The sequence below is a fragment of the Symsagittifera roscoffensis genome, chromosome 9 (genome assembly GCF_963678635.1).
Source record: "Symsagittifera roscoffensis chromosome 9, txSymRosc1.1, whole genome shotgun sequence".
Classification (NCBI taxonomy): Eukaryota; Metazoa; Xenacoelomorpha; order Acoela; family Convolutidae; genus Symsagittifera; species Symsagittifera roscoffensis.
Genome location: NC_087070.1, coordinates 42,871,715 through 43,131,734, shown reverse-complemented (window position 1 = coordinate 43,131,734; position 260,020 = coordinate 42,871,715). Strand labels below are relative to the sequence as shown.

The following is a 260,020-nucleotide window of genomic DNA, read 5'->3' as shown; positions in this document are numbered from 1 at the left end:
GCCATTGGCGTCTAAATAGCCCTTTACAAACGTTCCTCTGCCCTTTCTACAATTGCTATTAACACAGCCTTTAGAGTTCCAATTTTTGAAGAAAGTGATTAAATTTTTTGCTCGGGGCCTGCCTTCTTAGTAGCATGCGGCTATTAGCGCAAAATATTTCAGTTAGTATTCATACAGTTATAGCTAAAACTCAAACTAATGCGTGACGCATCAATGTGAAAAATTACTTAAATAACGCATGCGAAGCTGCACCCATGCAAGCCGCCACACCCTGTTTTTGGTCGGGGACGTTTTTTACAGACTAAATTAAATTTTTTAACAAGCCATTTTTGACGGGATTTTTTCTATATCACCTAAAAGGTACTGTTGTCTTGAGTAAAAATTAAAAAATATATACCTGGATTATATATTGCAAAGTTTTGGTGGTTTGAAAATTGCTAGTTTGGCCAATCTGAGAGGTTTAGCGCGCGATATAACTCGAGTTACTAAAGAGTAAAAGCCAAAATATTTCGTTCCAAACTGAATTGAGGCAAGCTCGGGTAGAAGATATTGTATAAATGCGAAAATTTTATTTTACGTCAAAAAAACGCAGAAATGCAGGCAGATCTAGAGCTCTAAAGAAAAATATTGTATTTAAATGTATTGGCAATAAATACAAAACAATTATTTGTTTTGACAGATAAGAATAAAAAATATTTGTCTTATCAGAACAGTTATTGCAAAAGTACAAGCTTGGCATAAAATTTGGGTTGCGATAGAGGCGCAAATTTCTTTCAAATATGTTTTGTTAATTCACTTTAAACGCTTACAGTAATTTGTTTGCAATTAACTTCGTAAGACAATTTTTTTGTATGGAAATAAATCACTCTGGAATGCAATGACATGAACGAATGATTCTCCAATTATGTTTTTGGTCAAATAATAACCAAAAATATATATAATACAATTATTTTTTTTAGATGAAAAAAAAACGTATTAATTTTTATGAAAAAATACTATTTAATATATTTTTACAGCCCTGGGCAGATTTACAATTTTTTCAAGGGAAGTAAATTTCAAACAAACACCAAAGAAACTTTGCCGACTTTTCTTTAACTTCAACTAAACTGATTTTCTGATGTTTTTTTAAATGTTATTGAGACCTTAATTGGACAAAAAAGCTCAGCGCCGCGGATAAATTTCACAAATGCCGTTTTTGAGCAGTTTTTGGAAAACTTTGACAAACAAAAACGCGTTTTTTGGGGAACGCTTCCCTCTCAAGTTTGGTAATCATTGGCGACGAGATCCCGTGGAAGTCAGTGGAGATCCGTGGAAGTCCGTGGAGATCCGTGGAAGTCGATTGGCCGAAAATGGTTGTCGTAACATAGTACCAAAAAAACTCTTTGGATGGCCAGCGGGTCAAATTTCTGAATAGTAATATCCCCCTGAACAAACTTTTACTGTGGCCATGTTATGCTGCCTAAAAACCAAAAATATAAGACTTTATTTTGAAAAAGAAAAAGTTTGATTTTGGCATCAGGCAAAAATAAATTTCGTTATAAAATCGTTCGTCAGACACTTCTTTTTAACAAATTTTTTCGTCGGTACTAATTTACGACTTTCATTTTTGGCCTTATCTTGAAATATTCAAAAAATTCGGTGCTAGCTTCTGTGTGTGTTTGAAAAGATCTAAAATATAACAGTTAAATTTTGAGCATGCGCTTTTTTTGGGTAGGACTCAAAGACATAAATGGTTTTAAATATAATCATCGTATAGAAATGAGCTGGAGCTTATGAGAAATTGCTACACTTCGTTCTCGGCTACCGTTTTCAGGTTGCTCGGTTTTGCAGGGCTGGGGGCTGGGAAAACTTCATGCGTAAGTGCTGCTGTAGTTGCACAAGTGTCGGCTGTCGTCGTCGTGTTTTTGTGAACAACACGGCGGGCAACTTGCCCTTGGCGCGCGCTGCGACTCCTCAAAGCAGACCATTGCGCTCGGATTGTGGTGCACATTTTTTTCGTCTCACATCGGAACTGATGACTCATTACTGCGTAAATGATTGGAGTTATGATGAAATTGAGATTGTAGAAAAACTGAAAGTATTTCACACAGAATGCGAAGTTTTCATTCGGGGTATCGCTTTGTAGAATGCTGGGGTTGATCGAAATGGCCAGAGATAACATACCATTAGGTAAAAAACATACCATATAAACTGCAGTTATAACCAGCGATATTATAGCCGACCGGTTTCTCATCTGCTCCATTGGAGTCGCTACGGCGGAGTCACAATTCGGCCGCGGGGTCGTATCCGGAGACACGGCACTTCGGCCTACGGCTGCGTTGCGTTCTCGTCTGTGTTCTGACAGACGCACCAAAAGCCTCACAATCGGCTCTTTTATCTGTCGGCCTGATGTACTGGATGGCTGTGAGTTTCTCTGATTCTGTGCATTCACTCGCTGGCAGAGTTTCACGAAAATGAGACAGTAGATGAGAACCATAGCCGAAAGGTTTCCAAGAATAAAGTACATGTAGAGATCCAATATTATGTAATGTTCATTTTGGATTTTGAGAATAATAAAAACAAACAAAGAAGAAAAAGCGACGTTGAAACTACTCAATAAGCAACTTCTTTGGTAATTGAAAACTACATTGTTGTATTTCCAAACTAGAAAAAAACGATTTATAGCAATGCTTTGAAGAGCTAAAGTTGATAAAGCTTCGAGGAAAATTGTAAGTCCGAACAAAAAATCGCTCCCGCCTTCGTTGCACGACTTGGAGCCGAAGTGAAGACACTCGAACAGAAACAGCAGCGAGCATGCGGCGAGGTCAGTCGCGGTAAGAAACACGAAGAATTGGTCGGACGCCGAACGAACCACGTCTCGCTTCATTTTGTAAAGCAAAACCGACAATACGAACAAGTGGAAAATAGAGCCGAGAACACCCGAAGCCGCAAAACCGAATGTGATCACTAGGCATTCGGTTTCCGAATACAGAAGCAAATCGCGCCAAATTTCGCCCGAATTGTTCCCAATTATAGTCATATTTGCGGCTTTATTTTTTCTGTTTCTGATTCAATTTCGATTATTCGTTTCGAAAACAAATAAACAAGTAAATGTATAATAATTTCAAATTCGAATGAACCAATGAAAAAAAACTTCATAAGTTGGAATCGTTGAGGATAATTATTGCTGAAGTCAAATAGATGTGTCTGGAAACTGTAAATATTAAATCATCTAAAACAATTGTTAGCGGTTTGTGGTGGACAAAAATGAGCGGAGAATTCTCTTCTTTCTGAGTAAAATTCAATTTTGTGACGCACTTTGGACTTTTAGCTGAAATTTTTGAGCGAGTCTGTCTGCTTTAGATTTCTGCTAACCTCCTTTCAGATGAGAGATTGATTAGAAAGTTGGCGCTGTATTTTAATATCATTTCGGTTTTGGGTATTAATGAAAGAGGAATAATTCACAGGCAAATGTCCCTTTTTACTGTTGAAACTACGCTTGAAGTAGCAGTTACTTGAGAAATTTATAGAAAAAAATAAAGGAAGATTAGAGCTCCAATCAAATCGTTAAAAAGAGAATTTTGGTAAAATTTGGGAAATTCAAGAAATAACGTTTGAAGAAAATTCAGCGCTGAAGTGAAAAGGAAAACAATGAAAGAAATGTTTAATTGGTGCATAAATAAAACTACTAAACACGGAAGTTCAGCCAAATCAATTGATTAAAGTTTTATAGTTTTCTCTGCTGAAATAAAAAAGTTTAATGATCGGCGCCCAATTTTTATTGACATCTATAAATCTGCTAGCTTTATAGAAAGATCAACCACTTTCTGAGTTTTTTTTGATATTTCACTCCTTTTTCCTACTCAAAACATCAGTAATTTTGTTTTCCTATCAACCTCAGGTATAATTACGGAGCCATAATAATTAAGAAAACAGACGGCGAGTTTTAATTTACCTCATAATTTTTTTTTGACTTTTCAAATATTAAAATACATTGGCAAATGATTTTTTAGCCCACCAAGATTTTGAATCATTTAGTTTTAAACTGCTGCATTGTAATTAACCTTTTGTCTCTAACTTTGAGAGAAAAGGAGCTTCACCCGAATAATCTCAACCAAATCTTTGCAAGCTTAGGTAATTTAGTGCGGCATTTCAGTGACTCTTAACAAAACTAGCTACCGAACCGAAAAATGTTTGCTAATTTTTGGCTGTGGTTCTAATTATTTCCCTTTGGGCGGGAAAATGAGCAATTAGCTACGTGAAAATTCCATTGTTTGTTTCAAAATCACGATTTGAAGCAGTAGTTTCTGCGGCCGAAATGGCAAACTGCAGTTCAGACGCCAAAAAAATGGACGCATATCACGGAGAAATGGAAATTAGAGAGAATTTTGGCCTTAAAGAAATATCAATTTGGACGGATATGACAAAAGGGCATATGTCAGGGAAAACAGGGTATTTTCAGTGATACCAACTAAAACAAATGAACTGAAAAAAAATGAAATAAGGACAAATGAGAGTAAAAATTTTTACTAAAAAATTGGACCAATATTATTAGCAAAAGCAGAATACTTGTATCTTTGTATGGAACAGGCCAAATATAGCCTCCAAAAAGACTAAAATGGAAAGAATATGACATCTAAAATAGCATCAGTAAGTTTTTGTATTTTTTCCATTTTTTTCTGATAAATTAGCGCAAATTTGAGTCAGACGTTGTTTATTTAAATTTTGCTAGATATAAACACCAGAAGCAGGACAAAAAGTGTTTTTTTTTCTTTTTTTACGCTTTAAAAAGTTCTTTTTTTGACGAGTGTAGGCAACCCAAAATTGATTCGTTCGTTTGAAAAGGTTTGTTGCAGCTATTTGTTTCTCAAAAAGTTAGTCGTCCAGAAAAAGGTAGGTCAATTTTATGATTTGAGTTTTTTGTGAATTCTTTTTCTGGTAAAAGTATTTATAGCACCTTTAGCAAAATTCAGCCAACTTACCAGATTGAAGTTTGATCAGAAAAAAATATAATTTGTAAGATTCTATATAATTGTTCAAAATACTTCATCTGTGACGTTCATTCCAAGTGTTTTTTATCTGTGCCATTGGTCTTTTTCAAAATAAATTGGTTTATTGTAGGATAAAAACAACTATCTGATGCTAAATTCAACAAATGATGATCTACAAATTGATTCATGAAAAAAATAGCCCATCATACAATTTCTTAGGCAAAAAAAAACTGGAAACAACGCTGATTTCATGCAAAGTTTTAAATATATGGAAACAAATGTTATTTGATTGCGTTTTATCATATTTTAGTAATTGGGTTAGTATCTACGCTTTGTGATTTTACTTTAACAAGCCCTGCTTTTTTCTTGAGCTGTCTAAATTTCAAAAAATGTACTGAAAAGCAAACAAAAATCAAATCCGAAATTGAAAAGGTAAAAATGTTTAGCTGCTTAATTGAAGCTCGCCTGACAAGAGCATTAGGTGCCCAAAAATTGCAACAGTTAACATTCAAAAAATAAATTATATGTATATATGTGGTTTATAAAAAAATGACAAATTTTGTCTGAAACTTTATTAAAGTCCTTTGTTGCTTTTCATACAAAAAAATATTGAAGGAGGACCTAGCTTAGATTCTACATTTTCCAAAAAAGTAATCTCCTCGACTGTTGAAAAGCTGTTTTGGTGCCTAAAGTCGCGTCTAGACAACTCGGCCAAAATTAATTCAACAAATTAGAAATTCAGACACTTCAGCCAAAAGTATACAGACAATTCAGCCAAAAATTGTGACCGCCGCTGTCGCGCGAACGTGTAGCGAGCTTGCCAAGAGAGGGTAGGACTCTATACGATATTTAGAGTCGGTTATCGTGGCGACTTTAAATCGAGAGATAACTTCAATTCAAAGTTTTTCTTTCGAATCTAGCGTTTTATAAAACTGGCTGAATTGTCTGTTTACTTTTGGCTGAATGGTCTGAATTTCAATTTGGCTGAGTTGTTTTTGGCCAAGATGTCTTTGCGCTGCCCATAAATATCAAACAACGCCTTACAACCAAGATTGCCAATTTCAGAACCGATTAGTTCTATTAGTAAATAGTTTCAGTCATTATATATCAAGTTTGCCGCGATGAATTTTAGATAGTTCCGGAAAACATGGAAAAATGTGAAGAACGTTCTGTCACAAAAACTGTTGTTTTCAATTTGCCTATTTTACTATGACCAGCGAAATTGCCTGAATTATAGCTTTTTGTTGAGATCTTTCATCATACCACGCAGAAAAAAACGACACTAATCTGAAAAAAATATTCTTTGTGTGCTTTTTAAGATTATGGTTGGAAAGTTCTGTGCTACTTGCACCGCAACCGGCTATCTTTTCTAACAAATTTTGATTAAATTTTTCATTGTAACTTTTCACTGGAGTTCTACCAGCTGAAAGATATCAATGCTTGTTTGGGATAATTAATGCGAACTATCTTTGATGTTTCTCTATTAATATGTAGCGAAGGTCGCGAATAAACCGTAAAATTTTCCTCAAATATATTTGAATCCTTCAAGTTGTTCCCGTTGTGCATTGTTTGGACATGATGAAAATCAATCTTTTTCGACATTGCATAAGGAGTAAAATTATTTTCAAAATGAGAATCAAGAACTTTTTTTAAGTATTCAAAAAAAGAAGGAATGTCAAAAATCTCAGTTTTAGTTGAAGTTGGTTTGACGTGAAGAAGCAGATTATATAAATGAAATATTGAAGAGAAAGGCAGAAAAATAACCGATCGTAGTGTTTGTCTTGAGCTTTCATATCCAATAATTTGATGTAAAGTAGAGGTTCATTATAACGATATTCTTTTTGCAAAAAGAGGACAACATTATTAGATGATTGAAAATTCCTGACAGTTGGATTGACCCCCCATGAAGGTAGGAATTATTTATATAGGAATTTCTACCTATAGGCAAGGAGTTTCTACCTATATCTCGCAAAAAGGTAAAAAATATTCGTTACGTTGACAGATTGCCTTGTAAAAACTGACTACCAAAAAAAAATTTCTGAACCAAAAAAGTTTTTGTTTCTGAAAAATAAAAATCAAGTTCAACCAAAAAATGACATCAGATTTTAAAAAATATGAGAAGACGAACTTTTTTGTATCAATGTTTTTTTTTGTTATTGTTGGACTTCAAAAAGTTATAATAAAAACTATCTTTGACCTCTCAACAATTGAACTGAAAATTCAGATACGAGTGGAATGGTAAGACTAGAATTTAAGTCAGTCACAATGGAAGCTCGAAAATCTAATTCATCCCTTAAGGGTAAAAAAGGTTGTTAGTAAAGTTTGTGTCGATGAAAATGGCAAGCTCATTTTCATTATTCATTAAGACCAACCGCAATTCTAATTCCAAAGGGCTATAAACTTAGAGCCCGCGGCTACAAAGTCGCGTAAGATAAAAATCAAAAAATAATGACACAAAATGAAGACTAATGGCAATTAAGAAAAAAGAAATCCCCTAAAATAGAAGTCACTTTAAAGCACTAGCAAAAGATCTTTTTCTGTTCAAAGTTCAACTTGTGCTCTTTTTTTATCAATTTTTTCTGTTGGAGTTGTTCCTATGTCTATAACAAGAACGATGACTTTCCACAAATGGTATGAACCAAAATGAGCGGCCAAAAAGACGAAAAAAATCAATTAAACATTGATTTGCTTTAGAGAGCAGATAGAGGATAGATTAACACGCGATTAGTTTGTCTAAATATCAGCCAGAGAAAAAAACCAAAATAAAGCAAATATAACTTTTATAGGCTCAAAATCTCAACGAAATTATCACCATAAAAGGTCAGGAAATATGAAAAAAAAACATGCTGAACAAATTGAATTAAAATGAGCGCCAAATTTGCACTGCCTTTCCTTCTATTTTGAACGGAAAGCTCATTTAATCAGGAGTTTAATCAAAAGTGAAAAAACAAAGATGGGCTATAAAAACAACGCAAATAATCGAACTTGAGCAAAGTCAAATATATAGCCGTGATCGCGTTCTTTAAGGAAATTAAAAATTTTTATGATTTTGAGGAAATAAGCTTAAAAAACTAGTGTATGGTGTCATATTTTCGTACGTCAAATATCCAGCTTTTTGTTCCTTAGAATAAATTTACTTAAAAGCACCCGATCGCCAAAATGGTATAATATTTCAAGCAGCGTCCTTGTATTTTTTGCCTTACTATTTAAGGCACTAATCTGATAAAATTTACACAGCTACTTTCGAAAAAAAATCACAAAATGTTTGATAACAATAATCAAAATCAAAAATGACTTTCGGTTCTACCTGCTCAAGTAAAGTTCAAAGTTCAACCCTATTGGTAAATGATGGACAGAAACTTGAAAGAAACCAACCCACATTTGTAACACACAAGTTTTTCGAATTGCTGTGCAGAAATCAACCCAGAAAAATGGCAGGATATATATATATATATATATATATATATATATATATATATATATATATATATATAGCAACTCTACTTTGTTTTTCTGCTATTTTTTCTGATTGATTTCTGCCCATCAACTTGAAAAACTTGTGTGTTATCAACTGTTGTAATTGTTACATTGACCAGTCGAAGCTAGTTTTGGGTTTTTGGTTGGTGATGACATTCCAGAAGAATAAGACAGAAAGCAACAATGACAGAAGTAGTCAAAGCAGATTAATTTCTGTCACTGAATGGCTTGCTCATAGTCACTTAAAGTTCTCATCTTAATTAAAGACTTGCTCATTTTGAATTGAATCATAAATAAAAAAAATACACAACTAAATTAAATAAAGAAATGAAGATTGAAAATTTCAAACACTCAAGTTTTTTTTATATATCCGTGCGTAAGCATAGTTTAAATGGTGCTTCAACACTGCAGAAAAACTTCGAAAAAATACCAATGGCTGAGTGAAAGTGTTTGAAACACATGTAAAGCCAGTTGTGCAGTATGGCCTAGAGTTCTTGGTGAGTTGAATTTGTCCGAAAAATTAATAAATTGATGAAAAAACTCTTTTTCAAAAATTGATCATTAGATTGATTGAACTGACAATCAAAACGACTTCAACAGTAGAAAAATTCATTCTTTTTGTAGAAGCTAATTTTTGTGTAAATGTGTGGGAAATTATCACACTAGAGAGATTCTAAATTTTTCATCACTATAATTGAAAAGTTATAGAAAACACGGCGGCTTAGTTCTCAGAGTTTTCTGATCCCAAAAACCGTACAAAAAAAATGTAGGATAGGAAGACATTTAAGTGTTCAGTTTTCGCTTTTTCAAAATAAAATTGTTTATACTGAGCTGGACAGGTTAACCTAAATTATTTTAAGAGTGTTTCAGAAAGAACCTCCAGTTTTTATTGAATGGGTTCTAAGCTACTTCATTTAGTGATCTAGCTCTATAATCTGCAAATTGCGAAGTTTAATAGAATAGCAGTAAAAAGCAGGACAGGGCGTGCATTACATTATGATTTGCATTAGGATAAAATTTCAAAAATTGGAAACAAAACCAATTTTAGCGAGAACGCCAATATTTTTTCTACAAGCAAAAAAGCAAAAATTTAATCAAGCTGTGGTTTATTATATATGTCTACTAACGTTTTTTATAACAACAATTCAATAATTTTTTCATTTTTAGTCTTGTCGTTGATGAAAAAAACTGCCCATTTCTTAGAGAAGTAATATTTTGCTTTTTAAATCATAAAAAAGAAAATTTCGTGTTAAACAAAAAAATTCTAAATAAATTGTTGATTTCAAAAAAATATGATTTTAATTATTTTTCCGGCTTTCAAAGCACTTAACTTGATTTATTATTTGAGCTTATTGGTTTTTCAGACCATTTTGAATTTCTGAAAAAAAACTGGCAAAATCTTTATACCGACTGCAGAGTATATCAGATATGAGAGTATATCTAACATAAAAAAACACCCTCTATTTTTATAGGGAGTTTTATGAGCTTCAAAATTTACTAGCAACTTTAGCCTGCCGGCCAAGAGATATGGTGGATAAAAAAAATACTTTGGCTCAAAGTAAGGGAAAAAAAGTTGAACCTTTAATTCAGATTTTCAAAAGCAATTTGTTTTTGGTGGGGTTGCACTTAAATTTGATGATTTTATAGGATACGTTAAAGTATAAAACCTATTTCAGTTGCTTATAAAAAGTTCATATTGAGATTCCTAATTGATGTTTGCCAATCATAAACTCTAAAAGTATAAAAACCTATGAAACCTAACTATTTTGTGGTAACCCTGGAAAATTTTTGGTTTTTTGAAGCAAAAAAAAACTACAGCGAGATTGTACCTCAACTTTGTAATTGATCTGTTTTCCTGTTTTGAGTAAACTTGTGCTTCTTCATCTTCATTGCATAACTATAATAAGTGCGAAATTTTGCATAACTAAAAAATTTCTGAAAACTGGATTAGCACTGGTTGATCTGTGGCAGCAAGTTTTGTCTTGAGCCAAAACTTACTAACTCTGCAATACCTATAATCATAAATTTTAATGTTATCAAAGTTTGCAGAGTTGAATCAACTCATGATTAAGTGATAAACTCAAAGTACCAAAAGTTTCAAAGTACCATAAGAAAAAGACAACTGGAAAAAAAGCAACGAACACATGAAAACAGAAAAAAGAGGATTTGTGTTTTCAAAAAACTTTGCCTGGCAAAGTTAGAAAAAATCAGGTGGCCCTTGATTGACTTTTTTCTGCATTTCAACAATTTGGCAGTCACAGAAAATTTTTCATGAGCTTTATTATTAAATATCAAGATCGATATATGCTATACATATTTTTGCTAAAATCATTCAAATTTGAGAAAACTGATCAATGCGAATAATTTTCTTAAATATCAATCTGAGAAACAAAACTTGGGACGTCCTTTTTGCTGGGAAATTCCCTTTTGAAGCTAGAAGTCAATCAAGTTTTCCATGACTTTTACGTTTTTGCTGTTCGGTAGTTGAGTTTGTCTTTCTTTTAACAAATGAAATGAGCTGACCTTAAAAAAACACCAAAAATCAAACAGCGGTAAATCAAATATGAGCGTAATTAGGTTCTAATTTTCCCGAAAAAAAATAATAAACCATCCAGACCTATATAAGAGTCTATATCAGAGTTTTCTCGGTAAAACTGTTCAGTAATCACAAAATTTAGGCCAAGCAGATATAATCCTCATTTTTTTCCCACGACGGAAAAAAATCCGAAATAAGTTTGTAAAAACTTTTAGTTGATTTAGATTAGTTTTATTTTGACCATCTCCGTTTTTGTTCCGACTTTCCAAGAAAGTGACAAAATATTTGTGTGCTCGAGGTGGTTTTTTTTTTCTTCAGGCAGATTTCGTTTTTTTAACTAGCCATTTTGAGACATTTTTTTTCTTATCATCTGAAAGGTTTGTTGTACTACGATAAAATTTAAAAATTTAATCTCTGTGATCGTTTTTCTTAAAGTTATGGGGGTTTATAGATTGCCCTATTCACGCGTAAGTGGAGATTTAATTCGTCTTAGAACTCGTTCCAAATTGATTAAAGCAGGCTACTTGCCATGTTTTCAATGCTACTAGAAGCGAAATCTGTCATTCTGTACTTTAATGCTTTGATTTTTAAAAACAACTTCAAATTTAATAAAAGAATTTTGAAGCTTTCATTAATTTTTATTAAAACGAATTTTGCTTCATAGACTTTATAAGGTACTTGGAACATTCAGTGCTTCACCTTGATACAAGAAGTCTTGTTTTTTTATAAAATTATTCGAAAGTGGACCATTTTTGATAAAAAGTTTTATCCGAGTAAAGAAAACGGCAAAAACGCTGCTCTAAGAATAGTTTTTTTTCTCCAGACAAGTTTTGACTTTTGACAAGCCTTTTTTGCTAAAAATTTTTATGTCAATTGACAGGCATTGTTGTCTTGAGCTCAAATTTTAAAAAATGTTTCACATGTGATCAATTTTCGCAAAGTAATGGGAGTTTAAAGATTGCCAGTTAGGCCAATTGGGACAAATAGCGCGCGTAAGCGGCGATTTATTCCGTCTTAGAAATTGATCCAAATTGGTTGAAGCAGGCGTTTTGTCATAATTGCTAACTTTACATTTTATCTATCTCACGAAATATTTCACCGGTGATCTTTTTCGTAACGTTATAGGGCTTACAGATTGCCGATTTGGCGCAATCTATTTCTCGGAAATTTAATCCGTCTCATAAATCTTTCAATTGAGGCATGATATTTGCTATATTTAATACTTTGTGTGATACTTTGCCATTCGGAAATTATATCACTTTGTAGTTTAGATAGCATGTTTGGGGACGAATTTAAAAAAAAAACTAACAAAAATCTCTTATTTTTCTCCTTGTTCTTTGAAATTTCCATCAGTGTTTTGTTAACGATTACTAACCCACAGTCCTACAAGGGGAACTTAGAACATTCAAGGCTTCGCCCTAATTTACACAGTCTTGTTATTTATATGACGCAAACGCAAGTCTCAAACTCATACGAATTAAACAACAAATACCATCGAGTGTTAAGTCAAGTTAATATCAACTAGATTTTAAACCCGTTGAATGAACTGTATTGTAAATTGATTTGTGAGAGGAGATTGCATGATTGAGCGACCAAACCGTCTATTGAAGTGTTTTCCCATTTAAACTCATTCAGAAGCCCTCTTTTGCTCGCGCAGGACACCGAAAATATCAAAAATTAATCTAAACATGCTCCGAAAAATTATAGTTGGTTCAATTTGTGTCTTTAATTATGAGGATGAAAAAAAATTCAGTACATAATTATGTCCCGATATTTTTTGTGATGTTCTTAAGTTGTTTTTTTGAGAAGTACCGTTTGAAAATTTACATCCCTGGCGAATTAGGCCCCAAAAAATAATTTGACTTTCGCAGAACAATAAGCGATCAATTTGAAGTAAATAATATTGGTATTTTTTAAACTTTTTTAATGAATTTTGTGCGACAAAAAGACGACGCTGTTAACGACAGACTGCCGAGTTTGCTTAGTGAGAAATTTGTTTCACTAAAGAAAGTAATCTATCATTTGAATTACTTAAGAAGAAAAAAATTAATTGTTTTTATTTGTTTCTAAACACTTCAGTTTCCATGATTTTCGTTTTACATAGAATGGTCAGTTTTTGTTTGCCGGATTGTTTCCCGGACGTTTTAGCTAGCAATCTTCAGGTTTTATTTTTGGCACAAGTTTCGTTTGATGTTTTCTTTGATGTTTGGTAACAAAAATTATTTTTCTGCGGGCTGTTTATTCACTAAGATCAATTTAATCAGTTGCAGTCGCCCTACTAAACCCTGTTTATCACACACTCACTCATAAATTCAACTTCAGGGTAATTTTGATAACGGAGAGATAAATTATACGGTATAAGTTCAAGGTTTAAAGGAAATTGAACACAGATTTAAGTGCATGAAATTTTGAACGACCCTCAGAGGGAAAATAATTTCCAAAAAGTTGAGGGTTTGGACATTTTGGACATTCGAATGAACTTTATCAACGGATATTTTTAATTGTTGTTGAAGATTCCATACTAAACATCAAGTAGGAGAGGGGAGAGGGGAGTGAAACTGATAAGAGTTCTGAGTTTTTTTATCATGTTTACGACCTTTTTGTACGTCGAACAAACACATTTTCCAAGCTCTTCCACAGCACTATAAGAAAAAGTTTGTATCCTATTATTCCTCGTTGCAAAGAATTGTTTGAAAAAAATTCCGAAAAAGACGTTGCAGGGCGTTTTTAGCAGATGACGACAAAAATGCAGTGTGCTCCCCAGCGCACTTCCCGTTCAAACTTAGTATATGAATTAAGTTCTAAATGGATGCCGCAAAATTTTACCAAATAGTACCTTTTGAGAGGTCACGCTGTTCAATTCCTGAGTAAAAATCTACGATCGCACTTTCTAAATCCGCTTTTAACAAACCCGCTGTTTTTGGCCCTCGAAAAATCCAGGTAATTTTAGATGGCAGGTTACCAATTACCTGTTTTTTTTGCCAAAACTAATGAAATTGACAAAGCTGTTTGGTTATCAGAAATGATGAACGAAGACATTGAATCCGCTCTGTCAAATTGGCACCTATGCTCAAGTTTATGGATATTTCGACATAGGAAAAAGAAAAGCATAATGATACATGTTGTTCCGACTTTCGAAGAAGCTAACGACAGACTGCCGAGTTTGCTTAGCGAGAAATTTGTTTCACTAAAGAAAGTAATCTTTCAATTGAATTACTTAAGAGGAAAACGAACTGTTTTTATTTGTTTCTATAATGCTTCCGTTTCCATGATTTTCGTTTTACATAGAATGGTCAGTTTTTTGTATTCCGGTTTGTCTCCCGGACGTTTTAGCTAGAAATCTTCAGGTTTTATTTTTGGCACAAGTTTCATTCGATGTTTTCTTTGATGTTTGGTAACAGAAATTATTTTTCTGCGGGCTGTTTAGTCACTAAGATCAATTTAATCAGTTGGAGTTGCCCTACTAAACCCTGTTTATCACACACTCACTCATAAATTCAACTTCAGGGTAATTTTGATAACGGAGAGATAAAATATACGGTATAAGTTCAAGATTTAAAGGAAATTGAACACAGATTTAAGTGCATGAATTTTTGAACGACCCTCAGAGGGAAAATAATTTCGAAAAAAGCTGAGGGTTTGGACATTTTAGACATTCGAATGAACTTTATCAACGGATATTTTTATTTTTTGTTGAAGATTCCATACTAAACATCAAGTAGGAGAGGGGAGAGGGGAGTGAAACTTATAAGAGTTCTGAGTTTTTTTATCTTGTTTACGACCTTTTTGTAGGTCGAACAAACACATTTTCCAAGCTCTTCCACAGCACTATAAGAAAAAGTTTGTATCCTATTATTCCTCGTTGCAAAGAATTGTTTGAAAAAAATTCCGAAAAAGACGTTGCAGGGCGTTTTTAGCAGATGACGACAAAAATGCAGTGTGCTCCCCAGCGCACTTCCCGTTCAAACTTAGTATAAGAATTAAGTTCTAAATGGATGCCGCAAAATTTTACCAAATAGTACCTTTTGAGAGGTCACGCTGTTCAATTCCTGAGTAAAAGTCTACGATCGCACTTTCTAAATCCGCTTTTAACAAACCCGCTGTTTTTGGCCCTCGAAAAATCCAGGTAATTTTAGATGGCAGGTTACCAATTACCTGTTTTTTTGGCCAAAACTAATGAAAATTGACAAAGCTGTTTGGTTATCAGAAATGATGAACGAAGACATTGAATCCGCTCTGTTAAATTGGCACCTGTGCTCAAGTTTATGGATATTTCGACATAGGAAAAAGAAAAGCATAATGATACATGTTGTTCCGACTTTCGAAGAAGCTGACTGAAATTTGTGCTCGGGGTGTTTTTTCTCCAAACAAACTTCGAATTTTTAACTAGCATTTTCCGACGAAACTTTTTCATAACATTTGAAAGTTATTGTTGTTTTGAGTTCAAAGTTACAAAGGTGTTTCACCTGCCAAAAAATATGGCGGCTTAAAGATTGCCAATTTGACCAATATAGGACAATTAACGCGCAACATATTTCGAGCTATTAACGCGTAAGTGGAGATTTAATCCGTATTAGAAATAGCTCCAAATATAATGAGGCATGTTCTGGGGTAATACTTTGCTGTAACAAAATATATCACTTTGTACCTTACATAATATGTGGATGGATGATTTTTTTTCAGTTTTTTGAAAATTTCATTAATTATTTTAAATTACTCCATAGAAAACAAAAAGCAGTAGGGACAATCAGAGTTTCGCCCTGACACGAGCTTTTTTGTCTCTTTTTTTTCCGATTTTTGAAAAAGATGAGGAATATATATGACCGGGTGGTTTCTTTATTCAGATCGATTGAACAGAAATTGACTGCGTATGGGTATCGACCCCGCAATCTCGCGATTGTCAAGCGAGTATCGGTTGCAATAAATTTAAGTTTGGTTGGCTTTGCTGCTTGAATGATTGTTTGATACTTTCAATAGTATACACGAACTTTTTATGCGTGGCAAAATATCCGCACTCAAAATCAATCCAAATTTAATTGAGGCAAGCTAATTGGTCTTATGAGTTCAATACACAAAATTAACCAAAAGTTCCTAGTTTACCAATACTTCGTACAGCAAAAACTATTCTAGACCAATTAAAGGGCAGTCGGAACATTCAGGGCTTTGTTGTGATGGGAGCAGTCTTTTTTTATATATTGCTACCAGAGAAGAATTAAGTTTTTCAGCGAAAATGGTGACAATGCCCAAGTATTCATTTGTGGATTGGTGACTATGTTCACTTGGCATCAGTGGCAGTCCGAGGAGCTTTTCGAGGGTTTTTTTTAAAATCGAATTTTGTAATTTAAAGTTTTCAAAAAACGTCGACTTTTTTCAGTTTGACCAATTTGATTTTCAGTGCTTCTAATAAAACAAGACCCTATTCTGCGAAAAAAAACTAATTGAGCGCCGCAGGCAAACTTTTATAATAATAGGCATAAACGCCTATTTTTGTTTGTTTTTGAAACAATTTGAACAAAAAAAAATTGTGCTTTTTTTTGACGCGCGCTCCCCTTTCAAACATTCGCTTTAAAAATTTTTTGAGGTCAAATAGCTAAAACTAGATGTCGTATAACAATACAAAAGGGGGTCGAACCTCCTCGAAAAAAAAGCATACCCCCTCCCCCCAAATCCGCTACAACTTGACATGACAATGCAATAAAAGAAAACTGAAATCTAGAAGACACTGTCGAATAGCTCGTGCAAGTTAATATTTCAATTCTTTTGCGAGCAGTCAGTCAGAAGTGGTTATTTTATCATGGAAAACTATTTAAAGTGAATAGTATCCGTAATTTTAACTGATTTACACCAACAATGCTGATAAATTTCATGTCAAAGTTACCGCTTGTCAAGGAGTCGTAAAGTTTCATATTCATCAGAATCTATGTTAGTTTGTGATTTTTTGGTCGTACCCGTTGGATCATGACTCATCTTCAAATGTTGTTAAGCAAGCAAGGCTTTTTTCAAGGTTTTGTAGAATTCAGCAAGCTGTCTTTCCGTTCAGTCGAAACTAAACTATAGTCAAATCAAAGTAAAAAAAGCTGGAGTTGCGTCTAGTTATGAGTCATAAACTAGTTATGAGCCATACGAGTCATAAATGAGTCAACGGAGCCCTATTTGTTTATGGGTCAATTAGTCAATTGTTTGCATGATTAGTCATCCATGTATTTGTAAGTCAGTGGAGTACTCTTGAGTCCCCGTGAGTCGTGAGTCCCCGTGAGTCGCGAGTCTCCGTGAGTCGTGAGTCTCCGTGAGTCGTGAGTCAGTTCACTCCTCCTCTTCTTCCTGCTCTTCGATTGGAGCTGGTCTCGCTCTACGCGGTCGGAATGCACCCACCGACGCTGCAGCACCTAAAGTTCATAATAGTGCATTACTAAAAAATTCCCCCTCCCCTCTCCAAAAGCCCTCTCCCAAATCAACCACTCCCAAATGCCTCCTCTTCAAAGCCCCCCCACGAATTGCCTCTCCCCTTTATTATATACACATCATTTTTGTGGCGTAACCAGTATAATGATTTTCGTGGCAGTACTTGCAGATCAATTATGTTTGAATATGCATTTTTAATTAGTCCAAATGCAAAACTTCATTACAACCGGACGTGAACAAACGACACTAGGGGACGGGGGTTCAATATTTTTGAGACGTGTGATGCGAGGACGGAAAGAGGAGTATAAGAGACCATATCAAAACTCGGCATAGTTTTAATTTGACACAGAAAACTTTTTTTTTCTTCACTTTTGTTTTAGACGTTTTGAAAGTTGTCACATGCGACTAAATTCCATTAGATAGCCTATTATTCTCTAGGGTACAAATAAACCCCCCACCCTTCCCCTCCCCCCCTTCCCCCACGTACTTATTCAAGACCCCCCCCCCCCCCCCCCCAACGTACTCATTCAAGAACCACGAAATTGCATTATACCTTGAGAAGCCCCCTCATTAGCAAGCGTAGCAGTCCTGACCACTTGCTCCCCTCCACTGTCAGCGGCCATGGGGTTGGGGTCGTCGATATGACTCGGATTGAGAGCCGTGTTGCTCGGAACTTCCCCTCCGTCTTTCGTCTTGAGCCATCTGGTGGCTTTGGTCAGTTTGTTGTACACGTACACTCGGCCACTTACTAAAATGTTTTTCAAGTTTTTTCGACCAAACTTTTTCAAGTTGTTTTGATTATGTGGTCGAAACAGTCTGCGCTGGTTGAATGCAGATTAGTTTTAGTTTCCAATCAAAATTAAAGTTAAAATACATTCCATTTCATTTGATCCAACATAATTCGATCAGTATTTCTATTTAAATATTACCGTTGAACAGTAGCGTCTCAAGGATCACCCTCTCCTCTCAATTGTAGTCAAATTTTCAAAATTTCTCAAAGGTCAGCCCATTGGTGCTATTTTACGACAGCCAATTCTGGCAAACTACCTCTTAAAATCTCTGAAGCTGCCTGTGCACCCATATATAATCTTCAAGGGCAGCACGCGCCAAAAAAAAAAAACACTTTATTGAAAATCTTTTGTCAACAAATGGTTAAAAATGACGTTTTATCAAAAAAATAAAAGCTCTGCGGTCCCGAAACTTTTGCCATTAGCAGCTAGTCTAACTTATTGGCATATCGTGTAGTGTTTCAATCTTTCGGCGTAAACTAATCGAACAAAAATTTCAAAAGCCCGCTCCCTCTCCTTTACCGGTCAAAAATACTGCCGCTAAACTATGAACTACTTTGTGTACCTTGGGCTGAAAAGTAAACAAGACTGCTTGTATATCAGGACAAAGTCCTGAATGTTCCGACTGCACCTTAGCGGGTCTGGTACAAAATTGTTCAAAAATTTTTTGATGAAATACAATTTTACAATTTTAGGACTGCCAATATAAAATATATAGGGCTAAAATTTGAGTCGAATTAAAATGACCAAATCGTTAGCCTCACTTCAGTTTGGAACTCGCTTTATTAATTCAAGAGTTAAAACCATAATCATTTAATAGAGCATTTTCAAGCGCATTCAGACTAGGTGCAAGCATACTCCTTCGGTAATCTGAAACTTTCAGAATCGCTTCTCATATGCAATCATTTTTTTTTGTAAATTTAACCTGACTAAAAACACCCCAAGCAAACAGATTTCATGGATTCGCCACTCTCTTCGAAAGTCGGAACAATTACTGGAAGCCATTTCTCATTCAAAGCTACAGAAAATGCATGTTGGTTCAACGTAAGTTTGAGCCCTAACTGAAAATTTTATTGCAAGTTTTCAGATGCTCATGCCTTTAGATACCCCCTTCACTAAAAAAAACTCGAAGGATTTTGATAAATTTTCTAACATTTGATTTTAACGCTCTAATATTTACTTTTGGAATAAAAATATAACATAAAAAGGTGATTAAAAAGCAGAAAAACACTTTTTAAAATCGCATCTATCACAAATCTGCAAAACAGATTTGTGATGAAGTGGAACTAAGATATAATTGTTCCAGCTAATAAATCCAAAAATTGCTAAAATAAAAAAATCGCAAGGGTTCCCATTGCTGCGAGAACACTTGCAATGAATAAGCTTGATGCACTAAACATTGTACAATTAGAAACTCTTCTAAAAACTCAAATTGAAAATGTTTATGATTGATGCTGATGATCAAGGACCGGCATAAAAAATTTTCACCAAAATTCACTTTTTTCATCTAATTCATGCTAAAACTCAAGCAAAACCTTTAATTTGAAACGGAGTGTTTTTCTGCCACATGTGGTTTTTCTGTGTTGCGATTTTTTTTATGTTTCAAGATGCTTCCTAAAGACCAGCTCCGAAAAAATTGCAGTGAAAATTAGCACTTAACGGTCGTAAACGGTTGTTTTTTGCAACATATGTAACGAGAAGTTTCACACGAGAAAAAAAAATCTCAAGTCAGGCAGCATTTATGTCTAAAACGAGCTTTTGCAGCAAGCAGAACGCAGACGACTGTTAGTTTTCTGAGCGACAATTGTTCTAAGAATGGGCAAAAATTTTAGCCGAAGTGAATGCAAAGCGCCTTTTTCCAAATTGCACCAATAAATTTTAAGAAGAATTTTGAAAGAAGAGTTGGGTTATACTTTAACTTTTGAAAGTATTTAAAGGAAGAACTATTGACAAATTGTTGTTTCTCAAGAAAAAAAAAGATTTCGAAGTCGCAGGGCAAAAAGTTATACGTTATTTTTGATAAAACCAAAAGCAGAATTTACGGAAACGCGGCTGCACTTCTGGTTCGAGCTGTTGTTTCTCCAGCTAAACTTTATCTTCTTTCACTAGAGAATGTCAAAAAATATGACGGAGAGAAAGGTGCTCAGCTCCTAATGAAAACTATGTTTAGAATGTTTGATTCAGCTCAAGATTTTTTACAATTTTTTTTTCACTGACGGTGAGTTGCAGCTTACTGTGTGAAAGCTGGAAAAGTTTTGTCACAAACTTTTCCAAACTTACTTCATTTAACTTGCGTTAGCCACGCGATGCTCTTGTTTGTAGAACACGTTTGGATAAGTAACCATTTGGTTCACGACTGTATTGTCACTCTAAAAACGGCCCTCGCAAAGTTTGCCGGCAGAAGATCAATTTTTCCGGTAACTTTTTGACCATGGCCAATTATCACTCGCTGGAGAGCTTGCGTGAGATGTGGTACTTTTCTTTCTAGGAACTGGGAAGTCATCTATCAAGGGGTTCAAAAGCTAGAACTGATGAAATTATTCTGGAAGAAGTCGAGAAATCTTTCCAAAAAACCCGATGAAGCTCTATCGCTGTTCTTATCGCTTGAGAAGAAAGTCATCGAAATTCAAGTAAAACAACAGGCCTATAGTATCACACTAGCATAGCAATTTCTTTTGTTGAAAGACTACGAAGAAGCAATATTCGTCAAGGAAGCCCAAAACAAGCTCCAGGAAGTGCTTGAAAAAAAACCGACAATCAACGTTTTTGTTCATTTCTCTTATGCCAACAGAAATGGGACGTTTGTTTAGAACCTATGCAAAAATTGTTGTTTCTGCGTTTGATTTAATTCATTTTTGTACCTATTTTGGTAAACTCACCTATATCAGCTCCTTTTTGGTGAAAAAATCACCTATTATTTTGGTCCTTGTTGATGATTGTAGTTGCATATTAATTAGTTGCACAATCTATTTTATTTCATTTTTTTCAATTCGTCAATTCTTTTTAAAACATCCTCAATTTTTGTTGATTATTCAATTAAACAAGATTGCCTGAGCCAAGGGCAAAACACTGAATAATTCAACTGCCCGTCAAAAAACCATCAACGAAAAATTGAACAATTTTTCTTATGTTTTGAAAATTCCGTCGCCTCCAATCGCTATGTAAAATTTACTCTCATGTAATTAGGGTTTGGTACGTTATTTATGTGTTTGCGCAAATCACAGTGTTTGCCCTCATTCAGACTAATAAAACTTGCCATTTACCACTTCCCGGGATGACCAAAAATACTAGTCATGCAATTTCCATATATGGAAAAATGCTAGTCATACACTTTCCATGCAATTCCATACGTACAGAAAATTGCATGAAAGGTCTATGATTAGTATTTTTTTCATATATGGAAATTGTATAACTAGCATTTTTCCATAAACCAAAAATATTGATTTTGTACATTTTAATTTCTCAAAATTTTTTGGCTGTGTTCGTAACCGAACACAAATGACATAAACCTTGATTACTCAAACGTAGTTAGTAACCAACGGTTTGGCCGTCTCGCTTTAACAATGCATCGGAAACAGCCTGATATGTCTTACTTCTGTCTCAGACAATTAACATAGAGAAGGTAGTGAACTTTTAAATTTTGGCAATAATTTTCAAAGATGATTATTTCTAAAATTTGAATGTTTAAATTACCAGACATTTATCAAGGCATACAAAACATGTCATACAAAAGAAAGAGGAGTGTTAAGCGTTTTTGAAAAAAGTTACGAAGAGAAAAAAAAATTCAATATTAGTATGCTTGTTTAATCCGAAAATCAATTTGCAGTTGGAAAAAAATACAAACAATTTTTGGGGGCAATTTCAAAAATACTCAGAAAAATTTTTGTCGTCGCCATCAAAAAAAATGCTAGACATACAATTTCCATATATGGATATTGTATGACTAGTGTTTTTTTTCAGAAAAAAAAATAAAAAAAGTCAAAGTTTTCAGTCGTAGCAGCCCAAAAAACGTTTAAATGTTTTGCAAGCAGTAGAATTGATTGTTCAAAGCTTTTTTTTCACAAAAAAAAAATTTAAAAAAAAATTTTAATCATACAATTTCCATATATGGAAATTGTATGGGTAGCATTTTTTTCATACCATTTTTTTCCTTTTTTTTATGAAAAGATACCAATTTCGATACCAAAACAACTATAAAACACCTTTGAAATTCGATTAAATTCATTTTGCAAAAATGTATGAAATTTGTATGACCAGCATTTTTCCATAGACTAAGTGTATGAAATTGTATGATTAGCATTTTCGGTCTATGGAGGTCAACCCGGGTTAATAGGACAGAGTTGTAATTGTCCGGTAAATTGTCTCGTTAATTGTCAATTTTTTCAGAAAAAGCAATCAAGTTGGACCAAATTAACAATAAGCTGGGGTCTCTAACTAATTCTTACTCGTGTGCAAGGGGGGAGATTCGTTACTAGGTACAATATACTAGGTTCTAGGGGATGGCATTATAGGGGTGACAATTCTACCAAAAAGCGGATAATTAAAATGACGCTTTTTAATCAATTAGAACCTTTCTTTGTAGGCGTAATTGTTTTTCTACCAATCTCATTTAAAATCAGACATAACAATTCCAATTTTGACAAAGGTTGATTAGAAATTTTAATCAGACGCAATTTGAATTTAAACTAAGCCCCATTTGTTTTTTTGTAGGTTGTCCTTTGTGTTTTTTCGTGCGGTTTAAAGGTCACAATGGCGCACGGAAACCCTATGGAAAAACTAAAGGTGGCTCAGAAGATCATTTGTGAATGAAATTCGAGTTTTTGTTCACTTTCGAGGACATCTTGTGCTGCAAACACTGCAAACGTCTTTTAGAGCCCCTTTGTGTTGAATCACACCTACAAATTGAAGTCTCAAACCTAATCGTCAATTTGGTTCTGCCTTCTTTATTTAATTGATTTTCCCCTCTCATGTTCATGGTAGCCTTTTCTGCTTTGCCCATGATTACTGATTGAAGAACATTGTAGGGTGTAGGGGATCAAATCAGGGGCGGATCAAGCAGTCTTGTTTTTTGAGCTCTCGCAATTACTAAGACCCTATTTTGACCAAATTTGAGCGCTGCAGGCAAAATTTTGAAAAAAAACAGCCCAAAAAAGCGTTTTCGTTTTTAAGCACTTTTTGGAAAATTTTAGCAAAATAATTGCGTTTTTTCGGCGGGCGCTCCACTTAGTACATATTGGCGCCGAAACCGCCTTTAGAAAAATTTTAGGATCATTGAGCCAATTATGGATATCTCAAATGAGCACAAGGGGAGGACCCTTTGGATCGGCAGAGGGTCGAATCCCTGAGGGGGGACAAAACATTAAGCATCCACCCCCCCCGCCTCCCGCCTAAATCCGCTCCTTGGATCAAATGGTTCAAAATTTTGATAATAATTGTTTTAACCTTCAATTCCGGCCTTAACTTCATTTTTGAGACTGGTTTCTTATTTCCTCTGTGTATTATAAAAAACTCTCAACTGTAGAAATGTCAAATTTGGCAGCGAAAACTTTCAGGGCGGGTAATTTGATATTGTGCGTCATGTAAAATTCATGTACAAAACACTGTTGAAGTCAATTTTGCCCTTAAATTTATGATCGCGGTGGGATTTTTACCTCTCATCCTGAGCATTCGTGGAAATCATTTTGATATCAAAATTTGTCGTCTACTTTTAGAGCGGGATGTTTGCTTCCTTTTCACATCAGAAAAAATCATACAAAAACATTTTTGATGCCATTGTTTTGCCTTTAAAAACAAATTAACGTCTAAAACATGCACTTAACACGAATGAAAAAAAATGCTGTTTAATGATTTTTTTATAAATCAATTATACTATTTAGGCAGGGGCGGATTTAGGGGGGGGGGGGGCGGACGCCTTCTCCTCAGGGATTTGACCCCCTGCCGACCCAAAGGGTCCCCCCTTTGATACTTTTTCAGAAATCCATTTTTGGCCGACCGACCCTAAATTTTTTCTGAAAACGCCTTCGGCGCCAATATATACTAAATTTGCCTGCCGCGCAGAAAATTTGCCTGCCGCGCAAAAAATTTGGCCAAAAAAGCGTCTTTTTAGTGTTCTAGGAGAGCTCGGAAAATCTATTTGGTCGACAAAAAAAAGGTCGTCAAAATTTTCGAAAATTGTTTGAAAATCCGCCTCCCCCCCCTCCCTCGAAAAAAAACCTGATCCGCCCCTGTATTTAGGTAAAAAAATTAACTCAAAATTCACCGACAACATGTCCTCAACAATGTCACAATAAAAAATTTTGTCAAATTTAAAAAACTCAGTTTGCTCAAGCCATTCAAAATAATAGAATTAATCTCATTAATTAAAAAAGCAAACACTGCCGTATCTCGGCAATCTGGGATACAAATTTTGCATCGTCAAACTTTTCTAGAATTAGTGAATATTGTATAAAGATTCACAGAAACCAAAAACCTAATGGAATCGAACGACAAATGATTCGAAACTTTACTTTTGAATTTTCGTAAGCCCACCAAAAAATCTTTTGAAAATCAAAGATTAATTAGGATTTTAGAGACCATAGTTGATTTTGATTCCATCGACAAGCATCTTTTTGCAGTTGTAAGGAGATTCGGAAAAATTTGCCGGACTTCTCAGTTAGGTAGCGCAAATTTCTTGATTCTCAAAAAACTAATTGCAAAGCCGAGCTAAAAAAATTCAAAAAAAAACACTAAATTTGAAGGATAAAACTGCGCAAACTAAATGACAAAGAGCGGAAACTAGCGATTCTTTGTTAAAATTGCTTCAACGGCTAAAACGCGTTTAACTTTGAATTCCACGAACAAGAAATCTTTTGAATTTGCCAGCATTTCATTTACGTTTCATTATGTACGTTATTGTTCCAATTTTTGATCAGGAATTTTTGCTGGGGTGATTTTTTTGTTCAGGCCAGTTTTTAAAAATATTTTTCTCTCGGGGGATCAATCCATGGAGCATCGTGGACCCATGGATGTTCAAGGACATGGACTTCAGTGGCGATCCATGGATCTTTGTAGGCAGTCGAGTTCGCACACCACTGTATTAACCTAACACTATTCTAGCAAAAACAGCTCGTTTTAGATTTTGATGATGAAAATTTGACGCGCATTTTTTACGCGTGGCAAATTATCACTCATTGCAATTCATTCCAAATTCAATGAGACCAGCCTAATTGACCTTCTTAATTCCATACACGACTTTCAGCCTAATCACATTTACAGCTTAAAATTCAAAGTGCGCAGGTTAACACAGTGGTGTGCGAACTCGACTGCCTACAAAGATCCATGGATCGCCACGGAAGTCCATGGATCGCCACGATAGTTTTTCTTGAGCAAAAACTATTCGAGACCAGTTAAAGGGTACTCAGAACCTTCAAGGCTTCGACCTGATACGAGCAATCTAGATGGATTTCATAGAAAAGTGTCTATTGAAAATCTTCATGGTGGAATAGATTTATATGGTGGCACAATTTAGCACTTACTTCCTAAACCGAGATCGACAATGACGTCAATAAACACGCAAACAAGACTGCTCGTACATCAGGCCAAAGCCCTGAATGTTCCAATTGTCCCGTAATTCATATCAAATAAATTTTGGGAAAAGAAAATATTGAAAACCTTTAAATTTTGGACAAAATTAAAGTGTAAAATTTTGAGTCGTACGAAATTAATACGACCAAGTAGCTAGCCTCAATTCAATTTAAAATGATTTTGTTGAGCGGGATAATTCGCCACGTACAAAAAGTTTGCGTTACGTTCTCAGCATTTTGAATAAGCACTGCAAAGTGCGCATAATTTAGTCCAAAACATGGCAAATTTGACAATTTTCAAACCCCCAGAACTTAACAAAAAAAGTATCGTGGGTAAAATATCTTTTTACGTTTGAACTCAATATCTCCAAGTCAATATCTCCAATGGGGTCAATATATCCAATGGGGTATATGACGAAGTCAATATCTCCAATGGGGTATAAAAATTTTTTCTCAAAAGCTATTATTTCGATCGGCGAAAATTGACTGAATAAAAAAAACCACACCGAGAATGAATGTTCCTTTTTTTTCGAAAGTCGGAACAACAAGCAAATCGAATGCAGCGCAGCGGAATGGGCGCGGAGTTAGCGTTGCTACTTACTAATTCCGCTGCTGAAACTAGTTTTTTTAGCGTTGGTAATTGTCGGCTTTCCTCAAATTTTGCGGATGTCTATTTCAACGATTTATTTTTTGTTGTAAATTATCGTGAAACCTGGTCCATGGAGATTTTGGTGTACATAGGGCTTCGTTTATTCCGTTTGCTTTTTTGCAATGTCTCTATCCTATTAGAACAATAGTCAAAAAAGTGTACAATTGAGGTCAACGCAGACAATACAAAATTGTAGAAGGGACTTAGTTTACCTCAAATTCCCGCCTCTTCGCCGCTCTACAGTTGAAATTTTATTTATATTTTGTGAATTGATTTCAGAAATACTTGGTTCAGCTTTTATTTCCCTAATTGGTGCTCTAAACAGTAAAAAATCACTGCTGATGAAGATGTTTGAAGCCATTTGACAGAAATCTGAGCTGATTTTGAAGTAAATTTGAATTAGCAGCCGTAAAAAAACGCGGGTCAGTCTCAAAGCAGTGACACTTTTCGTACAGACAATTAGTGCTCAATTTTCAGTCAGGTAAAATGCTTCTAGTAAATTCTATGCTGATCATTGATGAAGTGGAAATAACTATTAAGATACTTTTCGGCACAAGAGAAATTTCAATTTCCATTATTTATAATCCACCCAATATCCTTCAACCGGAAGAAAAATGCCAATGCGAATTTGTAAGACAAACCCTTAAATACATAATGCATGCGTTAATAACATTCTTCAATCAACCATAATTTTTTCTAACAAAAAAATCCGAGAATTAAAAAGGTTTGATACAGATCTATTAACGCAGTAATTGGATCACTTAGCTAGCTTCAACTCAAATTGGAATAATTTCTTTGCCGAGTAAATTGCCGCAGGTAATAAGTGTTACTAGAAAATCAAAAACAATTCCGCGAAATCATTATCTCTAATCGGCCCAAATGCCAATTTTCAAAACATTAAAATTTTTACACAATTTAGTCGCAGGTCAAAAACATTTTGAAACTTGAGCTTATGGCATCAATACTTTTCATACTCTAAAAAATACTTGATGAGAAATGTTCATAAAAAATGAGTTTCACTGAAGAATATAAAACCACCCCGGTGAAAACTAATTTCGGCATCTTCGCACCTAAATTTTAATGTAATACGTTGGAAAACAAAAAACCTAATTAAGCATAAATTATGTATTTAAAAAAAATTGAAATGAATTGTATTGAAAATTTTTGAAATCGATTTTTTTTATTTGCACTGTTGTTTGAAACCAGCTTTTTCGGTTGAATCGATAAAGTAAAAAGGAACGCACTGTGTTAACTTGATACTAATCGAATGTCAAAACACTTGTTATCAAAAAGCCATAAAGGTGCCACCACAAATGTTAGTATCATTTGCGACTTAGGTTGAAACAAAAGATCAAGCGTGCGATTAATGTAAGCTCGCTAAAGTTCGCAAGTTTAATAGTTTAATAACATTTTTAAATGCTCCTGAAAACTAATGAGTTGAGCCATGACATGGGGTTTTTGCCTGTCGAGAAACACCTCAATGGTTACTTGAGTTATGTTTTCACCGCTTGATTTACACAGAGGCGAAGTTGCACATCGCATACACAAGCAAAAATATGACCGATGACGCTACTGGGAAAAACCGAATGAGTAAAACTTTGAGACTACAAAAAAATTTTAAGTGACGCACGCCAATTATGACGCATTAGCAGTACCAGTCAATATAAAAAAGTTACTAACTTACATGCCTCAATTTATAGAGCGGAAGCTTTTTAGCTAGTATATGAAAAAGTTTATTAAAATCATCCGACCAATCCCAGGTTCGAACCCTCTTATTTTGTTACGGGTCTCCTTCCCTACCTCTACTCTACAGATCCATGATTCTTTGAACCTAAAGGGCAATTTGTAATATTATAGCCTGTGTTAATATTCTTAGCATTGGCTGTACTTGATAGCTGGTTATTGATCAAAACGAACTCTTTCAAAAAGAATACATTTTGTCGCAACAATGTTTCCGGCTTAGGTTGGAAAAAACGAGAGTCTATGCTATAATACAAGCTCTCCTTGAGTAATAATCAGAGTTTTAAATCAACTCAAAAAATCAAATTTCTCGAAATAATGTTGAACAACAAAAAACTGCAATAAAAACTCAAAAATCAGTACCAGAAGGAGAAAAAATTTAACAAAATGATATTTTTAGACAGCCAGTAAAAAAACTGGAAGCTATTACAGTGTTAAATTTTTGCGGAGAACCGCTTCAACTTTTAATTCTACACAAAAAGTCTAATTTCTCTAAACACTTTAGAGCAACAAAAAAATACAAAACAAACTCATGAAAAAGATTTGCCATTTAATTTTAAATTTCATATTCATTCTTATGGTAACGCCATCGCTAAGACAAAGATAAAAATTTAACCAACAAATTATTTATTATAGATAAAACTTCAAGATCAGTTTGAAAAATTTTGAAACATAGGAAATTCTGATAACGCTATTGGACTAAGACGTAATAGACTGATGATATCAAACAAAAAAAGTAATATAAACTTTTCATGGATTTTTGTAGAATACAGCAGGTTGGTTATAATACACTAGATATTCTTGTTCAGAAAATGAAAAAAAAAATGCTAGAAATTATCATAATTTTTGGTTCCGACTTTAAAAGAAAGTAAATAATTATCTAAGCTCCGGTTGCTTTTTTCTTCAAAAAATTTTTTCTTCAAAAACGACGATTTTCATATTTGTTGAAAACTTACGATTCCTCTGAACTCAAGTTCAAACAATTATTTCAACATTAACCTTTTTTGCAAAATTATGAGAATCTGGAAATTGTCGATTCGGCCAGGTTGGGATAATAAAACGCGATCTAATTCCATATTGAATGGAGGCATGCTAGTTGTTGAAATTATTATGTTGATTTATGCAAAAGTAATAACTTTTAAAAAATACAGGTAATTTTCATAAAAGAATTTTGGAAAAAAAGTATTTCTAGTTATATTTACAGATTTCATCTTTTTTTTAAAATTGTTTTTTACTTCGTAGAAGTTGAAGGGTAGTCGGATTAGAAAATCAAAATGTTTTTGCACCCTGCCTCTCAGCCAGAAAAAAAAGAATTTCGTAAGCTCCAGTGGCAATTATGAAGTGTTTATGAAGTTTGCTTTACAAAAATGCTCCGCAAAAAGATTTTGCGTAATACTAAACGTTAGCGCCCGCAAATAGTTTTGGCATATCTATATGAGCATAATTAGAAAACTTGGTTATCATGTTTGTATGCAATTGCCAAAACAATTTTTGGGGGCGCGAACATTTACTGTTCCGCTAACTTATTTTTGCAGAGCAGTTTCGTAGAACAACCTCAATGAACACTTTATAACTGCAACTCGAGCGGCAACATAATTGAAAAAAATATATATTTTTAACTGAGAAGAGAAAGGCGAGAAAATTTTGTTCGAAAAAACCAGTTTTAATTGCCAAACTTTCTGCAGTCCTAAAATTGCAATCTTTTTGTACCGACTTTCGTAAGGAAAATAATTGTACCGACTTTCGTTACGAAAGTAACGGAATATTTGTGTTCGGGGTTGGTTTTTTCTTCTGACAAATTTCGAATTTTCAACTAGCCATTTTTGAGGTAATTTTTTATACCATTCGAAAGCTATTGTTGCCTTGAGCTTAAATTTGAAACGATATTTCACCTGTGATCTTTTTTCGTAAAGTTATGAGGATTTAAAGATTGCCATTTTGACAAGTTTAGGACAATTAACGCGCGATATGTTTAATCCGTCTTAGAAATTGTTCCAAATTGGTTCAAGGAAGCTTATATGCCATTATTGATTTGTTAATATTAGCAAAATTGATCACTTTGAACTTAATAGGGCTTGTGGGGATGATTTTCACAAAATAAATTTTATTACATTTATATTTTTTGTGTTATTACTGCTCCATAGACCTTGAAAGGCAGTCGGAACATTCAGAACTTCGCCCTAATACGAGCAGTCTTCTTTAATTCTGCATTCAAAAATCATTCAATTTGCTGCAGATTAAACAAGCAAGAGCTTGATCAAAACTAATTGTGAATTTCATTGGTTAAAAACTAAAAATTGTTTTAACTTGTTTAATTTGACTGCGGTTTCTCATAAAAAAAGGTTCTCACCTGGGTCAATGGCCTTCGCGGTGGTGAGTCGCGACATGAGCATGGCCTTCCGGATGGCACGCTTCCAGTTCTTTCTTGCCTCCATCTAAAAGCAATACACCGTCACCGTCACTGATTTTGAAGGCCAAATATTTCATTTTTGTTAGCCTATAGAACTTTCAGATCATGGCTCTATTGTCATGACAATGCATATTTAACGAAATCGTGATCCCAGTTCAGATCATGATTCTATTATAGTGTAAGCGCGAATTTTCTAAATCGTTGCAGTGATTGTCACTTTTATCTTTTATTAATGCCTAATTCTGTTAAGAGATATTTCGTTTTTGATCTTGACTTAATCAATCTTTCCGACGAAGAGAATTTCACTATTTTAATGTTTTAACTTTGAGATTGTTTATTTTTGAAAGAAACATATTACCATGGCGCAACCAAACAGCAACAGTTCAAAGGTGAGAGGGATACATACAATCCATTTTTGGCCGAATCCATTTTAAGAAATCCATTTTGGCCGACCGACCCTAAATTTTTTCTAAAAGCGCCTTCGGCGCCAATATATATTAAACTTGAGGGGGAGCGCGCGCCAAAAAAACGCTATTTTTTGTCAAAATTTCCCAAAAAGTTTTTTTTGACCTGTTTTTTCAAAAATTTGCCTGCGGCGCAGAAAATATGGCCAAAGCAGGGACTATTTACTGCTTTAGGAGAGCGGAAAATCAATTTGGTCAACCTAAAAAAAAAGGTCGTCACAAAAATTTTTAGAAATTTTTTGAAATTCCGCCCCCCCCCCCTCGAGAAAATCCTAGATCCGCCCCTGACATTCATAATGAAAATTTACTAAATGTGATAAAACGACATCATCCACAATCCCCGACGCTCAAGCATCTGACAGCTGGCGAAAATGCACAACAGAAGAAGTCAAAACCAGAGAAAAACTAGATCGAACAGATAAGATTCAACGACTAAACGTTTTCACATGCTGAGGATTTACAAGCAGACAATCAACTATTATCAACGTTTACCTTGCACTGGTAAACGAAGATAGAAGAATCTTTGGTCAAAAGTGAACAAAAGTTGAAATCTTACGGATTTCATTCGAAAAATTTTGAGAGTATTTGGCAACCGCATTGGCGAGAAAAACATAACTTATTCCGAAAGATATAAACTGTTGAAACAGTAAAAACATCGTTACAAAGAATCATCAGAACAAATCTGGGTTGCTCTCACAGAAATAGCTTAAAAATGTCACATCACGGCAGGAGAAGAGCTATCAGAGCGGATCAGAGATATCTTCATCAATAAAATAAAGAAGTTTCGACAAACAAAAAAACAGTTGACTGTAACATTCCCTCCTTCAGAAGTGTTGGGTTTCGCAATCAAAACGAAAAGCAAATCATGTTTCATATGAAAATTGAAAGTAGTTTTAAAATCAAAGGATCTCCTGTGCAAAATATTTTTAATTTCAAGAGAGAACAACTTTCAATCATCGAACGAGATCAAAGTTGTCTGAAATTGGGTAGTACTTTTTCTAAATTACACCTAGTTGCATGCCCAGTGAAAGAATTAATTTGTACTTCTTCTAAAATTAAGGGTCATTTTACCAAATTCTATAAATCTTGTGATAAGAAAACAAAAATTGTGAAAAGTTAAAATGAAGACAAAACAGAGATCAATAATTGTTCGGATCATTTGGATGTATATAGAGACGTATGAATAAGAGAGCTGTGGCCTATTGAATGCTGGTCAGAATCCGGAAAACGCGATAATGACAATAATTTTGTTTAAAAAAATTTATCTAAAATGTCAAAACGACTGAAAGGAATTAAAGAAACTTTTGAATAAAGGCCTTGCCTTGGAAAGGTAAATCAAGATCCCTATCTCAAAATCTATCCAGTAGAATAAGCCGTCAAGGTTTTTACTGTGGTGTCACAGACAGTTCAATTCATATCACCGGGAAACTGATAATCTCAATCTTCTCAAACGGGTGGTTCCACGAAAAATGTTTCTTTTTTTAAACACAAGTCCAAGAAAGAAACATCCTCGGGAAAGAAAATCAACCGAAATGGAAATTTTACAGAAACTTTTTACTCCGTTCCAAACTAAAAAAATCAAAGAGTCTATAATCTTTGTTGCTCTAGAGACTGAACATAACCAAAATCACCCCGGTATTCAGGAGACTTAGACAATGATTGCAACAGATAGGAACTATAAAAAATCAGATGGAGTTGAAACAGTTCCCTGACCCATTAAAACCAACACAGCAAAAAACAGACGCGTCTCCTATAATTCACGAAACCCATTTAAAACTGAAATTATATGCCTCAGACTAAAAAATTATCAAAACATTGGAGCAGTGCGACAATATAGATTCATTAGTCCAACCATCGCGGCATTTATGAAGAAGCAATCTATCAAAATAACTTTAGATTTGAAGTTCATAAGCGAACAAATCTAATAAAAAAATGTATCAAATGACTTAAAATCCACGAACTGGTGAATGAGGTTGCAGTTCAAATACCTTATGATTTCAATAAACAAATTTGGTTTACTCCCCTCGGTCTCAAAAAAGCATAAGTCATTTTTCTTTTGACTATTTAACCATTAAGTCATTGTGGTTTAGTGGGTGGGAACATCACGGGAGTCTACCAAACTTTAACCGGATTTTATGGACTCGGCGGTATGCAAAACGAAGTTCAAAAAGTCCTGAACTCAAATAATGGAACGACACTTTTTACAAACTGTTATCTCGATGACATTTTGATCGCATCCAGAAGAAGTTTTTCTGAACGTCAAGAAAGGGTATAAAAATATTATCAATTTTAGGCAATTAAAATCTTGCCGCAAAATGGCCAATATGTATTCCAGAATGCAATCAAAAGGTTTCGATTCAGTATCACCAACTCAGGCGTTTCACCACTGATACAAAATTCAAAGCAATCAAAAAATAACTAAGACCACAAAACAAAAAAGAACTCAGATCCTTGTTCGGTTCAATTAACCAATATATCAGTATTTTCCCTATTCTGGCTATTTTTGGAAGGCTTTTACGCCCTTTTCTTTAAAAAAAAATTGAAATTCCAATGGAACAATAGCCATATCGCCGAAGCATTTGAAAAAAAAACAGACAAGATATGATAAAATTGACGGAAAACTCAGCATTTATAGTAAAACTACAAACTAGAGTAAAGACAAGTGAATCACATAAAAGTCACAGCTCAGCCTTAAAACAACTCCATTGGAATGAGTGGAAGGAAGACTGTTTCTTTCGCCTAAAAAGTTTTGAAAGCTAGCGAAACAAAATGTTCATTGAATAAACTAGAACTACTAAACCAAAATTTCAACTCATTATGACAAAAAAAATGTTGACGGGACGATAAACAAAATCAATTGAGCAATAAATCCAAGGGATGTTTGCAAAAATTACAGAATGCGATTTGCGCGAATTTGACAATTCTCTAACACACAAGATTAAATAATAACTTGATGTCTTCTTTTTAAAATTTTTCTAACTCGTCTTTTCTATTTGCAGCTTGAAATATAATCATCCTGAGTTTTGTAACGCTAATTTTTTTGTTTTGTTTATAATTGAAGTTAGCCTTTCAAAAAATTTAATCTCAAAATTTGCAAATTTTTAGATTTCATTTATTAATCGTAGTTCAATGAGCTCTTCTTCAGATCTGAAAGTTGTTATTTTTGTGAATATTCGCATTGTAGTTATAATCTTTGCTTCAGTATTCAAATTTAGCTCGAATTTTCTTCACTAACCGAACATAAAAAAAATAGTTGTAAAGTACCGCAAAAAATTAAAGCTTTAGCAAAACACTTCTGAAATTGAACTCCCTGCTTAAAGTAAAGGCAATTGTTGCCTGCCTACCATAGTAGATTTCGTGCTAAACCGCATTGTAACGGTCATCAAAAAAGTAGAAACTATAAAATCTAAAATTGGCACTCAATTCCACAATTTTAACCGAGACTAACACGAATTCAACGTAACAATTTTCATGGATAGCAAATTGGTTGTTCCAATTACCCTTGGAATTACCATTATGAAAATTGTACTCAAACGCCACCATGGACAGTTTGGAGTAAAATACGTTTCCCAAGATAAATCACTAAAATCATTTCCACGGAGCTATCTCAAGCCAAAATACTACCATGGGTAAGAAAAATAGAAAATCTTTTACCAAAATCTACTATTAGTGAAATCCTTCTTCTAACACTACCAAACGGAGAATCGATTCATGACTTTGCAGGTCCGTTAGATACAACATAGGGAATGAAAAATACATACTGCTACATATCGATAGAATTTTAGAATTTCCATTGGCGATAGTTACATCAAAAAATTGATCAATCAAAATTATTGAGTTTATTAAAGATTTATACATAGTTGCAGGAAATATCTCGCTTTAATCGCGTTGACTCTTTTTCTTGGGTTACAAGCCAAGATTTCAAACTAATTTGCAATCATAAAATTTTTTTATTCTAAATAGTAATGGAACACCGTTTTAATGGATTGGCTGAAAAACTTGTACATGTAGCAAAAATAAAATTGTTAGTTAGGGAAAAATTATGTCAATTAAATCATCAACAAAATCACAGAAATTTTTTAATAATACTTTTAGTTGCAGGGAATCTGTTACTCTATTCGTGTTCACCATGCTTCTTGTTTAACTAGCAAAGATTTCAAAACATTTTGGGTTTTTAATTCAAAAACATTTTTGATTTTAAAGAGTAGGTGACCACGAGTCTAATGGGTTTGCTAGAAAATTAGTGCATAGTTCAAAAAAATCAAGTTAGTACCAAAGTCTCAGGGATCTCACAAAATCTGCCTAACAAGAGGCAGTCTCAAAACTTACATGAATTTTACGTTCATCCTATCGATTAAAGTTAAATTGCTCACCTTTTGAAAACCATTTTCAAAGGAAACCCAACTTTACGGGGAAACAACTTGCTTCTAATAACCTCTCAGGAAACTTTTAGACTAGTGAAAGTCAATTTTGAGCGAGGAGCGAGCACTAGGCTGGAGTGTTGATGATATTGTTGAAGATGCTTACAACGAAGATGGTAAGCTTGCATCCAGAAGTAAAAATCTCTTTTGCCAAGTTTAGAAAAACTTGGCAAACTTGATTTTTTTGTAATTTATAGAAATTTTAAAATTCGCAACTTCTGAAAATTTCCGTTTTGAGCAAAAACATGGCTATCAAAATCAAGGGAATCTATGTAGTTTTCTTTATGAAGATTTTGAGAGTAATTTAGTTATGACAATTCAACGCATGTGCAGTGTTTAATTTTGTTTTAAAAATTTCCTTGGCTAAAAAAAATTGAAAAGCGAAAAAGTCTAATCGCAAAAAATGTGAGATATCCTTCACCAATTAATTGCAGTGATCTTACGTCTGGTCCACTTTCTGGAATGGTGATTGTCTCTTTCCTCGCAAACATGTACAAGCCCAGAGCAACCAAACCACCCAGAAGAGCCAGACCCAAAATACAGCAGATGACAACTGTGGCTATGCCAGCGCCTGTCTGGACCCACGCTTTCGCCGATGAGGCTGCCGGCTGGGCGAGGAACGCGGCGGAGTCGGGGATGATCGGGTAGGTGTCGCCAGGGCCGAAGGGATCCTCTGAAAAGACGACACAAACCATGTTCTGACCATATTTTCTCCACACGCTCGATCGCTTTTTAAAGACGCACCATTGAGCTATGACCTTCAAAAACTTCTGCCTTCGATATCAATTTTGGGTGTTTTTGGGTGTTTTTTTTTGAAAAGTTTTACGCTTTTCGCGTTTTTTTTGCAAGCTCCGGCTAGAGAAAAATCAATTTCGAAGGCTTTTTTGAAAAATAGACAAAAACTTAGCCTTCAGAATTAAAGTCCAATCAACCATCACCCCATCCCCCCCCCCCTCTCTTTTGTTCACGCTACTGTGGTTAAGGGATTGGGATCAAATTAACATCCTCCCAACTCTGAAATTTCCAACTCAGAACCAAATTAACATACTCTCCCCCTAAAAAGATTGGGATGAGGGAGGGGGGTTGTTAACTAGGTCCAGTAACTGTTAATGAAATTGCAACTGACGTCCGAATCCGGGCTCGTCCAGGTAGGTGTAGAACTCTTCGGCTGGGATGAAATTCGTCTGGGCGCCCACTGTGTCCTCAGAGTTAGTACCGTTGTCTCTCACGGCCACAATGTAGATGAAGGTGTCACTAAATGATCATTGGATCGAAAGATACATTAGCCAACGCAAAAACAAGGATTCAGTGGATGGAGTATTTAAAGCGAGAATGATAAACACCTGATAGAACATAGCCAACAAACAGTTGGAAAAGAGTCAATGAACGTAAATAAACAGAAAAACGTGCTTCTTTGGTTATCTAGAACAATTTATGATTAGCATTTTTTCGATAAAATAAACCAAATTTGAAAAAACTGGAGCAATAGGTAAATTTTTTTACTTCGCTGAGAAATCTGAAAGTTAAATTCCACTTTCGAAACTAGAAGTCGATCAAGTTTTTGTGACCTTTACATTTTTGCTGTTCGATTTTGTGAGTGTATTACGAGGCCAAATTGGGCACTGGATTGGCGCATTGTTTGGTATCTGTAGGTCGCTGGTATCCAGAGACATAAATGTAAACATATTCCGAAAAGACAGTGAATTTCATCTACAAAAATTCAGTGGATTTTGCGCACGAACACACGCAACGTAAATTTTGTCGGCATGCTGTAGAATCCAAAACAGCAAAGAAGATCAAAGAAACCTAGCAAAGTTGCGGATTCCGCAACGAATCTGTTTTCGGCCTAGTGCGAAACCAGCGTACAGTTCGCAAAACAGAGAGTTTGGTCTCGCAATGACAAGAAATCATATCTATTAACTTCTCTGCTCTCAAAAAAAAACTTCTCTACTCTCACCTCTAAATTCTAAAGTTTATTTCTTAAAATAATTTTCTCAAATTATAAGACGTGTGAAGTTTTGTCAATGCAGCATATTTTACGGTTAAAAAAGGTTTCAATGGGATTTCTGAGTCAATACAATCGAATTTTGTTTAGTGTACTTGAGTAAAAAAATTAGGTTAAGAGAAAAGCTTAAAAACTACTTAATAAGAGTTAGTTTACGCATTGGGATAACACACAATTCAATTAAAAATTACTACGTGAGTTTACTTTAGCTTACACTAATAGTTTAAATTTCTTTACAGGGGTAGTCATCATCAACTGTACGGTGCTTGTGAGGTACCCACCGGGGTGTAAGACAATGTCAAATCAGTAGCGGAAGCCCCCCACCCCTCCTCTCTTCAGGGATTCGACCCTATGTCTACCCAAAGGGTCCCCCTTTGTACTGTTTTGAGATATCCATTTTTGGCTGACATACCGTAAAATTTTACTGAGGGAGCCTTCGGCGGTAATATCTCCTAATTTTGAGAGAGAAGCGCGCGGACAAAGTTACGCGATTTTTCAATCAAAAAATTCCAAAAAACTCTTTTCGGCCTATCTTTTTCAAAATATTGCCTGTGGCAGAGAAGATTTGGACAAATCAGAGTATTTTTTTTGCTTTGAGAGAGCCCGGAAGATCAATTAAAGGCCCAGAAACAAAAAAAGGTCGAAAAAAGTTTCGACAATTTCTGGAAAAACCACCCACCTCGGCAAAATCCTAGATTCACCCCTGCTTTGAAGGAATTGTTTTTCAACCGCTCAATTTGAGATTTAGTGTTTTGTTTCAAACGAACACTATATGCGAACAGTTTTTAAATTTCATTTTTTTTTGTACTTATTGTTGGCGAAAATGTCTTTGACCGAATTCTGCTCTTCGTTTTGTCTGTGACCGTACTTGTCTGATTGCGCATCCGCAATCTTTCTATTCGCTTTTCATTTTTAAAAACCTGATAGAAAATATCTAACATTTACACTGGCGACCGGCGAAAAAGACGAAAGCTGTTAAAACGACAACCGTTTTTGGTATGTCTTTAAGACGACGCCACACGCAATTCTCCACAATATATTTCTGAGAACTTGGATCTACTTAACAATCCCCCCCTTCAAGAAAGGGGGGATTGCTCAGTAGATTACTTGCAGCGAATTTTCTACCAATCAGAATGCAGCAAAATTCGAATTTACATACAATGCTCTAGTGCGAAATTACTGTTTTTGTTTACAGGGGTGGATATACTTTGTAAAATACAAAAATGGGGATTGTTAAGTAGATCCGAGACATTTAACTAGCTTAAGCTTAAATTCGAACTGCTCATTTTAAATGTAATAACGATTATTTGTCGTCTTAATGGCCTGTCGTCCTTGTTATCGGTCGGCCTTGTTACCTATACCATAGCTGAGTTTACCTGGGATCAGGGGCACTGCGACTGCGCCTCTTCTTTTTGCTGGAGGCTGAGAAAGAGGACACCTGTTGAGTGTAGACTGTCTGCACATAAGCTGTCTCCAACCCAGTAACTGTCCGCAATCTGTCCGTCATATCACTGGAACGAAAAACAAGTTAAGTTAACTTAAGAAGATTTCCCCACAAGGCAAAGGATCAAGATACGAACTGTTATCGGCTCATCATGGAGACCCACTGTTATGCCCCTGGTTAATAATTGAGAAATTTTTAATCGAAACTTAACCCTAATCTAAGGGAATTGCAACAAACAAACATCACTAAATCATGCCTCTGCACTAAAAAACTCACTACTACGAAAAAAAAACGTGAGCTTACCTAATTTATATGCTGATAACTTCCCTTGTGGATAAGCGATCTTAATCTAATATGAAGTGTCTGTTTTCATGAGCTTAAATTTCCACGTTTCAAGAACCAATTTGTGTTTTGATCCTTTTCGAGAAGAGGGAAGGAGCTTTGGATTTTTATTCCTGTCGGTTTTTTTTCAGCCCGCATCAATTACCTCAAAAAAAATCTCGCAGGAGGTTAAGTGTGATATCTAATAACTCGCAGGAGGTTAAGTGTGATATCTAATAAAAGCCATTTTGGTCGCAATTTCATGTTGAAAAGAAAGTTTGAAAAAAAAATCTGTCTGAAAAAAATTCTGTCTGGAAAGCCTGAAAATTTTCAATTTTCAGACGAAATTAGACAAAAAGTGATGATAGGCTGACCTCATGCAAATAATTTACCTTTAATTCAGTACTAATATCCTAATACCATTTTAGAAACGTTGCCTGTTGTGCTTACAATTTTCATTTAATTTAGACGCCCTTTACAAAAAACATGGCCATCAGACAGCTCAAAAAAAGTCACGAACTAAAGGAAATAGCAAAAAACGGACTTAATTAAAAAACGTCAACTTTCGAAATTCAAAAACAACTAGGTATCCTCAAAGCTCTTTTAATTTCAAGAAAAAATTTCCCATTCTGCTTTGAAATTTGAAAACTAAAATCCACTATCGAAACTAGAAGTTATTCACGTTTTTCTTGACCTTTACACTTTTGCTGTTCGATAGTGGAGTTTACCTTTTTCAATCAACAAGGGAAATGAACTGAATTTTAAAAGCGAAAAAATAATATCAAAACTGAGCGTAAACAAATATAAATTTTAAGACTTTTTCGGATTTAAGTTTTAAGAAATTTTAAGAAAAAAGAGTTTGGCTTTTACAACAAGGGAAATGAACTGAACTTTAAAAGCTAAAAAAATCAAACTTGAGCGTGAACAAATTTAAATTTAAAGACTTTTTCCTGACAAAAAACGAACAAAAACAGAGACCTATTCAAAAGTGTTCAAAACGTTCATGACTCTTAAAAAATGAACCGGAATTTAGAAGTAAAAAAAGATCAAATGACCAAAGACCATCCAACACTTCTATTGTAAAACATCTCAGTTCAATTAATTTCAAAACACCAATTATCACAATTTTGAACAATTTTGTAGTGGTAAAAAAACTCAAAGTCTCAAAAGATGTTGAAAGTAATTACGTGTTGAAACTGTCGAGGAGTTGTCCGTTGTTGGCGTCGTAATCGGTCAATTGATCATAAGTCGGGGGGTTGTCGACCTGGACACATTCATTTAGTTCAGAAAAATCACAAACTATTTATGGTTGTTATAAAAACAAAAGCAATATATATGGAATATATAAGCAACCCTTTGGTACTTTTTAAGAAATCCATTTTTTGCCGACCGACCCTAAATTTTTTCTAAAGGCGCCTTTGGCGCCAATATATACTAACTTTGAGAGGGAGCGCGCGCCAAAAAAAACGCGATTTTCTCGTCAAAGTTTTTCAAAAAGTGCCTAAAAACGGCTTTTTTGACCTGTTTTTTCGAAAAATTTGCCTGCGGCACAGAAAATTTGCCAAAAAACAGGGACCTTTTAGTGCTTTAGAAGAGCTCGGAAAATCAATTTGGTCGACCAAAAAAAAGGTCCTCAAAATTTTCGAAATTTTTTTGAAAATCCGCCCACCCCCCCCCCCCCTCGAAAAAATCCTAGATCCGCCCCTGATATATATATATATATATATATATATATATATATATATATACAGGCACTCTCCCAAACCACTACAGAGACCCTAATTTAACAAAAAATTCTGCGCCGCAGGGAAGTTTTTGAATAAAGGCCAAAAAACGCGGGTTTAGGCTTTTTTTGGAAAATTTCGACCAAAAAATCGCGTTATATATATCACAAACTTTTAAAATTTCTTTTCCAGTTTCCCACCGCCTCGTAAAATTGCATCATAACGCTGCTTCAGACTTGTTCATACGGACATTTGCATGTAAAAAATTAGTAAAATCTGTTCACTTGTTCACGCTACCACGTTTCATTGCAGTTTAAAACATCAAAAAGTCAAAAAGTCGACATCAACTTTTAATGACCTTTGGAAACCGAATTTCAGACATATCACTGAGTGTGGGGGGCTGGAAGAGAGCCTGATTTTGTTGTTTTTTTTTTCCTACGAAATAGTTTCGTTTTGTTATTTTTTTCTGAAATTGAAAAAAAACGAAGTTGGGGGTATTTTAGGACACTTGTTGGTAGTGTTGAATTTCGTCAATTTACATTTAGATATAAGACTTGTTGATTTTCTACGCCTTATAAAGAAACAAAATATTTTATTTTTGTCAGTAATTTTTTGGAACAATGACGAAACATCTCTGTACCATCAAAATTTGCCCTAAAAATTTTGATAACATTTTTCGTTCTGTTTTTGTTAAATCAATATCCATACTGATTTCCATTAAAAAACAACATAAACTCAACTTAGTAAGACATAAAATCATTTCAGTAAAATGCGAATTATTACGGTATACTATTAAATGAAAGATTTCAATTAAAATGAAAAAACGTTTTGTTGAAAAATTGAGCAGCCGATGGCTGCGCATCGGTTCCGAGCACCAAAGTAGGGTTTTCAAAACCATTTGAAAATGGTATGGGCGGGATTCAAACCTACGCCAAAACAGTAGCTTAAAAGCTATCTACAAAGAAGACAACTGCCACTTGGTTTACCCTGATGCGTATGGCACAGCTCCATGCTGGACAGGTGTCTATTCGGACTGTGGCCTGGTTGTTGATTGTGGGGTCCAGGTCGAGGAATCCAGTGACAAAACACCAGTACGTCTTGAAATCCTCCGGTGTTTCCGTGTTCTTCACATACACGAAACCTACAAAAGCCGCCGTTTAAAAAAAGTCGCGACAAGTGAATACTCTCATCCCTAGTGTAATTTATCGGAGAAGATGCCATCTTGGTTCTCAGTCAGACTTTCAGATAAACAGAATAAAGTACTTACACACCGCGCTAAGCAATTTTCATTAAAGTAAATTGTGCACTGCACAAAATCTTGCTTAGCTTGGTCTATTTAGGAAGAGGATGTTAAATTGACACTTAGAAGAGGTTAAAAAGCAGCATAATTTGGACGAGACTTGATTTTAATACTTTTTAACGAGAGCGGCTCGTTTTCCCCCACCTGTGACTGTTTAATAATAACACTTCGGTTTACATTTTTAGATTATAATCAAATTAACACATTCAAAGTATTTTTGATATTCATACCTACTATTGTGAAAGTACTCATTACAGCAACTCATTCGCTGCATTAAAAATTCCAATAAGATTTCAACTATTTTTGACATTTTTTTTGTCCTAAAATCAAACCACGAAGGATATGGCCTAATCTTCTTGATACGACACTTAACTACATAGAAGCCTTCTCCTTGTCGCCTAATAAATTTAAACATCAAGCGCAATAGCCAACACCATTGTCTGGAGGATGTATAAAACACTCAAGGAAACTGAAGAAAATGACTGAGTTTTCAATTGTTGAGTGTTAACAATTATAATTTAGGTAAAAGATTATCATTACGAGATCAAACTGCTCGCTGGATAGGAGCATATTTTGGTGTGTTTAGGTCACTGGAATTTTGGAATTTAGAGACAAGTCTTCAAACGTGTCAAAAATTTGTCGGCACAATATAGGAAAACACAGGATAAAAGAAAAGTCAAAGATAATGTTAAATGCGAGTTAAATGATGAGAAAGTTATATCAAAAAAGGCCCTTACACAGCCCAACAACGTTTTATAAAGAGTAAAATTTCCATAACTTGCCAAAAATGTTTGAAATTTGTTTTTAACCAAACTGCGTGAGAAGCTTTTGATATAAAATTTTCATCAATTATTTTAGTAGTTTGAGCGTAATTTTTGATTAACTGTAAAAACGACCCAGTTTTGGGGTAAAAATGTGGTTGCAAGTTTTTAAAATTAATTTGCATTCTGGTGAAATTCTATTTTTGCCTAATCTTAACCCCATTTGAGAAAAACTGGTTTGAAGTTTCAATTGTTGCTCGTTGTGTCCGGTTAGTTCAAATCAGCATTGTGTTCATTGAAAGTGGCAACTGGTAGAAAACAAAAAGTTGGGTTTTTTTTAAAGAAAATAAAACAACTCGCATCGGGTAGCAATGAGTAACTATGCATTATCAAGTAGCATTCGCTTGCTCCAATGCAATTAAATTAGGCACAAAAAGAATCTATTGTTGCCAATTGCTGCTGAGTCCTAAGTAAAGTCTTCAGGGAATGTCGCTTATTAACGAGTTGATACCTCACACAAAATAAAACCTGTTTTAATATTTAACAAAAACTTGTTTAGTTTCTTTTTTTTTCAATTCCTACTTCAGTGCATAAAAACGAATCTTAACAAAAAAAATTTAACGCCCATGCAAATTCGCTCATATGATTTTTTTATGCCGAATCGATGCTTTCCGGTTTGAACAGGATTCTTTTAAGTAAATTAGTAGTGTTTTTTTTTTAAAATGTTTCATCGAGCCGTTAAAAACTCTGCTTCAAGTGAAAGTGCTCGATCATTTGAAAGTAACGCTTTTATGAAACTCAGGCCAATACTTATGAGCTGCAATCAAAACACATACACAAAAATGGCTACCATTGATGTTAATATTCAAATTTTATCTAAAAACATGCCAAGTTTTATACAATCAGGCCACTTTTTTTTCCAAGTAGAACATAGAAAAATAAACTTATCGAATACAAAGTTTTTGAAAATATTAAGCACAGAAATGTCACAAATCTAGAATTGCAGAACAAAAAACTTTGTTGTTTTCGTGACTTGTGAACGTCAATAACAATTGGGCGATAACCGTAGTCCCAACAATGCATAAAAAATAAAAAGTTTCCGCAAGCCATAAACACAAATTGCGTAACTTACAAAACAACTCTACAAGTTTCCGCTAAAGGTTTAAAGTGATTCAAATGGCTGTACGGAAATGCTAGTAGCAAGGTGTAATGAAGTTGCGAGAACCTTGTTTCGATAAATATTCTGAAAGCATTTCAGTTTTATTTGATTTGATAATGAAAAGGGTGGTAACGAGCGAACAAAATAGCGCGTTGACTATAAAATCCTCTATCGTTTGGAAAAATCATCAGATATGCGACCAAAAAAATCGGTTTGACCAACGCAGGATTAAAGACGCTGCATTAAAAAAAATCAATGAAAACAAACATATTCATTTATCATTAGTATATCTAACCAAGTACTTTTTTCTTTTCCATACACATTATATATCCATTAGTGCTATTTCATCAATTTTTTATGATGGAGGGCTACATTTCAAATACGGGTCGCCAGTCGTCAAAAAATTACACGAGCAGTAACTGGAAAAAACGCAAAGTTTTCATTTTTAGATTTACGGATGAAGCTGAAACACACACTAAACAAATTGATATAGAAAGCTCAAAATTTGTTCATCTTGGGTAACATGTTGTTTAATCGGAATGATATGAGTTTTCAGTTGTTTTAAAAAAATTAGGTCACATCAAGTAGCCATCAATTGTATAAGTTTGAGTTGCAAATTTTTTTTCATGTTTTTTTTCAAAATCTCAGTTTTGAACGAAAACGGTTTTACAAGATAGATAAAGCGTAAAAACTTAGTGATTCTAGATTGCATAATTCTTGAATAACCATTCTCAGTTAAAATATCAAGCATTTTTTAGTATTCTTAAATAATGGTATTGCAAAAATTTGTTATCGAAAAAAAAATATTTGCTATTGAAAAACGCTTCGACTAAAAATAGTGACATAAACTTACAAGAAAACGAATAATGAAAATAGCTTGTACACATTTCAGTTTATTTCAATCTGTATTGCAAATTAAGATTATATTTATATACCAGTTGAACCGTCTTGAGTAAGGTAATTGTTATGTACCATTTTGGCGTTTTTTCCAGAGAAGACTTTCAACTCGTTTTTTTAGCAAATTTTTAAACATAGCTAACAGGAAAGAGTAAACTATAAAAGTATCAGAACACATCAAAGTATCAAGTATCAGGAACACATCAAAACCGTAAAAAAAGGATTGATTGTATTTTTCAATTTGGGTTTTTAAAAAAAAACACAAAACTAGCTGAACCTCAAAAATCCTGCTCAAAAAATTAGTGAAATAAGAGAAAACTTAGTCAAAAAATAATTTTTCTATTCTGCTCTGATAGTTGAAATCTTTTTTTGAATCTCAAGATTCTTCACGTTTTTTCCGCTTTTCTAATTGAAAAGCGAATTTCACTTCATTTAGGAGGAAAACTAGTTGCATTTAAAAGTGTCCGAAAGACATCAAATTACCCAGTTTAAATATAAAAGGGTATGGGCACCCGCACTCAGTAAAAAGATAAAAAAATAGATAACATTGGATTTTTATTGTCAGTCTCCATAAATTTCAAAAAGAATTGAATATAATCGATTAAAAATAGATTATAATGTTACTACTTTTAGAAACAATAAAAATCATTATAGTCGTTTATAATCGATTACTTCATTGAATTTTTTGCCAATTTTTTTTTTGAATTATAATCTATTATAATGAATAATAATCCATTATTTTTCAACAAACGTCATCGCTTTATTTCGTTTTAGTTTTGTTTTGTGTGCTTTTCAGTTGGGTGCCGAACTAAAAGAAACTTTCATTTTGTACTTTTAGCCATCAGTGGATTTAGGAAGGGGGCGTCGAGGGGCCGACGCCCCCCCCCTTAGAGATTCGACCCCCTGCCGACCCAAAAGGTCTCCCCTTTTCCCCCACTATTTTGAGATCCCCCAACTAGTTTGAGGTCCCCCACTATTTTGAGATATCCATTTTTGATGACGGGACCAAAAAAATTTTCTAAAGGCGTCTTGGGCGCCAATTTAAACTAATTTTGTGGGGGAGCGCGCGCCGCAAAAACGCAATTTTTTGGTCAAAATTTTCCAAAAAGTGCCTGAAAACGCGTTTTTTGGCAGGTTTTTTTTTCCAAAATTTTGAATGCGGCGCATAAAATTTGACGAAAACAGGGTCTTTTTAATGCCCTGGGAGAGCTTGGAATCAATTTAGTTAATCTTTATAGGGTTTAGAAGACCCCCTTGAGAAAATCTTAGATCCGCCCCTGGTTTACTGATTCTTACTTCTTACTGACTTTTATTGTGTTTTCATGCAGAATAGATAAATTATAATCCATTAAAATTGATTTTTCTTGTAAAACATTATTTTGATAGAAAAAGGGATTATTAGAGATTTTCGTAAAACTAATAATCAATTATAATTGATTATAATTTATTATTTTGTCACCAAAAATGTTATCATAATAATGGATTACAAATTGTTTAAACATCTAAAATTGGCGCTTATAATTAATTATAATTTAGCTAAAAGTACGATTATTATTATAATATAATCGATTACTTTCTTTTTTACTGAGTGCGGGCAAGCGATTATTTTTTCTTATTGTTGGAAAAAATGCCAATATGACTATTTTGTATGATGATGGTTGATCATAAAAAATTACAGGACACAAAAAATTCACTTCGTGCCTAAAACTTCGTGAAAATGGGATTGTTTTTCAAATGATTTTAGGCAAAAATTAGCTAAAAAAAAGAAAAGGCAGTCGGAATATTCAAATAATTAATTTCAAACGAGCAATTTTAATTGTTTAGTTATGCGTATACTCTCCACTATTTGTAATTAACTGAGTTTGATATAGATTTTGGTGTCTTCATTGGCAGTTTTGATAATGGGCCGTTTTTTATAATATGATTTAAAGCTTTATAGCGCTTTTGATGGGAAAAGAAACCTATATCAATATTTTCATTATTAGAAAAAGTCAAATTGTTCTATGCTTTGCTATCGAACGAATAGTTTTTAATCTTAAATTTCGTTATTCTTGAGACACCCGAAGTGCAAAAAAATTTCTGTCGCTTACTTTTGGTAGAGATCAAATTTGATGAAAGTCTGTCTACATTTTTCAATACTCGAGGTGCCAATTAGTTTTTGTCAAGGAGAAAACTTTTCCCTCGTTTTCGCACCAATTAGTAGTAATTGTCAGCTGAAGTTTTTTCTTATCTTTCTTATTGAGTTAGGACCGAGTTGGTTAACTCATAGAGTAATTTCGGATAGGGTACACCGTCTGCTCGTCACGCTATCTTATTTTCGGCCGGATAGATTCGTGCAACTTCTTAGTCTAATACCGATCCTAATCTTACTCTTATACTATCTAGTCTCAGGTTGTTTAACTAGTCTCTGCTAGGCTCAATAGATCTAGGGTATACTGGTTTATTGCGGCTGCTGAAGTGCTCGGGAGAGTCCAACTAATTTCTAAGTTAAATTCAAATCTCTCTGGTGCTGAAATTACAAGTAACTTCAGCACTTACAAATAAGTGGGTTGTTAGTTAGATGGATCATGATTGGTTAATATTAAATACTTTACATTGGTAAAATATCTAAATTATCCAATCATAAAATGTAGTTTAGATCAGGTTCCACCCATCCGGGTTTTACAGAGTTTTTTAGAATAGTTCTTCTGCAATTCGAAGGATGGATGATGGACGTTGGTGTTTGGCGAACATCATATTTCTTCTGTTTCCTTTTTTGTTAAAGAAGTTCCAGGAAGCTGGAGTTAGAGACATAAGACGTTGTGTCTTCTAGTGACAACGACTAAGTCTTTGCAACAAACTACAATCTGATTTCAGAATGGTTTGCTATGTCAGGTTTTTCTGTTCTGCGTGGAGAACTTCTTTTGTGTCTGATCTAGTTTGGGAATGGCGTGGAGATTGTGCGTGGAGGGGATGCCTGGTTACTCGGATCTGTACGTATACTTGAACATCGAGGTGGTCATTGGTCTAGTTCAATGAAGTCCTTTTCTGCGAAGTCAAGTCGTACTCTAAATCCTTTGAGTTGTGATTGTGAGTGGCATATCGATTGTGGTTGGTCATTCTCTCTCGAGTGTAGTGGGGTCGTTTTGTCTTTAGATGTTCGTCCTTGGTGTTGTATTCTGATCTATGTATTGCATAATGTAATTTACATTTTATAAAACATTTATTAGTTTAATATTTTTTAATTATGATTTTAGTTAGTTGTTTTCACAAAAGCTTTTTGTTTTAGTTCGGTTATTTTGAAGAGTTACTCACACTTGAGTAGCTCTTATTAAAAATAGAGGTGTGGTCACAAAGCGTGGATGTAGCGCGGTGGGTTAGGCCGGCTATAGAGCATGCTCAGGACGTCCTTCCTGGTGGGTTAGGCCAGGAATGGGAGTATGATTTCATGCGGTTTTTGTGAGGGGTCCTGTTATGTGACAACGTTTTATGTTGGGTTTGTTGTGGTTTTTCTTATGTCTTGTTGGTTATGTCCTTTTTCCAAAAAGTAAATTGTTCGTGGTATGGGTTTGTCTTTCGACTTTTTTGTGTTTTATTATTTCTTTTTTAGACTTTATAATAGTCTTCAAAAGAATAAATTATCCAGTTTTAAACTGGGTTAATCCGGTTTGGGTACCGTTGGTTTCCTTTTCTTAGTCATGCTGTTATTCTATGATTTGTGGTATTTAGTAAGCTGCGTTGGTTAGTTTTGTTTAGTATATGATTCCTTTCCAACCGGGTTAAAGGAAAGTTTGAAACATGTTATTATATGTTAGATTTGTTGAGTGTGAAAACTTGAAACTGAAATTCATTATTTTAAACAATTCTTCGTGGGCGAGCTGTGCGAGTGTGGATAGAATTTCTGTGCGAATAAATGAGAATATCAAAAGGTTAGTACTGCATTTGCATTTTATTAATTTACTGCATAGAATTTGGAAATTTACTGCTAGTTATGGGGGAATTTTAAGTTACAAATTTTCATCATAATTAGATTTACTGCTTGTGGGGAAAATTTTAGAAATGAATTTACTGCATTGGTATTAAATTTATAAATTTATAAGTGTAAGAGATTAATAGAATTGTTGAAGTCTGTTTGATGAAATTTGCGATCTTTATTTGTTTTTTGTGGTTTTTGTAGGTGATCGTCGGATGAAGGCTAAAAATCTAAGGAAAACATGGATAAAGTATGGTGAGTTTTTTAATATTTTAATTAGTTAGTTATATTCATTTAATTCATACTTACCTGTTAGTCGTCGGGGAAAAAACCGTGGGGGAAGATGTCGTGAATTAGTTCTGAAGTTGTTAGTAGTTTAGCTAAGATGCGGATGATATTTTTAGTCTGAAGCAGTGGCCAAAGCAATTGAAGTGCCTTAATAGTGGTTAGTTCTTCAGTGCCAACTGCAAACTCATAAGGTGTGTTTTGGATTAGATTATATAATTTGTGATTGAATTTAGTGTTGTGGATGAATTCTAAAATTGGGATTTCTATAGGTTGTACAAACTCGTGCGGGATAAGGAAGGGTCGGGATTCTTCGGCGTTGAAGGTCTTGGTGATGGGACAGAAGATGTACATTTGGGTTATGGGGTCATAATTACGAAGAATACCATGGAGGTTAGTGTCTTTAATACAATATGTGAAATTTAGGAAAAATGGTGAAGTGTATTTGGAATTAATGAATTGAAATCGATGGTGTGGTTGTCTAGAGGGTGTGTGTAGGTCAAAGTGATTTTGGATGAAGCGATAATAACTATATGTGTGGGTTTGTTTAGTGCGCAACATAATATCGTGTGAGCAGTGTAAATCTCTTTCGTGTGGTGCAAGGAAATGAAAGGTTAGTGAAAATATTTGGAAGCGTTCTTTAAAACTTTCGTATGCTTGTGTGTCTGTTAGTGCTTCTGAAATAATGTGATCAAACTTTCGGTCGAAGATGTTTAGTGTGAATATATATGGTGTCTTGATGAAAAATTTCTCGGTAATTTGTGGATTAGCGAAGCGATCGTCGTCTAAGAATTGATCTTGGTTAGCTCTGATGATGTTGTGATCATAGTATTCGAGTGTATATTCGTTAGCTCTAGGTGCAGTGTGTGTTTTTAGTGATTTTTTATATCCAACGTAAGTAAATTGTCTAGCGGTTAGTGGTGTAGTGAGTCGATATAGCATGTCCGTATTTCGCTCTATATCGATGTGAGTGTTAGATAAAGGTAAGCAAAGAGGATTAGTAAAATGATAATATGAGGTCCAAGAGAGAGTGGGCATTAAAACGTATTCATCTACAAAGTTGCGTGTTTCGTTAGTGTCGTGGGGGGTGTTTAAGGTGTATTGTGGGAATGAGGGTAAGGTGATGGCTAAAAATTCTTTTGTGTTAGTATGCTTGGGGTGGTTGATGTATTCACGGGCTGTTCCTGGTTTTGCTGGGAAAGGATGGTTGGGGAACTTTCTTTTAAAAGTGCGGTAAGCTCTATTAGTGTTGAGTGAAGATTCAGTTGATGTGGATGATGGTGCTAATGATTCAGTATAATTTGAAGAGGGTGTAGGGGTAGGGGGGTTGGATGAATTTATTGTGGAGGAGATTTGGTTTATGGTTGGGGTATTAAGGTGGTAGGGTTGTTGTTGAAGGGTAATAAAATTATCTAGCTCTGGGGAGATTCGGGGGGTGTCTGGAGAATGAGATGATTGGTCAGAATGGTATGAGGAGTAGGTTGGGGTAACTTGGGAAGCATAAGAGGGTGTGGGAGTAATGGGGTCAGGGTTATTGGATAATATGGGTTGAAAAGGGGGTTGAGAAAAATTAGAAGAGTTATGAAAATTATTGGATGGGGATGGTTCTGAGTCGGCAAATTCATCGGGGGTTTCAATATTCGGGTTATTGAGTTGTGAGATGGAATATAAAACTGAGATGTGTGAATTAGTGTCGGAATTCATGCCTGATGTTACATTACTAGGTGAAAAATCGGGTGGCGGAAAAGCAAAAAGTGGTATTATTGGGATTGGAGAGGTAAGATTGGTTGGGTGGGAATTTGATCGGTGTAGTGATCCAAGTTGGCGGCTCATCGTGGGCTAAAAAAATGATTATTTTGAGACTGAAAAGCGGTGGTATGGGGTTGTTCAATAATTTGTTCATAAGTATTATCATCTTGTGACTGGTGTGTCATTATATGTTGGATGGGACTTTGTGATGTGGTGAGTCGAAAATTTGGATTATGTGTGATGGCTAAATTTCGAAAATTTCGTGGGACTAGGGATAGTGGATGGTTATTTGGTAGGGGTGGTAATTGTGGTGCCGTTGGCGTTATGTCTACATTGTTATGTTCTTCGTCGTATGTATTTTGTCGTGTTGCTATTTTTGTGTTATATTCTTTTATTTGTGCGTCTAAAAGAATTTTGTTTATAGATGTAGAAAAGATTCCAAAAAATCCTGCAAAGAGTATGCGTGCTACGCTTGCTTGTCTGTTTACTTGTGTGTGTATAGCACATGTGTTGTAGATTCCTTTTAAAAGTGAGAAAAGAAATCCAATAAAGTTAAACATTGCGTATAAAATAGTCAATTTTTCTAAGATGTAGTAGGGCCATCCTAGAAAATCGAGGATCTCATTTTTGAGTGTAACAAAGCTAAAAATGTTAATTGGTGATATATCTTGGGGACGGTATTTTTCACCGTTTAGATATATATAATCTTTAATGTCTTTAAAATATCCGCTATAGTCTTGCGTGTAGATATCGGCAAATCCTGCGGTTTCTGCAAGTTTGCGTAAATTTTGGTCTATTGATTGTCTTTGTATAGTGTCCATTTGTGTTAATAATTCTTGGAATTGTTGTGTTCTAATGTGATGTTGAATATCTGATTTTGAATAGATTCCTATTGATTGTAAGTCTATATTTGGGTTTCGAGCAATAGCGCGAATGCTTTCTGGTGAAAATTTTTTGAGTGATTGCATTAATGTGGGATATGGAGTGAGAAGATAATATTTATTTTCATCAGGGTTTAGTTGTACTACATTGTGGCTGTTTTCTGATCCACATGGGACTGCGGTATCCCAGAAATAGGTTCTTCGTGAAAGTGTATCCACGAAATGTACTTTATTCTTATAAAAGATAGGGATTCTTTTATAACATCGTTTATCTTCAAAAACGTATAGTGGTGATACTTTTTTAGTACAAGTATAAAACCATAAGATGTTTCCTTCATAGTCTAAAAAATTTGATCTATTTCCAGATAATAAGTATCCTGCATAGGGTATTTTTAATACTGCTAGTGCAAGTGATTGTAATATTTGTGTTCGTTCTAATTCGCATAGTTGGTGTAGTGTTTCTAATTCGGAGAGTGACATTTCTTGAAAAATTCGGCTAATTGTATAATCTAGTTTCATATCTAAATGAATATCATAGTGGATATTACCGAAATATGTAGTATTCATTAGTGATAATTCTTGTAAGCGTGTGCTTCTGGTGTCATGGGGTTTTAGATGTCCACCAGGTTGTCCGTTGCTTTTTTCAAAATTAACTGGTATATAGGATGTTCCTTCGTTTGGAGGATGACCTGTGGCATATGGGTCGATTTTTACTTTTCCAGTGGTCATGTCGAATCCTTTTTCGTATTCAACTAATATTTCAGAGTATTGTGTTCTGTGAAGTGGATTCCTGTATTTACATGCAAGTTCTGTTTCTTGATATATTTGAAAACGTGTCAATTTATTTTCTATATTGTCTATGTTTCTAAAATTAGAACTTAGTTTTCGTGATGGATGGACTTGTTCATATGGAATTGATTGTATAAAATATTTTTCGTGAAATTTTATCATACGAGCGTGTATTTTTGCTACTTGAAATGTTGTACATGTATCTTCGGGGAACCAAACAATTGTTGCTTGTGTTCTTGTTGTAGGGTCGCAATAACCTTGATCATTTTTACAAGGTAATCGGATTCCTTGATAGATCATTGTATTATCTGATAAATCTCGTGTTAGTTGTATTTTTTCGAGTTGTATTTTCCAATCAAAAAACATTATTTCTTGGTATCCTTTATTTTTTGTGTCTGCTTTGCAGTTTGATGGGTCATTTATACCAATGTGTGGTATCCAATGTTTATCGTGTAGGTCATAGGTTAATCGTCCGTGTGCGCCGTTATACGGGTATTTTTCGTCTAGTTTTATATGTCCTTGGTGTCTTTCAAGTTGTGATTGATGTACAGAGTCTGGAAAAACTTGAAAATTAACTAACTTTCTTTGGGAGTTTTTATTTTGTGTGATGTTTAGTCTAAGTAATTCATTTTTACAATCGTCGGGATTGAGATGTAAAAGACGTTCTATATTACTTTGATAGAATGATTCATGGTCAAGTCGGTTTTTGTTTCCGTTCGAGACTTGTGAACAATGTACTTTTTTTTCGGAAAATGTTGCTGTGAATTTATAACCTGTAACTGTTGTTGCTCGGGCTTTTGAATAGAGTGTTGCTATTACATCTGTGGTTTCTATAGCTTGTGGTTCTGTTTCACATTGTGATACTTGATTTATTGCATATTTATGTAGTGTTTTTTGTTCATTTTCTTCACAATCGTAATGTGTTACTAATAAATCTTGTGGTCCTGTACGAGGAGAAGGGTTTATGTTTTGATTTGAGATTACTAGAAAAAGGAGTTGGAGAAAAATTAATAATTTTAGAATATACATGTGTATGATAATCCTGAGTATGGATTATAAAATGTAATGTAGCCAATTGTGTTTTTGGTATATCTGTCGTATTTGTATATTACTTCAGTAGTTATAAACGGTGGTGGTAGTGATTGAGCTGTTATGTTAGGTGGATTTAATGGGTAGGGATGTTGGGTAATATTATTTAACTTAACTGTGATTTCAAACTTTAATTGTAAACTGTTTTGTTGGAGTATTTGAATATTGTGATCACGGATATCGTTGTGAATATCTTGGCGATATTGTAATCTATTAAGTGCCCAGTTATGAAGGCGGTTACTTTCTTGATGTTGTCCAAATAGTGGTGGAGGTGCTGTAAATGTATTCCAATCTAGTCTTAAAGGAATATTTATTGATGATTGTTCTCGATATCTGGCGTCGAGATTATTTGGAAAATTTAAGTTAAAAGGTGGTGGTGAAATCTGGCTTATTGAGGGTGTTGATGGTAGTGATAATGTTTCTGGTAGTGATGAGGATGTTGTTGTATCCGTAGAAATATCTATTGGATTATTGACTAAATTTAATTCACCTTGTGGAAATGAATGTGTTGTCCAATATGGTAGTCGTGATGCCTGGTTTGGGGGGTTAAAGGGATTTTCACGTATTTGTTCAGATGTTGGTGTTGAACCTAAGTATTCTGATGGTAGGCTTGAGGTGCTACGTTGTGAAAGAATCGTAGGGGTTTCTGGTAATGTATCAATGGTGTTTTCTGGAGTGTTTTGTGATGGGGATTGAGGTATATCAAAACGAACTCGGGGAGTTTGAAGATTTCTGTTTCGTCGAGGATGTATAATTTGTCTATTTATTTCGACTGTATTTTGGTTTTGACTAGAATTTCTTATTCTACTTAGTTCTTGTGGTAGTGTTGGGTATAGGTTATATGTTGGTTCGCTTAAAGGTGCTTGTCGTTGAACTGGTTCTAGTGGTTCTGATAAACGAGCATGTCGTTCTTCAAAAGTGTATGGATTGTCTTGAAAAGAAATTCGTGTAGATGTTTGAGGATTTTGAGTAGTTGAAGGTGGTGTTTGGTTATCTTGGGATGATGTCGGTGAAGACTGATTCTGTGACTGTTGGGTAGCAATTTTTGATGGATTTTTGAATTGTTACTTTAGTGGGAAGGTTTATGTTTATTATAGTATTCTTCCAAAAAAAGAATTAGAAGGATTGTTGCTAGGGCAAATGTGAAGATTGTTTTCTTTATACATTTACATATTGTCAAAATGAGGGATGATAAAAATGTTATGAAAATTACAAACAATAAAAAAATATCGGTTCTACTGAAAATTGTTCGTATCATTTAGACAAGTTATATGAATCGTACCTGTGGATGTAATCAAGGGTTTTGGAAAGTTGGAGGAATAGTTCGAGTATAGTGTAGAAAATTAAAAAAATGTTACAAAAAATGATTAGGATTATTAGAAAAGATTCAAGTATATCAAAAAGAAATATTATAAAGGTTTCAAGTATTGTAAAAAAATGTTTAAGATTTATGAGTATTTGAGTAACTGATTGAGAGAAGAGCATTTAAAAAATGATCTCTTGGTCGAATATTTTTTGCTGTTTGAGGCGATTTTCTAGTGTGGTCGGATTATTTATTAGTTTTTTGACAAGTGGGTTGAGTTTTGTAAAAAATTGTTGGGGGCAATTTTCATGGTGACTGGGAGGTCGTCTTTTTCTTTATTTTTGTTTGTCAAATGATCCGGGGTATGGTGAGATTTTTATACTTTAGGCTAATTAAAATGTTCATTTTGTTACTTTAGGCTAAGTTAACAAATTTGCTTTGGGGGTATTCGTGGTCTGAGTTGGGGAAATATTGTTGATCTAGATAGTGAAGTATAATGTTAAAATTACTTTTGAAATTCCACTTTCTTTAAAATTTTAGATTGGGGGATGAATATTTTATAGTTTTTACGTGGTTGATTTCGGAGTCTTGTTGTTTTTCTATTTTCTGATTTGTCGATTTGTTCTTGGGGTATTATTTGTTCGGTCATTTTTCTATTTTTTCTTTGTTTTGGGGATTCTTTATGGTTTTGTGTATTGTTTTTGGTGGTGGTTGGTTTTGTGTTTTGATTTTCGGTGGGGTTATCATTTTGTTCTGTGTTTTTCAGATGTGGTTCATTTTGGATGATTTTTAATCCTGTGAAAGAATATAATTGAGTTAATTCGCGGAGTGCGTATTCTTTTGGGTAATAAGGTAATAGGTTGTTTCGATGTTGAACGATTTCTTTTTTGTTTGAGTCGGTAATTTTATATGTGACATCAGTGGGTTTTGCAATTATTTGGTATGGTCCTTTTCGAAGGGGTTGTAATTTTTTAGAAATTCCTTTTTGAGTATTAAAATTAGGTATTAAAACAAATGTTCCAATTTTTAATTCGGAGGCTGTTGTAAAACGTGAATTGATTTGTTCATTAATGTTTTGTCTTTGTAATAACTTTTTTGTTATTTTTTGATAAATTTCATTGTGTTTTTTATCTCTATTTAGAATCCATTCGGTGTGTGTACCGGAGGCTAGTTTAAGAATTTGTGGGTGATGAAAATGATCTTCATCGTGTGTATGTAAAGGTAGGTTATAACAAATTGAGTCTTTATTTGGTTGACAATAACCTTGTGCGTTTTTATGAGAATTTGCTGTAAACATTATTGGTTTGCGTGGCTTTTGGTTAAAAACCATTTCGTATGGTGACATTCCTAAAGTTGTCGTAATTTGTGAATTATACGCTAAGGGAAATAATTTTACATCTGCTGACCATTCGGTATATTTTGTATCATTTCCGTTGATGATACATCTAAGATATTCTTGTAATGAACGGTTCATACCTTCGACTAAGCCGTTTGTCCAAGGTGCATGAGATGTACGTGGTTTGTGTTTAATGTTATATAAATGACATAGTGTGATAATTTCATTATTTATGAATTCTGTACCGTTGTCTGTAACTAAAATTTCTGGTAGTCCGAATTTTGCTATCCAGTGTTCATAGAGTGTTGTGTAAGCGTAATAAGCGTTACAATGTGGTACTGGGTTAAGTGCTACATAATGTGTAAATGCGTCAACAATTACCATAATGTAGGAGTTTCCTTCTGATGAGGGTGAAATTGGTCCTTTAGTATCAAATGAGATACGATGATTAAAGTACAAACTTTGTCCTTTAAAATCTTGTTTTTCTGCTATTTGTTTTTGATTTGGGCAAGGTTTATTTAGTTGACATACTATACAGTCATTGCATAGTACTTTTATCCAAATTGGTGCATTTGGGAAATAAAAGTTTTGTATAAAATTTGAATATGTTTTTTCTGATCCAGAGTGTCCTTTAATATTTTGTGTATGTGAAATATTAAAAGCTATAAGAATCATACTTAAAGGGAGACATGGAACTGTAGATTCATTCAGGTTATACTCTAAAAGGTCTGTATTTTCGTTAATGGTTGTGTTGTTAAATTTGCGAAAGTATCGGAGGAGTGTTTTGTTTCCTAGAATGGTTGAATCTGCTTTGATAGGTTTAGTTTTATATTTGTGCCATGATTTCAGTTGTCGAATTACTGGGTCAAGGTTTTGATATTGTTTCAGTGTTGAAATTGTAATTGTTTCTGTTGGGGGGAGAAAAATGTTTTCGATTTCTAATTTAGATAAAGGTATTGTATCAAGTGGGTCATGGAGGTCAAAAACTTGATTTATTGTGTATTTTGAATCATTTGTTTGTGGTCCTGATAAATTTATTTTATCAGTTAAATCTTCTTTTTCAATTAGTGGAAAATGGTCTTTTTTAGGCGGGTGTTGTTTTGTTCGTTTTTGTTGGGTGTTATTTTTTATCCATTGAGAATATGGGATTGGTTTGAAAGTTGATGTTCCAAGTAAATCAACTTCATAATGATTATTTTGACAATCTAAATAAAGTGGGAAATGTTGTAAACTATTTATTTGTGATTGTTCAATATCAGTTTTTACTGCATATTTGCATTCCAATCGGGGTGATGTTTCGTTTTCTGCAAGATAGAATTTTATGTTTTTGGGTATTTCAACTGTTGTTTTTCGTGTAAGTAATTCAGGTGGTGTATTTCGACTTAAGGTGTCTGGTAATGCAAGATTTTTTCCTGCAGTCCAAACTATATGTAAGTTTGGGAATTTCATTAGAATTAGTTGAAATCTGTAAACTCGGTGGTTTGGGTTAGATTTTTGTGTAAAGAGAAAGATGATTGGTTTATGGTCTGTGAATAGAACTGTTGGATGTTTTGATCCAAGTATCAGAAATTCATATTCTGTCAGTGTATATATTATGGCTGTACATTCTCTCATTAGAGTTGAGAGTCGTAGCTCTGCTTGAGTGAATAATCGAGAATTTGCTGATATGAGGTTCATTTTATTTGTACCATTATGTGATTGTAATAGTGCTGCACCGATGCCAAAGTTCGAAGCATCGCACATTGCATAAAATGGTTGATTTGAATCTGGAATTGTGTTTGAAATTTGTTCTGTTAAAAGTTTCTTTACTTCTTCAAATCGTGTTTGATGTTTTGTGTTCCATTCAAAATTATTTTGTTGTCTAAGGATGTTATAAAATGGTCGTAGATATAATTGCATTTTATAAACATATTTACTTAAAAAGTTTAACATTCCAAGAAATTCTTGGATTTTCTTTTTATTTGTTGGTGGTTGAAGTTTTTGAATAGCATCAATGCGTGATTTCAATGGAGTGATTGTTTTTCTTTCTATATTATGTCCTAAGAATTTAACTCTTGTCAAAAAGAAGTGTGATTTATCGGGGGCGGCCTTCAGATTTTCGTTCTGAAGTATTTGGTGATATTTTTCTAAAACATTGAACATCTCGTCTTTTGTTTGTGATTGCATAAAAACATCGTCTAAATAGGTGATTGCGTTTTTCTTGAGTATCAGTGGTCTAAAAATTTTGCTCATAAAAGCTGAAAATGCTGCTGGTCCTATGGATATTCCATAGAATAAGCGGTTGAATTCATATTGTTGGTTTCCGATAACAAATTGTGTTAAACGTCGTGATTGTTCATCTAGTGGCATTTGATTGTATGCACTATTCATATCGGCGGTTGTAAAGTATTTGCCGTTTATTTTTGTTAAAATAACTTGTATTGGTTCAATGGGCCAATTACATTTTGATTCATCTATGAGTGAATTGAGGTATCTAGCGTCGAGAACGATTTTTAATGATTCTCCTTTAGCTAGAATGATAACGGGGTTGATAAATGTGTTGCCTTTTGGTTGTTCTTCTTTATTAACTGGTGATATAATGTTGTATTGTTCTAAAATATCGAGTAATCTGTTCACTTTATCATGTAAGTGAATTGGTACTTTACTTGCTCTCTGTTTTTTGAAAACTGCGTCTGGTTTTAACGGGAGATGTAGTGATGAACTGATTTTTCCAACATCGAATTTTGATGTTGCATAGACTGATGAATATTTAATTAGCTGTTTGGCTAATTTTTCGAATTCGTCTTGTGTTATTTGTGAATGTTGGAAATTAAACATTGTTAAAAATTTTTGTTGGTCCTCTGTGTAGTTACTTATGTTGAATGTAGGTTTGAAATATGGAGTTTTTGTGAAATAATCCGTATTTCTGTTTTCGTTACTTATTATATTATTTATAGATAATTCTTCATTAAGAATTGTAGATTGGCAAATATCTAGTAATTGGAGTATATTATTTACGCGATAGGCTTTTTCGTGTATTGGTGATATTGTAGCGTTGGTTTCACAATATCCTAAAAGTCCTAAAGGTAATGTTACTTGGTAAGGTGTGTTGTTATAGACATGTAAGGAAATGATATCGGAATTCGAATTTTTCAAATATTTTATGGATGAGATTGTGATTTTGAAAAATTTGTGAATAGGTTTGAATTCAAATTCTGACATATAGAATTTTTGTTTGTTTTGTTCTTTATCATATTGGTGAACTTGTTTGATTGAAAAATTATAGATATTTCCTGATAGTGGTTTTAGGTGTTTTCTTTGTTGGTTAAATATCGGGTAGAATTTTGAAAAGAATGGTGGTTGTTTATTTAATCTTTGAAAAAATGTTAAGGATGTTTCTTTTGTTTTTGTATATTTATCTTTGATTAATATTTTACTATTTAGTATGTTAATTGTTGGTATATACTTCGAAATAAATGGTATTCCAATGATATTATATTTAATGTCAGTGATATGGAATATTTGTTTAAATGGCTTATTTAAAATTTTGCTTTGTTCCATTGTTCTGGTGGGGAGGAGAAATAATTGGATTTTTCCGTAGTTTATCAATGTTGATCCTTGTGCTGTTGCTAACTTACTGGAGGTTTCAAGAGGTGTTAGCTTTGGGTGTAAAGTTTTTATTTCATTCCATGTGGGGATGTTTATTATGTTTGATTCTGCTCCTGAATCAATTAAAAAATCTATTTCAAGGTCTGGTGGTTGAAATTCTTTATTTCTTGGGCTTTCTAAGAGAAATGGTATTGTCCAAATTTTTTCTTTGGGTTGTTCTTTTTGTATATTTTGATAAATGTGGTTTGTATTCAAGCATTTTGTTTTGGTATTTTTATTGGTTTGATCTGTAGTGTTAATCTCGTTTGTTTCTTGCGTCGTTGGTGTGGAATTTATGGGTGTAGTGTAATAATTTTGAAGAAATTCTGATTGATTTTCATATATGTGTGATGGAAAGGGTTGTTCATATATGACAGATTCATAGTCATTTTCGACTTTTATCATATTGATAGAAAGAGTGTTTTCAGTATCACTTTCTGAATCTGATGATGTACAGTTTATTTGATTGAGTTGTAACGTATCAGTTACTGTGTCATCAATACCTGGAGGGTCTGATGTTGTTTCTGGATTTGACTGTACTTGATTGATTTGTCTTTGATGTTTAGGTGTACTACTTCTGTGGCGATTATTAGAATTATTATAGTTATTATTATTCCGGTGTGGTGATTGGGAATAATTTCTATAACGATTATTATAACTTGAGTGTCGATTTTGTGAATTATTTCGCGATCTGTTTTGGTAATTATTGTTTGGTCTGTTATAGTTCGATCTATTATATGAGTTATTCCTTGATTGATTGTTCGGGTAATTCTGGTTTCGGTTGTTTGAATAACTTCTATTTCGATTATAGGAGTAGTTTCTATTCCTATTGTATGATGAATTTCGTGATTGGTTGTTTGGATAGTAGTTATTTCTTGATTGGGAATTAGATCTAGAAACAAATCGTTGTGTATTTGAATTTGATCTGGAGTAGTTATTTCGACTATTTGGTCTATTGTAGTGATTTTGTGATGAATTATTCGTGTTTCTTCGTTCTGGTGATCTTCCTCTATAACTTGAGTTATATGGTGATTGATTTCTTGTATAATTTGTATTGTTCGGGAGTGGTTTTCCTGAACTGTTGTTGCTGTAAACTGTTTTGTTCGGTAGATTTTGATCTTTTTTCATGTATTGATAGAATGATTTATTTGGTTCTTTATATTTTTGAGGTTTATTTTGATTGTCTTGCTGTTTTTGTCTACATTCGGAAATACTATGTCCGTATCGTCGGCAATAATTACACCATTTTTTGAAAGATGGTTTGCCTTTAAAGTTCGGGTTCTTTTCGTAAATATTGAGTATTTCAGTGATTTTTTCAACGAGGTCTGTCTCTGATTCCTGTATATTATTAATATTAGTGGGAGTCGTTTCAATTCTATTAACGTATTGTAATTTCAGATTTTCCGTTTCTTCTAGTTTCATCGTGATTTCTGCTTGTTCTAATTTGTCTACTAGTTTTCGAAAATCTAAATCGGGTTCTCGAATTGAAGAAGGATGGGATGCTCTCTTTTTTATTGCTATTTTCCTTAATTGTGGTGTTAAGGTCATCATTAAGATTTCTGTCATCTTTGTGTTTTTATAGTCATGTGTATTTAATGAATATGCTTTTCGAACTAGTGTTTCGATTCGTACTGCTATTTGCTTGATGGTTTCGTTTGGTAATCTGCGAATTTCATTACATAAAACTCTTTGTTGTTGTTTGTTTCTTTCGGAGTCAAACATTTTTGAAAATTCCTGTGTAAACCTTTTCCAGTTTGATTTTATTTCTAGAGGTAGTACTGAAAACCATTTTTGGGCTGCGCCATCTAAGGTTGTTTGTATTAACGCTGTGCGTCGATGTATCCAATTTTGATGTAGTGGCGTATTTATTGGTTCAGGTCCAATATTTAAAATCAGGTTTGCTGTTACTGCATTTAAATAATCTTCTACAGAGTATTCAGGGTCTGTTCCTGTGAAAACCATTAAAGGTTTGTTTGATGTTATTGATGATCCACCCATAAGGTATGGATTCATTGTCATTTGTAATGATTCTGCTGCATTTGGCATTTGAGAAAAATTTGAAAGTTGGTTTCTTGTTATTTCATGTTGTTGGAGATAATATGGGAGTGGTATTTCATTTTGCATTTGTGATGGTTGATACGAGTGTGCAGTCATTGGATTTTGTTGTTGAATTGGTTGAAAAGATTGTGTATTAATTAGATTTTGTTGTTGAATTGGTTGTTGATGTTGTGCATCTATTGGTTGTGGAGAAAAATTTCTATGATTTGTACGTGTTCTCTGTATTCCTTGTCTACGATATTCTTGAGTATTTGGTGCAAATATATCTGGTTGTAAGAAATCATCATCTGAGGATAAATAATCCATTTGATAAGATGTCTGTTTTTTATTTTTATTTTGTTGAAAAAATGGGTAATTTTCACTGTGATCCTGTGGAGGATTTGTTTGGAAATTTATTGAATTAGATTGGGTCATTGGGTTATCCCAATTTCGAGATCTTGTATATTGGTTAAAATTTCTTTGTGGTTGGTTATATGTTTTTGATGGATGTGTATAATTATAATTATGGTCTGTAAAGTTGTTTCTAGTGAATGTTTTGCGTGTTTTTGATGGTATTGTCATGGGTCTGTATGTTTGGTAATCCATATGTGAATATTTAGGGGCAACCGAAGGTTTAACGGTTGATTGTAAGGTTACCTGTGTTTGTGAAGGATTTGTTTTTCTTGGTGTTGTTAAATTTGGGCGTATTGGTGAAATACTTTGTTGTGTAGTTGTTGTGTGTACAATTTCTTCATTTATGAAGTGTGATGGTGTCTGGATATCTTGTTGAGTAAGATTCCTAGTTCCATTGAGGTTTTCATTGTGTATAACTGTAGAGTTTAAACTATTATTTTGTGTATCGGGCAAAAATGTATTATAGTTTAATGGTGTTGCATCAATGGTTAATGGTATTACTTTTACATAATCTCTTATGTAAGATATCGTACTTATTGCTTGACTTGAGATTGTTTGTGGGAAGCTTATAAATGCGGGATGAGACCATTCGGGGTCCCAAACATAATCTGATTGTTCTGTGATAGCGGTATCATCGTACGAGTTTTGGGGTCTAAAATTTTTTCTTGCTTGTGCAATTAAATCAATATTGTGTGTGAAATAATCTATTATGAACCATGCCAAAATTTTTTGTAGATCGTGTTTTGTATGTTGTGAAACGTCGTCTTTCGTGAAATTTTCTTTAATGATGTTTAAATAACTAGAGAGTAGTGTGATTTCATGTCGTACTCTTAAATGTTTAGATGTTTCTGTCGGTGAGACATTTGTTATTGGGATTTCGTTTTCTAATATCGAAATATAACTATATATTATTGCGAAAACTTCATTGGTGAATATGGAGTTTGCTCTTTGTGAGTTATGATATTGGATGCTTTTTATATATTCTGAAAAAACTTTTGAAAATTCTAAATCAAGGTCGTCTGTTTGAATTGTATATTTTCTATTATTATGGTTTGGTGAGGTGAATTCTATGGAGTAGATTCCATACTGTTGTGTTATGTTGCATATATCTTTTAAGTAGTGGTCTATGATTTGTCTTTTGATTTTTACATCTGGGAACTCTGTTTTACATGGACTAATTCCGGGTTCAAATAAATTTAATAGTAAATTTTTGCAAAATATATGCTGTCCTCTATCAGTGGTTGCATCTACTATAAAAAGAAAGATTTCATCATCATCTGGACTTTCTTCACCTGGAGTGTGCGTTGAGCTCATTTTTTCGTTCGATGACTGTTAATATGTAATTATTAATGTGTCGAATTGGTTGATTCCAATTGTATAAATGTACTGGTTTGTGTTTATACTGCTTTTTTATTCTTCTTTTTCCTCTTTTTGATGAATTTGAAGTTGTTTCTGAGTCAGAAAAATATAATTGATCGTGAAGTGGGTAATTTTTATCTATTGATTCTTTTAGTTTGTAAAGTTCGTCTAAACTGTTGGTTTCTGATTCTGAAAATGCGTTTCGATTTTTTGAAAATCTTTTTCGTGTTATTTGTCTTTGTTTCGTTATTATTTTTCTTTTTAGTGTTTGTCGTTTTGTTCGAATGTATCCAACTGTTTGTGTATGAGGTGTGATTACAAGGTCGTATTTTTTGTTATCTATTTCACAATTGTGTAAAACGATTGTTTGTTTATTTCCTAGGTTTTTAAATGACATAAGGTTTAGGATGACGGATGCAAAAGGTTGTTAAATGATTTCTATTTTCCTAAACTGTTAGTTCTTACGATTTTTTGGTTAGCTTAACCTGGGTCTATTTGTTCAGGGTTGGAGAGAAAAGTATATCGATTCCGAAGAATGATTTTTTACTTTCTCGTGGCTAGTATAAGTTAAGGTGTTAACTTACTTAATCTTACTTAGGGGTAGTGATTGTGTTCAAGGGTTGGAGAATAGTAAATCGATCCACAAGGTTCAGGTATAATTAGAACGCGAGTAGTTCGTTAGATACTATTTTAAACTTACTAAGTCTAAGATTTATCCTGGGTCTGGTAAGAGGGGGGGTCAAGTGAAGGATGAATAACCGAAGTTCTTCACTATTTATCCTAATTTGAATGATTAGTTTTGTTTAAAAATTTCTATTAGTCTTAGGTCTTTAGAAAGGGTTGGGTAGTGAATCGACGTTTGAGGTCGTTAGACACTAATTAAGTGGGTGGGGGAGAACAAAGTTGTTCTGTTTGATCCAAGGATAAGCCTTGATGATCAAATTTGAAATTTAATTAAGTAGAAAATGATTTAAGATCCAAGGAGAAGCCTTGATGATCTGGTTTTAAAATTAAGTGAATTTAAGTTTTAATAAATTTTTAAATGTGTGTAAAGGAAAGATTTAGTGTTTTGATGATATTAGTGGGTTTATGATTGCTGTTATGTTTTAGGTGATGGAGCTGGAACAACAGGAATATTTATGATTACTAACCATTTATTGTCATGCTACTAATTTTTATTTTTTATTTTTCAATAAATATTTTTCAAACATATTTTGTATATTACTGCAGAGTTTTAGGAAAACGATCTTAGATCTTTTTATCAATCGTTATTGTATATTAATAATTTTGTTTAGCGCCTGAAATGATTTTGAAGATTAACTTCAAGGTTTTATGTTTGCAAATGAAAATCTAAATTCATTGCCAGTAGTATTCTAAATATAAAAGTTTGTTCTGGTTTTTGCCTAACTATCATATAGCTATATGGCAAGTTTCTACTTTGTCGTATGTCGTCTCTGGTTCGAGGTCTTCTTCCAATTCCGGGTAGTTCTGTTATGGTTCGGAATATTGGCTCTGATCTATTGAGTCGTAGAGACATTTCGATTAAATTATTGTCGTATAACATTTTGTAAATGTTTTTGTCTAATTTCTAATCTATTTTGGTTAATTCTAAGCTATTAAGGTCTTGTTCGAGACTTATGGTCGCACCAGATGAGTTAGGACCGAGTTGGTTAACTCATAGAGTAATTTCGGATAGGGTACACCGTCTGCTCGTCACGCTATCTTATTTTCGGCCGGATAGATTCGTGCAACTTCTTAGTCTAATACCGATCCTAATCTTACTCTTATACTATCTAGTCTCAGGTTGTTTAACTAGTCTCTGCTAGGCTCAATAGATCTAGGGTATACTGGTTTATTGCGGCTGCTGAAGTGCTCGGGAGAGTCCAACTAATTTCTAAGTTAAATTCAAATCTCTCTGGTGCTGAAATTACAAGTAACTTCAGCACTTACAAATAAGTGGGTTGTTAGTTAGATGGATCATGATTGGTTAATATTAAATACTTTACATTGGTAAAATATCTAAATTATCCAATCATAAAATGTAGTTTAGATCAGGTTCCATTATCCAACTTGCTGTTTTTAAATCGTTTTGATCATTGCACAGAAAAAACGATTTAAAAAATTATCGAATAACCTCAGTACTTTAGAAGCCTAAATTAGCAAAGAGAATTGTGAAATGATCTTTTTGAATGAGAAAAAAACATGCATTTTAGCACCAAATTATGTTAATAACTATATCACAAAATGACTTTTCTGAAACTGCCTTTTTCGGGTTGATTGCTGTTTTGTTCGGCAAAATCCGGAGCCAAATAATGTATGAATTTCAATTTTAATCATATTAAAGCCAATTCACTAATCGAAGAAGCTGAGATCACAGAAAAACAAGTTTCATTTTTCAAAAACTAGTTTGAGACAAGTTAAATGGTAGTGGTCTTCGTTTTTTCCAGCTGATTTGCTCCTAATATTACGTCAACGCATGGGAAAAAACTGGAAAAAGAAACGTGCTCAGGGCGGGAGCAAAGACTTCTACTTCAGTTCTAGAAGCCATTTTTTTTTTACAAAAACACCTCTTTTCGTAACAATTATTTACATGATACTGCTTGTAGAGCCAAAAACGTTTAAAAAAATTTAAGAAAACTTTCAAATGTTCTCAAAATTTTCTTTGAAGTAAAACATTAAGAGCTCCATCCTGACACAAGCATGATGGGAGAGTCTCTCAAAACTAATGCAGCGGCTGCCCAAAAACCTAGCATGTATAAGCCAATCATAATTCAGTTTTCTTAAAAATGAACAAATAAAGCAAGAAAACAAGACTGTTCACATCAGGGCGAAGCCCTAGATGTTCCGACTACCTTTTACAGGGAGTATAGTTTTTACTTTAGAAAAAAGGATCAAAAATTCAAAAAAAATTGAAATATATATATATATATATATATATTTTTTGAAAATCATCCCCTCATGCTATTAAAAATACCATGCATTTAGCAAAATAATAGAGGCACCAAATTACACCAAACGCTTCCATTCAATGAGGACAACAATACCTTTTGAATGCTATTAAAAAATCTTTTCAAAAGTTGTTTGTGACAAAGTCGAAATTTATCTGAAGAAAAAAAACCACCCCGAGCACAAATATTTCGTCGATTTCTTCAAAAGTCGGAACAATAAGTCAGTTTTGGATAATCGCTCTCAGCGATTGTTGATTGGTTGAGAAATTTAGCGCATTCGGGCTCTTCATTGAAATAAAAAAGCCGCCAAAAAGGCTAGAAACAGATCTGAGGGTTTTTTCTGCAATACGGCCCAGAATTACCAGAATGTTTAATAGCTTCTGTTTGAAAATCAGGGTAGTTTTTGATTAAGTGGTACAAATTTCAGCAAATCACTTTGAAGCTTTCTAGAGCAGTTGTCAAAGAGCCAAAAACATTTTTCGTTGAGCCCCAGAAAAGACAGATCAAGTTAACATCCACCTTCCAGTTGGACCAAGTTAATATCTTCCACCCAGCATTAATTCGGATTAAATTTGCTAAGCGCTGCATGAAAATTACCCGCTTCTGATTGGTTGACAATTCCAGCTTAGAATCATGTCAAAACCCTCACCCAAACACAAACACGCACACACTGCATTGGGAAGGGGGGAGGGGTTTGGTCCAAAAGGACACCGGATCGATTCCAACTAACCGTCGTCGTCGATTCCAAATTTGTCACAGTAGACGGTTTCTTCCAGACTGAAGGACACAGTGCTACCTCGAGTATCGTTCACGTCAAATGCACGCACTCGACCCACAAACTGACTGTTCGAGTTCTCCTCTAAAGCCAAAAAAAGAATTAAAATCTTACGCCAGGGTTGTGGAAATTTAAAAAAATAATTAGAATTAGAATACTTTTGAACAAGATAAATCATGGTGTTTTATATACAGGAAAATTTAAAGCAAAAATGACTGATCAGCCGTAAAATTTTTACCCGAAACGATCAGCCAGAGTGACTTAGGGGGCAGAAAATTTTGATTTTCCAGATATTACTTTCGACATTTTTTTTGTGGGAAAGTTATCGAAAGCGTTAATTTAGTTTATTATAACAGTATATAAAAGCCATCCATTTTCAAAATATTCAGTTTGATTTGTACGTTTGTTCGACATTAAAATTTTCATCAGAATCATTTTTTTTTTCGTCGAAATGCATCTTCGCGCAACCTGCTATACATCATCAAAAAGTATGACTACATAGCTAAAAAAAATAGCCGGAGGTGACGTGAAAGCAAATTGTTAGCCGGAAAAAATAATGACAAAAGTATATCTTTCAAATTTTCAAAGTGGGAACTAAGCCGACAATACTTGGGTAGACGACCATTGCGTCAAAAAATGATGTCATAAGAATTTGAAAATTAAAAAATCAAAAATCGATCTCTCCTCAGCGTGAAAAACTTTTGCCGAACAAATGGCGCAATATTAGGCTAATGAACCGATAAAACCTAAGCTGCAACCTTTTTAGCCGAAAAACCTCGTAGACAAAAAAAACATGCAAAATGACTGTTTAAGTTCTCATTTAGAAAGAAAAAACTCTGTAAAAGCTCAGTTCTGTGATTCAAACAAGTATTGTGCCGAAAGTCAGTCTTGTAATTTTGAACAAACAATTTTTAGTTTCTGGGCTTTTTTCTAGTTCTCTATCACATCGTAATTTTGCCATATAAAACTGTCTAAAAACTGTTCTAATCGCAATTAAGGGGTTGAAAACTGTTCACACTGACAAGTTTATTATAACTTATCACTCAAAAGTCATAAAAATTGCATGCAGGAAATCGTATTCCACGGAAGTTAACGGGAACCGAAAAAAAAAGGTTTTTGAATCAATTGCAAGAATCATGAAAACACGCGCAATAAAAATTGGTCGCAAAAATTACGGTTAATATACTGGTCTGGAAAGCTATTAGAATTGATACCATTTACATGCAAAGAAACAGTTTTCATTCACCTTAAAGTTGCTGTTTCTGGTTTTTAAATCATCATTGTAAATTTTTTTTGTTAGGCAAGAAGGTATAATTATGATTGGTAGAGTCAAAATTGAGCTTCATTACAAGCAGGCGTGGATCTAGGAATTTCTCGAAAAACTTTTGAAAATATTCTCGACCTTTTTTTTAAGTTGAGCAAATTGATTTTCTGAGCTCTCCCAAACCACTATGAAGACCCTATTTGAAAAAAAGCCAAAAAAGGCGTTTTTAGGCACTTTTTTTGAAAATTTCGACCAAAAAATCGCGTTTTTTCGGCGCGCGCTCCCCCCTCAAAATTAGCGAAGATTAGCGCCTAAGGCGCCTTTAGAACAAATTTAAGGTCAGTTAGCCAAAAATGATATCTCAAAATAATACAAAGGGAGACCTTTTGGGTCGGCAGGGGTCGAACCCCTGAGGAAGGGGAGAAAGGCGTCCGCCCCCCGCCCCCTCCCTACATCCGCTACTGATTATAAGTATATGTAATAAAACACAGCTTACCCCTTGCACGCATTCAAAAAAAAGCTAGAAAACTTTTAATAATTAGGGAGAAAATGTTTATTATGCAACATACTAATATTTGGCACAAATATTTCATATGAATATAAAAAGTGAAAACATCACCGATTAACTAACTGCATATGAATTATCTACCCTGACTAGAGTTTCAAATGTCATTATCAATAAAAATGTAAGACAATCGATTACAGAGCACAAAAGTGGACTATATTTAATAAACTTAAAATCATTAAAATCCATAAAAAAACGATTTTAATGGATTGTAATTATGGAATAAGACCTTTTTCAAGCAAGCCTGAATTTTCCAACTCCTAATATTTTATCATAACTTTCACGCTGCTTTCTCCGAATTCAGATTCTTTTTAGCTGGATTTGAAAAAACTGTTGAATCGTTTCGGACTTGTAACGAACTTTTGTCCATAAAACTCGGTGCGGTTACACTAATATCAAGACTTTTCCTTTGAAATATTACATACAACACACGAACGTTTTTTATTGACCGTAAGCTTCCTCTTTGAATACTTCCCCTTTGAAGGCAGCCTTGCTTCTTCTCATAGAGTTAACTCTATCGTACCAAAAAACAAAAAGTCTGGCTTCAAGAAAAATTTTCAGCATCAACTTAGCTTCTTTCAATTGAAATTATGATATTTTCTGTTCCAGAGAGCAAAATTCATCATTTTGTTATATTGAAGATAGGAACATACTGATTCATTCTGATTGGACAAAAAAAAACAAATGCGAAGGAAATCCGAAGCTTAATTTCAAACATAATTAACTCATTCTAAGTTTTAATAATTTTGGGCAGTATAACAGAAAAGACCCGAATACAACCAGCCTAGACTTAAAAAACAAAAATTTACTAATTTGCTGCAATTTTACAGACAATAATTGTTTGAGCACGGAACTTTAGTTCAAAAAAATTTGTTCAACAGTGCCGAAGATGAAAAAACTGTTCAACAGTGCCGAATTTTTTTTGTTCAACAGTGTCGAAAAGTTAAAAATTAATTTAGAAAGCTTGAATTATCGTTTATAACAATTAAAACATGAAGTTTTTCAATAGTTTTCAATGTTTTCGTTTCTCAATGCATAAAATTGCTTCAATGCCTCGGATTGACCGAAAATGCTACGCATATAATTTTTTCATATATGGAAAAATGCTAATCGTACATTTTTCATGCAATTCCATGTATACAGAAAATTGCGTGAAAAATTTATGATTAGTTTTTTTTTTCATAAACGGAAATTGTAGCATTTTCTCATAAATAAAAAAAAATGGTTTTAAAAAAAAATAATCTCGAAATTTTCGGCATGTGTTCGTGACCGAACACAAGTGACAGAAAGCATAATTTACTCAGAACTAATGTCTCCAAAATTTGGATTGACTCGCATTTACATTGCATTGGAAGCTATCTAAAATGTATAAGAACTTTCTTTTACAAATAATATACTGAAAGAATCAGACTTTTAAATTTTGGCAAAAACTTTCAAAGATAATTATTTTCAAAATTTGAATTTTCAAATTATCAGATATTGATCAAGGCATACATTAACATACCATACAAGAAAAATAGAATAGGAATTGTAATCATTTCTAAAAAAAGTGAAACCGAGAAACGAGAAAAAAAAACATTTTTGAGTATCCAGGACTTCACGCAAACAAAAAAATTAAACATTGCATGCAAAAAAATTTTTATAGAAAATATTTGTTGGAGAACAAAATTCGATTGCGGTAGAAAAAAAAACAAAAACAAATTTGGGGCAATTTCAAAAAAGTGCTAGTCATGCAATGTACATACACCAAAGTTATATGATTAGAATTTTTTTGGGTCACCATCAAAAAAGTGCTAGTCATGCAATGTACATACACCAAAGTTATATGATTAGCATTTTTTTGACACGATACACCGACTTATTTGCCAAACCAAGAAAAAATTCTTGACACCATGACATCGATGACACCATTTTAGAAAAACGTATGAAATTTATATGATTAGTCTTTTTTCATTGACTCAGTTTATGGAATTGTATGACTAGCATTTTTGGTCTACAGAGGTCAATTCGGGGCCGCTATTTGCTCCCTTGCTTTTCTGTCTTTTCTCGTAGCTTTAGGTGAAATGCTACAATTCGGAAGAGATTTCAATGCCAAGTTCTACATTTTTGATACTCGTTTCAGTTTTCGGATAAAAATTCAAAAATTTGGATGAAATAGCCCAATTTTTTTGTTCCAGATTTTGTGCCAATTTTAAACAACTGTTTGTGGTGGTAAGTGAAGCTGGCCTATTTTGAATCGGAAAAAATTATGTCTGAGACTGTTTGCGGTATCCGAGGTAGCTGTTTTCGGCAATGGGAGTATAGCGAATTTCGAATATTCCGAAAATTTGATATACGAGTTTAGTCATTTTCGGGATTTTTTTTAGGCAGATCTTCATAAATTTCGGATATATTTTTCGAGGGCTTGTTTTCGACAACTTACGTAACTTTTTGGAAAATTTTTGCAGGTTTTACGTAATCGTCAATGGCATGATGGTTATGAATAGCTGGACAATTAGTAATTTCGCTCAAACTAATATCAAGATTGCCTGGAATTTTTCTTAAAACAATAATAAAAAATTTAGTTTTTGTTGTTTTGTTTTTTCGGTAACGGTAGTCCACAATTTCTAAATTTTGAGATCCAGCGCTTTTTGAAGGAACAAATTGGAAACTTTTAAGTCCATTTAGGGGGAGAAAATATTGATTTTTCTGGAGGTAACTTTGAGAAAAGTCTAGATTTATTCAAAATTATCCGTTTTACTGAAAAAAAACTGAATTAAAACATTAATCTAAGCAATTAACAGCATACAAATGGAATTCCGCTGACAAAAATTTAAGAACCAATTTAAATTGCTTGATTGCATAAATGCCGTTGAAAATGTACGATGAGTAATTTTAGCCTAAGTGGAAGTCAACCCAGGCCGCTCGCTTCTTCTCTCAACATTTAAGAAACAAGGGTTAATTATCATATGTTTTTGGATTTGTACAAAGTTCGAACGCATCGGGTTTTGTGTATTCGAATATCTTTACACTTTTTTGGCATCACGAACGATGTGTGGCGTGAAGTTACACAAAAATTATGGAATAGAGCATAGGTCGACAAAGTTTGTAACCGAAAATGTGCAGAGTATATAAACCAGCCAAAAGTTGCATCATATGAATGAAATTTGCATAACTTTCGTAACTGTAACATAATTGTTGCATAACTATTATATAACCTTAGGTATTTTCGGCTGGTTGATACTTCGGCTGGTTTATACATCACCTGTTAAGTTACAAACCGAATTGGGTGATGTAAGTGAAAGCGTATAGATTGTCTTCTCCATTGTATGTGTACTGGAAGAAGGGGTTGTTCGTCGAACTGTACACTGTAATAGTGACTGTTGCCGTGTCAGTAGTAAGTCCGTCGGAAACTTCCACGAAGAACTCAAATGGATTCGGACTCGTGCTGTCGTACGAAATGTCGTCTCGCACCTGCACATGAATGAAAATAAAAATTGATGATCTGAACTTTTTTTCGGTATTTTTTAAAGCATTTTGCATGTCAACTTACAACTCGTATTTGCAGTTTAAATTTACTATTTTTACGAAGGGTTCGCTCACTGTGTTCGTTCTGAAGTTCTGGAAGGAAATTGTTCACACGTTTTTCAGTTTGTTATCAGCGCTGTGAGGGATATTAGTATTTTTTTATTTAAGAAGCGAGAAGCAACCTAACCAAGTGATCGATAATCATGTCCAAATTTGTTTAAGGAGGGGGGGGGGGATTGTTGTTCAATTGTTTTCAGAGAATGAGTGTTGGTATCATGCGTATGGGTCGGAGGAATCCCTCATGCTCGAAGGAATGATTGTCCGAAAATTTGTCGACGAATCAGAGCTCAGTATTCAAAAAAGAGCTCAGTAAGAAATAAGCAAAAAATACTCGGACAGTTTGAAGGGCTTTGATTGGTTGAGCTTTTTTTGCACATTCCGTCGGCTTCGAGCATGAGAATAGCCCCGGTATGTGTCTACCTCTAGGACCCTGGATCCGGCCTGGATGATGAAGAGGTCGTCTGCCTGAGTGTGGCTGGATATGGGAGACCCAGTGGCGACAGCGAGGATAGAGTACGTCAGAGTCGGCCTCACGTCAGCGTCAGTGGCGCTCAGAGTCAACACCACTTCTCCTAAAATAATATTTAATTCTAAGTATTTTAACAGTTTTTACACTTGGAAGGACTTTGTCAGGTTTCCACTATTGCATCTACAGATTCATCACCTCACACTCAGGATGGTGAGTGAAACAGGGCTCTTTTCACCTCCCACCCCCACCATTGAAATTCAGTTTTAAAAAACTAATTTTAGGTTGTCATAATGTAGGGAAACTTCTTGCATGGTGAACGAACTAACTCCTGTGAACACATTCGTTCTTCATACCTTACTTCGTAACATCACGCTTTAAGCCATAAAAACACGTAAGACCAGGCGTAGATCTAAGAATTTCTCTTTTGAAAATTTTGTCGACCTTTTTTTTAGGTCCACCAAATTGATTTCCTGAGGTCTTCCAAATCACTACAAAGACCCTAATTTGACCAAATTTTCTGAGCCTCAGGCAAACTACTGGCGTTTTTAGGCACTTTTTGGAACGTGGCAAACTACTGGCGTTTTTAGGCACTTTTTGGATCGTGGTTTTTTTGGCGCGCGCTCCCCCCTCAAAATCAATTTATATTTAGAAAATTGAGAAAAATTTTAGGGTCCGTCACCAAAAATGGAAATCTCAAAATAGTACAAAGGGTCAGCTTGGGGTCGAAACGGACTAACCTTTTTTCTTGCTGTCGATTAGTGATACTGAGTACTGATTTGGGTTGAAAACAGGCGAGTGGTCATTGGCTGTGAATAGGACTTCGATGCTGACATTGAATGTTTGGTTGAACACTCCGTCGTTCACACGGACAAAGAGCGTGTAGTTATCTTTGTTGTTAGTCTCAAGAGCGCCGCTCGTCTCTGAAAACAAAAAAAAAGTTTTAAACTATCTTTTCCATTTTTTATTTAATTTTTGAAATCAATTTATTGTACCCAGTGAATGTCTAGGGTTGCGAATGAAGACTTAATTTCCAACCGGCTTTTTTCTGATCTATCAAACTGATTTTCCGAGCAAATTTTGATTTAAAAATATAGGCTGAAAATGCAGTTTTAAGCTTTTTTCCAACCGGCCTTTTTCAGATCTATCAAATAAATTTTCCGAGCAAATTTTTGATTTGAAAATATAGACTGAACATGCAGTTTTAGACTCTTTTCCAACCGGCTTTTTTCAGATCTATCAATTTGACTTTCAAGCAAATTTTTGATTTAAAAGTTTAGACTGAAAATGTAGTTTTAGGCTCTTTTCCAACCGGCTTTTTTCAGATCTATCAAATTGATTTTCCGAGCAAATTTTTGATTTAAAAAGATAGGCTGAAAATGCAGTTTTAGGCTCTTTTCCAACCGGTTTTTTTCAGATCTATCAAATTGTCTTTCCGAGCAAAATTTTGATTAAAAAATATAGGCTGAAAATGCAGTTTTAGGCTCTTTTCCAACCGGTTTTTTTCAGATCTATCAAATTGTCTTTCCGAGCAAAATTTTGAATAAAAAATATAGGCTGAAAAAGTAGTTTTAGGCTCTTTCCAACCGGCTTTTTTCTGATCTATCAAATTGATTTTCCGAGCAAACTTTTGATTTTAAAACATAGGCCGAAAATGCAGTTTTAAGCTTTTTTCCAACCGGCCTTTTTCAGATCAATCAAATTGAATTTCCGAGCAAATTTTTGATATAAAAACGTAGGCTGAAAATGCAGTTTTAGGCTCTTTTCCAACCGGTTTTTTCAGTTCTATCAAATTAATTTTCCGAGAAAATTTTTGATTTATTAAAACAGGCTGAAAAGGCAGTTTTAGGCTCTTTTTCAACCGTTTTTTTTCAGGTCTATCAAACTGATTTTCCGATAAAATTTTTGAATTAAAAAAATAGGCTGAAATTGCAATTTTAGATTTTTTTCCAACCGGCCTTTTTCAGACCTATCAAATTGATTTTCCGAGCAAATTTTTGATTTAAAAAGATAGGCTGAAAATGCAGTTTTAGGCTCTTTTCCAACCGGTTTTTTTTCAGATCTATCAAGTTGTCTTTCCGAGCAAAATTTTGAATAAAAAATATAGGCTGAAAAGGTAGTTTTAGGCTCTTTTCCAACCGGTTTTTTCAGTTCTATCAAATTAATTTTCCGAGAAAATTTTTGATTTATTAAAATAGGCTGAAAAGGCGGTTTTAGGCTCTTTTTCAACCGGTTTTTTTCAGGTCTATCAAACTGATTTTCCGAGAAAATTTTTGAATTAAAAAAATAGGCTGAAATTGTAATTTTAGATTTTTTTCCAACCGGCCTTTTTCAGATCTATCAAATTGATTTTCCGAGAAAATTTTTGATTTTAAAACATAGGCCGAAAATGCAGTTTTAAGCTTTTTTCCAACCGGCCTTTTTCAGATCAATCAAATTGAATTTCCGAGCAAATTTTTGATATAAAAACGTAGGCTGAAAATGCAGTTTTAGGCTCTTTTCCAACCGGTTTTTTCAGTTCTATCAAATTAATTTTCCGAGAAAATTTTTGATTTATTAAAATAGGCTGAAAAGGCAGTTTTAGGCTCTTTTTCAACCAGTTTTTTTTCAGGTCTATCAAACTGATTTTCCGAGAAAATTTTTGAATTAAAAAAATAGGCGGAAATTGCAATTTTAGATTTTTTTCCAACCGGCCTTTTTCAGATCTATCAAATTGATTTTCCGAGCAAATTTTTGATTTAAAAAGATAGGCTGAAAATGCAGTTTTAGGCTCTTTTCCAACTGGTTTTTTTCAGATCTATCAAGTTGTCTTTCCGAGCAAATTTTTGATTTAAAAATATAGGCTGAAAAGGTAGTTTTAGGTTCTTTCCAACCGGCTTTTTTCTGATCTATAAAATTGATTTTCCGAGTAAATTTTTGATTTTAAAAAAATAGGCTGAAAATGCAGTTTTAGACTCTTTTCGAACCAGCCTTTTTCAGATCTATCAAATAAATTTTCCGAGCAAATTTTTGATTTGAAAATATAGGCTGAACATGCAGTTTTAGACTCTTTTCCAACCGGCTTTTTTCAGATCTATCAATTTGACTTTCAAGCAAATTTTTGATTTAAAAGTTTAGACTGAAAATGTAGTTTTAGGCTCTTTTCCAACCGGCTTTTTTCTGATCTATCAAATTGATTTTCCGAGCAAATTTTTGATTAAAAAACATAGGCTGAAAGTGAAGTTTTAGGCTCCTTTCCAACCGGCTTTTTTCAGATCTATCAAATTGATTTTCCGAGCAAATTGATTTAAAAATATAGGCTGAAAATGCAGTTTTAGGCTCTCTATGGAACATTTTTACAAATATTATCGCCCCCACCTCCCAAAAATACCTAAATGCCCTAAACCTGTATCAAAATTAGGATCTACTTAACAATGTCGCACGCGTTTCAAGAAGGGGGAGAGTGTTGGTAAATTAATTTGGTCGACTTTTCAAACAATCAGAATGCAGCGAAATTAGAATTCTTATAGAAAGGACCAGGGGCGGATCCAGGGTTTTCTCGACGAGGGGGGGGGGGGGGGATTTTTGTGAACCTTTTGTTTTTCAGGTCGACCAAATTGATTTTTCGAGCTCTCGTGAAGCACTGTTTTGTCCCTGTTTTGGCCAAAATTTCTGCGCCGCTGACAAAATGTGAAAAAAAACAGCCCCAAAAAGGCGTTTTTAGGCTTTTTTGGAAAATTTTGACCAAAAAATTGCGTTTTTTCGGCGCGCGCTCACCCCTCAAAATTTGTTAAAAAATATTGGCGACCGAAAATGGATATCTCAAATTAGTACAAAGTGGGCCCTTTGGGTCGGCAGGGGGTCGAATCCTTGAAAGAGGAAAGCGTCCGCCCCCGCCCCTCCCCCCTAAATCCGCCCCCTGGAAAGCACTAAATACTTTTATCAATAAGTGAGGAGATTTTTGAGTAGCTAGTAGCATGGGGTGAGGTATTGCTAGGTAAAACATTAAATTTAGATTGCGAGAACATTCTGTACTTCTAGAAAAACAACGGTCAGCTCTCGTTATAAGTGATTTTTACTAACTCGTGTAGATGACGCCTGTTTGGTTGTTGATGTAGAAGTATAGAGTGTCGTTGCCCACGCCTCCATCTATAGTCCACTCAAGGTCACGATTCACTGGGTCATAGTCATAGTCTGAACAAACATAGTTATTAACTCACAACTAGGCCATTCACAGCTGTGTCATAGACATAGTCTGAACAAACATAGTCCAAACGTAATCACAAGTTATTAACTCGTAATCACAAGTTATCTTTCGAATTTGAATTTCCAGCGCTCACTCAATTTCAAAATTAAGTGTGAAATCTTCAATGAATTACGCAAAAATGAGCCAATAAAAAATTACCCTAATTCGGTTTGAACCCAATTGACGAAGTAAAGCAATCTACCGCTTGTTTGTTGGAGACTGTAATACGATGTGATGCAAAAAAAAGTTAGACAAAAGTGTAGGAGGGGGGGCTATTCTCATGATGAGGTGACCAAATTTTTTAATGGAAAATTTTCAAACAATCAAAATCAGTCGAAATCTCTATTCGCTGAATGCTCTTTGCAATGAAACGAGGTAAAAACTAGCAGAAAATGAAATAAAGCATGCACAGTCCGTACAGATTCAAAAAATTTGCTGTTTTGTTTTCAAGCTTTCTTTTATCGGTATTTGTGAAAAATTTATTTTTTGTCAAATGTTTCTTTGATCTGACAATGCTTGAAAACCCATGTATCTACAATCTGGAAATTTTACAATCAGTGAGCATTAACTTTATTTGCTTACTTTGGGATTTTCGAGATTTTTTTGAAACTTTTGAATACTTAACCCTGATTGGCAGAAAATAAGAGAAAATAATTTCATTCCCAATATTTGATCCCTCCATCACGAGGGACGTCAACAAATTGTATCATAAAAATTATTGCTATAATTGGGTGGTGTTTTGATTATTCCGTCCAAAATGTATTCTCGAAATATGAAAACAGAAAACAAAAATTTCGGGGAGGGTTCTCATGCTGGAGGGACCGAATGCTGGATAAATTTCAGCCAATCAAAATCGCTAAGGAATCCTATTGGCTAAATGTCTTTCTTGCAAAATCGAAGTCAATATTAACAGAAAATGTTAAAATAATAAGTAAAATAGATGCAGATATAATAAGTGGAGATATAATAAATTTAGTTTTTTTTTTCATTTTCGTTAATCGGTATTCTAAAATATTAAATTTGTTCCAAACCGCCTTTGATCCGGCATTATTTTCATTCATTTGCTTATTGTCTAATCGGGCAATATTAACACTAATGGCCTGGAAACATTCGGTCGCTCCAGCATTAGGGACGCCACCCAAACGTTCAAAACTCAATTGAACTCCTTTGACCGCTAAGTACAACCTCAAAACTATCAACCAATCAGATTGCATCAAACACATAGCAACCAAAATAATTAAAAACTGAAAGAAATAAAACAGAATGTTTCAAATTAACTCAAATAATTCCAAATTGAGCCGTTTCAATTTATTCTTGCGAAGAGACGAGAGGGAGCAAATTTTGTATAAGACCGAGGGCGTTCAATAATGCCGAAGTACAACTGTGCCGAAAATAATATTATTGTTCAACATAGGCGCTACGCGCAATACACCGAAGGCATAGAAACTGAAGCAAAAACCAAACAACTTGAACAACTAATAATTGAAGAATAACAGTTCTAGAACTAAAAATCGTACTAATACATGTATACACCAAAATTTTGCTATATCGAGAAAGAGCCTGAAATAACAGTTCTAGAACTAAAAATCGTACTAACACATGTATAGGTTAAATTTTTGATATATCAACGAATATCATAAAATAACACTTCTAGAACTAAAAATCGTACTAACACATGTATACACCAAAATTTTACTATATTGACAAAGAGCCTGAAATAACAGTTCGTGAGCTAAAAATCGTACGAACACATGTATACACCAAAATTTTGCTATATTGGCAAAGATCATGAAATAACAGTTCGAGAGCTAAAAATCGTACTAACACTAAAAGTTCGAGAGCTAAAAATCGTACTAACACATGTATACGTCAAATTTTTGCTATATTGACAAACAATGAATACATAAATAAATAAATATATAAATAAATAAAAGCAAAAGTGAAATGTACAAATAATTAAATAGACATGAAAAAATATATATGAACAAATAATCAAACAAACAGACCCATAATATGAATAAATGAAAATAAATAAATGAAATAAATACACATACATAAATAATAAAAGCAAAACTAAATGAAAGAAAGAATAATTAAATAAATATAGAAATAAATATCAACAAATAAACAAAACACACCTGATAAATAAATAAGCAATAAAAAAATAAATCAATACATAAATAAATAAATAAATAAATAAATAAAAGCAAAAGTGAAATGTACAAATAATTAAATAGACATGAAAAAATATATATGAACAAATAACCAAACAAACAGACCCATAATATAAATAAATGAAAATAAATAAATTAAATAAAAACACACGCAGAAATAATAAAAGCAAAACTAAATGAAAGAAAGAATAATTAAATAAATAAACAAAACACGTGATAAAAATAAACAAAAATAAATATGTACATACATAAATTATAAATAAATATAAGCAAACTAAACATAATTAAATAAATAGAAGAACAGATAATTAAATAAATAAAGATGAACAAATAAAGAAACAAACATACGCAATCACGTGACATAGCGCGATATAGTCCAGCCCACATGATAATTGATAACTGTGGACGTTATCTGTCGACACTTGACAACAGACAACATTAAAAAAAAACCCGTTACACGATACCATAACACCTTGACTAAAGTCTTCGGTGTAATCAGTGCCAAAAATCATCAATTTTCAGCAAGCAATGTTGAACACTTTTTAAATTTCGGCACTCTTTTTTTATTTCGGCTCTGTTGTGCTGCCTCTTAGACAGATACAGATCCAGGCAGATTTCGAAAAGCAAAAATTCTATCTATTATTTATGTTGTGAGCCAAATTGCAAGTGCCGTATTAGAACTGATATTGAAAAAACCAGGCTACATAACTATAGCACAGCACATAATTAAAAATCAGATTCCGGGTTTTTGGAGGACAAAAACTGACGACAACATTTATCTGCCGTCTTACAAAAAACTCTCAGTCAAAAACTGAAAACATTGAACAAATGAGTTATTGAAATTTGATAGGACGATTTTTTTGCCCACGGAATATCATAAATCACCGTTCTCTGAGTCTTTACCGCAGTAATCTATCACCACTGATACCACCGTACCTTAATTCAGTTTTTTACCCCCGCTAATTAAGAAATCTGGTCTGGCGAAAAATATTTGCTCGATTTCATCACTTCAAGGGGTGATGCAGTTTTTGCAACCAATTTTTTGTCGAAGCTTCAAAAGTCGGATACTTTTTTATGCAACTATACTTTTCAGACAGCAACAATCCCTGCGAGTTTATTTATACAATATTTACCGTAATCGATGAGAGAAATATTCGTTACGCGTTTTTGAGCTTTGAGCGGAAAACCTGAAAATCAGTTTCTATACATTTGAATGCTTTTCATGAACATTGTGTAACCAAAAATTCATCGATCTCTTAAAACAAAAAAATTAATTCCAAAACATTTTCATTAAATGTGTACAACAATTTTTGACAAAAAGTCATAGCCAAAAATGTAACAACTTATAACAAAAACTTCAACACAACGGTTTTACAAATGCTTATCGGCTAAACCAAAAATTTCAAAAGCTTTGTCAAAAAAATTTTAGTTGAGATTTTTTATCATAGAATGATGTTGAGAGCATTTTTGCTCCATACACCTCAAACCTATTCGTCCGTAAACTGACAAATCATTACCCAAAAAATTAGAATTACAAATGGAAAACTGTCAGAAAAATTGACATAAAAATTGTTAAACGCAATTTTTTTTTTGCGCCTTAAAGTTTTTGATTTCATTATTTTATCATTTTTTATCTGTGATCTCATTGGGTCTGTCTTGTGGTATTTTTTATCAATAGAGCAATTTAATAAGCACCAGATATGCTAATCGCTACACTCGCGAGCAACTCATACAGTTAGAAATTGATGCGCTGTTAAGTTTTTTTGGCGGAATAAGTAAATACAATTATATAAAACTGCCACTAAGATTAAAAAATTAACCCGACTCAATTACCTCGATACTTTGAGAGCTAGTTAAATTGTTCTATAACCCAACATTTTAAGCAAACTTTCTTGCTTTTCGCCAGTTTTTTAATTTCAAAGCATGAACAAGAAGATCCAGGCTTCTTTCAAAAATAAATCACACAAATAGCAGATGCTAATTGGCGATGATGGTGTTATAGCGACATATTTGTACCGCATATTTAAATAGACTTCTAGCTTGATCGTGAGGTCAATTAACACCAACACAAATAGCGCAGATGATAAAACACAGACAGCCGAACAAAATTCTGATGATCGAAACTAAGTCGAGATTTTTTATTTTATAACCTCAAAAAATTGACAAAACTGTTTTTTAATTTTTCGTCATTATTTTTTGAAACGTAACCATCTAGACGAAAGAAAATTCCCGTAGGAAACTGAGTTGATTGAAAATATGAGTTGAAAATAATTTTCAGTAGTCGCGAGGGGCGAACTGAGGGCGGACGCCTCCCCTCGGGCATTAAACCCCCTCGCTAACCAAAGGGTCTCCCCTCTGGTATTATTTTATGACATCCATTTTAGGCCAACTAACCCCAAAAATGTTCTAAAGGCGCCTTCGGTGCCAATATATACTATTGTAAAAGTGAGCGCGCACAAAAAAAACGTAATTTTAGGTCAACATTTTTCGAAAAAGTGCCCAAAAACGGCAGTTTGATCTGCTTTTTTTTCAAAAAAATTGGCACAAAATGTTTGGTCAAAATTGAGACTTTATAGTGTTCTCTGAGACCAATTTGGTCGACCTAAAAAAATAAAGGGTCATCAGAAGTATTTTTGAAAATCCGCCCTTTCCTCGAGAAAATCGCAGATCTGTCCCTGAGTCGTCGGTAAAAAATTATTTTGAACAAAAAACCCTCAATGCCCACAAGCACAAGTTTGAATTTTTCGTTATTCTGATTTTATTATTGCAAAGAACTGATAATTGTTTGAAGACCGTTGAAAAAGTTATTAGAAGACTGTGAAGTTGTGAAACTTAGTCAGGGAAAAAGTTGAGATTTAAAAGGTCAAGAGGGCAATTCAAGGCTTCTTTACAGAAGCCACCGAGAAAGGTTGACAGGAAGTCTGAAAGTTTTTACTTTTAACTTTTCAAGCGAAATTTTGCGTTATTTGGGTAGCATAAGCTAGCTATTTACGATGTTTGAAAACCAAATCGTTGCTCCTCAATTTTTCCTGCCATCATGGCAAAAGTGAACGCTCTACGGGAATCAGTTGTTTTTTATTAAGGCAAAAGATTATAGGGCGTTTTCTACCAGCGGATTTAAGGGGGCGGGGGTGGGGGCGGACGCCCCCTTTCTCCTCTCCCTCAGGGGTTCGACCCCCTGCCGACCCTTTGTACTATTTTGAGATATCCATTTTTGTCTATCGAACCCTCATTTTTTCTAAAGGCTCCTTCGGCGTCAATGTCTATTAATTTTCAGGGGAAGCGCGCGCCGATAAAACGCAATTTTTTGGTAAAAATTTTCCAAAAAGTGCCTAAACTTTTTCAAAAAACCAATTTGATCGACCTAAAAAAGTCAAGAAAAGTTTTCAAAATCCGAAAACCCTAGATGCATCTCTGCCGCTGCCAACAAAATGGCAACAGAAAGACCACTCGAAAAAAATGACAAGTCACAATTCAAGGAGAGCGACAAAAATCCTCGCAGAGTTTGAAAATCTATTCAAAAATTAAGAAATTCGGTTCAAGATCCCCTCAGGCGCGCTACAGGCGATCATTTTAAAATTCGTATAAAATACCACCCTCTGTTAGCCAGCTCACACCTCATTTGCGCGACTGTGGCGGTTAGTATATTTCTATTTGTCTTTAAATGCATTTTGTCTATTTTTGTTAATTTTTTTTTTTGCGAGTTAGTCGTTGTGCTACGGTTTTTCCGTTTTTTTTTTTGCAAATTAACAGTAGTCGGATCATTCTGTGTTAGGTTCTCAGAGGCCAGTTGATCTTGTTGGTTTGTTCATTCATTTCCTCCAAGCTAAACTTACTTAAATACACTAAACTTACTTAAACCTAAACTTACTTAATTTCTCAGAAAATTCTATTTCAGTTATAAATTTTGGTCTTTAAAATTGAAATACATCGATTTAATGAGTTCTCCCAGTACGCTTAAACATACTGCTTTGCAAAAAATCTTTGAGGCTGTTTATGTCAATGGACGGGTTTATTGGGTTCGCTGAAAGATGAATCATGGACTTTCTTTTTCAAGTTTTGAACTTCCACGAAAATTTAATTCCAAAAAAAAAACGAAACTCATTTTGCGAGACCTCAATGGGCAGGCTATTATGCAGTTACCGTTGATGGAGGAAATGTCGTTGGAGGGGTTGATTGGGTTGACAACTGAGTTTGCGGCGACTTCGGCGTCTATCTGGTATCTATAAGTTGATAGAAGGGGGTTGGGAGCGAAGTCATTGCAGTCGGACAGGTCAATGTTAACCACCACAGAGGCCACGTGCGATGCTTCGAATCTGCAAACATCAAGAGAAGATCAAGACGCTAAACATGTTAAACATTTCGGATCTCATGTATAATGTAATTGGTTTTGCTTATTTATCTGATGCTTAATGAAATATTGGTTCGAAAATAATTCAAGATTATTTTGTGAGCAATTTAACAAGAGTTTCTTTTTAAAAGAAAAGGAAAACAACAAGACTGATATTCATGCAAACCTCAATTAACACTTTTAAATGCCACCATTGCTAAATTATATCACGTTTATCAAGTTTATAAGGTTAATCACTTTCAATCATTACTTGGATCTTTCTTAGATTTTTGCTCAAAATTTTTGTCCATACCAGGGTCGAGGTTTGCGATTTATGATTCAACTGAGGCGGGTAGAACACGTGTCAGAATTCGACCGAGAATACATAGTCAAGAAGGCCCTACAGTCGAATTCTAGCATATTTGCTGAGCATATACAGGACTGCCACGAGTAGGCCTACATACATACTGACATACATTTATAGATACATATATTGATACAAAAAAAAACTTACATACATACTCAAAAACCTTAATACTAACATGCATATTCATATACAAACATACATACAGTAAATAAATTTTGCACCATGGAAACTATTTTAGCGTAAAAAAACTATTTGATGGTCGAGCACAGTCGAAACGTTTATCCTCCGTCAAACAAAGTCGAAATTTTTTTTCGCTCAAAACATTTGTGTCGTACTTGGTTTAAGCGTTTCTCCTCGGTCGAACTTGTGGAAATGTTTTACCTCGGTCAAAAAGTCAAAAATGGTCGACATGCTTTTTCTCGGTAGAACACAGTCGAAGCATAGACAACTTGGAGCAAGTCGGTCGAAACATATCGAAGCTGGGTCGAGATGGTCGAAACATACCAATTTTTGGTCAAGTCGGTCGAAACATGAAACGCAAACCTCGACCCGGGCATGCCAGATACATTGCAGAACTTATAAATGAGGCGTTTTTATGAATTGTTGATTTTTTTCGCCGCTAAAACCAGTCAGATCACTTAAAGATTGCCTAGATTATTGGCCAAAACTTGAAAAAATTATCCGTCTACTTCAGAAAAAATTTCTTGACTTTTCCATTATTTTACAGGTAACGAACTATTTTGTTTTGAGGAAATCTACTGACGAGATTTTGCTCAGCAATTCTTAACGACCAATTATCTACAAATGAAAGGACCAACATACGAGCTGTTCAGCTTTTCACGGAGAACCGCTGTTGTGCACCTGGTTGAGCTATACGTGACGTTTTTTTTGAGATTTTTCTGGGCTTGGTAATGTTGCCTCACCCTCAACCAACGAGCACGGATCATGGTGGATCTCGAACAACCGACCTTTTGATTGTGAGGCGGAGACGTAATCATTTCACCAACGAGAAACGAATGGTACACGAAGAAGAACGTTGACAACCGTTCGTTAGTTCAACGTAAAAATCCGCTAAATTTGTCGGATAATTGCATGATAGCTGAAAACATTGACTTGCGTCTTCTTTCAAATCCGAGTTAGTGGAGCATATGATATACAGTTAATGCCAAATTGTTGGTAATATTTTCCGGTCAAGAAATCTGATGAAATCTAAAACTGCTCATTTTGAAGTCGGATTTCACCTATTACTAATTTGCACATATAAAAACGCTTTCCAAAAAACTAATTAACCTAAACCGTTTATTGACCGATTAAATAGCTCAAGGTCAACAATATTGCCAACAATTTGGCATTAATTATACATTGGTGAATTCATTTCAACATCAAATGACAGATAATTCGTTAAAAACCAGTCGCGTAATTTTATTGGAAAATTTAATTTCATTTTCAGGTGTTTTCATTTCCAACTAAAAGTTTAAAAAATTGGTTGAAGAATACGATGAACTTTTTGCCGAGTCCAAAGCCCATGGTAAATTAGGAGTTATTTTTAGATTAATCACTTTTACTTGTTTATATTCATTACTTTTTCTTTAGATGGGGTTAAGCAATGGAAAAGGACGAGAAGTTGATGTTTAAAATGATCATAAAAATGACAGGCGATTTAATTGAATGAAACCACATCTGCTGCCAACAGAAGCAATAAAGAAAGGCGGGACAATAAATTTCTATGACACAAGTGCTACTTGTGTAATCACGCACCATGTGCTTTTGAATAAATAAGTCTTTAAACTTTTTTTAAAAGCCATCGGCAAAAAAATCAATTTGGTTGAAATACCTAAAAACACACTTACATGCTTCAAACTTATAACTTGATTTTTTAATGATTTTCATTCAAATCAGGTTCACAATTCTGTTTTTGGATCTCAACAATGTCCAGTTCGTAGTTTTTTATCAGTTTAAATGATGATCACAACTGGTTTAAAAATACTGGTTTGGATCACGATGATATAGATAGATATTGCTGGTTTAGAGAAATCCAATATATACGAAATTTTTAGCGATGAATCAGGGATACATTAGCTATTTTAAGACTATCAAACAATTTTTTAAGACTATCAAACTGAAACAATTTTATACTTTCGACATGTCAAACTCATTTAAAAAAAAACAAGGATAGCCAGTTACTTTGCAAGTAGCACAGAGTATTCCGACTATAGTCTTTAGAAAACTACGGTTTAGAAAGTTTTTTTTCCAAATTAGTGTAGTTTTTTTCTGCTTGGTGTGATAAAATGATCTGACATAAAGAAGAATTTAAATGTATTAGACAGCCATAGTAATATAGACAAAATTGACAAAAGCTTTTGTCGAAAAATGACTAGAAAAACTAAAAAAAAAGTTAGAAAATTTTGTTTTTTTTCAAAAAACGTTGCAGAAATTTTCTTAAAATTTTGAAGTGTGTGGTTCCCAAATAAAGCCTAAAAAATCCAAAAACTAGGTTTACTTGCTAAAAGTTAAGTTTTAAAGTCTTTAACAAGGCATATTTCAGCTGTTGTAAGCCTGCTCGCTTGCTTTATTCGCTCGAATTTAGACGAAAAAATCAAAAAAAATCAAACCAGTTTGTCTCGACACTGAAAAAAAAATTTGGGAACTTTTGGTGTGGTTCGAATTACGACTGAAAGCGCTGAAAGGGAATATGATATATCACTTAACGCAGTCCGGTGATTGTTTTTGGTACCTAATTTTGCGTGGAAAACAAAAAAAAACAATAAAATACACCCGAATACTAAATTCCTCCCCATTTTCATTAATCGAAACAATTAAAATCGTATAAAAAAAAACAGAAAACAAACAAGAATTAGGAAAATCAACTAATACTAACATTTTTATATTGAAATTTTGATTTGATTATCATCACATTGTCACATCTTTCTACACTCATTTGGTGGAAATAATGTTTCAACAACAATGCAAGATTTAATCAGTACCAAGGAGCAATTTTCGGCTGAGAAATAGGATATCACAAAGCCTAGGTTAAATAATTTACTGTAAGGAAACGGGAACTTTCAACAGTGCAGAAGTACAACAGAAAATTAAAGATGATTTTTGGCACTGTTGAGAAACCTTTTTTTTCGGCCTTTTTCTACTTCAGCTCTTAGGGAGGCGTTCAGCAGTTCCGAAGTACAACAGTGGTGAAAAATTAACACTTAAAAAATTTTAAAATTTAAAATTTACAAATTTACAAATTTACTTTTTCCGACAAAAGGGTCAATTAGGACACTAAAATGTCTGACCTGACGACCACTCAATGGCTGATAAGTATAGCGTGGGGGCGTGTCTCTTCCCGCGACTCCAGCTACCGCAGACATTATTTTTTTTATAGGGGCATGATTTGAATTTTTTGTTATCTAGTCTTGAACTTAGCAAAGAGTGGACAATTTAACTGAGAGCAATAAATTTTCTTAGAATTGATAAACATGTTTTATTCGATTCAAAAACGAGTCTACGATTTTCTCACGGGGTGACAGGTTTTCCAAAAAAAAATTGAAAGTATTTTTGCTATCGAAACTATTTAGACTGACCAGATTGATTTTCCGAACTCTCTCAAACCGCTACAAAGACCGAATTTCTGCGCAGTAGACAAGTTTTAGGAGAAAAAAACATGCCAAAAGTGCATTAAAGTCTCAGTTCTAGAATTCATAAAGGTCAAAATCTATCTGTTCGCAAAATTTAAATGATTTTATTTTATGATTATAAACACAAATTAATTATTATTTTGACAATAAAATAAGAGGCTTATTGTTTAAAAACAACTGTTCATCTATTGTTAACTTATTGCAAATTAGGGGCCTTATATTTTATAAATTTATCCTATTTAGCTCCTTCTATAATTGCGTTGCGGGAGGATAGTGTGCGTCTGCATCCCATCTGGACGGAGAGAGTAGTTCTTTGCTCTTATGATGAAGATTATTATTTTGATTGCGAGAAAAATGAGCGCTTACTCATTTTTCAAGATTTAGTGTTCTTTAACAAATAAGTTATTGCATAAATACTTAAATTAACTCTATAAATACTTCGAAACAGTTTTTAGTTTGAAGCTAAAGAATAAATACTTGGTTTTTAGTTTGAAGCTAAAGAATAAATAAGAAAAAGAGAAAGTGTAATAACCGTTTTTTAGTTTTCAAATAATTAAATCAATTGAAAATGCAGGCCTGCTCATCCAAAAGAAACTTAATTTGGTTTATTCTGAACCTGTTATGTAGACTTCAGTACTCGATTGCATTTTCACTAATTTTTGATCTTGAAAAATCAATATCTAGTTTAGTTTAGGGAACTTGAAAAAACTAATCTTAAGGTAAAAATAAAATTAGAATTGAAAAGAGTCGACTCGAATCTTTTGTAACAACTAAAACATTAACTTGTCATATTTGTGCAGCAATTAGCAATACTACAAAACTCTGGAAAAATTGGTTTCCGCTTTTTAAAACATCTTAAAAATATTTAGAAAAATGAAAGAAAAAAGTACAAAAAAGTGCTTTCAAAAACAAAAAAGTTTCCCAGATTAAATTTTTTTTTAGCAAATTATGATTTTGAAAAAAAATAGTGCTAATGATAAGCTTTTTTTCGTATTTTGTGAATTGCAAGCGGATTCCGTAACAAGGACGCTCTCTTTGATCTTCCTTTTTTCTTTTGTTTTTTTTTATTGTTCCGTCAAAAAATTAACATGATTAAAGACTTGTCCGTACAGTTTGGCCTCGTAATGATTTTGTTTAGAATGAGCGTCAACCGGTTGAAACTGAAATAAGGAAATAAATCAAATTCCAGTCTCAATTACCCAATCTCACTGTAAAACTTCTTCTATCTTGAACATTTTCTACAGATTCTTTCAAATTAAACAAAACCAAACTATACTTCAACAAGACTGCTCGCTCGTATCAGGGCGAAGCCCTGAATGTTCCGACTGCCTTTTAAGATTTATGGAGCAAAAATAACTTCAAAAAATTAATTGAAATAAAATAAAATGAAATTTTTTTTTTAATTTGAATTTTTTAAATGAAAATCATCCCCCCACACGCCATATAAAGTACAAAAGGATAGATTTCGTTCCTTGAAACAAACCAATTATGGCAAATAAGCTTCTTTCAACCAATTTGGAACGATTTCTAAGACGGATTAAATCTCCGCTTACGCATTAATAGCGCGAATTATATCGCGCGTTAATTGTCCCAAATTGGTCAAAATGGCCAAAATGGCAATCTTTAAACCCTCATAACTTTACGCAAAATGATCACAGGTGCAATATCTTTTCAAATTTAAGCCCAGGACAACAAAACCTTTCGAATAATATAAAAAAATTCCATCAAAAATGGCTAGTTAAAAAGTCGAAATTTGTCTGAAGAAAAAATAACCCACCCCGAGCACAAATATTCCGTTACTTTCGTATCGAAAGTCGGAACAATAAAGCAATCAAGAAATATTAAACGGTTCAAAAAATAATTCTTCACACATTTATGTATAACTCTTTCTTATTAATTTTTGATCAAAAAATGATTTTTTGACACTCTTCAAGCACTTACGGGTCATAAGCTTCGACTGTGAGTGCCCATGTTTTGGGCGATCCCTCTTTGTCCAGACTCCGGGTGGCAGTGAGAGCCCCAGTGGTCTGGTCTACATTCCAGTAGACAACCACAGCCCCGCCCACCAGTCTGAAGTAGATCACACTGTTGTTGCCCACGTCAAGGTCATCCACAAACGCTGACAGCTGTCAATCAAAAAGAACATTCTCCAAATCATCGATGTTTTAACGGTGACAGAAGGCACTGAAGTTTCTTACTTTTCGTCTAAAAATATCTGTAAAAACGTTTTCAAATCGTTCTCAGTTTTGGAATTTTTTTTGGTTTTTTAATGTGGAAGGTTTCTACTGAAATCAGGGGTCGACCAAATTGAAGTTCAAAGCTCTCTGAAAGGAAAAAAGGACAGGCCAAAAAATGCGTTTTAGGGACTATAAAAAAATTGACTAAAAATCGCGTTCTTTCGGCGCGAGCTCCGTTTTTAAAATTATTGACGTCAACGGCATAGCAAAACTGTGACTTCAGCCAGCCAAAAATGGAGGTCTTAAAACGGTCCAATCCAAAGGAGTCAAATCCCTGAGTCAAATCCACCTCCACCCCCTTTATCCACCCCTGATTCAAACCCTTAATTAGGAGCGGTATTTCATCTAATGATCAAGGGATGACATCACGCTCGTCGGTAGACCAAGTATAAAAATCTTCCATTCTGATGGTCCACGACTAAAATGGCCAAGCGCAAAAATTATATTCTGATACTTTTTAATTAGTTGCTCATAAGGAAGCTCGAAAGTTATCACTATGTCTAGGAACAAAAAAGCAAGGATAAACTCTTTTAGTAAAATTTAAACATCAAACTCCCCACTCCAGCTCTTCCGAAAACATCCATAAAACATCAAAATGTTTTCAAATTGTTCTCAATTTTGGAATTTTTTTAAAGTTTTTTTGGTTTTTGAACGTCAGAAGTATCTGTGGAAATCATTAAGTAGCGACTTGTTAACATCAGCCCCCCCCCCTCCCCCCACCCCCCACTTACATCGGCAGCAGGTATGGGCTGATTGATGCCCACACACTCTGGTATAGTGAGGGGGATTGGACTGGTGTTCCACACAGGGGGGTTGTCGTTGACGTCTTCCACAGTAACGAACACTGTGCCGGTACTGGTCAAGGGGGGCGTGCCAGTGTCTTTTGCTTCAATCAACAGTTTGTACCTGCAGTAGACATATAATAAGTTTCAGACATTTTCCCAATATGCCTTTTTTCCACCAGTTTCCCACCCCTCGTAAAATTACAAAAAAATTGTTCGAAAAATGTTCACGCGGATTTTTGATTGTTATAAATGTAAATTTTGTTCACTATTCACGCTGGCACGTTTTAACGCAGTTTATAAAATGAAAAGGCATTTTAAATAGACTTTAATATGTTGAACTTCAGAAAATATCAAAGAGGGGGAACTGGAAAACAGCCTTGGTTATGACCTCCGCATCTTATAACACAAAAATACATCCCCAGAAAAGTAAAAGGGGTGGGGGGAGGTGCTAAAATTGCTGGGATAAGGAACTGCCATAGGAAAAAAATCCAGTTGTTTTCTAATCCTACTGTTTTGAGTAAAAACGAAGCAACATCAATATAAATGCATCTTAACAATTTTCACGATCAACTGTTTGTATCTAAATAATAAAAAAAAAGTTATTGCCAAAAATTACGATTAAATGACAGTCCTAAAAGTATTAGACTAGACCTCTAGACTTTTGCCGCAACTATTTTGCTAGTGAATTGAAATTTTGATAATTTCTTTTTATAAAACACTTGAGTGGTAAAACTGCCGATGAAAAAGTTTTCTTTTTGTTATCACCCGTTTGAAAAACTCCGAGTAAACTTCAAGTGTTCTGGCGGGGCCACATTTCTGAACGAGATTTTGAATGCGACTCATCAAAAACCCGAGATCATACTTCTGAACGAGTAGTAGTCTAAACGAACCGAGCTTTATCCGGGATGGGGGGGGGTTAGAATTTATGTAACGAGTAGAAGTTTATGTAGGGTGGGGTAGAAAAAGAGAAGTCTCAAATTTGATTTTTTAAAATTTACTTGTCAACTCCCGTATCTCTATCTAGGGTAGTCTGTACAACCAAACTTTCAACTCCCCCTGCATTGGGCTGTACCAAGAAAGAACTAAGAGGGTCCCCACTTGTAATCAGAGGCGAACTGAACAAAGTGTTCTGGGCAGACGACCCATCACGATCTACGATTGACAGCTCAAGCACCTCGATTGGGAAAGTGTTGTTTTCCATGACCTAAACAGAGACCAAGAAGACATGAGTGCAGTCATCAATTTAACTGGCGGTTCGAGTCTGAGCCGGCCGGACCCGCATTTTTTAGCACTCAAGTTTGATAGATTGCACTGGAACAATTTTTATCAATCTCAAAACAAAGACCCTTTTTTGGTGAAAAAATGGCTCTTTTTCCTCAAACCCCCCCCCCCCCCCCACCACCTCACTCAAACATGAATTTTATGGTCTAACGAGTAGTTTCAAAAGGTTAACTAAGGAAACCAAATATGTTTGTCATGGCCTCATTAGTCTGCATGTCAATTTTCATGACAATCGGACAAAGTGAACAGTAACTTCAAATATAAAATTTGCAGGTGGGGGGGAATGAAAAAGAGCCGAAAAAATGACCTGGATTGAAAATAAGGAGTAAAACTGCACCCCCCCCCCCCCGGCATTAGTGAACATTGGCGTCTTCTGAAAGAATTTAACTTGGGTCGAGTCAATATGCATATTTAAAGAAACTTTAAGCAATTCAGTTCTCGTGAATCCGCTACTTTATACTTACAAGGTATGCTAAACCCCTGCCCATTAGCTACAATATTTTGGGGGGATTCCTAAATTCCAAAACAGCTAGTCGAAAGGCCAAATATCGACGTTTTGTTTGCAAATAAGCATTAGTATTCAAAAATTGCAGTATTCAAAAATAAATAAGTCTGACAATCAATCAGTTTTGAGCATAGCTTAAAGGGTGGCAATTTTGGCTTTTTCGGCCACAAGAAAAGACCCCTATTTTGCATTATACTTTTTTTAAATCATAACCAATATGTCAATGATTATTACTTTCTTACTTACTAAGTTGTCTTTTTTCTATGTAAATGACTATACTAACTGACAAATTAGATGTTTTTTTATGCAATTGAGTTGAGCATGACTTGTACTGACCGAGACGAACATAATCTCCGGCTCGAAGTGCGGTCCGAATTCGTTCTCGTCTATCAAGTCTATCTGGACGACACAAGTGGTAGTCAGTTCACTTGGGTTAGTGTCTCCATCTGTGATCTCAACTGTCCACACATATTTGCTCTGTCTCTCGAAGTCAAGAGTGTGAAGTGTCGAAATCACACCTGCAACCAGACAAATCCATTTTAATGATTGGCAAATCAGAAATTGCGAGAGCGGTGTTGAAGTGGTGGCGTCTCTCCGACTCTCAATCGAAAGGTCCGATGTTCGAGACCCACCATGATCCGTGTTCGTTGCTGGATGGTGGGGCAACATTGACCAGTCAAGAAAAATAGCGAAAAAAACTGCATGGATATCTTAACCATGGGCGCAACAGCTGCTCTCTGTGAAGAGCTGAACAAATACAACTTTGGATCTTTCCGGTAAGGATAAATTGTCTTAACATTCACTTTAACAATTTACTTTTTAATGATCCTATAAATAAAGCTGGAGTGAAGCCGTTTAAAAAATAGTGTTGGTCGTCCGAAAAGGGATGCTGTAACGTAGTATCAGAGGGGGATCTTTAAACCTTTGATTGTGGGGGGGGGAGGTAATTACTGAAGGGGGTGCATCCTTTTCCATCTCCTAAATCCACCTTTAGCAGTTTAAGTTCGATTTCAAAATCTATTCAACACTTTTTCAACTGAGTTTGAGGTCAGAATTTATTCATCCTGTTAAAGGTGGATGTACTACGCGAGAGAAGATGCCTCTCCCTCAGTAATTACGGAAATTGAGGACAGAATATTTTATCTGTACTATAAAATCCGACTTCAATTTCCTCAATTTCCATAATTACTGAGGGGAGACATCCCCGATCACCTTCTCAATTCACCTTTAACAGGATTTTAAAAAATTCTGATCTCAAACTCAGTTGAAAAAAATTTGTATCGATTTTGAAATTGAACTAAATTTTAACCCCGATGTATTAAAACGTTTATACAAAGACATTAGGATCTTTTAAACCCCCCCCCCCCTTTGGTATCTAATACAGAACAACCACCCCTGTAAATAAAAACGGTAAATTAGCTAAACAGAGGAGGGAGAGGTTGTTAGAAAATATCCTAGTTTTCTTCGAAAATTATGTTCGGATTTCAAATTTCTCTAAAATTGTGTTTTTCATTTTCTTCGTTAGTGCTCAGAAAATCAAAAGCAGTGGACTAAAATTCTGAATTCTATCTTCTCGCACCATGAATATCTGCGTAAAATGCAATATACCTGCGGAGCTCATTTCGAAGTCTGGATTGAGGGCGTCATAGTCGTCTGTTCCTGCTAGAGTGGTGAACACAAATGTCGCACTGGGGTCATCAATGTCTTCCACCTAGAAAAAAAGAAGAAGAAAAAAGACAAATAACAATTAATTATTCTAATAATTATTTTCATCTAAACTGGATTAAGCCAAAAAAAAGCTTCTACGAAAAATATAGTCACGGGAAAACTCACGCGAACACTAAATAAAAAAACACAATTTGGGTAAACCAAAAAACCTGATATTCTGAGACTAAAGTCTGAAGCAAAGTTTTAAGCCGGCAAATCGAATATTTCAAGGTTAAACAAAAAGGTCTTGATCAGAGCACGAGCTATTTCTCACAGTATTGGAGATCAACGTGAAAACGAAGTCAGTTTTGCCTTGTTGAAAAGACTTTAATTGTTTGATAGCATCATCGTGTTTGGTTCTTCTGTTATGAGAATAGCCCTCCCCTCCCCCCGACTAAAATAATTTTGAAAAATGAGACTTGAAGCAAACCTGGGTGTTAAGATCGTAAGTTGAGCCGACAGCAGAAAGTTCCGACCATGGGATCTGGATGACTGCATTCTTGCTTCCCCTCGTGCAGTTAACCACATTGTCATTAATGTCCAACACATTCACTGTCACACTGTTGGACACTGGAAAAAAAAACAAGTATTATGAATTAAAAACTAAAATTTTGAAATATAAAACAAGAATTATGAACTAAAAACGAGAACTTTGAAACAAAAAACGAGAATTGTGTACTATACTGTTTCGATTTAATGTTTTATTAATTTCAATGAAATTTATTTACTTGAAGCGGAAAAAAAATCATCTATTACACATGGAACTCTGGTGCGAGGCACCAATAAAACGTGATATCTTGTCTTGAACTCAAAATATCTGATAGAGACGGTCACAAAATCACCAACCCGTGACATTGAAGGCGTCCATAGCCTCGACCATGATTACAAACTGAGTGTTCCATTCGTAGTCCAGAGGCGCAGCTGTGTAGATGTCCCCTAAAATGAGCAAAAACTTCCCCTGTCAAGGTCAAAGAAGTAATAAAATAACGAAAGCTTAACTTTTCTCACTTTTTTTTCTTCAAATTTTAGTTTTTAAAAGAAGTAAAACTCTACCAAATTCAATTATCCATAAAACCTCTAATCAAGTTGAAAGTGCGCACACTTCGAAACTTAGAAATTGCTCCTAATTTTGAACACAAATGAGTTTGAACACATTGTTCTCAATGTGTTCGATCCCCTACCAAGGCAATGGTAGTGTGTGAGGTTGAGCTCTCACTTGACCTCTAGATTGAGGTCTACCACAGCCTGACCGATTTTGGCTGCAATAGTGGTACCACGTGAACGTTCTAGACGCAAAAAACAGCCTTGAGGCGCAAAAAAAAAGAGCTTCGCCAAGCAAATTAACTCAGTCTAGAATGTGAGGAAATAATACAAACTAACTATGCTGAGACAGGCCTGATCCTGATAGCCTTGCATAGATCCTCTGCATATCGCAGAAACATCAATTGTATCAATTTAGAACTGACCTGACGTTGGATGTATCCAGAACACCGGCTGAACCGGAGGGACTTTCGCCGCGGGGGTATAAGTCACACTCAAAATAGAATAATGGATCTGATCCGAGTCGGCATCAGTCGCCGGGTATGAACCGACGAGAGTGCCGACCACGTCTGTCTCGTTGATTGCGAAGGTCGACGGGGCTGCTAGAGTTGGAGCCGAGTTCGATGCATCCGACACGTGAATAGAAACCGAGGCGTGTGTCTCTTTAGGTGGGGAGCCGTTGTCTGTTGCTAGCATCTTCAGCACGTAAAAGTCTCCTAAAAATTAGGTCGTTTTACAAACTACGTCTTAAATTAAAATTTCATAATATACAAAAAGAAATAGAAACTTTTGCGTTCGACTGCTTACAATTTCAAAAAATTGTTTTTTAATATTGCGGATATTAAATCATGCGGTCTGGCGATGTTAACTTAATTTTAGACAGAGTACTGAAGTCCAAGTTTATAAAGAGTTTTGATTGAGGCAACTTTAAATTATCTTGACATAACATTCATGTCTCACACGTGCTACAAAAATCGATAATAAAAACTCAGCAATACTTTTGGCAAACTCAAGAAGTATCATTTGCCAGAAAACTAAAGGAAATACAGCTGCAAAAAAACATAGTCCTTCAAAAACTAATTTAACTTAGTCTTAATGCAATTGAACTTATCATGGCGAATAAACAATTTACAACCAATGCAAACCTAATTTTGTGTTAAAAAAATTAAAGTTTCATAGTTATAAAAATACAAAACGATTTTCATGCGCATCCTGTTGAAACAATAATTAAGCACAAACGATCAGGCGGATATCTCAGCGTATAACCCAGAGTAAATCTTCGGTATAAATTATGAAAAAATTGTAGACCGTATTCAGTCAGCCAATTCATTCTTCCAGGTCCCCCAAAAAACTTAAAGTTTAGGGGCCACTTATTAAAAAAAAAACATGCAAAAAAGCCATTTTTTGACCTTTTTGGCAAGCTTTGAGCAAAAAACTTCAATTTTTGGTTTATTGGCCAAAAAAGTGGCTTCAATTTATGAACCCAAATAAAAATGTGAAAAAGTAGTAACATAGGATGGACGTTTTGAGTAGCCAGCGCCTTCAATTTTTAGTCCAAAAGCAAAAAAAAAGTGAAAAGTTCCCGAAACCAAAAAATCTCGCTTTGCTCCTCCCCGAGAAAAACTTGAGAATTGGACACTGAAACAATCAAAGGGCATTTATAATTTCTTTGAAATTTAAAGTTTACCTATTATATTTCAGTTAACATGGATAGCCGGTCAGTGTGCCAAACGCTCAAAATATTTCAATCACAACAAGGGAAATTTTAAAAATCAAAAAATTAGAAAACAGTTTCAAAAAAATTGAAAAAAAATTTCTAAAAATGCCAACTTGACGATTGTTTTTTTTTCAAAATGGACAATTGAATAAAAAAAAACAGAACCAGCTGACAGTTGGAAAAAAGTAGTGAATGCAAGGAAACAGAAAAAAAACGGACTTGTTTTTTTTTAAACTTCAGTTTTTGAAATTTGAAGAAAAAAATAGATGGATTTAAAGCTCTTTAAATTTGTAGAATAAATTATGATTGACACTTGTATGATGAAATAAACCCAATTTGAAAAAACTAGATCAATAGGTAAAATTTTTATTGATCTGGGAAATCTGATAATTAATTTCCCTTTTCGAACTTAGAAGTTGATTACCCTTTTGTGACCTTTATATTTTTGCTGTTCGATAGTGGTATTTGCCTTCCTGTTAGCAAAAGAAGTTCAGCTTTCGAATTTCCAATAAAAATATAGATGGACTTAAAGCTCTTTGAATTCGTAGAACAAATTATGATTGGCACTTTTGTGATAAAATAAACCCAATTTGAGAAAACTAGATCAATAGATAAATTTTTGGTTATCTGGGAAATCTGATAATTAATTTCACTTTTTGAAATTAGAAGTTGATTAAGTTTTTGTGACCTTTATTTTTTTGCTGTTCGATAGTGGTGTTTGCTTTCCTGTTAACAAAGGAACTGAAGTGAACTGAAAAATGAAGCAAAAGTCAAACCGCGAAAAATGAAAATAAATTTAACATGAATAAGTTGAAAAAATATATATTCCTGAAAAGAAGTCGCCAAGTTTTATATGAGAGTACTTACTACGTTCCTGAGTGTTAAAAAACAGCTAGAGACCAAAAGCGCTAAATTACTTTTATGAGAATACATTAAAAATGAATTGAGGGCTTATGGTCAAACTATAGCGAGCATCTCACTAAATGCTGTCGAGGCCATTTGACAAAAGTCGCTTTTGGATTGAAAACAAACCGACAGCAATGTAAAGGACTAAACAGATTTCGATAAAAATCAGCGGAAGACATATAGCATTTTAAACAAAGAATAAAATTTGTCTGCTAAAAAGTAGCAAAAATAAATATAATAAAAAAGATAACAGGCTGTTTTGCAACTAGCCAACTGTTCCAATCACAATTTCAAAATTACAAATTTAGAAAACAGTTTCAAGAAAACTGAAGTACAGTTTAAAAATTTTGAAAATTTCATGATTTTGCCGAAATTTTTGTTATGTTAATGGGCAATTAAATTGGCTTAGAAGCAAAAAATGAGGTCAAAATTGCTAATTTAATGTATAAATGCATAATAATTGAACTAACGGTTTAGTGTTCTTTTTTCAATTAATTCATCATTCGGTCTGAAAAATGGGAAAATTCAGGCCAGTTTCTTTCACTATTGAGACAATTTTTTGCAAAATTTTTGAATCGATTTCCGGAAAATGGCTGTAAGATTTCTACAATGGTATCACACCTGACTTCTTACGAGCTTTTTTGGAGTTTATCCAATTGGAATAGGGAAAATACAGGCTTGTCCGTAGCTCCTTCCTGCTACTTTCAGTGACGCGATTCGAACAATAACACTGCATAGTTCATAATACCAAATGAAATCGGAGCCATTTGGTACATTTTGCTTTCAACCTGAAAACTAACAAATTTGGTTCTGATGTTTTTGTACCGGTCATTCTCATACTTCATTTCCTCACAATTTGAAGAGCGCATTAGGAAAACTTCGAAAAACTCTAAGTTTGTTAAGAAAAACCTAAGATGAAATTTTGGCAAAAATTGACAAGTTTTTATTCTTTTCAACTCCCTTTCCAACTCCCTAAAGACAACATGGCTCTTAAAAGCCGCTAAAATTTCTAAGCAGAAAAATTTTTGGCGTTTTACATTAAAACTGTTGAAAACAAAGGTTAATGTTTATTTAAGCTGTTTTGTTGAGTTCCAATGCTCATCCGTTTAGATTTCTAAAAAAATAATGTCTTACCTCAACACAGTTTCAGAAACTCATTTTTTACCAACTTGTGACTTTTAGGCTCAAATGACTTAAATACGTTCATTTGGGCATTGCTGTTTTAGTATACGAATTTACACCTTCTATGCAATGTCCGCAAAATAACATTTGAAGGACATTTTATTACGGAAAAGTCCAGAAAACAATTAATGTTTACTGAACTTTTGCAAGCGAATGTTACCAAAGTTTAGCTTCAACTTCGACAGCGTAATATAAAGTTCAACCAGTTTAACAAATTCATTTTTCACATTTCGGTATATTTATTCAGAATAGTTCGAAGTTTTTAACAACAAAGCCCGATTTTGATTTATAACTGATTTATAAAACCGAATAATAACTGAACGGTTAACCGAATTGAGTTACAAATAAATAGAAACAAAAAAAAATCAATTACAGAACAAATTATTCATTTTCTGCAAAAAAAAACAGCCTAAATTGTTCTCTCAATTTTTTTTATATTTTATTTTTTTTTTGCCATGAAACCTTTATTAACCCCATCTGTTATTCTTGTTACGCTTTGTTTGCTTATTGTGGGTTCTTTCGCCAAGCACAAATCGCATAGTCAGAACAAAAACAAACCAGTCAAAAACCACGAGTTAGAAAATAAGTTTTCGGAAGATAAACAAGATGGAAAAACGAGTGACGGCGAGGTAAACTCCGAGCATGCTCCAAGGATGGCTCATTGGTCATGGGCGAGAATGCATCCCGCATCTATGGCCTCTAAAGAAGTTTCACGGCAAACACCAGATAAACTAGCCGGAGTCAAATGTCATTTTCAGGTTACAAATGTGAGCAAAATAATTAAAATACGTATCTCTTAACACCCCCCCCCCCCCCCCTCCTCTTGAGAAAGGAAAATAGGTAAATGCTCGCTTATGCTTAACAATTGAATTTGGCTTTCCTTAGGGATTAATTTTATATACTGAGAACCCATGGCTGGGAACTAGGAAATAGTTAAACAGGTCCAAAATATATACAAATTCAGATTTTTGCAGCGCGGTGAATCTAAAGTTCTCGCAAATAAGAGAGTGGCTTCTGGTTTTTGGCTCACTTTTTATAAAAGTGACCTTAGCTCGCCGTTCATTCTCTCCCCCCCCCTCCCCGCCCCCTTCGATCCCACCCCTAAATCAACTACTGGTCTTGGGTAAACCGCACCGACGTTTAAAGCTGTTAATTTAAGATATCAGTTTTTGCGATATCAACTTTTAGGTTGATGCGACATCAACTTAATATTTTACCAAAAATTGGTGAAAAATATACTTGAAATATCTCAAAACTAATTGATGTTTTTTTGTTTATTTCAATCATCACAATGGCTGGTTGTATAATAAAATTAACAACGTGTTTACTGTTCCTTTTTAAATGTAATAAAAAAACAAAAATATAGAAATAACAAAAAATAATAATAAAAACAAAAATAAAATAGAAAATTGACTTTGAACTTGAACTTTGCTTATTTCAGAACTTTGAGTCGACCACGCGTAGAGAGTGCAAACTGATGTGCCCAATGTGTATGAAGTTCGGAAGACAGGCTAGAAAATGCCAAGAGAGCGAATGCTACTGCTGCGACTACTACCACATGGCAAAACAGTCCAACATAGCCCAGGCCAAACGCACTTACTATGACTAGTTACATTTGTGATAACTATGAACTGTCAAATATTGTGTACAAAAGATTAAGTAATTTATGAATCATTGTAATTTGAAACCAACAAAAAAAAACAGAAAAAAAAAACTTTTCAAGGAGGCTAGGTGAAAGAAAATGAACCATAGTTGGAATAATTCATAGTCTACAGTGACAAAAAACATACAAATTTTTAGCACTGAAAAAATTCACCAAAAAGCTGAAATTAATACTAATTTTGATCTTACCAGCAAATTACTTTTTAAAAACAAATAAATTCTCTATAAGAAATTCTTTCATAATCTCAATTTGAAATACAACTAAATAAAACAAGACTGTTCGTATAAGGGCGAAGCCCTGAATGTTCCGACTGCCCTTTAAGGTTTAAGGAGCAGTAATAACATTAGAAAATTCAATGAAATAAAACAAAATGAAAAAAAAAAATTTCTAAAATTTAAAATTTTTTATGAAAATCATCTCCCCACACGCCATATCAAGTACAAAAGGATAATTTTCGCTCCTTGTAACAAACCAATTATGCCAAACAAGCTTCTTTTAACCAATTTGGAACGATTTCTAAGACGGATTAAATCTCGCTTACGCGTTAATAGCGCGAAATATATCGCGCGTTAATTGTCCCAAATTGGCCAAAATGGCAACCTTTAAACCCCCATAACTTTACAAAAAGAGATCACAGGTGAAATGTCTTTTCAAATTTGAGCTCAGGGCAACAATACCTTTCGAATGATATAAAAAAATTCCGTCAAAAATGGCTAGTTAAAAAGTCGAAATTTGTCTGAAGAAAAAAAAAACCCACCCCGAGCACAAATATTCCGTTACTTTCGTATCGAAAGTCGGAACAATAATTGACAATCTTAATTAAGTTTTTTTTGTGAAGCCTCAAGCTGCGTGAAAATCAGCTTTTTGTGTTATAGTTTTTTCTCATTTCGTTGAAAAATTATTTGTTTATTTGAATCGTTTTTGTTTAGATTTTTTTGCATTTAGTTTTAACATTCCTCATTTTAAGTTTCAACAAATTCACTCTGATTCCACTAAAATTACCTGCTAACTTTTGATTTTAACATTTTATCTTTACATATTATCAAAAACGTTTGACCTTCAAAATACTTCTTTTTAGGTCAGCAATAATATTGGCCTATGAGTCAAAATGATTTATCAGTCTCTAATGAGCTGGCAATTTGAGTCTGATATAATCAAGGGTGAATAAACCAGCCCAAAATGCGCAGAGCATATAAACCAGCACAAAGTTACGTCATTTTGAACCAATTTGAAGAAAACTCGCATGAAGTTCGTAACTGCTGTATAACTGTTTCAAAACTCTAGTCTAACAGTTTCGTATTTGCGGCTGGTTTGTATGACAACTAGTTTATATTTTGGGTTGTTTATATACCAGCGTTTAGTCAATGTCAAATTATCAGTGTCCTCGAACAACGGCTGCAATGATGGATGGTACCACGTGGAAGTTCTAGGCGCAATAAAACGGCCTTGAGTCGCAAAAAAAGAGCTTCGCTCAACAAAAGAACACTGTCTGGAATGTGGGGAGATAATACAAATGGACTATCCTCGACAGGACTGTTAAGGCCTACTGATAGCTCCTCTGCGGTTCGAAGGAACCACTTTATTATTTTCAACAACATCACTGAACAGCTACTGAACTAAACAAGAGAAAACGATTGTGGCGCTATTTGCTCAAAGCTATCCGGCAAGAGACAACTAGATTGGTACTGCCCAAAAAACTTAGTCATTTCCGCCCGAAAAGCAGTCATTTCAGGAACTGACGGCTTTTGGCTTCTGCCAATTTTGAGAGCAATTTTTGCATGCAAATTTTAAATTTTAGATTACCTTGAGACGTGTTTTTTTTTGGTCTGAAAAATAGCATTTGCATGCAAAAGCTGTCTGAAATAGGTCATTTGCACTTTTTAATTCGTTTTTTTTCTGTTATAACTTTTTCATTTCTTTATATCTTACCAGCAGTTAGTGTCTGTCCAGCCTGAAGAGATATTTCGGTGTTGGAGTTGGTGAGTTCAAACAGAGAGGTGAAGTGTGAGTTTGTGGGGGTATCGGATGAGTCATAGCTGTAAGTGATCGTGTCACCCACTCCCCCGACATCTGCATCTGAGGCAGAGACTGTCACTATCACCTGTGAGTCGAGAATAGTGTCGGCCACCTGAACACAAGTTTGGAGTTGCAGTTTATTCGTCTATTTTAATAACAAAAACACCCGTTTGGTAACCCTAAGATCCAAGGATCGATCCTCGCGCTGTCAACTTTCTTTTTAAAGTTTGTCTGAGTTCTCGGAAATAGAGTTGAATCAATTAATACTGGCCGGCGGTCTTCCAGAAGAGTATAATTATGCTCATCAAGCTGGATATGCTCATCAGATTGGCATAATAAGAATGCTCTCAAAAAAGGATGACACCAATTTGGAGAACAAATCGAGAAAATGTCATACTAATGTCGTCGTGAAAAGTAATGTCATATGCTCGAACATAAAACAAATTGGGATTTTCAAGTGAAAGTTTTCGCAAGGAATATGGTGTTTTATACAGCCTCTACAAGTTGAAATCTTATGCAAATGCTGCATTTTCCATAAGGCACTCTTTGTCTGAGAATATTCGACCACATTTTTAATTATCTCGAAAGAAAACAAACATTCACCAAAAAATTTAAAAAAAAAAACGATCTTGAAAATATTCCGAAACCCTTACTAAACTACACCGAAACCCTTACCTTGCTCCCAAATCATTATAAAGACCTTATTATGACTAATTTTCCTGCGCCTCAGGCAAATTTTTGAAGAAACAGGCAAAAAAAAAACGTGTTTAGGCCCTTTTTGATAAGTTTTGGACAAAAATTGCGTTTTTTGGCGCTCGATTCCTCCTCAATATTGGCGCCGGCGAATCGTTAAGCTTGTGTTTTTTTCTAGGGAGCCATCAGCTATGTTGTAATTGATAGGATCAATAGTAACCAAAAACAATTGCACTTGGGCCATGAATTGAACAGCGGTTGTCTATCAATATCTTAAATGAATCATCGCATGTCGGAAATTTCCCTTTTAGAATAAAATGTCCAGAAAAAATGAATTGACTTACCTCTACAGCGTATACTTGTGGATTGAATATTGGGTAGTTATCATTACAGCCCGTCACATACACCTGTAAACAAAAAATGTCTTAGTTATTTATACAAAAGAAAGAGGAGTTTTCAGCGTTTTTGAAAAAAAAATTAAGTGAAAAAAAATAAAAGCCAATTTTATCGTATCCAGGACTACGTTATGCACACAAAATATTAAATTTTGCATATTAAATTTTTATTATACAAAAGAAAGAGGAGTTTTCAGCGTTTTTGAAAAAAAAATTAAGTGAAAAAAAATAAAAGCCAATTTTATCGTATCCAGGACTACGTTATGCACACAAAATATTAAATTTTGCATGCAAATTTTTTTTTTCGAAAATTGTTTGTTTGCGTACGAAAATCGATTTGCGGTTGAAAAAAAAACAAAAAAAATTTTTGGGCTAAATTTTCAAAATTACTTGAAAAAATTTTTTGTGTCGCCACCAAAAAAATGCCAGTCATACAATTTCCATATATGGGAATTGTATGATAAGCATTTTTTTCAAAAAACAAAAACCTCAGTTTTTTATCACCAGATTGTTTTATTAGAATCAAACAGCCACAGAAATGAGTTTATACCAGTTTTCAACCATTTTTAGAAATTGTATGAAAATTTTATGACAAGCATTTTCCCACACACTTGATGTATGGAATTGTATGATAAGCATTTTTCGGTGTATGGAGGTCAACCCGGGTGGTCAAAAAAATTTGTGTTGCTTGAATTTAAATTTAAAACATTTTGGCTACTGATGAACTTCACAGCTTTGAGGGTCAATTGTTTCAAACTAATCTGTTAACCTGTATGTATTCCACAGTGGACTTGGAGTCATTAAAGTATGAGTCACTGTCTTGGATGAGAACTGTCATGTTGTAAAAAGAGTCCGTCTCCCTATCCACTGGTCCATTCTGTCTCAATACTGCCGTGTTTGTCGTCCAATCATAGTTCAACTGGAAGATGCTGTCACTGTTGCCACTTGTTATTGAAGCAGATACCTAAAAATATACCAAGCTGAGGATTAGTTCGATAATAAAAAACATTGCCAGAAGATACTTGAAAAAAAGTCTTGTGATTGAAGCAGACACCTAAAAAACATCAAAATGGAGTATATGTCCACTAAAACAAAAAAACATTATCTAATTGGGTATTCAATCCAAATTTTTTTAAATTTTTTGTTTTATTAGCAAAACATAAAACAAAAAGTTCGTCAAGTGCCATAAAAGATGGTAAAGATTTTGTACTAAAACCTCAAAAACCGCTGCTGGTTTCAAAATCTATCTTACTTGTCCGTGGATATGTGCACTGTTGTCCGAGTCCTCGAAAGACATGGTCATACATGTCGTCGGCACAGATCCACACTCACTCACAGTACACGAGGTGGGCGAGGCAGCTGCTAGAGTGGGGTCGAATTCGTTCACGGGGTTGACGTGAACGAACACCGAGACAGTAGCGGTGACGGAAGTCGAGTCGGAAACGACTATTTCGATCTCGTACTCCTGAGAGCCGACGTCGAAGTCGGGCACATTGAGAAGACTCAGTTTGTTGCCTAAAAATTGTTTATGAATACCAAAGCGTTTAAAACTGATAAAGTTAAAGATTGACTCAAAAAAAAATATTGCCCCGACCTTTTGAAAAATGGGGCGGAAATTTGTATTCGGGTGTGTTTCACATTTTTTTGTTTTCCACGCAAATTCAGGTAACACAAATAATTATCGGAACGGGTCGAGTGATAGATCATGGTTAAGCCCTTTCAGTCGTGATTTGAACAATTTTAAAAAATATTCTTATTGTTTTTTAAGACTATAGTTGGAACATTTTGTGCTATTAGCACAGCAACCGGCTATGCTTTTATAATTTTCATCGTTTTTTTTTTAATTTCAATCGGGAACAACGCTTTACACTATTTTCGAACTGAAAGCGAATTTCACAAACAAGGCTCGACAAAACACTGCCGTGGAATCAGCAACCAGGCTTTTTCCTTTGGATTCCATTATAGAAATAAAATCAGAGACCAAGGCTAAAACGTAGTGAGAATTAGAAATGAATATTCAAAAATCTAAAGAAAAATTGCCAATATCTCAGAGAAGGCAAGAAGTTCCGGGCCTTGAATTCAATATTGACCAAAAACAAAATCAATGCACTCGGACTGATACTTGTTGCGAGCTTACCAGAGCCGAAACGCTAACGGTAAAAGAAATCGTCAGGCAAAGGGGTCGACCGTCATACCACTAGGAAATTGTAATCATTCACGTTCTGTTATTCTTTTCCGTTTTCTAAATTCCGACGGGTTTAAAAAGTTCTTTCATTTAGTTTCTATCACGAAAACAGCCCCGTGCAGCTTTGGCGGTTTTTTCTGCATCCTGTCGCTCCTTCTCTGATTTTTTCCTTCGATGCGGATTATGCGGCACATTTTATACGCAGAAAAAAACTACGTCACTAGTATTTGTTTGAAGGTTCCGCACACGTATGAAATTTTCAGAGTAATTTTTAAACCACCTTTTGGCATAAAAACCAAAACAAAATTTTCCATGGAGCTTATTTGCTTAAAAATAAACATGCTGCGTTCATGTTAATTTTTTTGACATACGCAAACCAGTTTCTAGAGGCTATTTAAAAATATAAGAAGATTAGTATTTAAAAAATATAAGTCAGACTAGGACCCAGGTAACGATGGCTAGGAATTGAGACAAATTAATTAGAGGATATCACGAAAACAAAAAATAGGCGACAACATTTCATTATCATACTGTCATTTTTGATTTTGATAAAGTGGCAGTATAACAAAACAAAAGAAAGTTCTCGTATATCAAGGCAAAGCCCTAAATGACCGACTGTCTCTTAATTGGACTCGAATATTTACAACAGCATTTAGGCTAGTGGCAAGCACACTCGCACGGCAATCATCAGTTTCCGGTTCGATAGACACGATTCTCAATTTTTTTGTTTCCTTGTAAAATTGGTCTGATTGTACAAAAACACCCTTAGCATATATTATACTCATTTTCTTCGAAAGTGGGAACAAAAAGACATCTCAAAACAGACCAAAAAATGTTACAAAAAGAATAAAATATTGAATCCAAAAAGTAAAACATATGCATAAATTATACAGCTGTATGCATAAAATATACATCTGTATCTTGCAGTAACTTGATTGCTTTTATAAAAACACAAATCGCGAGCTAATTGTACTTTGGGTGGATATTCACAAGTACCAAATTATGAATCAGTCCCATTTGTACCAAAATAAAGAGTCAATCGCGTTAGTACCAAAAAAATTCAATTGACCAAATACTATTGAGCCGATTGTTTTTTGCTTTTGGTTTAAGGTCGCCAGTGGGCGTGCTACGCGCGCGTCACCGCTTCGCGGCAAAAACCGGCTCAAATTTTTGTAAAGAGTCCTACCCTCTGTTCGCAAGCTAGCAACATGTTGGCGCGCACTGTGGCGGTCACTATTTTGCTGTTTAGTTTTCTTCTGTTTGAACAGTAGAAAACTAATGTAACAAGACTGCTCGTATCAGGGCGAAGCCCTGAATGTTCCGACTGCCTTTTAAGGTTTTATGGAGCAGTAATAACGTTAAAAAATTAAATGTAATAAAATTTCAAATTTTTTTTTTTAAATTTGAAACTTTTTATGAAAATCATCCCCCCACACGCCATTTAAAGTACAAAAAGATAGATTTAGCTCCTTGTAACCAATCAATTATGGCAAATAAGCTTCTTTTAACCAATTTCGAACGATTTTAAGACGGATTAACTCTCCGCTTACGCGTTTATAGCGCGAAATATATCGCGCGTTAATTGTCCCAAATTGACCAAAATGGCAATCTTTAAACCCCCATAACTTTGCGAAAAATGATCAAAGCTGAAAAATCGTTTCAAATTTGAGCTCAGGACAACAATACCTTTTGAATGATATAAAAAAATTCCGTCAAAAATGGCTAGTTAAAAAGTCGAAATTTGTCTGAAGAAAAAAAAAACCCACCCCGAGCACAAATATTCCGTTACTTTCGTATCGAAAGTCGGAACAATAATTCGTTGGCCCACAATTCGACCAAAAAGAAATCGAGTTGAATAATTTCGGTACTTTTTGGTACAAATGGGGCTTCACCGTACTTTGTTAACAATTTTCACACCCGATAAAAGCTTAATTTTTTTCTAAATTCGTATAATTTTTGTTTTGCAAAATCGTCTAAAATCCGCTTCATTAGTATCTTTTTATTTGCTTGTAGTCTTATTTCCACGCTTCTCCAGTAGATATGAAGATATGAATTAGTTACACTAAAAAATTAATTTCAGCGATAAACTACAATTACCTGTCATGTTCCAATCAGCTGCATTTCCTGTTGACACTGTTTCTGCATAAGTTAAAGTATCCCCAAAATCGGTATCAGAACAAGCTATCGTCTGCTGGAAATAAAACGTCCCGTCAGTAGTGAAAAACGACACGTCGCCATCATCAAGTGTGATCTCGTAGTACTTCGGGTAGCACTCGGGATCCGAATCCACAACGTCCGACACCGAAATGTAAATCACATCCGAAATACAATGACGAGTCGTCGAGTTCGAGTCGCAGTCACACGCTTCGACTGTCAATGCGAAAACTATGTCGCCAGAAACCGACAGTGTATACAAATCGGTGTCAATAGCTTCTTTCAGATAAATATCCCCAGTAGTCGAGTTGATCGCAAACTTACCCGAACTCGAGTCGTCTGTTATTCTGTAAGTTACAGACGAGTATGGAGCCCGGTCTGCGTCCTGAGCTGTAATCGCACAAGCCGGTGACAGCAAACCTACTGCGTGGTTCTCGGAAATGGAACAGTTTGTAATCGGGTCGAAAACAGGCAGGTTGTCGTTTATATTGTGTACAGTTATGAAAACCGAAATATTGACCACGTTGCTAGGATTAACGCCTAGATTGTCATAGGCATCCATTTTCAAAGTGTAATGCGTGACCGTTTCGTAATCCAGAGGAAGTTTCGTTGTCCGAATTCGAAGTCGGTTCTTCAAAGCTAAGCCAGTGTCGACTTCAAAAGTGAAGTCACTTGTTTTTGAGGTTCCCGCGGGGTACTGAATCTCTTCATTGATGACATACCTCACAGCCGCGTAATTCAGTCCGCTGGTCGTGGAGTCGGAGTCGAAGCACTGCAGTTCCAAGAAATTGCCGGTCAGCGAGGAATCCTCTTCGTACAGAGTAACGTGATAGTTCCTCGTGATGCAGACAGGAGGTTCATTGACATCTTGGACGTTGATGGTAACCGTGATTGTTCCTGCAAAACGCACATTAACAAGGAAATAACAAGTTACACGGGCAGTTTTGTCGGATAGTTTCCAAAATATTTTGGTCAGTTTTTCCTTGTGAGATCATAATGCTCGTCGAAATTAATCCCAGTACAAAAGTTTATGCATAAGAGTTTATATGGCTTAAGTCAGGGTGCCACTGCTATTAAACATACAGAGTCACACAACTGATGTTTTTAATTTCATGGCTGTCTTCCAGTTCCCCCCTTCAATTTTTGATCAAATTCGATGTCTAAAAGCTATTTAAACTGACTTTCGCTGTTATATGTCAAAGTAAACAATGTTTCTATGAGTGAAAATTGAGAAGATTAGAAAATGAAAAAAAGATAAACGAAGTTTTTTTGACCTTTATAGATTCTAATTTCACTAGAAGGTGACGTCCTACAAAATATTCTTTTTTCTTTTCGCATAAATTGCTTTAATGTAACTGAATCATTACCTGTTTTCGGAGGTGTGCCCTTGTCTGTGGCTATTATGACCAGTCCATAACTGGCAGTTCTTTCTCGGTCCAGAGTGCGTGCAGTCGTTACATTGACTGTTGAGTCACTCACAGTGTAGCCCAACTCGAAGTCCCCGTGTGTGTTGCCAGACTGGATGAAGAACTCAAACTCACCTGAGCGAAGAGAAAAAGATTTAAAAATGGCTCAAGCAAAAAAAAATTGGACCATCCCCCTGAGTTGACCAAGTTCAAATGCGCAACCCCACTTTTTATTGTTTCCACCACTGAAAATGAGGCGGCATTTTGTCTTCGGGTGTTTTGTTTTTTTTTCCACAAAAATTCAGGTACCTCAAATAATCATCGGTAGTACGAGTAGTGTGATATAAGATTCGAAAGACTTACAAACATATTCAAAAGTTTTCTAGCGTCAAGAAAAGTCATTTCCAGTTCTTTTTGTTTAGGTATGATTTTGAGTGAATAAAGCAAACAAGCATACTCATAAAAGTTAAAAGTATATTAGTTATAGCTGAAGTTCAGCCGTAAACACTTACTTTTATTTAAGAAAAGATAGTTTTCGATTAGCGCGTGCTTCACAAAATTTTTTAAATTTATTTTGCGAAGAAGACTGTTGTCCAAAATACCTAACTTTAGTTTTTAAACAAACAAACATAAGTTTTTGAATTTCCTCAATATCCTCCTCTGATCACACTACGAATAAAAAACGTATTAAAAACTTGTTTAGATAACAGTGAAATTCCAAAAGTATAACCAACTTGATCTTCCAAAGGATAGCAAGAAATGTGTTTTAGAGTTCAATAAGAACCAATAGATAGCAATCAATGAGCACCAATAGATGTACAGATGATTGATTGCTAAAAACTGACAAAACGTATATAAATTGACTTAACTCTTCTTAAAACAAAAAAAAATGAAAATGTTTAAAAAAACTGAAATGTTGGCATTGAAATTAAAAGCTTGAAAATTTAGCTGTTTGATGAATACTTTTGGTTGCGCTTCGCTTTCACTGTTAAAGTAAAATTATAACTCTAAATGGCGATACTAAACAAATGAGTTTTTGGCCGCGGGTCCCAGCCAGTCCTCTCCCCCTGGGCGCACAATAGTATTAATTGCATTTTGCTTATCGTTTTTATCTCCCTTAAATTTCTCGTTTGCCCCCTTTTCGATATATGATGATCATGACTCCGCTCATCTTGGTTAACGCGGTCATTTTTTGTCCGGTCCGACATGATGCAGTTTCATCTTGGCTGCTCGAACCTTGGTCACTGTACGAGGACAATTGTTGTATTCACAGGCGTTTCCTTATTTCCACAGGTAGCGCTATTTGTGATGCATCTGGTGTCGCTTCTTTCGCTGTTGTTCGAATTTCGGTGCCAATCGTCTCTTCGTCCTGCTTCGCTGTTTTTCGTTTGCCTGCTCCGCGCTTGGTTTTTCATTGTTTGCTCAACCGTTTTGCTCGTTGGTTTTTCCACCAGCTCCGTGGCGTTTTCCGTGGGTTGTGTGCTGCTGCTGCTAATGGTCCCTGAGATGGTTTGGCGAGGTTGTCCATTCGGAAGTGTTGCGGTTCTGCTGTTCGTTATCATCGTTTGTTTTGTAATAATGGGGACGTTTTCGCTTTCAATGTCACTATTCGACTCACTGACGGCGTCCCGTTCAACTCCTTGTCTTTTCTTGTGCCGGTGTTTCCTCGTTAGCCGCTAGCGTTGCCAATTTGTTCTAACGTCTTTCGGTGTAGGTGACTTTGGAACTCCTCTCGGCGTTTTTTTTTTGGTAGCCGTCTTCGATGCTGCAACCCTAGATGTTCTAACAAAAGCGCCGTTTTTGGTTGTTAGCATATGCATTTTTTCTGATTTAAGATTAGATGTTACTAATCTGTACCTGTTTAGGTTTCGGTCCCCGGTGTGTTGGTAAATTTGGCCTGAGCGCCCAGATAGCAATTCAGCACTTTTCCCCCGTTTTCGAGCAGACGATTGAGCCCCATTGTTCAGCTGTTCCTCATCGGTAGGTTTCCGCGGATAGTTTTGTTTTCTAATGTCGTACTTGTGGTTGGAGCGCACTGCCCAGTTTGTCTCGGCCAGATGCGGCATGTGCTTTCTCATCTAGACAGGCATAATTCGCTTCTAATACTCGAGACCATCTCTGAGTTTAGAGCGAAGACTTTTTGGTAATACTGTGTAACACCGTGTTTGCTTCCCGGCCATGATGCACTTCAAACCGGGAGCTTCTATTGTTGCTTTATTTGATAACTATAACGCTCCGAAGGCTCTTTCCATCATTTTCTCCAAGATTTAAAGTTCTTTCTCCTTTGCAAAAGCTAGTATCGAGTTTTATGACCTACCATTGCTGCGCTTGCCGCACCTTGTCTCTCGATGGTCGATAATCGGCAAGTTATAATATTTCAATGCCTTCTTCGTTGCAGAATGCTTTCGCTTCGGGTGATATAAAACTATCTCTTGGTAAGAAAAGATTTTTGTAGCTAGGAACGTTTTCAAAATTTTTTAAATTTTGTCGGATCGATAATTTCCACAAATTATTGCCGATGGCCAACGCCAAAATGGTCTACCCTTCTTACCGGCGGCTGTGCAAGCATAAGCAATTAAAGCAATTTACCGGTGAATAAACTGGTACCAAATAGCTTTTGCAGCGGTAATCATGTTCTAGTTTCCATGACGTTAGAATTGAATTCGGTTGTTCACTGCTGTAGTCAAGTTTGTAGGGATCACTGACTTTTCGTCTATCTAGAGTACGTTTTCTGTGACTTAAAAAACGTTCACAATCTTTGTATAAAAGCGATTCATCGCGTATACTTTTTTCAGCAGCTTGGCGACCTTGGGTTTTGCCATTTCCCTGATCGCATCAAGCTGTGGGTCATTGATGTACTTTGGTTCGACGAATGATAAGTTGAATAACTCAGATAAAGAATTAAGTTTGCTGAATCTTTTATAACTTCTTGGAACATAACTTCATTGTTTGGGTTCACCTGGTAAAAATTTTCCCCTTTGAATGCCGAGGGTAACAAGAAAAAGGTAATTTCTTCAATTTTCCTTGTTTTCTGTGATGGCTTTCTAAAATGGGCTAGTTCTAGTCTCTTTATTTTCGTCACCGCTACTATTTAAACTCGGGTGTTTTTTTATAAATCTTTTCAATCTCCTTAAACTTTGCTCAATTTTGTGGAATTTCCATTTTCACTGTTTTTCAATTTATTCTTCAAATTATGTGATAGTACCGAGTAAACTCCCGTTAATATTGCCTGACCTTTGGAACATGCAAAAATTTGTTCTGTCATTGGTTAGTTTCCGCACACATGAAACGACTCCCTCTACTGGCGTGTTTCGCGTTAAAGATTTCAATGCTGCATTTTCAATGGTTGACAGCTTATTGGTTTCAACTATTGGTCACTTTGGGCGTTCAAAAAATATGAAAACTAAGTGAAGTACATATCAAAATTTTGTTGCAACTGCAAACATGCTGTCATATGTGCTAATTTGTGCAGCTTTATGATTTGATTTCCGCTATAAATAACTAGCCTAACGGTTCATCCCCCCGTTTATGCTCAACGTGAAAGCCAAGTAGGGCTAGGCAATCCAGCCATTGCGCTAGTCTCCTAAATATGGATTTCTTTTTATTTTTTTACCACTAGAAAAGGACACTAACGCTTTCTGATACGTTACTACGTGAACTTTTGGGCATAGGACATAAATTTGAAAACATTCTGCCCAAGACACGATTGCTTACATTTCGGGCTCCTTCTTTGAAAGTTTCTTTTCCGCCTCGTCCAAGTACATTGACGCAAACTATTCTGATGTCTTTATATAAAATCAAATTGTCTAGTTAATACAATAATGGCAACTAGTTTTTTCAATTGGTTGTCCATGCTTGACAATTGGTTGTCCATTTGTAATCAAGTGTTCAGCTTGAGAACGCCGTAACGAATTGGACATTTCGGCCAGCGCAGGCAGATACTTATTTAGACTCTGAATGCATCCCATAAACGACTTCAGCTAGGATAGTGTGTTGGGCGGTTTAAGCAAAAATATGTAATAAATTTTTGAAAAAAAAAATACTTTTCTCTGAACCGGCGACCTAGTAGTAAATTTCTCAGACTGAGAAAAATTTTTCGAGTCACGAGCTCATCACAAATTAATTTCAAAATTTTAGTTCACCGTTCCTGAACTGTTCACAAAAGCAGTCACCAAAATAAATAACATGCAACTTTTTTTTCGTGGTCTCAGTTAAAGCTAGAGTCTAGATGAGAATGCGGTTGAAATCGGCCAATAGGATGTCACTGAAATTTTCTCGAGAACTTTAACTTGATCGAATTTAACAGAACTCAACAAAAAGATCTTCGCTAATCAAAAGGTTAAGAACATAATTTCTGAGTTTTGAATTAGATTTTTTGAAAAGTACTATTTCATAAGTAAACTTTGCTGCAATTAATTCCTTTCAATTGAACGGGATTTGTTTCATTGTAATAATTGAATTTTAGCTCTTTTAGTTTTTTTTCTTCGCCCATGAGTTTTTCACCCATTCCTTCCTTCGCCCTTGAGAATAACCCCCGTCAAAAATGTATGCAAATTTCAAAAATGCATTGAATCTGAAACCGTTAGCTGTCCCCCACAAAAATTAGTTACCAAATTTGCTCGCGGTAATTCTTGTCTGGGGGTTTAAATGTCATTTTTGAACGCTTGTTTTAAAAAAAATCATTCGTAAAAGTCGTGCAAAAATCTTTGTCGTCGGCTTTCAAAATACAGAAAAATTTCTTTTCCAAGTTTACACAATTTTTTACAATCATGGACTAAATCCCCCCAGGACATAAAAACCCACTGGGGGGTTTTTATCCATGCAACTGGATAAAACCCCCAAGACTAAATCCCCCATAGGACCAAATCCCCTTGGAACAAAATTTTCCTGTTTTTAGGTGAGAATCCTCCACATTCGAAATGAAAATTGAAAAAGAATAATTTGGGCAAATCCTGAAAAAATCTCACCGTCAATTCCATTGTCTGCGTCTGATGCACTGACTAGGACGATGTTGGTGCCAATTGGGTCCCCCTCACTCACAGTGTGGGGGGAGGAGGGCTGTGTGAGCACAGGGGCAAACTGGTTCACATTCACGATCTAAAAGGCACATCTGTAAAAATCAGGTTATTTTACACAACCCCATATATACATACACATGAATATCCCGCATCAGACTTATTTTTTAAAAAAACTTTTCTTACCGTAGCAACGTATTTGCCTAACCCTAATTTGTTGGGTAAAAAAAACACCACGCTCGAATCTAAAATTCCTCCAAATTTTCGTTGGTTTGATCAATAACTAAGTGACTGTACACCTGAACAAGGGGTCTATTTAAAAGTTAATTTGAAACAAACCTGGACGAATACTTCAACATTCAACTGATTACACGCCCCTCCCCCACAAGTGCCCCCGTTGTCCGTCACTACCACATTTAGAGTCACATTCTCATGCTGCTCGAAGCTGATTGGCTGGTTTTGGGGCAGATAGACCATGCCCTCATTGGTTATCATCAGCTGAGTCATGCTTGGAGGGTCGTAACTTCCGATGGAGTAGGAGAGAGTTCGGAAGGCGGTGGTGATGTCTGCGTCGGAACAGAGGATTCCAAGGTCGAAGACGTCGAGGTCGGAAGCAGGGCCTGTTGACGTTTCTTGAACTGAAGTTCTGAAAACAATAATTAGTACAGATAGAGTCAAATTGAACTATGCGGTAAATTTTTATAGATTTGAAGACTTAGATTTTGTTTTAGGTTTTGACTTAGAAATTTGACTTAAAATTTGTGACATTGCCCGCGGTTACAAAGATGAATTAATGAATTACTGGACGGTGGTTTTAGTAACAAAAAAGGGTTTACATAAAAATTATTGATTTCAAACGATTTCAAATGGCATGATTATTTATTTGATCTTTGCTTTACAAGAATCATAGTTAAACCTTTGGTTAGGCTCGTATACTCTTCAAAAAGAAATTAACCGAACAAGAGAAGATTTTTGGTCTGCATTTCAAACAAATTGGCGGGAAGTTTATGGGGACTAACTTAAATAGGATGTTGGTTCCACAGTCGGGGGAGTTGTCATTTGCATCTGAGAGGGACACTGTCACACTGGCAGTGCCTGTTAGAGGACTGCTCACATAAGCGGCGTCGTAGCCAAAGTCACGCGCCTAAAATGCAATTTAGTCCGGAACAATTATGAGAATTAATTTCTTAAACTTAAATGGCCCCTGAAGAACTTTTTTGCGCTAAAAACTCTTTGGAAACAGGGGAATCATGTTTACTTGCCATTGAAATTTTTCTTAAATTGCGGGAACAATCTTTCATACTTGTACGCTTACTCCCTTATTGATGAAAACTGCTATTCTGGACAAATGGATCATTTTTTTCCATTACTTTCCATACCAAACCAAAATAATCACTATGATTTTATTAATTTGTCAAGAAAACAGTTGTTTATGTTAACCGTTTGAACTTGACTCAAATTTTTACCTCAACAATGAGAACAACTTCGCTTGTCGGTGTTTCGTAGTCCAATGTCTGGTGCAGAATCAAAGTTCCGTTCTCAGGGTCCAACCAGAAACCAGCACCTCCAGCTGGACTCACGATGACGTAAGAAAACCTTAAAAGTCAAGGTTCAAAAAATTATCCAGGTGATAACAATTCAGATTACTTTACTCTATTCTAAAAGCGTTCGAAGTAATATTTCGATTAATTTCCTGATGCTGTTATGTCAGGTACGGAGAATTAAAAAATTCAGTAAGTTCATCTTGTTACTATGCTGATTTTTCGGGCATTTCATTAGCATTATGTAGTTGTGTTTCCCAGTTTTCAAATTAAAATGGAAAAAATCCAGTAATTAACAATGCCTATATGTTGGCGGGGCTTACTTTCCGTCCGTTGTGCGGGGACGATCCGAGTCCGTAGCCACGACCGCTCCAACGAAATACCCAACCTCTTCATCTTCGCTCATCGTGAAGGAATATGACGTCATCGAAAACTGAGGCGCTGCTTCATTCACTGGAATAACTTCGACATAAACAGTCGCCGTTCCGATTAGCGCCGAATCACCACCATCCGTCGCCTCGACTATTAACGTGTAGTTGAGCAAGGGGCTCGAATCATAGTCCAAACTCCCGATCAACTCAATATTGAAATCTTGCGACACTGCAAAGAGTCCAGAAGGGTCCCCGGACGTTATAGTCATGGACGCTATTTCCTTATTTGGACCTTGGTCTGCGTCGGTAACTGACAGAGCAGTCACGACAGTTCCAGCCGATGCCGTCTCGGGGATCTTGGTAGTGTATCGTTTTGGGTTAAAGGTCGGAGGGTTGTCATTTTCATCGGTAATAGTAATTGTGACAACAGCAGTTGCTCGGCCAGTGATTCCGGTTCTGGCATGGGTTGAGTTTAGAATCAAATCGATGTTTAGCGTATAAGAATCGTCAGTTTCTCGGTCCAGAGAATCGGTTACAAAAACCTTGCCATTATTAGGATTGACTGCAAATTTTGATTCTGTCGTTGATGTTTTGACGTATATTACTTTGTAACCTTCCAGTTCCATCGCGGATTGCAAATCAAGAATTTCGGTTTCGACTGCCGTCGACTCGCTGACCGCAACAGCGTAAGCGCCACTTGCAAGTAGAAATGTTGGCTCTGTTGCAAAATCCTTTGTAAGTGTTATCTTAGCCGAAACTGTAACAGTTAGAACGTCTCCAGCGAAAGTATCCAAAACTCCAATTGCAACTATAAAACTATCTTCGGTTTCATAATCAAGGGAGCCACCCACGACTAACTCGTCCGATCCTGAAATCGAGAAATTAGTTGAACTTTGCGTCGTAAACTCTTCGTAGACGATTCCATTGACCGACAAAATCTCGTATGTCAAAGTCGCCGAGCTGTCCTTCGTATCACTGCATGACAGTGTCGCAGATGTCGTATGAGGCAGTGTTGTGCTTTCGAGAAACGAATCCGACAGCTCGTATGACACGCAAAGGGGAGCATTGTCGTTCGAGTCCTCGACTGTTATTGTAAGTGTCGCGGTGTCGGATAGCTGCGGGGTCCCGTTGTCGTACGCTCCGACCGTTATTGTAATCGTACTCGTCGGATTATTGGGATCGACATCTAACCGTTCGGCTAAGTGTACAACACCAGTGAGTCGGTCAATTGAGAACTTGGAGTTGGCAGGGTTGATATCGAAGTAGAATTCGCCGTCTGTGCCCAAGTCTATGTCTGAGGCTGTTATGGTGTCCAGAATAACTGTTCCAATTGGCGCATTTTCGGCAACTGTCGCAGTGTACGTAGCAGCGTTGAGCACTAAACAACAATCTCGTGTGTCAAAAACAGTCATCGGAAATCTCGGATCAAATTTTATCAAGTTCGTTGGCCAAAAAAAAACTTTTAAAATTCATGATTTTTTTCTGGAAACCCGTTATATGTTTCTACAGAAACGGAATACAAGCATTTTTACCATTAATTATTTCAAGCGAATAAAAAGACAAAAAAACTGCAATTTTTGGTCAATATTCTTCAAAAAGTGCTCCAAAACCGCAGTTTTTGGCTTTTCTCATGTTCAAACAAAACAAAGTTTTTTGTGTTTAAAAGGTTGGCACAGTAGATCTAGAGCATTCGATCGGTATTTTTTTAAATTAGCAAAAAAAATCACCTGGCGCATTGTCGTTTTTATTATTGACAGTGACGCCAACTGTCACAGTTGATTGGCAGAACCCGGCCAGCCCACCGTTGTCCGAGGCAGTGACCTCCAACAGGTAATAGGGCACTTGCAGGATGTCAAAGTTAGGTGCAGATGTGATTGACAGCGCCCCCGAGGAAGACCCGATTGTGAACAGGCCAGATGCTGGAAAGAGAAAAACTTCAATTTCATCTGGATTGAATTTCCGAATCATAAAAACTTTATATGGACTTTTGATGATACAGACGGAATTTACAAAAGTTAAGCATTATTCCCAAATTGATCCTAAAAACTTCTACATCCAGTTCTCTTTTCCAGTTCCCCCTTCAAATTCAGTTTTGAAAAGTCTATTTAACGTTGTCACAATGCAATGAAATTTGGCGTGGTGAACAAATCGACCATTCTGAACAGATTTGTTCTTCATACTTTACAGCGTAACATCGCGCATTTAGCCGTAATAACACGTAAAACAAATATAAAACTCGGTATTTTGAAAGGGGGGAACTGGAAAAGAGCCCTAATGTTTTATAAAATTTTGATAATCAGTATTTATACAGTCTAAAAAGTTCATCACGTTCACGAACATTTGCGTGATACGAAAATTTTTCTTTTATTTGTCATCCCGTTTATACTTAGAACGAAGAAAAACATACGAGATATTCGACCCTTTAAGTGAATCACTAGTAGCCTCTATAAGATTGAAACTTGGTTGATATTTATCGTTGCTTGTCGGATTCTGGCGCGAGTCTACCTAAACTTTTAAGGCTTTAAAGCAATTATCCAAAATCATCCTTAGTTGTCATCGACTTCAGATGATCCTTCAGCTGTTAATAACTTCAAGTTCTTATTCAACTTTTTTTGACTGGCGGCTGATAAAACTGACCAAAAAGCGAAGATTGGTGTGCATAAGTTGCCTTACTAGCGGTTGAGGAAGTGATGGCATATGTCACTGTGTTAGCAGGTGCTGAATCGTCGGCATCCGAAGCCGACACAACTAGCGTCAGAGTTGTCGTCTCCTCGTCCACCGAAGTCCTAATATAGCAATATAAATCGCCTTAATCGCAATAAAATTATTCGGAACGTTTCGGAACATTCGTGATAGGTACGGAACTTTTGTCATAAGTTTTTTAAATAGTTAAAAAAACGTACGTGGTAGGTTTTTAGAAAAAAAAATTGTTGAAAAAGCGAACTTCTTCAAAAGAAATTCTTCAAAAAAAACTGAATACTAACTGGTATGATTTCTGTGCAAATACAGGACAGTGATCGTTAACGTCTTCCACTGCAACTGACACGGCACAGGTGACAGTGTTGGCAGCTCCGTCTGTCACGACCACATCCACTACCAGAGGAGAGGTCACACTTGCTGACTCAAGGTCAATGGGGGCGGCCACGTACATCACACCTGGAGAACATTATGATGGCATCAGAAATTTGTTTTCAATGATAGCGCTAGTTTTGACAATAAATGGTTTTTAACGTTTTGTGGTTTATATTAAGGCAGGGTGGGGGTTAGCGTTAACAACTTTGGGTTTTATGTATTTTCAAAAAGATTATGAAGGTAGAGTTAGGGTTGAATTTTGGTTTTTAGCATGCAAAGTAAGGATAATCATAGTTTGAATTATAAAAAATATGTTTGCACTAAAGGCGCTTTATTCTTGATGTTTTTCTAAATGTTTTTCACATATTTCCGACTTATTGACGTGTTATTAAGCCGTTCGTTTAATTCGTCAAAAAACATTCAACTGAACAACGAAAAAGATAAAGATTTGCTTGAGGCAAGAGATTATCTATTTCAGTTTTATTCTTAAATTATTCCGTTCTTAAACTAAACAATTCGTCAAGCTCATAACACAACTGCTAAATAATCTAGCTTAATGTTACCCTAATTGTTCAATATATGATTGTTCGAAGGGACTCCCTCTTCATTACAAGGTCAAACTGTAACTTTTGTAATTTGTAAGCGGACTACGCAACAAAGTGGACACTTTTTTGCCAAAACCGCAACGAGGGCAATTATAGTTGATTTTTTTTGTGGTAGTGTAATCCGTATACCTATTGTTAAACATTTTATGACTCCAAGAGCAGCAAAATTCTAGAAATCCGAAAATTTTGCGGAATTTAAAACAGATAACAAAATCTATACCCGAGTTGAGCTCACATAGAAAGTTAGCAAAAAAAAAATGAAAAACACAGCGATCACCATCGATGACTTATCGATGATCATTGCTTCATTAGCAAATCTTATCGCTAAATTATTGCTAATTTGGCTAATTTTCAGCGTTGAAACAGCGACAAAAAACCTATCAAAATGAGCCAAAATACAGTCTCAGCGGGGTTCGATCCGGTAATGATCAGTTTTGTAGACATGTATGCTACCTCTGCGCCATCAAACCTTGATTACATCAAGTTAAAGGCCTTATCAACTAAAACTCTAATTTGAAAGCTACTAGAATGAGTTCAAGTTTTTTAAGTTTTTGCGATGGATTTCTTCGGAATAACTACTGAAATAGCTCTGAAATATCGCAGATTTAGATATACAAAAAACTCTAAATCAGCGCTGGAAAACAGCGATCACTGGGATACTACAGAAAGAGCGATAATTAACGGTTGAACTCCAACCCGGGTTAAGCAAATGTGTTCAGTCGATTTGCACTGTTAAAGAGTCTGAATTGTTCAAGCGTATTCCCCAAATTGTAACCGAAAAACGCAAACTGCTGCAAGCGAAACCGCATATTGTAAGCGGAACCGGAAATAAAAAGCAGAATCCAGTATCAAATTTTTTCCATTTGACAGGTTTGTGGAGCGACAGGTTTGTAGAGCAAAAAAAAAACAAAAAAAAGAATAAAAAAACTATATGTAAAAACTATTTATGCAAATAACAGGACATTAAGAACAGTATCATTTCAATTATTTCTATGTTTCAACTAAAAATCATTTTATCATAGAGTTTTTTCTAATTTTTTTTAGTTTTTTGTGTCCGTACCATACAAGTTGTGATCTAATGTGAGATTCAGAAAAAAGTAACGAAATGTTTTTTTTTGCATTTGAAATTGTTGGTATTTTAACTCCGTTAACCCAGCAGTTAGGATAAAATAAACTAAATCCCCAATGAAGATTACAATCAGCAGATTGTTAAAAAAAAGATGTAAGTCACATGGAACGTTCATCATAAAAGTCACCAAATCAGCACCAAATCAGGATAAGTTTTTCAGCATTTCAGACAAAAATCATCATTTACTTTCATATATGTCCGGGCTTAAAGTCCTACAAAATAATGCGGTCTCTTGACTTTGTAGAAATAAAATTTCATTCCAACAGCTCAAAAAATGTCTGGAAATTCAATTCATACTTTAGTAGTTAAAGCATTACATCTATAGTTTAAGCTTGACAATGAATTAAGGCTTGTTATTGGATACCGTTGACATGTTTCTCAGTTCCGCATTTGCTTTTGAACACCCGTACCGCAAAAAGTCTTTATTTTTGACCTGAAATACTTTGTATCTAAACTAAATTCTGGTCAGAAATTCTTTTTAAAATGTTTAAATAGAGCAGGGCTTTTCTTAAATTTCTTAAATTCTCATCTTAATTCAGACCAAAAGTTAGCTAAATCTAAGCTATTTCCAGCTAAAAAAATTCTCCTGCTTGGGCTCGAACCTCCAGTTTTCTAGCCGTTTGTGCTAACCACTAGGCTACAGGCCTTGATGGAGATTAATAGCTTTTAGCAAAATAACATCTGTTATAACAAATGTTAGTTTGCATTTTATTGCTACTGTTATTGTGTATACTCGAAGCATGTTCATCTCGTTGCGGTTGAGCAGTGAACCGTTTTCTGGTTATTTCTCTCCACAAACTGTTTTTTTTCTGAACTAGAAAAAAAAATAGATCACTTCTGCACAGAAAATACAAGAAAACTAGGCTGGGTAATCTATATAAATTTCTATCTAAAAACATCCTCCGTTGGGAACGGGCACACAATTCAGTTGAATTGTACTTAATTGTTCACGCTAGAAATAATTCTAGCTTAGTTTTCAGCCTCGTAAGCTACGATGTGAGTTCGGCTTACGTTTTTTGGAATCCAGTTACAAAGGCTTTATTCGCTTACGCTTGTTGTCGATTCCGCTTACACAACTAGGATTCTGCGATAATTTGATAAGTGGATTCCTTTTAGAATTTGGAATCTGTTAGTCTGTGCGTATCCAAACGCTGTGCGTATCCAGGGAAAAATTTGGCCTCGTAACGATATGACAGAAATATATGTTAGAGGATAAGAAGATAGTGTTCAAACATTTGAAAGAAAAAGTAAAAGTTTTCATAAAAGCTGATAACGAATAAGAGTTATAAAAAACAAAGGATTTGTTCAGCAGGTCCCATATTTCTTAAATGAAATAAATTACTTCTTATAATTAAAAACAAAGGCGAAACAAAATCATTCAAAAAATAAAACTTCAAACAAAAATAAAATCTCGTTTGAGTTTTTGACCCATTTTGTCAATTTTGATGCGCGCAATAATTGTAGCGGAAAATTCTCATCGCCCAAAAAAAGCTGCATCATTCTAACCAGTGGCTGGATCAATGGAGAAGAAATCGGCCTCTGCGTCTCCAGTTCTGAATGAGTAAGTGTCAGTAGCTGTGAGTGGGATCCCATCTGAACTCTCAAGGTCATTCAAGTCCTTCCCATGCACTTGGATGACCTCTGTGCCCATGGGTGCATTCTCATTCACACTCGCGGAGTAAGTGGAGGTCGTGGTCACTAGGAACAAAATCTATTTTATATAACTACATTTTTATTTTATATATTATCTTATAATACTTTATCAATTAGATTTTTTTAAACAAACTCCCTTTTACGGTACCTCCAAATGAAATTCGATAATCCATACCTATTAAAGACATGTTCGACGGTTAAACACGGCTTGTCCCATCAGCTGTTAAACCATCATTTTGTGGTAACAAGTGTAACAAGTTTATGTATGTAACAATCGATTGTTTGCAAATACTATGCGATATATTAATATATGAAAAACAAACTAAATTTAAAAAAGAACCAAAAAAGTGCGCTGAAGGTTTTATGAATACAAAATGGAAAAATTTGCAATTAAGCTAATAACTTAATGGCGAATTTCAAGACAATTAAACTACGCAAGCAACAGGTAAAACATCAAAAATCAAACATGCGGATGGGCATGCTTGAACGCCGAGGAACATTGAACAAAACTGCAAATATGAAGGGTGAGCTTTAATTTATAAATTATCGGAGAGATTTAGGTCACACGATGGACTCATATGAAAAATATTGCAACAACTAATATAATTTCTAAAAATTAATTTCTTTATCATCAGCAGTTTTTTTAGCAGACCAAATCTTCATATAGTAACTTTGAAAAAAAACAGGTCGCAAGAAATTGTTCCAATCTGCTAATTTAAAAATGAATAACCACATCTTGGCGGTGTTAGGGCGACAATTCGTAACAGGCGACAGTTCGTAACACTCGACAATTCGTAACAAGTGACAATTCCTAACAAGGCATTGGCTAGTAGAATACGCGTGCTCCGCTTCGCTCCAATGCGCTTACATCGGGAATGAGAGGAATACGAGAGGAGTTAAACAAATCCGTGAATAAATTTCCCCGCCGGAAAGTTTTAAAGCTCACCGGAAGTGGCGGATGTGACGCAGACTGGTGCTCCCCCGTCGGCAGAGGCAACCTGCACGGTCACCGGGACGGTAATGGTGTGGGGGGCCCCCTCTACGGAAGCCCCACTGCTATCGGTCACTGTCACGTAGAACGTGTGAACACTCTTGGCTGCATTTGACAACACCTGTTCAATAATTGTCGCAAGTTTTATATTTCAAAGCTCCTCTCAATCAAAGATTTTAATCCTGCAATACCTTCGAAGAATCATTGAAGTAATGTGAATAACCAGACAAGCATTTGTATCTTGCAGATAACTATCATGCAAGATAAACACAATTCCTTTTTAATGTCTCAAATAATATTTTGAAAAGTCAGATCTTTATCTTATTTTTTAGTTTTAAAATATTCCTTTTCAAAATTTTAAATAAACTTAAAAATGAAATACATTTAAATTAATGGAAAATCGTACCATTGCGTTTTGCACCATTCCAGCGGCTGTGATGGTAAAATGTGAGTCACTGCTCACATATGCAAGAGTCGCTCCGTCTCCGTCGTCGTCGTTGCAGCCCAATGTCACTATATTTGTGTTGGCAGCCGTACCCTCTGTCTGGGTACCTGGAAAATAAAAATTAAAAATAAGTAATATTTTTTTTATAAAAGCAGCATCAAAAAGTGCAACCGGTTGCTGTAAAATTCACAACGAATTTTCAAATCATAGATTCCACTGTAAAAAAAAATCAATTTCGAAGACATTTTTTTTAAAGATTGTGGTGCGGATTTCAAACTGGACGTGTTTTTTTCAGCTCTTGTTAATATTTCCACTGTTTTATAATAGACCTTTCTTCCATGAGGGAAAGAGATGTCATCCATTTCGCCAATCACAGATTTAAATGTAAGAAAAGAAAATACTTAAAAAATTAGTGGTCATTTTTTGCACTTTTTAAGAGCTGGAAAAGCAATCTGCTTGTTTCCTAGTCTTGAAACAGTGAACTAAAGTTTGAAATAAAAATATTTAAAATCCATCCGCGGATTTCATCCGCATTAGCATCCACTTTCCATAAATTAGACTGAAAAACAAAAAGCTTCAGAAGAGTTTTCATCAGTACTGAAAATGTTTTCGAATCCGGAATCCAGATGATCAGTCCGGAGGGGCTTAGCTATGATGTGCAAAAAACGTCGATGAATAGAATGTCAAGAAACAGAAAAAAAAATTGATAAAATTTTAAGTTTCGAATTTGAAACAAACAAAATATGTCCTTAAGGATTTTAAAATTCCAAGAACAGTTTATGATTTACAGTTTTTTGATACAAAATAATTCAATTAGAAAAAAAACAGCATCACTCGTTAATCTTTTCAAAATTACAAGCCAGTCACGTTTTTGGTGACGTTTACACTTTTGCTATTCGATCGTGGGGTTTGCCATCCTGTCAAATAGCAAAATGATGTGAACGTGAAAAATCACAAATGAAAACGAGATAAACCAAACTTGAGCTCAGAAAAATTTTCGAACAAAAAAAGAACAGAAATTAATAGCACAACCTACACAAGAGTGTTTGCTACATTTTTTGACTCTTATAAACATAGAATAGCCACCCAACAGTTTGAAAAAATTAAATGAACGCAAATAAACAGTAAAAAAGTATACTCAATTTTTGAAGAAAAACAATAAACTTTCGAGGTTCCAAGAAAAAATATATGCCCTTAAAGCTCATACAATTTTTAGAACAGTTTGTGATATGCCCTTTTTCGATACATTTAACCCAATTTGAGAAAACTGGATCGCTAGGTCACGTTTTTATTTTGCTGGGAAATCTGGAAATTAAATTCCTTTTTCGTAACTATCACGTTCAACGAACGAAGTGAACTGAACTTTAAAAAATTCAAATCCAAACGCAGTAAAAAACATTTCGCATGAACAAATTTTCAGACTTTTCCCGAAAAAAAATTAATTCGACCTACATAAAATTACGAAAAGGTTCATTGATTTTTAAAAACTTTTTTGAGGTTTTTTGAACAAAAACTCATATTTTGAACTGGAAACATGTTAATTCGTTCAACTCGGACATAAAATTGATCCAAACAGAGACACCACTAATCTCTGCAAGATAATGCTTTGAACTTTAAAATAATTAGTCACTTTATTACCGACTTCAACTTTCAACTAAAGTATATCAAGTTAAAGCTCTTTGACGTTTAACAATATTTTAAAGTCGTCACTTTTATTTTGCAAAATTAACGGGGAGAATTAGGTCAGACAATGGGTTCATGTAGAATATATTGCACCAACTACTATAGCTTCTAAAACTAAATTTCTTTATCAGTGGCAGTTTAATGGTGGACCAAATCTTTATATTGTAAATTCGAGTCAAATTGTAAATTCACTTTTCGAAACAAGATGTCAATCACGTGTTTCGTGATGTTTTAACTTTCTTTGCTCGATAGTGGAGGTTGCCTTCCTTTTAACAAAGAAAACGAACTGAACTTGAAAAAAAAATCAAAAGTCAAAACGCAAAAAGACAAATTTGAGCCTGAACAAATTTTAAGGTTTTTCCTGAAAAAAAAAACAAAAAAATCATCGCGACCTAAACGAATTTCTGAGAAAGTTCATCGACTCATAAAAAAATGTTTGAGGCTTTTTGACCAAAAACTCATTTTTTTGAACTAGAAACTTGTTTATTTGTTAAGGTTGCAAATAAACTGATTCAAACAGAGAGAACACTGATCTCTGAAAGATTAGGCTTTTAAATATAATTGGTCACTTAATTACCGATTTCAACTCTCAACTAAAGTATATCATGTTAAAGCTCTTTGAATTTCAAAAATGCTTCAAGATCGTCACTTTTTTGTAAAACGAACTCAACTTGAAAAAATTTGTTCAAAAAGCGTATTTTTTACTCCGCTTGAAATCCGGAAATCTATAATTTAAACTCCACTTACGAAACTTCAAGTGTCATTCATGTTTTTTTGCGCTCTTTCTAATTTCTTAATTCTGGAGCGTAATTTGCCATGCTTTCAGCAAATGATTTTGAATTGAACCCAAGATGAAACCATCTGTCAAATCGCCAAAAATCAAATTTTAGTAACAACAATTTTAAAAAGTTTTTCTCAAACAAAACGAGAAAAAATTCAACACGACACATGCAAATGTCTTGACTGCGTTCCTAATCTGTGTGTCCTTTGATTAGCTAGGAGATAGTTGGAAAAATGAAACTGTGGTGAAGTTTCTAAGTCGCCGAGTCTCGTTCTGACGCTGTTGTTGCTTGAGGCAACCCCTTGCCCAGTCCAGAAAACTAGCCAAAAGTACTGCCCGACACCGGCAAGGTTCAGCGGTTCACAGTAAGCTGTACAGCTTGTGGGGTGTTTTTCCCTCGAGGATAAAAGTCTACAGAGGAAGATGTCAAAACAAAAAGATCTGCTCGGCCTTCACATCTTACGTAATGATTCTTGACTCTTTAAAAATGTTTGCATTCTTTTCGTACCTCTTATGCAATGAGTGCATTCTTTTCGTACCTCTTACGTAATGAGTGCATTTTTCTTTTACCTCTTACGTAATGATTGCATTCTTCTCTTACCTCTTACGTAATGATTACATTCTTCTCTTACCTCTTACGTAATGATTACATTCTTCTCTTACCTCTAACGTAATGATTGCATTCCGGTTCTTCGTCGTTGTCATTTGTGATACCGACTGTGAGTGTGTTGGTAGCGGAGGTCGTTCCGTCCGCATTCTGAGCCGTCACCTAAATGTCACAATTCACGGATCGGTTTGAAACACATTATGTTTCGGGGGCGGAGCGATAAGCATATGTGCATAACAGCATGCGGTAATTGCTGTAGTTGAGTAGTGCATTCGGACAAAAAAAAAACAAATTTACCAATCACTTCAAATAATTTCGAAAACCACTTTATTTGTTAGGGAAATTAAGTTTCACTTAAGCTTTATTAAAATTTCGGCAAATTTCACACGCTGTTCAGTTCAAAATTGAGTTCGAAAGTTTGAGTGAGCTAAAGGTGAAATATGAAGCTTAATTTCAAACATATTAGCTCATTCTAACTTTCGGTAACTTTCGGCCGTATAACAGAAAAGACCCAAGGTGTGCTTTGCTGTTCGGCTGACTAACCTGTATGGCGTATGAAATGGTTCCGCTCTCGTAATCCACTGGCTTCACAAGACACACTTTCCCAGAATATTTGTCCACCAGGAACGAAGTAGCTTAACAAAACATATAATACACAGAGGCGAAGCTGGCCTTTGCAAACACAAGCGAACGAACGCCAAGAAGAGCTTTAAAAGGGTCAGGGGCGGATTTAGGGGGAGGGGGGGGCGGGGAGGCGGACGCTTTCCTTACCCCCCCCTCTCGGATTCGACCCCCTGCCGACCCAAAGGGTCCCCCCTTGATACTTTTTAATAAATCCATTTTTGGCCTCCCGACCCTAAAATTTTTCTAAGGGCGCCTTCGGCGCCAATATTAACTATTTTTTGAGGGGGAGCGCGCGCCAAAAAAACGCGATTTTTTTGTCAACATTTTTCAAAAAGTGCCCAAAAACGGCTTTTTTGACTGTTTTTTCAAAAAATTGCCTGCGGCGCCAAAATTGAGGCTAAACAATGCTTTGGGAGAGCTCGAAAAATCAATTTGGTCGACCTAAAAAAAAAAGGTCGTCAAAATTTTCGAAATTTTTTTGAAAATCCGCCCCCCCCCCCTTCGAGAAAATCCTAGATCCGCCCCTGAAAAGGGTCAAAAATGAGTTTTCAAAAACAAAAAGACTCTTCGGGAATTAATCCAGAGTCATCGAAAATTCATATTTCCAGTTAGCTGCCCTAAATAATTGTCCCAATTAAGCTGATAGAAACTAGAGACAAGCTGCACAAAGAAGCATCAAGATTCACAAAAACATAAATTCTGCATGTAATTTTTTGGAACGTGATAAGCTAAAACCAGCCACAGTTACGTTGCATGAAATAAATTGGAATTTATTCGGCCACAATGTGTACAAAAACGCGTTTCAAAAGTCTCGCGAAAAAAATTTCAATTGCAAAATTTCTGAAACCGAATTTTAATCATTAGATTGTTAAATTAAACATGTTTTTTACGGTTTTTTTGATAAATTAAAAAAACATCAACGGTGTCAACTTATTACTACTCAAATGAAGGTCAGTGGTATCATAAAGCTAATGCTGCCAATTGCTTTAAAAGTACCCCAAAAGTAGTTTTTTCATATTGGCAAAAGTAGCACTTTTTTGCGACTCAAGTTGGACAGAAAAGTTACATCTAACTATCACACTACACTCCGCATGTGTACAGAAAATTGCACAGAAAGATCTGAATAGAGTTATTTTTTTTTTAAAAATTTTGTTTTCTCAAATTGAGGCTCGCCGTATTTGATAATTACAATAAAATAGGCATTTTCAACAACAGTTTTCACCAAAAAAAAAGATGATAAGATCAATTTGACAAATGGTCAAGTTTTTGCGACTAATCCTTTGAGAAACCGTTCAAGCAACGAATCCCCGAAAAATCCCGTCTTCGGGGATTCGATCCACGCAAATGGTCCACCTTTGGCGTTAATACATGCTAATTTTGAGTTTGAAGGAAGCGAGCCGAAAAAACTCTTTTTTTTCTGGTAAAAAGGTTCCAAAAACGCCTAAAAACGCCTAAATTTCCTAAAAACGCCTTTCAATGAATGATCAAAATAAAGTCTTTATAGCGTTCTGGGAAAGCCCGGAAAAACAATTTGGTCGAGTTAAAAAAGTCCTTAACTGAAAACCTACCAAAAAGTTTTCAGTTAATGGTTATCTTTTAAGATCTGGCAAGATCTTCTGAGATTTTGTGAAATTTTATACATACACAATCAACAATGAAAAATCTCTAAAAAAGGCCATTTTTAACTATGTTTTTGATGCACTTCTAGTTTTCTTTAACGATAGTCAATAAATTAAACGATAGATAATTTATAATCGATATTTAATGCAAAAAAAAACAGAATTTCTTTTTTCTTCATACAAAAATTTCATGCAAACATATGAAATAGCCAAGAAATTTTTAAAAGAAGGCTCCGGCATCTTAAATGTTGAGCAGCAGAAACCTGATATCTCCCGTTGTTTTTCGTTTTGTTTGCCTTCCTTCTAATGGCAACCACACTTTGTGCTATTTCATGACAATAACATATGAAGGTTTGGTCAGAAAGCAGCAAAAAAAGTTCATTAGTACGTTTAAAAACGCGCATCTCACAGAAAGTTTTCTTACAAAAAATCTATATCGCGCAAGGTTCTGACAAAAAAAACTGACTTTTAAAAACTAAAATTCTCATAAAGTTTGTACTAAAATTTTCTGAAACTCATGCTAAATACTCATTACAAAAAGATATCCAGCAATAATCTTAGAAAAATATGACAAAATTATGCATAAACTTACATGTCTTTACTAGGAATCTTACAAAATCTGACAAGATAGAGGTACTACTATGAGAGAGTGGTCCCTTGAACAGAACCAGGTCCCTTGAGAATAAAACACCTAGGGCTCTGAAATCGATTAATAATTATGATTATATTTTTATATTTCGTTACGTCTTAAAAACATCTCTTTAAATGGAAAAGTCAGAATATATATTGCAAACTTACAGGCGGAGATTGTGTTGAAGGTGAATTGTCCATGTGTGTGTTCCTTCCAGTCGGAATCCGAAACTGTGAACTGAAAAAAAGACAGAAACGAGATTTTAAAAAAATGGAACTTAGTGTCAAATTGGAACTTAATGTATTGAGAAAGGGACTAAAAAATAAACGATGTTTTTCACCTATAAACGAAACGTACCTATAAACGAAACGTACTTTTCTATAATAGAGGGAAGGGGTTAGTGAAAAGTTGTTTAAAATGGGGGAATCCCGCATGCTCACAGAATGAGCGAAAAATTTGTCAACCAATCGGAGCTCAGAGTTCAAAAAATCTAAAAAAAAAAACAAACAATAAACTCAGTTTAAAGGGCATTGATTGGATGGTAGTTTTCGCGCATTCGGTCTATCGCACATGGGAATAGCCCCCGATTCAAAACTTCAATTACCTGATAGAAGCAGGTTCCGGCCTTCGTACTCTCTCTTAGATTGACAGATGGGTTTGTCTCTGCGAAAGTGGGCGTGGCTGAGTTGATTGGGTTCACATTCACTATCACACACACTGGTACTACTCTGAGAGAGGAGTCGATCACGTCCACCACAATTAAGTGCTGCTTTCCCCCTTCTACGTCATACTCGAGAGTTTTTCCAGCTAAAAATCGTTAAAAACAAGTTTAATTTTTGAATAGAAGATTGAATAGATTTTTTTCGAACCGCCGTTTGAGTGAAAACTTTAGTTTGAATGATTTTTTTTGCGAAGAAAAAAACATCAGATAGGCAAATATATCAGATAGGCAATTTGTTTTGTCAGGATGTTAATAATGAAATACACTATATAAAACAAAATACAGGTACACTTGAAAAAATGGAGGCCAATAATTATTTGTGTAATTGTTAAGTATCTCAAAAATTTCCCTTCAGCTGGGATCTGAGATGCTGACTTTGAATCCGGAGATCCTTAATTGTTTTTGTTGTTACATCTGATCAGTAGCGTGCCGAGGGGGGAAGAGGCGAGGGGCAACCGCACCCCCCTCCTCAATTCTGGCTGCCAAAGTTTTCTAAAGGGTCCCCCCTTTAGCATAACTTTATGACATCCATTTTTCGTTGAACAGACTCAAAATGTTTCAATGGCGCCTTCGGCGCCAATATGACTAATTTTTAGAGGGGAGCACGCGCCAAAAAAAAACGCAATTTTTGGGTCAACATTTTCCAAATAGTGCCTAAAAACGCCTTTTTTGTTTTTGGCCTGTTTTTTGAAAATTTGCTTGCGACCAGGCGCCGATCTAGGAATTTCTCGAAGAGGGGGGGGGGCGGAATTTCAAAAAAAAATTTGAAATTTCTGACGATTTTTTTTGGTCGACTAAATTGATTTTCTGAGTCCAAAGGCACTTTTTAGAAAAATTTGACCAAAAAAATCGCGTTTTTTCGGCGCGCGTTCCCCCCTCAAAGTTAGTTTAGATTGGCGCCGAGGGTGCCTTTAGAAAATTTTTAGGGCCCGTCAGCAAATATATCTCAAAATGAAACAAGGGGGGACTCAGAGTTTTATAAAAAAAAAAGAGAGTTACTGAATTCGATTCAGAGCAGAATGATCAAGCATATTGATCCCTATGTATTGACGCCCATGATCTATCATATTGACGCGCAATTCGGTTACCTTAAATATCTTGCGATTTCTGAACAACTGAACACTTCATTTTAGCTGCGTTTAAGTCTCTAAACTTTATTTATTTATTTTTTATTCGGTGCTAGCGAGTTCCCCTATGTTACTCGAGCAGCTCAAGTTTTTTTGCGAGAAATGGACTCCTTTTTAAAAGTGTCATTTATTTATTTGTAATTAGATACTAAAAGGGTTTCTTTTCGGGTTGACGCAGTAAATTTATATATTGACCATAGGGGCCGACAAAATGTCTGCTTTCGTCCCAATTTATACAGGCGCACAAAAAATTTTGATCGACCGGGTCGATACGTTCGTGCCCCAGCTTGAAATTATCAAAAAGTATTAAAAAAACGATGGTTTTTCTCAACACAAAATTGATTTGTCAAAACAATCTCGAAATGTGAGTCACGTTTTGCTTCATCCAAACAAAATTTTACCACAAAACGAAAGTTTCTTACAGATCCATTTCAAAGTAGTTCAAGATATGCAAAAACATTGTGCTCCTGGTTTTGATAATAGCAAGTACAAGTGAGGTCCGGAAGCTGACCTTTGAGTTTGATGCGTCCCCCTGGCACAGTGGTGGTGACCTCGAAGAGACCGGAGGGGTCGGAGGCGATGGAGTAGGAGACTGATCCCCCTTGGTCCGCTGCATCGGTGCAGCCCATGTCTGACAGGATGTCCGAACCAGCAGCTACAAGCAAAACAAACCAAGGCAAAAAATTATTCCGTTTTTTAACCTTGGCTTTTCTACAAATCTTCAACCTTTTTCGGAAGAAGAAAAAACATCAAAAACGCCCAAAACAGCTTTAAAATTTTAAAAATAATAATTTTAAGGCTATCATTTCAGCTCTACTATTTCAGCATCTTAAGTTTTGTTTTTTTAAAAATGTCATTTAACTTTTTACAGGTAATTTTTAGTTTTTCGGATTAAAAACTTGAATGAATTATATCATATAATAGCTATGACACAATAACTAATATTTTATTATATCATATAATAACTATGACACAATAACTAATACTTTATGACAGAATACCTATGTCCTCGTCGTGCGTCACTGAAAACGCTGTTTTGGTGCAAGTCGGCGCGAACTCGTCCACATTCCGAACATACACATCGAAGTCGAGTGAGGGCGAGTTGTCGGCATCTGCCGCTTCCAGAGACAGCGAGTAGGGTCCAGTAGATGTCTCCGCGTCCAATTCGTCCGCAACGACGACTTGAATCGAGTAGCCGTTCACGATTTCGACTTTTGTGATTGCAAAACGACCTCCATACGCTGAAAACACAAAAAGGGTCATATATTCGATCTAACTCGATAAACATTTAGGGTTCTATTAGTGTCTTTTAAATTGATCTTTCAAAATGAGCTTATTGTAAAACTGAGGCAAACTTATCATTTAAACCTATATCATTCAAATTCAGAAGTGCTCTTTATTGCTGACATGAAAGTATGTATGAAAACATAAAGCTTTCGAAAAAACCATAAAAAGTAACAAGACTGCTAGTATATCAGGGCAAAGCCCTGAATGTTCCGACTGTCCCTTAATTCATATCGAATCAGGAGCGGATGTAGGATTTTTTGAGGGGAGCGGATTTTTTTTAGGTTGACCAAATGGATTTTCAGAGCTCTCCTTAAGCACTAAAAAGACACTGTTTTGATAAAATTTTTCCCTGAAATTTCAACTGCCTCAAGGTCCATGGAGCAGTTATAACATGGAAAAATTAAATGTAATAAATAAAATTTGAGGTTTTTGTGAAAATCATCCCCCCACACGGCATATAAAGTACAAATAGATATATTTCGCTCGTAGTAACAAATCAATTATGGCAAATAAGCTTCCTTCAATCTCTAAGACGGATTATATCTCGTGTCTGTACAAAACAGTCCATACAAAACAGTCCGGAAAAGTATGAAAATGAACGAAAAAACAATCCGATACAAAACAGTCCGAAAAACAGTCCCAAGTAATAATTGTTTTAACAAGCCGGTAGGCCGAGAGTTGTCCTTTGTTCAACAAACATAAAGAACCAAATAATGACCGCCGCAGTCGCGCCAACGTGTTGCGAGCTTGCCAACAGAGGGTAGGACTTAATTTCAAGTTAAGAGCCGGTTATCGCCGCAAATCGGCGACGCACGCGCAGCGCGCCCACCGGCGACCTTAAACCGGACTGTTTTGTATTGGACTGTTTTCCCCTTCATTTCATGATTTTTGGTTTATTTTGTATTGGACTGTTTTGTATGGGACTGTTTTGTATATGCACCTTAAATTTCCGCACCTTAAACCCACCCCGAGCACAAATATTTTGTTACTTTCGTTACGAAAGTCGGAACAATAAATTATTTTACGAATCGAGCACATTACAAAATCGAGCACGTTCAAAAGTTGTCAATTCGCGCGCATTCAAAAATGTTTTATGATTTTTGAACCGGTCTAAATAGCTCGATATTCATCTTCATTATAACCTTTGCCTGTTTTTTTTTTCAGTCAATATCATTACCCTTCAATGATGAAAAGAAGAAAAAGTAGTTACTGTTAGCTAGCTGGAGACTGGCGGGATCGATCTCGTGACTAGTGAAGAGATCTTCGTCTTTCACCTCGACAGAAGCGACCAAAGTGCCAATCTGAAAACAGATGAGAAGTTATTTTTGAATTAGAAATCAAATAGAAAAGTTTGTTTTCAAGAAGGGAATATTTTATTCATAAGTTACAGAACGGCCAGTAACGTCGCCGATAAAAACCTCTGTATCTTCTGAGTTAATCTGAATAATCATGATGTTTTAAAACTTGACTGTTCATGACAAAGATGCTTGTGGGTAATTTTCGATGCAAAGGGTGCTAACTAAATGAATAGCTTTATAATTTTGAACATTTGACATCTTTCAAGAGTGTATCGAGTGGCCTTTTTCATGACATCAAAAAGAACATGACATCAAAAACGCTCAGAAATACCTCAGATTTAATCTAATTAATTTTCTTATGATGTCATGAAATTGGTTGCTTAAAAAACATTGATTATCTAACCCAGGGGTTGATTTAGGGTGGGCGAGCGGACGCCCACTTCTTCATGTGTTTGACCCCTTGCCGACCCAAAGGGCCCCCCTTTTGTACTATTTTGGATACCCATATTTGGTGACGGGCCCTTAAAATTTTCTAAAGGCGCCTTCGACGACTATATACTAATTTTGAGGGGGGAGCGCGCCAAAAAAGCGATTTTTTTTTTGGTCAAAATTTTCCAAAAACTGCCTAAAAACGCCTTTATTGGCCTTTTTTTGAAAATTTTGCGGCGCAGAAAATTTTACCAAAACAGGGTCTTTTTAGTGCTTTGCGAGCTCGGAAAATCAATTTGGTCGACCCACAAAAAAGTCGACAAAATTTTTGTTGATTCACAAACTAATTATTTATAACACAAACTATTTCTAACAGGTGAGTGTTTATTAAATTTTTCTTGTTTTTTTTATTTCATTCGCAAATTAATTAGGTTAACAAAAGTTGCTTCTAATAGTTATAATACAAATTGTTTCTAACAGGTGAGTTCTCGTCGACTGTGACGTCAGCTATAGTGGATGGGTAGAATGTGGGTGAGAATTCGTTGGCGGGTCCTATCTCCACCCGGGCGGGGATCTCGTGGGCGAAGAAACCTGCGTTGTCTGTGACCACAATGTAGAAGTCTGCCATTTGCTCCGTCTCGTAGTCTATCACAGCGTCTACAAAAAAAATCGCACCAAATTTTCCGACCATAGTCTTAAGAAAAATACATTATTTTTCAAGTTAGAGTCGTTTTTTCTGTGTGGTGTGATAGTAAGATCTGAACGAAAAAATAGAAATTAGGTATTTTTGACAGTCATAGTCAAATAGGCCAATAGGAGAAGAAAAGTTCTCTTTATTTTGCAGAAATTTTTCGAATTTTTGAAGTTTTTGATTCCCAAAATGGCGCTGAAAATTTCAAAAACTAAACTTACTCGAAAAGATATTAGTTTTCACGGTTTAAACTAAGCTTAAATCAGCCATTGTAAACCTGCAAACCTTATTTTGACAAACTTTGTTAGCTTATAAGAGAAAACTAAATATAGAAAAATAACGATGAGAAAGAAAAAAACAGCACATAAAAAGGCAATTACCATTAAAAAATCTCGATATATGCCAAAACCCGAATTTTTCACGCAAATTTGTCCGAGCGTAGAAACTATGATAACACTTTTAACTGAATTCATTTGATTAAGAACTTTTTTAGAAAATTAGGAAAATATATCGCAGTATCAACTTGGCTGATGATACGGGCGAACCTAGTGTTTCATCGAGGGCAGACTTTCAAAAGATATTTGTAAAATTTTTCGTACACACATATACACCATTTTGAAATCCAACATAAAGAATTTAAACATTGAAGCTCAGCAAGCAATAAAGTTGGACAAATTACTGTTAGACCAATTTAACTCAGCGAACGAGAAATCGTCGCTAGTTTCATCTCTTCACTGATTTACGAAACTATTGTGTTTGATATTATGGATAAAAAGTATGAAAAACTGTGTAAATCATGCCATAAGTAAAATCATACACGTAGATAAATATCATTTTCTCAAAAATTAGACTTTGAAAAAAAAGATAAATTTGGAAGTTATTGGTTTTTGTTTCTGAAAAACACGTACCAGCGGCGACCTTCATTTGATTTCCAGAGAAAGCAAAATTAGGATGAGTTGATTTGAAGGTCAGTCCAGTAGCCGGAGTACATACAATTACAGTGCCGACGTTGGTAGTTCCTGGAACTGCAGATGCCTCGTTCAAAGATGCGGCCCCAGTGGCGAGAAAGAAGTCGGGACACTTGATATGAAAAAAAAACGTATATTCATTTTCGATAATTGAAACAATTGTCAGGATGAAGAAAAACGAATCTCTGAAAAATTATGTATGAAGTTGCGTTAATAGTATACAAACGCCATTATCAACTTTTTCAGAAAATAAGATCTCTAAATTGAACAATGTTATGTGCTTTATCCAATTTTTGAAAAAAACTTTCCTAGTTTTTTGTACCTGGGTTAAAGAGCCTTAAGTCCCATTTAAAGGAAAGTATTAAAAGGCCTACAAGATTAAAATACGGGCTCGTTCTAAACTAGTTCACTCACAGAGACCGGCGTAAATCTTCAGTGCTAATTCAATTCTTCCCAAAATTATTTGCTTAAGAATTGAGCAATTTGTTCCATTTTCAAAAAAAAAACTAAATTCTAAACCTTAATCGTAGGCAACAGACAGTTGGAAAAGAGTCAATAAACACAAAAAAAACTGAAAAACAGACTTGTTTTTTGAAAAAATTTCTCTAGAATTTCGAACAGAAAACAGAAAAACAGATTTGTTTTTTGAAAAAAAAACTCTTTCAAATTTCAAAGAAAAAAAATATAGATGCCCTTAAAGCTCTTTGAATTTCTAATACAATTAATGATCATCACTTTTTTTGATAAAATTGGCCCATTTTGAGAAAACTGGATCATCAGGTGTTTTTTTTTATTTCGCAGGGAAATTTGAAAAAGAAGCTCCACTTTCCAAATTAGGATCGATCATATTTTTGGTGACCTTTACACTTTCGCTGTTCGATGGTGAAGTTTGCCTTCCTTTGAACAAAGGAAATTAAATTAACTTCAAAAAAAATTAAAAATCAAACCGCGAAAAAGTAAATTTGAGCCTGAACAAATTTTAAGACGTTTCCTGAAATTAAATGGAAAAAAAATCATCGCGACCTACATAAGAATCTGAACTACGTTCATCGACTCTTAAAAAATCGTTTCCTTATTTTTAAGATGCAGAAAAACTTGAGTATTTCGCGGACATAAAAGTCATGATCATGTACCTGTGAGTAGACGTCTGGCTTATCTTCAACTGTGATCGTCAAAGGCACAGTGGCTGCCGTCCCACTTCCAGTCGCACTAAAAAAATAAACTTTTTCCACCGATCTCGTGAACAACTTTTCGGCCAATAAAAGTTCAGCTGATACAAACCGCTATGGGATGTTAAAACCGAATTTTCAAGAAACAGTTATTAAAAAATACAAAAATTTAGCTATTTTTTACTTGCATCTTTGACAGGATTCTAAAAGGCAAGTTTGCCTGTCGAGAGGAACCTATAAAAAAATGCGGAGTTGTTGTCTGTGGGCTCTTACGTGATTGTGAGTGCAATGGTGTTTCCTGTCTGCTCAAAATCCACCACTTTCTTCACCCTCACATCCGCCCAAACAGTGTGGAGGGTCGGGTTCAGACCCACCGCCTCCACGTAGAAGTTGTTGTCGTCATCGCCAGCTGAAAAAAAAACTATCTTTTAAATTGATAAAAAAGAAGGCGGTATAAGTGTTTTCGGAATGCACATCTTGCAAAATTTTTGCAAATGAATGGAAATCTAGCAAGAAACTTGCCAGATTCTTGCAAGATTTGCATTCTCAATTGGCTGACAAGGAATCCCCTTAGGGTACCTTGTTACAAATTTTACCCCTCTTGCAATAGGGAAGGAAATAATTTCGAAAATATCTGGACCTGTTAATTGTAAACAATTAAGGTCACCTTTCTCTCAACTTGACTTTTGACATTACAGCCAAGCTGACTCACTCGTTTCTCTCAACTTTTCAAAAACAGCATGACTTACAAGGAAATGACAAACTTTCAGGTAAAATAATGTTTCAATTTATACGAAAACTCGGGATTAATATCAACTTTTCTGAATAACCCCCTTATTAACAGTTCCCCTTTTCTAACGTTCGCCTTTTAGTATTCCCCGTACCATGTAATATAATATCCCTATTTATGATATTATATTTACCTTAGTTTTATCCCTGATTTACTATTGTATTATTTTTCATGTACTTACTCAACTGATGCCCAACTGCATGGAACTCCTTTGACTCAACCCTTAAAACTACCCTTACTATCAATTGGTGTACTACTCTCCTCAGATAAGTTACCCAATTTTTATATTGGCGCCCCGAAAAAGTTTTGATTAGCTCGTTACACTGTGTTTTTTATTCCCCCACAACCAAAAATTTATGGTTAGTTACTGTTTTTCCTCCCCAGTTTTTACGTCTGCGGTTTATTATATCTAGTTATAATACTTCCCCATTACAATATTATTTCATTTATTTACAGTTAATCGCAGTTTATTTGATTTACATTTTTAAAAAAAAAAAGATCAATTATTGCTCTTGATTTCTAACCCATGTAAACTTTAAACGTTTCAATTGTTCATAGCCTCATTTACTTTGAATAATGTATTAAGTTATTTTCATCAATTTTCCCCTTTCAATTCGTTTTTTGTTGCTTTGCTATTCCGAGTCTTTTGTGACTCATTTATGAAAAAACTTCAGTTTTCCCGACTCATTTTTCATTCCGTTCAGAGTCTTTATTGCCTTTTGCGTTCCTTTCCGAGTCTTTTCTGACTCAATGTTTCATTCCTTTCCGAGTCTTTCTCGACCCATTTGTTGTTCGTTTCCGAGTCTTTCCCTACTCATTCATTCATTCCTTCCGAGTCTTATCTGACGCCTTGTATATTCCTTCCGAGCCTTTCTTGGCCCTTTGCTTCCTTCATTGCTTCCTTCCTTCAAGTGTTTTCTGACACTTTTGCTTTTTTATTGCCCGACTCCTAGGTTACCTGATTCGAGATCTTTTTGGACTCTCAATTTTCGTCATTGTTCTTCGACATGACATTTGTTTCAGCTTTATCTGAGCTCACTTATTCCGCTTGCTTCGAGCCTCACTGGGTTCGTGGCTACATTCGAGCTTCGTCTTAGCTCACCTTATTTTCTGCTTTGAGCCTCTCGGTTCTTGGCTACTTCCTGTCGAGCTTTACCTGAGCTCATTTCCTCTGCTGCTTCGAGCCTCACTGGGTTCGTGGCTACATTCGAGCTTCGTCTTAGCTCACCTTATTTTCTCCTTTGAGCCTCTCGGTTCTTGGCTGCTTCCTGTCGAGCTTTACCTGAGCTCATTTCCTCTGCTGCTTCGAGCCTCACTGGGTTCGTGGCTACATTCGAGCTTCGTCTTAGCTCACCTTATTTTCTCCTTTGAGCCTCTCGGTTCTTGGCTGCTTCCTGTCGAGCTTTACCTGAGCTCATTTCCTCTGCTGCTTCGAGCCTCACTGGGTTCGTGGCTACATTCGAGCTTCGTCTTAGCTCACCTTATTTTCTGCTTTGAGCCTCTCGGTTCTTGGCTGCTTCCTGTCGAGCTTTACCTGAGCTCATTTCCTCTGCTGCTTCGAGCCTCACTGGGTTCGTGGCTACATTCGAGCTTCGTCTTAGCTCACCTTATTTTCTGCTTTGAGCCTCTCGGTTCTTGGTTGCTTCCTGTCGAGCTTTACCTGAGCTCATTTCCTCTGCTGCTTCGAGCCTCACTGGGTTCGTGGCTACATTCGAGCTTCGTCTTAGCTCACCTTATTTTCTGCTTTGAGCCTCTCGGTTCTTGGCTGCTTCCTGTCGAGCTTTACCTGAGCTCATTTCCTCTGCTGCTTCGAGCCTCACTGGGTTCGTGGCTACATTCCAGCTTCGTCTTAGCTCACCTTATTTTCTGCTTTGAGCCTCTCGGTTCTTGGCTGCTTCCTGTCGAGCTTTACCTGAGCTCATTTCCTCTGCTGCTTCGAGCCTCACTGGGTTCGTGGCTACATTCGAGCTTCGTCTTAGCTCACCTTATTTTCTGCTTTGAGCCTCTCGGTTCTTGGCTGCTTCCTGTCGAGCTTTACCTGAGCTCATTCCTCTGCTGCTTCGAGCCTCACTGGGTTCGTGGCTACATTCGAGCTTCGTCTTAGCTCACCTTATTTTCTGCTTTGAGCCTCTCGGTTCTTGGCTGCTTCCTGTCGAGCTTTACCTGAGCTCATTTCCTCTGCTGCTTCGAGCCTCACTGGGTTCGTGGCTACATTCGAGCTTCGTTTAGCTCATCAACTGCTTCGAACAACTCTAGTTCGTCTCATTCGCTACGCTACAGCGATAAAGGCAAGTTGTCCTCTGGGAGGTCAACTGGTATAAGTGCAAATTTTATTGCACAGGGATAAATCTACGGTATTAGGACAGGTAGGTAAACAGGTACATCAACTTTAGTTGTCCTCTGGGAGGTCAGCAATCACAATTCAGTCGTCTGCTAAATAGCGACAGGTAGGTAGGTAAATACGTCATCCTCAGTTGTCCTCTGGGAGGTCAACACTCATTGGTGCTAATCTTTGCACCCGGTTTTTTTTGCCGTTTATACTGGTAATTGGTAGGTAGGTAGGGTCGGTAGGCTGGTAGGACCAGGTAGGTTCTTGGACTAGCTTTAAAATCGCAGTTAATTGTTAATACCGAGGACACTTTGAACGACCGCTCAATTTTCCCTCGGAGGTAGGTACAAGTGGTAAGGTACAGTGGTAATTGGTTAAACTTTATCCATTATTTCGCTCCTTCTTACGAGCATCGGTGGTATTCGGTATAAGTTGGTAGGTTGGTAAAGGTAAATTCATATACTGGTATAAGTTGGTAGGTATTGGTTTACGTCTCCTGGTTCAAGGTATGGCCCCATCCGGTAGAAATAAAACGACGCAAAACAATGACAGCGATCCTTCGGAACAAAATGGTACCCAAACGCAAGATACCAATCAAAACGTTCAAGAGACTGGCGTTCGAAAACTGGTTTCGCTTCGACGTCATCACGAAATGGAGATCAATACTTTGATCGACATGCTCGAAAACAACATCTACGAGGAAGAAGATGATCTTGAACTCATCAATGAAACGTTCACTGAATTGTCTCAATTCCAACAAAAACTTGATACCCTGAACGATCAAATGTTACAGGCTGGTTCTGAACACGATTTTGAAGAACATTCTCACTGGACAGTACAGTTGAAACAGAAAATCCGAGTATTTTCAATGAAAGTGAAAAAATATTTGAAAAAACAAGTATCAAATCCTGCTACTTCTACAATTCCAAATAACAGCGCTCAAGAAAATGCTACTTCAATTTTCCCACAGGAAACCGCAACCTCCATGCCGACTGCAAACATAATGGATATACCAAACAACAACCTTATAACCATGAGCAACAATACTCAAGGCAATGCAAGAACAGCTGCCTCTGACGACAACCTTTCGGCGCCATTTCAAGGCGACCAATCATTTTCAAATCCATTTGCTAGTGATGTTCCTAACCACAGCTCACAACAAGCTAGTGCTGCAAACCCTCCTAACAACAACAATCGAGCTTTGGCAACTAATTCAAGCGACACTTCTACTACATTCAGTCGATCAGTGCCAAAACTGAAGCCTACAATTTTCAATGGCAATCCCAACTATTGGTTGCACTGGTATGGTGTATTCGTATCATCGATTCATAATTCTAATATGTCTCCAACTGAAAAGATGATCCATCTTCAATCATTGGTAACTGGCCCAGCTAAACTAATGATAGCTGGTTATGGTGCAAACGGCGACACATACGAACTAGCACTACAACGTCTTCGTGAAAACTTTGGCAATACCAATAGAATTGTCAACTCTTTTTTGCAACGTCTTGCAAATTTCAAACCTCCAAATCTGACTCATCCAGAATCATACATGCAGTTTTCTGCTTTTCTCCTAACTTTAGTGGACACTTTTGAGCAACTTGGTTTTGTTCACGATATTTGTTCTACAACAAACTTGAACACTGCTCTGGCAAAGCTTCCCGACCCTGTGAGATTAGAATGGAATCGCTTCGTCATCGACAAAGACTACGATCAACCCTCCTTGAGACATCTAGCACAATGGTTTCAACGGTACGCACAGGCGTGTCGCGACATGCCTCCGACAGGTTTCCGAAACCAAAACAATAACAATTTTAACAATTCTTCTGGAAACGCTAAACACCCTAGTGGTTCCCGTTTCAATGGTTTTACTACAAATGGTGTAGGAAATCAAAATCAGCGCTTTAACCATCAGGGAGATCAACAAAACTCTCGTGCTCAGAATAATGTAAACTCGAATGCTTGTCCTAGTGGAGACACCTGTGGACCTCTCTACAAATGCGAGCACTTCAAAGCTTTAGACCCTAAGCAACGAAAAGAGCATGCCCGAAAAATGCACTTATGCTTTAACTGTCTAGGGAATCATAGGTTTACTGACTGCAATTCGAAATCGCTCTGTCGAACCGATAATTGTGGTAAAAAACACCACACTCTACTCCACGATCCTTCTGATAATTATGGAAAAAACCCTAGTAAAGCTGCAGTGAATCGCGCAATAGCTTGTCAGAGATCAGGTCAATCAGCTTTTGTACCAATCGAATTATCAAATGGTGATAAAACACTTTGTACCTACGCTTTCTTAGATAGTGGTAGCTGCGTAACTCTACTACTGGACTCAGTGGCAACTCAACTAGGCTTGGACGTCAACAAGAAGCACTCACTTCCCATATCTGGATATCATGAGACCAAGTCAGTTCAAGTTACATCTGTGGATGTACAAATTAGACCATACAAAAGCACATCGACTCCAATGACGCTCGATGACGTACTCACGGTAGATGAAAATAATTTGGCCCCAGTTGATATTTTTCAACTAAACGCAATGTGCAACAATTTTCCACATTTAAAGCATGTTAAATACCCGGACTTAAACGACAATAGCATATCGCTAGTCATCGGGAACAACAATCCAGAATATCATGAGATCAAAAATACCGTTTATGGCCCCAAGAATGTTCCCTGGGCTATCGAAACCCTTTTGGGATGGACATGCACAGGTCGGAACAAAACGCAATATAATTCCGTTCCATCTGTTCCGGTGAACTTCACACAAGTTCATTCACACAATAACTTAGATGAAAAATTATACCAGAAAGTTCTCAACTGGATGAAAATAGAAAACACAGGCATCGCTTCTTCAAAACGCTCGCACTCCAAATCGGATAAAAGAGCAATCGATATTCTCGAAAACTCTTGTACTTTAGTAGATGGTCACTATCAAATTGACCTTCTTTGGAAAGAGGATACTGATCTTCCAAATAACCGTTGGCTAGCTGAAAAGCAACTCAACAGCCTCGAATTTCGCCTTAAAAGTAAACCTGATTTAAGGGAGAAATACCGTGCAACAGTCATCACTGACTTAGAAAAAGGCTTTGTCACCAAAATAGATGCAAAACATGACACTGCAATCAAATCTTGGTATTTGCCGCATCATCCAGTGAAAAATGTCAACAAACCAGACAAAGTTAGACGAGTCTCAAATGCTTCCAGCATTTTTCAGGGTAAATCCCTCAACTCGAGTTTGCTCAAAGGGCCCGATCTTTTGTGCAACTTAACAGGTCTCATAATTCGCTTTCGACAAAATAAAATAGCAATATCTGCTGACATAGATGCTATGTTTATGCAAGTGCTAGTCAGCCCAAAGGATAGACCTTTTCTAAGATACCTTTGGAAAGAAAATGGTAAATTAGAAACTCACGAATATACACGACACATTTTCGGTGCCACAGACTCACCATGCGTGGCTTGCTACGCAGTACGACGATGTGCATCAGACAGTAAAAACGACTTTCCTCTGGCTTCTGAAATCATTCAACGGAATATCTACATGGATGATTTGTATGTCACTTCGTCAACGGTAGAAGAAGCCCTCCAACAAATGACACAACTACGAGGATCTTTATCTCGAGGTGGGTTCAACTTGAATAAGTGGAACTCAAACAGTAAACCATTCCTGGATTCAATTGATCCAAATATTTTAGTCAGCCCTAATGATCCAACGCCTAAACATCAACGAGTTCTCGGTGTTCACTGGAATACCAACACTGACTGCTACTTCATCGATAACAAAAAGTTTGTAAAAATTCTACGTATTGGCATTGCTACGCAACGGAAACTCCTGAAGTATACCGCTTCTTTATTTGACCCACTCGGAATAGTGGCTCCATTGACAATTCGGATTCGAAAAGTTCTCCAATATGTTTGGTCACAAGGTGTTAAGTGGGATACTCCATTAGACACGGATAAACTTCCCGATTTCAAACTTTGGGTAGACGAAATGGAAAATTTCGAAACTGTTTCATTCCAAAGGAACTTCTTTGATAAAGAAAACCCTGCTTCAACCCAGCTTCACACGTTTTGTGATGCATCAGAATTCGCTCTCGCTGCTGTTTGCTACCTAAGAATAGTCTACAGCGACGGCTCCACATCTTTGAAGTTTATAATAGGAAAGACAAGAGTCGCTCCTATGAAACGTGTTACAATTCCCAATCTCGAGTTGCAAGCTGCAGTATATGCTGCCCAACTATCGCTCTTTGTTTCAGAGGAAATTGACCTCAAAGTTGAAAAAACTTATTTCTGGTCTGACAGTACTACTGTTTTGTATTGGCTGCGAACACCTGAAATACGACACAAAATTTTCGTCGCTAATCGGCTTCAGAAAATTTTAGACGTTTCTAAACCTGAACAGTGGTTTCACGTTCCAACTCTGCTAAATCCTGCTGACGACGGTACCAGAGGATACATTGCTTTAGAAATGACCTCAAGCTGTCGGTGGCTACTAGGACCGGAATTTCTGTTGAACGATTCTTCTCAATGGCCTTCACAGGAAAACATTCGGCTTGAGAACATTCCTGTATTCGTTACTTCATTAGAGTCTAAGTTTGAGCCTATATTTGACATCAAACGCTTCAGCAACTGGAAAAGACTAATACGGACAGTTGCATACTGCTTCTTATTCGCAGAAAATCTCAAACGGAAGATCAACAAACAGTCGAAGGTCGATCTTCAACTCTTGCTTCTAACGAAATCGCACTTTCTCATAATTAAAACTGCCCAAAGGACAGATTTTGTCTCTGAAATTTCAGACATCAAAAAAGAAAAACCAATTGAAGGCAAAAGTAGACTTCGAACATTAGCACCGTTTGTGGACAACTTCGGTATCCTGCGTTCTCGTGGACGTCTCACGCGTGCCCCTATCATGCTATCAGCTAGATATCCAATCATTCTCGCTGGTGAAAACCCCAATGTTCGCCTGCTGTTAGCTAACATCCATGTTCTACATTCCCACTGCGGAAAGGAACAAGCAATTGCCATAGCACAGGAAAACTACTGGATTCTTCGCTGCCGCGTCATGCTGAAAAGTATCATACACAGTTGTATACCCTGCAGAAGAATGCAACAACAAGTCGACTACCCTCAGATGTCAGATCTTCCAATTGATCGACTGCCATCAAAAAATCATTTTCCTTTTGCAACGACTGGATTGGACTACGTTGGACCTTTTCCCATCATCCTTCAAGGAAAACAATACCAAGCGTATATTTTACTGTTCACATGCTTAGTGATCAGAGCTGTGCATCTTGAAATCTCATTAGGACTATCGACAGACAGCACTCTTCTTTGTATCAGACGCTTTTTTGCCCGGCGAGGAAAACCATCGAAAATGGTTTCTGATTGTGGGACAAGTTTTGTGGGCTCCAATTCTGAGCTGAAGAAATGTCTAGACAACTTGGAAAAGAACAAAGAATTTGTGGAAAGCATCAATCAGCTGGACGTATCACTCGAATGGAAATTCATTCCTCCTGCGGCCCCTCATTTTGGTGGTTCTTGGGAACGACTAGTTCAGATATTTAAACTTTCCCTGTACAAAGTCATCGGATCAAGAACACTCTCATATGAAACACTGGCTACTTTCACGACCGAAATTGAATCAACCATGAATTCACGACCTTTAACCAATGTGTCTGACGACATCAAAGATGATCTGCCTCTCACTCCCAACCATTTCCTTCTTGGTCGTGGAACTCCAAATGTACCGCCTGGTATCTTCAAGGACAAGGATTTATCTCTGTCAAAATCATGGAAAGCATCCCAACTACTCGCAGATCACTTCTGGAATCGCTTTCTTCGAGAGTACTTACCAGGTCAGCAGAAACGATCAAAGTGGACTTCTGCGACTTCCAATTTGCAACCCGACGACATGGTCTGGATGTTGGAGGATTTTACACCTCGTGGACTGTGGCCTCTTGCTAAAGTGGTGGAAACCTTTCCTGGACAAGATGGAATAGTCCGCTCAGTGAAGCTGAAAACGCCAACTGGATTCAAAGTTCGACCTGTGGTCAAATTGAGCCGCGTTTTCCCAGTTTCGCAGTAACCAAGCTCCAAATAGCTAACCAACCAAATAATCACGCAACTCAGCCTTCAACATATCAACTCGACAAAGATGAACAAATCTACGACTCTTCAATTCAACTATGACAATCAGCTCAACGATAGACAAACCAAGATGAAGATGAAAAAGAACAATTTCTGGTTCCCTTATCTACTGGTTCCCTTATCTTTGTATTTAACCGTATCCTTACTATTTTATTCAATACTTTATTTGCAAGCTCCGCAAATGTGGGCGGGTGTTAATTGTAAACAATTAAGGTCACCTTTCTCTCAACTTGACTTTTGACATTACAGCCAAGCTGACTCACTCGTTTCTCTCAACTTTTCAAAAACAGCATGACTTACAAGGAAATGACAAACTTTCAGGTAAAATAATGTTTCAATTTATACGAAAACTCGGGATTAATATCAACTTTTCTGAATAACCCCCTTATTAACAGTTCCCCTTTTCTAACGTTCGCCTTTTAGTATTCCCCGTACCATGTAATATAATATCCCTATTTATGATATTATATTTACCTTAGTTTTATCCCTGATTTACTATTGTATTATTTTTCATGTACTTACTCAACTGATGCCCAACTGCATGGAACTCCTTTGACTCAACCCTTAAAACTACCCTTACTATCAATTGGTGTACTACTCTCCTCAGATAAGTTACCCAATAGGGAAGGAAATAGTTTCGAAAATATCTGGACCAAGTTAACATCTCCCCTCCCAAAGGAGGATGTTAACTTGATCCAGATTCCTCCTTAGTGTGATGATGGACAGGGTAGGTGATCGAACCTGTGATGGCGAACTGTATCTGGTCAACCCCATGGGGTGCAATGTCGAAGTCATAGAGCTGAAGGGAGGCCACGCTCGATCCCACCTGGTTCGCATTCTCCACCAGCTGAGAAAAGAAGACCATAGCCAACAGTTGAAAAAGAGTCAATGCACGCAAGGAACACAGAAAAAAAGTACAGACTATTTTTTTTTGAAAACATCCAATTTTCGAACTTCCACGAAAAAACAGAGAAGTCCCTAGAGCTCTTTGAATTTCTATCAAAATTTATGATAGGCAGTTTTTTGATAAAATTAGCCCAATTTGAGAAAATTGGATTGATGAGTAAAATTTTTATTTGAGCCTGAACAAACAAACAATAAGACTTTTGCGGAAAAAAAAACGATTTGTAAGTACACACAATAGCTGATAAATTACAAATTATTTATCTCTAATTCATAGGTTTTCAAGGTTTTTGCATCTTAAAAATTATACGAATGGTTCTTAGAGAATCCATAGTAAAAATCCATCTCTGATTCATGGTTGATTTAACCCTGAAAAATTTGCGCTAATTCAATGATGATTTAGCCTTGGTTATGGGTAAAGTGACCATGATCACAGACTCAAACATGGGTGGTAGACTCATTCATAGACTCAATGATGGGCTGCCATATCTCTGAATTGGTGATAAATTTTCCCGGCAGCTGAAACCCCGGTCTTTTCCCCGACTTAGAATCACAAAGCATGACTGTGGCTAGAATACCTGAGCAGTGTAAGAGTTCTTGTCGAATTCGGGGTCGAACTCTTCGACTGGGTCGACATTGACGTAGACGTGTACGAGATCACCGGGTGAGTTCTCGTAGTCCCTGGCGAAAAGAGTGATGTCGAAGAAGTTCGGACCCCCGTTGTCCAAATTGGGAACCTTCAGCACCTCCAGACTGGAGGTGTCCTGTAAAAAGGAATGAAATGAATGATTAGTTTTCAGTAAAATCGCGGGAGGGGAAAGGGAGGGGGAGTATCGAGCATCTATTAAGCCAAGACTGATGATAGATACAGAGCCGTGGACGGATTTTTTCAATGGAAATTGTCTCGAACTCCTTTGGAAGTTTCACACGATAAAATCATTCCCCCACTCTTAGTTTTACGCGATCAATCAAAGCAAAGCAAAGCTTACAGCTAAAGATGTGGTGCGGGGAAATTCTCAATGGCAGAATGATCAAATGCGCGAAATTTAAGATAAGTTAGCAGAATTCAATAATACAAAACTCAGGAAATATGCCCGAAATAACCAGTTAGTTTTGGATGTTTGAAAGGCTTTGATTGGCTTACAAACTTCGCGCATTTGGTCTTTCTGTCATGATAATAGTCCCAATCGTGCTTAGTGCGCAAAAAAAATGGTTTCAAAATTATTAAACGAAATAGTTAACTGCAACTAACAAGTGTACAGAATAGCCAATCGCAGATATTATAGCAATAATTGATGGGGACAGCGGACAGGCCTATTAACATGTGTGTCGATTGGCATGCCCATGTTATATGTTATAGCATAGAGTTTGAAGACTCCCTATTTCAAATTATGTTTAACCAAATTTGCGATTCTTATCAGTGTACGCTTAGCCGAATATTCATTAAGCGAAAGTGAAATTTTTATTTCCCTGACAAATCAAATGGTTTTCGAAACTATTTGAAAGCTTAAGCTAATTTGTTTTTCATCTGAATTCACATTGAATTAAAACAATTATTGCATGCTAATAGGCACACATGCTAGTCGCTGCACCCCCATTAACGATTTGCGCTCTGTAATTAGACAACCTTCTTTTCCTACAGTGCTCGTCGGTAAGCAGACAAAATTGACAATACTCGAACCTGATTGGTTGACAGAGGATAGCAAATTTGGGTTTTTGCAAATGGGATATTTAAAAAATTGGAATTTGAGTTGATATCTGAGATGAAATTATGTTCAAATGTGCGGGGATTATTTGGATAGTTTTTTTTCAAGCCTCTGATTTGGCTGTCTACTTACTGCTATGTAACTCTACTATTTAATGTGAATATACATTGAAATAAACTTCAGTTGAGACTCCTCCAGTTTTTGAAGCTAGTGATTTTTTACATCAAGTTAGTAACAATCTAAGTGCTGGGCTTACATTGAAGTAGATGCTACTCTGCAGCAAAACTTACCAAAGTTAGAAAAGTCAAAAAAATTAAAACTTTTAACAATTTCCGATTAAAATAATATCCTCCACACTAAAAATCCAATAAAGGAAATCATATATCTAACTACTATTTAATGTGAACTAAACTTGCGTAAAAACTGAGTGTAAAGCAGGCCCTGAAAAAGTCTGCTAGCAACAGAATTCAACAGAACTAGTATATTTGGCTTACATAGCAGAAATTATAATAAAGCAACAATGAAAGTTGAATTTAATGTATGGATCAAACTTCAAAAATTTGTAATAAATCTTGATCTTAACATTGATTTTTCGATTTGAATACAAACTTTTCGCAGAAATCTGAAGCAAAAATTTGTCTATAGCAAAGGTGGTATTAAGTGTGTCCCTTACAAGCAAAAGTCAATTAATTTAACCCTAATTTTTTTCTGGTCAAAAGTTCGAAATTTAGAAATAGTTTAGCGTAAAAGCTTCAGTATTCATATATCTTTCTTGAATTCAAAACAAAAAGGTTGAATTCAATTGGCTAATCAGACACTCAAATTAGAACATGGTCCGTCTTTCAATTAAAATTTCAAGCTGATAAATTGTTAGCAGAAATAACCAAAAGTATAAAATTTTTATTCTGCTGAAGCCATTTTACAGTATTTTCTCGTCCGGGCAAAATGTCCTAATTTACTTGAAAAAAAAAAATATTTTTAGAAAAAGTTTCAGATTTTGGTAATTTCGGCTAACTTTTTTTATCTGCTGAAAGTTTTTATTGAGTTGAGTTGCCTGAACATGTTGCTTGAATTTGAATAGCTAATACTATTCAATCAGATTTAACTGCTGACGGCATTAGTCCTAATTCAAAAAATAAAAATATTGATTTCCAACGTTTTGTGCATAAGACCCCGATATTGTGCCAAAATCTACGCAAAATAATTTTTATGACTCAGCAAAGTTTTGGATAATGATCTGGGTGGCCCGTTTTTGGCTGACTGATACATCGATTTACTGAACTACCACCGCTTATGAGGCACCGCAGAGTTCTACCGGAAAAGCTCCAAGGGTCGGTGTTGCTAAAACTTCAAAAACAAGTTAACATGATCCCACTTTTTCACTACTTCGGTAAAAATTACCTAGCAGTAATTAGACAACTGCGTATACATACTCGGCAAAAGTAGACAAAAACTGAGTAAACCATTCAAAACCGAGACAAGGAAGAAACTAATAATTAATTAATAATTTGTTATTTCGTAACTCTGCTTTCTCATCTCGATTCTGATCGGTTGATATTGTATTTGTCTTCTTGTTGATGAAAATGAATACGTGGTTGTCTAAGTACAGACCGCACTCCACTGCTATAATTTTATTAAGTTTAAATGGTTTTGTTATTAACCTTGCTGTCAAAAAAAAATCAATTTCACCTTGGATAATAATATCCTGTATGTTTATTAGCCAGTAATATATCCAATTCACAAAAAACAACATTCAAAAATATGTCAAAATGCGATGAGTTGAAGCTGAAATTGAATTAAGAGCTGAAAACTATCAAGGTTCATTAAAAGATGAAAAATAATGTTACTGTGCAACTAGCATAGAATTAAAGGCAAATCTGCAAACCTAGGCTGTATATATTAGGCGAAAACTATATTAGGCGAAAAAAAAATTGTTAATATTAAGCGAACATTTTGATAATAAAAGAATACAATTTAGCAGAAATTCCCCCAATTCTCCAGACGGAATTGGCAAGAAGCGGTTGAAGACTACAGCACCGTTTGTCGGTTCGAAGTCTCCGGTTACTGCGCTATACGCGAGTCACCGCTTCGCACCGATGAGCGGATCTAGTTTTTTTAAAGAGCCTTACCCTCTGTTGACAAGCCTTCAACACGTTGACGCGACTGCAGCGGTCACTATTTCACTATTTATTTGCTGTTTGAACGCTACCTGTAATTAGTTTGTAGCAAAGGAAAATCGTTATTAATCGCATACAATTTCGGATCAACCGTACTAGTCCCCCCCCCCCAAATCAATTTAGGGAAACAAAATGCCGGTTTTTTACAAATTGACTTCGAGGCAAAATAAAATGATTGAATTATTCAAAACAATCAATCGATATCAAATTTTGATTAATACGAAATAAAATAGGACAAAATAACTATTCGGTATATCCAGCTGTATATTCAAAAGGGGGGGACTGCACGATGATCCACAATTTCTGCTAAATGCTAAGCTTCGGGGAGAGGAAATTTCGGCTAAGTTTAGGGGGGCATTGTACGGTTGATCCACAATTTCTGCTAAAATGGACACTTTCTTAATCAAAGTTTTTGCTAATTTTAACACACTTATTTTCGCCTAAAATAGTGTTCGCCTAATATAGCCCCCTTCACGCCAAGGAAAATAGCATTACGTTTATAAGTCTTCCGATTAGCAATTTCTTCATTCTTTAAAGAGAACAAGTATTTACAAGCGAGCTCCCAGTCAAATGAAAAGACCGACGCGACGTTTAAAAAAATCGGATTTTTTTAACTCTTCGTCACTACATACAAAATTGTTATAAGCTCAGCCGTTGAATTATTTCTTCATTGGGATGGCAAGTCATTTCTAGGTTCCATAGGGGGTGTCATAGTTAAAAAGATCCAAGCAAACAAAAATCAAAAATTCGATTAAAGGAAGATTTGATTGTTAAAACAAGTTTTCTCAGGGGTTAACAAAAAATGCAGCAATAAATACTAAAAAGCAAAATAAGAGGAAGTATTCTATTAATATAACTAATTATTGCATATCTCCAATCAAATAAACTCTCTCGAAATGGTGTCAAAATTTTTTGCAAATTTAAAAAAACCTGACTCCCATTTTCAGCAAAGGTACTGAAGCCAACGCAAGCTAATTTGATTAGAAAAACTGGAAAGATGCTACATAACTCTGAATTTGCTTCATTTCATCAGTTTCTACGTTTTTAAAATCCCTTTCGTTTTCGGAATTCTAGTCCTACGGAACTCTTAAGCAACAAAAAATTTACTTTCATATCAAAATAAAAAAAACACTATAACAGCTTGACATAATAAGCATACAAAAATTAAGAGAGCAATCTTCAAGAAATCATTTGTTGTCAGGCTGTTTGCATTCTTTTTTAAATTGCAAGTCAACTGTACCAGGTTTGTTTGAATGTACTTATAAAACATCAATTGCGGGTTGACTGCTCGATTAGCATAAATATCGGCTAGCCTGAAAGTCTGAAAACGTGAAAAAAAATTGACTAGCATAATTTTGATAATTTACTTCTCAAAAATACACAACAACAATCATAATCCTTTCAAAATTAAAATCGATTTCTGAGCAATCAAAAACTAAGCAATGTCAAAAACTTAAAACAGTAAAAATTTTGGGCGTAGCCGCTTAAGTTGAAGAAAGTCATGCAACCGGTAATTTCGATTGAACCCAAAACCTCAGATTTGGGAGGGTAATTCTCGACAAGAAACAAAAAGTTACAAACACAAGCGAAGTTGTACTTCGAATACACAAGAAAAAATATGACCGATAGCGCTACTGGGAAAACTGAATGAGTAAAAGTTTGAGTCTACAAAATTTCTTAAGTGACGCAAGCCAATTCTGACGCATTAGCAGTACCAGTCAATTTGAAAAAAAAATCTACTTAGATGCCTCAACTAATAGAGCGGACGCATTTTAGCTAGCATATGAAAAATTTCATTAAAAACATCCGAACCTGCCCAGGTTCAAACCCTCTTATTTTGTTGTGGGTCTCCTTCCCTACTTCTACGCTACAGATCCATGATACCTTGAAGCTAAAGTGCTATTTGTAATATAATAGTCGGTTTTGATATCCTTAGCATTGACTGTACTTAATAGCTGGTGGTTGATCAAAATTAGCACTTTCAATATTTTCGACTTAGATTGCAAAAAAATGAGAGTTCATACTACAACACAAGCTTTGCTTGTGTAAAATTGGTCAAAAAATCAAAACTTTGACTTTTCCGAGGGCTATAATTTTTTGGGTAAAAAAATTGAGCGTGGTCGCACAAGAAAGGAGTTTTTCACAGCGCGGACTTTGACTTGAGCTCAAAATCCCAGATAGTGGAAAGAAGCTCTCGAGAAAGTTCAAAAATTTTTCTTTATAAAACTAAAAAAACTCAAAAATTTGACTTTTCCGAGGGCGATAACTTTTCGTGAAAAAAAAGGTAAGAGCCCGCAAATGCAAAGGAGTTTACCACTACCAGCCATTTCAATTGAATCCACAATCTCAGATTTGCTAGATTAGTTTTTGAGAAATATTGGGCGTAGCCTCTGATACGGGGGCGTTTTTCAAATCCGGTCTTTTTAATTGAGTGGTTTGTTAGATGGGAGGGCAGTACCTCAGATTTGGCAGGGTATTTTTCGAGAAAACGAAATACAAAATCACAAATATGGGTCAAACATTCCCCCACAACAAACTTTTTCGAAAAACAGTACAATTTCAACAATATGAAACATTAAGTGTGAAAGAGTACCAAATTATTACGACCGATTGATTAGGTTGCCTGAATTCAATTTGGAACAGTTTTATTCTGCGGGACAGCCCGTTACGCATAAATAATTTGCGTTAAAGTGTTGAACGAGCAATTTAGATAGAATTTTGGAGTCAGGTAATTATCTTAGAGTCGGTAGTGCGTGCGCCCTCGCCAGAATCACGAGGAGCCAAGTATCGATCCTCCCATTTATCAAATTTTCTTTTGTAAATCGGTCTCATTGAAAAATCAGCTCACGAATATATGTTCCTCCTTGCCTACAAAAGTCGAAACAAAAACTGGCAGCTCACAATAACATAACTAGCACAAAGAGCAATTATGGGAGCTAAAATATCTTTTTATAGTTGAACTCAGGGATGCAATATCGTAAATGGGGTATAAAAAAATTTCGATAAAACTATTATTTCGATCACCGCAATTTGAAACAGTAAAAAAACTTTATCAGTTCCCATGACATTTAAAAGCAATTGATTTTTTGATAGCAAACGATTTGTTGCTTCTAGTTATAACAGTCAAGGAGATTGAAAGCAGTTTTTTATGTTGATAGCAAAAGCGTTGTTACATAATTATTACAGCCCATGAACTTGAAAGCAGTTGTACATATTGATAGCAATAGAGCCGTTGTTTCTAACCATGGCTTAACAATCATCTTACGGTAGCTGGGATGTTGACCTGAAATAAAATCAAATTACAAAACTATTTGGGCTGGAAATACGAAAAAATCAAGCGTTTTAGGGTAACAGTTAATGAACTTACTAACCTTTTTTTCATTTGATGTTGTAATCAATCAATTGAGTGTTTAGATTCAATATTGAAAAAACAACAAATGGGTATAAATTCTTAAAAATGGGAAAATTATAGAAGTTGTACAGAGTAGGGTTAAGGAAAAGCAGAATTTAATTCGAACATGCAAGATTTGAATCTCGATATTGTTACAAATCGAATTTATGGGGCTTAAATTGTACAAAAACTCAAACAATTTACCATCAAACAGTGGACTTGAGATACAAGATTTTCAAATATTCGCCAACAACTAGTTTTAAGGGTTGGGTTACCCAGGAGCGGATTTGCATGGGGGGCGCTCCTTAGAGATTCTACTAAATGACATCTCAAAGGGTCCCCCATTTGGTACTAATTTACGTCTATTTTGAGGCAACCATTTCTAAACTTTTTCTGAAGGTGCCATCCAAAAAACTTTTTGGCTGTTTTTTTCAAACTTGCCTAGGGCGCAAAAAGTTTTGGCAAAATAGTAAAGTAAGGTTTTTATAGATTTTTAGGAGAGCTCAGAAAATCAGTTTTGTCGTCGACTTCAAAAAAAGGCCGACAAAATTTTTCGAAATTTTTAAGAACCCCTAAACTAACCCCGGTTGGAAAAAATTCTAGATCCGCCCCTTCAGGGGTAAATAAATAGCAACAGTTGGCTAAAAAAATTTGAATCAGGCAAGGATTTTTAATAAAGTTTTGAAGCCTTAATCTTGATTCTATTTCATTTTTAGAGTAACTCTGAAAAAACTCTATCAATCCAAGTTATCGAACTTATCTGGCTTCTAATAAAACTGCATGATAACAGTTATTTTTTTCTGTTTGAATTTAGCAAGTGTGTAGTGTTATGTGTTTTCTATGATTTGCTTACGAGTTGGAAGTATTCTTTAGCGAGAGCGTCTCCTGAAATCTGGTAGGTGAAGGAAGAGACATCATAGTCTCTCACTGTTATCGTGTATATCCCAGTACCTACGGTCTCATCTAAAACCAAGCAACATTATGAAATGATCAGTCAAAGAAACGAGTGTGAGCAAACCAGTCCAGTCGATGAACAAACCGGCCGAAAATGGGAGGATTTATAAGCCAGACGAATTTAACGTTGGTTTATTTGGTTGAAGTTTAGAGTTTCGGAACAGTAACGTAGCTGTTAACATACTTATTATGTAAAAGTTGCAATTTTCGGCTGGCCTATATGGTAGCTAATTTAAACATCGGCTGATTCATCTGCCGCCTAAAGGAGCAGTTCGACAAAAAAGAGATTATTTAAACCAGCCAAAGTTACATCAATTGAAACAAGACTGCTCGTATAAGGGCGAAGCCCGGAATGTTCCGACTGCCTTTTAAGGTCTACGGAGCAGTAAAACATGAAAAAATTAAAAGTAAAAAAGTAAAATTAAACTTTTTTAGAAAAAATATGAGATTTTTTGTGAAAACACCCCCACACGCCATATCAAGAACAAAATGATAGAATTTGTTCCTATTAACAAATCAATTATGAAACATAAGCTTCCTTGAACCAATTCGGAACGATTTCTAAACGGATTAAATCTCCGCTTACGCGTCAATATCGCGATGTATATCGCGCGTTAATTGTCCCAAATTGGCTAAAATGGCAAAATTTAAATCACCATAACTTTAAGAAAAAAGATCACAAGTGAAATATCTTTTTAAACATACGCTCAGGATAACAATACTTGTTGAATGATGTTTGAAAAGTTCCGTCAAAAATGGCCACTTAAAATTTCGAAACTTGTCTGAAGAAAAAAAACCCACCCCGAGCACAAATTTTACTTTTGTTACAAAAGTCGGTACAATAAGTTTGGTTTTCATAAAAAGTTAGGTTTTGGTAAATGTTACATAGTTGTTTGATAGTTATTATAATTAGTACTCATTTTTACGACCGGATTATATACCATTGACACGCACACGCCGCAGCAAAAGATCCGTTTTATGGGGGCATTCAATATTCCCAATGTACATAAGCGCCGAAAATGAAACTGTGTTCAAGAGTTCTAAAAAATGATTTTCGGCACTGCTGAACAAGATTTGATTTTCGACGCTTTGAAAAACAATTTATCTTACAAAACAGCAAGAGCAATCACTAGTTGCGCCAAAATGTAGCGAGCTTGCCAACAGTGGCTACGACTCTAGATGAAAACTAGAGTTTGTTATCGGTCACTTTAAACCTGAGATAGTAGCTGTAGCTAGTTTTGTAGTCTTTGGCTTAGTATATCCGCTTTGTTTAACAAAAAAAAATTTCAGCACCCTTGAACAACATTGAAGTTTCGGCATTTTAAATCAACATTGAACTTTGGGCACTGATATGACTCGACGCTGTTGCACTGCCTTGTTTTAAGCAACGGAAGTAATAACTAGCTCCTTTATGAATAAATTCAAATTAGAATTTTCGTAAAACATATATAGCAAATGAAACAGTAGTTAGTTAAGAAAACCGTTACAAAAAAATCAATCAAAGTCTAATTGCCCAAGGGTTTGTTAAATTGAACTGATCTTCCAGAGTTTGTATTGGAAGCATTCCTGTATAATTATTATCAGAAACAAGATAATTCTACTCAAAATGATGTTTGCCCAATTGCGAATAGCAGCTGGTCTCAATCTAGAAATTCTCGTCTTTCCCGCAATTGTAAATTTTGAGTTCTGATTTTTAATTTCTAAAATTCAGTTTTCAGACAAAATCGAGTGTGAAAATTTCAATTAAAAGTTTTGAAAATTAAATTCAGATCACGTTTTTCTGATATTATGAGCGTCCGGCATTTAAATTTCAATACAAATGGCCAAATTTTGGTTCCTTTTTACTCCCGTTGGTTTATCTTCACTTTTCATCATTTTGATAATTTAACTAACAGTTTTGAATGGAAATGGTAGAGTAAAAAATTTGTACTTTTGATTGAAAACTTGGAAAATTAGTGTATTCATCAAAACTAGATAATTGATCTTCAAGTTATCCTTGTTTCTACGCAAGGTGTTCAATTTTTAGCGTATTTTTGATTTGATGAGTTTTGAATACTAAAAAAAGACGCTTCTACTAATAGCATGAACACTCCTCTGTCTTCAAAAGATTTTTTGCTGGCTTCAAAAAATCACACAGTTTCTGATCATTTGTAGTTGTTTAATTTTGAGAAGTTTGTTTGAGTCATTCTAGGAGTTCGGTTTTGCATGAATATTACTTGATTGCAGAAATTATTTGGAAAAGATTCATAAACATGAACGCAAGGAAAAAAATTTAGGGAACTTTCAATTTAAAGTTCTAAGTAGAAGAATACATGGCCTTAAAGTTTTTTGATTTTTTAAAAAACCAAAAGTAACTCCTTTTTGGTGCATTTAGCCCAATTTGAGAACAGTGGATCAATCTGAAAAATAACTTCCATTTTCCAAAATAGAAATCAATCACGTTTTTCGTGACCAACTCACTTTTGCAGATCGAGATTGAAACTTGTCTTCTTTTTCAGAATAGAAATGAGGTGAAATAGAAATAGAAAAAAATTGAAAGCTAAACCGCAAAAAAAAATCAAAATTAGCTTGAAACAATTTTAAGACTTTTTCTTGAAACAAAAAGTCTTACAAGACCTGCATAAGAGTATTTACTACGACAAGATTTCTAGTAAAAACTGAAAACCCATCAAGAAACACAAAAAAGAATCAAGCAAAGCAAAAACTCAGCCAAAAACAAATATATTTTATCAAATCATTCTCTTGAAAAACAAATATTATCAAAAAGCCAGCCAGCTCAAAGAAGGTTGGTTGAAGTTTGGAGATTATAGCGAAGGCAATAAATGAAAAAGAGTAGTACTGAAAAATCGAAAAACAAAAGAAAATGCCAAAAAATTATTACATCATCAATTCATTGTAAACGGTAGTATTATGAACTCAAATTTCCCTAACCCGGAATCATAATTGCAATAGACTAATTGTTGTCGACGTTCTGAATTATTAGTATTATTTTGGCCCCCCTCCCACCTTCGTCTATGGTGACTGTTTTGTCCAGACTGTTTATGACAGGTGCGTGGTCGTTGACGTTCTGGAGTCTAATCGTAGTTGTCAGCGCGGCATCTTGACATCCGGCAGGAACACAAACTTTGGGGGTGTAGACACAACTCCTCTCCAGGTAGTGGTTGACATAGTTGGCGTTGAAATCGAAACTTTTCACCAGGTACAAGGCACCGTCTTCCGGGTCAACTTGGAACAAGGTTTCACTGGGGCAGTCACCTAAATGAACAAGTTTCCTCTTTCTTTTCTCACTACCTAGAAATTTGCCAGAGTTTCTCGTTTTTCTGCTTCTTTTTCTTTTCACTCATGGCTCCTTTCTTGAAAAGGTTAAGTCATATAATTTTTATCATTTTGGTTTCATTTTTTTTGGACAATGTGTATCTTCCTTTTCTGCAGCATAGTCAGTTCAAGCAGGTTCTTAAGCGGTTTTTGTCTCGATTTGAGTTGTGCTAGCAAGCACTGGAGTTCTGTGATTTAAAAACTTTTAAGGATTCCATGGAGAGTATTGAAAATTCAACCTGAGCGATTATAATTCATATTATTATTAACTCCAAGGCAGTAGGGTACCTGTGAATGTTCCGGCTCCGAAGAAGACTTCAGAATGTGCCTCGGAGGCGTCGACGTCTGACCAGGTGCGGGGTCCGATCACCTGAGTTCCTGCGGGTAGACCCTCCTCGACGTCCACCCTGGTCACGCCGTCTGTCAGAACGGGCACGTTGTCGTCCCTGGGGGGAGCCTAATCACAGTAATTTTCTCTTTTACCGTTCAACTACCCTTACCAGCAGTTTTTCTTATCTTCTTTTAAAAATCACTCGATCGTTTCGAAATTTAAACCTAATTTTGGATTTCAACAACCACAATGTAAAAGCAAATAGTTAGTTTGTTTTTTTTCGCGCTTGATTTTAGGTACCGTGAAACAAAGCAGTCATGAGGTCGATTGTGGTCGTGATTTGTATTGCAAAAACATATTCTGAGGCTTTTCTCTTATTGTGAAAAAAAAAATCAGTCTGAAAATTTTCATTTTTCAATCAAATTTAGGGAACATTCGATGAAATTGAAGTTTGATTTCGACAAAAGAAGTCGTTTTTTTTTAAATTTAGCAACATAAGAATGGGTAATTAGAAAAATTAAAACACCATCTATTCTGCGTTCGGGTCTGTGATTTCTTTTGAAGAAGGAATGGGCCTGATCTTGATTTCCAAGAAAAAGAAGATAAATGAAGAAGAAAAAGAAAAAAAATAAATACAGAAGGAAAGAAGATGATTGAAGATGAAAAAGAAGAAGAAGAAGAAGAAGAAGAAGATGAAGAATAAGAATAAAAATAAGAATACGAATAAGAATAATAATAATAATAAGAAAAAGAAGTAGAAGAAGGAGAACTAGAAGAAGAAGACGAAGTAGAAGCAGACAAAGAAGACGAAGAAGAAGAAGAAGAGGAAGAAGAAGAAGAAGAAGAAGACAAAAGAAGAAGAAGAAGAAAAGAAAAAGAAAAAGGAGAAGAAAGAAGAAGAAGAAGAAGAAAAAGAAGAACAGATGATGAAGAAAAAGGGAAAAGGCAAAACGACAAAGGGAAATAAGAACTAGGAGAGAGCATGCGAGTGTACTCACTACGACTGCAAGGGTGATAGTGGTGGTTAGGATTGGAACTCCGGCGTCTTTGACGTACACCACTAGCTCATATTGGTTCAGAGTCTCACGGTCCATTGTAGTACTGAAGACTCCCGCTGCCCTATTGAACAAAAAATTATCGAACCACTCATAAACTAATTAGCGCAAAAATTTTACATAGAGAATATTTTCGGGGAATCCCTCCTGCGCGAAAGACCGACAAAAAATTGACTATAAATTCAGTATGTTTTGACAGTTCAAAGGGCTCTGATTGTTTGAGAGTTTTCGCGCATTCGGTCCTTTTGCGCATGAGAAGATCTCCCGAAAGACCAGCAGACGAGGGTTTGAATATTTATTGTGGTGCCCTTTTTAAAATATATTTCTGAACATTTATAACAGAGGTGTTGCTTTTTTCCCTGCTGACTGTCGTATAACAGAAAAGACCCAAACAGAGAAAAACAGAATATTTGCGCTAGAAAATCCTATAAGTGGTGTACTTAAAAAATATAGAACAGTTCCAGGGTTTAAATTCCACTAACGAAAGAGTGTAAGTGACGCCTCCGATTTCACCACTCGTGGTTTCAGCCGTGAAGGAGAGAGCACCCCCCTCTGGATCAGCGCATTGGGGCCCAGTGACACCGGTTTTCAGATTAACAGTCAGTTGGGTAATTTCGTCAGTCATTTTCAGTAATACCCAATCCTTCGCGCAGGCGGGGGGTAAGTTGTTAGACACGGTCACCTATGACAAAAACAAAAAAAGATTTGACAGAAACAAAAAAAAAATTCATGATAATAATCGAAAAACAGCATTTTATCATCAAAAACCAAAGCGGATCTAGGATTTTCCGTGGGGGGGGGGGGGGCTAAAAAAAAATGGTTGACCCATAACACCATAAACACCTTTTTTGCAAAAAAAATGTGCTCTATCCAGTGGCGTGTGCAGAAATGTTTTCTATGAGGGTGGTTTCGAAAAAAAAAGAAAATTATGTCGACCAAAATTTTAATTTCTCTTAAGAAACTGTCTATGGTCTAGTGTATTCGTCTCGCACTCAAAGATTTACGGAAAAAGTTCGAAGCACATTTTTAAAACATCTAGTTATTTCATTTTTCTTTTTTCACGTATGCCCTTAAGAACGACAGTTATATTACAGACATCCTGCCTTCACTGAAATCCTTCATTCGACAATTTCCTTTATAATAATGATAATAATGTGGTTCCTGCGAAGCACAGAGGAGCTATCGGTGGGCCTTAACAGTCCTGTCGAGGATAGTCCATTTGTATTATCTCCCGACATTCCGGACTGTGTTACTTTTTTGCGACTCAAGACCATTTTTTGCGTCTAAAACTTTCAAGTGATACCACTTGTATTATTCATTTGTATTATCTCCCCATATTCCAGACTGTGTTATTTTTTGCGACTCAAGGCCGTTTCATTGTGTCTAAAATTTTCACGTGGTACCACTAATGCAGCCGAAATTGGTCAGGCTATGGTAGACCTGAAGCTAGAGGTCAAGTGAGAGCTCATCCTCACACACTATCATTGCCATGGCATGGGATCGAATAAACAATCTGACAATTTCAAAGTGAACGCCTAACAACTATGCTAAGTGCCTCAAAATGCCTTATTTGTTCCAGTATGATTTTTCAGGATGATCTCACGAAATTCAAACTTTTCAAATTTTCTCGATTTCATCTCTTCAATGATTCAATATCAATACAGCTTCAGCTTTTGGTCTTCTGTTTGTTGCAAAATAGGTCTGTTTAGATCAACCGATTATAATGAAATAGCAATGTGGTCGACCGAAAAATCAGAGGAATTTTCCTCTATTTTTTTTAACGTTAACTGTGTCAGGCGTCTCGTTCTAGTTTTTGTCAATGAAAATCTCAGGCATCATGAATAAAATTTTTACAGCCCGCAGAAACTAGTCCAGAGCATGGCCAATTTAGCAGTTTTCAGACTCCTAGAATTTTAAACAGTTAATATTTTATTTTACTTTGATTCAGTTTAAAGAATCAAGGTAAAATATATTTTCACATATGAACTCAGGGAGTCGATATCTTTGATGACTATTGAAATTTTATGGTAAAAACTATTATTTTGATCGCCCAAACTTAACTGAATAAAAGATGACCCCAAGCTTAAATATTCCGCATTGTTTTAAAGTTTTTAATTGGAACAAAAACTAGACTGCTCGTATTATGACGAAGCCCAGATTGTTTTGGCTGCCTTTTGAGGGCTATGTAGCAGTAATAACATGGAAAAATAAATGTAATAAAATAAACGGATCTTTTTTTTACATTTGGGACTTTTTGTGAAAATCATCCCCCCATACGCCATTTAAACATCAAAAGATAGATTTCCCTCCTAGTAACAAATCAGTAATGGCAAATGAGCTTACTCCAACCAGTTCGGAACGATTTCTAAGACGGATTAAACCTCAGCTTACGCGTCAATAGCGCGAAAAAAATCGCGCGTTAATTGTCCTAAATTGGCCATATTGGCAATCTTTAAACCCTAATAATTTTTTGAAAAAGATAACAGATAAAATATCTTGTAAAATTTGAGCTCAAGACAACAATACTTTTGGCTGATATAAAAAAATTCCGCAAAAAAATATTTAGTTAAGAATTCGAAGTTTGTCTGAAGAAAAAAAAAACAACCCGAGCACAAATATTCCGTTACTTTCGTCACGAAAGTCGGAGTAACAATAAAATACACAAGTCCATTGTGGAAACTAGCTTGAATAAACTCGTTAGATAAGCACTGATAATATTTCTTAGCTAGCGGAATTTTTTTAACTATCCCCCATTCGCGGGAAGGGGGAGATTCGTAACAAGGAATGAAATTCGCTTAACAGTTGTATTAATTCAATATAGGGGTGGCAAGTCGCTACTAGGCACCAATGATGGATAACTAAAGAGATCCAATCATGCTAAACATCAAGTCAATGCCCCATAATTGAAATATCACATTCTGACATGACAATAATTTTTCGTTCTGTCAAAAGTATGAAATCATAGATTTTTTTTTTCATTTTACGTACTGTAATTTCGCACACGACAGGGTAGGGTGTCTTATTTCCGTTGTAGTCTGTAGCATATAGATCCACGTGGTACACTTTAGCAGGGGTGGCATCCTCTTTGAATCTGATCACACCTGTTGTGGCATCCACGATAAAATTGTCCACGTCACCCGCTGAAAAAAAAACGACAATTATTTCAGGGCTGCTTTTGTATTTTTTGCTCCTCCCATAAAAACACGCATGCACAAATCTCGTTAATTTTTAATTTTTTTTTGACGTTTTCGATTAGTGCCGGATGACATTGGATGATAAGTAAGATGGATAGAAGATTATATCATTTCAAGATGTAGAAAACAAATTCGATTAGTTTTTAAAAATGAAAATTCAGAACTCATTCAATTCAGATCTTAAGCTTGAAAATGAAATCGAAACAGTCGTGCTTTTTTGGCGGTTAGTGAACAATAAATAACGTTTAAAGGTAGCACAGCAAGTGTTTGCCACTTGTTTTTCAATTTTTGAAAAATAGCTAATATTGAAATTATCAGCTGAAATCCTTTTGAGCTATCTCGCTTTTTCTACCAAAATGTCAAAATTTTAATTGGCTAAAATGTCCCTTTCTGAGGTGTTGCGGGACCATATAATTTAATAAAGGAAGGGTTAAATGACAAAGTGTAACTTTCCCTGTCCTTTGAATAATGAACCCAGTTTCAAAACACGAGTAAAACATTTTTTACACAGATGCTAACAGACAAGGTTTTTTTCGTCACACTTCAATGCGATGAATGAAAGATTTTAGGGCGAGTTTGTTTTTTAATAATGGCTGTTTCAGACAGGAGCGAATTTAGGTCGTCGGGGGATTCCCCTTGGTGACTCAAACCTCTGAACACCCAAGAAATACTTATTTTCGACATCCAGTTTTGGCTAATCGAACCCCCAAAAGTTGTCACAAAACACGTTGGGGCGAATATACAGTAAATGTGATATATTAAGTTATATACAATTAATGACAAGTTGTACTAGTCAAATAAGTTGTACTAGAATGTCAGTTTTGGCACATTTCCAATATTACCTGCGCCTCAGAAAGTTTTAGGAAACGGTCTTTTTAGAGTTCAAGAGTAGCTCAGGAAAGGAACAAAGATCAAGAAAGTTTTCAAAAATATTTGTGAATAACAATATCCCCAACCCCCAAACCCACCCCCATCCCCAACCCCCACCCCCACCCCCACCCCTATACAGGAAACTCTGAAGCCGCATATTGTTTAACAGGGAACTCTTGATAGCAGAACTCAAGTTTAGTTTTAGGAGTAGGTTATGAATGATGATTGAGGAATACATTTTAGTGGTTTTGAGGAAAAAGAGGACAAAAGTTAAGGCCTTCAATTTGTTTGTTTTGCACCTGTAGCATTTGGATGAGTTGAGTCTAAAATTTAAACTAGCGGAGCACAAGATACAAATCAAAATTTATCTTTTTTGATATTCTGATTAAGCTATGATGATAGTTATTCTGATGATAAAATTTACGATTTTAACGATTCCGGTAAAAACTCGGTTCACTCATTGAATAATTGTTAACTAAAAATCATTTTGAGCAAAAATCAGTTCAAAGTAGATATTATACCTTTTGTAGTTTCAAATACGCCATTCCAAAGATTCAAATTCAACAATATGAAAAGCAAATTTAACAAATTGTTGAAAAAGAAAAAACGGAAGTTCGAATTCAACAAAAGAAATTCAAATAAAACAAAAGCAAATTTAAACTATAACTGTAACAGAGCTGAAAATCAAAACAAAAATTCTTTTGTATTCTGTATTCTCTTCATTTGAAAAACGAGGTATAACATTGAGAACATTCTCAAACAGAAGCTCCTTGGATAAAATTCGATTACATTTGAGTTTTATGTCAGTGCCCATAAAAGTGAGAAAAAATGCTATATTTTCAAAAAATGCTATATTTTTGTTGCTTTCAGAAATAAAAGGAAAAGAAAAAAAAACACATTTAAATTGATTATATCTGATTATTTTTCTTTTTTATAGAAATGACAATAAAACTCAAACGAACTTGATTCTCATCCTAGGAACTCCTGTGCGAGAAGTTTCTCAAAATTATACCTCGTTGTTCGAATGAATAAGGATTCATATTTTTTTTTGTGATTTGAATAACAATGTTTGTTTTGATTTTAAGCTTTGTTGCAGTTATAGTTGAAATTTTTTTAATGTATTTGAATTTTTTGTAATAAGTTTGGATTTCCGATTAAAAATTTTCAACTGTTTGATGAATTTGAAATTCATTTAGTTGATTTTGTATTTTTTGTCGTATTTGAATTACAAAAGATATACTGATTGAAGTAAAACAACTTCATTTAAGCAGTATATTAAGCTTTTGATACTGAGACATCAAATTTTGCTTTGTTAGACTAGTAGAGAGGCTTATAAACATGTGTGTCGATTAACATGCCGAAGTAGAAGATTTATAAAAAAAAGTTGACTTGTTCGCTGTTTTTTATAATTCCGATTTGCCATTTCAGTTGGCGTCCAGGTCACCGAATAAATAAATACGCAAAAACAGGACTTTTTAGATTGAGTGGTTTTAGAAAATTTTTTAAGAATTAGGCTAGATTGTGTTATGTATGAATGAACACCAAACAAAAGCAATCAACGAAGTATGCTAATTGATACACATGCTTATCTCTACACCTCTGTCAGATAAGACTAAATATTTATAATTTTCCTTCTGGCACTTGTAGTGATTACAGAGCACAATTTATGAGGGCTATTTTCATGCTCGGAAGATCGAATGCTCGAAAATCTCAGCTAATCAACGCCCTTCAAACTGGCAAAAGTAACTGACTTTATCGCTGATTTCTTTCAAATTTGTGAATGCTAAGCTCTGATTGGTTGGCTAAATATTAGCATATTCGGTCCTTTGCGCATGATGCATTTCCTCTCTCCTAATTTTTTCTCAGTGAACATCTATTTGGTTTCCATATGTTTTTTTGCTCTGTTAAAAGAAAAAGCAGGGTAGAAAGATGAGCTATAAACTATAAACTAGCAGATAACAATAAGCAAGCAAAACTATTTTTAAGCTAAGCAAATTCGTCATTTCGTTTTGACTGTGATACATTGCTGATTCAGTTCTGATTCAATCACAGTGAACATCTATTTGGTTTCCATATGTTTTTTTGCTCTGTCAAAAGAAAAAGCAGGCTAGAAAGATGAGCTACAAACTATAAACTAGCAGATAATAATAAGCAAGCAAAACTATTTTTAAGCTAAGCAAATTCGTCATTTCGTTTTGACTGTGATACACTGCTGATTCAATTAGTTCAAATAAAGCCATTGCAATTAGACAAATATTTATGAGCTGAAAGAAAATAATAAATACTACTGATTTTTTGGTTAATTTAAAAAAAAAAAAACGAATCCAATAAAAGATAATTGGTTGCTGTGCAAATAGTAGGACATGATGATTCGACGAAAGAGAGTTCTTTCAGAAAAAAATGCATGAGAAAAAGGAAAAACTAATTTTTATTTGATTGTTGAAACATCAAATTTTTATTTGATTGTTGAAACATCTAAGATTCCTATTTTTTTTTTCAAAAACAAGCGATTGATTTCATTTTTAAAATAAATACAAGAAAGAAAGATAATTACAGCACTAAAAAACGTTGAATTAAAAGTAGAACAGAAGTTATTCTCGACTGAGCAATGTTTTCTGTAACTTTTTCCAAGAATCTCAATCACGACTAAAAAGGGTTTTAGTATGATAACACACTTGAAGCCTTTTTAAGCATTATCTAATTTCACGAAGTGAAAATCCTGCCTATCTTTTCCATTAATTTTTCACTTTGGCATATATTGAATCCTGAAATTAGATCAGCAGTGAATTACGCAAAACTTCTGATTATGAAAAAGAAGCTACTTTAAGTAAAAAGAATTTAAGTTGCCTGAAATTAAGCATAGCTTGACTGACTGGCTGTTAATCTTAAGAAGACTGCTCGCACTTAGGGCTAAGCCCTGAATGCCCCGACTGCCCATTAACGCGGAAAGGTTGATGGTGAGAAATGTTGCTGAAATGTTCATAATAAATTTTCATGTTAATTTCTTTAATTTACCCCTTCCACATGTTATCTTAAGAGCAAAGTGAGAAACCGGTTTGATTATTGGAGTCTGGTAGCGTATTAACAATTTGCTCAAGTAAATTTTAAGCAATTTTTTGGACAATTCCGAGGCCGAATAAATCGTCAGTCTAATGTCAACCTTTTTGCGAAAAATGCGTATTAAATTTCGAGTTTTATTCGTTTTGTCCCAAATGTTGACTTTTCAGCTTGTCATTTATGAACGGAATTGTTAATATCATTTCAAATCTATTAATACTCAAGCTTATGAAGATATCTTTGAAAAAATATGGGAGCTTGAAAATAGCTTGAAAAAGTTGGCTAATTTGGGACAATTAAGGCGCGATATATTCCGTGCTATCAACGCGTAGGCACAAAAAAAAACAAATTGTTTTTTATCAAATTCGATTTGTTCAATTGATAATTCCATAAGCTATTTTAGTAGTTACAGGGCAGTCAGAACATTCAAGCTTTGTCTTGATATGAGCAGTCTGATTTATTCGATTGCATTTTTTCTAATCTGATGAAGTTTTAAATCCGATGAATCAATTAACCAAGAAGAAGAAATTCGTTGAAACTAAGATGCAGTGCAGACTATTCTAAACTGAAGAAGATCTAACTGGCGACGCCACCCCTACCCTCCGCCCCCCCCCCCCTCTCCCACAACTAGATTATCATATTAATAAAATTTTTCAACGCTTTTTTTTCTTTACAAAGCTATTTATAAAAACATAGATCCGCAAACCTCGACCCGAGACATTAATTTGAAAGTGACTGCAATTTTGAACTTAGAACTTAGTTTGATTTCTAAGGAAGGCAATGATTCGCGACGGGGAGGGGTAACGGCGAGACGAGGGGGCGTCACTCAGTAGATTTTGTTTTTTAATCAGTATGAGTAAAACGTGATCACATAACCTGTTCCACTGGCCGAATCTGCAGCACGTAGAAAAATAAAAACAGGTTATTAAGAGCTCAACAATGCAGTAAAAATTCCACTTCGAGGTAAATAAATTGCATTGAATTATTTTCTCATTTTATTGCAATAACTAGTTGGACATCTGGTATATTATTTGTTTACCATCATTTGTTTTGAAAAAATGTTTATTCAATCATTCCTCGCATAGTTGAGTTTTCCACTCACTATTCATGTATTTTCAGTATTCAATTGAAAAAAAAAACATTCTTCAAAATCTTCAAAATTAGTATCATTATTTCTTAACTTTGATTTCAATTTCTTTATTTCTTTACATCCCTATTTCTTTAAATTTGGCTTTGAGCTTCGGTTTTACTAATAAATGTAACTACTTTTTTAAAAAAAAAAATACCTTCGATGGTGAAGTAAAAATGTTCCGAGTCCGCGTCCGTGTAAGTTATGACAGGTGCCAGAGCAATTCCGGTGCCGGCGTCGGCCGCCACGACGGTAGCGAATGTTTCGTTCGCATTCGGATGCGGGGGCTCTTCGTCGACGTCAAGCACTTCGACAAAGAAATCGTTCGTAGATGAGCACTTGGTAACTGGATTGGCCGTCTCACAAACCCTAGATAGAAACTTACAACTCAGAGGCGAAGCAGAGCTTCTTTTGCTTTTGTATCATTTGCGATACAAAACAGAAGGACTATCATTACTGGCACAAAAACTCACGGTATAAGAACCGAGAAAAAACTCACGGTATAATTGCGGGTCTAATCCAATTAATTACATCTGCGCAAAATTTTAAAGTTAACAAAAAAAACTGACTCACTTTACTGTGCATGTGTATGTAGTAGTGGTTTCGTAGTCGAATGTTTGTACACCTGAAGTGGCTAACACGCACGATCTGCCAGCAGTTGCCGTGAGCGTGAACTTTGCAGTGCATGCTGCACCTCCGAGAGTGCACGTCATGGCGTCAGTTTCAGGGTCCAAGAAGATGAAATTGGCCATTGCCGCAACTGCAATAAAATGATTAAAAAAGACGAAAAAAATGAAAAAAAAAATAGATTTACGACGTTAACTAATTAGAGTTGGAACCGCGCCTAATTTGAGGTCCGGGCCCGCTTGGAAAGCGAACAATTCAGGCCCGGGCCCGGTCCAATTTTAAGGAAAACACGAAAGGTGTGAGCTCCTTTGAAAGTCAGGTCTGGGCCCCGACCTGCCCGGTTGCTGATCCTAAAAATGAGGCCCGAACCCGGCCCGTAAAAAACCAGGGTCCGGTTTCAACTCAGTAATAGGCTTACGGGTAGCTGTTTGTTCTTGTACACTTATGGCTGTTGGACTGTCGATCCATTCTGGCGGCTCATTGAAGTTCACCACCTGAAACAAAAAAAATGTTCACCGCCTGAACAAAATCGTGACAACCTATATAACGTAAGGTCACTTTATTATTTTACGCGTACAAACTATTTATCGCCTAAAAAACATGCTCGCTTCGAAATAGTACCAATTTATGAAATCTGACCTCTTTCTCAGTTTTATCTTCAAACCTAAAATTAGCTTATAGGAAAGAAAACTATTTGTTATTCAGTTCAGCAGTAGAAACAAGATTTTTAAAAGCAGAATCAGTTAAGTTTTCTGAACAAATAAAACTTTTTTTAACCTGTGAGCTTATGTTTTCATTTTTCGGCTATTGTTCTTTGTCAAAAAAAATAAATTCTGACAATAGTGTTTCATGAAAAAAAAAATGATTTTCAGTGAGTCAAATATTTGTGCTAGACAATCTGCATTGACTGAGAGCTGCTCTTATACATTTCAGTATTTAATTTTACACTTTTAAGTATTTTAATGGCAGAAAAATGTTTTCAACTGAAAAATGTTTTCAACTGAAAAATGTTTTCAACTGAAAATGTTTTCAACAGAAAAATGTTTTCAACGGAAAATGTTTTCAACTTTTAATGGCAGAACAATGTTTCAACTGAATTTTTTGTCCTGCAACTTACATTGACAGTGAAAGATCTGAACTGGTCAGAAGCCCTTGCTACGTCATTGCCATAGGTGACGGCGATGCTGACCAGGAATGTGTTGCGTCCACTGTCCTCAAAGTCCAACATGTCAGGGTTGGCCACATACAACCTGGAACTCGGCAGATTAAGTTATTACACAGGGAGGCAAAACGGAGCTTCGCTCCACTTGCGATACAACAAAAAATAGTACGGCAGCTAGTCCAAATTAATCGGACGCGAGCCCGAGCCACACAAAAAACATAACATAATTAATAAACAAAATAAACAAAATTTTTTTTTTCGTGTGTCTGGAACGCGGGTGAGCTTAAGAAAAGATACTGCGAAACATAATTGTCAATGTTGAATACGCATGAAAAAAAAAATATTATCACGCAGAGATACTGAACTGACAATGATTGGCTGCACGACTGTTGAGCCGAAAATAAAAGATATGAAACATTTTCCCAAGTAAAATTTCCCAAGTACACCCCTCTTTCTTAAGCACAAATGCCATAAAAATTTTCGCTCCTTCAAACCACGAGTTATGTGGCAACTAGATAGATATGCATCAACCGAAACCATTTGAGCCAAAAAATCTTAAAGTGAAAAAATAGAAATAAAAATAAGATTTGATTTATAATCAATAATAAAAACTCGAATGCAACGGCCATTCAAAATCCAGACATGCTCAAAAAATATATGATGCCAGAAACTCTGTTGTTGTCATCAAAACAGTCATGCTAAGTTATTCAACTGATTTAATTGAACTAGTTGTTAACCCAAAAAAGTCTATATTCCTATTTGACAACGCTAGCTAATCGCAAGCAAAAATAAGTGTTTCTACGGAAATGTGACATGTGAAATGTAAATTTTTTTTTAGTAAATTTGCAGAAAGTCTTTTCCCAATGTTTGAATTATTCTTAAAATGCATGCATATGATAACATTTCTAAATGATTTGCACAAACTAGTACTTCATGGATTTAAATTGTTTAGGATGCAGCCGCAGATCTGTGATTTTTTTGTGATAACAGATAGTACAATCAAGTTAAATAGCTGGAACGTTTTTTCCTATAGTTAACAGTGCTTATAATCTATTTTGAAGCCAGATTATTTGTTAAAGTAGCGTGAACCTAAGGGATTCGACCCCCTGACGACCCACAGGGTCCCCCTTTTGTACTATTTTGAGATATCCACTTTTTTGTGAGGGACCACAAAAAATTTCTAAAAGCGCCTTTGGCGCCAATATATACTAATTTTAAAAGAGGAGCGCGCGACAACAAAACGCGGTTTTTTGGTCAAAGATTTCCAAAAAGTGCCTAAAAACGCCTTTTTTGGGCCGTTTTTTCAAAATTTTGCCTGCGGCGCAGAAATTTTGGTCAAAACAGAGTCTTTGTAGTGCTTCGGGAGAGCTCGGAAAATCAATTTGATCTACCTAAAAAAAATCCGCCCCCCCCCCCCTCGAGAAAATCCTAGATCCGCCCCAGCATGTACTGCCTTATTAGTTCCAAAAGTTGTCACCTATTGGAATATTGCTCCATTTTTTTAAAGGAGGCCGATTTTTTTAGATCGACTGAATAAATTTTATGAGCCTTCCCTAAAACTTCATTGTTTTGTGTTTTACTTTTCAAAAACAAAAGTTGAAGTTCTTCAGTTCTCTTCTTTCGGTTAGGATATCCACTATAACACTATTACATTTAACAGTGAAGATTGAGTTTTAATTTTATTCAATGAAAGTTTCCCAACCGTCCATTGTCGGAAATTCCGAAAGGGTTCTCGGCTGCAGGGGGGTTGAGAATCTTGACTCTGGGGAGAGTTGCGGTGCAGTCGATGCCCACGCCCGTGCACACATTGATGTCGATATTACTCTGGGCCACTTCTGCGTTCATATTCGCGTTCTCAGAAATAGTATAGGGTGCATTGCTCACTGTTATAGCACTGTGCACCGATCCGGGGGCTAAGTTTGAAAAAAAAAACAATAAAAGGAGTCAATTTATCCACGAGGCAAAATACCAACATGCGAGCAAGGAGTTTTTAAGGCGAACCGCGATTGACTCTATGAGAGAAAAAGATTTTTTTCTCAGTTCCTGCTGGTTAATTAGGAGAAACGAGAGCGGATGACAATTAAAGTATTGATAAGTGTAACAACCCGAGAAGTGGATCAAACAAAATTGGTACACTTAGAACTAAAATAACTTTTAGGACGAAAACTTAGGCGAGCGGCAATCATTCGGAACAAAAGGTTAAGCAAGCGCCGACTGGCAATACGTTTTGGTTACGAATTGTTCGCCTGTTACTAACTTTCCCATTACCAACTGTCGCTAAATCAAAACAAGGATAGCTGGTTACTGTACAAGTAGCACAGAACGTTCCGACCATAGTCTTAAAAAATACAATTTTTTGGAGAGGTGTGCTGAAAGGATCTGAACGAAAAACTAGAACTCAGGCATAATCGACAGTCGTAGTAAAATAAGCAAATTGGTAAAAACAGTTTTTGAAGAAAAACGACTAGCAAAACAAAAATATATAAATTCAAAAATTGTTTCAGTTTTTTTGCAGTTTTTTGAATTTTTGATTCCAAAAGGCGCTAAAACTTAAACTAACTCGAGTAAATAAGTTTTAAGGCTTAAAATTAGCTATTATACATTTTTAAGCCATTAAAATAAGCTCGCTTTATTTGCTAGAACTAAGACGAAAAATCAAAACTTCAATCCGGTTTTTCTCGACACTGGGAAAGTTTTCTCGAAGTTTTTAATATCGTTCGAATCACGACTACAAAGGCTTTAATGTGATATATCTCTCAACTCTCTCCGATGATTATTTGTGGTTGCTGAGTTTGCGTGGAAAAAACACACTAATACACTAAAACACAACCGAATACAAAATTCCACCCCATTTTTCAAATGGTCGGAACAATTAGGCATAAACATGTTTAACAGAATCTATCTGCTGTACGTAATTATCTACGAGCGTTGTACGTTATTATCTACGATTACAGCCATCAATTTACTTTGGAGCTAACATTTTAGCTCTTTAATATGCCTCGGTGTTTTGTTGCTCCGACCATTAAAAATGGTGAGGAAATTTTCTGTGCTACATGCAAGGTAACCGACTATCCTTGTTTTTTGTCTAAGTTACAGCAGGCAAAATAGTGTATCCCAAATATTCTCCTCAAATGGATATCTACTCACCGAATGCTATCATCAGCAGGGATAGCCATGTTGGAATGGCAAATGCAGGTCTCTCCTTTCTGCGAGGAGTCACCATTAACGAAACACTTCAAAATTCTATTTTTGATGCAAAAACTTGATCAAGTTTGTGTAATTTGATGTTTATATTCTGTTGCTTACTTCGGTTATAACTATTGTCTGCTCAATACTGTATGATGAATACGAATTTAATGAGTTTTTAAGTGGTTCGAGTTGACAATTCTGGAACCTCCAGCCAAATGTACTGACGTCAAAGTAATTTTTTGGACTTATTTTTACCAAGTCTCGAAGCACGCGGTTGTCTGCACATTTTAAACCATGCATGAAAAAATGAACTATCGCACAGTTTCATGTAAGAGCTTTAGACAGTTTTGCGTTAAAATATAAAAAAGAAAACATTCTAACGCAACAACCCAGCAACTTCTAACTTTATAAAAAACGAGTTGAAAAGTTTTGAGCTTCTCAACTCATTTTTTTTGCTCAGATATCTACAACTTCAGCATATTAGATCATTACGAGGCCAAACTGTGCATTCTGCGCCTTGTAAGCGGATTCCACAACAGGCCAAAATCGGATTTGTTGCGGAATCCGCATCATTGCTACTTTTTTAATCTTCTTTGCTATTATGGATTCCACAAACAAATACCTAAAACACTGTACCGCTCAAAGCTGCTTCAAAAACTGGCGAATTTTCGCAACCCACAACAGTATTTGCGGAATCCGGAATAGTTTGTGGAATTCAGAAACAAATAATAAGACATGAAAATAGTTAGAATGAGCTGTTGCGGATTCCGCAACTGTAAGCAGAATCCGCAATTTGTAAGTAGAGTCCACAAATTGTAAGTGGAATCCGCATTTTGTTTGCGGATTCCATTTACATATATGTTTATTTGTATAAGCGTTTTGAATTAAATAATTTATTCACAATGTGATCAACAGCAGCAAATTCAATCTCTATTACTAAGTTGATTTACTACCAGTTGAAATGTCAAACGTACGACTTCAACTGCTGCCCCTAAGTTCGGTCTCAATTCCTGTCAAGTACCCGACTTCGATCTCAATGCTGGTTAAACAGCTGACTTAGATCTCAATTCCTGTTAAACACCCAAAATTGATCTCAATTCCTGTCAAACACCCAACCTCGATCTCAGTTCTGTCAAACGCACACCCTAAATTTGATCCCAATTCTTGCCTACTGAACAAACTCAAGTAAACTAATTTATCAATTCATTTCAATTAGTTTCAATTAGAAAAAAAAAACATTTTAAATTAGCCGTTTTCAAATATTTTCAAACTGCGGACAAACCAGAACAGACTAGAACAGTTTGATGATGCTTTATTTTTATTAACATCTTTGAGTTTTCGAGACTAACGTTAAATTAATGTTTTTAACCAACCATCTCATCTCAAATACTGACGAACTTAACCAAGCATCTCATCTCAAATACTTATCATTTTAACTTTTAACTAACCATCTCATCTTGATCACTGATAATTTGAAATTAAGTACTCTGAACCCACTATAAAACCAAATTTTGATTTTATTCCGAGATTGTGTTTCCAATTACTGTCTTCATAGTTTAAAATAACTAAAATCGGGTTCTAGTTATCAGTATTTGGGGTAGATGGAATCCCGAATACTCACATAATTAGGCGATAGGCTGTGTGTTTTATTTCCAAACGCTCTGAACTTAATGATTCTTATTATTGAAATTATACGGCGTTGTGTTTCCAAAACTGTGATACCAAAAATATTTTGCTGGGATAAGTATCCCAAATGCTAAAAGGTGACATCCACTGATTTATTTAAGCAATGATTTAAGATTTGTTCGTGGATTCCGCTGACAATAGTCAAGTCCTTGCTTTCAAATTCCGCATTGCTATAGATAAAAATTCCAGCTCTAGGATTTAGTTGTTCTTATGCAAGTTCACTAACAAACAAAATTCAAAACTCACTTACAGTTTGCTGAATCCGCTTACAAATTTTGTGGATTCCACTTACATTTGCGGATTCCACTTACATTTTGCGGAATCCACTTTCAGTTGCGGAATCCAGAAAAACTAGCTATGTTCGCTTGTTGCGGAATCCGCGACACAACAAATGTTCCGACAAATTTTAAGTTACAGGTATTTGTACGCGGAATCCACGGAAGTTTTGTAAGTGGAACCCATTTACATTTTGGAATATGTTCAAGGATTCGACCCCCTGCCGAACCAAAGGGTCCTTCTTTGTATTAATTTGAGATATCCATTTTTGGTGATGGACCCTAAAATTTTTCTAAAGGCGCCTTGGGCGCTAACATATACTAATTTTGAGGGGGGAGCACACCGAAAAAACGCGATTTTTCGGTAAAACTCTTCCAAAAATTGCCTAAAACGCATCTTTTGGCCTGTTTTTATCAAAGTTTTGCCTGCGGCGGAAAAATTTTGATCAAAACAGGGTCTTTTAGTGCTTTGGGAGGGCTCAGAAAATCCATTTGGTCGACCTAAAAAAAGGTCGACAAAGTTTTCGAAATTGTTTTTGAAAATCCACCCCTCCCCCTCGAGAACATCCTAGATCTGCCCCTGGTTAGTTCATAGCTATCATAGCTAATTCATCGCTAAAATTCATCGCTAAACGAGCAATAAATCAGTTCTAATGTTTGCTATAACGAAGAAAAGCTTAAAAATTCATCGCTAATTCATCGCTAAAATTTTCGGATTTTCCAGTTTTGAATCATTGCTATATCAGAGCTGAAATTTGCTTTTTGGGTAAACAATTAGCGCTAAACATTCGATGGCAATCACTGTTTTTTTGTATTTTTTTATCGCTAATTTTTAATGGGAACTCTAGAAACTCTAAGAAATTTTCAATGGGAACATATATAGGAAATCCTCTCCGATTACTAATTTCACTTTGACCAATGAAAGCAAAATTGATTTAGTTGATATAAGTTAAATTAGTAAAAAAAAACAGTGATCACCATCGATGGTTGTTTACCCAAAAAACAAAATTCAGCTCTGAAATAGCAATGATTCATAACTAGAAAATCCGAAATTTTTAGCGATGAATTAGCGATAAATTTTTAAACTTTTCTTCGTTATAGCAAATATTAGTACTGATTTATCGCTGGTTTAGCGATGAATTTTAGCGATGAATTAGCTATGAACTACCCATGATTTTTCAATTATTTAAATTAATTTGTAACTTATTTATCTATGGAATAGCACGGGATTATCCATGAAAATCTTATTAATGTTGGGTTAGCAATTTTACATTGCAAATTATTTCGGGCAACTGAACCCGAGTCTGTTTTAATTATAATATCCTTAAAGTGTAGATATCTAAGCAATAAAAATGATTTGAGAAACTGAAAACAAGAGCTACTGATTTTGCCTACATTCAAATAAGGAAATGAAGTGAACTTAAAAGAATAATAAATTTGAGCGAGAACAAACTACAAAACTTTTTTTTGAAGAAAAAAAAAGAAGAAAACTACAACCTATATAGGTAAAATTTACTTCGTTCTCTTACACTTGATTATACTTGCTGGCCCCTGCAAACTTTTAGAGCTTTCTACGGGTCTGCTAAAAGTGATTGAAAAAAAATCAGTGTTAACAAGCTAAAACATTATGCCCTGAAAACTCTTTACGCTTATGCCCTGAAAACTCAGATAAATAACTTTTGATTTAATAAAGATAATACAGTCAAAAATAAGTCAATTGAAATCTAGATCAAATCCGCGTTACCTTTTTTCGTTCAAATATTTTTGCATAAAGAGGAGCTGCACTAAGCAAGAAAGCAGCAAAAAGGGCAAGCAGATTCCAAAAAATAGGAAAGAGCATTAACAACCAAGGCTAACCTTGACTAGGCCTGTGCTGCAAGAATGAGCCTCATTTACTGATTCTTAGTTATCCGGATACAGCCTATGCTATTCAAAAACACAACCAACAGACAACAGAAAGTTGGAAAAAAAAAATGAATGCGAGCAAAGAAATTCTAAAAAAAAAAGAGTTTCTATTTCCATGAAAAAAAATTATGCCCTTTTGAGCTCTTTAAAATTAAAGAATTATTTTCTGTTGGACATTTTCTATAAATGACAATATTTTTTGATTTTTTCGCTTTCAATGAAAAAACTGGTTCAATACATGAATTTTTTATTCAAGACTTCTATACAAGAATTTTTTTAACTGAAAATGAACTGAACTTAAAACAAAGAGGTGAAACAATTTCGTATAGCTTTGCACTACATACAATACAAAAGACAATGACTATGATTACGGGTAAATAGAAAGACAACTAAACACAGAGGCGAAGCGGAGGTTCGCGTAACTTGTTATACTACAAAAACACATTGCAAGCTAGCAGACAGGAAAAGAAATGAGAGCCACTAAGTCCACAGAAAACATTAACATTTTCGAAGAAAACAAAACTAAAAAAATTGTCTGGATGAATTCTTTTTGCGGAAAGTACGCGCCCATAAACACAATCGATGGTGTTAAAGGAAAATTAGAAAAAATTTTCGAGCGAAAATAAAATTGTTGTTGTTGAAAAACTTTGAAGTATCAAATCTATCGTAATTTTTCTAACGTTTTTTGCAATCCGCAGGAGAACTAACAAAATATAGCTCCCTCCAACATCTCAAAATTAAACTAGTAAGCCTACAAAACATCAGCCGCAATCGCTTATGCCAAAAAAAATTTCTGAGCAAAAAAAAAACGAAAAAAAGTACAAATTGCAGAAATAAAAAAACATGAAAAGCAACTACAATGAAGAGTACATCCAGCAACAAATTCTGAGATGTGGCATTTAGTCCGACAATACAAAACAGACAAATAAATAGCAGCAATTTTTTTAAACGGAATAATTCCGGTTTGAAAAAAAAAAACAGGTCGTGCCTGGATTTGAACCCATGACTTTTGACGCCCCAGGCGTACTCGTTACCTCCAAACAAAGTGCACCGGAGACTCTTAGAAACTTGAATTCATTATCAGCCGAGATACCAAATGATTCAAGTAACTCTGCTAAACATGTCAAGCAGACATTAAGAGTTGCCGTTATCTTTTGCCGTGAACAAAAAAATCAACTTCTGACTTTTAACCCAAAAAAAATGTCTAAAATCTGATTTGATAACGCTGGCTAACCACAAGCGTAAAAAACATAACCGTCAAAAAAGTTTTTAAAAAAATTAAAAATGATAATATCGTCAAAAATTAAAAAACTTTTATTTAAAAAAATTTTAAAAACTATTACGTCAAAAAAGTTTAAAAAATTGAAAGAAGGACAAAAATATCCTGACACAAAAAAACTTGCACCATTTGAAACTTATCAAAGAAATTTAAAATGCTAGAAAAAAGACAAACCCTTTACTTCTGAACCGATAAGTATAAGCAGACACAAAAGTCAAAATTAGGCCAAAAAATTTCAGTTTCTACGAAAAACAGGTCTCGGCTAGAATTAAACTTCCGGAATTTGTCGTCCCAAGCATTTTTGTTAGCGCTGCACCAAACGCACAGACAACAATCGAAATTTTTAGAGAAAACAATTTTAGTTGGTAGCAAACTTGATGCTGCCGCAACTAACTAAGCCGACTAAGAACCAGCAGACATTAAGAGTTGCCGTTATCTTTTACCGTTAACAAAAAAAGTCCTGGTTTTGTTGCCGTTAACGAAAAATCCTGGAGTTGCCGTTAACAAAAAAAGTCCCGGATTTGAACCAAGGGCCTTTGTCTTTGTAGGCAAGTACGTAAACTTTTCACCGCATGCGCAAATTAACTTCGGACTTTTCGATTTTGAAAGAACAAAAAAAGTGATTCAAGCGTAATTATCGTCACCAAACAAAATTCGACAAACACGGCATGTCACTCAAACAATATTAAGTAAAGTTTTGGAAAAAATTACCTCCGTCAAAAAAACCAAGATTTTCTCTGAAACTATCTGAAACAGGTAGTAAAACATTGAACGGAAAATAGAAACGGCATATTACTCATTGACCATTCTGTAACACAGTTATTTACGTGAAAAAGTCAATAACTAGTTTGCAAAACCCTTGCTTATAGCAAGGGTATATAAATCAAAAGTCAAACTGCAAAAAAAACAAATCTGAGCGTGAACAAATTTTAGAATTTTTTATTGAAAAAAAAAAAATCAAGACCTATACAGGAGTCTTTCCAACGTTCATTGACTCTTAATCAAAAAATATAATTTATAAGTAAATTTTAACCTACACTCAAAATTTTTATACATACATTGGCTTCAGAATTTTACAACGCAATAATTGTTTTTTATAGCAAAAGAGGACTCTTATTATACACATTGGGGAAGTGGAGCTGCGCATCACTTGCGATACAACACAAACTAGTCGAAAAAAACTAGGTCTACCAAAATTCAAACTTTGGTAAATCTCAGTGGAAGTTCATTTTAGGCAAATATGCCAGACATTTGCTAATTAAATTAGCGACAGAAGAAAATAAGGCCGACAATCTTTGAGCAGACACAAGTTGAGTCGACAAACAATAGTCTGACTATTCAATTATTCCCCTTATCAAACGTGTTTAAGTGGTTTACGGGAAAAAATACTTACTCCCGATTAAAGACACTTACTTTCGCAAGTGGTAATACAAACATTGCTGGCACAAAATACCTTAAATGTCACCAAAAAAGATCTGGATTGATAACATTTTCTCCAAAAGCCGACGCACGAACTTTTTTTGGTCCATTACAAATTTCACAATTTTACTTTTCGATTAATTCATGAGCTGCCGAATGTCAAGAGCAATCAATCTTTGGTGGACGAAGTCTTATTAGTAAAAAATCCGATAAAATTGTCTCGAAAAAAGCGATCGTTTTCAATATCTCGTCACCCTAAAATGGGCCCAAAATTTTGTTTTGAAGAGAAGGCGAGGAAAGTTTGAGAGATGAGGGAGGCAGGCTGGTTGGCTGTTTTAATAATTAAAGCTATCTTGAGACACCCTGGGGGCCACGAATTACAAATAAAGCATATTGCCGAGAGCACTTTTAAAATGTTCCATAATTTAAAACTTAGTTGTTATATGCGAAAAAGACCTATTGCTGAAATTAAATTAAACTGAAAAATCTATTGATGACAATGATTAGTTTCTAATCTCTGTTTTTATATCCAAGTACTTAAAAAGAGGAAAACAAAGGATCTCTAATTCATCTAAACTACTGAATAAAATAGTTTTACAACTTTCATCACGAATATCAAGACATGTATATACATTCACATAAAATACATCGAAAGGAATATAATATCAAAACAATGGAAAAAATAGCTGCTTTTATTACTGATGAAAACTGCTACGAGTAATAGACAAGTTTGCTGCTAGAAAACATCCTTGAATAAAAAATCACGTGTCTCAGCGCACGGTCCTCTTTCAAAATTAGTATATATTGTCGCCAAAAGCGCCTTTAGAGAAACTTTAGGGTCAGCCAGCCAAAATAGTACCGAAGGGGTCTCAAAAAAGTACCAAAGGGGGATTTCCTGCGGAAGGGGCGGCGCCCACCCATAAATCCTCTGCTTTCTAAATGTGTTTTCTATAGATGGATGTTTTCCTGATATCATTCGTCAAAGCTTTTTTGCAAGTCTATAATCAAGAAAGTTTCACTCTTTCCGCTATTTTCTCTCTATCATAAGATTGTTTTCTCTCGCAGTATTTGGCTGAATCCTTTAGGAGGTCTGAAGACGAAGTCCTGTATCCTTATATCCAATATTGCATCTTCACTCACTAAAACAGCAAAAAGAAATTTCAAAGTCAAACTTCAATGTTTTAATTTATTAGTTTAAATTTACCTCAATTTAAATTTGCTATTCAAGCCATTTACCGTGACAACTAATTTCAACTAAAGGCCCAAAGTTGGAGAAGGATTGACTTGAACGTGTTTAATAGAAAACAAGACTGCTCGTATATCAGAGCGAAGTTCTGAGTGTTCCAACTGCCCGTTAAAAAGTTTCGAATAGTTTTTGGTTAAAAAAAAATAGAAAATCCATACAAAACTAGAAAGACCATCGTACCAAATTAAAACGACCAATTAACCTGCCAGCCTGCCTCAACTCAATTTGAAAAAAATGTAGTTCGTTCTGGATAATTGGCAACGCTTGAATAATTCGAGTTTCATCTTCTTTTTAAAAAAAAAGAAAATTGGTTTTATCAGGCTATAACATCGAAAGAAAATTTCTTTTTCAAATTGAACTCAAGGAGTCGGCATCTTATCTTGAATGGGGATGAAAATTTTTTGTTTAAAACAATTATTTCGATCGTCAAAAATTAAAAGCCAGGACAACAAGAAAATTCATAGCAGTTGTAATCAGAAGGAATGGCATCTAGCTTAATTCAAAACAGGTTCAAAGTCATTCTATTTGATTAAGTCGCATTTTTATTAACACGCTTACAAAACAGAACTTAATAACGCAAAATGAGCGCGATTAGAAAAAATGATGGCCGGTTGCAGTGCAACTAGCACAGTAAGTTGATACCGCAATAATAAAACTGACCATAGCTGACAGACAGTTGGAAAATTGTCTATAACGCAAGGAAACTGAAAAAAGTTAATTTTCAAAATTGAAAAAATAGATAGCTTTAAAGCTCTTTGAATTTCAAGAATAATTTATAATTGTCACGCCTTTGATTAAACAAACCAAATAGCGAAAATTGGATGAATGAGTGAGTTTTTTATTCAGCTGGGAAATCTAAAAATTAACTTCTACTTTCAAAAGTCGTTGACGTTTTTTCGCGCCGTAACTGAAGTGCGTAAATTACTTTCCGTTTATCGAAAGAAATTGAATTTCACTTACAAGAAATTAAGAGTGAAACAGCAAAAGATCAAAAGCAACGCAAAAGCAAGCAAAAAGCCAACTCGTTTTTAAAAATCAAAAAAGAGAAAAGGCATGAAAATAAAAAAATATTGAAAGGTTTCAAAAACAAATGACCTCCGCCAGAGTCGAACCCCTGTTCTCGAGCATCCAAGAACTCTAATCGATTTCCCTTTACAGACCGGCGCTTACAGAAACGCAACACTAGCCACTGATTAGTTGGAGAATACATTATACATTTATTATGCAATATAAGTGCCAACAAAATTAGAACTTTCATTTACGAGTTAAGTTCAAAGATATACTTCATACAATTTAAAAAATTCTCGCAAGCCTGCATGTGTAAATTTAAGTTACACAGAAGCGAAAACACGAGCAAAAAGCAACTCTATCAAGTGACATAAGAAAAAGTAGAAATAAATTTGCAAAAACTCGAGGCTTAGCAAAAACTCGAATTAGCAAAAATCTGCGACCTAGCAAATTTGAGTGTCGCGCACTAACCATTCGGACACAGATGCTTAAAATCCCGAAAAACTAGCCACAAATAATGCAGCTACATATCCTAATAAATTGCCAATTCGATGCAGCAAAAGTAGCACCAAATACAACAAGATACAATTTTGCATATATTAAATTGCAAATCATAATGCCCCATTATGTATAAATTATGCATTTGAAAAAACTGGGAGATATACTAAGTTAAAAATTTCTGAAATCAAAAATTTATTATTGTTAAGCTGTTTGAAGAAAATAGTTTTTCGGCTCACTTGATGAATCAAAAATGCATCAACTCTGCAAACTTATAACTATTCGAAATTCAAAGCAAATAATATCAATAAGCTGTAGAGATGCAACAAATAAGCTGTCATGCCAATTTGATGCAGCGAACTCGATGCAGCATATATTGTTGCTTTAGGTCGCAACAAAATTTGCGAATTAAACGCATCAGAAGTCGCAACAATATTTGCGACTTGGGTTGGAAAAAAAAAGAAAGTTCGTACTATAACTTTGCTTCGCAAGTGTAATAAAAAACCTCAAAAAAAGAGAAAGCAGTTTTTACCATATAGTAGCGGGTAGACTTGGCCCTTGATGTTGAGGAAGGAGGCTCCTTCTAGCTTGATTCCTCCCAGGTAGAACTGCAGAGATACGTGGTCAAACGCCACTCCCTGTAACAAAAAAAAACAACAGTGACTCAAATCGAATTAACACAATACTTTCCTGAATCTTCATATAAAGATCATATTTTTAAAGTCAAGACATGCTGAACTAAGAAAAAAAAAGCGCAACTGATGATTTCTAGATTTGAATAATTCAACTTTAAAATAATTTAAAAAAAATCAACGAAGCAGACAATCAAGAACAACTTTTTACAAAAATAAACGACCTCAAAAATCCGATCAATAAATTCAATAACAGAAAGAATTAAGCACGTGCATTCTCAAAAGAAGATGCTTTCATGCAATCCGCTGTATTTCACTGACCAACAGCCTTCGTAGCAGGGGCGGATTTAGGGGGAGGGGGAGCGGACACCCCCTCCCCACAGGGATTCGACCCCCTGCCGACCCAACGGGTCCACCCTTTGGTACTTTTTAAGAAATCTATTTTTTGCCGACCGACCCTAAAATTTTTCTTAAGGCGCCTTTGGCGCCAATATATACTAATTCTGAGGGGGGAGCGCGCGCCGTCAAATTTTTCCAAAAAGTGCCTAAAAAGCCTTTTTGGCCTGTTTTTTCAAAATCCGCACCTCCCTCGTGAAAATCCTCGATCCGCCCCTGCTTCGTAGGTATCAATTGTCTCACACCGAAACGAAGCTGTGCTTCGACCGAACCACTTGCAATACAAATATATCCCCAAACTTCTACAAATTTATACTTTCATAAAAAACTGCGAAATATTGCAACAAAAACGAATTATTTATAGCAAGTGAGTTTTTTAAATTCCTTTTCAAAAATCAGCAAGCAGAGAAATACTTAGATTTTTGATTCATTTGTAATACAAGTCTCTAGTCTGTTCGGAATGCATTGCCTGAGACGCTGGAGATAATTGATTATCATAATACTCCATTAATTGATTTGGATAAGAAAAGGATGAAGAGAAAAATATTTAACTTAGTTCTAAAATTCCTTATATACAAAAATCCAGAAATCTTAGGAATTTACACAACTGCACTTCCTTCAGAAAATTTTGGGTCACCATAAACTTCTTTGCATAGTTTCCATATAACTAATAAAAAACTTTTTAGAAGAAAAACATATCGTTCACGTTTGTCGTGAACTTTACACTTTTGATGTTCAATAGTGGAGTTTGCCTTCCTTTTATACAGATTCGAAGATGCGCTTCGCAAACACTTGCGAGAACACGACCAAAAAGCAGCTCTATCAAGTTAAATAAAAAAAGTAGAAATAAGCCTCGAATTAGCAAAAACTCGGAAAAGTAGGATTCGAACCTGCGACCTACTGCAATTAAGATATTTTGAGCATCGCGCACTATCGTCTCAGCCACTCAAGCTTAACAACCGACAAAAAATAGTCACGAATAAAGCCGCTTCATATGCTAACAAATTGCCAATGCGATTCAGCACCAAATAGATAACTTTCGTCATAAAAAATTTCATGAAGTTTCCAAAGTTTTTACGACCCATCCGTGCTGAAACACAATCGCATAAATATTTAATTTGTCCTAAAAATAACGCAATAATCATCGACAAAACCTATAACGTAAGCCGCCGAAACCTCTTTAAATATTTTTTAAAAAAATTACTCAAAATCACACTCAAAATTCTTAAATTTACAAGATTTTTAGATTTCTTAGATTTACGTAGATTTTTAGATTTACGTAGATTTTTTCCGGAAATGTTTTTGAAATAAATTCTACCTGAAATGAACTTTACCTAATTACTTCTTAAATAATGGTAGTTTTATTTGAACTTTCATAAAATTGCGCATGAGTAAAAATAGAGTAAATCCAACAATCGCGAACAAAATCTGAAATTGCTTCTGAGATACTAGCAATAAACAAGACCCAATTAGCCGATAAGAAATTTTACAACTTTAAAACAGTGTCGCCAAAATGAAACATTTGCTCATTTGATAATAAATTCAGATATCTTCTGCGATTGGCGTGCGACTGCAATTAAGTAGCAATTGTTGTGCAGCAAAAGTTGGGAAATGAAAAATCACCAATCCGACTGAATAAAACTAGTGATTTGCAAAGAGTGTGAATTATTTCACGAGTTATAGATAGAAGTCAATTGATTTTTGTAAAAATGCGGTTTTAAATAAGTAAATCAGTTCAATCGTAGATTTAGTTCAAGTAGAAAGCTGAAATGTCTTTTTTAGGCTTCAACATTCCGCCTCCCTTGAAGTATCTTCAATTTTCAGATCGTTGTTATGTCTGGGTACGACTATCCATTCACAGTGCACGAGACAAAGGAGAGAAAGAGCAGGGCGGAGTCGGGCAGAGCACCACGTCTGCCTCCACATGGCGAGGTGCGAAGGTCCAGTAGGCGGGGCGCTGTCGACCGGGAGGACCTGCAGGGTTTCTTCGATGCAGTGACCAGAGGAGATCTGGGTTTCACTCCGATTCCTGTAAAGTCGTTGGATGAGATCCAGTCTTCAAGGAAGGAAGCTGCAATCGTGGATAGGGCAGTTCTGCGGTTTCCGAAAGCTGAGACTGTGAGTAGCATTTATTCCATTGTATCATACTAGTAGAGTATAGCGGGTGTGCATCAATTGTTTGTTTTGTTTTAGAAGCAACTTAGAGGTCTTAAACGTATCAGTGACCTCAACGTAGAAGGGTCATTGTTCACTGGCTGGGAGGTTCGAGTTAACTGTCGAGAGACTCCTAGTGTGACAGCTAAGGGTCTTATTGGCGTCATGTCTGGAGGTCAGACCAGATGGCCAAAGCAGGTCTTTTCTTCTCTTCTCCAAGGTATTTTTGTAGAGTCCTCGTCCTTCCGGACTTTCCATCAAGACTTGGAGGAGGAAGATGATGCTGTTTTGTGTCTTCTGGGGGGCCGAAAGTTGTGGCTGATGACATCTGAAGTTAATCTCTCTGGTGAACTTGAGCGCCTGGCCGGTAGCAATGATTCGGAGATGGGGTTCACTGATGCTGCTAAGTATCTGAGGAACCTTGGTCCTCGGCAGAAGAAACTGATCCACTATGGTGTTCTTGAGGAGGGGAAAAGTTTGTATCTTCCATATGCGTGGTGCCATGCAGTTCTGACTCTCTGCGACGAAGAGAGGGTCTGCTGTATGTACTATCCGGAGATGCAAACTAGACTTTCCTTGGTAGCATCTGCGTGGAAGCGCTGCCAGCAACACTGCAGGGTCAACAAGCGAAGAGGACCAGATGACAGCGAATGACTGTTCAACGGTAAATATGTTAACAGTTATTCAATAAATGAACTAAATGTGACTGCACCATAAGTAAGGAGTATACAAGTGAAGTATTAACGGTACGAGTCATGAGCGAAAGTTTGTGTACTTAGAAAAAACATTTTATGCGAATTAATGGTTGTAAATCATTACAATACGACATCTTTGAATATAATTTAAAGGCAAATATAACAATTTAACAGTTGACGTGATCAGAGAGCCTATTGTTACATTCAAGACAGTAGTGTAGGCGTATCCTAGCTGTTTTCAGACAAAAATTTTATTTTGGGTCATGAGGGTACAACCTCATACGAATTTTAATGCACGATTTAGCACAAAAATTGATGAAAATTTACATCATTTTCGACTTTTATGAACATACAACATTGGGAATTTACATGAAAGTGGTCAATATGAACGATTCAGACCATAATGCATTGCATAGGGGGTAATTTAGGTTCCTACTTTCAAAAGGGTCATGGGGGTACTACTTCTTAAAATTTGAAAACTGCACATTTTGATATTTTTCGATTTTTTAGCACTATAAAGTTCTTGTTTTAAATGAACTGCACATTGGATATGACTTGGTTGCTATACTGGTAGCTTCCGCAGCTTCGCGACTGGGCGTACGTATTCACCAGTTGTGGTCTTCACTTTTACCACTCGAACAATTGAGTCATTTCCAGGATAAACTTCTATGATTCGTCCAGTTTTCTATTCTAGCGGTCGTTCATTGTCTTCGGCAAGTAGGACTAGGTTGCCAACTTTAAATTCTGGGCCATCCGTGAACCATTTTTTCCGTATTTGTAGCGTTATGAGATAATCCCTTTTCCAAACTTTCCAGAAATCCTTGATCATATTCTGTAATAGTCGATATCGTACATTGGTTGAAACTTGGATGTCCGCAGAGGGAAGAGTTAGCAATGATTCCCCTATCAGAAAATGAGCGGGTGTCAGCGGAGTTGGGTCGTTAGGATCACTTCACATTGGATACAATGGTCGTGAATTTAAGACAGCTTCAATTTGATTAAGAATTGTAAGAAATTCTTCAAAACTGAGACGTTGCAGTCCTATAACTTTTCGCATATGTCTCTTCATACTTTTTACAGCTGCTTCCCAGAGTCCTCCGAAGTGAGGAGCACGAGGAGGGATGGTGACCCATTCAGTTCCTTGGCTATTGACGAAACTAACAACTGATTTGTCCGTTCCATTTTTGTCGAGCAGTTCCTTGATTTTGATCAGATCATTTCGTGCCCCGATAAAATTGCTTCCATTGTCACTTAAGATCTTCTCAGGTTTGCCACGGCGTGCAGTAAATCGTTTCAATGAAAGGATGCATGCTTCTTTGGTTAGACGAGTAACCATTTCCAAATGAATAGCTTTTGTCGCGAGACAAACAAAGACGGCAACATAAATTTTTGAGACCTCTGCTTCCTTAATTTCAAAGGGACCAGCAAAGTCTATTCCACATTGAGCAAATGGTTTAGCGGGTGTTATTCTTTCTGTAGGAAGATCAGCCATGAATTGAGAAGTAGGTTGCTGACTAAATCGGACACATCTCATGCATCTTCTAATGAACTGTCGAACTAGATCACGACCTCCGATTATCCAAATTTCCTCTCTCATTGTGTTCAGTACTAATTGCCCCCCGCCATGAAGAGTATCTTCATGATATTTGCGTATAAGTAGGGATACTAAATCAGATTTTTTCGAAACGAGTATTGGAAACTTCTTGTCTGTTGGGTAGTTCGATTGTGAAAGTCTGCCTCCAACTCTTAGTAGATCGTAATCCTTGTCGAAAAACGGACTAAGATTGAGTAGTTTCGATGTTTTACTCAGCTCCCCTTTCACCTTTAGACAATTTAGCTCTGATTTGAAGTGTATTTCTTGGTCTAAACGAAGAATTAGCATTTTTGCCATAATTCTATTTTTAGGACTAAGACAATCTTCTTCAAGTTGTACATCAGATGTCCGCTTAGATCTGAGCCGCTTCCGATAGTTTGTCGATACTCTATGCTTAAGATGTTGAACAAATGATAGTACATAGCATGCGATGCGTACTGTCTTGTTCCAAGTGCTGTAGTTCTTTAAACGAAAAATTCCATCCGTCATTTCTTCGTTTTGAGCATGATTTGCGAGAACAGTTCGAATTTGTTCACTTTCTGCATTAGTCTTGGCTTTGACGGTTCGTTTTTCAGGTGCTTCAACTAGAGATGGTTGTAGGTTGGGCCAGTGCCTTTCATCTTTGGTCAGCCAATCTGGTCCATTCCACCAGAGTGAGGAACATATTAATGTGTCAGCTAATACACCACGAGAGGCTAAATCAGCTGGATTTACTGCTGTTGGCACGTGTTTCCAATCACTTCTGGGTAGGGTCTCTTGTATTTGTGAAACTCTGTTTGCAACAAAAGTGTTCCACGTTCTTGGAAGTTGAGCAAGCCATTGCAAGACAATTGTTGAATCAGTCCAGGCGTGTGAAGTTATCTTGAGATTTGTTTTCCTCAAAATTGAATGAACTGATTTAAGAAGTTTGGTAGCTAAACTTGCATCGCAGAGCTCTAATTTGGGAACAAAGATTGCTTTGACCGGAGCAACCTTTGTTTTGGAGGTCAGTAGATATGCAAAAGTCTTGCCATCATCATTGGTAATTCTTGCATAGATTGCGGCTGCATATGCTTTTTCGGAAGCATCACAGAATACGTGAAGTTGAACCTCCTTTATTGGATGTGAGCTCATAGATCTTGGTATCTGTAGTTTCAGTAGTTGAGGCAATGTTCCGGTGAGCTCGTACCATTTTTCCTTGGTTTTCTGATCGACTTCAGAATCCCAATCAAAACCTTGGACCCATAGTTGTTGCATGAGACATTTGAAATTGATGATGAATGGAGCTAGCCATCCCATCGGATCAAACAATTTTGAGATTGTGGACAGAATAGTCCTCTTTGTAAGCAGTTTCAGCTCTGGTAAGGCAGTTGAAAAACAAAAAATGTCCTTATTGGGCTTCCAACTGACTCCTAGCGCCTTGATTTTGTATTCGTCAGAGAAAAGTTCCAGCACATCCGATTTTTCGCGGAGATGTTCTGGCAATCCTTCAATTATTTTAGCATTGCTTGAAGTCCATTTTCGTAGAGGGAATTCATAAGAGTTCAGCTCTTCGCACAAATCAGAGATGAGTCTTTCTGCTTCATGCTTATCATTAGCGCCACCAAGAAAGTCGTCTACATAGAAACAATTTTTGAGACTTTCTTTGATCATTGGGTTCTTAGATTGATTTGCTACTTCATTGAGGCATCTTGTTGAGTGAAACGCTGACGAAGCTATTCCATATGTAACACGTGTCATCCTGAGATGCTTGATTTCATCCGATTTATTTGATCTCCAAAGTATGCGATGGAAATCCTTCGATTTGTCCTCTAGAGCAACTACTCGGTACATTTTTGCGATATCTGCTGACAAAGCAATTGGGTAGAACCTGAAGCGCATGATTATCGAGTAGAGGTCGTCTTGTACCGTGGGACCAACCATCAAAGTGTCGTTGAGTGATTGTCCGGTTGATGTTGTTGCAGATCCGTCGAAAACTACACGTAGCTTTGTGGTAGTAGAATCTTCCTTGAAAACGCAGTGATGTGGCAGATAATATACGCTATCAACTGGCTTTTCGATTTCTCCAGGCGGTATGTACTCCATATTCCCCATATCGAGAAATTCGTCTATGAATGCGGTATAGCGATCTTTAAGTTCTGGATTCTGTTCCAGTCGTCGCTCGAGATAATTGAATCTGCGTTTTGCTTGTGCTAAACTGTCGCCAAGTTGACTATTGGGCTTGAAAGGCAGCTGCACGGTGAATCGTCCATTTTGTAGTATGGTTGTTTCCTTAAAGTGAGATTCACATCGATCTTCTTGTGTTGTTGTCTTTTTGAAATCAGGAATTTCTTCTAATTCCCAAAATTTCCTTAGACTATCGTCAATAGACACATGAAATGACTTGAAGAAGGTTGTTGGAGGACCGGGTGTTCTGCCGCTAATCATCCAACCAAATAGAGTGTCACGTGCATAAAGCTTGTCTGTAAGCTTAATCTTTTCGCAGCCAACAATGTCGTTGTAGACATCACAGCCTAGGATTATATCGATTTCCTTTGGTTTGTCAAAGTCTGGCTCCGAGAGCTTAAGACGTGTGATATCCAAACTGTTCGGTATATTCACCCGTTTTCTGGGCAGGTAGCCAGAAAGTTTTTGAAGAGTGAAGGCTTCAATATGTAGAGATTGATTCTGAGAATCCTTTGTTTCCAGATTGACAGAACCAGATTTCACAGTTTTTGCTCCTCCGCCAACTCGAGTTAGTTGAAGAGTCAATTTCTTGATTGGTAGCTTGAGTCGGTTAGCACAGCTGGTTGTAACGAAACTGCATTCAGATCCGCTGTCCAGTAAGGCTCGACAATTGTGATAACCGCCATTTGCAGTTTTCACCTCAATTAGTACAGTTCCCAGTATGGTAGTGGCACATGTACTAGTACCCCCATGACCCGTAAACTTATTTTCAAGTCCGGTATGCTTGTTTGGGTCTGTATGGATGTGAAGTAACGTGTGATGACCCTTTCGACAGGTTTGGCACGTTGACTTCGACTTGCACTCATGATTTTGGTGTCCAAGGGACAGGCAATTGAAGCATAATCGCTTTGATTTGGCTTCTTGTCTTCTATTGGAAATTGACATTTCCTGAAATTTTGTGCATTGATACACGCGGTGATCACCACTGCAGCATGGGCAGCTGATCGTCTTAGCAGAGTTCGTGTGGTATGTCTGTACCTTGTCATCGTTCTTAGAATTTCCAGATTGGTCTGAACTTCCTTGATGATTTTTTCTATGAATTGAAGGTAACTGGAGGTCCTTCGTAGCTTTTAGGGCGCGAGATCGTTCCTCCAAGAACTTCTTCATCTGCTTGATTTTTGGCATGTCACTTCCCGCGCAGGAAAGTTCCCATTGTCTTCTAGTTTCAGAATCTAATTTCTTGGCCAAAACGTGAACCCAGATCAAATCGCATTGATCAATTTTTAGTCCAAGTCCTGTCAGTGCCATCGTGTTTTCATTTAGGTGTTAATCAAGCGACGTATTGCAGCGGATGACTCATGCTTCATTGGGGTGAATTCAAAAATTGCTTCCAAGTGAGCGTGTGAGATCATCTTGACATCAGCATATCGATCCTTTAGAAGTTCCCTTGCGACTGAGTAGTTCGCGTTTGTAGTAGGCAAGTGGGATAGCAAACGAAACGGTTCATCCTTGAGGGCACCCTTTAGGTATTGCAGTTTCTGAACATCAGACAGCGATGCATTTGAGTGAACTGCTCCATCAAAGGAATCTAAGAAAGGTAGCCATTGATCATACCTTCCGCTAAATGTTGGCGAATTCAGTTTCGGCAACTTCAGGCAAGTATCTTGTTTTCGACCAGCACCACGTTGGGAAGTGGATTTGTAGGATCCGGTTCCGCTTGCGCTGTCGTCATCTTTGACCGATTCAGTTGAACATTTTCCTCGGTCATCTAACATAGTTGTGATCATTTCCATCAAACAATCTACTTGAAGGTAGATTTTCTCAGCTTCCTCCAACTCAACTTCAAGTGCATCTTCATCATCGTTTAGAAAACTTGAAATTTGCTGATTAAGCTCTCCCAGTTCCTTTTTCTTTCGTTCGCACATCGTGAGATTGGCCTTGAGAGTTCCAATTTCCTTGTAAGTTAGAGCAGATGCCTCTTTGTCGAAGATTGCTGAGACGGCATTTTCCGATCGGGTAATGACACCGATGTTAGCACTTCTTGATCGCTTCAAAGCAGGAAGAGTGAGCGTCACGTTGCTCATGTCACTAGCAGGTGATGACATTTTTAACTTTCCTCTTTGTTTCTAATCTTTGGTACGTTCGTGAGTCGCGTTGCACCAAAAATGTTGTGCAGCAAAAGTTGGGAAATGAAAAATCACCAATCCGACTGAATAAAACTAGTGATTTGCAAAGAGTGTAAATTATTTCACGAGTTATAGATAGAAGTCAATTGATTTTTGTAAAAATGCGGTTTTAAATAAGTAAATCAGTTCAATCGTAGATTTAGTTCAAGTAGAAAGCTGAAATGTCTTTTTTAGGCTTCAACAGCAATTGTCGTGGTTCAGCTCTGTGGAGCTTAGCGTACACCAATCAGTCACCTGGTCTAGGTCCTTTTGAGTTTAGATAATTCACCAGCATGGTGAAGGCTTATTAAACTTCATCAAAAAACAGTTCTTACGATTATGTCTCCGTCTTCGAAGCTGGCCACATTTCCCAGTCTCTCTTGATTCACAGATGAGTCACTCATTTGGACTCCACACGCAGTCCGGCCACTCTTACACACCACCAGATTATGACTGGACCTAAATCAGAAACATGTCAAAATTAAACAATTACACGGCATAAGTTTGAAGCATCGAGCCATTTTATTCCACACGGAAAAATCCAGCATGGACACAATCCATATGCCAGTAAACACGTTCTGAATACGTTTCTGATCGAATGTTTTGAATAAAATCGACTCAGTAAGACTCAGTCGCCAATAGGATCTCTTCAAATTCTACAGGCATATTTTTTCGCCCTTACAAAATCACATATTTTGCACAAAAAATGTTCACGCTCGAAGAAATGTGAATCCGGCTATTTTAATTCTCATTTCAAAAACAAAATGCAAAACGAAAGACCAATACAGGTCACATATAAATAAATTTAAAAAAAAGCAACTAATCTAATTTTACCCTACGCCAGTTCTTAAACAATCCTGACAGCAAAATAGTCTGCAACCACATATGCTGGGGCTCTTTTAGCAAGCCGGTCTTTTAGCAGCCTCAAACGCGACATTGGTTAGATGCAACCCCCCTTCCCATTGCTTAATATATCCTACAACAAAACGCAACAAGATCGATGTCTGTAAAGGGGACTGTAGCAATTACCTGGATGAATCGGCTGCACTGGGGAGAGATGCGGTTGAGACTACTTTGTCGTCGTGGAACAACTCGCCCGTGCTGCGCATTACCCAAGAGAAGAAGTCGCGACCCAAAGGAGGATGGCTGAGGTCTGCGTCTCTCGTTGCAACACCCACTCCCCAATTGCCTATTAGCACAGCAGACGGCTAGGATCAACCACACAAAGTGAATTGTCTCTTTTATTTTGTTCTATATCTGGGAAAAAATTACTTCTCTTTTCTATTTTCCCGCCCCTTCGTAAAAATGACAATTTTCATAAAAGAAACATGACTCAAAATCTGTTCATTTGCTTAAAATCTGTTCACGCTGTTATGTTTATTTGCAATTCACAGCATCGAAACTTCAAATCTTCTCGTCAGACTTCAGAGATAATCGCTTCAAAGCATTTGTACGTCATGTATAAAAGCTTCGAACCAAATTTTTTCCAGATCTAGGAAAAAGAGGACCTAAAAGGTACCTTGAAAAAAAAATGCACAATTGCAATATCAAACAAAATGATTTTGTGCTCAGATGAGTCAATGCAAATTCTTCGAAGTCAAGAAACTGACTTAAGTGAGGATGTGTTAGTGTTGTCTAGTGTCATGTTGTGGTGTACCTGACTGTTGTATTTTGACCTCGAAGTAAGACTTGCTCTGAAGGAGGGGCACATTCAGCAACACTCCCCCCTCCCCACACAGCCGACTGCCACACTTGAGCACTATCGCCTCCTCGCCTGTCCAAAAAATAAACAATAATGATATCTGCTAATATTTTCTCTTACAACAGAAATCGCCATCAGTTAGCATGAAAACTATGATGACTACAATTAATTTTACTAGCGTGTAGCGCACCTCCGGTGCTTCAAAAATATTAGCGAACGTGAAAGTTGCTCATAAAAAGTTAATAAAAATCCAACAACTTGAATGCAACCGCGACAATAACACTTTTGATTTCAAAATTTGAACGATAAAAATAATTTCAATTTAAATGTTTTTAAAACTGAAATGGTCAATTACTTTTAATTTAAACTATTGAGTTTCAGATTTTCGTACTTTTAACTCACAAACAAAACCCTGAAATGGCCGAAAGCAAACAACTGCACATTCTATATTTACTAAAAATTGAGACAATTTCAAATCATAAAATTCATAAATAAAATTCATTATCTAGCGTTATTAATTTTAAAATATCACTCCTTTTTCTTAAGTCAATTAGCAAAACTATTAAGATGGGAGGCCACATATGCATCAGCTAGTAGCAACCTGACATCACACCACAAAAGGGTCGACAATTGAAAATTTGACAAGTAATTTTTTTTTGAAACTTAACAGTTTTGAAAGTTTTCAGATAAGACAAAAACGCCATCTCTAAGAAAAAGGACATTGAGCAGTTTGTTTTACTTGGAGTCCAAATAAACATCCTGATAGTACCTTGAGAAAACCTCGCTATAGTGTTGAGTACCTCGCTATTTCAAACTGCGTGAAGTTTTCTCGTAAAGTTTTGAAAAAGCATAAAAAACAAGATGATTTGATAGATTAAATTTATGATAGATAATAGATAGATAGACTCCATAAACCAATATCAACAGCAAATTGATTGAAATTACTTTTGAGGGTAAAAAAAGCTCCTGCTGTGTCTGTAGATAATGCAGTCTGGAGGGTTGAACTTCTGCTTTAATACCAAATCATAATTATAACCATAGCCAACAGACAATTGAAAAATCAAGGAAATTTCGAATTTTCAAGGGCAACTATGCCAGGTAAAAGCTCTTTCAAATTCAAGAATCTTATGTGTTGCACTTTTTTCATCAAAAACTTGCAATGAGAGAAAACTTGAGTTGATATGCAATTTGCATTGTTGCCGATTATTGACAAAATGTAACAAAAACTGATTTATATTCGAGTTTTGAGTTATTTAGATTGATTAAGTTTACTTAGGAACGAACAGTTTGGCTATCGAAATGATAGACCAATTGATGCGATGAGACCGCTGATAAAAATCCGAAAAGACTTCTTTTGGTGTTCCCAAGGGCTCAGTTCTAGTTCTGCTTTTGAATATAACCTTTAATAATAATATAGTTGCTAATTTCCAAAATACGAAAGGGTATTAATTTGCAATGATACTGCAAATGGTAGAAAAACAAAAAATGCAACTCAACAAAACTATTATGGATATAACTGAAAACTGATTGTACAAAAATAAGCTTACTTGCTCAATGTTCCTCAATAAAAATAATCATCCGCATTCTTGAGCGTAGAAAAAGTTTATGAAAAAGTTTACCGGTGTGATCTTGAATAAAAAATCATATATATTTGTTAGACAAGAAAATCAACAAAATTCGCGGTAATTTTAGATTTAAAACCTTATCAACTAACCTTCTATTTCAAAAATATACAGTTTGCGAGAAACATGTTTTCATCACGGTATTTTTCATCACGGTCTATTGAAAAACTCTAATAGATTCGTAAAACTCTGCTTTCAACTCGGAACTGTTTTAATATTATCATCGGGTTTTTTCATCTGGCTAACAAAACGCAAATTGTTTTAAAGTCTAATGAAATCAACCACGTTTTTGAAGTATATAGTCTAAATGAGAGACAAGGAAGACTTAATTAAAATGCATATCTCAAATCTGTCTTTTTTAACGTTACAAATATTTTTCGTTTGGACTTTGAGAACCATTTTTGCGCGTGAGTAAAAAATTACATTACTTTTAATTAGGTAATTGATTTTCAACACAGCCACCGAATCGTAAAAAAATGAAAAACATTTTAATATGTTTGTCTCAAAAGAAACTCACTTTGATGACAAACTGAGGCGGAACACAACGGCCAGCATTGGATTAACAGAAAAAAAATAGTGAGCAGTAACTATGCAGACAGAAATGAAATATTTGCAGAAAAATTGTGCATCTACGACCTACGAAGCAAGCTCTAGCGCAATATACGCAAAATAAGTAAGATGCAAATTTGTTTACAATTTCGAACTTGCTTCGAAAGGTACCATTCTGAGAACGAAGTTATTTGTCGGAAAAATTCGAATACCGGTTGCATTACCCTTGCTTATTGCAAGTGTAATTAGGGCGAGACATTGTTCTCAACATTATAGTCGAAAATAATGCCTATATTTTCCGCTCACAGACGCCTGAAAATGGAGCTGTAGATACAATGATGGTCCCACATGCAATATTTAATTTACAAAAAGTTCCTCCATGTTGGACTTTTGTATTTTATCTGCCTGAAAACTAATTCTCATTCGTATTATGATTATTCCGCTAGGAATTCTTAAAACTAAAATCCTCTTTCACATCTTTAAGTCACTCACGTTGTTTAGCGCCATTTTGAGTTTTTTTCTTGGATAGAGTAATTAATTTTTCATTTAGCAAATGCACTCGATACTGAACTTAAAAGAAACCGAACAACAAACTGTACAAAAAACCGTAAAATTTGAGCGCCATCAAATTTAAAATTTTTACTTGAAAACCGCATAACAAACTTTTCATTGCAACTCGAATCACGACGACGGCGTTTTTTCCCACATTCGCAAAAACAAAAAGAATATTCATGAATTCCAAATAAAAATATATCTACTCAATCTAGAAAGCGAGCACTTATTCATACAAGTACAGAGCCCATTAAGAAAAACATTAATAGGAAGGAGTTAAAGACGAGTTAAAATTTCATTGGATAGATTCGATGACTCACCCATAAACTGCGTGTCAAGAGAGATGTATGCATTGGCATTGAGGACATCTCTCTGTTTGTGGTATCTATATCCATCACTGCCCATCAAGAAAGAAGCACATCCACACAGCGACAGACATGAGTCCATACACCTGCAATAAAGATTGAGCAACTAAAAATGAATCAGCCAATAAGTTTGCCCACTGTTCGCAAAGCAAGATATTATCTCTACCAATCGACTATCTTGTTCGGCTTTTACATTTGACCTTTTGCCAGGCTCAGATCAATAGTTATTAGAGGCGGATTTTCACAAAGAAATGTTTGAAACATTTTTAGGTCGACCAAATTGATTTTCCGAGTTCTCGCAATACCCTACCTCCTAAAGTCCACAACTGCCAGTTGCACCTCTTCGAATTTAAAGAGTTTTTTTTTCAGTAAAAAAAAGAATAAACATTTGAATAAAGCAGATAAATCGTATAAGCGAAAAATTTACATTCGTTGTCACCATTTCACTATAGCAATCTATTCGGAAAGAGTCGTTTTGAGATTTTCTCCGCAAGTAAACGTTCCAATTAGCAGATGAAAGCAAACAATATACAAAAATAGCATAAAATCAACTCCTTACTTTTCTTCGATGCAAGATGGAAAGCTTCAAGTTCTCATCAAAAGTCTATAGATACAAATGAAGTTTTTCTATGGTCCGCATACTTTGTTTCTCAATGATTGTTATAATTGATTATCTATCACTCACTTCAAAAAATGACCAATTAGAAGATTTCAATTGAATATGGGTCTTAAAGTTTTTTAACGGGCGAACTGTAGTCTCAGTATCCACTTTTGTTCTAGCAAATAAATGTCCGGAACTTGGAGTTTAAGAGTAAGCGCTCAAAAGATAAGCTATAGACAGTTGAAAATGGCTGTTAACTTAGAACGTTAGGCTTCACTTGCGTAACAAAGGCTGAAAAACTTAGATCTTTCTTTTCGCTTTTATAAGACCGTTCAATAAAAAACTTACAAAACAGCAAGATAGACCCAGAAGTGTTTGAAAAAGTGGAAGTTTTTACGACAAACTGAAAAATCGTTGAAGGAACTGTTTTCAATTCTGGATACAGACATTGAAAAAAAAAACATCAACAGAAGAAAAAAAGTTTCGTCGACTTATTTCATGCATCTAGTCTTTGTTTTTCTCCTTGTTATTTTTGATTGATTTTTCCTTGTCCAAAGCTGTCATTTTATTTCAGTTTTTCAAGGTTCTTCTTGGCGCCAGTTAACTTTCGTGTTTCACCTCTATTCAATGTTTCTGACATTTAAAAGACAAAACTTTGAAGCAAAAGTAAGAAACTAGAACTGAAGGACTTGCTACAAAAGCCCATAATATCCGGAACACAACTGCCGGCACCATTAGAAAGGCTATAACGAGCTTTGGGAATGCTATACAGAACCCAAGTTTTCAGAAAAAAAACAGTCCCTTCTGTGGAACTAAGCAGACAAAAATAAGCAGACAGACCATCTAAATTAGCCAAACTTCTCTATTTGCAAGCAAAAAAAAAGTCTCATATGGAATCGAACTCCCGGGCTTTCTTGTCTCAAGCATGGAGTTACAGCAATTCGCACTAAAGCTGAACTAAGCCGACAAGAATAAACAGACGGACGATAATCCGAAAAAAAACCTGGCAAAAAAAGGACCTGGCGGGCTTCGAACCGCAAATCTTTGAAGTCTCAAGCAATTGTTTTACCTCTATGCCAGCCAGATGCGCCGGATGGTTGATTAGATTTGAATTTATAATCACCAGGCGGTAACAAAGCTGAAAAATCTAAGCAGAAACCCTTCATGCAGAAAAGTAATTCAGAAAAAATCCTAACTTACAAAAAAAATGCCAAGTCCCTTTTCCCCTCAGAGCTCATACGCGCACAAAATCTTTTTGCTGGCTTAACGACGCAATATTTTTTCGGGCTTTAACTTTTTTCGAGCTGAACGAAGCCACAGTCGATATTAATTAGGCCGAAATTTATAGAGCCGATGAAATTTTAAAAATCGAGCTGGTAAAATTACAACCATGGTGAAAAGCAAATTTCGATTCAGCCCGATTATTAAAATGCTAAAAACAACTGCAGTTAAAAAATTTTACAACTATAATAAACGATTCGTAGATGTGGCAACTAAGCCGACAACACAATCAGAAAATAATAGGCAGAAACTTTTTTGAACCAGAGCAATTACCGCTTGATAAAAAACTAGTCCTGGTCAGATTTGAGCCCAGTACCTTTGCCGTTCCAAGCGTATTCGCTACCACCAAGCTAAGTGTGCAAGAAACACTACAAAACTTGAATTCATTATGAACCAAGGTACCACCAATGGTAAAAAAGAAATCAGCCAGAAAGAACCACAGTCTTGAATCTCGTGAGACAGTCCACATACATTCGTAGCCAAAACAGTCGAGCCAAAATTGAAAGAACAAGTTTCTGAAAACTTAGTTTTTTTCTGAAAAGATTATTTTTGACATATTCAAACAAAAGGCTGCACATTGATTTCAAATTCAACTGCTGGAAAATGAAACAATCCCAACTGACTTAAGCTAATTCCACGCACATTCAGAACACAATGCATCCAAAAAATTTAAAATTTAATGCAAAAAATTTTAATAGAAAATTTCAGCATGTAAAAACCAGAAGCCCATGAACAATATTTATTCTTGAAAATTAGAAAAAATATATTCAAAAAACTATCAAGAACTAACTGAAATAAAACCCCAGTAAGAGCGCCAAAAAATATGGATAAAATTTTAGCCGACACAATCTTTTTCAGCTTGATACCCAAGATCACTTCTGTGGGTCTAGACCCAGAACCCCGATTGCAATTTTAGTTGTGACAAAGCGGAAAGAAAGTAATCAAGCAAACGAGAGGCTGACAACTGTTTTTCCCAACGGAATATTCTCTTTTTTGAGATCGCGAAAAGAAACTAGTCCTGCTCGAATTCCTGGTGGAACATTTGTAGTCCTAGGCATAGACGTTACCGCTAGCTAGACCAAGCGTGACAGTAGAGTTGGAAATGTTTGCTCACTATAAAGTGAGAACTCAAAATCATTCGATGGATTATGTTAGAAAAGACGTTCGCCTAAAAAAGCCTTTATTACTGTTTGATAATGTTTTTTAGTCCACAAAAAAAAACGTCTTTCTTTTCCAAAAAAAAAAACAATTTTGTTCATTAACACATAATAACCATTTTTTGACAAAAAAAAATATTCAAAATCAAGTAAAAAGGACGGAGCAAACTTGCCATCTATATATTGCTTCTTAGAAATTCTCATAGACAAAAATCCATTTCACAATTTTCTTATTTAACTTCCAAACTTAACATTAATCTCCCTTTTCCACTCCCGGCATTCTGATTCTTAAATAGACGCGCTATTGATGTCTTGATACAGATACTGATTGGCTTTACTCGTTGTCACAAAAGCTTCTGGTATTACACTTTAGTTAGAACAAGCATTCGATACAATCTTTCACTCTGATCTGCGTACTTAAGACTATTCTGGATCAGTCCAATGTCTTAGGGATTACATTTAGGAGCACTGTTGCAATCATCATCAAATCAGAAAAGGGGATCTTGAAATTGAATCTTAAAAAATTGGGTTCTGATATAAATTGCACGAAGGCGAAGCGGAGCTTCGCATCAATTGCAACACAACAAAAAAACTTGAGATGTAGAAAATGAAGAATATTGAAAAAACAACTATATGAATCAAAACTTCACATGTCTCGCTAAAAATTGACTAGAGGCGCCCAGTTTAAGCTGGAGGTACATGCTTGATAATTTTCAAATTTGTTTTACTAATGCGGTATGAATTGGGTAATTTCAAAATCAAGACTTTGCCCAAAACCTTTGTTGTTTCAAAAATAAGTGAGAAGAGAACAAATTTTGAGATCCTGGAATTTTTGCAAGGACGAAACATTTCCCTTGCAAAAATTTAAGGCGTCGCCTCTTCTGTAGTAAAAAAAAATATCGCAGCCGCTTTTTTCGATTGAACCCGTCATCTCAGATTTGAAAAGGTAATTTTTAGAGAAGTCAAAAAGTTTCTAAAAACGGTCAAACGTGCTTAAACTTCACTTTCCGAAAATCATAATATTTTTTCAGCTCAAACTATAACGATGCAGCTTCAGCAAAGAAGATTCCCTAAACTGAGAATTGGCAGGCTAGTTTTCGAGAAAAGTCAAAAAGTTTCCCAAAAAAACAGTCAAACATTGAATCAAACCTTGACTTTTCTGAAGGCAAACACTTTTTTCTGAAAGAAAATGCGCTTAGCTTTTTATAGAGTTAGGCTTTTAACAACATGTTCTTTCAATTTAACCGTTAATACCAGATTGACAGGATAGTTATCGAAAAAGATCGGAAAAAAACGGTCATCAAATCAAAAATAGGACCTTTCCGAGAATCGTTGCTTTCGTGTAAGAACATTTGGTCGTATCTACTACGGCAGCAGAGATTCACGCAGCCGGTCATTTCGGTGGAACCCAGAAACTGAAATTTGTGAGTACAATAGAGAAAAGTGAAAATTTTAACTTTTCCGAGGGCCATAACTTTTTAAGTCATTTGAATCTTGACGCGTATGCAAGCTTGGACTGAAACAAGGATATGGGCGGCCAAATATATTAGAGAAAATTCAATAAGTTCGAAAAACCTTAAATTTGACTTATCTGAGAGCGATAAATTATTGTGTTAAAAATGTCAGTGCCCGCTAATGCATGGGAGCTCCTCACTAACCGTTATCTCCATTGAACCCTCAATCTCAGATCTGGGATGGTATTCTTTTGAGCACAAAAAAAATCTAAAATATCTGTCAAATTTTCCCCCACCGACTTTTCCGAAATCTGTAGACAGAGGGGTACAGTAAAAAAATATATATTAGGGGAGACGCAGGTGAGTAGGCAATTTTCTATTGATACACTTTTGTCGAAAACTTGAAGAATAGTTAGAGAAAAACTTGAATTCTGACAAAAAAAGAAAAAACTTTCCAGAAAAAAATATAGAAAACCCAATCCCACATATTTTCGTAAAACCTGTTTTATCAAACAGAAAGTCCATGCCAGCAGACCAAGCAACACATTTGAGTGTTTAATTAGCAACTGAGCAAAACTTACGAAGCGAAAACAGAGAAACAAAGCCGACAATCTTTGAGCAGACAACAGTTAGGCCGAAGAAAAATGGCAGTATAAAAAGACCCCCTGAACCTACAATGAACAACACTTGGAACAACCATGATACTTGCTAACAGCACAAGAAAAATCCGTGATGTGGCAAGTAAACCGACAAAACTTGAGCAGATAAACCAAAGTCCGACAATCAAATTTTACCTTAGCGTGCAAAGGCGTCGGCGTTACCTCTAGGCCAAGCGCAAAGGCACATATAAGTTATTAAGATTGCAAAAAAATCTCGTTAAAAATTTTTAAGAAAAGTTGTTTACGGGAGAAAAGTCTGGATCTCGATTCCAAGACAAACCAAGAAAAACAACCAAAAGCTACAAAGAATGTTTTGCTAATGTCAAAAAAAGGAATTCATTCAAAATACAATTCATTCAATTTATAAAAAATCTCTAATGGTTTTAAAAAAATTAGTATCAGGTCATATCAAAACCCTAGCTAATCGTGCAGATAAAAAGCATTGATTGGAATGCAAACTGTCCATAAAGGACAAGAACAGAAAAAGTTTAATGCATAATTCGTTTGATTTAACTGGAAATTACCCACCTTGACACCATCATACAGCGATTCCTCTCTTTTCTTCCCCCTTCCCGGGAGAAGAAGGGTGGGGGAGGAATGTCAGATTAAAAATAAAGCAGAAAAGATGTCCCTCGAATGTATAAAAATGTAGAACTCATAGTTCAACGTCACTTTAGGCGCCAATGAATACTGTCTTGGTTCGGTTGTAGTTAGGCTACAGTAACATGACCTCTGAAAAACAAAACAGGGTTTACTTAAGGCTTAATTAGTAATAAATAACTTTCAGTATATCGCCTTCAAGTTTCGTTCGCACAAATGATCGATTGTAGCATTTCTATCGTTACCTTAATGACTTTAAGGGCTTTTCAAAACAAGGTTTTTCAAGATTTCTTTCAGCAAACTCAAAACAGCAAATAAATAAACAAGACCGCTACCACATAAATCGCTGAAGCTTTCCAGGCTCGCTTGGCCACTTAAACGGGCAATACAAAAATAAGTACATCGTTAATCCGTTGACGACTGCGTATAATGTTAAATCAAAAAAAGATTGCATCTTTTCAAGAGAGGGTTCTGGTTTGCATGATACATACACCAATAAAGACGGCACGATGAAATATCGAAACTCAAAAAGAGGCGTGGCTGATAACACGATAAATATTGAAGCCAGAAGACAAATGAGCTGAATTATGTTCAAAGTTTTTGCTAGTTTCCGAACTACCAAAATCACACATGCTGAGTAGCATGGAACCAATGCAAGTTTAGTCTCCTGATTTCTATTCAGTAACTTTTTCCATAGATAGAATGTAAAATGTCTATTATCTGCCAACAAAAAAGGATGAGGGTCAGCATGATAATGAACACACCAATAAACTAGGGGTAGCAATAGGGAAAAAGCAACTAACATTTTGCGGTTGAGCAACTTCGTCAACTGATGATAAGTTGGTAAAAATCTGAAAGGCGAAAATAAGAAAACAAAAAGGAAAAAATAAGGAATCTGAGCAAGATGCACAGTTACAGCGTGATTTTCTTTATCCCCGAGTGCAACGGATCCATTCCAAAAAACGAAAGTCATGAATGCTATTAGACACAATAAATGTAAGCTACAATTTACTATGACGTTCTTAATAAACTGAAAACATAAGCAAGTTTTCAGTAAATTTTTACCGACACTTAAGAAGCTTCTAAAACTTAATTCTTCGAGAAAAGAACTTGCTGGTTCAAAAAATGGTTTTAAGGATTCATCAGAGGAGAAACTGAACTTCTTTAGAGATGACACTACAATAATTGAAGCTGCGTAGAAGGTCCATATTAAATTAGTTTGTCGGAATAGCAAGCCAGGGATACACATCAACCCGCTCTTGAAGTTATTAGAATGCAAAGAATTATAAACAGCAAATAAACTGAAAAAAGTTGCACCGCTGTCGGTATAAAACAGGTGATTGAAAAACCACATAAATGGAAGCATAGACCCAATTGAAGCTTGAAAATCACTTTGGAAAAAATTTCGAAGGCAGTGATAAGTCATTAAACCAAATACAATATTCACTCCACGTAGCATTACCGGATTGAAAGGTGGTAACACAGCACATAAAAGGCTTGAAAAATACAATCCGGGTGGAGTTGTAATTTTGGGATCGTATGTAGAAAAATTTCCGTCTAAATAATGCATAGCTTGTGGAACATGAAAAATTTCATCCATGTAAGGTTGAGGAACCATTATCAGCACAGCAAAGAATGCTGATATTGTGAGCGCAGTGAACACATACATTCTGAAACATCGACATATTGATATTTTATACTCCTCCTTACACTAAACAAAAGCACGTCACTCGTGATATTATCAAAAAGCAAGCAAATATATCGCTCACTTCATTCACCGGGTAACTTCTGGTTGAAAAATTTTACCAAAAAAGATTACGGCAGCAACCGCTGTTTCTGATCAATGCGCCAACATTATCACTTACCATAAAAATCTAATTATTTTTTAATGAATCAGGTCAGAAAATTACCATGGTAACCGAAGTCAGCTCTATTCCAGTTTCCCCCCACAATGTATTTCTGAGAACTTGGATCTACTTAACAATCCCCCCTTCAAGAAAGGGGGGATTGTTCAGTAGATTACTTGCAGCGAATTTTCTACCAATCAGAATGCAGCAAAATTCGAGTTTACATACAATGCTCTTGTGCGAAATTACTGTTTTTACTTACAGGGGTCGAGATTCTTTAGTAGATACAATAAGGGGATTGTTAAGTAGATCCGAGTTTCGCTCAAAACCTATAACCAAGGCGGGCAATTGTATCCGAAGCGCCGAAATGTTTTATAGTTAAATCTGGATGCTCAAAGCAGTATTTAAAAATTAGGCTAGCATAATCATCGGATAATCGACAATCTCTCAATTTGAATTTGGTCTGACAAAAAATTCAAGGTTGTTCGGCTTCAGATTTTGCATGTAAAAAAGCATCGAAAAGCACTGATTGCTCATTTTAATTAATTCTGTCTGTCCGAACTTTTTGCTACTAATTATACCTTGAGTGTAGTAAATGGAATAAATGGAATTGTTCATCAGTAAGTTGAAGAGTGTTGAGTTAAAGTCGAAGTCAGTAGTCGAAATAAGTTTCTGCTTACGCGTTCCGCGGAGGCAGAGAACCGCACTTCTCATTAGTGAAAACAATATTTTTGTTCTTACCAAGTTAGTAGCATCCGATTGACTGTAACTTCTTTTTAGGGAGATGAGATAGGACAACTGCGAAATAATTTTACTCGTTAACGGAGAAGCACCTCCAAGACAGCTAAAAACCAGTGTAACATTCGCCCAAATACTACACAACGACGGAGCGCAGAAAAAAACCTATTGACGACTGGACTTACCTAAATTCTACTCGTTTTTCACCGTTGTAACATTCGACCAGAATGTACGAAAATGCGGTTTCGCAATCGAATTTTCATCGATCAGAAAAGGAACATCTATCCAGGAAGATTGATGGTTTTAAAAGATTAGCAGCGGTATTTGAACGATTAGACAAATCAGGAAGGGTTAGTTTTAACTGACATGCTAATTTTTAAAATTTCGATTTGGACGTAAACGACACATAACCTTTTTATATTTCGCATACACTGAAACGGCGAAACAGAACAACAAAAGTTGCAGTGGAAACAACTACGAGAAAACGACAACAGATTGAAAATGTAATTGGAGATTGTCAAGAACCATTCCGAGTTGTAACGATTGTGCTGCTACAATCGTTACAACGTAGAACCCGAGAAAAAGGAAGGGTGTTGGGACGGCGTGTCCAGCCTTTCGGAAAGAAATAGGAGTGCTATTTCCCCGGATTCCAGAATACGGAGGGGTTTCGGGCCCAAGACTCAAACTGTTTAAAATAAGATTTAGCTTCCTGGTCATTTCCTGAGTTGAATTGAATTAACATCCAGATTCATTTTCAGAGAATGAGAAGCTATGAGTGAGGGAAAGGGTTGATCCATCTTCGATGGAGATGATGATTTTTATCTACTGAACAAAAACATTAGTAATATATTAACTAGTAGTAGCCCTGTTTTTAGGAGTGACCTCGTAGTCTGGGGATACTGAGACTCAGCCATGAGCCCACTACTTTCGCTTATAATTAAGTTAATTTGAGCGTTCTGGTCGAAGTCTGAAAGCAGTAACGTTTTGTCGACCCGATGTCAGAAAGACCACCAAAAGAACTGGCTTCAGCAGAGACGGTGAAAAATATGTAGAGCTGTGTTTAGACGCTAGCCAGTCGTTTTAGAATCTAGCTTAATTTTCTGTCGATATGTATTTCCGGGAGAATGTTACATAGACGTTTTTATGGCGCTCCTGGGTGTTATGTTATTCTTTTTTAACACCCTGACCGGCAGAAACATTAACGAGCACTCCGCACCGAGCAGATGCTCAAAACAACGCCCTAACCACCGGGCCGGAAGGGTAGTTTGGAACGCGGAAGCCTTCCGGATTCCCGTGAATAGCTTTTTAACCTGGTTAAGACCAAAAATCCAAGAACCAGTAAGGGTGGGGGGATTCGCTGTCCCGTCATTTCCTGACTGGTACGTGATCAAAAACACTTAAAGATGTACAGAAAACCAAACAAAAAGTAGTATAGTACCTAAAAAACAACAAAAAACAGAAAAATTAACCGGAAAAACCAAAAACTGTGAATAAAAAATATAAAATCAGTTGAAATCATCCCCCCAGACGAGGTGTGATCCGACCCTCCCGTTTGTTGATGTTAGATATATTGTTGTTGCAGACTTTTATATCAGTCAAGATTGTTACGACTAATTTTGTGGCCCGTTTGTGGTGCTTGTACTGTAGGTTTATTTGAGTATTTAAGCACGGTAATGCTAATTTGCGCTCAATCCGGAAGGGTCTCTGGATTAGAGAAGAAGACTGATCCGGCAAGCAGTTCAAGGAGCGACAAGAAGGGGCTCAAGGACAACAACAATCGACTGTTGGGTATCGTTAACAAGTTTTGTTAACCGTTTTGGTACAAAAAGTAAGATATTACTCTGTGGGGGGCTCGACATTGACTGCACTGTAGTGACCCTTCACCGAACTGCGAATTTCCGAGTTAGGCACCTTAATTCGGATATTGAACAAACCCGGAGGCGCATAATAATACTAGTTCTACTATTTATACAGCCGATAATCATACTCCTATATGGATTTTCAGTGAAAACTCCAATAAGCAGACCGGTTTTTAGGGTCAAAATAGCGATATTTTGACCCCCCCCCCCACAAATCGCGATTTTTGAGATATCGATCCTTTTTGAAACGGAAAAAAGCGCTAAATTAGTGAGTTACATTTTGATTGTACAAGTATAATAGGTAGAACCGGTTAAGTTTAGTTCGGAAGTGGTTGGAACTAATTGGGTTTCAAAAACCTAATTTTCATGATTTTTGAAAAAACGAAATGCTACAAAATAAGAAAAACTTTTGAAATTTTTGAATTAGGACAGTAAAAATTGTTGTTCGGACAACGTTTTTTAGTGAATCGATAGGTTTTAAAACTCGCTTGCCGATAACCTTCCGGGTTACAGTGAAATCGAACTTAACTTGTTTGATTTAGTGGATTCATCAATCCAGAAGGGTCCAAATAGCGTTGTCTTGGCAAATTTTTTCAGCTGGAACGTTTTAGATCGGGTTTTTTGCATTGAACTAGAAGAGTATAGGCCTTTTGAGCTCGTATCAAAAATTTTCAGGTCGAAAAGAACAGAATTGCGAAAACAGTTAGGCGGAGCCTATAAGAAAGAAAATTTTTGATTTTAGAAAAAAGAAGTTTTGGTTAATAACTTTAGAACAACAGATCGAGTTGATCTTAGTATTATTAGAACAGAAATTAGGAGAGCTTACTCATAGGAACATCAATTGTTCAAAAAAATAAGAGAGAAAATTTTTTAAGATTGTTTTTAGCAAACTCACTAATTCGGGAGGGTAGACCCTTCACGTTTTAATTTTTTTTTAAAGAAAGCCCTTACACCCCTACCAAAGGGTAGCAACGGTTGAATAAGGCAATTTTACGCTGTTCTAGACAAAAAGTGAAGGCTAAGGAAACCTGAAAACCATAGTCGAGTCGAAACTAGGCTATTGATAAGACCCTTCACAGTTAAGGTGAATTGTCAAATAAGAGGCTTAACTTCAATCCGGAAGGGTCTTGGGAAAGAAAATACATCCTTCCTAGTAAGTTCCAACAGCATAATAGCATCGGAGATCGTATCCGGAAGGGTATTGGATGAAAACTTTAAGAAACTCTGAAAAGCTATTTTTATAAACCCGGAGGGGTCCCAATCCGAAAGGGTCCCAATTTTGCCAACCCGGAAAGGTCCCAATTTTGCCAATCCGGAACGGTCCCAATTTTGCCAATCCGGGGGATCTTATTTTTGCCAATCCGGAAGGGTCCCAATTTTACCATCCCGGAAGGGTCCCAATTTTGCCAATCCGGAAGGTTCCCAATTTTGCCAATCCGGAGGGGTCTTATTTTTGCCAATCTGGAAGGGTCCCAATTTTGCCAATCCGGAAAGGTCCCAATTTTGCCAATCCGGAAGGGTCTCAATATTGCCAATCCGGAGGGGTACTATTTTGGCAATCCGGAGGGGTACTGTTTTGTTAAGACTTAAGTAGACAAAAGAGAAGAAAGTAGTGAAAGCTACTAGGCTATTAAGAGAAGGGCTAGGAACCAGTGACTGCACTGGTAACTTGCCGTTTATAAAAGACCAGGCCGAAACAAAACAGGTCTAAACTCGGATATTCGCGACACTGGTCTAAATTGAAAAGGAGTTTGTAACTGGTTTGTGTGGATTGAAATCCAAATCGTTTTTGGGAAAAGTGATTGCCCTGAGGATTTTAATAGGGGTAGCTCGGGCAATCCGAAGGCAGATAGGTAACACAGGACTCGGTGGGTGCGATAGACGCCCACTTGAGAAAAATACTGCCTTCAAGTTTTGTCTGTTTGGTGCAGCACCAAGCAGGGAAAGCTCTTTCTTTAGAAACAAGTTCAACTATTACATTGCGACTGACTTAAGTACAAAACACAAAGGTTTTTCATTGAAAATATTCTTATTTTTCTGCATTTTGCTTTTAAATCAATAATATCTGTCTTTGATTTGAGAGCACTAACTTTTAAATAAATTGATATCATCAGACTGTGCTAGCTTCATATCTTACAACTAATAATCGACTATTGTGAATAAATTGTATACACCTTGTACTGTGATAACAAACAAGGATTCGTGGTCACTATTTGAGTAAAACTTCTGGAATTTTTTGTGTTGTAATATCGTTATCAGTAGTCAGACTAAAAGGACACTAGCAATCGAATTGAGGATATAGGCAGTAAGAAGTGATAAATTGAAAATGAGTCAAGACAAGTCAAGGATACCTAAACTAACTGATAGCTCCAGGAAATTCATACCAGAGAAACAGAGAAAAGCAATGAGCGACCCTTTTGTGTAAAGGATCACACGAACCCGCACCGACAAAGGGAAGAAAAGATTTGACATAATGGTTGAAACCAGGAGTCAAAAGCCCTCAGAAGGTCAGAAGGCAAGATTAGAGGTAGAGGTCCATCCGGACCCTGCCATAGATGAGAACCAGGAGGGACATGGACCGGAAGTGAGAGGAAACAGAAGATTGGCGAGTGAATCTACTCCGGTAGAACAAGGCCAAGATTTTGCCACTTTCACCGGGACCCTGGACCGAGAAGAGATGTCGGAACTGTCCGACATCTCTACTGAGAATATGGCGGCTACATGATCACCCACAGACAACACCATGATGCATGTCGTGACGGAGAAACCGGCAACGTCCTCATCATTTTCAGAAATAGTGAAGAACACTTTCAGAATCTTCCTTCCATTTACCATGGTAACGGATACAGGCGATGAAGCAGAAACCCAGGAAGAAGAAGAGGACGATGACGGACAAGATGACTTTGGATTTCAAGTCAGCCTCAATAGCTCGACTCAGGAGAATGACGCATACACCGATAGAGAGGCTGGTATCATGGACCAATTTGGTGTGGTGAGGACAATAAGCAAGACCACAATCGGATCAGCCCAGTCAGGATACTTTGTGAACATGACGAATTCGGAAATGCGAACTTCGAAGAATAGAAACACAGGGCTATGTGAAGCACCTGCGGATTCAGAAGTGGATCATGAAAAGACGTCGAGGCAGAAAACCAAAGCCCGAATCTCGACCAGCACCATGCTACCTGGGATCGACAGGGTGACACCGCCACTTGTGACGCCATTAGCGAATAACGGAGCATCAATTGAAGAAGCCTTGCCGGGAAGAGATCAACCGCAACAAACAAGAAGTTAGTAGAAGCGAAAAACGCTTGAAGGACAAAACGGATGAACACTTGGCGAAGAACTTGTCGCGAATGACGAGGGAAGCTGAGCAAAGAGACTTACAATTGAGAGACGACATGGAGACGTTGAGAATTCAACAAGAGAAGACTCTTGGAGCTCTTGACACGAAGATAGATGCGAGGATGGAGAGGCGAACTCAGGCTATCATGGATAGGTTGGACGGGCTACTAGGCAGCGGGAGTGGATCAAAAAATGGGGAATCGAACTCGGGAGAACCCAGAAGGGAGCCGAGGGTGAACATCAATAAACAACAGAATAGGAAAAGGACATATGGATCCACTAGAGGAAGGGGCAGTTCATCAGGCTATGCCACAGAGGACAATAGAACACGGGGCCCAAACATCAGAGGAAGTTCAACTGGCAACAGACAGACCTAAAACGAACGACCGACACAAGAGACACATGCAACTGCGAGCCAGGGAAGAATCAATCGCAGCGATTTGGACAGGAGGGAAAATCAAGAGCCCTTATCAAGGGGCAATGATACTCAGGTGGGGCATTCAAGAGACGCTAAATCAATGGCCACAGCCGTTGAACCTCTGAACAGATCTTTGGAAACATTCCTTACGAGGTTATCTAGAATCAATGAACGTAGCAAAAAGTCCAGAAGGGTTTTTAGGAAACCAAGATGCCTAAAAGATGAACCTGATGGCTGTATTGATACCTGGATAGAGGTGATGAAACTGCAATTTGAAGAAGAGGTTTTGTCAGAAAGGCAAAAATGCAGTGCTCTTACCAGCAACTTGGAAAGGACAGCCCTAAACTGCGTGATTGCCAAAAGCAATCCCAGCGGGACACTGCTGAGAAAGTCTTTGAAATCTCGTTAAATCGTTTTGGCTCAGGGATGCAAGGACACCTAGCAATGACGCGCTTCGAGAAACGGAGGCAACGTGAAGATGAGACTATAGACAAGTTTTTAGACAATTTGCAGATGCTGAGAAGGTGTAGCTAACCAGATAATTCGAACAGAAGGATGAACCTGGCTGTAGCCTCAAAATTCATCGATGGTGTGAAGAATGTTGAGCTTCGAACAATGTTAGCGACACATTACACACCACTCTCAACCAATTTGCGAACACCAGAGGAGTTGAGACTCAATTCAAAAGAATATCTTGTGCTGAAGCCTCCATCGAGATCTGGATTTTACAAGAACATTTATGGCATTTTAACAACGGACTAGCAAACCAAGGAAACAACTGGTACAAACCATGGGACGACATGGACAAGAGACGCTATTGTCCAAATTGCAGTTCGACGGACCATCAAGTGTCAGCATACCCAACTTACAAACAGGGTATGAAAGCAATAGGCTGTAGCCTCGAGGATGAAGATGCGTCAGAGGTCTTCATGAAAATTTCGTGAGAGGAATAATTTCGAAATTCGGCCCAAGGTGTTTCTTTTGTATCTTGGAAGGTCATTTAAAATCGGATTGTCCACAATTCTGGGATGCTGTAGCAGACATCAAGCATCCAAGGCATGAGAAAGCTTTATCGGGTGTGAAAGCCAGCAAAGCTCGCCTGTTGAGTGAAACGTAGGCGCGCAGAAAAGAAAAACCGCAAGAGCTGGCAACGAAGAAGATGCAGGCGGTAACGGAAGAGATACGTGAACCGGAACCGGTGACTGCAGTGGATGACTTCAAGATCGACTATGGGGCAGCCGCTAGGGATGCACTAAATAGATTCCAGCAGGAATTGGTGACGAAGGAGATCGAACAGAAAGTGAAGCTCGAACTAGAGAATGAGAAAATTCAGGAAAGTCTAAACGCCCTCGAGGCATCAGAAGTCGGAGAAACAAAAGCACCGAGTAGTTTGAGCATAAATTTAAATGTGATCTCTGGGCAGACGTTCGAGATGGTGACACAAGGAAGCAGAATACAGTCAATAATTTCATTTGCGGGCATCAGGTGATCAGTAACTTAAGTGAACCATCAGGGTTCACTATGATGCGTTAAGACACATATGCAGGTTGTCTGAGACAGGTAGAGCCACACACTGAGTCGAGGGCTGTACGAGCGTTTTTGACGATGGGTGGCCTTCGAACGAAGAAACTCCACGGGCGTTACGTGGAAGTCAATGGACCTTATCAAGTGATGTTGAACGTTGACGGGATAAGTATCTACACTAGGACCTACGTCACAACAGATAGCGACCGAATGGGGCAGATCTACTTGGGACAGGAAGAACTTAAGGTCCCCAGAATTGGCCATGACGCCATGATGGAGCAAGACACGGTTCACATTGGATACGAAGCAGATGTGACTGCACATCTGCTCGACACCAACGGACAAGAAAATCGGAGTCACAGGGCTTCTGGACACAGGAGCGGTAGTGAGCGTGATGCCGATAAAAACTTGGGAAAAAAATGGGCTTCTTGAGAGAAGACTTAATTCCGACGAATCTCCGTTTGGCTGCAGCCAATCGAGGAGCGATTTACGTAGCCGGAAGAACACCAATAACGGTCCTCCACATGGGAGGACGGGATCTTTGGATCCGGAAGAACACCAATAACGGTCCTCCACATGGGAGGACGGGATCTTTGGATGAGCTTCCTGGTGGTAGAGAATTTGGACGATTGCGACCATTTCATCTTGGGCAGAGATTTTGTCAGGAATTTTGACGTGATGATTGACTTGAACAACGGTCTAATAAAGATTATGTATAGATTATAAAGACACGGACCGGAAGTATGTTAAGAAACCCATTAATAGAATAATAACAGATGAAAACAAAGTACCAATCTTTTTAGATAGAAAGGTAAAACTACAGCCGGGACAGGCTGTAGTAACAATTTTTAGAATGAGAAATTTGAATTCGTTGAGTGATGTAAATAGTCAAAGTTCAGTGATTTTAGGCCGGAGCTTCTCGGTAACTCGAAACGGACTGTGTATGAGTGTGTTTTTGAACACACTGGACACCACGATTTCAATTCAGCGTGGAAAGAAACTTGATTACGCTTTGCCGATGAGGACCAACTATGGAGAGACACAAAACTTGAAGAGAGATAGTGTGAAAGACTGCCCTTATCATGTCAACAACAAAAAATTTTAAAAAAATTAATGAATTTAAATCTATTCATAAGCTGTTTTCAACGAAATCCGAAACGGACGACGGCTTGTCGATTTGCTCGTATTTTACGGAACGCCGCTCGTCATATAAACTATAATCTGACGAACCAGTTTTGCCAGAAATAGAACACTTAAAAAACAAAATAGGCGAGGGAGATTTTGGATCATTGCGGGCGGTTTTAAATCAGAACGCGGATGTATTTTCAAAATATAAGGCGGATATCGGTTGTTGTAACTTCGTTGAGCACGAAATCGAACTAGAGAAAGGCGCCGTTCCCATTAGGGAAGGTGCAAGACGAATGACGCCACATAAATTGCAGCATGCCGAGCGGAAATAGAAATGTTGCCCGAATACGACATGATAGAACCGTCGAAATCGCCGTGGGCTTGCTGGGTAGACATGGCAGAAAGAAGGGGCAGCCTAGGTTCTGTTGCGAATTTCGCTGAATGAACGCGGTGACAATAAAAGATGCGTACCCGATACCGCGAATAGACGAGAACCTCTTGAAACTTGGTGACGCCAAGTTCTTCACCACACTGGACTTGGGTTCTGCCTTCTGGCAGGTCCCTCTGCGGAAGAAGGACAGAGAGAAGACCGGATTCGCATGTGAATTGGGTTTGTACCAGTGGAAGAGGATGCCGTTCGGCTTGTGCAACGCAACGGCCACTTTTCAAAGACTGATGGCTCAGGCTTTGACCAGAGTGACGAAGAAGTACGGAATCCTTGTGATTTTGATGTGTTTTGTGGATGACGTGGTCATAGCAACACCTACCTGGAAGACCACATTGATCAGCTCGATGAGGTCTTTGGCTGCATGAAGAGAGCAGGCTTGAAATGCAAACCATCGAAATGTGAGATCCTCAGGGCTTCAATCAAGTATCGTGGAAGAATGGTGGACAGGCATGGCGTGGGGCCGGACCCGGAAGCAGTAGAGGCTGTGTTGACATGGAAGGCTCCCAGAACGGACACACAACTCATGAGCTTTCTAGGGTTTGCCAATTATTTCCTAGGGTTTGCCAGTGCTAGGCATGCCTACAGAGAAGGGCATGTATGTTCTTCACACAGACGCATCAGTAGTAGCTATCTCAGGAATACTGCATCAGGAGCAGGAATAGAATGAAAAAACAGTTCTCCGTCCCATTGCATATGGCAGCAAACTGTTGAGTGACATAGAGATGAAATATGGTGCATCAAAAGCAGAAATGTTTGCAGTAGTCACATTCGTGGAAAAGTACCGCAAATATTTGGGGAGCGCTCCCTTTAAGTTACGCGTGGACAACGGAGCGCTATCCTGGTTGAAGACATACTCGATGATTCAGAGTTATATTGGCAGATGGATAGTGATATTAGATGGCTACCACATGATAACCGAGCACAGGATGTGTGATAAACATTAGAATTCTGCCAGCCTCAGCAAGAAGACCGAGATCTATGAAAGATTGGAACAGAAGCAAGCCAATCAGGCAGAAATCAAGGAAGGGTTCTCGTTTCTGGACAAAGAAACTTATGAAGCGCTTCCTTTGACGAGATGGTTAGACAAGTCTGGACATCCAATTCCAGGACATCCTGAGTTACCTGTAGAGAATGCAGCCGAGATAAGGATTCTATCCAAGAAGGACCCGGTGCCCTTGGATCTGTTGCTGCGCTCAAATCTGGTCCAGCAGGAACTCTCTCGAATGAACAAAAACAGCCTCTCATTATTGGATAAAACGGTGCAGGTCACACCACAAGTGACGCGGATGCTGGGTGGATTGTTGGAGAAAGAAGTGACCAGAGATGAACCCGAGTGGGCAGCAGCCATTGCATCACTGACAGTCAGCGAGAAGGTGAAGATCATGCCGTCAAAAAGACAACGAAAAAGAAAGGGATTGTAGGACTATAGTTCAGCAACTAATGTCCTGGATACCCTAAAACGTCTTGAAGAGCACGTCATACAAACGGAAAGAACAGGAGAACGCTACACAAAAAGAACCGTTACCTTTGAAGACCAGGATAAGGAAAATGAGGAGGTTGAACGAAACCTGGGGCAAGATTAATTGTCGGGGAGACGAATGGTGAGGAGAGCAGGCGATTTCAGGATCATTACCCGGGACAAGAAAGTTTGTACGGGTAGTCTGATATCGAAGAAAAACTTCCTGATGAGGAACAGGACCTGGAGAATAAAATTTTTTCCGGGGAGCTCAGACGGATGAACAGAACGCACAGAACTGATCCGGAAGAGGGAACGCGCTCCATCGCAGACTCTTCAATTGATGACAATTCCCGGAATTCAGGAATTGAAACTTACTCAGACAGGAACTCGAGCTCAGGATCGGAACTGTCATAGCTAGCTATCCACACACTACTAGAGGAGACTCCAGCAAGGGATCTGGACAGGGAGGTATATCAAGACCCTGACAGTCATCTGTACCTCATATCAGGTGAAAGAGTCTTTGACAACGCAGCAGATGATCTGGAAACAATAGCGGTTTTGAAACGTTCGACAAGTTTGTTGCCACAAAAAGAGGTAGTCAGGACTGATCTTCAACCGTTCGAACAAGAAACACAACACTTGGCGAAGATTTGGCGCGTTAAGTTGGAAAAAGACACGCATCAGCCAGATGAAATGAACAGCCAGTTGAGGGTCATGAAGATGTACTTGAAGGCGAGATACAGATTCTCGCACCTACTATGAGCGCAGAGAAAAGACTGCATGACGAGCAACCTGAAAAGTTGGATCGAAAATGGAGCTCCGGACAAAGGTGACCTGGAGGAAGACAGTCACCGCATTCTGAGACAGTACTTTATGCAGAAAGAGGGAAGGTTGTATCTGAACAAGGACGGAATTGTGGTTTGTAAGAGAAGAGAAGAAGACAAGGTCCTGTACAAATATCACGCGATAGTGTTGCCGCAACTCTATCAGACAGAACTTTTATTCAGGTCACATGATCAGATGGGCCATCACGGAATCGACAAAGTATACCAGAGTAAACGCTTTGAATGGCCTGGAATGAAAAAGGCGTGCGAGAAGTGGGTAACAGCATGTCGCTCATGCCAACAGGTAAAGGATCCAAGGAAATTGCGATTTCCCTTGCGGTCGATCGAGTCATCTGAATTCAACGAGGTGGTGCAGATTGATCACCAAAAGATATGTATGACAAACAGTGGTTACAATCAAGTCTTGGTCATGATAGATCAATTCACGAAGTATGCAGAGGCCGTGGCCTGCATAACTGCCTCAGCAGAAGAGACGTGCAATCACCTGATCAATACGTGGATAGCGAGACATGGTTGTCCGATGACGTTTCAATCGGATAACGGAACGGCTTTCGTGGGAGAACTTACGAAAGAGCTCATGAGACGTTCAGAGGTGGCTCAAGCTCACTCCACGACATACCATCCCCAGACGAATGGCTTAGTGGAAAGGCAAAATCGAACGTTAGTGCCGATGCTGAGGGTATATTGTTCCAGGTAGACGACCGATTGGGATAGATATCTTCCACAGTTGATGGGAGCTTACAACAGTACGCAACACTCCACCACCGGAGTTAGTCCACACAGGATGTTGACCGGACACGTGAAATCTTTGCGCTTGACTTTCTTTTACTCAGAGTATGAGGGAAAGAAAACATCACCACAAGTCTACATAAGGGATGTGATTAGACGTCAACAAGAACTAAACGACTTGTGTAAACGGAACACTCAGCAGGCACAGGCAAGACAGAGGAAAAGATTCGATAAAAAAGCAGCTGGTGCAAAAGCTTACTCGGTAGGAGACTACGTATGGGTATTTCAAAACGTTATACCACCGAAAGGAACGAAAAAGCTCCTAAAGAAGTGGAGGGGACCCTTCATGATTAAGGAAGTACACCAGGAGGGACGCTTTTATAGACTGAGTACTGGCCGAGCCGCTCACTGCGAGAACAATAAGCCACACAACCCCTCGACAGAAGACTGGTGTATACCTGGAGACATGGAAGAGGGGGATTATCTGATGATGAACCCTGCCTGTGAGGTCAATGAGAAAAGCACCAGGATAAAGAACGATGGGAATGAGGTCGTAGAGGAAGAATCAAGTCCACCACTGGACCTGGACCCAACGAGAGGAATGAAGCAGATGAAGAAACCTTACCGTACGCAGAGGAGGACTGGCAAGACCCCGAACAAATAGAGGTCCCCAACAATTTGGAACCAGATCTTCCGTTTACGATACAGACTCGACAGAGTGACAGGACAAGACTCACGAAGAAATTTAATCTTTACGGAGATGACTTCGTAGTGGACAGGATAGATCTGAAGAAGATAGTGGAAGAAGTAGTGGATCTAGAAGAAATAAATGTGTCACAGGACATAGACATAGTCGACGATCACGACGAGGAGTGGGTCGATGACCGGTCCAAGCCCGAGGTAGAGTTCGACGACGAGCAACAGCAATCCTTTGAACAAAACTTGACGAAACTGCGTGGCTTGGAATGACAGAATGAAATTTCGCCAGACCCAATGGAGACCAGTGTTACGATTCAAGCTGTAGATCGTGAAGGCATGAAATACATAAAAACCGAAAAGGATGATCCATCCTGGGCTTCCAGGAAGGGCAATTACTCATTCCTGCTTCCAACCTCGAGTCGATGGATATTTGTGTCCGGAAAGTGGGGGTAGGACTTACCCACACTGAAAAATTGATAATAAAAAAATTAAGAATAGCAAGAGAAACAGGAGACTTAGAAGCAGAAACAGGCGAAAAACCTAAGAAACCTGACATAGGCAGGGTAGTTGAGTCATATTTTAACTTACCAAATGAATATTCAAGTAACATAATACTAACAGACAGTGATTTCATACTCACAAATAGAACATGTGCGATAGCAATCACAGCAGACATGAGTTTAAAGACAGCGTTAGCAGCGGATTTTAAGAGAGAATATAAAAACATCGAAATCCTTTGGAAGCAAAGACCAGGAATAGGAGGCGTAGCAGCTTTGCCTCCGGCGGCGTCACAGATACCGGGAAAGTACTTATGCTTCTTGGTGACGAGGGCGACGGAGAAGCGGCACGTGGACCCGGAAAACCTAGTCTTGTCCATGACGAGATTGAGAAATTTTCTTGTGGAAAGGAAAATGAAGGAACTCTCGCTTCCAGTGTACGATCCGAGCCGGGAACGACTGCATCCACGGGAGCGGTATGCACTGATACACGTAATCTTCTCTGATACTAATATACAAGTATACTTACATAAGAATTATTATTTAAGTATAGGCTGAGTTTAGGTTGCATGCAGGAAGGCGTCATACTAATCGTGTGTTGTGTGGGATATTTGTGTTATGTTATGTTATGTGTTTTGTTACTAAGATCCTGGGTCAGAAGGGATTAGTGACCTTGAATAACCGAATGACGATCTTAGGATTAGATCCATAAATTGGACTGTCCATTCTTAGGTCGAATTCCAAAATTTTAGCAACAAACTGATTTTAATACTTTTTAGGATCAAAATCTTTTTATCCAAATGATTTAAATAAATTTTAATATAAAATTAGAGTAAAATAGACAAATGTGATATTCGTGACCTCTTTTCTAGATTCTGATTGATCGTTTAATTATTCACTTGATATCATATCATCAAACTGATAATAGAATCGAATCTGAAGATACATGGACAACTTCAACTGGAGCGAATTGATGGACCTGGCATAGGCGTACGTAGGACTGTTGATAGATGCGATCTATCGTCGGCTGATGAAATGAGACTTTGCTCCGGAGGACCCAGAGGTAGTCATGTTGCTGCCCGCCTTAATAAACATCTTGGGGCATGATAACTGTGGGGACCGCCCCACGAAAGTCTTATTGATGGCAGCATATGGAGAAAGAGGAGGACTAGACCGCCCCAACATGAGGGTAATGAGGTGGAGAAACGGGACTCTCTCAGGAACGAGCCTGACTTGGCGAACGAGCCTGGATTGGGAATTTCCCAGACATACCAACCAGGCGAGATGCCTCTGCCAACGAAGCCTAGGCCTGGTCTGAGAAGAATGCATCAGGAGATGAACAGCGAGGCTGCCTCGTCTAAATCACAACTGAGAGTAGCTGTGCCACCAAGGAGGGCGAGAGTAGAGGAAGAGGTTCAGACGAACGAAACCATGCAAGACCTTAACGGAACGGTAGAAGAACTGGAGAAGACCAGAAGGGAGCTGGACGAAATGACCAAAACCATGCTCAGTACGAAAGAAGACAGAGACATGGGGAAGAGACTGTTTGAAGATTATAACAAGAAACAGGGTGAAGAAATAGAGCGCTTGAGGCGAGAGTACAAAGAGCAATCGGAGCGACTGGCGTTGACGACAGCCGTAAAAAAAGTAATACCTTCAAGGAATATTCCTCGTGGGCAGTCCCCGAGGGAACTTTTGACGGACCCGAGTGATACCCTAGGGGACCCAGTCGTGGAACAAACCGTGAGAAAATTGATAGAAACAGCTGGACGATTGGTCGCTAATAGGAATGCGCCAGGTTCTGGGGTGACTGCACCCTATGGAACAATCGATGATACGGGCAGATTACAACTCTCCCAAAAGACGATGACGAAAACGGGAGTTAGTGATACAACGTTACCGACAAAGAGCTCTAAGGTCCCAGAAAGAAAGATACGAGAAATGCCGATGAAGAAAGTGTTCCGAGTTATTGATGTGCAGAAAAACAACCAACTGAAATATAGCTTCACAGGAGTTCCGGACATGGATACGCGAGCCTGCTTCAATCGATCCATTTGGAGCCCAGCCGTAAACCTGCAGCAACCGCCACATGGGACATCACATCTTAGCTTGGGACATCGTGATAGCTTTGAGTACTCCAGAATTTGAGTACCTCCTGGATTACTACGGTAATGGCCTTTGGAGGTGCAGAGATAGCCCAGCTATTTTGGATGGTGGAGCTGATGAACCCAGGAAGGATCCCTAAAACAATGATTCTAATAGGGACGAACAATGTATCAAGAGGCTCGGATGAGGAAGAGGCACAATGGGAGTCGATGATGGTGTGCATATTTACTACTCTCTAGCATAAAGTCAAGCGGGCGCACCGTACCCTTGAGCACGAAAACGTTGACGGCGACAGGGAGAAGACATAATGAAGAAGTCATCAGGTGGAACAATATAATGGGGAATCTGGCGAGTCGGAATGCTGGACGGATGATTCTTATGGACATTGAACACGAGCTGAGAACCATGGATCAGGCCAGACTAACCACCGATGGGATCAATTTTGATAGCATTGAAGGACAAGCCTGATTGAACTGAGTCTTCCAGGAGCAACTGGATGAAATGGAAGTCGAGTTCTTTGACGCGGGAGTGCTGAAGAAGAAAGAAACCACGAATGAGCCGGCAATTTCAACCTTTGTGCCCCTCAACTTAGAAACACGTTTGGGAACGGTTCCTGCCGTGAACTACAGGCCGCAAAGCTCTAGCGAGCCAGGGCAAAGGACAGATGTACAAGATCGATTGGGTGAAGCGCCAATGAGAAGAACCGTCTATCCAAGACGAAGATTAGGACCTGTCATTCCGACCGTGGAGACGACTAGCACCTCGAGATCAGAGACAAGATCAGAGACAACGGTTACCAGCCGAGAGGAGCGACGTCCAGACAGGAGCTCTTTGATGTGGCTGAGGCCCATACCTTCTCCCTGGCACGTGTAAAAACAGGACCCGATGAATATGAATCTTAAAACAGTGAGATTTGCAGCAGATGCCATGAGGATGTTGAATGGAGCGATATTATCTGTCAACGGACTGTACTCAATAACAAACGTGGACTGGTTGATAGCAGCTGGCATAAACTTCAGCTCTACGACCGCCTTGAGATTTGCCGACTTAGAGGGACTGCCCTCAAACAAAACAGTGAGTTCAGTAATTGCAAGACCATTGCAAGATGTGAAACTGAATCACGATGAGAGAAATTGAGAAGAAAGACCCGAAATATTTCTGACGACGAGGGCACCAATAGGAAACATGAAAAAATGTTCAGACAGATAAAAGCAACCCCAGGTCATGTAAAAAAAGAGCGTACCCGAAATAAGTGAATCAAGAAGGTGATGTTCAGAGATACAGTTGATTGAAGGCGATCAAGAAAGATGACACCATCTTTGCTGCGTATGACAAAGCAGAAATGAGGAAGGCAAAGATTGTGAGAGTCGCGAACTCAGACTTCGTGTATACCTCCAAATCTCTGTTTTGGCCTGATGTTATAATGTTGGCAGCGGTCGACTTGGACATAATGCAGTCTGTGTCCATGGCAATCGGGATACAACTACCGACAGAAATGAACCCAATCACAATCGTATTTGCTGGCATGAACGAGCATCTACAAAGTAGGGGTTTCCTTAGCAGACTCAGAGACCCTAAGACAGCCGAAGACGCTGTATGGCCAGCTATAAAGGATATCGTTGAATCAATGGGTGAAATAATTGACACCCTGAAAGAAGGTGCCTTCACCAAAATAACACCGAAAGCCGTGTTTGCACTGTCTCCGGTATATGCACAGCTCCCGGATGGACTGAATTTTGTATATGCGATCGTTTCTGCCCCAAATCGCGGAATAGAGATGGAGAATATGAGGCCACTAAGGGCTGAGTTACCTACGGTGTGGTCTGAAATCTCGAATTCGATGCGAGGGTTTAAGGACCATTCACTACACATGTTAGTGTTAGACGAGATACTGGGGATGGAACTGTCCGACGATGGAACTTCAACCGACATCTCAAACTGAAACCAGGAATGAACGATGACGATAGACTGATCGTAGCGATTTCAATGGCTCCGAGGAATAGAAATAAAGGAGGAAGGAGAGAGAAGGAAGACTTCCAAGGAGACCAACGCTCACTTGGAAGCGATGGTTTTGAGAGTAAAACCAGAGGCTAATAAGTGGCTGCACTTGACTCCTCGGATAGCAGCATTGGGCGCGGATGCTTTCGAGCGAGGCCCAGTGATGATCAGCAAAATCCATGCCTACTTAGTGACAGGGTAAACCTAGCCGAAAATGCTGAAGAGAAATCAGCCGAGTTCGTGAACAGAGTGTGCCAAGTGATCCTGGAAGCTTTCTGGACACAGAATAAAAAGGGAGAAGAAGGCTTTGACCGGACTGACAGCATGCTGGAAGGGCTAGGAGCCGGATGGACCGCGTCCTTCTTTGCGAAAATTTACCCCTCGCTTTCTCGATATCCGATAAAAAAAAACAATTCCTCCAAGCAGTCGTAGAAGTATCGATCGTTGAATTACTAGCCCTGTTCGTGACGTTTGGAGCAGAGAACTTTGTGAAAGGACAAGCGATACTAATCACCGAAGGAGTGCAGAATTTGCGATTAGACGGGCTTCTAACGTTGATCGCGATAACGCAAGGAAACTTGGGAGGATTGATGAATTTGACATGCTATCCGGAGCAGATGAGAGAGAACGTGAGGAAGTTCGACGTGAAGCGATCTATGAATTCCTGGAACAAGATAAGAGAATTGCGACATACTCTTATCCAGTACCTCCTGCAGCAGAATCGCTTGGGAACAGGAGAGGATGAAACGATTCAGAGGTAGGAAGACGTACGACGTCATGTTGGGGGCTTGCCCCTGCTAACTGATCTGAGCTAAGCTATGAGGACCGATCCCTTAGCATTGATCAGAGGAGCCACGGAGTTCGTGACGGTCAAATATGGACCTGCAGTCACGTTCGCGTTCCTTGATGTTGAGGTGGAAGCATACAGGAGGTCGGTGCTGCACATGAACCTCATATCAGCAGTGGACGGGAGTGCGCTGAATTGGTGTAAGCAGCATGTACTGCGAGAGCTCATGAGCGAAGACCTTTTGTTTGCAAAGATATCGGAGCCAGAGATGACGGTCAATATTTTGACGATCAATTCCGTGATTTTATGGGACAAGTGGACAGAGGACACATCGAGTTGTTCGCAAAGCTTTGGAACTTAAGGCCGCATGATAAAACGAATGGCGAGATCACGAGAATTCCTCATCTAATGGAGCGTACCATAAGGTGATAGAAGAGACTAAAGGCTGGGGGTGATTACAAGAAACTGCCAGAGGAAATCCCTGAATTCGCTCTGATAAAAAGGATGCTGCTCGGAGCAGTCTCTGCAGTGCAAACCCCTAGGATGGGAGCTTTTGAGACTAACGAAAAGGAGAATTGCGAAATTCTCTGAAACGATGCACCCGTGTTTTTTGGGCAGAAATACCACAATGCTGCAGTATACGCAGTTTGCTTACACGGATAAAGCAACTAGGAGACGAATGAACAATGCAGCGACTCAGAAGCCTGGGAGGTTTGACGAGTAATAGGCGAAACTGGATTTAGCGCCTATGATTATGAGAGGCAAGGCTGACTTTCGGAAGTCTCCCTAATCTTAACGAGTGTAAAACCAGAGTTAACGTTGGGAGGAACACTACAGACTAGAACCATGCTAGAACCTTTCGGCCATGAAGAAGTCAAAGTAGTTCATGGAGAGGAGGAAAATCAGTCAGTTGGCAGGCTAAGTGTACTGAAATTTCCTGATGGGGCAAGGGGTGAAGAGCAAGGGCCCTCAAGCTAAGGAAAGAATCCGAGACAAGACGATGGGCAGGGAGGAAGCCGTCGATCGGAAGAACCTCTGCAACAGGATCCCGATTAACCCCATAAAGAAGACAATAAGGCTTCGACAGGAGGGACGTCCAGCCTGGACTTCAATTTCCTCAGCGATTTTGAAAACGGCATGAACACGTTGGAAGTGACGACTGAGCGTGCAGACGAGGGAGCATCCGCGCTGGAACCCCTGTCGGCCTTCATGGGAACGAACCGGAACTTGTCGGAGAGCAGCTCTCCGAGCAATTCTAAAAATACCGAACAGAAACTCTTGATGGAACCTCCAAGGAGAAGAAGAATAGAAGGCACTGCCAGAGTATCTTTCTCGGGAACGTTGCCCGGCGAAGAGTGGGAGGTGCATCATAGATACCATAAAAATAGGACAGGATGCAGAATGGACAGAATGGCCTTCATGGAAGAGGTCTGGACAGTTGTTCAGAGCTAAGGAAACCAGTCTATTTTGAAACTAGGTCTCAACCGACCACTAATGCGGTAAGTCCTTGACGAACTCGACGAGTGTGAAAAGAGATTGAGCGAGTTGTTGATTGACTCGGTCACTGACAAAAGTGAGGCAAACTCTCCTATCAAGATGACGCCGAAAGAAGACAAAGGAGAAGTGGTATATCTATCAAGAACCCGGAAGGGAACGATGCGATCAAAAATTGTGATTGACAAAATTAATGAAATGAAGGTTAAACTGGGCAGCAAGGTGACATTGAGGGAAACGGTAAAGACAAAGGTGGATTCCGAAATCTCGATGAAAATTCTCAACTCAGCTAAAAGAAAACGCGTCGAAGAAGCTATGGACTTGGGACAGGGTGATGATCGATTGCCTGGCACAGACAGGGTGTTGACTGACGTAGCGATGGTGCCACCCATTCTCATGGCGAGAATAAAATCAGCCAGTTACAAAACCAAGAAGAGTGACCGCTCTCTGACTGGAGCGACGTTAGAAATAGAGATACTCAGCCAATGTGGAGAGAGTACCCTTAAAGACTTCAAACCGTCTCCCATGAATCACGAAAAGAGAAGCATCGTAGGACAGCTAGTCCCAGTGGAATGTAACCTACTGACAGTGTCGGAAACTGTATCGATTGATGAACCCGCAGTTGGATACATGGAGATGTTGGAGTACAGAAATTCGGCCAGGGGACACTTAATGGCTCTGGAAGACGAAAGTGCCATGGAAGGTTATTTGGAGACGATGATGCAAGACACCACCCTGAAGCAGAAGGCATACGAGACTCTGGTATCGTCTGAAATGCACGCGGAAGTGATCGAGCAGTTGATGAGACTTCCAAGGGGAGAGCGATAGTGTTACGATACTTCGAAGAAGAAATGAGAACCACGCCGAAAATACACGCTCTGATAGCAATACCCTATGTGAGAACAGGTTCGCTTGGTGCATGATTGGACTGACTCGCGGTGAATATGATTCGGAAGAAAGGTAAAGATCGAAGGGAGAAAAGGTGTTCCTAATGACGAGTGTGAGAGATCTGATGACTCAAGAAGGCGCAGCAGTAGCGTGCGCGAAGCGGAGAGACGCTCTCTGTTTCATTCGGTTTATGATAGAACAGATTTCACTTGTGTCAAAATGCTAAGAGAAGGCGATGAACGAGCAAAAGCATTGCTCTTGCTAGCACTTTTGGACATATATCAGAGCAAACCAATGCGAGTAAATATGAAAGAATCTGTGGAACTAGAATCGATGAAGAAAACAGACGAAAAAAGGAGGCTCTCAAACGAGGAGCTGAGGCTCACTAAGAAATCCATGGGAGCACTGCCGAAGTCCAGTGAAAACTGTGGACCGATCAGGAAGAAATCATACAGTTACGTAACCGGAATCGTAGGGATGGCGTACAATCCTTTCCTAAATGAAGACATACGCGATTGCTTCTTTGATCACGAGCAAGCAGTGTTGCTAAGATTCTGGACGTCAAGAAGCGCTGCTAATCAGCAGACCAAGCTGGGACTAGTTTTGGAGGAAAAGGTTACTGCACCTTCAGTGCCAAAATCGGACAACCGAATGGAATTTGGATTGGGATTCTCGGACGAATTACTGAGAACGAGCTTAATGGTGGTATGGGAACTCATGAAACCATCATGGTGTCCTAGTCCCAACGCTGATTCAATATTACGTGCGACACAAGATGTGCAGAGGGAACTGAACTCAGACTGTAACTTGCGTGACCTGAACATCATCTATAATTTGATGACGACAGCCTCTAAGTGCAACGGAGAAGACAAAGTAGAGTTGTCTGGCTGGGGACCAGAGGACTGGGTCAAACCTGGTACTTGTCTGGCAGAGGTCTGTGGACTGGAAGGTCACATCTGTGGAGGTCTGGATTGCGTAAAGACCCTGGAGAAACAACACAAGCAATCGAAGATATTGTTTGGGAACATTGTGATGCAGGCGAAAACAGAAACGGAACTGATTGCAGAGTGCCAAGGAGGAACCGAGGTGAATCTAGTGACTGCACTAGGATTCTACAGCATGTTTGATTCTTTAGAGTCACTATTGAATCTATAACAAAAGCATGAGATGGTTACGACCATCAGTGTAGAAGTGTTTCCGGGAGTGTTGCAAACCGACCAGAAGTATATTGGAAAGTGGAGAGAAGCGATCGAGGCGGAAATCAATATCCGGCAAAGTGAAACTTATCGTAGACCGACGGGAGCGAGATATTTAGTGGGATCAACTCTAGCTCCAATGTGCAAGAGCAGATGACCAGTGCATTTCGTAGCGGTGGATGTGAAAAGTACGAGAACGATCGTGGATCAAGCCTTCTCAGTACCAGAATGCGTAAGACTAGCGATAATGTCAGAAAAATCTTACGAGTTACTGTGCAAAATGTTCTCAGTAGTTCCGAGAGAACCAAAGAGGAGTTAGTATCGATACTGGGAAAGAAGTTCATGGGATATGCCAGTGGGAACTTCAGCGACTTCGAAAGACAAAAGCAGAAAGGATCAACAGTCACTGATTACAATGCAGTAGATGAGAATGATGAAGTCCACCGAGTGATGATGGAAGTGGAACTACTACTGGAAGCTTCGGGAAAACGTAATTGGAGGAGCATTATGTCAACACATGATGAGTTCCCCTGCCATTGCTTGCTACAAACATGGTGATACCCGGGCGTAGTAATCTGGTGTTGATCTGGGACTGTGGAGAGCTGCTCTCCATGGGTTTACCTGATTCATCACAGCCCATAACGATAGTGACAGTAAGAGTTATGATGGCAATACGATGGCTGAAAGCTCATGTAAAGGAGAACAATAGACAGGAGGCGCCGACGAAAGAACAGTTACAGGAATTGGATTGTCTAAAAGACTTGAATCTTTTTGAGACAATGTGAAAAATCTTGAACATTCCGACGGAAGTGAAAAAGGTATGGGCCAAAGACGACTGATGCAATAGTTTAGAGCCAACATGACTGCATGGTTGTAGAAGTATGCCAAGAAACATAGGTCGAAGCACAGCAGAGTGTACAGTGCGTATCAGCTGGTCATTGGAGCAGGAGCTTTTAAGCAAGCTTTTGTAACTCATCGGATTACAGTAACCACCCCAGTGAAAAGAACTTCTAGGACGAGTGAATGTGACGCAAGGGAAAAAGAAGAGATGCTGAAGGAAGACTTGGAGAGAAACGTGACGTTGTGCCTCCATAACAGCTTCTGCCGAAACAGAGAACTTAACGTTGATCCTCTACCTTGCTGCAAACAAAGAGTAGATAACAGAAGTGTTGGAGGACTACTTCCAACAGCATCAGAATAGCATATGACGTGTTGTAAGACACAGAGACTGAAACTGCGGAGTCAGTGGCGCAGGAGGAGGAGATGGAACATTGACAAATAGCCGAAAGACAAGAACCAAAAAGAAAGAAAATTAGAAGAAATTAGAATCTTTAGAACTTCTAAACGACGAATAAAGAAGGAAACAAAGAAGCGACGAAAGAGAAGATGTTCAAACTCAGAAATGTTTTGTATGTGACAAAAAACTCAAAAAACTAAGTTTGCAGTTGGAACTGAAAAGAAAACTTTTAGTTGAGTTTTGAAGATTAAAGATTTTGTTGCATTTATAAATTTGCATTATGGTTTTAGTTAGTGGCTTTAGAGACACTTAATACATATTTAGAGAGGCTTGAGTGAAGAATATATTAAAATATTCCAGCCTACATGATTGTTTTTAATCAACTAGGACGACTGATTACTTTGTGGTTACATGAAAGGCTTTGGTAATCTCTTGAAGAAGGAGATTATTTCATTGTTCCTTCTAGCCACCGAGTTTCTTAATTTTAATATTCAGGGACAGTAACAACTAAATTTCTGAAGGGAAGAAGCATAGTAGGATAATTTTACTTTGTGGGTTGGCAGGACTGTCCTGCGTCCCTACACTTTTTAAACCTAGGAGAAAAAGTTTCAAATCGGGACATAGACGTTGGAAGTCTGAAAAATGTTTTATCTTAAGTCATATCCTCGAAAGTGCAGATTAGTGAAAAAATTTGGAAGGCTATAGTAGTGTGGTATGACGCCATTTGTATTCTGCAGTGAGTTGATATGAGGTGAGTAAAAGTCATTTTATGCATTTTGTAAATTCTGTTTGATGGCACTATACCATTTCGATGAAGACTACGAGACTCAATGAGGACAATGACCGGGCTCTCCGGGGAGTATGTGACATTCGATCAGAATGTACGAAAAAACGGTTTCGCAATCGAATTTTTGTCGATCAGAAAAAGAACATCTAACCATGAAGATTGATGGTTTTAATGGATTAGCAGCGTTATTTGAACAATTAGACAAATCGGGAAGAGTTAGTTTTAACTGACATGCAATTTTTCAATACTTCGACTTGGATGTGAACGACACGTAGCTGTTTTATATTTCGCACACACTGAAACGGCGAAACAGAACAACAATAGTTGCAGTGGAAACAACTACGAGAAAACGACAACAGATTGAAATTGTAATTGGAGATTGTCAGGAACCATTCCGATTTGTAACGATTGTGCTGCTACGATCGTTACAATGTAGAAACCTGAGAAAAAGGAAGGGTGCTGGGACGGCGTGTCCAGCCTTCCGGAAAGAATTAAGGACGTTATTTGCCCGGAATCCAGAATCCGGAGGGGTCTCGGGCCCAAGACTCAAACTGTTGAATATAAACTTTTAGCTTCCTGGTCATGTCCTGAGTTGAATTTAATTAACATCCAGATTCATTTTCAGAGAATGAGAAGCTAGGAGTGAGGGAAAGGGTTGATCTATCTTCGATGGAGATGATGATTTTCATCTACTGAGCAAAAAAAAGTAATATAATAAATAGTAGTAGCCCTGGTTTTAGGAGTGTCCTCGTGGTCTGGGGATACTGAGACCCCGCCTAGAGCCCACTATTTTTTTTCATATAATTGAGTTAATTTGAGCGTTCTGCTCGAGGCCGGAAAGCAGTAACGCTTTGACGACCCACTGTTAGAAAGACCACCAAAAGAACTGGCTTTGGCAGAGACGGTGAAAAGAGTGTAGAGCTGTGCTTAGACGCTAGCCAGTCGTTTTAGAACGTAGCTTTAGTTTCCGTCGATATCTACTTCCGGCCGAAGGTTACATCGGAGCCCTTATTGTTTGCGTGAATGAGTGATCACCTGCACGCGGCGGGACTGCTTGAGCCTGTGGGAAGCGGGGAGCCTACAACAAAGAAGAACTGGCAAGGCAGATTACGATGTCGAATATGTCAGGACCCAGCACCTCGAAGACAAGGATCACGAACTGAAGAGGGTGTTCAGGGGTTGGTTCTTGAGTTGTGAGTGGTACAAAGGAAAAGTGGCTTGAGTGTCAACTCAGATGAAATCTGAGGGCACGGAAAAAAAATTAATAACAAAATTATTGTTACTTGTATATTATGACTACTATATAAATCAAAATGCCTCAAGACAATTTTTTGAATGGGTAAAGCAAAAAAAATTTAATCATTTAATTACAAAGCAAAAACTCAAGGTGCAGGTGTATGCAGAGTTTGATTGCTGTTTAGCGATAATGTGACAATGTTGCATGGTTGTGAATTTTGGAGTGTAGATAAAGTTAAATCTGCTGCAAAATTCTGATAATGACCACTGGCACTGTATCATGAGACACACTCAACATTCTGGGTGCTCACTGACAGACAACGACACGCAATGAGGACATCAATCTTGAGTCTGGGGAGTATGTGCCAGTCGGTCATATTTGGAAGTTTGACCTTGAGAAATTGTTTGGTCTTGATTTTGGTGGGAAATTCAATTTTCCAAAAATTCGAATTGAGCGTGTCATGTTCATGTTTCTCGCGACAACTGAAAATATCAGAAAAATAAGATCAGAAAACTCGAACTACAATCGCGGGAAAGTAGTCCATAATAGCAGCGGCAAAATGCTATTAGTAATTTCCGATACATCATTCGAACGAGAGTAGAGCTGTCTTATTCGTGGCAGGAGACAGAAAAAAAATCGCGAGTGAGAGGAGAGTGAAATTCAAGCTGACCAGAGTGAACTTTCGGTGGAAAGGTGAACAACCGAAGTCTCTCAATGGTCCAGAACCAAAACTTATTTCTTGAGCAAAACCAATTCATTAAAAACTTCTCGAGTTAAATTTAAGTTACCCATCAATTCTAGAGTTGCATCATATTTTAGTTACTCAATTCTAGAGGTCGTGTTGGTATGTGAGTAGGAAATTCAATTTTCTTGAGTGCAGTGTGTTATATTTTGTTTTGTTGAGTTGAGGAGAGTTTTCATGTTGATCCATCTGAAATGGATCAAAGGTCCACTGTCTAAGAAAATGTGACATTCGACCAGAATGTACGAAAATGCAGTTTCGCATTAAAAATTTTTATTGAGCAGAAAAAATGCAGCTAACCTGGAAGATTGATGGTTTTAACAGACTAGTGACGTTATTTGAACGAATAGACAAATCGGGACGGGTTGGTGTTGACTGACATGTTGATTTTAAAAAATTCGAATTGTGACGTCACATTTCTGAGAAATGTTAAAAAGGTCATTTTGGGACAGAAAACGGAAGAAAAACAGAACAACAATAGTTGCAGTGAAAACAACTACGAGAAAATAACGACAGAGTGAAGTTATAACCGGAAATTGTCAGAAACCGCTCCGAGCTGTAACGATTGTGCTGCTACAATCGTTACCGAGCAATTCAATTGAACGAGGAAGGGTATTGGGACGACATGTTCAGCCTTCCTAAAAGAATTAAGGACGTTATTTGCCCGGAATCCAGAATCCGGAGGGGTCTCGGGCCCAGAACTCAAACTGTTTTATTTAAACTTTCAGCTTCCTGGTCATGTCATGAGTTGAAATTAGTTAAGATCCAGATTCATTTTCAGAGAATGAGAAGCTAGGTGTGAGGGAAAGGGTTGATCCGTCTTCCATGGAGATGATGATTTTTGTCTACTGAGCAAAAAAAATAGTAATATAATAAATAGTAGTAGCCCTGTTTTTAGGAGTGACCTTGTGGTCTGGGGATACTGAGACTCAGCCATGAGCCCACTATTTTCGCATATAATTAGGTTAATTTGAGCGTTCTGGTCGAAGTCGGAAAGCAGAAACGTTTTGTCGACCCGATGTTAGAAAGAGCACCAAGAGAACTGGCTTTGACAGAGACGGTGAAAAGTATGTAGAGCTGTGTTTAGACGCTAGCCAGATGTTTGAGAACCTTTCTTTATTTTCCGTCGATATGTACTTACGGGCGAATGTTACAAAAAAAACTATACAAAAGGTTCGGACCCTGTTTTTAACGGTGTTCGCGTGTCTTAGTCACTTCCAGACCTAATTATGGGGGCGTTCTTGTTTCCTGAGTGAGTGATGACTGTTACAACAGGTTGCGAACGCTGCCTATGTTCTCGGCACTATTTTAGGTTAAACTACCTTCGAAGAAAATTTTTGTTTATAGAGCCAAATAAAAAAGGCGCAGCTTTAAATAAGTATATGATAGACGCATAGCCGCATATCAGGACAATCTGTTTGGGTTACTTTAAGCTCCGGTTTTTTCTGTGCAGGTGTTAGTTTTCTCCATCTGGTTGGCTTCAATCCCAACCATCTGACTCTCTTTTCTTCTATTCACATTATACTTTCCTCTTCCATATCCAAAAAATTCAAACGATTTTGACTGGATATTGTAAAGAACGGACTCCTTTCTGTTGTAACCTCGGTTACCATGATACTTTCGACCTTCTGCTTAATTTAAATTATGTAACATTCTTAGCCTCTGACTCAATTTCAGTTTAATGAATGCCAAATATCTTACGATTCTATGAAGCAGCTCCAGGCTCAGAGGACTGCCTTCTTACTCATCGAGATCTACAACAATGTCTTCTGATCAAAGGAACCGCCCTCCAAGAAGTAACAGAAAGGGAAGCTGTTGTTTACAAAAAGGTGGGCCCAAATTCGAAATGCTGTAGAATTGCTAACATGATTTCAAGCATCCACCAGAGAACAAGTAATTGATAAAGATGTGAAGCGATTATCAAGGCTTATGCGAAGGATATAAAGACCCAGAACATAGCAGAAGTAATAGTACAGCAGTTATTGAGTGTTTAGTCTAAAAGAACCAAAATCATCTGGATCCATTCTTGATTTGTTTTGCATCAGCAGAAACTTAGAAATCTTTTAAAAATCTTTTCACACTTGCGACAGCAAGTATATTGCAAACGGGTACTAGATTTTTGCCTTTCAACAATTTCTTTCACAGTATTCGTCGTCTCGCAGTTGAACCCAGGGTACTACTATGACATGGTCCCTTGAAAATAATCAGGTCCCTTGAGAATAAGTACACATATAGCTCAAATCCTTTAATAATTGTGATTTCGTCATTCAGAAAGATGTCTTAGGATATTTTCAAACACATTTTATGTTTTGTTACTTCTTTAAAATCACCCCCCCCCCCCTCGCCATTTAAGGAGGAAAATTCAACGAAAAACGCCAAAATTGAGTTCTGATGACAAATAGTCTAACCCAATTATGCTTGTGAAACTGTAAAATAAACAGAAGTGAGCAAATTTCTTGATATAAACGTTGAATTAATTACAATTTTCAATCTGACAAACTCCGTCAGAACATACTGTGCAAGATTTTTTAAATGAATATTTTATACACAAATTGGTTTTCAAAATTACAACATGCGAAATGAAACATGCGGGACCTGTTTATCATAGTTGCTTTTTCGAGGGACTCTATCATAGTAGTACCGAACCCACCAGTAGATCATTCACAGCTGATCAGCCCTGATGATCACTGATGTTGTGAACATGTTGATTTCAAATATCCCTCCAATCGAAATCTACTTAAATCATGTTCCTTGATTTGCTATTTATGATTTTGCATTTTGTCCCCATTTTTCCATTTAACGGGGTTTGTCGGCTTATCTTTTATTGCGTAAGTTGCCTATAGTTTGCAGGGTAAAATCCATTTCCCTGATAATAGATTGTCATTCCTAAATTGGTTTCCGTTCAATATTTTTACTGTTTTTTATGCTTCTATGACATCAAATATTACGAATTAACGAGCGCCTTTAATTTTGTCAGCTTAGTTACCGGTTTGAATTTTATCTACGCTAGTTTTTCAGTGGAACTGCTCTTGACGTAATTTTAAAAAATGAAATTAGAAGGAGGCAAATTCTGATATGAATTTTTTGAGAGATCAATTTTTTTCGATTTTTTTTTCAATTCGCCTCTGTCCACTTCAAAATAAAAGAAATATATATTTGCACTCAATCTGCCAAAAATCAGCATTTTTAACAATTAAAACTAGCTATTTGAAAGGAATTTTGATGTTCGGACAGAGCAATTATTTTTCAGATTCATTTTGAAATAAAAGCTGTCCATTACAATCTCTTCGAGGAGATTGGAACGGTTTTGTTAGAGTAAACAAATCAAGTTTTGATCCAGCTAATTTTGTGTCATTTTGTTTACACAAGCAAAGCTTATGTGATAGTATGAGCTCTCTTTTTTCCAGCCTTTGTCGCAAATATTGTTGCCTCGCAAATATTGTTGCGACAAAACGTGTTCATTTTGAAAGTGTTCATTTTGATCTATAACCAGCTCTTAAGTACAGCCAATGTTAAGGATATTAACACAGACTATTATATTAAAAAGTAGCATTTAGCTTCGAGGTATCATGGATCTGTAGCGTAGAGGTGGAGAAAGAAACCTGCAACAAAATTAGAGGGTTTGAACCTGGGCAGGGTCGGATGTTTTTAATGAACTTCTTCGTATACTAGTTAAAGTGCGTCCGCTCTATAAATTGAGGCATGTTAGTTGGTAAATTTATTTTTTTCTTGAAATTGACTGGTACTGCTAATGCGTCATAATTGGCTTGCGTCACTTAACAGTTATGAAGAATCAAAATTGGCCTGCGTCACTTGAAGTTTTGAAGACTCAAACTTTTACTGATTCAGTTTTTCTCAGTAGCGTTGTTGGTCGTGTTTTTCTTGTGTATGCGAAGTGCAACTTCGTCTCTGTGTTAAAGCTTATCAAATGGACAAAACGGTCAGAAGGTTTTAGGTCATATCCTCGAAAGTTCAAATTAGTGAAAAAATTTGGAAGGCTATAGTAGTGTGGTATGATGCCATTTGTATTCTGCATTGAGTTGATATGAGGTGAGTAAAAGTCATTTTGTGCATTTTGTAAATTCTATTCGATGGCACTGTACCATTTTGATGAAGACTACAAGGATGAATGAGGATATTGACCGGGCTCTCCGGGGAGTATGTGACTTTCGACCAGAATGTACGAAAAAACGGTTTCGCAATCGAAACTTTGTCGATCAGAAAAAGAGCATCTAACCAGGAAGATTGATGGTTTTAATGGATTAGCAGTGTTATTTGAACGATTAGACAAATCGGGAAGGGTCAGTTTTAACTGACATGCAATTTTTTAAAATTTCGATTTGAACGTGAACGACACGTAACCTTTTTATATCTCGCGCACACTGAAACGGCGAAACAGAACAACAATAGTTGCAGTGGAAACAACTACGAGAAAACGACAACAGATTGAAATTGGGATTGGAGATGTCAAGAACCATTCCGATTTGTAACGATTGTGCTGCTACAATTGTTACAACGTAGAACCCGAGAAAAAGGAAGGGTGCTGGAATGGCGTGTGCAGCCTTCCGGAAAGAAATAGGAGTGCTACTTCCCCGAATTCCAGAATCAGGAGGGGTCTCGGGCTCAAGACTCAAACTGTTGTATATAAACTTTTAGCTTCCTGGTCATGTCCTGAGTTGATTTTAATTAACATCCAGATTTATTTTCAGAGAATGAGAAGCAAGGAGTGAGGGAAAGGGTTGATCCATTTTTGATGGAGATGATGATTTTTATCTACTGAGCAAAAAAATATGAATTTAATTAATAGTGGTATCCCTGTTTTTAGGAGTGACCTCGTGGTCTGGGGATACTGAGACCCAATCAAGAGCGCACTTTTTTGCATTTAATTAAATTATTTTGAGCTTTCTGGTCGAAGCCTGAAAGCAGTAACGTTTTGTCGACCCAATGTTAGAAAGACCACCAAAAGAACTGGCTTTGGCAGAGACGATGAAAATAGTGTAGAGCTGTGCTTAGACGCTGGCCAGTCGTTTTAGAACGTAGCTTTATTTTCCGTCGATATGTACTTCCGGGCGAATGTTACATCGGAGCCCTTTATTGTTTGCGGGAATGAGTGATCACCTGCACGCGGCGGGACTGCTTGAGCCTCTGGGAAGCGGGGAGCCTACAACAAAGAAGAACATGCAAGGCAGATTACGATGTCGAATGTGTCAGGACCCAGTACCTCAAAGACAAGGAGCACGAACTGAAGAGGGTGTTCAGGGGTTGGTTCTTGAGTCGTGAGTGGTACAAAAAAAAGGGCTTGAGTGTCAACTCAGATGAAATCTGAGGGCACGGAAAAAAATTTTAATAAAAAATTATTGTTACTTGTATATTATGACAACTATATAAATCAAACTGCTTCAAGACAAATTTTTTGAATGGGTAAAGCAAAAGAAGTTTTAATCATTAACTTACAAAGCGAAAACTTACAAGGTGCAGATGTATGCAGATTTTGATTGCTTTTTAGCGATAATGTGACAATGTTGCATGGTTGCGAATTTTGGGGTGTAGATAAAGTTAAATCTGCTGCAAAATTCTGATAATGACCACTGGCACTGTATCATGAGACACACTCAACATTCTGGGGGCTCACTGACAGACGACGACACGCGATGACGACATCGATCTTGAGTCTGGGGAGTATGTGCCAGTCGGACATATTTGGAAGTTTGACCTTGAGAAATTGTTTGCTCTTGATTTTGGTGTGAAGTTCAATTTTTCAAAAATTCGAATTGACCGTGTCATGCTCATGTTTCTCGCGACAACTGAAAATATCAGAAAAATAAGATCAGAAGACTCGAACTACAATCGCGGGAAAGTAGTCAAAAATAGCAGCGGGAAATTGCTAATCGCAATTTCCGATACATAATTCGAACGAGAGTAGAGCTGTCTTATTCGTGGCAGGAGACAGAAAAAAAATGGCGAGTGAGAGGAGAGTGAAATTCAAGCTGACCAGAGTGAACTTTCGGTGGAAAGGTGAACAGCCGAAGTCTCTCAATGGTCCAGAACCAAAACTTATTTCTTGAGCAAAACCAATTCATTAAAAATTTCTCGAGTTAAATTTAAGTTACCCATCAATTCTAGAGTTGCATCATATTTTAGTTACTCAATTCTAGAGGTCGTGTTGGTATGTGAGTAGGAAATTCAATTTTCTTGAGTGCAGTGTGTTTTATTTTGTTTTGTTGAGTTGAGGAGAGTTTTCATGTTGATCCATCTGAAATGGATCAAAGGTCCACTGTCTAAGAAAATGTGACATTCGACCAGAATGTACGAAAATGCAGTTTCGCATTCGAATTTTTATGGAGCAGAAAAAGTGCAGCTAACCTGGAAGATTGATGGTTTTAACAGATTAGTGACGTTATTTGAACGATTGGAAAAATCGGGAAGGGTTAATTTTAACTCACATGCAATTTTTTAAAATTTCAATTTGGACGTGAACGAAACCTAACCTTTTTATATTAATAATAATAATAATAATATGAATTTTGCGTACGCAAGGGGTTTCCCCCAAAGTTTCAGTTAAGTTAGTTAGACATATTTCTGCAGTTGTTTCGGGTACAGTCGCATAGAATTTTCCAGCTACAGGGGTTGGATTCATCGAATCTTTTCTCGAAATGCTCCCACATCCATTGCAGCAACCGTCCTTTGAGTCCTATCGTGTTGGTAAAGTCCACTTTTTGAGGAACAAAATTAGCCAGCCTCTTTGCATGAAACCAGAAATTTTTTCAAAAACAAATTTTGCAGGGCGTGTACATTCAAATAAACGAGATCTTGTATTAGCTAGGTCATTTTTTGGCGGAAAACGGTCAGAAAAATTGAAGTCGTAGTGATTATTGAGGATTTTAGATAGTAGAAGTAAATTATTGAGCTGAATGTACATGGGTAAAGGCAGTATTCCTAAACGCTGAAGCGGCGTTTTATAATTAGGATCTGTTGCAATCCATTTGCATGCATTGCGTTGAAAACCTTCTAAGAGTTTCATTTCTTCGACGTTCAATTGATAGCATGCTGAGCCATATAGCAAAACTGGAATTACCATGGATTTGAACAGATTAAGTTTGGTCTTGGTATTAAGAGGCAGTGGGTTTTGCTTCAGCATGCATAGAGTGCTGAGGGCTTTTCCTCTTCTAAGTTTAATATGCGATGTCCAGCCTAGATCCGATTTTACAATTATTCCTAGGTCTTTTTCCTCTGAGACTTTCTTATTTTAAAATGAGTCGAAGTAAAATTCGCTACTTGTGGCACGTTTAACCGGTAGGTGAGTGCATTTTGCCGCATTGAACGCAATCTGGTTTTGTTGAGTCCACGTAAAGATGTTATTTAGGTCTTACTGAAAATCTGCGTTAAGTGTACCAATTTGTAAGAACTTTGCGTCGTCTGCGTATAGAAAGCTGGTGGAATGTTTACATACACTTGGTAGGTCGTTAATCATGACAAGAAAAAACAATGGCACGAGGATTGATCCTTGAGGAACACCGCTTGTGACATAGAATGATTGGGACAGACAGTCTTTGATTTTGACACATTGTGTTCTATTTGTCAGGTAGTTATAAATTAGTTTGAAAGTTTTGCCTCTGATTCCCAGCGAGTAGAGCTTATCAATCAGAATACCGTGATCTACTTTGTCAAAAGCTTTCTCGAAATCGGTATATATTACGTCTACTTCTTCATTTTTGCTTATAGCTGAATATATGGTATCAAGATAGAGCAGCATTTGGATGATCCCTGACCTTTTCGCGCGAAATCCGAATTGGGAGTTGTGCAACATAGGTTCTAGATGTTTATATAGATCGATGAAAAGAACTTTTTCGAAGATTTTGCTGGCAATATTAAGTAGTGATATTGGTCTGTTGTTACTTATCAAGGCCTTGCTTCCTTTCTTTTTGAATATTGGGCTGACAATAGAGTGTTTCCATTGATCAGGGAAACAACAGGTCTGGAGTGCTTTATATATGATATGGTAGGGAGAGAGAGGGCGTTAAAGATTCACTACAACGCTTAAATAAAACAGGAGGTAGTAGATCGGGACCTCTCGACTTACTTAGATCTAGATCATTACACAGTTTGGCAATCAGATTCCTGTCTGGTTCTATATTAAGAATTAATTGTTTAACTGAGTGCTCTTGTTTTTCAAGACAAGATGGTTGAGAAGAGATTATAAATGCTGAATTAAAAAACTTGGCGAATAGATTAGCTTGTTCTGGCAAGGTTTTCATAACTGAGTTATCAAGTTTCATGACGGAAGGTAGTTCTGAGTTACGGAACTTTCTATAAATTTTTAACAGGGCTTTAGTATCACGCGAGTTAGACAGATTTTGTTCGTATTCACTTCTGTTATTCTCTGCGGCGGTTTGTACCTTTTCATTCATTGCAATCCACGAGGCACATTGTGAACTTTTTTGTTTGCGTAATGTTGACAGACGTTTCATTGAATTTGACGTCTCAGGAGTTATCCAGGGAGGAAGATTTTGTCTATGTTGAGTTCTACGCGGGATGAATTTTGGCAGAAAGCTATGAATCCATTCGTACCAAAGTTCGACTATTTTTGTAACATTTGACCAGCTGTAAGGTGAGAAGGTGTTGATTGAAAACGCCTCGTTTAAACGGTTGAAGTCAGCTTTGCAATAGCTATAGAAACTGGTTTTACTAAATATGGAGTTTTTCTCAAGTTCCTTTATGCGGATTATTGAGTTAATAAGTTTGTGATCAGATTTTGGTGCAGTAAATGCGTCGAGTGGTAGGGTGTCGATTATTTCAACTTGGTTGCTAACAAGGACTAAGTCAAGTATATTAGCGTTCGTTCGTTATTTTGAAATGAACAGTTTGAGTTAAGCTTAGTTTATCTATTTTGTCAAGTATACATTGATGGAGCGGTTCTGAGGTTTGAAAGGACCAGTCAATTGAAGAAAGATTAAAGTCTCCGTTTTTTACACAATGATTTGCATTGCAGTTCGACAAGAAGTCCATTAGCTGACAAATGCGGAAGGGCTCCAGATTATATTTGCTCTTAGGAGGGGGGAAATAGCATGTGGCAATTAGTAATGTGCCTTCGGAAGATTCCCAGATTATAGCGGTGCAATAACCTTGAAATTGGTCAGGAAGAGAAATTTCATAGCATTTTAGTGTAGACTTTGTTGCAATAAGGACCCCACCGTGGGCTGTTTTTTCATTTTGTTTGGTGTTTCTGTCAGAACGAAAGATATTGAAGCCCGGGAGGAATATTTCGGAGTCGCTGATGTTAATTGTGAGCCATGTTTCGCTTAAACAGATGATGTCAAGTTGTTAGAGAAGACAAAAATTGATAGAGATGTGCGCCTACTTGAGTTCACTAAGCTTCGGGTATTGAAAGTAAGAATCGAATAATCGGTAAATTGGTCAGTTTCGTAACTCAAAGAAAGTCAACATTCACTCAAATCTACTACTGCTCCATCTAGGAAGAGTTCTAAATTACGAACTTTTAATCGGCTAGGATCTGTGTTTTCTTCGATCAGACTTCTTTTTTTCAAGATTTTGCGTTCTTGTTCTTGCTCGGTCTTATTCAACGATTTGCTGATGTACACTTTAAATTTTTCGTCTGCGGTATCATCGTATTGCTTCAGTCTCAAGGCACTCGCAAGTACTTTGTATGCAGTCATTTTATCGCGAAACTTGACAAAAAATGTTCTTGGTCTTATCGAATCAGGTCTGAATTTCCCATACGTGTTGCTGATGTTATTGCTTCTTTTTGTATTTCGAGATGTTCCATTATTGAAATCATGGCTTTTTCTTCGTGTTGTTTTATGTCTAGCTGTCTGGGCTTCTTTTCAGAGCTGACAGATTTGAACTCCGGTATACCGGAGATCCTCACCTCAAAGAGTGGTAGGGTACAACAGAACAAAAATAGTTGCTGTGAAAAAAACTGCGAGAAAATATCGACATGTTGAAGTTTTAACTGGAAATTGTCAGAAACCGCTCCAAGTTGCAACGATTGTGCCGCTACAATCGTTATCGAGCAATTCAATTGAACAAGGAAGGGTATTGGGACGACATGTTCAGCCTTCCTGAAAGAATTAAGGACGTTATTTGCCCGGAATCCAGAATCCGGAGGGGTCTCGGGCCCAGAACTCAAACTGTTTTATATAAACTTTCAGCTTCCTGGTCATGTCATGAGTTGAAATTAGTTAAGATCCAGATTCATTTTCAGAGAATGAGAAGCTAGGTGTGAGGGAAAGGGTTGATCCGTCTTCGATGGAGATGATGATTTTTGTCTACTGAGCAAAAAAAATAGTAATATAATAAATAGTAGTAGCCCTGTTTTTAGGAGTGACCTCGTGGTCTGGGGATACTGAGACTCAGCCATGAGCCCACTATTTTCGCATATAATTAAGTTATTTTGAGCGTTCTGGTCGAAGTCGGAAAGCAGTAACGTTTTGTCGACCCGAGGTTAGAAAGAGCACCAAAAGAACTGGCTTCGGCAGAGACGGTGAAAAGTATTTAGAGCTGTGTTTAGACGCTAGCCAGATGTTTTAGAACCTTGCTTTATTTTCCGTCGATATGTACTTACGGGCGAATGTTAGAAAAAAAACTATACAAAAGGTTCGGACCCTGTTTTTAACGGCGTTCGCGTGTTTTAGGTTTTTCGAGACCTAAGTATGGTGGCGTTCTTATTTTCTAGAGTGGGCTATTTTGGCAGTGGCCTTTAAGCTGTAACAAAAAAAACACTTTAATTGCACATCGAAATTAATTTCAATACACAAGTGTATGTCAAATGTTTTCTGTTTTTATTCCTATCAGTTCATAAAAATATTATAACATCATTAGATACACATAGTTACAATAACAATAAGCAAAACAAACTCGATTACAATTATCGATGATTACTTTTCACCTGAGAGCTTCAAGATGGTTGATAAATAAATGTTATTATATAAACTTGAAGCTGTTCCATGAAACTTTACCATGAGTTGCCACAGAGGGGTCTTCTTTAAATAATAATAAATAATAGTTTTTGAATTTTATATTTGCTTTTCTGTATGTTACTATGTCTTTAAAGTTGACTTTATCATCTGTTAGTTTGTTCCAGATTATGACGGACTTTTTAAAGAAGGAATTTTCTATGTATTGCCCATTGTATCTGTCGCCGAAATATATTTTTTTGTTTCTTGTATTAATATCTATTTGGTGGTTATCATACTCAATGTTATAATAGGCTGGCAATAATTGATGTTGTATTTTCCAAAAGTGACATAATATTTTATAGTCCAGAAACATTGTTACTGGTAAAATATTGTGTTTTAGCTTCAAGTCTGAAGATGAGTCGTATTTTGCACGATCGCAGCAAGTTTTTACTGCCCAGCTTAACTGTTTTTCCAGAGATATCATTAGGTTAGCGGATATTCCACTTAAAAGAATTGCTGGGTAATGCAAATGACTAATTACCAGTGCATGCATTATCAAGAGTCTTGTTTTCACTGGCAATGGCTTTTTGATTGATTGAAGTGTTTTTATTCCGCATGCCATTTTCCTGAGAATATTTTTGATTTCATCTTGGAATGTGAGAAACTGATCTAAAACTACTCCTAGGTATTTAACATTGGTTTTTTCCTCAATTATTTAATCATCTAGAGTTATAGTATACTTTTCATCCTTTTTCCTTGAATGTTTTTTGCTGAAAACGATGAGTTCTGTTTTTTTTTGCATTCAATTGAAGTGAGTGTTCTAAAAAATATTTTGACAATAGACTGCAATTGGCTTCGAGTGCTTTATTAGCTTTCTGTGGATCGTTATTTTCACAGAATAGTAATGTATCATCCGCATATTGATTTATTTTACATGTTTTGTCATTTTGTTTGTTGAGATCGTTAATGTAGAGATTGAATATTAGAGGGCCAAGGACAGTGCCCTGTGGGACACCCTGCTCAAGTGTAATCCAATCGGATTCGGTGTTGTTTACAATTGTTTTCTGACTTCGGTTGGTGATAAAGGAATTGATCATTTCTATAGCTTCTTCGGAAAAATTTAACCCTTTTAGTTTTTGTTTAAGATAAGTATGATCAATAGAATCAAATGCTTTAGAGAGATCCAGTAAGGAACAAGCTACAGTTTTGTTGTTGTCTATTGCTTTTCTGAATGCTTCAGTGCAATAAAGAATAGCGTCGATTGTTGAATATGATGTTCTGAACCCAAATTGGGTATTACTTAGTAATTTTTGGGATATCAGATATTCGTTGATTTGTTTATATAACAATTTTTCAAAAACTTTTGAAAGAGCCCCAGTTATAGAGATAGGCCTATAATTTTCTGGTAGTTCTGGATCTTCTTTTTTGTATATTGGTGTGACAATTGCTTTTTTGAGCTTGCAAGGATATGTCTTGTTTTTCAAAAACTCATTGTACAGAAATGTCAGATGTGTGTATATTTCATTGCAGCCATCCTTCAGTGCCCAGGCTGGAATTTTGGATGGAACTGGTGCCTTTTGACAATTTAAATTATGTATTTCTTTTTTACATTCAGCTGATGTGATGAATCGGAATGAAAATTTTTTATTATTTCGAATTTTGCATGTAGAAGTCGGTGGACTTTGCCTGATTTTTGAATTTTTCTCAAAAAAGCATCCAATAGTTGAGAACTTGTAATTTAGCAGGTTCGCCATCTGTAAATTATTGGTTATGAAATTGCCGAAGGAGTTTCTAAGTAATGGAATGAGGTTAGAAGATTTTTTTTAGTTTCTTGTATCGTTTATTATACTCCATTTTTCGCGTTCGCTTTTTTTCGAGTTAAACAGTTGGGAAATGAATTTATCATCTTCGTAGTTTACCTTTGGTTTATCGTTGCGAATGAAAATAGTCTTCTGTGGGGCACATTCTTTAATGGTGTCAGCAATGTTAGATGTGAAGATGTCGAGCATTATTATAGCTGATAGTTTTTGTTTGAACTTGTAATTGGAATAATTGGATTTGTCATATATTTTACGTTTGATTGGTCTTACATTGTTGTTCAGCTTAAATTCTGTTATGAATGCTGTTGCTTGGTGGTCGGTCTTAATTGGTGGTGTGAATACTATTGAATTATTTGTTAGATCTTTTATGCCTAGGTCGGTGATAATATAGTCAATTAGTGCTTTTGAGTGAGTAGGTGTTAATTTGTTAGTGACGTCCAGATTATATGGTATTAGGATTGTATCTAAAGACTGTTTGTCGTCTTCGTTGAGATAGTTGAGATTGTAATCTCCTAGTAAAATTAGGTTTGAATTAATTGACTGTGCATGGTCAATTGATTTGGCTAGATCTTCTAAGAAGTCTGTTTTGTTGTTTCTATTAAGATTGTAGGCTAGGTTTAATAGAGTGGTTCTATCATTTTTGTTGAGTCCGGCTTTAAATTCTATCCAGATGCTATCATACTTTTTGTGCATGTTGTTTAAGTCATGTCTTACTTTTGGGTTTAACTTTTTAGGAACCAGTAACATGACCCCTCCATCCTTCAATTTTTTACTTGATTCATAAGTTCTATCACATCGGAACAACTTATGTTTGTCATTGTCTATGGCCCATAGTTTATCGTCATTTGTATCATTGAACCATGTCTCGGAAACTCCGAAAATTGTATCATCATTAAAAGTTTTGATAAGTTGTTTGAGATCTGAACGCTTTCTAGCTAAACTTCTACAATTAAGATGTTATACTTTTAAGTTGTTTTTGTAGTTTTCCAGTTTTTTCTTTATTTGACTGAATTGCATGAATGGTCCTGGATTTGGGTGGATATCCCCTGATGTTAGGAGAGTCTTATGAAGGGACCTTTCTTGTTTTTTATAAGTCTTGCTTGTGTTTTTTATATAATAACTGTAATAGTAATAGCTTATATTATTAAGTATAGTGCAATAATGTTTGTTCGAGTATATTGTGGCAACCCATGGAAAAAGATACTTTCCTTTTCTTTTATTCAGTACCGCATAAGCTACGAGTTGGTCGCTTTCGCAGAAGCTGATGACAGATATGCTAGTTAAGGCAAAAAGTAACAGCATATCGCTTTGTAGAACAATTATAGCTAAAATTACAAATAACAGTCGTTTATCAAAAAAATAGTCTTAACTAGCATTACTTAATAATGAAAACCTTGCGAGTAGTTATATGACTGCTGGTTACGATTCAGATTATGGTTATAATTACTATCACAGCCCCATGAGTTGTTGTTGAAATTATTTTGACCAGTTTGTCGGCCATGACCAGTTTGTCGGCCATATGGGTGCATGCGATCGTTACTATAGGGTCTATTGGTAGACCTATAAACATTTTATGTTGATAATTGGAAAGCGATTTTTGGTTGGAATTTGTTTTTCCAGTATAATCAGGGGCTGGTTTTACCCTCGGGAGTTTACTTGAGTGTTTGAACACGTATGAGCCGAGGCAATTTCGCAAGAATGACATACCTAATTCATCGTTCAGGTGTATGGTGTCAAAATATAAACTCTGATAGCTCTCCAAGCTTTTGATGTTTGAGTTTAGATTTAGCACCTCAAATCCCGTCGTCGAACCATACATTTCATTCAGAAAACGAATATAATGATCAAGTTTGTCATTAGCATCATCATTGTTAAGTATTGGTGGTATTTCGCAAATAACAATCGATTCTGGTGAAAATTTTGCAGTTATTAAAGCGATAAGTTCTTCATATTTGGCGCTAAACTCATCAATCGTTGAGTAAATTTTTTTTAAGATGGAGTTTGTCCCATCTTGGATTATAACACACTTAAGTTTTTTTTCACTATATTGGTCAAGGACTTTTATTTTCTCCTCAGTGGAGCTACCCCTGTATGCATGAACAATCGTATCATTGGGGAAAGTTTCAGTTTTTACCCTAGCAATTATACTTGAACCCAAAATCAAGTTTACACACTCCTCTGGTACAGGAAAAGGCGAAAAGTTTCTCACATTTTTTGATACTTCTTTTGCTTTCGTCGATGTTGACTGTAATTTGCCATCCTTGTCTGCTTCCGATGTTTTCTCAATAAACTCCATTATTTTACGTTAATCTTCCTTTTGGTCGTACAAATCGGAGTAAATCTTGTATAATGCGTATTTTTGAAGTCCATTAAATTCTTCTTGGCTAAGTTTTTTGCTTGACATGGTTAAAATTGATGCAACTGTGTAACATTCGTCTACTGCAGTCACACATGAGGCTTAAGAAAAATAGGCCCTATAACCACTGGCTCAAGGGTCAGGGACACCATCTCTTGTGTTTTTCTACCTCAAGAACGGTCGGAGCCAGTTCGGTTCGCTTGTGACATGAGACTACGACCCGTTACAGCTTAAAGGCTACTACTAAAATATCCCCCCACTCTAGAATTAGAAACGTCCCCATAATTAGGTCTCTAGATACCCAAAATACATGAACGCCGTTAAAAAGCGGGTTGGAACAATCCGTTAAGTTGCTTTTTTTATTAGACAGTGGAACTTTGATCCATTTCAGATGGATCAACCTAAAACTCGCCTTACCTCAACATAACAATTATAAAACACACTCTAGGAATTTAAATTTGTACTCACATAGTAGCACGCTCAAGAAGTGGGAAATAATCCAGTCGGTAATTAACTCAAGAATTAAATAACGTAACTAAATGAGTCTAATGTTTTATAGTTTTAACAATGAGAACGAGTTTATACTCTAGACAATAGTTTTCTTGTGAACCATTAGGACACTCAAGCTGTCCACCTTTCCACCGAAGGTTCACTCTAGTCCAGTTCCGAATAATACTCCAGTCGCTATAATCCAATTCGAGGGAATGCTCTCGTCTCTGTCACAGATGGGACAGCTCTACTCTCGATTATTATAGTGACGGAAATTGCGAATAGCAATTTCCTACTGCTTTTTCTTACAACTTTCCCGCGTGTGCGACTCAATTGTTCTGAAATTGTTCTAACTTCTTTTTTTGATTTTCAGTTCTCGCGAGAAAATCGTGCATGACAGGTTCCATTCGAAATTTTGAAAAATTAAATTTCACTCCAAAATCAAGAATTTTTTGGCTCCTCTCAAGGTCAAACTTCCAAATATGACCGACTGGCACATACTCCCCGGACTCGAGATCGATGTCCTCATCGCGCGCTGTCTTCTGCCAGTGAGTCCCAGAAAAACCGAGTGTTGCTCAAGATACAGTGCCAGTGGTCATTTACAGAAGTTTGCAGCAGATTTAAGCTTATCTACACCCCAAAATTCACAGCCATTTAAAATTTTCACACTATTGCTAAACAGCAACCAAAATCTGCATACACCTGCACCCTTGAATTTTCGCTTTTCAAGCCAATCATTTTAAAATCTCTTTTGTCCTATTCAATCAGGAAATTGTCATGCAGCATTTCGATTTATATAATAAATATAGTATATTAGTAACAATATTTGCTTTGTTAAAATTTCTTTTTCGTGAATCCAAGTTTCACTCGGATCCACGCTCAAGCCCCCCTTCCCTCTCAAGACTCAAGATCCATCCGATTTGCCCATTCATCTCGTACTCTTCGCCTTGGAGGTACTGCATCCTGAAGTGCTAGATGCGGCAAACTGTCTCAACAGTTCCTCTTCATCATCGCAACTAATCACAATCTCCTCCCAAGCCTTCAGCTGTTCATAGGATCGCATCCATTCTCTCTGCTCCTGCAACCTCTTTGCTTGGTTGGGTAGTGCCTTCACCCTAGCTTCTCGGTTCAAGCAAAAGGAGTTGTGCAGGCTCAAGCTCACGTTCTTCGCCAGGTCTTCCTCTAGTATCGACTCCCTCGCTTTGGTATTGTCTCTAGACATCTTACCCACTCTTTTCCATCCTGTCGTGATCGCATTACGATGGGTTAGCAGGGGTCTCTTGAAAGCTTCCGGCCCAATCTCGGCCTGGAACTGTCGATACTCTTTTTGATGTTTTCTCATGTGATCTTTCGTTGTCATGTACAACCAAGACGTCAGTGTCGCCCGAAACCATGGAAAGTACCTCAAGCGACTCCATACGTGCCTGACTTCCGTCGGTATGGCGAATACTTTGCACGCAGTCTCAAACAACTCGAGTCTCCTGCTGTAGTCTATCGCGTATATTGACTCAGCCGTTGGCGTCGTCGCCTCCCGATACTTCGTTATATTCTCTTCTATCCATCTCAGAGCTAACATCGTACTCACTACTAAGAGCGTCACCTTCTGCCGGTGATCCGGTAGTCCGATCGACCGAATCTCTTCCACATCCCACACCAGGCAAAGGTTCTTGTGATCTGGATACCACACCGTTTGTGCCAAACAGTGGCATGGGCATTCCCCATGAGAGATCTCAATGCTCCTGAGATTACGCTCCCCTGAGGCTTCCAAGAGAGGCTCAAGCTCCATCATTTTCTCGTGCATCGTGTCTTTATCTTCCAGGTTCGGAGTACTTCCCACAGGTTTTCCGATCACGTTTTGTCTCTCGTGATCGCTTGTGTTTTCTCTTTCCAACTTCAGAAGATCTTCTCCCCAGATTTCGCTTAAGTCATCTCTCAATTCTTTTGGTACTGTCCCTTTGATTTTTCTCAACAACTTGTGCGAGTGATGCGACATCCGAGCCAACCTCACGCACTTGGGCACTGAGAAGGCCTTGTTCACCAGTATTCTCTGGCTGGACACTTCCACCATCGCCATGTGTAGCGGGTAGTGACTTCCGCACAAGTTGGCCATCATTGACCCTATCAGCGATTTCGCGTTCAATGGCAAGCCATAAGCTTCGCTCATGGGAAATCCCATTTCCGCCTCAAGACCAACCTTCCAGCTCCGGATGTGTTTTTGAGTCACCTGCAACACCTCGGGCCATGATTCTACGCTCAACGCCGTCACTAAATGATGTTCAGATTCCAGTCTCTCCAGTGCCTGCAGACCACACATTCTCGAGAAGAATCCGAGAGCTGTCGCTATATTCACCGTGGTTCTCGCGTAACATTCCGCTATTATTTGCACTTCACTTTTCTCCCTTTCTGTGATGTCTTCGAACCAAGTGACCAGGTCTTCTTTTTGAAACGACAGTATTCTGACGCATGACCGTCCATCGCAGATGTGCTCTCCGTTCCCACACGTCGAATCCAGACAGCTACCCGGCTCCAATTTCTTTGCTGACCCGGGGTCGCTCGTCCTTTCGCTTGGCTCTTGCATCTGGGGCGTGATTAGCTTATGTAGCACACTCAACTTCGCCAGATCTTCATCTTCCGTTGGTGCTAACCTCACTCGCTCGGTGGTTTCCTCGATTAGACTCGCATGGGGATGTGGACACCAGGAGGGTCTTAGTAGCTTCCATATCACTCCCAAGTTCGTGGTTAACAAGCCATTTCCACCGCCCATGTTCACTTCAACTCTCTTGTTTGAGCGCGGTATGCTTATCACCTCTGGTGTTTTCTCAAGAATCAGGCCCAGGCTCGGCCCCTCTTTTTCCACCGCGTCTACTTCCATTATTCTTTCTGTCCAAAACTTCAGTAGCTCCGCTACCTCATGGTTTCTGTGGGCTCCTCCAGCTTCCGAGTCTAAGAAGGGATTGTAGGCTATTCCCATCACTCCAGACACATATTGGTATTCCCCCTTCTCACTGAGTCTCGAGTACTGTTCTGACGAGGCCAGGTTACGGTGAACATCATGTTCTTCCTCGAACTTCTTATTAGAGAACCTCCGTACCTCGTCCAGCTTTCGATGGTTCTCTAAGGATAGTCTGGAACCATCTTCTTTCTCTATTCCTGTACTCTGATATACGTTCAAGATGATCGTTGAGACTCTTTTCTCCATGGTTTTACTTCCACTTGCTCTCTGGTGGCATGCCAGGATGGTGCTATCAGACATCATTGACATTATCCATCTCAAGAAACATGTGGCATCTTTTCTTCTAGCCAGGCTCAAGCCTGAATTGTCCCTGGCCACGTGTTGCATCAGTGCCTGATACATCTCTAGCTTCTTGCTTCCCAACTTCAGCCTGTCATACGAGGTCAGTGTTTCCAACTCTATCCCCACCAGACTCCAGGTGAACATTAATTGTCATGCAGTTCTGACGAAGGGATTCGCCATTAATGGTGGTGCTGATGAGGGTGTCCTCATTGCTTCTTCAAAATGATCCTTCAACAAACTCTGCCAGGACCTCTTCAGATGATTTGCCATTTCTATTCTATTAACCTCGGCCTTTTGCTGGGTGGCCCAATTACGTCGCTTGCGAGCTACTCCACTGTCCAACTTCTTCCAGCAGTCCTCCATTTCTTTCAATGTTTCAAGAGCCACCCACCACGTCCGGGAGGTGTTCCTCGTCTTGTTCCTTTCCAATGGATCACTTGTCACTCGCTTGCCCGTGGCCTGGTGTGCCTTCGAGATCCATTCTTTGCCGACATCTACTTCCCATGTCTGTCCGTTCGTTGAACCTCTCTTCACGTTTATCTTTTGAGGCTTGAAGTCTTCCTCCGATGTCGAACTGGTGGAAACCTCTATTTCCCTCTCTACTTCAAGTGGTCTTCTGAGCTCCGAGCTGCTCTTGTAGGCCGCCGTCTTGCATCTAGCCAAAACCATGGGCGCCGTCTCTCTCAAGTTTCCTTCCGAAACAGCATCCACTGAAGGACTACCCAATCCTTCCACTTCTCTCTTCCTCTTGCGAGTCTTCACATCTCTACTTGAGGGTGTTGTGGCTACCATCACTGATTCGACCTCTTCATCCACTCCTTCCAACTTTTGCCTCCCCCCTGCTCGAGCCTTAAGGATATTAGTACTTTTAATCATATTACTAGTCCCAACCTTATCAACCATTTTATCTACAGTTTTTTTGTCTCCGAGTAGAGCTGTCCTCACATTTTTCTTCTCTAGTCTTAGATCGTGAATTCCTCAGCTCTACCAGCTTGCTCAGTAGCTCTTTTCTCGCCTTCTCATCCAGGCCCGTTCCTATCAGAAGCGGTTCTCCAAATCTTACGACTGTGTCCCACAGTTCCTCCTTGAATTTGTCCAGCGTCGTCTCGCTGCCCACTTCTTGATTGAATTCTTCCAAGAACTCCTGCCAAGCATCGTCCTTCAGTGATCCCAGGAATATGTCCCTGTTCCCTTCGAAAGTGTTCTTTTCCCTTTCCTCCGAGCTCAAGAGTATCATCCCCATATTGAAGGTCTCACTTGCCAATGGCAATTCCAGATCCTTCCGGGGAGACGGAATCAGGGGTGGTGTGGCAGTATCTGCCCAATTCTCCTCGCTCAAGTCTTTCAACAGCTCTTGAGTGGTGAGCTCCTCCCCTAATGGCCCTGGTTCAGGCGTATTCCCCACTTCCATGTCTTCACCGGCTTCACTGAGAGTTTCATCCATACTCTCCTCTTCTGACTCATGTCTCCTTCTCTCGAGAATTTTCTTAAATCGGTCCTCGACGGGTCCGCTCCTCTTGTCTCCAGGTGTGTCCACGGACAGTGGTGATGGTGTCGTGGGATCCAGCTTTTTGTATTCCGTCAGTGCTACATGCAGTTGACCTGCTGCATCTAGTTCTGTTCCTTCCTGTCTTATTTCCACCTGTTCCAAGCCATAGGGCGCCTTATATTTTCTCGTGGCAAATTTCATGTCGTCCACCAGTGCGACGTGCCCCTCCATCACGATCATCCTGCCATCATCCCATATGGGCAACATGCTCTCAAGTCCCTCCTTCTCTAGAGTTCTCAAGACCTTCCGCACCTCATACCCTGGGGGCTGCGAACCTCTACTCTTTTTCGCTTGCGTCGTCCACGAATTTACCTTCATCTCGCTGGTATGGAAGTAGACCGCCGCCGTGTAGCCAATGAACAGGGGGTCCCAGCCATCAGTGAAATCCTTCTGCATTTCCTCCGTCGTCATCCTCGCCATTATGGAGGGAACTACCAAGGGACTATTCATTCCCAAGGTCATCCTCCTGACTATTGGGAACTCAGGCATGGTGGCTGGGAGGATTTCTTTCTCCATTATGGTCTCCAGCTCCCTCTTCACCAGTGCGAAGCACTCCTTCCAGGCAGGAATTCTCAAGATCTCTCGTCCGTCCGCCGTCAATGGGTTCAAGTTCCAGAATTTGGGATACATTTCGATGGGACCCTCTCGCTTGCCTCCCATTCTACATTGCATTTGCCCCCTGAAGTTGTACACTATTAGTTCGGCATCTTTCACCTTTCCAAAGAGCACCGTGTTGCTCATTCGCCCTCTGAGCACTTCCTGCTGACACCAATTTAACGCCGTCCCATCCAGTATACTGATAAGGCTCAAGTGCGTTACAGAGTGACGATACGTTGTCACCAGGGGGTCTGGGAACGCGTACGTCACTGCTGGACCATAAATGCAGGTCACCACCTCCTCTAGGCCCCGGATTATCCCCATTGGGTCCGACCTCATTGCCAGGCATAGGTCCGTCAGCAGAGGCATCCCTCTGTTCGTCTTCTTCCATTCTTCTCTCGAAGTTGGATTCTCATCTTCACCCGTCATGTGCCGATTTTGCATCATGAGGTATTGCACTAGCAACGTCTTCAACCCTGCGGCACACTTGTAGGAGCTGGTTTCAAAGCTCGTGTGGACTCTCCCCATAGACAGAGGCTCTCCATATTCCATTAATCGATGAAACGACCCCAATTCCCCATGGGTCAAGAGCACTAGTGCCAGGTACCCATCAACTCGAAGTGTCTCCACTCCCCGACTAAACATGTATGCTGGGCCCATGTTGAACAAGTATCTGGGGTAGACCAAATACAGGGCCAAGAGCAGGCTGATGGGCATGCCCAGTATCTCCTGCACGAAGGCTCCGAAGATAGTCGCCGTGGTGCCGAACACTCCTGCCAAGAATTCTTTCTCCCAGCAAGGACTCAAGAACTTGAGAATCTCGTAATCTCTCCTAGTCTTCAATTCGCCGTTGGCGTGCTCTCTCCAAAATCCTCCAATCGTCACTTCATTGGCGGCCGAGACAAATCTAGCCACCGTCATGTCTCTCGTTTCAGCTAGCTCCAGTTGCTTCTCTAGAAAACTCCAGATTTGTTTCACGAGGATTGGTGCTTCCTCCCTCGTTTTATTCGTGACGTTCTCCAGCCTTGGTGTCAGGAATGGCCACCAGCCATTCTCTTGAGTCAAGCGATATTTCATCGATTCTAACTGTTTCTCCGTCTCGACCACATTTCTTCTCTCGTTGCTGGGACCTCTAGACCTGCTGGTGGAATTTGCCACTTTTACATCCATACTCCGGAACCACAGGCTGGCCGTTAATTTGCTTATCGCCGGGTGATCGTCCCCGATGACTGGGCTGAGCTTGAGTTGCCTGGCAAAGTTCGATATCTCTAGCAAGAGCACCTCGTCTAATACGATCAGGATGTCGGCTAGTCCATAAAAGCCCCTTAGTGCATGAGATATGTCCGCCCATGCCGCCGCCAATTCTGACTTGCGAAGCCTCAGGTTCGATGGCTCCAACTCCCGATTGGGAGCTGCCATTAGAATCCGCCATTCATTCCCTTCTGCTATCAGGATCAAGACCGCGTACACGAACTGTAGGGCGGGTGGCATATTCGCGTATCCAGGGGATGTGGTAAACACCACCTTCGTCTTGGACCCGAATCTCGAGACAACATTCTCTTGCACTTCATTCATCGCCGCAAACAACGCTTGAATGGCTTCCCATATCTTCCTCGATGTCGGAATTTCATCGCCCTTTAGTTGCTCAAGAAGTCCCATCGCGTGCAGGTGATCATTCATTCCTGCAAACAACAGCAGCTCAGGTTCACAGGGCATCTCCGACTTTATTGCCACCACCAGAGTTAACATCTGATTTAATTCAGCTCCTGGCAAAGAGTATATCAAAGTCTCCGGCCAGAACAACTTGGGAGACGTTCCTTCGAAGTCTGATCCCGCCACAATGACTACTCTCGCAGCAGCTGGATCTGCTCTATCATAAACTGCCAGGGTTTTGGCCAGCTGGGTACTCCCACAGGGCTTCCCGTACCTGGGATCTTCCGCCAATTTCGAGCCTTCGTAAGCGGCATCTGGCAATCCCGTTCCTCCCGGATTGAGTAGCTTGTCTACCACCTTTAACTGTGCCGGGGTTGCCAACCTGATCCTGGCGATGCTAGTTCGGTACTTGGGAGGTTCTGCTATAAGTCCAGGACTCCCCAGCAACTTGAGAGGTCTGTAGTTAATGGGTCCCATGATCGCTTTTGTGGGAATTCCAGTCAGGTCTGTGGTCTCCATCAACTTCGCTCTCGAGAAGTGCGCCTCATGAGCTTTCAACCAGTCCACGCAATGATGCCTATTCAAATCCTCGTGTGACACTCGTTCGATCCCCAGGGTTTCCGCCAATTCTCGCCTGCATTCCAAACTCTCTAGATCCAGTTCTTTCACCTTATCAGGATATCTCAAGCGAGCGGTCTCCATAGACTTCTTTTCCCGTTTGCTCTCTGCCACTACCACTGAGGATATCGCTGAGCCTGGAGGTGTTGATGATGTCACCTCCTCAGACTCCATTGGCGTGGCACTCTGCAATCTGGTCTGGCTGCTCCTTGAACTGTCTCTAGTGTCAACTCTCGGTCCCAAGCGACCAGACAAGGCCCTTGAGGCAAGGAATGGTGGGTTGGGAGGTGGTCCTAAAGTGAATTGGGCTGTCTCCAGCAGGTCCGCCTCTAGCGTGTTTATGTGTTCCTGGAAGACGTCGTTCAGCCACTCCGCTCCCCTTGGCCTATCGAAATGGATTCCATCTTTTGAGGTGTCTTCAGGGAATCCCTTTTTCTCCATACGTTCTGCTATGTCCAACAGCCTGAGAGGAAGCACACTCTTTCGGTGTATGTCTCGGATCACCTTGTTCAGGCTCCGCACCTTCTGGTTCATCTCTAGGGCGTGCTGATCAAACATCATGTTGTAGGGGACCGTGCATACCGTCAGCAGGATGGGGTCCATCTGGATCCTCAGTTCCTCAAGAAGGCAGCTCATCTTGTCGCACAGCCTCGTTACTTTCCTCGCTTCTCCCCTTGACACGTCGTTGGTCCCAACCATCAGGGTCACTGTGTAAACTTTGGTCATCCCTAGCATGTCCAGGGTTGCCAACATCTGTGGCGTGGCAGCTCCAGCGAAACTCAAGACTCCTGTCTGCCAATGTGACCGTATCTGGGTCAACACCCGCACCAGGCTATCCCCTATAATTAGGTGAACTGCACCCTCTGGCACACGAGGTGGCGCTAGATACTCCACCCAGGCTGCGTCATGGAAGCAGTCCCTCCTGGCTCCCTGTTCCGCACTCCAGTCCAGCCGATTGTGCCTGTGGTAGTTCCCTTCTGTATTCTTCTTATAGCTTGCGATCACGACATTCCTGACCGGCTGTTCCCTCCAAGTTGGGGGAAGCTCTGGCCTTGTCGATCTTTCACGACTCTGCTGCTGCAATTTCTCGCCTAGCTCCTTCAGGCGCGATGAGGCGCCGCTCACCTGACTGCCACTCGAGGTCGAGGTTGGGGTATATCCTGGTAACACCACATCCATCAGAGGACGTACAGGTTGTGTCTCTAGGTTGCGCAAGGAAGGCGTCACGTCATTCGGTATCCAGACCTCCAACCCTTCACTCATGTGTTCTCTGGCCTCGCGGTCAAGGTTGAACCGTCCTCTAGCCCTAGGAGCTTCATCCACCTCCATGCGCGACTCTGGCCTCGAGCTGGTCACCACTCGTTCGTTTGACCTGGCTCCCTTCTGTGCGTCAAGCTCGCGTTGTCGCTGTTCTATCCTTTCCAACTCCGACTTCAGTTGATCACGATTCGCGACGTTCTCCCGCACCCTTAGCTCCTGCTGATGTTCAGCCCTTAGCATCTCAAGTAATTTCAACGTCTGATCTCGCTCGTCGACTGCCTGGTCTCTCTCCAGCTGAAGCTTCTCCCTGTCCAGCTTCGCCTGATCCCGATCGAGGTTCGCTTTATTCCTTTCCTTCAGCGCCTTCTCGAGCTCTTTCTTTAGAACCCCCAGATCCGGATATGCCTCGGTCGTCTGTTGCGCTCGCGACATCGACGGCACCTTACTCGAGCTCTGGCCTGTGGATCTTGCTGTTGGTCTCGTCGGTAGCGGGAACTCTCCTGCGCCGTGTTCGGTGTTGTTACTCAGGCCAGGATTTCTTGCCAAGTCAAAGCCCCTTACTCCTCCATCCGCCTTCCAAGATAACCATCTGGTCTGTTCTCGATTTGATATGCCCTCGGTGGTGTAGCCGACCATCAAGACAGCCTCCGTCGCAGACTCCCTGCACTCACCCTGGTCCTCGAACTGGAGGATCGCATTCAGCATCACCGCCATTCTCTCGTCTATCTGGGTGTAGTCCAGGTCCCTCAAGCGTCTGTACAGCTCGTCAAGAGTGGGCTTCTTCAGAGCCGCGGGCACGGAGTTCCAGAATCGGTCTGCCATTCTTTGTAACTTCGGGATGTATGTAGGTAGATGTTAACCAGCTCAAGAATTACCTTACCAACTCAAGTATTACCCAATTCAAGAATTCTCTAGAAATGTTCTCTTGCAAGTACTTGCTGTAGATTCGGATTATCGCGTGTTCAATCAAGATTCTCTCTTTCTGTTTCTCGCTTGAGTGTAGTTGGATTTTCAACTTTGTTTTTCAAACTTGATCTGAAAACAGAAAGCTCATTAAAACTTAGCATGTCACGTTCCTAACCTAGAGACCCCCCTTCTACCCATATGGTTAAAATCTTATCATTCTCATATCACTTAAAGCAATTCGATTGGATTTCCCTTAAGAACATGCAGATTCATTTTATGTTTTAGCACCATCAATTCTTTCTTTTAAAATTCAATTGTCATGCCAATCACATCTTAAGATCCCTTTACCTGCGCCGCACCCCAGTACCTAACTCAAGACTCCTCCCTCACACCCGACCTGATACCTCCATGTACCCGACTCAGGCGATGCTCAAGTAGTACTTCTTGTGAAGATGCACCATTATCTCTGTTTCTGCAAAGACCACATGTAGGATAGCATACAATTCCCTCGAGCTCAGTTTGCCCCTGTTTGGGTCGTACACCGGCATCGAGACCTCCACTATTCCTCTTTCAATCATGAAGTCACGTAGTCTTGTCAGTGCCAATATCACGTGTTCGGGATCAATTGTGTTTCTGTCGTTGACTCTCGTTACTAGGAAGCAGAGGTATTTGCCCGGGACTTGTGCCACTGACGGTGGAAGCGCTGCCATGCCTCCCAGTCCTGGCCTCTGTCTGAACAGAAACTCTACGTTCTGGTACTCTCTTTTGAAGTCAGCCTCCAATCTTGATTTGAAACTCATGTCCGCCGTGATGCAGATCGCGCTGGTCCTGTTTGACAGGATGAAGTCGCTATCCGTTATCATGATGTTCTCTGAGTATTCATTGGGTATTTCGAATTTCGTTGTGAAATTCCTTCCTATGGTAGGCTCTGGTTCTTCTTCCTCCAGTTCCAATCCGCTTGTTTCCCTCACTTCCTTGAGCTTCTTTATCATCAAATTTTCGGTGTGGGTAATTCCTACCCCCACTCCCCGGACAAAAATATTTATCGACGTCCCCGTCGATGTAGTCGGGTCTGAATTGTCCTTAGGGATGTCCAGTGGCCTGTCTGTTGCTGTCCATCCGAAAAGAGGGTCCTCTGTCTTCATGTAATTTGCTGCTGATACATCGATTTGCTGAATGCTTTGTCCTTCGCGGCTCTCGTCTTTGACATCACGCATCCACTCTAGAATCCTCAAGTTCGTGTTCTCCCTCCTTTCTATTTCACTCTGCTCGAGATCCGTCTCCAATTCTGGCGTCGAGTAATCATCCTGCGGATAATGTCCACCATCGTCAATGACCTGCCATTCCTCTTCGGCTTCCAGTTCGCCTGCGCTTAGTAGTTCATCGCCCAACTTGTCTGGCTGTATCTTATCGATCAGGAAGTCATCCCCGTACCTATTGTACCTCATACCTGTTCGTTTACGATTGCCAGTCCTGGTTTCCGGTGGTGTTGGTCGACCCGGCTCCATCCACTTCGGTACCTCGTTTTGCTCTGGGTCGTTCCAGTCTTCTTCTACAAATGAACCTGCATCCGACTCCACTTCTATCTTTTCGTTGTCGTCCAAACTCAAGTTCTCATTACCATCATTTTTCTCTCTAGTGCCTTTCTCATTCACTTCGCACGCTGGTTCCACCACCAGGTACTCAAGACCTTCCATGTCTTTTGGTAGGCACCAGTCCTCCGGGGACGGGACGTGAGGCTTCAGATTTTCGTAATGTGCTGCTCGCCCTGTACTCAAGCGATAGAACCGTCCTTGTTGATGTACTTCCGTAATCATGAACGGTCCTCTCCATTTCTTGAGTAGTTTCTTTGTTCCCTTGGGCGGTATGACATTTTGGAAGACCCACACGTATTGGCCCACTTCGTATGGCTTTGCTCTTAGTATCTTTTCGTCATATTTCTTGCGTTGCCTCATTTGCGCTTGCGCCGTGTTTCTCCGACATAGCTCGTTTAGCTCTTGTTGTCTTTTGATCGCTTCCTTCACGTATGCTTGAGGTGACGTCCTCTTCCCCTCGTACTCCGGGTAGAAGAATGTTATAGGCATT

At 37.1% G+C, this 260,020-nt stretch overlaps 4 protein-coding genes across 9 annotated transcripts; all 4 read right to left on the bottom strand.

The window, feature by feature from the left end:
- Positions 1 to 1,738: 1,738 nt before the first annotated feature.
- On the bottom strand, positions 1,739 to 7,584 carry LOC134854210 (uncharacterized). 2 transcript variants are annotated; one of them, XM_063870374.1, is made up of 2 exons: positions 7,343 to 7,584; positions 1,739 to 3,718 (listed from the first exon to the last, which is right to left on the bottom strand). In XM_063870374.1, the coding sequence occupies exon 2, from the start codon at positions 3,017 to 3,019 to the stop codon at positions 1,784 to 1,786; it is 1,236 nt and encodes a 411-aa protein (XP_063726444.1). In that variant the 5' UTR covers positions 3,020 to 3,718; positions 7,343 to 7,584; the 3' UTR covers positions 1,739 to 1,783. The 2 variants fall into 2 exon arrangements, with proteins under 2 accessions (XP_063726444.1, XP_063726443.1); XM_063870373.1 differs by lacking the exon at positions 7,343 to 7,584 and adding an exon at positions 4,058 to 4,464 and having other exon boundaries at positions 1,739 to 3,721.
- Positions 7,585 to 16,720: 9,136 nt separating this feature from the next.
- Positions 16,721 to 175,025, bottom strand: LOC134854438 (protocadherin Fat 4-like). 4 transcript variants are annotated; one of them, XM_063870687.1, is made up of 66 exons: positions 174,788 to 175,025; positions 173,343 to 173,553; positions 171,596 to 171,728; positions 170,897 to 170,972; positions 170,425 to 170,611; positions 170,009 to 170,220; positions 169,599 to 169,616; positions 164,590 to 164,741; positions 162,084 to 162,283; positions 161,545 to 161,665; positions 160,504 to 160,672; positions 159,907 to 160,155; positions 156,800 to 156,909; positions 150,635 to 150,652; positions 149,251 to 149,436; positions 148,511 to 148,616; positions 138,768 to 138,903; positions 138,459 to 138,534; positions 137,266 to 137,437; positions 136,145 to 136,323; positions 135,150 to 135,240; positions 133,654 to 133,893; positions 133,164 to 133,307; positions 131,409 to 131,611; positions 130,972 to 131,041; positions 128,474 to 128,565; positions 127,987 to 128,092; positions 124,821 to 124,966; positions 124,370 to 124,535; positions 123,277 to 123,468; positions 119,949 to 120,120; positions 119,638 to 119,750; positions 118,692 to 118,883; positions 116,917 to 118,342; positions 116,519 to 116,648; positions 116,072 to 116,196; positions 115,392 to 115,698; positions 115,005 to 115,134; positions 109,999 to 110,172; positions 108,575 to 109,528; positions 105,545 to 105,807; positions 105,062 to 105,256; positions 104,242 to 104,304; positions 103,118 to 103,316; positions 96,146 to 96,436; positions 95,526 to 95,615; positions 95,110 to 95,249; positions 94,581 to 94,683; positions 93,309 to 93,490; positions 92,185 to 92,390; positions 91,133 to 91,307; positions 90,106 to 90,290; positions 83,979 to 84,151; positions 77,499 to 77,609; positions 74,177 to 74,359; positions 73,391 to 73,542; positions 72,664 to 72,856; positions 67,530 to 67,658; positions 41,900 to 42,054; positions 40,377 to 40,453; positions 38,801 to 38,935; positions 36,546 to 36,673; positions 35,863 to 36,092; positions 30,475 to 30,559; positions 17,939 to 18,133; positions 16,721 to 17,369 (listed from the first exon to the last, which is right to left on the bottom strand). In XM_063870687.1, exons 1-66 carry the CDS (start codon positions 174,861 to 174,863, stop codon positions 17,287 to 17,289), a joined length of 12,081 nt encoding a protein of 4,026 aa, XP_063726757.1. In that variant the 5' UTR covers positions 174,864 to 175,025; the 3' UTR covers positions 16,721 to 17,286. The 4 variants fall into 4 exon arrangements, with proteins under 4 accessions (XP_063726757.1, XP_063726756.1, XP_063726758.1 ...); XM_063870686.1 differs by lacking the exon at positions 169,599 to 169,616 and adding an exon at positions 165,965 to 165,988; XM_063870688.1 differs by lacking the exons at positions 150,635 to 150,652; positions 169,599 to 169,616 and adding an exon at positions 165,965 to 165,988.
- Positions 175,026 to 181,935: 6,910 nt separating this feature from the next.
- On the bottom strand, positions 181,936 to 204,603 carry LOC134854166 (SPRY domain-containing protein 7-like). 2 transcript variants are annotated; one of them, XM_063870296.1, is made up of 8 exons: positions 204,397 to 204,603; positions 198,672 to 198,802; positions 195,584 to 195,700; positions 194,956 to 195,115; positions 194,262 to 194,385; positions 184,678 to 184,783; positions 182,418 to 182,532; positions 181,936 to 182,357 (listed from the first exon to the last, which is right to left on the bottom strand). In XM_063870296.1, the coding sequence occupies exons 1-7, from the start codon at positions 204,408 to 204,410 to the stop codon at positions 182,435 to 182,437; spliced, it is 750 nt and encodes a 249-aa protein (XP_063726366.1). In that variant the 5' UTR covers positions 204,411 to 204,603; the 3' UTR covers positions 181,936 to 182,357; positions 182,418 to 182,434. The 2 variants fall into 2 exon arrangements, with proteins under 2 accessions (XP_063726366.1, XP_063726365.1); XM_063870295.1 differs by having other exon boundaries at positions 181,936 to 182,532.
- A 146-nt stretch (positions 204,604 to 204,749) lies between these two features.
- LOC134854265 (putative Dol-P-Glc:Glc(2)Man(9)GlcNAc(2)-PP-Dol alpha-1,2-glucosyltransferase) lies at positions 204,750 to 206,168 on the bottom strand. Its single transcript, XM_063870459.1, has one exon. The coding sequence runs from the start codon at positions 206,135 to 206,137 to the stop codon at positions 204,800 to 204,802; it is 1,338 nt and encodes a 445-aa protein (XP_063726529.1). The 5' UTR covers positions 206,138 to 206,168; the 3' UTR covers positions 204,750 to 204,799.
- Positions 206,169 to 260,020: the final 53,852 nt, after the last annotated feature.

Coding starts and splice junctions, on each gene's coding strand:
- LOC134854210 (XM_063870374.1), bottom strand. CDS start 3,019: ATGACTATAATTGGGAACAATTCGGGCGAAATTTGGCGCGATTTGCTT.
- LOC134854438 (XM_063870686.1), bottom strand. CDS start 174,863: ATGGTGACTCCTCGCAGAAAGGAGAGACCTGCATTTGCCATTCCAACA. Junction 137,438..138,458: donor AGCCAGACGTCTACTCACAG/GTACATGATCAT, acceptor TTTCATATCAAG/TGTCCCGACTTCTTTCTCGC. Junction 92,391..93,308: donor CGGAGATTATGTTCGTCTCG/GTCAGTACAAGT, acceptor GTCTCTGTTTAG/GTCATGGAAAACAACACTTT.
- LOC134854166 (XM_063870295.1), bottom strand. Junction 195,701..198,671: donor TCTTGACACGCAGTTTATGG/GTGAGTCATCGA, acceptor TTTTTTGGACAG/GCGAGGAGGCGATAGTGCTC. Junction 182,533..184,677: donor AGTCTACCCGCTACTATATG/GTAAAAACTGCT, acceptor TTGCTGTTTTAG/TGAGTGAAGATGCAATATTG.
- LOC134854265 (XM_063870459.1), bottom strand. CDS start 206,137: ATGTATGTGTTCACTGCGCTCACAATATCAGCATTCTTTGCTGTGCTG.